General features: G+C 53.6%; 7 protein-coding genes and 2 long non-coding RNA genes across 20 annotated transcripts; 3 read left to right on the forward strand and 6 right to left on the reverse strand.

Annotated features, from left to right (window-relative positions):
• Positions 1-51,224: 51,224 nt before the first annotated feature.
• LOC138061554 (fibrous sheath-interacting protein 2-like) lies at positions 51,225-55,431 on the reverse strand. Its single transcript, XM_068912947.1, has 4 exons — positions 55,010-55,431; positions 54,437-54,560; positions 53,873-53,997; positions 51,225-52,814 (listed from the first exon to the last, which is right to left on the reverse strand). The coding sequence occupies exons 1-4, from the start codon at positions 55,082-55,084 to the stop codon at positions 51,225-51,227; spliced, it is 1,914 nt and encodes a 637-aa protein (XP_068769048.1). The 5' UTR covers positions 55,085-55,431.
• A 7,618-nt stretch (positions 55,432-63,049) lies between these two features.
• On the forward strand, positions 63,050-89,488 carry LOC138061534 (alpha-1-syntrophin-like). 2 transcript variants are annotated; one of them, XM_068912777.1, is made up of 2 exons: positions 63,050-63,336; positions 85,927-89,488. In XM_068912777.1, exons 1-2 carry the CDS (start codon positions 63,069-63,071, stop codon positions 85,935-85,937), a joined length of 279 nt encoding a protein of 92 aa, XP_068768878.1. In that variant the 5' UTR covers positions 63,050-63,068; the 3' UTR covers positions 85,938-89,488. The 2 variants fall into 2 exon arrangements, with proteins under 2 accessions (XP_068768878.1, XP_068768876.1); XM_068912775.1 differs by having other exon boundaries at positions 87,089-89,488.
• A 2,562-nt stretch (positions 89,489-92,050) lies between these two features.
• On the reverse strand, positions 92,051-95,369 carry LOC104143937 (uncharacterized). Its single transcript, XR_694005.2, has 3 exons — positions 95,060-95,369; positions 94,501-94,558; positions 92,051-92,640 (listed from the first exon to the last, which is right to left on the reverse strand). It is a non-coding gene; the product is annotated as an uncharacterized lncRNA (long non-coding RNA).
• CBFA2T2 (CBFA2/RUNX1 partner transcriptional co-repressor 2) lies at positions 95,141-170,084 on the forward strand. Of its 11 annotated transcripts, none has more exons than XM_068912769.1 (11): positions 95,141-95,247; positions 149,136-149,279; positions 153,444-153,685; positions 156,406-156,495; positions 157,080-157,261; positions 157,946-158,199; positions 159,040-159,125; positions 160,210-160,405; positions 162,964-163,032; positions 163,790-163,980; positions 166,865-170,084. In XM_068912769.1, exons 2-11 carry the CDS (start codon positions 149,162-149,164, stop codon positions 167,153-167,155), a joined length of 1,719 nt encoding a protein of 572 aa, XP_068768870.1. In that variant the 5' UTR covers positions 95,141-95,247; positions 149,136-149,161; the 3' UTR covers positions 167,156-170,084. The 11 variants fall into 11 exon arrangements, with proteins under 11 accessions (XP_068768870.1, XP_068768866.1, XP_068768868.1 ...); XM_068912765.1 differs by lacking the exon at positions 95,141-95,247 and adding an exon at positions 95,445-95,562; XM_068912767.1 differs by lacking the exon at positions 95,141-95,247 and adding an exon at positions 95,446-95,562 and having other exon boundaries at positions 163,793-163,980.
• Positions 147,345-148,801, reverse strand: LOC138061535 (uncharacterized). The gene is made up of 3 exons (XR_011135362.1): positions 148,641-148,801; positions 148,326-148,542; positions 147,345-148,039 (listed from the first exon to the last, which is right to left on the reverse strand). It is a non-coding gene; the product is annotated as an uncharacterized lncRNA (long non-coding RNA).
• Positions 170,085-172,396: 2,312 nt separating the features above from the next.
• On the reverse strand, positions 172,397-227,900 carry NECAB3 (N-terminal EF-hand calcium binding protein 3). The gene is made up of 13 exons (XM_068912774.1): positions 227,399-227,900; positions 216,957-216,981; positions 215,110-215,218; positions 202,602-202,627; positions 202,035-202,132; positions 180,354-180,490; positions 179,980-180,101; positions 179,003-179,082; positions 178,495-178,548; positions 177,668-177,780; positions 175,586-175,663; positions 175,058-175,149; positions 172,397-173,799 (listed from the first exon to the last, which is right to left on the reverse strand). Exons 1-13 carry the CDS (start codon positions 227,489-227,491, stop codon positions 173,771-173,773), a joined length of 1,056 nt encoding a protein of 351 aa, XP_068768875.1. The 5' UTR covers positions 227,492-227,900; the 3' UTR covers positions 172,397-173,770.
• Positions 189,170-190,392, forward strand: ACTL10 (actin like 10). The gene has a single exon (XM_068912789.1). It carries the CDS (start codon positions 189,274-189,276, stop codon positions 190,390-190,392), a length of 1,119 nt encoding a protein of 372 aa, XP_068768890.1. The 5' UTR covers positions 189,170-189,273.
• An 11,831-nt stretch (positions 227,901-239,731) lies between the features above and the next one.
• E2F1 (E2F transcription factor 1) lies at positions 239,732-248,216 on the reverse strand. The gene is made up of 7 exons (XM_068912948.1): positions 248,028-248,216; positions 245,989-246,079; positions 244,710-244,929; positions 243,745-243,897; positions 242,837-242,951; positions 242,509-242,713; positions 239,732-241,746 (listed from the first exon to the last, which is right to left on the reverse strand). The coding sequence occupies exons 1-7, from the start codon at positions 248,214-248,216 to the stop codon at positions 241,496-241,498; spliced, it is 1,224 nt and encodes a 407-aa protein (XP_068769049.1). The 3' UTR covers positions 239,732-241,495.
• An 8,345-nt stretch (positions 248,217-256,561) lies between these two features.
• Positions 256,562-264,697, reverse strand: PXMP4 (peroxisomal membrane protein 4). The gene is made up of 4 exons (XM_068912778.1): positions 264,426-264,697; positions 263,911-263,973; positions 263,087-263,285; positions 256,562-261,988 (listed from the first exon to the last, which is right to left on the reverse strand). The coding sequence occupies exons 1-4, from the start codon at positions 264,539-264,541 to the stop codon at positions 261,725-261,727; spliced, it is 642 nt and encodes a 213-aa protein (XP_068768879.1). The 5' UTR covers positions 264,542-264,697; the 3' UTR covers positions 256,562-261,724.
• Between the last annotated feature and the right edge of the window lie 537 nt (positions 264,698-265,234).

Here is a 265,234-nt window from a genome sequence, read left to right on the forward strand (position 1 = left end):
GCATTTAGAAAAGAAATTACAGCGTTTAATCACTGCACAAGTGGAGAACAAATGTGAGACATTACAGAAGACTAATACAACCTGGAAAGAACTAGCGCGGGTATCCCAGCACCAGGAAACGCCGGCAAAGGACCCTGCTGCTGGCCATGCCATCTGGCAGCAGGTAGGCAGCGTGTGGCTCGTTGGCAGCAGGTACAAGGCACAGCCTGGCATCCCGGACGGTGGGACCATGAGTTAGGAACAAAGTGAAGGGGCCCCTCAGGCAGCCTCAGCACACGATGTCTGTGTGAGATTGCACTCAGGGAGAATTGCAGACCATTGAAGAAGCTTACTGGCAAACACGAGGGCAATGACTAATGTGAGAGAGTGAGTGAGTGTGTGGAAAAAAAAAAATCAAATAGGGCAAAAGCCCTAATCCTATTAAGTAGTCTCTGCAGCAGGAGAGCATGTGAGTGTGTGCATCAGGCACTGCATTATAACGCTGATAACCATGACGCCTTCAGGCAGCAAGCACACACGTCTACCAGCTGGTTGGGTCCAGCAGGGCCTCACCAGAGTTCTCGTATGTGCGTGAAGGTAACCACTGCACTTGAAGCTAACATTATGACTGGGTCTGACTCTTAGGCAACCTGTAAACCAGCTTGAACCTAACCAAGGTGTTTAAAGGAAAGGGCAGTGGGCTGTGAGGGGAAGGGGATTCCCAGGGTCCTAAGGTCTGTCCCGCTTGCTGCTCCGTGACCACGGGGACAGAGGTCAGTGTGAGGGCATGGGGGAGTCATCCTTTTGCAAATCACAGAATCACAGAATCTGCTCCTGGGCTGGCGGCAGCCCGGCACCAGCCCCACCGGGGCCACGGAGTTGTGCCCATGGCCCAGCTCTGGCCCCGCTGCAGCCCTGCGGCCCGGCCACTCGCGATGGGAGACGGCACAGGCACTGGGGGACATCTGCATGGGGCTGCTGCTCCCGCAGGGCAGGCACTTTCCAGCCCGCACACACACACACACACACACACACACATCTCATTAACAACACACTCACCAGCGACTCCACGCGCACACTGCCTGGCAGCGACGCTGTCTTCTGCAGCAGCTCGCCTGCCACCGCCCCTCGGCTGCTCAGGGCCACAGTGCCCGGCGTGCTCCCAAAGAAGGCAGGGCGGTTGCAGGAGTGCTCAGCGTGCCCCGTTCTTTCTTCCCCAGTGGCAGAGCAATGCTGGGCACGGCGTTTCTTTCTCGGGCGGGAGCAGTCCCGGGCTCATGCTGATGGTCTCCTCCTCCAGGGGCCGCGGGCCACCTGCTGCCATTGTTAGAGCTTTGCAAGCATGCTTTCACGCATGCAGGAGGCTCCTGCAGCACAGGAGAGACACATGCAGTTGAGACAGGCTCCTTTGGTCTGGGAGGCATCTCTTGTGCCTGACCCAGGCTTTAATCTTTATGCACCTTGGCCACAGGTGTATAAATGGTTACATTAATGCCTAGGCGTATCATCTTTTTATTCCAATCATTCCTGGACAGTTGCAGTACTCAGCAGTCAAGGGCCACGCTCTTTGGGACAGTGTGCTGGAAAAGCTTACAGAGGACTACTAGCCCTGCAGCTGAGATGATGGCTGAGTTCTGGAATTGCCTGGGTTCAGGGAGGTCTTTGTTGAGAGTGCACCTGTCTATTAGGAAGAAATTCAACAGGAGGCTTCAGGAGTTCAGGAAATTGACAGTTGAAGTGCTCTTCAAATTGAAAGGCTACGAATGAGTCCAAGGTGGAGAAAACACTTTCAACAGGACCTCTGGCGATCTTGTCAAGAGAAGTCCCAGAAATTGTTTGGTGGTGAACTGGCTTTGCTGAACCTGCTTTTCCCTGATCTGGCAGCTCGGGCAGCTCCTCTGGCAACGAGCTGCTCCCTGCTCCTGGCGGAAGACCCTGGCTCTGACCTGTCCAGCGAGCTGAAACCAAACACTTGCCTGAGTTATCAGAAACTCTTGCTACAATCTCTCTAGCCACCAGTCCAATTTCCTCCTGGAGATCTGGATGAAAAGGCGCAGAAGGCTCTGTCCTTCCAGCCCTACCAAACAGTCTTCCACTAACCTCAAGGAAAGCCCTCCTTAAAGGGCACACAGACGGATCCAGCTCTTTCACCTTCTGCAGCACTTCCCGCACCATGTTCTCAGCCACTTTGACAAGCACTTGGGTGTCTTGGGTTGCTCTTTGTGGTTCAAACACTGTTTTACAAACACGACCTCTCACCACGGTCGGCTTTCTCTCTGAGTTAACATGCTCGTGAGTGCACCCGGGGAGCTCAGCACCACCTGAGCTAGAGTAAGCTTGGCTCCCAGGGAACTTCTCAGGTAACTAACTCCCTTTGTGGTCCCATGCGTCTAGCATCTCTCTGAAATCCACCGTCACCCTGAGGTGCTTTTCCCCTTCCCCGCCGCTCCAGTTCCAGAGAGAACTGCGCGCTTGCGGGTGGCGATGCAAAGGGTGGCTTCAGTGGAGCTGTGTCTCCTCTCATTGCTGAGCTGAAAACACTTGGTGAGCCACTGGGTTTCATGCTGCTCTCTGCAATGACTTTTCTAGTCCTGGAGCAGGGCAGACTGCCCATCACACCAGCTAGCTCCTCGCTGCATGCGCTACGGCTGCTGGAGCTGCCCAAAAGGATACACTGGCTCCTCCCACACTGCAGCACCTTTCTCTTCAGGTCTACCTCTGTCATGTGTCACGGCTGTGTATGCCATTCTTGCTCCTTCAGCCACAGCCACGGTCAGGGTAGCCTGTGTTTGAGGATGCAGTTCTTCGTTTAAACCTCCTGTAACAGAAACAGGGACAAAGTGATGAGTGAGTGCGTTCTTTCACTTGGGCTAGTTTTACTCATTGCCAAGTACTCACTGGATGTGCCTCAAGCAGTCAAGCCTAAAACAAACGTCCTCTCCACCCAGAGACCGGCAGATCCCAAGCAGAACCAGACCATTCCTTAAAGAACTGTCTGTGATTTGCCAAAGGAAAAACTGGTGCTAAGGGGAGATCGCCTGGGATACAGGCGTTGGAGGTTTCTCCCATCAAGGAGTCCAGTGTTGCTGGTGTTTCTAAAAGTCAGCCAGGGGACATGTTCTAAAACAGAGGGAGCTGCAGCCACCCTGAGGTCATGAATCTCGGTGCAGCAGACCTCAAACATCAGGCCCTGCCCTGGAAGTCAGTGGCTGCCTAGGGTGACGACGTTCACGATGTAGTGCAGCCTGAAGAAGGCTGCTGCAGGCTGCCAGCCTGACTGGGATGGGGGAGCAAGCTCTGTGTCAAGTACAGACCCAGACAAGAGTCTGAAGGTGTCCTGACCCATCATTTCCTCTTTTGCACCTTGACAGGGTAAGCCCCCTCCATTCCGGTGATGCTTTCAGAGAGGCTCTAGGATGGGGCAGACCCGGGCAGCCTTTAAGGAGACCTCCGCCAATGGGAGTCTCATGTCAGGCAAGAGCAGGCTCTCTCCTCAGCGAGCCTCTCATCCCCTTCGTGAAGCAACTAACCCCAAAGTGGCTGCGCTCTCACAGTGACAGCCCTGTAGTTGCATCAGGCAACTACCTGGTGACTGGCCCCTAGAAGAAAGGGTGTCACCCAGGGTTGCCTTTGCCCCCTTTTTGGGTGACAGCTTAGAAAACCACAACTTGGAGAGAGAGCGAGCAGGAGTTTGGAGCCCCATTGTCATGAGGAAGCAAGAGGTGGCTCCTGGGACGGCTTCCTTGGAGCCACCAGCCTGCCATGCCATTACTTGATCCTTTCCTAAGCCTGCCTGCTCTTCAAAAGGCTCAGAAGACTCTCTGCCTCTCCTCACAAGGCACAGAGCTGCGGCGAGGGATGCTGCTTTTCTCCATCAGTGAGCACCAGGGACACGAGTCATACCTTACAGCGCCTCTGAGCCTGGCAGTCGTGTCCACACCAGAATGCCTGGCCCACCACACCAGTCCTCACCTCGTCTTTGTTCCGTGTCTTTCCGAGAGAAAACGAGGAAAGCCCCAACCCTCCGCACTCTGAGCATGAAGTGGAGTCTATGAACACGGACAGGAACGTACTTGTTACCACCTGTCAATTTTCTGTGGTAGCTCAGCAACTGCAGCGGGCTGCAGGGCTCGTGCTGTGCTGAATTTATGGAAGGCAAGCGACTGCTGGCCATGGAAATATTTCGCGTGAACTCTGAAGCACAACAGGCTTCACTCCACAGACAGTCTAATGTAGGGACATGAACTGTGCTCAGTAACACAGGTGTGAGGGCAAGTGCTGGGAACCCCCTTGCCTTCTCCGATTACTCCTTGATAGCCCAGTGATAGCGCCACACAGGCAAGCGTGGGACTCAGGATGGTGCAGCCCATAGAAGAGGGGTTTGCTCTGGGGGGCTCCCCAAGAGTTTAGGAACCCCGGCTGCACCACGGCCAGAGCCTCCACACTGTGGGGTTGCCGTCACCCTCCAGTGACCCCACGAGTGTGGAGCAAACCTAGTCAGCAAAGGAGAAGTGACACTGCAGACTCACACCATAAGCATCTAGGTACTGTGGAATTTCCTACTGGATTATCTGTTGAATGTGCATACTGATAGCTGTTGACCATACTGCTGAGCATTCTGTTGACCATCCTGTTGGTATCCATACTGTTATTGACTGAGGACATCTGTTCTATTGTCCAACTGCGGTCTGGCAGTGATCGACTGAATAATGAACTAAGCTCAGGAAGGATAAAAGAAAGTAAGCCACATACCTCTGTGTGGACTCAGACTCACCGTCAGCTGGTCTGAGGACCCGACAACCCGCCCGTCAGCAAGGACGGCCCTGATGCCAACTGCCAGGGAGAACCTGAATCATCTTGGTGCAGCTCGAGCATGGTGAGAACAATCCAGGGAAAACTATACCAGAGGGGTGGCCCATAAGGACAAGGAAAGGGCGAGAGCGGTTATTATATCGTGCATCTGAATACAGTCTTTGTACTGCACATCCGTGGCTTATCTATAGAGCTCTGATAGATGTATTCCATGTTTAGTTCTTTACTATACTTTTTGGCTTTGTTATCCCTGTAGATTGTCTGGTGTTAATTGTTTAGTGTTGTCCAGTGTCCCATCATATGTGTAGAACCACTTAGCTCTAATAAACTCTTATATCTGACAAATGACGATCTCCCGAGTTCAGTGCAACTAACCCCGGAATCTGAAAGACTCCCAGGCGCCCCTCTAGTGGCGCGTCACATATTTGATGTCAGAAGTGGGATTCTGATACGTTAGCCATGCCGTCCTCCCGAGATCATAACGCTCAAGAAGCCTGGAAACGGCCTTGCTGAGAGCTTTCAGGCAGAGGGGTGGAAAAACCCAAAGTGGGACTCGCAGTGGGTAGGGAACCATGGCAGAGATCGGGATGCAATTTGGAATGAGCATGATAAATGGAGGAATATGAATAAGTTAAAGACAGGAAAGGGCCAAGATGCCATGTGCTGGCTACTAGGCAGCTTGCCTTTAGGCAGCCTTGGAAAAACTGGAGGAGGCTGAAAATCTCCTAGAAGAAGCCCACAGCGATGGGAAGGAAGCTGAAATGGAGAAAATGGTTTAGAAAAGCATTTAGAAAAGAAATTACAGCGTTTAATCACTGCACAAGTGGAGAACAAATGTGAGACATTACAGAAGACTAATACAACCTGGAAAGAACTAGCGCGGGTATCCCAGCACCAGGAAACGCCGGCAAAGGACCCTGCTGCTGGCCATGCCATCTGGCAGCAGGTAGGCAGCGTGTGGCTCGTTGGCAGCAGGTACAAGGCACAGCCTGGCATCCCGGACGGTGGGACCATGAGTTAGGAACAAAGTGAAGGGGCCCCTCAGGCAGCCTCAGCACACGATGTCTGTGTGAGATTGCACTCAGGGAGAGTTGCAGACCATTGAAGAAGCTTACTGGCAAACACGAGGGCAATGACTAATGTGAGAGAGTGAGTGAGTGTGTGGAAAAAAAAAAATCAAATAGGGCAAAAGCCCTAATCCTATTAAGTAGTCTCTGCAGCAGGAGAGCATGTGAGTGTGTGCATCAGGCACTGCATTATAACGCTGATAACCATGACGCCTTCAGGCAGCAAGCACACACGTCTACCAGCTGGTTGGGTCCAGCAGGGCCTCACCAGAGTTCTCGTATGTGCGTGAAGGTAACCACTGCACTTGAAGCTAACATTATGACTGGGTCTGACTCTTAGGCAACCTGTAAACCAGCTTGAACCTAACCAAGGTGTTTAAAGGAAAGGGCAGTGGGCTGTGAGGGGAAGGGGATTCCCAGGGTCCTAAGGTCTGTCCCGCTTGCTGCTCCGTGACCACGGGGACAGAGGTCAGTGTGAGGGCATGGGGGAGTCATCCTTTTGCAAATCACAGAATCACAGAATCTGCTCCTGGGCTGGCGGCAGCCCGGCACCAGCCCCACCGGGGCCACGGAGTTGTGCCCATGGCCCAGCTCTGGCCCCGCTGCAGCCCTGCGGCCAGGCCACTCGCGATGGGAGACGGCACAGGCACTGGGGGACATCTGCATGGGGCTGCTGCTCCCGCAGGGCAGGCACTTTCCAGCCCGCACACACACACACACACACACACACACATCTCATTAACAACACACTCACCAGCGACTCCACGCGCACACTGCCTGGCAGCGACGCTGTCTTCTGCAGCAGCTCGCCTGCCACCGCCCCTCGGCTGCTCAGGGCCACAGTGCCCGGCGTGCTCCCAAAGAAGGCAGGGCGGTTGCAGGAGTGCTCAGCGTGCCCCGTTCTTTCTTCCCCAGCGGCAGAGCAATGCTGGGCACGGCGTTTCTTTCTCGGGCGGGAGCAGTCCCGGGCTCATGCTGATGGTCTCCTCCTCCAGGGGCCGCGGGCCACCTGCTGCCATTGTTAGAGCTTTGCAAGCATGCTTTCACGCATGCAGGAGGCTCCTGCAGCACAGGAGAGACACATGCAGTTGAGACAGGCTCCTTTGGCCTGGGAGGCATCTCTTGTGCCTGACCCAGGCTTTAATCTTTATGCACCTTGGCCACAGGTGTATAAATGGTTACATTAATGCCTAGGCGTATCATCTTTTTATTCCAATCATTCCTGGACAGTTGCAGTACTCAGCAGTCAAGGGCCACGCTCTTTGGGACAGTGTGCTGGAAAAGCTTACAGAGGACTACTAGCCCTGCAGCTGAGATGATGGCTGAGTTCTGGAATTGCCTGGGTTCAGGGAGGTCTTTGTTGAGAGTGCACCTGTCTATTAGGAAGAAATTCAACAGGAGGCTTCAGGAGTTCAGGAAATTGACAGTTGAAGTGCTCTTCAAATTGAAAGGCTACGAATGAGTCCAAGGTGGAGAAAACACTTTCAACAGGACCTCTGGCGATCTTGTCAAGAGAAGTCCCAGAAATTGTTTGGTGGTGAACTGGCTTTGCTGAACCTGCTTTTCCCTGATCTGGCAGCTCGGGCAGCTCCTCTGGCAACGAGCTGCTCCCTGCTCCTGGCGGAAGACCCTGGCTCTGACCTGTCCAGCGAGCTGAAACCAAACACTTGCCTGAGTTATCAGAAACTCTTGCTACAATCTCTCTAGCCACCAGTCCAATTTCCTCCTGGAGATCTGGATGAAAAGGCGCAGAAGGCTCTGTCCTTCCAGCCCTACCAAACAGTCTTCCACTAACCTCAAGGAAAGCCCTCCTTAAAGGGCACACAGACGGATCCAGCTCTTTCACCTTCTGCAGCACTTCCCGCACCATGTTCTCAGCCACTTTGACAAGCACTTGGGTGTCTTGGGTTGCTCTTTGTGGTTCAAACACTGTTTTACAAACACGACCTCTCACCACGGTCGGCTTTCTCTCTGAGTTAACATGCTCGTGAGTGCACCCGGGGAGCTCAGCACCACCTGAGCTAGAGTAAGCTTGGCTCCCAGGGAACTTCTCAGGTAACTAACTCCCTTTGTGGTCCCATGCGTCTAGCATCTCTCTGAAATCCACCGTCACCCTGAGGTGCTTTTCCCCTTCCCCGCCGCTCCAGTTCCAGAGAGAACTGCGCGCTTGCGGGTGGCGATGCAAAGGGTGGCTTCAGTGGAGCTGTGTCTCCTCTCATTGCTGAGCTGAAAACACTTGGTGAGCCACTGGGTTTCATGCTGCTCTCTGCAATGACTTTTCTAGTCCTGGAGCAGGGCAGACTGCCCATCACACCAGCTAGCTCCTCGCTGCATGCGCTACGGCTGCTGGAGCTGCCCAAAAGGATACACTGGCTCCTCCCACACTGCAGCACCTTTCTCTTCAGGTCTACCTCTGTCATGTGTCACGGCTGTGTATGCCATTCTTGCTCCTTCAGCCACAGCCACGGTCAGGGTAGCCTGTGTTTGAGGATGCAGTTCTTCGTTTAAACCTCCTGTAACAGAAACAGGGACAAAGTGATGAGTGAGTGCGTTCTTTCACTTGGGCTAGTTTTACTCATTGCCAAGTACTCACTGGATGTGCCTCAAGCAGTCAAGCCTAAAACAAACGTCCTCTCCACCCAGAGACCGGCAGATCCCAAGCAGAACCAGACCATTCCTTAAAGAACTGTCTGTGATTTGCCAAAGGAAAAACTGGTGCTAAGGGGAGATCGCCTGGGATACAGGCGTTGGAGGTTTCTCCCATCAAGGAGTCCAGTGTTGCTGGTGTTTCTAAAAGTCAGCCAGGGGACATGTTCTAAAACAGAGGGAGCTGCAGCCACCCTGAGGTCATGAATCTCGGTGCAGCAGACCTCAAACATCAGGCCCTGCCCTGGAAGTCAGTGGCTGCCTAGGGTGACGACGTTCACGATGTAGTGCAGCCTGAAGAAGGCTGCTGCAGGCTGCCAGCCTGACTGGGATGGGGGAGCAAGCTCTGTGTCAAGTACAGACCCAGACAAGAGTCTGAAGGTGTCCTGACCCATCATTTCCTCTTTTGCACCTTGACAGGGTAAGCCCCCTCCATTCCGGTGATGCTTTCAGAGAGGCTCTAGGATGGGGCAGACCCGGGCAGCCTTTAAGGAGACCTCCGCCAATGGGAGTCTCATGTCAGGCAAGAGCAGGCTCTCTCCTCAGCGAGCCTCTCATCCCCTTCGTGAAGCAACTAACCCCAAAGTGGCTGCGCTCTCACAGTGACAGCCCTGTAGTTGCATCAGGCAACTACCTGGTGACTGGCCCCTAGAAGAAAGGGTGTCACCCAGGGTTGCCTTTGCCCCCTTTTTGGGTGACAGCTTAGAAAACCACAACTTGGAGAGAGAGCGAGCAGGAGTTTGGAGCCCCATTGTCATGAGGAAGCAAGAGGTGGCTCCTGGGACGGCTTCCTTGGAGCCACCAGCCTGCCATGCCATTACTTGATCCTTTCCTAAGCCTGCCTGCTCTTCAAAAGGCTCAGAAGACTCTCTGCCTCTCCTCACAAGGCACAGAGCTGCGGCGAGGGATGCTGCTTTTCTCCATCAGTGAGCACCAGGGACACGAGTCATACCTTACAGCGCCTCTGAGCCTGGCAGTCGTGTCCACACCAGAATGCCTGGCCCACCACACCAGTCCTCACCTCGTCTTTGTTCCGTGTCTTTCCGAGAGAAAACGAGGAAAGCCCCAACCCTCCGCACTCTGAGCATGAAGTGGAGTCTATGAACACGGACAGGAACGTACTTGTTACCACCTGTCAATTTTCTGTGGTAGCTCAGCAACTGCAGCGGGCTGCAGGGCTCGTGCTGTGCTGAATTTATGGAAGGCAAGCGACTGCTGGCCATGGAAATATTTCGCGTGAACTCTGAAGCACAACAGGCTTCACTCCACAGACAGTCTAATGTAGGGACATGAACTGTGCTCAGTAACACAGGTGTGAGGGCAAGTGCTGGGAACCCCCTTGCCTTCTCCGATTACTCCTTGATAGCCCAGTGATAGCGCCACACAGGCAAGCGTGGGACTCAGGATGGTGCAGCCCATAGAAGAGGGGTTTGCTCTGGGGGGCTCCCCAAGAGTTTAGGAACCCCGGCTGCACCACGGCCAGAGCCTCCACACTGTGGGGTTGCCGTCACCCTCCAGTGACCCCACGAGTGTGGAGCAAACCTAGTCAGCAAAGGAGAAGTGACACTGCAGACTCACACCATAAGCATCTAGGTACTGTGGAATTTCCTACTGGATTATCTGTTGAATGTGCATACTGATAGCTGTTGACCATACTGCTGAGCATTCTGTTGACCATCCTGTTGGTATCCATACTGTTATTGACTGAGGACATCTGTTCTATTGTCCAACTGCGGTCTGGCAGTGATCGACTGAATAATGAACTAAGCTCAGGAAGGATAAAAGAAAGTAAGCCACATACCTCTGTGTGGACTCAGACTCACCGTCAGCTGGTCTGAGGACCCGACAACCCGCCCGTCAGCAAGGACGGCCCTGATGCCAACTGCCAGGGAGAACCTGAATCATCTTGGTGCAGCTCGAGCATGGTGAGAACAATCCAGGGAAAACTATACCAGAGGGGTGGCCCATAAGGACAAGGAAAGGGCGAGAGCGGTTATTATATCGTGCATCTGAATACAGTCTTTGTACTGCACATCCGTGGCTTATCTATAGAGCTCTGATAGATGTATTCCATGTTTAGTTCTTTACTATACTTTTTGGCTTTGTTATCCCTGTAGATTGTCTGGTGTTAATTGTTTAGTGTTGTCCAGTGTCCCATCATATGTGTAGAACCACTTAGCTCTAATAAACTCTTATATCTGACAAATGACGATCTCCCGAGTTCAGTGCAACTAACCCCGGAATCTGAAAGACTCCCAGGCGCCCCTCTAGTGGCGCGTCATATATTTGATGTCAGAAGTGGGATTCTGATACGTTAGCCATGCCGTCCTCCCGAGATCATAACGCTCAAGAAGCCTGGAAACGGCCTTGCTGAGAGCTTTCAGGCAGAGGGGTGGAAAAACCCAAAGTGGGACTCGCAGTGGGTAGGGAACCATGGCAGAGATCGGGATGCAATTTGGAATGAGCATGATAAATGGAGGAATATGAATAAGTTAAAGACAGGAAAGGGCCAAGATGCCATGTGCTGGCTACTAGGCAGCTTGCCTTTAGGCAGCCTTGGAAAAACTGGAGGAGGCTGAAAATCTCCTAGAAGAAGCCCACAGCGATGGGAAGGAAGCTGAAATGGAGAAAATGGTTTAGAAAAGCATTTAGAAAAGAAATTACAGCGTTTAATCACTGCACAAGTGGAGAACAAATGTGAGACATTACAGAAGACTAATACAACCTGGAAAGAACTAGCGCGGGTATCCCAGCACCAGGAAACGCCGGCAAAGGACCCTGCTGCTGGCCATGCCATCTGGCAGCAGGTAGGCAGCGTGTGGCTCGTTGGCAGCAGGTACAAGGCACAGCCTGGCATCCCGGACGGTGGGACCATGAGTTAGGAACAAAGTGAAGGGGCCCCTCAGGCAGCCTCAGCACACGATGTCTGTGTGAGATTGCACTCAGGGAGAATTGCAGACCATTGAAGAAGCTTACTGGCAAACACGAGGGCAATGACTAATGTGAGAGAGTGAGTGAGTGTGTGGAAAAAAAAAAATCAAATAGGGCAAAAGCCCTAATCCTATTAAGTAGTCTCTGCAGCAGGAGAGCATGTGAGTGTGTGCATCAGGCACTGCATTATAACGCTGATAACCATGACGCCTTCAGGCAGCAAGCACACACGTCTACCAGCTGGTTGGGTCCAGCAGGGCCTCACCAGAGTTCTCGTATGTGCGTGAAGGTAACCACTGCACTTGAAGCTAACATTATGACTGGGTCTGACTCTTAGGCAACCTGTAAACCAGCTTGAACCTAACCAAGGTGTTTAAAGGAAAGGGCAGTGGGCTGTGAGGGGAAGGGGATTCCCAGGGTCCTAAGGTCTGTCCCGCTTGCTGCTCCGTGACCACGGGGACAGAGGTCAGTGTGAGGGCATGGGGGAGTCATCCTTTTGCAAATCACAGAATCACAGAATCTGCTCCTGGGCTGGCGGCAGCCCGGCACCAGCCCCACCGGGGCCACGGAGTTGTGCCCATGGCCCAGCTCTGGCCCCGCTGCAGCCCTGCGGCCAGGCCACTCGCGATGGGAGACGGCACAGGCACTGGGGGACATCTGCATGGGGCTGCTGCTCCCGCAGGGCAGGCACTTTCCAGCCCGCACACACACACACACACACACACACACATCTCATTAACAACACACTCACCAGCGACTCCACGCGCACACTGCCTGGCAGCGACGCTGTCTTCTGCAGCAGCTCGCCTGCCACCGCCCCTCGGCTGCTCAGGGCCACAGTGCCCGGCGTGCTCCCAAAGAAGGCAGGGCGGTTGCAGGAGTGCTCAGCGTGCCCCGTTCTTTCTTCCCCAGCGGCAGAGCAATGCTGGGCACGGCGTTTCTTTCTCGGGCGGGAGCAGTCCCGGGCTCATGCTGATGGTCTCCTCCTCCAGGGGCCGCGGGCCACCTGCTGCCATTGTTAGAGCTTTGCAAGCATGCTTTCACGCATGCAGGAGGCTCCTGCAGCACAGGAGAGACACATGCAGTTGAGACAGGCTCCTTTGGTCTGGGAGGCATCTCTTGTGCCTGACCCAGGCTTTAATCTTTATGCACCTTGGCCACAGGTGTATAAATGGTTACATTAATGCCTAGGCGTATCATCTTTTTATTCCAATCATTCCTGGACAGTTGCAGTACTCAGCAGTCAAGGGCCACGCTCTTTGGGACAGTGTGCTGGAAAAGCTTACAGAGGACTACTAGCCCTGCAGCTGAGATGATGGCTGAGTTCTGGAATTGCCTGGGTTCAGGGAGGTCTTTGTTGAGAGTGCACCTGTCTATTAGGAAGAAATTCAACAGGAGGCTTCAGGAGTTCAGGAAATTGACAGTTGAAGTGCTCTTCAAATTGAAAGGCTACGAATGAGTCCAAGGTGGAGAAAACACTTTCAACAGGACCTCTGGCGATCTTGTCAAGAGAAGTCCCAGAAATTGTTTGGTGGTGAACTGGCTTTGCTGAACCTGCTTTTCCCTGATCTGGCAGCTCGGGCAGCTCCTCTGGCAACGAGCTGCTCCCTGCTCCTGGCGGAAGACCCTGGCTCTGACCTGTCCAGCGAGCTGAAACCAAACACTTGCCTGAGTTATCAGAAACTCTTGCTACAATCTCTCTAGCCACCAGTCCAATTTCCTCCTGGAGATCTGGATGAAAAGGCGCAGAAGGCTCTGTCCTTCCAGCCCTACCAAACAGTCTTCCACTAACCTCAAGGAAAGCCCTCCTTAAAGGGCACACAGACGGATCCAGCTCTTTCACCTTCTGCAGCACTTCCCGCACCATGTTCTCAGCCACTTTGACAAGCACTTGGGTGTCTTGGGTTGCTCTTTGTGGTTCAAACACTGTTTTACAAACACGACCTCTCACCACGGTCGGCTTTCTCTCTGAGTTAACATGCTCGTGAGTGCACCCGGGGAGCTCAGCACCACCTGAGCTAGAGTAAGCTTGGCTCCCAGGGAACTTCTCAGGTAACTAACTCCCTTTGTGGTCCCATGCGTCTAGCATCTCTCTGAAATCCACCGTCACCCTGAGGTGCTTTTCCCCTTCCCCGCCGCTCCAGTTCCAGAGAGAACTGCGCGCTTGCGGGTGGCGATGCAAAGGGTGGCTTCAGTGGAGCTGTGTCTCCTCTCATTGCTGAGCTGAAAACACTTGGTGAGCCACTGGGTTTCATGCTGCTCTCTGCAATGACTTTTCTAGTCCTGGAGCAGGGCAGACTGCCCATCACACCAGCTAGCTCCTCGCTGCATGCGCTACGGCTGCTGGAGCTGCCCAAAAGGATACACTGGCTCCTCCCACACTGCAGCACCTTTCTCTTCAGGTCTACCTCTGTCATGTGTCACGGCTGTGTATGCCATTCTTGCTCCTTCAGCCACAGCCACGGTCAGGGTAGCCTGTGTTTGAGGATGCAGTTCTTCGTTTAAACCTCCTGTAACAGAAACAGGGACAAAGTGATGAGTGAGTGCGTTCTTTCACTTGGGCTAGTTTTACTCATTGCCAAGTACTCACTGGATGTGCCTCAAGCAGTCAAGCCTAAAACAAACGTCCTCTCCACCCAGAGACCGGCAGATCCCAAGCAGAACCAGACCATTCCTTAAAGAACTGTCTGTGATTTGCCAAAGGAAAAACTGGTGCTAAGGGGAGATCGCCTGGGATACAGGCGTTGGAGGTTTCTCCCATCAAGGAGTCCAGTGTTGCTGGTGTTTCTAAAAGTCAGCCAGGGGACATGTTCTAAAACAGAGGGAGCTGCAGCCACCCTGAGGTCATGAATCTCGGTGCAGCAGACCTCAAACATCAGGCCCTGCCCTGGAAGTCAGTGGCTGCCTAGGGTGACGACGTTCACGATGTAGTGCAGCCTGAAGAAGGCTGCTGCAGGCTGCCAGCCTGACTGGGATGGGGGAGCAAGCTCTGTGTCAAGTACAGACCCAGACAAGAGTCTGAAGGTGTCCTGACCCATCATTTCCTCTTTTGCACCTTGACAGGGTAAGCCCCCTCCATTCCGGTGATGCTTTCAGAGAGGCTCTAGGATGGGGCAGACCCGGGCAGCCTTTAAGGAGACCTCCGCCAATGGGAGTCTCATGTCAGGCAAGAGCAGGCTCTCTCCTCAGCGAGCCTCTCATCCCCTTCGTGAAGCAACTAACCCCAAAGTGGCTGCGCTCTCACAGTGACAGCCCTGTAGTTGCATCAGGCAACTACCTGGTGACTGGCCCCTAGAAGAAAGGGTGTCACCCAGGGTTGCCTTTGCCCCCTTTTTGGGTGACAGCTTAGAAAACCACAACTTGGAGAGAGAGCGAGCAGGAGTTTGGAGCCCCATTGTCATGAGGAAGCAAGAGGTGGCTCCTGGGACGGCTTCCTTGGAGCCACCAGCCTGCCATGCCATTACTTGATCCTTTCCTAAGCCTGCCTGCTCTTCAAAAGGCTCAGAAGACTCTCTGCCTCTCCTCACAAGGCACAGAGCTGCGGCGAGGGATGCTGCTTTTCTCCATCAGTGAGCACCAGGGACACGAGTCATACCTTACAGCGCCTCTGAGCCTGGCAGTCGTGTCCACACCAGAATGCCTGGCCCACCACACCAGTCCTCACCTCGTCTTTGTTCCGTGTCTTTCCGAGAGAAAACGAGGAAAGCCCCAACCCTCCGCACTCTGAGCATGAAGTGGAGTCTATGAACACGGACAGGAACGTACTTGTTACCACCTGTCAATTTTCTGTGGTAGCTCAGCAACTGCAGCGGGCTGCAGGGCTCGTGCTGTGCTGAATTTATGGAAGGCAAGCGACTGCTGGCCATGGAAATATTTCGCGTGAACTCTGAAGCACAACAGGCTTCACTCCACAGACAGTCTAATGTAGGGACATGAACTGTGCTCAGTAACACAGGTGTGAGGGCAAGTGCTGGGAACCCCCTTGCCTTCTCCGATTACTCCTTGATAGCCCAGTGATAGCGCCACACAGGCAAGCGTGGGACTCAGGATGGTGCAGCCCATAGAAGAGGGGTTTGCTCTGGGGGGCTCCCCAAGAGTTTAGGAACCCCGGCTGCACCACGGCCAGAGCCTCCACACTGTGGGGTTGCCGTCACCCTCCAGTGACCCCACGAGTGTGGAGCAAACCTAGTCAGCAAAGGAGAAGTGACACTGCAGACTCACACCATAAGCATCTAGGTACTGTGGAATTTCCTACTGGATTATCTGTTGAATGTGCATACTGATAGCTGTTGACCATACTGCTGAGCATTCTGTTGACCATCCTGTTGGTATCCATACTGTTATTGACTGAGGACATCTGTTCTATTGTCCAACTGCGGTCTGGCAGTGATCGACTGAATAATGAACTAAGCTCAGGAAGGATAAAAGAAAGTAAGCCACATACCTCTGTGTGGACTCAGACTCACCGTCAGCTGGTCTGAGGACCCGACAACCCGCCCGTCAGCAAGGACGGCCCTGATGCCAACTGCCAGGGAGAACCTGAATCATCTTGGTGCAGCTCGAGCATGGTGAGAACAATCCAGGGAAAACTATACCAGAGGGGTGGCCCATAAGGACAAGGAAAGGGCGAGAGCGGTTATTATATCGTGCATCTGAATACAGTCTTTGTACTGCACATCCGTGGCTTATCTATAGAGCTCTGATAGATGTATTCCATGTTTAGTTCTTTACTATACTTTTTGGCTTTGTTATCCCTGTAGATTGTCTGGTGTTAATTGTTTAGTGTTGTCCAGTGTCCCATCATATGTGTAGAACCACTTAGCTCTAATAAACTCTTATATCTGACAAATGACGATCTCCCGAGTTCAGTGCAACTAACCCCGGAATCTGAAAGACTCCCAGGCGCCCCTCTAGTGGCGCGTCACATATTTGATGTCAGAAGTGGGATTCTGATACGTTAGCCATGCCGTCCTCCCGAGATCATAACGCTCAAGAAGCCTGGAAACGGCCTTGCTGAGAGCTTTCAGGCAGAGGGGTGGAAAAACCCAAAGTGGGACTCGCAGTGGGTAGGGAACCATGGCAGAGATCGGGATGCAATTTGGAATGAGCATGATAAATGGAGGAATATGAATAAGTTAAAGACAGGAAAGGGCCAAGATGCCATGTGCTGGCTACTAGGCAGCTTGCCTTTAGGCAGCCTTGGAAAAACTGGAGGAGGCTGAAAATCTCCTAGAAGAAGCCCACAGCGATGGGAAGGAAGCTGAAATGGAGAAAATGGTTTAGAAAAGCATTTAGAAAAGAAATTACAGCGTTTAATCACTGCACAAGTGGAGAACAAATGTGAGACATTACAGAAGACTAATACAACCTGGAAAGAACTAGCGCGGGTATCCCAGCACCAGGAAACGCCGGCAAAGGACCCTGCTGCTGGCCGTGCCATCTGGCAGCAGGTAGGCAGCGTGTGGCTCGTTGGCAGCAGGTACAAGGCACAGCCTGGCATCCCGGACCGTGGGACCATGAGTTAGGAACAAAGTGAAGGGGCCCCTCAGGCAGCCTCAGCACACGATGTCTGTGTGAGATTGCACTCAGGGAGAATTGCAGACCATTGAAGAAGCTTACTGGCAAACACGAGGGCAATGACTAATGTGAGAGAGTGAGTGAGTGTGTGGAAAAAAAAAAATCAAATAGGGCAAAAGCCCTAATCCTATTAAGTAGTCTCTGCAGCAGGAGAGCATGTGAGTGTGTGCATCAGGCACTGCATTATAACGCTGATAACCATGACGCCTTCAGGCAGCAAGCACACACGTCTACCAGCTGGTTGGGTCCAGCAGGGCCTCACCAGAGTTCTCGTATGTGCGTGAAGGTAACCACTGCACTTGAAGCTAACATTATGACTGGGTCTGACTCTTAGGCAACCTGTAAACCAGCTTGAACCTAACCAAGGTGTTTAAAGGAAAGGGCAGTGGGCTGTGAGGGGAAGGGGATTCCCAGGGTCCTAAGGTCTGTCCCGCTTGCTGCTCCGTGACCACGGGGACAGAGGTCAGTGTGAGGGCATAGGGGAGTCATCCTTTTGCAAATCACAGAATCACAGAATCTGCTCCTGGGCTGGCGGCAGCCCGGCACCAGCCCCACCGGGGCCACGGAGTTGTGCCCATGGCCCAGCTCTGGCCCCGCTGCAGCCCTGCGGCCCGGCCACTCGCAATCACAGAATCACAGAATGGTTCAGGTTGGAAGGGGCCTCTGGAGATCATCTAGTCCAACCTCCCTGCTCAAGCAGGGTCCTCTAGAGCATATTTCCCAGGGTCATATCCAGACGGGTTTTGAGTATCTCCAGCGAAGGAGACTCCACTACCTCTCTGGGCAACCTGTTCCAGTGCTCTGTCACCCTCACAGTCAAGAAGTTTTTCCTCAGGTTTAGATGGAACTTCCTGTGGTTCAGTTTGTGCCCATTGCCTCTTGTGCTGTCGCTGGGCACCGTGGAGAAGAGACTGGCCTCATCTTGTCGACATCCCCCCCCTTCAGATACTTGTACACGTTGATGAGATCGCCTCTCAGTCTTCTCTTCTCCAGGCTGAACAGGCCCAGCTCTTGCAGCCTTTCTTCAGAGGAGACATGCTCCAGTCCCCTCATCATCTTTGGAGCCCTCTGCTGGACTCTCTCCAGTACTGCCATGTCTCTCTTGTCCTGGGGAGCCCACAATTGGACACAGTACTCCAGGGGGAGGCCTCCCCAGGGCTGAGGAGAGGGGCAGGATCACCTCCCTCCACCTGCTGGCAGCACTCACATAAAGAGCAACTCCACCACCTCGCCTTCCTAGCCTGCCTTTCCTAACAAGCACGTAGCCGTCCATGACCGCATTCCAGTCATGTGAACTGTCCCACCATGACTCTGTAACTGCAATGAGATCATGGCCCTGCGACCGCACACAGATCTCTAACTCTTCCTGTTTATTCCCCATGCTGCGTGCATTGGTATACAGGCATTTCAGAGAGCCAGTCAAGCATGCAAGCTTCCCAGGAGAGGTGCAAGAGGATCCTCCATAGCCATGTTGCATGCTGTCTCCCCTGGCTGCATGCACCCGCTGGAGGCATCCTGACTTGAGTGGTGTTTTACTGAGTACAGTGTCTCTGTACCACTCCCCTTCCCCCATCTTTCCTAGTTTAAAGCCCTCCTTACCAGGCTGGCCAACCTGTTGGCAAAGACAGACACGTGTGCCCCGCTTAGTGAGGTGGATCCCATCGCTCTTCATCAGCTGTTGATCTTCAAACCGGGTCCCATGGCCATAGAAACCAAAGCCCTGTTGCCAACACCAGCGGCGCAGCCAGTTGTTAACTTGGAAAGCTCATCTACTCCTCCTCCCGTCCTTCCCCCTCACAGGCAGGATTGAGGAGAAAACGACCTGGGCTCCCACACCCTTCACCACCATCCCCAGAGCTCTGGAGTCCTGTGTGATGGTTTCCAATTTGCCTTTCGTGTTGTTAGTGCCCACATGGAAGAGCAGCAGAGGGTAGTAGTCTGATGCATGGACAAGCCTTGGCAGTCTTTCCATGACATCTCTTCTTCGAGCCCCTGGCAGGCAGCAAACCTCTCTGGACAAGAGGTCAGGTCGGCAGATAGGTGCCTCTGTCGCCTGCAGCAGGGAGTCACCCGCAACAATCACTCGCTGCTTCTTCCGGGTGTTCCCTCATGGCACGGGGTCTGTCAGGCCAGTTGCCTCCCTTGGAGCCGTGCCCAGCTCCTCCTCAGCTTGGAGGGCGCTAAACTTGTTCCTCAAAGGAACAAAGTCTTGAGGAGGAGTAAGAGCCTTTCTCCTTCTATGAGAGGTCACCAGCTTCCACCCCTCTTCAACAGCGTTACGATGTGCCGTTTCACACGGTACAGAGCCCTCCGGCAACTCCACTGCAGTGGGGGCTGGGGACTCCCGGAGCTGAACAGTCTCCGAGAATACCCTGTCAATCTCCTGCTCATCTTCTCAGATGGTACGCAGCCTACTAACTTCCTCCCGCAGCTCCTTTATCTGGTGATACAACTGGTCAACCACAGCATACCTCGCACAGGGCAGCAGACTGTCAGCCCAAGACTCATGGAGAGGCCCCACGCACTCCCTGCAGCCTGACACCTGTAGAGCTGCATCTGCTGTCAGAGGGGCTGTCTGCGTTGAAGCCTCAGACACAGCTGATGCAGCACCTCCAACAGCCACTGGGGAACGTGCTCTGCGGCACGTCATGACCATGCCCGGGGAAGGACACACCACTGCGCAAAATGGAGAGGTGCCTTCTGTGCCTTCTGTGCCTTCTGTGCCCAAAGTGTTACAACTGAGGAGCAAACTCTATAACTCACCTAAGGAGTACATTCAGGAACACTCCAACTATTGAACCAGCAAACTGTATTGGCCACAGAGCAGGCAAAGGCACTAGAAAAAGGTTAAGGCCAAGCTCCCTATACTCTGCTCAATAAAAATTGCAGAGGGATGTCTTGTCCCATAGAGCCTGACTTTTCCTTTTGAGTGAGGAAATTAAAACTCCCAGTTGTACTGAAAACCACACCTTTGGGAGGAAAAAGATACAAAGCTCTGTGGTGTCGGTCATATCAAAGTCCTCTGCCTGTGCCTTCAGTTTTTTCCACCTGTCCAAGCTGGGAACTGACCTTCTTGCCTCTTGTGTGTGCGCTTGAGCCAGCAGTCTCTCGGGAGGAACCTCTCAGGAATCGTCTGTGCGGACAGAGTCGAATTGTCATCCTTTCGCTCACCTCCCCGCCCCCCATCCCCTCATCCAGAACCTGGCCTTGGGGAAAAGGTGGTGTGTGGTGGTAGCGCTTGTCAAAGCTCTGTTCGTTAGTGCTGCTTTTGCTCAGACTTCTTGTGGTCCATCCATTCCAGTATGATGCGTTTGGCAGAGGCCGATATCAGATGCTGTGGCAATGATAATGGTCTTTAGCATTGATAGGCGCCACACAGGCAAGCGTGGGACTCAGGATGGTGCAGCCCGTAGAAGAGGGGTTTGCTCTTGGGGGGCTCCCCAAGAGTTTAGGAACCCCGGCTGCACCACGGCCAGAGCCTCCACACTGTGGGGTTGCCGTAGCCTCATGAGTGCAGAGCATGAGTGCAGAGCAAACCTAGTCAGCAAAGGAGAAGGGACACCGCAGACTCACACTGCAAGCATCTAGATACCGTGGAATTTCGTACTGATAGCTGTTGAATGTGCGTACTGATAGCTGCTGACTGTGCGCACTGATAGCTGTTAAACGTGCAACTGTTAAACATGCGCACTGATAGCTGCTGAATGTACTGATAAGCATCCTGTTGACCATGCTGTTGGCATCCATACTGTTATCACCTAAGACCATCTGTTCCATTGTCCAGTCATGGTCTGGCACTGATTAATGAACTAAGCCCGGGAAGGATAAAAGGAAGTAAGCCACATACCTCTGCGTGGACTCGGACTGACCGTCAGCTGGCCTGCGGACCCGACAACCCACCCATCAGCGTGGACGCCCCGATGCCAACTGTCAGAGAGAACCTGAATCCTCTTGGCGCAGCTCGAGCGTGGTGAGAACAATCCGGGGAAAACTATACCGGAGGGGTAGCCCATAAGGACAAGGAAAGGGCGAGAGCGGTCATTATACCGTGCACCCGAGAGCAGTCATTGTACTGTGCTTCCGTGGCTTAACCATAGAGCTCTGATATGTGTGTGTTTTTAATTCTTTACTATGCTTCTTAGCTTTGTTATACTTGTAGATTGTCTGCTGTTAATGGTTTAGTATTGTCCAGTGTCCCATCATATGTGTAGAACCGCTTAGATCTAATAAATTCTTACATCTGACAAAGAATGATCTCTCGAGTTCAGTGCAACTAATCCCTGAATACGAAAGAATCCCGGACGCCCCTCTAGTGGCGCGCCACAAGCATCCACAGCTCTGATCCTGTGCTGCGCTCTCTTTCTCACCCTCTTGAAGCAAGCACTTCCTCCTCTGTGGAGCCCAGCTCCATACAGGATGTCTGTGGATCCAGTGCCCCCAGCCTAAGAAGTGTTGAACGGGAGGCTTGTGTTCTACAAGGGCAGAGACCTGTCCGTGGAGTACAGGGCAGAGGCTGGGCATACTAGCCCGGCAGTCTTTGCTGCCTTTGGCCAGGCCTGTGAAGCTGTTTCCTTGGCGTGACGGTACAAAGGCAGCAGGAGGTAGACAGTGGGGTTTTGTGCCCGGGCTGCTGTGAGGACAGAGACATCTCGCAATGGCCAGGTGAAAGTGCAGCCAACAGAGCAGAGGCAGCCAACAGATGCAGCAGCTTGTGCAGCAGTTTCTGGGCTCTGCTTAGCTCTTCTGAGAAGCTCGTTGGAGATTGTGGGGACTTCTGCTCCCCCAGAAGGAGTTGCACAAAAATCTACTCTCTGAAAATGGTATGTCTACCTAGCAGGAGTTGCAGAAAATAGGCAGTTAACTGAAGGACACACTAAGGTTTCCAAACTGCAGATGCCTGTAAACACAGAGCCTCTAGCATTACAACACCCTTTTACACCTTCACCAATTCTGAATGCACCGCCCCTCACTGAGGGTGCACCAACAGAAAACACTTGCTTCACTGATGCCTTAGCAAAAAGGATAAATGGTCAATGGCAATATCAGGCTGTTGCATTAGATATTACCACTGGCACACAAATAATAGAAGACGGGGAAGGCACTTCCCTTGAAGTGGGAAATAAATAGATCCCCAGTTTGGAGAAATCAAGATTGGCAACTATTGCTAGATATAGCCAGGAAAACACCTTTCAAGATGGGATGCGTAAAAGCTCATACCAAGGACAATCAACCAGCCACCAAGGGGAACCTAAAGACAGATGAGTTTAACGAAAATTAGGATAATCACATGAGATCCTGAGTGGTATCAGCTGGGAGAATGGTTACATCACAACCTAGGTCACACAGGTAAGGAGGCTCTTTACTTTGCTGCACAGAGTAAGGACTGGCCCGTAAACAGGAAACTTGTGGAACTATTCTTACAGAACATCCCCAGTGTAGATTAAAATTAGAAGCACATCGTCCTGCTAAAGCACTACCTCTTCATGTCAGTGAAGGGAAAACTCTAGGGTCTACATGGCAAAGTGATTGTTTTGCACCAGTCAAATCCTCTGCAGGATATCGATACAGCCTCACAGGAGTGGAAGTAGTCTCCAGCTTGCTTATGGCAACTAAGAGTCAAAAAGCTGAGGGGCAAAGTACAGTGGGAGGACTAGTGTTTTGGTTCTCAGATCTGTCTCCTCCTGATGTTATCCAAAGTGATAAGGGCTCATATTTCTCGTGTCAGGAAGTGCAAGACTGGGCAAGACAAGAAGGAATTCAATGGGTATTTCACACCCCACACTAGCCTCAGTCAAATGGGATGATAGAAAGGGCTAATGGCTTATTGAAAGAGCCTCAAACCACACGAGGCTCAATGGGATACGCGACTTCCCTAAGTACCCCATCAAGTACATAACCCACAGGGGCCCTCTGGAAGCCCTGTGAGCCGAGCACTCTTTGTCAGAACTAAACTTAGTGCTCCAGCTACTGGGAAAGGAGAACAGCCGACAACGTTACAGCCAGGACAGCCTGTGATGGCCAATTTACTATCCATCGGTCCTGTGCCTATGGCTTTAATTAAACCCCGTGGCCCACTTGCCTGGGAAGCTACTGAGAGCAGTGGTGCAAAACACAGAATTAGCGCACGATGCATTTTTCCTTCTTTTTCATAGGGTAATCTGTCTGGACTCACCCCGCCAACTCATGCTACTCTTATTTTCACAGGCTCAGTGAAAATGGGATGATAGAAAGGGCTATAAATATGGTGCAATTATAGCCAGAGATCCACTGTGGTGCAATTATAGCTGACAGGTGAAAGCTGCACTGACCAAAGTGTGTACCTGGATGGTACTACACGGGGAAGGAAGACCACCATGCCATGCACTACCATCCCTTGGGGGATCCCTTGTGCTCTTGACCAAGGGAGTTGAGAAGATCACTCACTGACATGGGAACGGTTGGAAGAACCTGCCCTATGGTGTGTGGTCCACCCCAAAGTCAAGGCACATGAATGTCCGATGCGCTGTCAGGATGGAACTCGGCCAATACCAGGAGAAGGGAAACAAACTAAATTCTCCCTTTGCCTAAAATCATGTCAGTGGGGAGGAAGAGGATCGTTATGGGGATGTGCTTGGAAAGGACCCAAACACTCTCACAACCCCCCCTCCTGAAAATCCTGAATGGAAGTGCACGCTCCCGTTGTCCTGTAATGCCTCATTCCATCCACTCATGACTTTTCCCCCCTTACGGCATGCACCAGTGCAAGGCTGTCTCTGTGCCAACAACTCAGTGCTTAATTTCACTGAGAAACTCTTTAGGGATGACTTTCAGCCCGCAGACAGCAAAAGCACCTTTGTAGCTGAAGGCAAAAAGGCAGCTGTGCCAGCCCCAAAGGGCATGGTTTGAGCATGCTCAGATCACACGCTACATACCCTCCTCCCTGCTATGCTTGTTGGCGTACAATGCCCATTAGCTTCCTCCTAAGTCATGTTAGCCAGGTCTCCCTGCCTCTCAAAAGTGGCGACGAGTGAACAGGGCAACTCTATGGTGAGACCTTTCACGTGGAGAAAAGGTTCGAAAGCGTTTGCTCTGAGGTTTAGAAGGGTGCTTCATCTGGGGAATTGCATCAGCTAAAACTCGAGAGCAAGTAGCGCAACTGACTGATCAAGGAGAAATACTGGCTAACGCCACAGCGACAGCCTAACTCTCCTAAATGAGCATGGAGATGCGACCGCCCGCATAACACTACAATTGAAAACCACTCTGGGCCTCACGCTGTTGAAGGAGGGAGGAGTCTGTGCCTTCTTGAACATCTCCGGTGAAGACTGTTGCGTGCACATTCCCAACGTCTCCCAGCCACTCTCCCTGCAGATTATGCAAGTTCGGCAAGTAGCGGCTGACTCTGCAAGCATCCAGGATGGAATATACTCATCATGGCTAAATCAACTTTGAACTGATGGGCTTCTGACTTCCAGGATGGCTTGCAAGCCTACTCCAACCACTGTTCACTATTTTAATAACCATTATTATTGTAATAGTAGTAATTAGCGGTATGAAATCAGTAAGAATACAACGAGTTCTCACGCTCTCATAGCAGCCTCTTCCCCTGGCCAAACTGGAGGAAGATGCCACAATGGAGAGTAGATCTATAAAAGAGGCAATAACCACTCCATATATTTATGACACAGAGGCAAGAGGGGACCGCACCACCACTCTGTGAAAGCATTGGAGATTTGACTATGGTCATGGGGTGGAAGTGTGGCGGAGCGCAACTCCCCCCGCCCCTGATTGCAAGCCCAAGGGGTGGCGGAGTGCAACTCCCTTATCTCGGGCTCCAGCTGACCGCAAATAGCTGATAGTGCCCAGGACTGACCAGGAGGAACTAGGCCATACTGGTTGCAAACCAGTTTCTGGCAAAGGCCAGAAACAGGCATGAGATGAGCAAAAAGGGATACATTTTCCCCTACGCAGCATGAGATTGGCATAAAGGTAGCTTTCCCCACACGTGGCATGAGATCAGCAACAAAGAGACATCTCCACACCAAATACTGCATGACCATGAGTCAAACTCCACGCCGGTAAATAGTGCTGCAGCCTACAGCCCACTGAGCTCTCCTACACGGCAGCTGGATTCATGGTGGTGAACCTCCCCCTGAGGTGGCACACCTCTCCAGGTTACTCCTCGAGGTCAAGAGACTCCCTACCGGTGACAGATCCTCTGAGTGACTGAAACTTTCCTCTTCAAAGCTGAGAGATTCCTTACCCGAGACAGATCCTTGGTAAGAAAATAATGGCCCACGGAGACTTTGCAAACTGTAATCTTGGATTGGTTGTGCTGCTGAGACTTTGCAAACTTTGCTAAGTGTCTCTCAAACTGACTGTGCACATAATCCGTTGGACATAAACCATTGACTAAGTCTGGGACTAAGCAGTTTGGATAGCCAGGCAGTCCACTCTGAAGGAGTCCACGACTCACTGGAGGGTCTCCTTGACGATTCTGCCTCACACTGTCCTCTATGCAACAAATAAACAACTGAACCTTGCCATGAAATCTCATCAAACCACTGTTTTATTCAGCATTGAACTTTGTTAAATCACTATCTTATCTCAGTAAACATATTGCAGCTTCTCTCTTACAAGTGAAGTGCGTCACTCCTCACTCATCCGCAACAACCCTGAAAAACAAAGCAGCAGAGCATAAGAAGCTGCCCAGTCACTTGTAAAGTCGACGGACAAGAACATTTCTTCCCAAGCAAAACAAGAAGGGATTAACCACCTCAAGAAAGTCAACAGCCTCCCTTTTTTTTCTTCCGTTTGGTAACACCATCCGGTAGCAGGCAAGGACTAAAGACCCAGGTTCAGAGCTCCCGTCTGGTTGGGACTATTCCAAGCAGACAAGCTACAGATAGCAGTAATCTAACAAATTGGTCTCAAAGCAGACACAGCCTGAGTCCAAGCAGAAAGAGGCCGTTCCTTAGAGAGCTGTCGGGGATGTGCAGAAGGAAAAGCTGTTGCTCAGGGGACACCACCTGGGATACAGGTGTTGGAGGTCTCGCGCAGCTAGCAACCAACCGTTGCTGGCCTCTCTCAAAAGCGCTCACAGGAGGTTTTCTAAAGCAAGGGGTAGGTACTGCAGCCAGCCTGGCTCTGAGTGTGGTGAAAAAGAGGATTCCAGCCCTGAAGTGGGAGCTAGTGGCCCCTTGGGGACTGTTGACCATGGCCAGAGGACGTTCACTAGGCAACAGTGGGCCTCCTCAACAGCTGCTACTTCCACAGGACTCATGCTCTACGCCGGCGGGAAGCAAGCAACACAAAGGACACAGGAGCAGGAGCAGGAGCAGGTTGAGTTATTATACAGGACTGTGTGCTCTGGTCCCTTCTGCCATGGTCTGCTTTCAGGATACTCCTACCTTTTTTCTCAGGTTCCTTTGCAGCTCTGAGGCAGTACTGAGGGAGGCTGCCAGCCGCATGCAAAGTGGGGCGTGAGTTGTAAGCCACGCACAGACCCAGGCAACGGCCTCAACTTGTCCTCCTCCCTCGGTCACTCTTTCGGACCTTGACAGGTTGCCTGTCAAGACAACAGAAGGCTCATCCTTGACTCTCGGGATGTCTCCCCACCACCTTCTTCAATGCTTTCCGAGAGGCTCTTCCAAGGGACGGAGCCAGGCAGCACGTCATGAGCCCCGCTGAGGCCAACTGGGCAACAAGCACGCTCTTCTCTAAGCTACTCTTGGAGCTCCTCCAGGAAGAAACTAACCCACAAATGGCCACATGCTCACCAAGGAGAGAGGCCTGTGGCTGCCCCAGTCAAGCAGCTGCGCTTCTGGACACTCAGACACTTGGGTGCTTTGCGAATAAAGCCCTCCTAGCAGAAAGATGCAGGAGTGCAGCAAGCGTGTGGGCAGCGTGGGGAGTGATGGTGAGGCAGGAAAGGCTCAGGACAAAGAGAAGAAACTCAGCTGGACCCGGTTAACAGATACAGCTCAACCACGTCACAGCACGACAGCTGCTATCTTCTGAGACATAGCAGGAGGCTGCTGTCATACCTGCCAAAATCTTCTGCTCTCTTTCAGGTCAGTGTCGCTGTCTCCTTCGCAGGCTCCTGAAGAGAAGCATTTGCTTGTCTCAGGACAGAGACACAGCTCTCTCGAAGAATCCTCCCTACTGCTTTCTGCAGCAAGAAACAAACAGCCATCCCTGAGTAACTTCCAAGCCTGTAGCGCTCCCTTGGCAAGGCGGTGTGGAAAGCAAAGCGAGACTTTGTCCCTAGGCTACAAAGACTTCCTGTGGAGAGTATGACTGACGCTCACCACTTGCTTAGAGATGCAGGTCTCCCTTTGAGAGCTTTCCGAGTAGCATCTTCTTCCTCAGATGACAAGCTGTGCCATGTGGCTCGAGCCATGACCTGCCAGCTCTCCCCGCAGAGCACTGAAGTACGCACAGCTCTTCTGGTCTTCTTCCCAACAGCTGAAGGCTCACTCGTCTCGGCAGCTCCTACCAAGGACAGGAAGTACAATTCCCGCCTGTGAATGGTCTCCGTGGCAAAGTGTGTTGGCCACAGGGCTAAGCAAGCCCTCTTTCCTGCTCGGAGGGCACACGTGCAAGAGCCCAGAACAACCGTTCAGAAGAGCGTCTGCCTGAACGAACGCCTCACAAAGGACGCAGCAGCTGTGACTTAGGTGCAGTTTTGTCACCAGCAAGCACAAGGCGCCTGTTCCACAGCTGAGAGCAAACACGCTGGCTCCTGTTGACATGACTGGAGAAATCTGTCTCTAGATGTGTGTTAGTCTCACGTAGTCTCTTAGCTTACCTGAGCTGTTCTTCTGGCTGCCTGGCTGTTTCTTCTTTCCCAGCTGCTGCTGTTCTCGCTCAGCCTGCTGCAGGAGGCCCTTCTCCTCTTCAAGAGCCTCAAGCTTCTCCATCCTCGGCGCAATCATGGCAAGAAACCTTCACGGACAAACACAGATGGCTCAAACACAGCACCTGCAGCTCTCTTGCCCAGACCATTTCCTCTTTTGCCACTGGCATCATCCTGCTGTGGGGGCCCCGCCTCAAGTGCCCCAAACACCTCCCAGCTGCCTTAGCCAAGCTCCACACACTCATGCTGCCACTCGAGGCACAGTCAGCATCTGCACCCGCTTGACTTAGGCAGCGTTTCCCGGAACACAAGGCTCCAGCCAGCACCACGCGGAAAGGCCACAGGCCCACTCCTGGAGCAAGGCTTACTTGTCTTGTCTCTTACCTGGCCCTCATCTCCCTCTCTCCATCTCTCAGCCTCTCGCTTTGCTCCCGCAGGAGCCACTCTTGGAGGTGAGCAATGTCCCTCCCTTCTGGCACTTTGGGGGCACCCTTTAGTTGCCCTGCTGGGCAACGGCCTTGCCGTGGTGCCTGTGGCTTTCTACCAAGACAGCAAGGCCCAGCAGTGCTGTAGGCACGTAAACAGCTGCTAACAGCTTCCCCACAGCTGCCCAAGCACTCACATCTCTGCTGTTCTCTGCTGACCCACACCATCAGCACCATCAGCAAGCCCTGCGGCTGAGAGAGGGCCATCATGGTGGGACAGGGCACGGGCACCAGACGCTGCCCTTGCCCTTGCCCACCAAAGGCAGCTGGAGTGAGGGGGAGCACAGCCCTCTGCCATGTGCTTCCCTTCATGTTCTTCTCCCCACAGATTGTTCAAGAGTCTGAGCAATCTCCCTCCCTCCTCTTGCTGGCTGCTACTTCTCAGCACCCGTCTCAGAAGAACAACTGGAGCCTCGAGTCACACACCTCCCTCACCACTCGCCTTGCCCCAGCTTGCCCGCTACAAGCTTTACATGCATGCGTCTCCGCCGGGCTCCTCTCTGGGAAGGGGGCTTTGGAGCCGCTGCAGGGAAGGGCTCTCTGGAAAGCTGCTGGTCCATGCAGGGCAAGGCATCTCACACGCTCACACGGTAGTGCTTTCAAACCTCCGAGATTTAGACTTCTTCCTGGCTCAGCACTCAGCTTGGCTCTCAATTTTGCCCTAAGGAAAGCTTTCTCTACTCTAGAGACCCCTCATTTGATAAACAGCCCAGGCGCTACAGCGTCAGTCTTGCAGTTATCTACTGATGCTGTGTGGAAGTGAGGAGCTATTTACGGAGGCATTTCAGAAGACGTGCCGTTCCTCCACTGAAATGGACTTGTCCGTTCCTGCAGCCAGTGTTGCAGGTGGAAGGAGCCCTGCAGGGCTGGGGGCGGGAAACAAAAGACAGCCCACCCCCACCATCTGCCCCAAAAGTCATCATCCTAGGCAACCAGGATGCCATCCTAGGCATCCTAGGCTCTTACTCCTCCTCAAGACTTTGTTCCTTTGAGGAACAAGTTTAGCGCCCTCCAAGCTGAGGAGGAGCTGGGCACGGCTCCAAGGGAGGCAACTGGCCTGACAGACCCCGTGCCATGAGGGAACACCCGGAAGAAGCAGCGAGTGATTGTTGCGGGTGACTCCCTGCTGCAGGCGACAGAGGCACCTATCTGCCGACCTGACCTCTTGTCCAGAGAGGTTTGCTGCCTGCCAGGGGCTCGAAGAAGAGATGTCATGGAAAGACTGCCAAGGCTTGTCCATGCATCAGACTACTACCCTCTGCTGCTCTTCCATGTGGGCGCTAACAACACGAAAGGCAAATTGGAAACCATCACACAGGACTCCAGAGCTCTGGGGATGGTGGTGAAGGGTCTGGGAGCCCAGGTCGTTTTCTCCTCAATCCTGCCTGTGAGGGGGAAGGACGGGAGGAGGAGTAGATGAGCTTTCCAAGTTAACAACTGGCTGCGCCGCTGGTGTTGGCAACAGGGCTTTGGTTTCTATGGCCATGGGACCCGGTTTGAAGATCAACAGCTGATGAAGAGCGATGGGATCCACCTCACTAAGCGGGGCACACGTGTCTGTCTTTGCCAACAGGTTGGCCAGCCTGGTAAGGAGGGCTTTAAACTAGGAAAGATGGGGGAAGGGGAGTGGTACAGAGACACTGTACTCAGTAAAACACCACTCAAGTCAGGATGCCTCCAGCGGGTGCATGCAGCCAGGGGAGACAGCATGCAACATGGCTATGGAGGATCCTCTTGCACCTCTCCTGGGAAGCTTGCATGCTTGACTGGCTCTCTGAAATGCCTGTATACCAATGCACGCAGCATGGGGAATAAACAGGAAGAGTTAGAGATCTGTGTGCGGTCGCAGGGCCATGATCTCATTGCAGTTACAGAGTCATGGTGGGACAGTTCACATGACTGGAATGCGGTCATGGACGGCTACGTGCTTGTTAGGAAAGGCAGGCTAGGAAGGCGAGGTGGTGGAGTTGCTCTTTATGTGAGTGCTGCCAGCAGGTGGAGGGAGGTGATCCTGCCCCTCTCCTCAGCCCTGGGGAGGCCTCCCCCTGGAGTACTGTGTCCAATTGTGGGCTCCCCAGGACAAGAGAGACATGGCAGTACTGGAGAGAGTCCAGCAGAGGGCTCCAAAGATGATGAGGGGACTGGAGCATGTCTCCTCTGAAGAAAGGCTGCAAGAGCTGGGCCTGTTCAGCCTGGAGAAGAGAAGACTGAGAGGCGATCTCATCAACGTGTACAAGTATCTGAAGGGGGGGGATGTCGACAAGATGAGGCCAGTCTCTTCTCCACGGTGCCCAGCGACAGCACAAGAGGCAATGGGCACAAACTGAACCACAGGAAGTTCCATCTAAACCTGAGGAAAAACTTCTTGACTGTGAGGGTGACAGAGCACTGGAACAGGTTGCCCAGAGAGGTAGTGGAGTCTCCTTCGCTGGAGATACTCAAAACCCGTCTGGATATGACCCTGGGAAATATGCTCTAGAGGACCCTGCTTGAGCAGGGAGGTTGGACTAGATGATCTCCAGAGGCCCCTTCCAACCTGAACCATTCTGTGATTCTGTGATTGCGAGTGGCCGGGCCGCAGGGCTGCAGCGGGGCCAGAGCTGGGCCATGGGCACAACTCCGTGGCCCCGGTGGGGCTGGTGCCGGGCTGCCGCCAGCCCAGGAGCAGATTCTCTGATTCTGTGATTTGCAAAAGGATGACTCCCCTATGCCCTCACACTGACCTCTGTCCCCGTGGTCACGGAGCAGCAAGCGGGACAGACCTTAGGACCCTGGGAATCCCCTTCCCCTCACAGCCCACTGCCCTTTCCTTTAAACACCTTGGTTAGGTTCAAGCTGGTTTACAGGTTGCCTAAGAGTCAGACCCAGTCATAATGTTAGCTTCAAGTGCAGTGGTTACCTTCACGCACATACGAGAACTCTGGTGAGGCCCTGCTGGACCCAACCAGCTGGTAGACGTGTGTGCTTGCTGCCTGAAGGCGTCATGGTTATCAGCGTTATAATGCAGTGCCTGATGCACACACTCACATGCTCTCCTGCTGCAGAGACTACTTAATAGGATTAGGGCTTTTGCCCTATTTGATTTTTTTTTTTCCACACACTCACTCACTCTCTCACATTAGTCATTGCCCTCGTGTTTGCCAGTAAGCTTCTTCAATGGTCTGCAATTCTCCCTGAGTGCAATCTCACACAGACATCGTGTGCTGAGGCTGCCTGAGCGGCCCCTTCACTTTGTTCCTAACTCATGGTCCCACCGTCCGGGATGCCAGGCTGTGCCTTGTACCTGCTGCCAACGAGCCACACGCTGCCTACCTGCTGCCAGATGGCACGGCCAGCAGCAGGGTCCTTTGCCGGCGTTTCCTGGTGCTGGGATACCCGCGCTAGTTCTTTCCAGGTTGTATTAGTCTTCTGTAATGTCTCACATTTGTTCTCCACTTGTGCAGTGATTAAACGCTGTAATTTCTTTTCTAAATGCTTTTCTAAACCATTTTCTCCATTTCAGCTTCCTTCCCATCGCTGTGGGCTTCTTCTAGGAGATTTTCAGCCTCCTCCAGTTTTTCCAAGGCTGCCTAAAGGCAAGCTGCCTAGTAGCCAGCACATGGCATCTTGGCCCTTTCCTGTCTTTAACTTATTCATATTCCTCCATTTATCATGCTCATTCCAAATTGCATCCCGATCTCTGCCATGGTTCCCTACCCACTGCGAGTCCCACTTTGGGTTTTTCCACCCCTCTGCCTGAAAGCTCTCAGCAAGGCCGTTTCCAGGCTTCTTGAGCGTTATGATCTCGGGAGGACGGCATGGCTAACGTATCAGAATCCCACTTCTGACATCAAATATGTGACGCGCCACTAGAGGGGCGCCTGGGAGTCTTTCAGATTCCGGGGTTAGTTGCACTGAACTCGGGAGATCGTCATTTGTCAGATATAAGAGTTTATTAGAGCTAAGTGGTTCTACACATATGATGGGACACTGGACAACACTAAACAATTAACACCAGACAATCTACAGGGATAACAAAGCCAAAAAGTATAGTAAAGAACTAAACATGGAATACATCTATCAGAGCTCTATAGATAAGCCACGGATGTGCAGTACAAAGACTGTATTCAGATGCACGATATAATAACCGCTCTCGCCCTTTCCTTGTCCTTATGGGCCACCCCTCTGGTATAGTTTTCCCTGGATTGTTCTCACCATGCTCGAGCTGCACCAAGATGATTCAGGTTCTCCCTGGCAGTTGGCATCAGGGCCGTCCTTGCTGACGGGCGGGTTGTCGGGTCCTCAGACCAGCTGACGGTGAGTCTGAGTCCACACAGAGGTATGTGGCTTACTTTCTTTTATCCTTCCTGAGCTTAGTTCATTATTCAGTCGATCACTGCCAGACCGCAGTTGGACAATAGAACAGATGTCCTCAGTCAATAACAGTATGGATACCAACAGGATGGTCAACAGAATGCTCAGCAGTATGGTCAACAGCTATCAGTATGCACATTCAACAGATAATCCAGTAGGAAATTCCACAGTACCTAGATGCTTATGGTGTGAGTCTGCAGTGTCACTTCTCCTTTGCTGACTAGGTTTGCTCCACACTCGTGGGGTCACTGGAGGGTGACGGCAACCCCACAGTGTGGAGGCTCTGGCCGTGGTGCAGCCGGGGTTCCTAAACTCTTGGGGAGCCCCCCAGAGCAAACCCCTCTTCTATGGGCTGCACCATCCTGAGTCCCACGCTTGCCTGTGTGGCGCTATCACTGGGCTATCAAGGAGTAATCGGAGAAGGCAAGGGGGTTCCCAGCACTTGCCCTCACACCTGTGTTACTGAGCACAGTTCATGTCCCTACATTAGACTGTCTGTGGAGTGAAGCCTGTTGTGCTTCAGAGTTCACGCGAAATATTTCCATGGCCAGCAGTCGCTTGCCTTCCATAAATTCAGCACAGCACGAGCCCTGCAGCCCGCTGCAGTTGCTGAGCTACCACAGAAAATTGACAGGTGGTAACAAGTACGTTCCTGTCCGTGTTCATAGACTCCACTTCATGCTCAGAGTGCGGAGGGTTGGGGCTTTCCTCGTTTTCTCTCGGAAAGACACGGAACAAAGACGAGGTGAGGACTGGTGTGGTGGGCCAGGCATTCTGGTGTGGACACGACTGCCAGGCTCAGAGGCGCTGTAAGGTATGACTCGTGTCCCTGGTGCTCACTGATGGAGAAAAGCAGCATCCCTCGCCGCAGCTCTGTGCCTTGTGAGGAGAGGCAGAGAGTCTTCTGAGCCTTTTGAAGAGCAGGCAGGCTTAGGAAAGGATCAAGTAATGGCATGGCAGGCTGGTGGCTCCAAGGAAGCCGTCCCAGGAGCCACCTCTTGCTTCCTCATGACAATGGGGCTCCAAACTCCTGCTCGCTCTCTCTCCAAGTTGTGGTTTTCTAAGCTGTCACCCAAAAAGGGGGCAAAGGCAACCCTGGGTGACACCCTTTCTTCTAGGGGCCAGTCACCAGGTAGTTGCCTGATGCAACTACAGGGCTGTCACTGTGAGAGCGCAGCCACTTTGGGGTTAGTTGCTTCACGAAGGGGATGAGAGGCTCGCTGAGGAGAGAGCCTGCTCTTGCCTGACATGAGACTCCCATTGGCGGAGGTCTCCTTAAAGGCTGCCCGGGTCTGCCCCATCCTAGAGCCTCTCTGAAAGCATCACCGGAATGGAGGGGGCTTACCCTGTCAAGGTGCAAAAGAGGAAATGATGGGTCAGGACACCTTCAGACTCTTGTCTGGGTCTGTACTTGACACAGAGCTTGCTCCCCCATCCCAGTCAGGCTGGCAGCCTGCAGCAGCCTTCTTCAGGCTGCACTACATCGTGAACGTCGTCACCCTAGGCAGCCACTGACTTCCAGGGCAGGGCCTGATGTTTGAGGTCTGCTGCACCGAGATTCATGACCTCAGGGTGGCTGCAGCTCCCTCTGTTTTAGAACATGTCCCCTGGCTGACTTTTAGAAACACCAGCAACACTGGACTCCTTGATGGGAGAAACCTCCAACGCCTGTATCCCAGGCGATCTCCCCTTAGCACCAGTTTTTCCTTTGGCAAATCACAGACAGTTCTTTAAGGAATGGTCTGGTTCTGCTTGGGATCTGCCGGTCTCTGGGTGGAGAGGACGTTTGTTTTAGGCTTGACTGCTTGAGGCACATCCAGTGAGTACTTGGCAATGAGTAAAACTAGCCCAAGTGAAAGAACGCACTCACTCATCACTTTGTCCCTGTTTCTGTTACAGGAGGTTTAAACGAAGAACTGCATCCTCAAACACAGGCTACCCCGACCGTGGCTGTGGCTGAAGGAGCAAGAATGGCATACACAGCCGTGACACATGACAGAGGTAGACCTGAAGAGAAAGGTGCTGCAGTGTGGGAGGAGCCAGTGTATCCTTTTGGGCAGCTCCAGCAGCCGTAGCGCATGCAGCGAGGAGCTAGCTGGTGTGATGGGCAGTCTGCCCTGCTCCAGGACTAGAAAAGTCATTGCAGAGAGCAGCATGAAACCCAGTGGCTCACCAAGTGTTTTCAGCTCAGCAATGAGAGGAGACACAGCTCCACTGAAGCCACCCTTTGCATCGCCACCCGCAAGCGCGCAGTTCTCTCTGGAACTGGAGCGGCGGGGAAGGGGAAAAGCACCTCAGGGTGACGGTGGATTTCAGAGAGATGCTAGACGCATGGGACCACAAAGGGAGTTAGTTACCTGAGAAGTTCCCTGGGAGCCAAGCTTACTCTAGCTCAGGTGGTGCTGAGCTCCCCGGGTGCACTCACGAGCATGTTAACTCAGAGAGAAAGCCGACCGTGGTGAGAGGTCGTGTTTGTAAAACAGTGTTTGAACCACAAAGAGCAACCCAAGACACCCAAGTGCTTGTCAAAGTGGCTGAGAACATGGTGCGGGAAGTGCTGCAGAAGGTGAAAGAGCTGGATCCGTCTGTGTGCCCTTTAAGGAGGGCTTTCCTTGAGGTTAGTGGAAGACTGTTTGGTAGGGCTGGAAGGACAGAGCCTTCTGCGCCTTTTCATCCAGATCTCCAGGAGGAAATTGGACTGGTGGCTAGACAGATTGTAGCAAGAGTTTCTGATAACTCAGGCAAGTGTTTGGTTTCAGCTCGCTGGACAGGTCAGAGCCAGGGTCTTCCGCCAGGAGCAGGGAGCAGCTCGTTGCCAGAGGAGCTGCCCGAGCTGCCAGATCAGGGAAAAGCAGGTTCAGCAAAGCCAGTTCACCACCAAACAATTTCTGGGACTTCTCTTGACAAGATCGCCAGAGGTCCTGTTGAAAGTGTTTTCTCCACCTTGGACTCATTCGTAGCCTTTCAATTTGAAGAGCACTTCAACTGTCAATTTCCTGAACTCCTGAAGCCTCCTGTTGAATTTCTTCCTAATAGACAGGTGCACTCTCAACAAAGACCTCCCTGAACCCAGGCAATTCCAGAACTCAGCCATCATCTCAGCTGCAGGGCTAGTAGTCCTCTGTAAGCTTTTCCAGCACACTGTCCCAAAGAGCGTGGCCCTTGACTGCTGAGTACTGCAACTGTCCAGGAATGATTGGAATAAAAAGATGATACGCCTAGGCATTAATGTAACCATTTATACACCTGTGGCCAAGGTGCATAAAGATTAAAGCCTGGGTCAGGCACAAGAGATGCCTCCCAGGCCAAAGGAGCCTGTCTCAACTGCATGTGTCTCTCCTGTGCTGCAGGAGCCTCCTGCATGCGTGAAAGCATGCTTGCAAAGCTCTAACAATGGCAGCAGGTGGCCCGCGGCCCCTGGAGGAGGAGACCATCAGCATGAGCCCGGGACTGCTCCCGCCCGAGAAAGAAACGCCGTGCCCAGCATTGCTCTGCCGCTGGGGAAGAAAGAACGGGGCACGCTGAGCACTCCTGCAACCGCCCTGCCTTCTTTGGGAGCACGCCGGGCACTGTGGCCCTGAGCAGCCGAGGGGCGGTGGCAGGCGAGCTGCTGCAGAAGACAGCGTCGCTGCCAGGCAGTGTATGCGTGGAGTCGCTGGTGAGTGTGTTGTTAATGAGATGTGTGTGTGTGTGTGTGTGTGTGTGTGCGGGCTGGAAAGTGCCTGCCCTGCGGGAGCAGCAGCCCCATGCAGATGTCCCCCAGTGCCTGTGCCGTCTCCCATCGCGAGTGGCCTGGCCGCAGGGCTGCAGCGGGGCCAGAGCTGGGCCATGGGCACAACTCCATGGCCCCGGTGGGGCTGGTGCCAGGCTGCCGCCTGCCCAGGAGCCCGAGGCCAGGAGGGCTCGGCGACACGATGGGGCCTTTCAGCTGCCCACACCGCCGGGCTGCCTCCATCGCCAGCTGCCAGCAGCTTTGGCAGAGCAGCGGGGACAGCGCTGGGAGGTCTCCTTCCCAGCCAGCATGCCCAACCCCAAGCATTAGCCTCAGCCGTCGCGGTCATCCGTGCGAGGGGAAGGCAACATATGACCCCCCTTCCTCACCACATCCGCACTCGCCTCCCCAGCCCGGCCCCCCCCCCCACCTCCAGTCACATCACAATGCGGCCGTTGTCGCCGCGGGAACACGGATGCTTCCAAGGACTCGGTCCCACAGAGGCTCCAGTGCTGGCCACGGTGCGACAAGGTGTGTAGCAGGGTCGGCCAGCAGCAAGGGCCAGTGAGGCTGGGGAGAAGATGCCGGGGAGCTGGGCGGGTACAGGAGGGGCTGTGTGATGGCTCAGAAGGCATGGCCCAAATCCACGGCAGGCCACGCTGGGCTCAGGCCAGCTCTCACTTTTCTCTTTTCTCCACTTGCCTGCCGCCCTGGAAAATGGACTGCCGGTGGGAAGGAGCCTGCTGCGGGCAGGCCTATACACTGTGCGCCACGTGCCCCGGGCAGGGAGAGGACAAGAGGCCCTGGGGCCAGAGGCCGCTGGCTTCATGGCCTGCCCTGCAAAAGCCTCCTTTTCTCTGGCAGGGTTTGGAGATGGACGGCCTGGCTGGCTGGGGCAACCCAGAGCCAATGGACTGGCAGAGCTACGGCTGCAGTGGCCAGGTACTCCCCCCGCAGCCAGCTGGCTGGACCATGGGGACAGATGGGGCCGTGGTTTTCCGAGAGCAGCCGGACGGGAGCATGGCAGCCAGCCTCTTGGAGAAGAGCTGGCCTCGCAGACGACTGGGGGCAAGTGGGACAGCTCCTGCAGCTGCAGAGGGGGAAGGTGGAGACACGTGCCTGGCGCCAGGGCCCTGACGCCTCCCAGGCCCTCTGCCAGCTGCACGGAAGCAAGTGCAGGACCAAGCAAAGCCCAGCAATGTGCCCATCCACACGTGCCTTGCAGCCAGGGACAGAAGCACACTCTGCAGGGTCGTTCCTAGGGGAAACCTTTGCCATGGCTTCTGCGGGCACAGTCTTCTCCCGTCCGGGAAAACGAAGGGCTGGTGGGAGGGTGCCTGCCGGCTGTGGGCAGGCAAGAGCACTGCCTGCGCTGTGCACCGCTTGGCCCAGGCAGGGGGAGAAAAGAGGCCTTGGGGCCAGAGCCTGCTGGCTTCGTCACCTTGCCTGCCAAGGCCTCCTTGTCTGTTTCAGGCTCTGGGGAGCAGCGGCCTGCCTGGCACTGATCAGCCCGAAGCCATGGACTGGCAAAGTTACAGCTGCCAGGTACTGCCCCTGCTGCCGCCTGGACGGGGACGGATGGGGGCTTGGCCCTTCCTGTTGCTCCCGCGGTGGTTTCCGAGAGCAGCCAGGGGGGATGGCGGCAGAGGAGTCGGGCGGGTCTCCCGGCCATGGGCGCTGGGGCAAAGCTACCCGACGTGCAGGAGCGCCAAAGCCCTCAGGAGCCCCTGTGCCTGGCCATCAGCTCAGGTCTGCGCAGGAAACCTCCGGCACTGTGGCAATGACAGCAGCTCTTGTAGGAAAACTGTCTGGGGAGCTGGGAAAAAGGGTGGTGTTTCCAAAGGCTGCACCCACCCCCAGCTGTTGCCCGGAGACTCAAGGACTGCCAGGGCTGTTGCTAGAGGGAACATTTTCTGTGCCCAGGTGCTTGGGGAGAAGCAGCCGGCAGGCCTTGCGGGAGGCCATCACGGCTGTGCCCTCCCTCCCGGGTGGGCGCTGAGAGCTCAGCTGCTTGCCAGCCTCTTGGAGAGGGGCTGGCCTCGCAGAGGACTGCGGGCAAGTTTGGGGTAGCTTGCAGGGGGAGGAAGAGACGCCCTGGGGCCAGAGCCTGCTGCCTTCATGACCTTCCCTGCAAACGCCGCCTCCTCTCTTTCAGGCTCTGGGCACAGACGGGCTGGCTGGCGGCGACCAGCCAGAACCAATGGAGTGGGAGAGCTACAGCAGCGGTGGCCAGGTACTCCCCCCGCAGCCGGCTGCCTGCCGGGCACAGACCAGGGCTCGGTGCTTCCTGTTGCTCCCAAGCGTGTCAGCTGGGGAGAACAGCCCAGGAGGCGTCCTCAGCACCCTGCAATGCCTTTGCCTGTAGATCACTGAGCAGCCTCCTCCTGCTGCAATTGCTTCCGAGGCAGGAGGAGCACTCGGGGACGAGCTCTCAGCAGTGCTGATGGGAGGCCGTCACTGCTGTGACCTCCCGGCTGGGCAAAAAGGCCACAGGCACTTGGCACCCTCTTGCAGAGGAGCTGGCCGCTCAGAGGATTTGAGGGCAAGGGGCACAGCTCCCCTGGCCGGAGAGGAGCAGGCGGTGAAAGCTGCCCGCAACAGGAGCCCTGCCACCTGCCAGGCCCTCTGCCAGCTGCACAGAAGCAACGGAAGGAGCAAGGCTGTCCTGGAGAGCAGCCTTCCCGATGCTCCTGGTAGCCGGGGACAGGGACAAAGGCAGCACTTTAACTGCCTCTTTGCCCCGCGTTGTCTCCAGCTCTGAAAGGGGTCGGCTGGTGGGAGGCAGCCTGCTGTGGGCAGGCAGGAGCACTGGCTGCGCTGTGCACTGCCTGCCGCGGGCAGGGGCAGGCCAAGAGGCCCTGGGGACAGAGACCGCCGGCTTTGGGACCTTCCCTAGCAATGCCTCCTTGTCTGTTTCAGGCTCTGGGGACCAACGGCCCGGCAGGCTGCAGCCAGCCCCAACCCATGGACTGGCAGAGTTATGGCTGCAGTGGCCAGATATTCTCCCTGCTGAAAATTTGCAGCTTCTCAGTTTGACCACCACTTCCAGTGTAAATTTTAGACTATGTCTAAGGGACATAGTCTAAAAGCAGCCATCCCAGACACCTTTGTCAACCCAGGTGTTCAAGAAAGTAGAAGGATCATCTAGAGCATCTGAACTTTGGGCACCAGAAGCCACAAGGTTGCCTTCGTTGTAGCCATTCCAAAATCTTGGCTCACGAGAGAGTAGCAAATGCCTGCTTCTCTGTTTCAGGCCCTGGGGACGGACGGATTGGCAGGCTGCAGCCAGCCCAAACCCATGGACTGGCAGAGTTATGGCTGCAGTGGCCAGGTATTCATCCTGCTGCCAGATGGACAGGGACAGATGGAGACTTGGCCCTTCCCGTTCTTCTTGCTCCCAGTGTGGTTTCCGAGAGCAGCCAGAGGGGATCGTGGCAGAGGAGTCAGGGAGGTCTCGCGGGCATGGGTGCTGGGGCAAAGCTGCCCAACGCGCAGGAGCAGCAAAGCCCTTGGGAGCTTGCTGCCTGTGCCCCTGTGCCTGGCCATCAGCTCAGGTCTGCGCAGGAAGCCTCTGGCACTGCGGCAATGACAGCAGCTCTTGTAGGAAAGAGTCTGGGGAGCCGGGAAAAAGGATGGTGCTTCCAGAAGATACACCGACCCCCAGCTGTTGCCCAGAGACTCAAGGACTGCCAGGGCTGTTGCTAGAGGGAACATTTTCTGTGCCCAGGTGCTTGGGGAGAAGCAGCCGGCAGGCCCTGCGGGAGGCCATCACGGCTGTGCCCTCCCTCCCGGGTGGGCGCTGAGAGCTCAGGTGCTTGCCAGCCTCTTGGAGAGGGGCTGGCCTTGCAGACGACTGGGGGCAAGTGGGACAGCTCCTGCAGCTGCAGAGGGGGAAGGTGGAGACACGTGCCTGGCGCCAGGGCCCTGACGCCTCCCAGGCCCTCTCCCAGCTGCACGGAAGCAAGTGCAGGATCAAGCAAAGCCCAGCCAACAAATACTGAGGTAATTTGTGTAAATCTATATACACTACCTAATGTATTTTAAAGTCTGTTTTCTGTTTTGTAATTAAAGGGCAATTTCACTGAGGCCTAGTATGGACAGTTCTTCACTGTTCTAGCCCTTTCCCTGAGAGACAAGCGCTCAGCACATCACCAGTTACAACCAGATCCAACCAGTCTTGAGGGGCGAGCATGCAGCATGCCATAAAAGGAAAGTGTTTCGATTCTGACCTTTGATTGGCTGAGGAGCTTTTTCAATAGGTAAGAAAGTTCATAAAAGGCTTTCTTGTTGCACATGCAGAGATTTGAGCGCTGGGTCACCTTTGGGAAGGTCTTTACGTGCTGGGACTGCCCGGGTTGGCAAAAGAGCCGCAGGTACCATGGCCGGGCCGTTGCCCGGCAGAGCCCCGGCCGCGCTGCTCCTCGCCGCCCGCGGCCGCGCCCAGCCCGCAGGGCGCGGTGCTGCGGGGAGAGGTGAACGTCTCCCGCCCGGCCGAGATCCAGCTGGACTACACCACCGCACTACGACTCCCAGCATGCCCTGGGGCTTGCGCATGCTCCCTGCCACCGCGCTGCCGGGGCCCCGTGCTTTTCGCGGCCCCTCCGCCTCCCGGTGGCGGCCGGGCGGCGGTGCACGGCGCGGACGGCGGGCGGCGCCTTCCCGGAGCCCGTGCCACGGCAGCGCTTGCGGGACTGTTAGTGACATCCTCTCGTGAGGATGGGCAGCCCAGACCAAATAATGCTCATAACACCCTCTGACTTCAGGCTTTAAGCTTACTCTAATGTCACTGCCCCTCTTGCTGCTTCTCCAAGTACCAGTGGCCTAGCAGGGTGCCTTGAATACATCTTCTTGAGCAGAAAACCCTGTTACTGATGTTTCTTGGCCTGTAACATGCGCTTCTGGAAAACAACTCCAGAGCTTTGACAAGCTACTTAGGTGGGAAATCAAGAAAGACTTTCAGAAAGCATGACTTATCATGAGTTATAATATTACCATGTTAATAGAGGCGTAGGAAATAAAAGTACCCCCTGCGCTGTCCTCCTGCCAAGATAGAGAAGTCTGGGAACAACTGGCTCAAACTGTGCAACCCGGAGAGCTGGTGTTCAAACTGAGGGGCAGGCACAGTAGGCAGAGATTGCCCACTTTCCAGGGAGGGATGGTCCAATCCTGCCCTCACCACAGCAGACTATTTCTGTCGTTTGTTTTTTATAGCTAGCTTGTCCCTAGGAGCAATGGGCAGGCAAGCATGAAACACAAATCACCTGTCCTACCAGTTCCCAGCAGCAGCACTACTGTGACTTGTAGATGTGCAATACCTTCCAAGCTCAGACTTCCTAGAGAAGGGAAATGCTTTCTCTGAATGTCTGATAATGTTTCCTGGTTCTTCAGTACACCACCTCTTCCGCTCCTGGCATTGATGCTGCCAGTTTTGCCCTTTGTTTCTTCAAACACTTTTCTTATGGCTCCTCCCGTGTGATGTGGTTCTTGGAAGGCCACAGGAACATTTAGCTGAATTTTTGGGGGGTGGGACAGAGAAGCATTTGCAGTAACTGTAGACCAAGCCTCTCCCACCTGGGTGAGATGGCTGGATCCGGGGGAATGCGCTGCTTTAATGCCACCCAGAACCTTCCATACGCCTTTGGGTGCCCTTCCCCCCAGAGCCATCACTTTGCCTTACCCTGTGCCCCAGAGAGCTCTATTTGTTCTTTTGCCTGTTCAAGAGCTCCATGTGTGCCTTTTTGTTGACTGCAGAGACCTGGCTTTAACTTCTGTTTTCCAGACTCAATTTATCCTTCTGTGACCTCAAGACCTTTCCAGGTGACTTTTGGCATGACCCAGGGTCCAACATTTGCCTTGTCGTGTGACCCAGAGCTGTGGCTATGTGTTCTGCTGAGACATGGAGTGACCCGTGTGCCTTTGGATGTGCACTAGGGCCCTTTGGCTTTCAGCATGACCCAGGGACATGTAGTTTGCTGTGGAGTGACACACAAGGACCTTCATGTGCCTTTTGGTGAAACCTGGAGCCCTGCCTTGTCATTCGGAGTCACTCAGGAAAAGGAGACTGTGTGGAGGGGAAGATGTGGAGCAGCACAGAGTGAGCCAGAGCAGTGTCCTGGTTGACAGTGCTCCTTGGACATGTCTATGACTACCAGTTTCCCTGTTTGGGTGCTGTGGTTGGTGTTTAGGAAAGGCCGAGAGCTCAGGGGAAGCTCTGGTGTAGACTTTTCAAGAGCTTGGTTGGTCTTGGTCTTGAACTCTCCTGCAAGCCAAGGGCAGACCAGGGCTGGAGGTGGGCCCTGGGGTAGCCTAGCAGCAGTGGGGTGGTGGCACAGGAAGGTGGCAATGCAACATTGCACAATTGTTCTGGTAGTGCCATTGACTGGGTGCTGCTGGAGCAAGAGGTCACAGTAGACAGTCACAAAATCACAGAATGGCTGAGGTTGGAAAGGACCTCTGGCAATGATCTAGTGCAACCCAGCTGCTCAAGCAAAGTCACCTAGAGCACATTGCTCAGGGCCATGTCCAGACAGCTTTTGAATATCTCCAAGGATGGAGACTCCAGAACGTCTCTGGGCAACTTGTTCCAGTGCTCTATCACCCTCCCAGTGAAGGAGAGCCACAAGAGAGCAAGGTTGAGCCAGACTGGCTCTGAGAGCCCTTGAATTTGCTCAGGTATTTGTCAAACCTAGGACTGTTACTGCAGTCTGCGTTATGACTTTGGAGATTGCAATTATTAATTTTTCTGTCTCTTCTGTCTGTGTCCTGAGCTCTAGCCCTTTAAATTTTCCTTATAACCTGTTAGAGTGCAAAATTTATTTTCTATGGGTTCTTAGACAAAAATTCTGCCTTTCCCCCCCCCCCCCTTCCTTGACACTTATATTGAAAGTCTAAAGCCTTTAGGCTCCTTCTTCCCCACAGAGGCCCAAACCCTGAGCTTGGTCTTTCCTTTAAGAGTAGTAGCCCACTGTGTGGAAGCTCCTGTACAAGGACTGCCCACATAAGTGGGAAATGGGAAAGAACACCACTATTGCTGTTGCTGTACTGGCACGTGAAAGGAAGGTGGGGTCAAGTAGGGGGAAGCTTACTGAGCTTAGAGAGCAGTAACAGGATAACAGCTTGAGTTTATATGCTTTCTTGTAAAATCAGCAGGGGAAAATCAAAACAACTTTCTCCTACCCTGAAATCGACAGCACCCCAGCAAACTTCATGTCTCCCTGAAGTCAGGGGGTTGACTGGTAATTTTGCCCCAGAGTTAAGCAGTGATGCAGTGCTGGAAGTGTACGGGAAGAGTGAGTGTAGCGCCTCACAAAAGCGGTGAATATTGTGTTTGTCATAACGTGGTCATGGAGAGAACCAAGAAATGGTCTTTCTTGTGTTAGAACTGACTGGTTTGTCTGCTGTTGTGTCTTGTAGCCTGCTGTACGGGTCTCTCTGCCTTTGGGTTGCAAGGCACAGCTGCAATTGCGTTGTATACTTCAGGAAGTTTAAGCATACAGCTCCCACCAGCTCAGCGGTAGGCCACTGTGAGAGGTCCCCTCTTTCTTTGGTGAGAGTCATGTGGAGGACTTGGTGCCTGAGGCGTGGAAAACAGCTCTACGTGGACAAGAGCTGGATGGCAGTGCTGTTGGAAAGGGCATATTTCTGGGCACGCCAAGAAGTTGGAGGATTGCTGTAGTCGATATCTAAAAAGGGCCAAGCAGACCTTGTGAGGGTTCAGTTCTCTTGGTGCCTCCCTTTCCTAAGAATCTTTCAATACGTGAGCCCTGCTTGAAATACTTCTCTGTTGTTGCTGTTTCAGATGGGAGGTGTATTTATAAGTCCCCTGCAGCAAAGAAAGGGTTAAGGAAAGAACTCACTAGAGACTGGCTGGCAAAAAGCCTAGCTGCAGAAGATAAATGGTCCCAAGCTACAGCTGCACGATTCTTTTGAGATAAAGCGGCACTGCTGAGAAAAGGAGAAGGGCTGGCTGGACTTGTAGCCTGGCCCTTTGGGTCTTGCTCGGGCCCATGGGGCTGGGAAGCAAGCTGTATCAGGGAACTGATCCGAATAAAAAGTAAGCAGTCTCAGCTTGACGTTAGCACAGGGGGTTGACACACTGGGTGTTCCCGAGCTGTGTTCAGGTAACAAAAGTTGTTTTTGGACAATGCGTAGCTGGACTGTGGAACCCCTGGTGATAGAGTCTTGGGGTTCAGAGAGGGCAGAAGTATAATGGGGGTTGAAGCAGGCATTAGGCAAAGGTGTGTAGGGTAAGTCCATTAGCTGCTCTGAAAATGCTGGTCCTGGGGAACCTTTGGCTCAGGAAGGCCCTAAAGCCCAGGGTGCCAGCACTGCAGCTTGCCTCTGGAACGGCCCTGTGTCCTGCCTGGCATCCTTACATTGTCATGGAGCTGGGGCAAGAGCAGGGAATGTCATATTCTCCTTTACATCCACTTTTGTTTCCCTTCATTGCAGAGGCTGAGGGAGCAGGCGCAGGAGAGAACGCCCCAATGCTACAGGTCTAGAGCTTTCTCCACAGAAAGCAAGAGTGGAATGTTCTTGTTCTGTTGCCCACATCGTGTAGTACCATTTCAGCCTCTTCTGGGCCAGACTTGTATGAAAACATATATGAACACATATAAAACATATTCCTGCCTCCTGGTAGGCATGTGTGGCCTCAGCACTTATGTGAGCTGCCACCAAGGTCGTGGCCACTGGATCCTGGGAGTGGATGGTCAGACCATCAACTGAGGTTAGCCAGCCAGGGCCCTCCAGGCTGTCAGGGAAGTTTTAAGATGGTCCTGGAGAGTGCATCAAATACTTCGTATGCTCCCTCTTGCTCTTTAAGACCGCAAAGAGTGTGTGATGCACATACCCTGTTTTCAGGCTGTTTTTTCAGGCTTTGGCTGGGGCCTGCCTGAACTTCTGCAGGCCTCCTGGCAACATAAGTGTCTTTGTCTTTTATGTTGGCGCAGCTTTGTTAGACATCTGTGTTAAACTCCTGAAGTTATTAAACTCCTGCCTGGCCCTCCGTAGTCCCGGCAGTCACATCAGTCTGAAGAGCCTTGGCAAGCCTGGCCCCGAGAGGAGTCCTGCGTGCCCCTGCATGTAGCCCTTCCTGTGAACCAAAGGAGTAAAGAGAAGCCACAAAAGATACTGTGCTTGGCCTGACTCAGATGTCATTCTCTCCCCTGCTCACTGCCCCAACCCCCAAATTCAAAGCTCTAACTAGAAGGTTTTTCTTTTTCTTTTTGCTGTTTTTTCCCCCTTTTGGAAACTGCACCTCCATTCTAGCTTGTCATCTGGCTCCAGATTCCCACCGAGTAAGTACTGCAGCCACAGTCATTACAAGCACCCTACCTGAAGAGATGTGTCTTTGGCATTCTCAGATTGCAATGCTGCTGTCGCCCAAAACTGGGAGCGCTCTGCCACTTTCCCCAAGAGAAGGGAGGCCATTTTGAGAATATCCTGTGTTTTCAGCTACCTGACCTTCATCTTAGCCACTGCTTGAGGTATAAAGAGGAGAGGAAGGCAAAGGAGAGGTTTTGTGAGGAGAGAGTCCCAGTGACCAGGTGGGACCATTCCAGACTTGACAGCCCCTGTAGAGTAAAGCAGAGGTGTTACAGGGGACAATGGCATGAAATTGCAGAGCTTGCCAAATGTGCAAAGCCATCACAGAGAGCCTTCTCTCTGAGCGCAGCCAACAGAGGCAGCGAACAGACGCAACAGTTTGCGCAGCAGTGTCTGGGCTCTGCCTGGGCCTTTTGTGGGCCTTGTTGGAAGTTGTGGAGACTTTCTGGGGACCCCCGAGGAACTAGACGGTGCTTGCTGCTAGCAGGAAGGGAGAGCTGGGCAAGGACTCCTGCAGGGGACCTTGACTTAACTTCTCCTGGGAAGTTCTAGCTAGGTGGGGCTGCTGCTAACGAGCTCTCTGGGCTGCCCTGGTCAGAGGGAGTTGGGGCTTTTGTTTCAGGTGGCTCCTGATTGGGTGGGTCAAGCACCCTTGTGAGTCACTGCTAGGCAGAGGCCTATATAAGAGCCAGGCCTAGAGCGCAGCTCCCAGAGCACAGCCAACAGAGGCAGTGAACAGATGCAGCAGTTTGCGCAGCAGAGGCAGCGAACAGACGCAGCAGTTTGCGCAGCAGTTCGCGCAGAAGGGCGCCAGAAGGCAAAGAAGGCACCTCTCCATTTTGCACGCTTTGCACAGTGGTGTGTCCTTCCCCGGGGCATGGTCATGACACGCCGCAGAGCACGTTCCCCAGTGGCTGCGGGAGGTGCTGCATCGGCTGTGTCTGAGGCCTCAACCCAGACAGACCCTCAGACAGCAGATGCAGCTCTGCAGGTGTCAGGCTGCAGGGAGTGCCTGGGGCCTCTCTGCAAGGCCTGGGCCGACAGTCAGCTCTCCTGTGTGAGGTGTGCTGTGGTTGACCAGTTGCGTCACCAGATAAGGGAGTTACGGGAGGAGGTTAGTAGGCTGCGTAGCATCCGAGAGGACGAGCGGGAGATTGACAGGGCGTTCTCGGAGACTGTTCAGCTCCGGGAGTCCCCTGCCCCCACTGCAGCGGAGTTGTCAGAGGGCTCAGCACCGTGTGTAAAGGTGCATCATAACGCTGTTGAAGAGGGCTGGAAGCTGGTGTTACCAACAGGGCTTTGGTTTCTATGGCCATGGGACCCTCTTTGAAGATCAACAGCTGATGGGGAGCGATGGGATCCACCTTACCAAGCGGGGCACACGTGTCTTTGCCAACAGGTTGGCCAGCCTGGTAAAGAGGGCTTTAAACTAGGAAAGATGGGGGAAGGGGAGTGGTATAGTGGCAGGGGAGTCAGTAAAACACCGCTCAAGTCAGGATGCCTCCAGCGGGTACATACAACCAGGGGAGACAGCATGGGACATGGCTATGGAGGATCCTCTTGCACCTCTTCTGGGAAGCCTGCGTGCTTGACTGGCTCTCTGAAATGCCTGTATACCAATGCACGCAGCATGGGGAATAAACAGGAAGAGTTAGAGATCTGTGTGCGGTCGCAGGGCCATGATCTCATTGCAGTTACAGAGTCATGGTGGGACAGTTCACATGACTGGGATGCTGTCATGGATGGCTATGTGCTTCTTAGGAAAGACAGGTCAGGAAGGCGAGGTGGTGGAGTTGCTCTTTATGTGAGGGAGCAACTAGAATGTATGGAGCTCTGCCTCGGGGTGGATGAAGAGCAAGTTGAGAGCCTATGGGTAAGGCTTAAAGGGCAGGGTAACATGGGTGACACTGTTGTGGGGGTCTACTACAGGCCACCTGACCAGGAGGAAGTCATCGATGAGGCCTTCTACAGACAGCTGGAAGTAGCCTCACGATCACAGGCCCTGGTTCTCATGGGAGACTTCAACCACCCTGACATCTGTTGGGAAGAGAGCACAGCTAGGCACAAACAGTCAAAGAGGTTCCTGCAAAGCATTGATGATAATTTCTTGACTCAGGTGGTGGAGACGCCAACAAGGAGAGGTGCACTGCTAGACCTTGTACTAATGAACAAAGAAGGTCTAGTTGGAGAGGTGAAGGTTGGGGGCAGCCTTGGCTGCAGTGACCATGAGATGGTGGATTCAGGATCCTACGAGGAGGGAGCAGGGCAATGAGTAGGATTGCAACGCTGGACTTCAGGAGAGCTGACTTTGGCCTCTTCAGGGACCTACTTAGGGGAATCTCATGGGGTAGGGCCCTGGAGGGAAGAGGGGTCCAAGAAAGCTGGTTAATATTCAAGCATCACTTCCTCCAGGCTCAGGATCAGTGCATCCCTCTGAGGAAGAAGTCCAGCAAAGTGGGCAGGAGACCTGCATGGATGAGCAAGGAACTCCTGGCAAAACTCCAGCAGAAGAAGGAAGTACACAGAATGTGGAAAAGGGGACAGGCCACTTGGGAGGAATACAGGGACGTTGTCAGAGCGTGCAGGGATGCGACAAGGAAGGCTAAGGCCCATTTGGAATGAAATCTGGCAAGGGATGTCAAGGACAACAAGAAGGCCTTCTTCAAATACATCAATAGCAAAAGGAAGACTAGGGAAAATGTGGGCCCGCTGCTGAATGGGGCGGGTGCCCTGGTAACAAAGGATATAGAGAAGGCAGAGTTACTGAATGCTGCCTTTGCTTCAGTCTTCACTGCTAAGGCCAGCCCTCAGCAATTCCAGACCCTGGGGACAAGAGAGGAAGGCTGGAGAAAGGAAGACTCTCCCTTGGTGGAGGAGGATCGGGTTAGAGATCTTTTGTCCAATCTTTTGACATCCATAAATCCATGGGCCCTGATGGGCTGCACCCACGAGTGCTGAGGGAGCTGGCGGATGTTATCGCTAGGCCACTCTCCATCCTCTTGGAAAGGTCCTGGAGATCAGGAGAGGTGCCTGAGGCCTGGAAGAAAGCCAATGTCACGCCAGTCTTCCAAAAGGGCAAGAAGGAGGAGCCAGGAAACTACAGGCCTGTCAGCCTCACCTCCATCCCGGGAAAGCTGATGGAACAGCTCCTCCTGGAGGTCCTCACTAAGCATGTGGAGGACAAGAAAGTGATCAGGAGTAGTCAGCATGGATTCACCAAAGGGGAATCGTGCTTGACCAACCTGAGAGCCTTCTCAGATGGACTGACTGGCTGTGTGGATGAGGGTAGAGCAGTGGATGTTGTCTGCCTGGACTTCAGCAAGGCTTTGGACACTGTCTCCCATCACATCCTCCTAGGTAAGCTCAGGAAGTGTGGGCTAGATGAGTGGACGGTGAGGTGGCTTGAGATCTGGCTGGATGGCCGAGCACAGAGGGTTGTGGTGAATGGCGCAGAGTCAAGTTGGAGGCCTGTGGCTAGTGGTGTCCCCCAGGGGTCAGTCCTGGGTCCAGTCTTGTTCAATATATTCATCAATGACCTGGAGGAAGGGACAGAGTGCACCCTCAGCAAGTTTGCTGATGATCCTAAACTGGGAGGAGAGGCTAACACACCAGAAGACTGTGCTGCCATTGAGAGGGAGCTGGACAGGCTGGAGAGGTGGGCGGAGAGGAACCTGAAGTTCAACAAAGGCAAGTGCAAGGTCCTGCACCTAGGGAGGAATAACCCCAGGCACCAGTACAGGCTGGGGGCTGAGCTGCTGGAAAGCAGCTCTGCACAGAAGGACCTGGGAGTGCTGGTGGACAACAAGTTAAGCATGAGGCAGCAATGTGGCCTTGTGGCCAAGAAGGCCAATGGTCTCCTGGGGTGCATTAGGCAGAGTGTTGCCAGCAGGACGAGGGAGGTGATCCTGCCCCTCTCCTCAGCCCTGGGGAGGCCTCACCTGGAGTACTGTGTCCAGTTCTGGGCTCCCCAGGACAAGAGAGACATGGCAGTACTGGAGAGAGTCCAGTGGAGGGCTACCAAGATGATTAGAGGGCTGGAGCATCTCTCCTATGAAGAAAGACTGCAAGAGCTGGGCCTGCTGAGCCTGGAGAAGAGAAGATTGAGAGGGGATCTCATCAACGTGTACAAGTATGTGAAGGGGGAGTGTCAAGAGGATGAGGCCAGTCTCTTCTCCGTGGTGCCCAGCAACAGGACAAGAGGCAATGGGCAGAAACTGAACCACAGGAAGTTCCATCTGAACCTGAGAAAAAACTCCTTCACTGTGAGGGTGACAGAGCATTGGAACAGGTTGCCCAGAGAGGTGGTGGAGTCTCCTTCGCTGGAGATATTCAAAACCCGTCTGGATGTGACCCTGGGAAATATGCTCTAGAGGACCCTGCTTGAACAGGGAGGTTGGACTAGATGATCTCCAGAGGTCCCTTCCAACCTAAACGATTCTGTGATTCTCCTTTTCCTATAAGGAGGCTTTCATGTATGAGGATCTTCAGAGATGTCTCTCTTGAATCTGGGAATGTGACAGACCCCATTTTCTTGGAGTCCAGCAAAAGGATCATTCTGCAGGACCATGCTTGGAAATAGCTGCCATATGGACACATTCTCATTTGGACAGGCTAGAAAGGAGTCCTTTTCTGGCAGGGGGGATATGGCAGATGACTGCCCTGAAGCTTATGAGCACCAGCAATTTTAAATGGGGGAGTTTAGGCAAACCATTTTGCTGCCTGAACCGGAAACACATACGTGTGCTGTCAAGGAATGCTCTTAGGCTGTGTGAGGGAAGGTATCTGTCTAGGAACAAGTCCCCTGCTGTTTACTTACTGATCTCATCCAAACTACCATGGGAGGACTCTGGCCCGATGAGGTGAGCCAGGAGAGAGCACAAAATGGTTGTCGACTCTGAGCCCTGGTGTCGTCCCTTTTATCCTGTCTGGTTTCATCTTGTAAACCACCTACGGGTCATGGGAAGAGACTCTCCCTTTTGAAGAAGAGGGGCTAGTATTTGGGGAGGTAAGATGCAGTGATGCAGTGGTAGAGGTGTACTGGAAGAGAAGACACACCAGCGCCTCACAAAAGCGGGGAACACTCTGTTTATTATACTCAAACACGTGGTGGTCCCAGACATATGAAAAGTACAGCAGTCTTCCCTCCACACACACCGTATGGGCCTGAACCAAGCTCAGTAACACAGATGGGAAGGCAAGTGCTGGCAGTCCCCTCTCCTCCCAGAATACTCCTTGATAGCCCGGGCCTTCCGAGTCCATGGGAAAAAATGCACTGTGGAGCCCTTCCCTCAGGTAGGCTGGTTGAAGAGAAACTCCTGCGCCTCCGCCTCTCTAGTAAGGCGCAAAGTCTCGTCAAACTGTTGGAGTAGTTGCTGCTGAACGTTGTGATGAACGGTAAGTCCCAGCAGCAGCAGCAGAATACCAGGACGTAAAAGCAGCCCTTGGAAGTAAACTATTCTCTGTGGGGTGACCATTTCTCTCAGTGCTCTTGCCGACTGTTAGTTCTCATCACTGCTGTCAGAAGAACTGGAGCCTGGAGCTGAACACCTCCTTAGGACACCCTCCACCAGCCGCCCAGCTAACGTCGTCTCTCCTGACTCCCATTGCTCCGGCTCGCCTGGCACAAGCCTTACACGCATGGGTCTCCGCCGGGCTCCTCTCTGGGAAGGGGGCTTTGGAGGCGCTGGAGGAACGGGCTGCCTGGAAAACTGCTGGCCCATGGTGGGCAAGGCGTCTTGCATGCTCCCTGGCCTCTGTTTCGGTAAGGTTTCCAACACAGATGTGCAAAGTCTTGATGTGGTTGCTGAGGGGTAATTCAAGGGCTTCTGAAAGCCTTCTGGTGGGCTCTGAGCATCTTGTTCAGAGCCTCGGAGGACAGACCGGAGGAGAGTACATGACAGTTCCTCTTCAGATGGGCCTTCTGCCTCTGAAGGCATGACCATTCCCGGGAGGCTGATATGTGGGAGCTTTGTTCTTGGTTGACTCTTTCCTAGTTTTCTGGCAGGGATTTTCCTTCCTTCTGGCCTTCGCAAGTCCTGCCCCGGATAGCTCTCGTCCCAGTCTCTGGGGCTGGGCTGTTTTGCAACCCACCTCCCACAATTCCCTCCTAAAGCAATGGCACTCTCAGGTTGACTGCATTGATCTAATAGCGACTCCGCTAGCTCACTCTCCGTGGTGCTTTCTTCTGAACTGTCCTTTGGATGCATTTCTTTGTCTAACTTCTGCTGCTGCTGCTTCAGGGCTTCAAGAACATCATGGACAGCAATTTGAGCATACACTTTTAGTTCTGAATGGAGCTGCTGAACTTCAGAAATGGCATTTTGGACGCTAGCCCTTGCAAGCGTGCTACTCTCTTGTGATCCAGCAGCAACTTTGTGGACCGGTCGTGACATAGGGGACTTTCTTTTCTTTGTAGCCTCTGGTGTCCTATGTTCAGCTGCTCTGGATGTTCCTTCTACTTCCTTTGTGGCCTGGCTTGAGAAAGGGGTGCAGGATGGCTGCAGTTGTCTCTCAGAAAGTGTCTCAAGGGGCAGCTTCAGGATTTCAGAAAATTTGCCCTGGAAGTGATGTTGAAACTGGGAAGCTACAAACGATTCCAAGGTGCACCCAACCCTCTCCACAGCATCTCTGGCAATTTTGTCAAGAGAAGCCAGAGGAGGTAATTCAGCTTCTCCCAGGCTGCTTTCTCCAGACGTGCCAGCTCGCATGGCTCCTGTGGCAGTGAGCTGCTCCCTCTGCCTGGCCCACAGCCCGCGCTCAGAGGCATCTGATGTGCTGCATACCAAATGCTTCCCAAAGGAATCGAGAACGGTTGCTACAATCTCTGAGGCCGCCCCTCCAATTTCCTGCTGGAGATCTGGAGCAGCTCTCTCAGAAGACTCTGCCCCTCTAGCCCTCCCAAAGAATGGTCCACTGATCGCCAAGGGAGCCCTCCTTAAAACGCAGACTGACTGATCCAGCTCTTTCACCCTCCCCAGCACTTCCTTGACCACGCTCTCAGCCACCTCTTCCAGCTCCTGCGCTTCTGTTACTGTAGTCCATAGCAGCATAGTCTGGACTTTATCAGGCGGGCCTTCATTTGCAGACCTCTGGAACAGAAACCAGGAGGAATTGATGAGTGAATGTGCTCCTTGACTTGGGCAGGTTTTCCTTCCCCTCCTCATGGCCTGCTAACTAGGTGGCTTTCAAGCAGTCAGGCTTGAAGAAGTGTAGTCTCAAAGCAGACACAGCCTGAGTCCAAGCAGAAAGAGGCCGTTCCTTAGAGAGCTGTCGGGGATGTGCAGAAGGAAAAGCTGTTGCTCAGGGGACACCACCTGGGATACAGGTGTTGGAGGTCTCGCGCAGCTAGCAACCAACCGTTGCTGGCCTCTCTCAAAAGCGCTCACAGGAGGTTTTCTAAAGCAAGGGGTAGGTACTGCAGCCAGCCTGGCTCTGAGTGTGGTGAAAAAGAGGAATCCGGCCCTGAAGTGGGAGCTAGTGGCCCCTTGGGGACTGTTGACCATGGCCAGAGGACGTTCACTAGGCAACAGTGGGCCTCCTCAACAGCTGCTACTTCCACAGGACTCATGCTCTACACCGGCGGGAAGCAAGCAACACAAAGGACACAGGAGCAGGAGCAGGTTGAGTTATTGTACAGGACTGTGTGCTCTGGTCTCTTGTGCCATGGTTACTGTCTGCTCTCAGGACACTCCTGCCTTTTTTCTCAGGTTCCTTTGCAGCTCTGAGGCAGTACTGAGGGAGGCTGCCAGCCGCATGCAAAGTGGGGCGTGAGTTGTAAGCCACGCACAGACCCAGGCAACGGCCTCAACTTGTCCTCCTCCCTCATTCACTCTTTCGGACCTTGACAGGTTGACTACTGAGCGAATGGCAACACGTTCACCAAGGAGAGAGGCCTGTGGCTGCCCCAGTCAAGCAGCTGCGCTTCTGGACACTCAGACGCTTGGGTGCTTTGCGAATAAAGCCCTCCTAGCAGAAAGATGCAGGAGTGCAGCAAGCGTGTGGGCAGCGTGGGGAGTGATGGTGAGGCAGGAAAGGCTCAGGACAAAGAGAAGAAACTCAGCTGGACCCGGTTAACAGATACAGCTCAACCACGTCACAGCACGACAGCTGCTATCTTCTGAGACATAGCAGGAGGCTGCTGTCATACCTGCCAAAATCTTCTGCTCTCTTTCAGGTCAGTGTCGCTGTCTCCTTCGCAGGCTCCTGAAGAGAAGCATTTGCTTGTCTCAGGACAGAGACACAGCTCTCTCGAAGAATCCTCCCTACTGCTTTCTGCAGCAAGAAACAAACAGCCATCCCTGAGTAACTTCCAAGCCTGTAGCGCTCCCTTGGCAAGGCGGTGTGGAAAGCAAAGCGAGACTTTGTCCCTAGGCTACAAAGACTTCCTGCGGAGAGTATGACTGACGCTCACCACTGGCTTAGAGACATTAGCCTGTGGAAACCTCCTCTGGCTGCTGCTTAACCTTGCTCCTCAACTCAGGTCAGCGCACAGCCTCCAGCCCTCCCCACTGCTTCCCCTCAGCTACTGTGACGGGAGGAGCCAGCAAAGCAGCCACAGCTCCGTCAGGCTACAGCTCCTCTCTTGGAGCCTCCTGCAAAGCATTTCTGAACTAGAGCAAAGGCGAGCCCTCAGAAGGAAGCCAGAGCAGTGCCTGCAGTCCTGGCAGGCAACACAGAGCCTTAGGGCACTCTAGTCCAGGCTTCTACGCACCTTGCTTGTCAGTGTCTTGGGCCTCAAGCGGCGGCTCACTCCGGTTGCCTTCAGGACTCTCAAGTTCCTGATGAGCCGCCTCTTGCCAGCTTCGCAGCTTGCTGCTTGATAGACATTCTTCTTCCTACAGGAGGGAAGACATGCATTACAGAACAAGATTCAGCACACAACAGAAAGAGGCAGGAATTGTGATTCGGTGCCCACAGTTTGTCGGCGGCGGCATTAGCAGAGCGAATCCCCAGCCACGCAGGTGCACACTGGGACAGTTGGCTCCAAGACAAGCTGAAGGTTTTCCTGGGGACTGGTGTCAGTGGGAGGCGGAAATAGGAGCCCCACCGGTCAGGAAGGCCAGAGCCCTCCTCATTTTTCCAACACAGACCCTCCCAGCATGGCAACACCCCTCCCTGCTTCCTCAGGGGGCATTGCTCAGGACACGCCCTGACCATCCACCAGGAGCCACAAGCTGAGAGAGGCTGTGTGCGTGCCAGCATCCCCCCACCCCAGGAGTCCGCAGCGCCAACGCACTGCCACCTAGCAGGCGTGGCCACCCGCACCCACCCAGCGCCTACTCACAGGTCTCCCTTTGAGAGCTCTCCGAGTAGCATCTTCTTCCTCAGATGACAAGCTGTGCCATGTGGCTCGAGCCATGACCTGCCAGCTCTCCCCGCAGAGCACTGAAGTACGCACAGCTCTTCTGGTCTTCTTCCCAACAGCTGAAGGCTCACTCGTCTCGGCAGCTCCTACCAAGGACAGGAAGTACAATTCCCGCCTGTGAATGGTCTCCGTGGCAAAGTGTGTTGGCCACAGGGCTAAGCAAGCCCTCTTTCCTGCTCGGAGGGCACACGTGCAAGAGCCCAGAACAACCGTTCAGAAGAGCGTCTGCCTGAACGAACGCCTCACAACGGACGCAGCAGCTGTGACTTAGGTGCAGTTTTGTCACCAGCAAGCACAAGGCGCCTGTTCCACAGCTGAGAGCAAACGCGCTGGCTCCTGTTGACATGACTGGAGAAATCTGCCTCTAGATGTGTGTTAGTCTCACGCGTTCCTTTCCAGTGCAGTCTCTTAGCTTACCTGAGCTGTTCTTCTGGCTGCCTGGCTGTTTCTTCTTTCCCACAGCAGCCTCTTTCCCAGCTGCTGCTGTTCTCGCTCAGCCTGCTGCAGGAGGCCCTTCTCCTCTTCAAGAGCCTCAAGCTTCTCCATCCTCGGCGCAATCATGGCAAGAAACCTTCACAGACAAACACAGATGGCTCAAACACAGCACCTGCAGCTCTCTTGCCCAGACCATTTCCTCTTTTGCCACTGGCATCATCCTGCTGTGGGGGCCCCGCCTCAAGTGCCCCAAACACCTTCCAGCTGCCTTAGCCAAGCTCCACACACTCATGCTGCCACTCGAGGCACAGTCAGCATCTGCACCCGCTTGACTTAGGCAGCGTTTCCCGGAACACAAGGCTCCAGCCAGCACCACGCGGAAAGGCCACAGGCCCACTCCTGGAGCAAGGCTTACTTGTCTTGTCTCTTACCTGGCCCTCATCTCCCTCTCTCCATCTCTCAGCCTCTCGCTTTGCTCCCGCAGGAGCCACTCTTGGAGGTGAGCAATGTCCCTCCCTTCTGGCACTTTGGGGGCACCCTTTAGTTGCCCTGCTGGGCAACGGCCTTGCCGTGGTGCCTGTGGCTTTCTGCCAAGACAGCAAGGCCCAGCAGTGCTGTAGGCATGTAAACAGCTGCTAACAGCTTCCCCACAGCTGCCCAAGCACTCACATCTCTGCTGTTCTCTGCTGACCCACACCATCAGCAAGCCCTGCGGCTAAGAGAGGGCCATGGTGGGACAGGGCACAGGCACCAGACGCTGCCCTTGCCCTTGCCCACCAAAGGCAGCTGGAGTGAGGGGGAGCACAGCCCTCTGCCATGTGCTCCCTTCATGTTCTTCTCCCCACAGATTGTTCAAGAGTCTGAGCAATCTCCCTCCCTCCTCTTGCTGGCTGCTACTTCTCAGCACCCGTCTCAGAAGAACAACTGGAGCCTCGAGTCACACACCTCCCTCACCACTCGCCTTGCCCCAGCTTGCCCGCCACAAGCTTTACATGCATGCGTCTTCGCCGGGCTCCTCTCTGGGAAGGGGGCTTTGGAGCCGCTGCAGGGACGGGCTCTCTGGAAAGCTGCTGGTCCATGCAGGGCAAGGCATCTCAGCATGTGAGATGCTCCTTGGCCTCCGTTGAGCTAGGGTTCCCAGCACTGAGCTATAAGGTCTTGATGTGCTTGCCGAGGGGTAATACAAGGGCTTCTGAAAGCCTTCTGGCGCGCTCTGAGCATCTTACGCAGAGCCTCCGAGGACAGACTGCAGGAGAGTACGTGACAGTTCCTCTTCAGATGGGCCTTCTGCCTCTGAAGGCATGACCATTCCCGGGACGCTCAGAGGTGGGAGCTTCGTTCTTGGTTGACTCTTCTCTAGTTGTCTAGCAGGAATTTTCCTTCCTTCTGGCCTTCGCAAGTCCTGCACCGGAGAGATCTCCTTCCCACCTCTGCGCCTGGGCTCTTCTGTGTCCCACCTCCCTCAATTCCCTCCTCAAGCAACGGCGCTCTGACGTTGACCGTGCTGATTTAAGAGGAAATCCACTGGCCCACTCGCCACAGTGCTTTCTTGTGAAGGCTTCTTCAAGGAGCTTGCCTCTGCATGCCTTTCTTCTTCAAGCTTCTTCGGCGTTCCACGACTATCGCTGACAACAATTGCAGCATACCCACGTAGTCCTGAATGGAGCTGCTGAACTCTGGAAATGGCATTTGGGATGCTACCCCTTGCTTGCATGCATGCTACCCTCTCGGGATCCAGCAGCAACGTTGTGGCTTCTGGCGCCCAGAGTTCCCATGCTGAACGCCTGGCTTGACAAAGGTGTCTGGCATGCCTGCAGTTGTCTCAAGGGGCACCTGCAGCATTTCAGAAAAGTAATTCTCTTCAATCCAAGAAGCTGCAACTTCGTCCAAGGTGCATCCAACCCTCTCAACAGCATCTTTGGCAACTTTGTCAAGACAAGCCTGACAACACGCTCCGTCCAACCCTGGGAATTCAGCTTCCCTCAGGCTGCTTTCTCCCGCCACGCTGCCAGCTCGCATGGCTCCTCTGGCAGGGAACTGCTCCCTCCGCCTGGCCCACAGCCTGCGGCTCAGCGCCGTCTCATGTGCTGCATACCAAATGCTTCCCAAAGGAATCAATAACGGCTCTTGGCAGAAGAAAGACACAATAGAGTTGCTTACCCTCATGGCCTTCTGTTAGTGGGCTCCCTAGCAGCGCACTCCGGACTTCATTAGGTACTCGTGCATTGAAAGACTTCGGGGCCAGAAACCACGAGGGAACGATGAGTGAAGGGGGAACAAAACGGAGAGAGGAGGTGGAGGAGGCTAAGATATTGGACAGGTCTCTTTGCTCTGGGCTCTTCTGCCATGCGTGCTGCCTGCTCTCATGACACCCCTCCCTGTCATCTCCGGCTCCTTTGCACCTTTTCCAGCGCTGATGTGAAGAATGCTAGTTCTGTGAGCAGGAAGACAAGAAATCTTTGTTCCTCGAGCGCTCAGCTCTTGCCATACTTTCTGAGAAGCTGTTCCGCAGGATGGAGCTGGGCAGCACTTAACACGCCCCGCTAATGACAAGCGGGCAGCAGCCCGCTTGCCTCTAAGCTAACCTTGGAGCTCCTGCAGGAGGAAACTAACCCATGAACAGCTGAGCGCTGGCACAATCCGGCTCAGGAATGCTCCGTGTTTCACTGCTCACCACATGAGAAAGCAGCCACAGGGACCATGGAGACATGTAGTGCAGCTAATGGACTCAGGCTAAGTATGGGAGGCCAAGAGCCCCCTAAGAGTGCCAGGCACACCTGCTCTCACTCCGCCTGCTGGGGCAGGGCTTTGTCTTCTTCAAGAGCTCTGCAGTTCTTCAACTGCCCTGGCAGTTCAGGGCCATCCTTTCCTTTTGCCACCTGTGGCCCAAGCCTTTTCTGAAAGCTGACACCACGTTTTAGGTTGTCTGCCTTTGCCACAAATTGCTCTCCCGCACCTGCGTGCTGAGGCAGCTGCAGCTAGCACTCTGCGCAAGCCACCTGGTGGAAACTCAGGTTTTCTCACCCCGATGGCCCAGCTACTTCGCCATCGCCTCCTCTCTTTAGTCTCCGGAGGTTGTCTTTGCAGCTGGAAGAGGCCTGCAAATGCGGGTCACGCCGACTGTTGCACTCGGTGCTCAGGAAGGGACAATGTGCATCTCGCCAAGTCACCTCACCAGCTGGCTGGTGAAGCTGTAAAACAGATCGCCCACAGCATGAGCAGGGTAGGAGGGATGAGGAAAGAGACAAAGACGCTTCCACAAGCTTCTTCAGCACACACGGTAGTGCTTTCAAGCCTCCGAGGGTTAGACTTCTTCCTGGCTCAGCACACAGCTGGGCTCTGAATTTTCCTCTAAGGAAAGCTTTCGCTACTCTAGAGACCCCTCATCCGAGAAGCAGCCCAGGCGCTACAGCGTCAGTCTTGCAGTTATCTACTGATGCTGTGTGAAAGTGAGGAGCTGTTTACAGGGGCATTTCAGAAGATGTGCCATTCCTTCACTGAAATGGACTTGTCCGTTCCTGCAGCCAGTGTTGCCTGCCACCCAACAGCCTACACCTAAGCACAGCCTCTCCCACAGAGCATCTCAGAAATGATCTCTTCTCTCTGAGGGACATCCTGACCCCAACTAGTACACCAGCAGCATGCCTAAGAGCAGAAAGTTATCACCGGCTGCCCCGGGACTGCTTACAGTCAGTGCCCCAGGCATTTCCTTGCTCAGATCTCTGACAAATCTCTCATGGAGTAGAGGACTCTGGTTATCAGCTGTCAGAGAGGCCTCTGCAGGGGCCTCTGTGAGCTGCTAAACAGATCCTTATAGCAGTGATTCCTAATCTGTGCACAGGCTGCGGATGCAGGGAGCATCCTGCCAGGGTCTGGAGTGGCTGTCTGACTGCCTGGCGTGCTGCTGGTGGCTGACTGTCTTCAGCACAGGCTTTCTGATAGCTCCCATGCATCACCCTAAGCCAGCAGGGAAGGGAAGCACAGCCTTGCTCCCTCCGCTGCTCCCTCAGCCCCTCCGAACAGGGGGGTTTTGCCACAGCACAAGCTACTCTGTGTGCAAAGGGATGGCCGAAGAGCCAGAGTCCTCATGCAAAAGACAACTCACTGTGCCTGGGGTCTGGTTGTAACAACGCCACAACCAGCAGGGTCCGGTCCTGACTGTGGCACTTTAGATCCTGCCGAAATAATTATGTGCAAGTTAGGTGAAGGGAGAGGGAGCAACTGCCAACTGCGGAGAGAGGTGAGAGAGGTGAGAGACGCAATGGGCAGGCAGGCAGTCGTATTGAGATGGAAGCGATGAAGCAGCTTCACCAGCTGCAAGCTGGCTTCCAGCACGACTCCCCAGTGAAGAGATAGGCATTTGCACGGCTCACATTTGATTCTTCCACGGCAAACAGAGCCCAATCACAGCAAGAGGAAAGCTAGCACAGGAGCAACAGTGCTGGTCCAAGGTTTTGGAGCCAAGTAACCGTACCCAAAACATGTCTCAAGACAGGGCACTTAGCCCTCACCCTTAGCCCCTAACCAGGGCAGCTCTACACATCCAGGTCTCAAGGAGCAAACAGACCTGCTCTTCAGCATTACCTCACCTGGGGGGCAGCAAAAATCAATGGGACCCACACCTGGTTCCAGCGCATAGCTGAGGGCTGGGGATGCTGCCCAGGGCAAGGAGCAGAGCAGAGCACCCTGCCCTCTCTGGCAGCCCGCTCGCATGGGGCTGCCCCAGGCAGGCTCCCTGGGTTGCACAGGGCCAGGACACGGAGCAGGGCCATGCCCAGGTCTCAGCAAGCTCATGACACAACCAATGTGTGCAGCCAGGCCAGGGAGCCTGCCGCCGCCCCGGCGTCCTCGGCCTAACCGCAGTCCCTGTGGCCTCCTAGGTGCAGTATCAGCCCCTGAGCTCCAGCCACGTCCCTAGAGCAGCCCACTGCAAAAAGCAACACCTGCCTCAGCCACCTCCACTCACAGCGCAAAGCACAGCTGCTATTTGCACCAGAAACCAAGGGGAGGCATTTCTTCAGTATTATGCAGACGTTGTCTCTTTGGCATAACAGCCTACTGCCTCGCACCCTCACCCAGGAAGAGGGGAACCGGGGCGGGGGGGGGAGGGGCAGGCCTGCATTAGCCAGATCAGGCTGAGTCAGCACCAACCACCCCATCCTCGGGCCACCACCGAGAGCGATATAAGGCTGTTGAGGCTGGAAGGAGAGAAGCAAGAGGCAATTCTGTGGCCTCAGCCCTGGGGCACTCAGGCATTTTGCAGTAAAGAGTCCTCAGACAACACAAACTGCCCTGAGGGCTGGGACCAGGACTCCTGGGGCCAGCCTATCTGAGCACTCCTGCTCTGCAGAGCTGTAACACCTAAGCTGTTTTCACACTCTGCTCAGTACGTGCTTCTGTGGTAAACTCTGAGGTTAAACTACAAGAAATTTATTACTCTTTAATGGAAAGTGTTACCAGCCCAGTTAAGAAGGATCAGTGCCTTCCCTCTGCAACAGCGGTGGTCACCTTGCGAGCTGTGTGACCAGTTGTGACAGTTTTTAGCTCCCATTTTGGATTACTGCTACTTGCTTTTCACATATTTTTCACTGCAAAAGTAAGTTTTAACTGAATCAAGTAACATTTCTCCTTTCCTAGGAGAGTCACAGAATTAGCAATAACTTTGCAATCAAGGGAGGAGGGTAACACGATCACACACAAATGCATGTGTGGGCCATGGGAAGGGGTCTGCAGGATCAGTAGATCATCCGAAGCAGTATAACGTATGGATTGCGTGTGTGGCCCAGCTGTCCCACGTGGGAATCTGGAGAGTTGGTTTGGAAATGCTAGAAATCAGTGTGTTATACAGGCACACAGTCACGGGTGCTTGCTGAAAGGTAAAATACATATGCAGCTGCTTTTCTCCTTCGCCTTGGAGCCTGCATGTGGCTATGGAAGCCCATGTTCTGCTGATGGAGACAAAGCCACAGCCAGAGCCCTTCCACCCCGCCAGCTGCAGGGAAGAGGTGAGCAGAGCAGGTCTCCTCCAAGCAGAGCAAGCCCCAGGGACAGCATTTGCTGCTTGGGAGTGCAGTAGGTGAACTTCCCCACAGCACCGTGGGACTGGTCCTGGCCTGGCTCTGGGACCACTGCCTCCTCATCCCCCCCAGCAGCAGGGATGGGGAAGGCAAGGATTTTCCCTCCATGGGGCACTAATAGGATCCAGATTATTTCCTTGCATGGAGGACATGCTCGAGCGTTGCATCCGTGCTGCCAGGCAGACACAAAGCTGAGAAAGCAAAGAAAACAACCCAAATGTTGCATTTATGCAACACTAAAAGTAGTATTTACAGTTTTGATGTTGCTTCACGTGGGAACGTGGCCTTAAACAATTACCTGCGCTGGAAATGACAAGAGCAGTGCTGGGAAGGAAAAAGAAAAAAAAAAAGACAAACTGCTGATTGCAGCTGACTGGCAAATAAAGAAGTAACCTTCAGGGTTTCTTGTGCTGCAGCCTCAAGAAATTCCACTTCTATGTAGAAGGGGAGCAGAGCAGAGGGAGCATGTTTTCCCCCCTGCTCATGGCTGAGCCATAGGATGGGCTGCAGCCCTGGCACCGAGGAGCAAGGGCTGTACTGCGCAACACGTCTGCAGCATCCCTTGCGCTACGTGCAGCTAGTGGCCAAGAGCAGCACCCCCAGGTCCCTCGCTAAATCCACTTACTCTGTACCTTTTCCAAACTGCTCAGAAGACCATTAAATTCTTTTAAATCTTTGTATTTCATAGCAAATTGAGCTCAGGGATCTAGGAAGCCCCATGGTTGGAGGCATCTGGAGCTGCACAAAGCATTAGGAGAAAGGAGTGCAAGGGGGGATGAAGCAATAGGTGTTTTCTAATTGCTGCCACTGGGTTACAGAAAACAAAACAAAGTATCATTCCAATTTTCAAGGTCTAAGGCAAGCAAGGGAAAAGCAAGAGAGTCCTTTGAATGTCTTAGCATCCTCCTCATCTCTTGCCTGTTTGACACTGAGCAGGGGTTGTCAGAGGGTGCCCACTCCACAGAGTTGCTGCCCAGCCTTCACCGACAGCCCAGCAACGCAGGGCAAGGCCTTCAGAGCCGCCGGCCTGCCCGCACGTACGTTTCGGGGGGTCGCGGTGCCCGGGATCACGCTCAGCTCTGGTGGGCTGCCCTCCACCTTCTCCTGCCCAATGCCGGGCACACCACTGTAATTTTGATGACGTGAAGGGCGCAGCAGGAGCACGTCCCGGGCCAGCCCCGGGCCAGGCAGGAGCGCACCGGGAGCGCGGGACTGACCCTCCGCGACGGGACGGGTCGGGGCGCCGCCGTGGCCCGAAGGAGGCGGATCCCGGTGCCGGGGAGGCGGCCGGGGGGCCGGGCTGCGCCGAGCCGAGCCGAGCCCGACGGGGCGGGCAGGGCGGGGCGGGCGGCCCAGGGGCAGGCCGGCGGGGCGGCGCTGTGCCCGGTGCCCCGAGCCGCGCCGAGCGGAGCCGTGCGGCCCGGCGGGGGCGGCGCAGCGGCGGCGGTCCGCGGCATGCGCGGAAGATGGCGGCGGGCAGGCGCGCCCCGCGCACCGGGCTGCTGGAGCTGCGCGGCCCCGGCGGGCAGTGGCTGCGCGTCCTGCTCACCCTGGCCGAGGACGTGCTGACCGTGAGCCCCGCCGCCGGCCCCGGCCCCGGCCCCGGCGAGGCGCCGCCGGCGCAGCTCAACGGCGGCGAGCCCAGCTCCGCCGTGCCCGAGGCGCTGGCCAACATCAGGCGCACGGTGCGCGTCGTCAAGCAGGACGTGGGGGGGCTCGGCATCAGCATCAAAGGTGAGGGCCGGGGGCCGGGGGCCGGGGCAGCGCCCGGCGCGGCGGGTCCTGGCTGCGGCCCCCGACGGCGGCGCGGGAGCCCGGGGCCGCGGCAGCGCCGCGGGGCTGCGCCGCCCTCCCGGGCTCTGCGGGGCGCCCGGCGCGGGGCCGCGGCAGCTGCGGGCGCGGGCGCGCGGCTTCCTGGCAGCCTGGGACGCCTGTGCTCCCCGGGCCGCGGCTGCTCCGCGGGTCTGACCTTCCAAGTCGGAAGCAGAGGTGATGCACCTCGTGGGGGAGCGGAGCGTTTTCAGCGAGGGCTGCGAGACGGGGATTTCGAGGGAAGCGACCTGTTGCCGTCCCCTTCTCAAGACTGGATTCTGCAGCTCGACTCCGCGTTTCCACTGAATGGAAACTATATCCAGGAGCCGAGCTCATCTCTCTGCACTGGGGAGGAACTGGGGTTCTCACGCCTCAGTCAGTCTCTTAACTTACCCCAAAAGGAGATGAGCAAGGGCAAGGTGGGAGGTGTGAAAGCTGGAGTATGAAGGGGATGAAGGATGTTTGCTACATGATCAGAGAGCAGTGCTTTGAGCTGCGGCATTTCTTGGCATAGGCAGGAGCTGTGTCAAAGCCCACAGGTCTATTTATAGAGCGCAGTTAGATGTTTTGTTAGTTGCATTAATTAAATTAATCAGTTCTGAAACAAAAGACCTTAAGAGCTTATGTTCAGAGTCTGGAACAAGGTTCCCAGGCTGCAGGCATCCAGATAACAGTACATCGGGTTTCCTATGGTGCTGCATCTATTCAGGCACTAATTAGTGCTCAGCTCACAGGTGAGGGCTGCTACGCAGCAGCACCGCCTGCTCTCCCCGAGCAGGAGCAGCTCCGCAGGAATCAGGGAGGGTGGCTGAGGGGAGGCTGCCGGGGACTGTCAGCAGCAGCAGGGCCAGGAGGGAATGAGCTGGGCACAGAGGGTGCACATGGAGACACACACATGGACGCAGACACATGCACCCATACGTATCAGGAGGGGTCTGGCCCCAGCTATGCTGGGCGTTTGCTAACACTCCTTAGCCAGAGCTTCCAGAAGCTGGCATGGCTTTACCTGGGGGTCCTGGCAGAGAGAGTGGAGGAAGAGAGCAGCCTCAGTCACCCCCTTTCCCATTGCTGTTCCCTCTTGCTTGTGCCCCCTCTGATTAGCAGCCCCTTCCTTGTGGAGACTGGGCTGTTGCAGAGGATGAGCGATGCCTGTGGCATGCTGGCCCCAGGGTTACACCACTGCATATTGCAAGTCCAGTCTGCCTGACCTGGCATCAGTGGGCATGTCGTTATTCTGACGGTGCAGGACTAAGCCCTTGGAAAACACTGAAATGGATGGAAAGGGAAATGACTGAAGAGATTCAGATGTGCAATACACATTTAAGTGACTGATTCATCTTTGTTATACAGGAGATACAGCAAAATGGCATTGTCTGATCTTAAAATCACTGCAAGCAGAGGCTCTCTTAACTTGACAGCACTTTCTGTTTCCTCTGGGACATAATTTGTTCTTGCAAAGTTTTTTCCTTCTCAGTCTGGGTTCTCCTCTTACTAGATCCCTACAAGAAAGTCTCAGTCACCTGGACTCTCCTGACGTGAAAAAACTTTTGCTACCACACTGTAGATCTTATGCTATCAAGGCAGGATAATTTCTAACAAAGAACAAGGGACAGGGTGGGAAAAAGTAGCGCTTGGGCAGTAAAATAGCTTTGGGAAAGGCAAGAGTTGAGTGCTGTGACATACCTGTGCTGGAGTCCATCACATCCTTTCTGTCAGTGAATCATTGACTATGAAATCCAGCAATTCTAACAGTTACTCTTTGCTTAAGTGAAACTGTTAATCTTCCGGAAGACTTTCTTGGCCTGCACATCAGTGAAACTTTACACATTAAACCCAAATATTTACTGCATGCTGTACATCTGCTGTAAGACCACATGACATCAGTGGCAGGGACGTCAATCAGCTCCTCAGGTAATTTAAGTTAAACACAAAAGTCAGCACATGAATTGCAGATTGTAAAATCTACTCATGTGTCTGCAGTTTATGCTAGGTTGATTAGCCCCCCTGGCCTCCTGGGGAATGGGTGTGAGACCCGTTTTGTGGCTAATCGGCATCTTGCAAATGATAGTACTGTTGCTTTCCTGCCAGGCGCCGGCCAGCACAGCCTCAGAGATGAGTGGACCCAGGGCAACTGCCCTCGCTAGCAGTGGGAGGCTGAGCAGCGCCCAGCCCGGACAGGGAGCAGCCCCGGCTCTGCCTGTGTGGCCCAGGACCAACTTGCCGCTCCAGCTCCCCCAGCATGTGGCAGTCCCTTGAGACAAGGGCTCTAGCACAAAGGGGTTAAACCCAGCCTAAAAAAATCACTGGCTGCCTCCCCTGTTTAAACACTGCTTGCAGACGCTTATGACTTCTCCAACTATGCTGAAGATTGTCTGCCTCTCCCTGGGATAAATGCTCCTCTTCATTAGGACCCGGCTCTCTGGAGCCCAGTGCTGTGCCAAGGTCCCAGCTCTAACTTTAGCGGTGAAAACCTAATGTGAGTGCACAGAGAGGCGAGGAGAGGTACCCTTGGAAGGCACAGAGTCTAGAGCTGGGCGGGGAACTGCCTCCTGGAGACGTTAGCAGACGATTTGCACATCCCCTGGCTCCCATGGGTGCAGCTCCTGGGGGTGCAGCATTCCCATGTGGCCAGGAGCCACTCACCCACACTGTGCTTGTGGAGAAACTGAGGCACAGAGTGAGGTGGTGCAGGTCCTGGCCGGACGCAGGATGCTGAAGGGTCTGTGCCACCACAGTCAGCGCTCGGCCAGCTCCGCTCTGCTGCCTGGGCAGTGCCTCCCTGGGGAGAGCAGCCCGGCTGTCCCACAGCGATGGTTATCCCAGGCTGGCAGCACAGATGCGCTATTCGCAGCCACCCCTGCTGTTAGCACTCTCGGCTCTTGCTGGCAAAGGGTGAGGATGCAGCTCCCCTCATTTCTGCAAGCTCCTGGAAGCTGCTGCAGCTGGGAGCAGTGTGTCAGACATGGGACAGATCCAGACCCAGCAAAGGGAGCACATTTTCCACCATCTGAGAGCAAAAACAGGCTCAGAGTGTCTGTGCAGCTCTGCCTCGTGTCTACGTCCTCCTCCCACCCCAGCTCAGCCTGATGCCGAAGTCAGGACAAACACAATAGGGCAGGATCTGCACCCCACCCCAGTGTTTCAAGCCCTGGGACTTCCCAGCTCATGGGCAGTCAAAATGGGCATGACCCAGCAAGAAGCGCAGGCACTGAAATTACGCTTCTCAGCTGCACAGGCAACATGCAGGTGCTTGCTGGCTCGGGGGTGTCATCTGCTGGCAAACACTGGCGACGTGGCCTTTCCCATGGGCACAGGCAGCCTCTTCCTCTAAGATTGGCATGTGCCAGGGTGCACACTGCCTGCCAAGGCATTCGACCTCAGGGTTGCTTTGTTTAGACATAGCAAAACCCACCCTAGCCCTGATCCTCGCCTGCTCCGAGGCTGGCATTTATTGCACCTCACGTGTCTGCTAGGGACATTGCTCTAGTCCTGGGGTGGGCTGTGAGTGCAGAGAGGAGACAGGCAAACGGCCAAACGTGTTTGCAGGCTGGGCCAGCAGAGAGCCAAAATCCACCTGCCATGCAAATGCAGAACCACTGGCAGCCCCCGGCCTGGCCCCATGAAAGGGTGCTGAATGGCCATGGAGCCACTCAGGTTGCCGCGCGGGACCCGCCAGGCAGAGCCCCTCCGCTGTCACTCCTGTCGTGGTGCTTCCTCCACACCACCCAGGCCACCCCAGCTGTGGCCACTCCCTGCCACGCTGCTGCTTGTCCAACCCTCCCTACCTTCCTTTGGAGGCCGAACTACATGGGCCTGGTGCTAGTGGAGCCACCCAGGTCCCTCTGAGCAGCTGTGGTTTCTCTTGCCACCCAAATTCCCCTCAGCCAGGCTGATCCTGCACCAGCCGCACAGAGCCAGCACATGCCTCGGATGCATGGGTGCCCATGCAAGTGCAGATATGTCCCAGCAAAGCTGCAGGTTGAAAACCCCCACCCCGATACCCTGCCCCGCTCAGCCCAGCCTCCTCGCCCTGTGGAGCTGACGGCATCTCAGCACTTGCAGGTCCCGTGGGCTTTTTTTTTAACTCAGCAAATAGAGCTTTGATAAATGTCACTTCTTTCAGCTGTGTCTCTAATGGACTGTGAACATGGCAGCACCGAGGTTGTCCTAGAGCGAGAGGAGATCTTGATGGATGTTACTTGAAGCTTTAAGAGAGCAGAAGCATGAGAGCAGCTGGCTGCAATATTTAGTTTCCAGATCCAGGAGGAAATACTGAAAAAGCCTCCTGTCCCAAGCACGGGGCTCCTCAGAGCAGGGGGGCAGGAGGGGGCGGGAAGACCCTCGTCTCCTAGGAAAAGGTTGTTCATGAGCCCTGAGGGATGTTCCACCACATCTGGCAGAAAAGACCCTTCAGCGTCAGTTTTGTAAATTAAACACATCCTTTTACCTGAGGACTCACCTTTCTAGTAGGTGTTTGGCCCATGCTCAGGCACAGGCTGGGCTACGTCCCTGGCAGGGCACTGCTGATGGTGCCTCAGTAGCTGCTGCTGTTACGTCATGGCCGGTGGGGTTGATGGTGCTGACCCACCCTCCAGGGGACCATTTCTCCTTCCCACGTGTGGGCTGAGGGATAGCTCTGGGTCAGTTCAAGTTATTTATGTTGGGGTTGGGAGAAATGCCACATGGGTACTGTGGGATGGCATGAAACATCCTAGCCCAGCAGCATCGTCCTCCCAGCACAGGCACAGTTGCAGAGCCCGGGCCAAGTGGTGGCCCTGGGGCACAGAGCAGCTGAGGAAAGCCCCAGGCCCTCTGCACTTGCTCTTGCCACATGAGGTGCTGCAAGACTGACTTTTTGCTGCTGATGCACTGTGGGAAAAGGCAAATGCATAATTCAGAGCTGACAGCAGGTGCCAGCAAAGAGCTGTTGTACAGCAAGCAGAGCTCTGTTGTGTGCAGAAGGGTGTTCGGCTTCAGCACCGTGTGCAGTGCTGGGCCTCTTCTGCACACCCTGCCTGAGGGCTGCCAGACCCAGCATGGCCTCACCCGGCCTGCTGGGTACCATGTACTACAAACCAAGCTTCTCCTCGGCCACCAACCCTGTCTGCGACGAGAGGGGAGCATGGGTGGTGCTTTGCAGCCAGCTGAGAACCCCCAAACTTAACTCACAAATTGTTGCATCAGCCCAGCCCAGCCAGCCCAGGGGTGTGCAAGCAGGGTCCTGCCAGGGGATGCACCTAGCATCCTGGAGCTGCGTGTGCTTGTGGGTTTTCAGACCTAGGGCTGAAGCGTGGGGCATGGGTTTGGGTATCCCACAGCCCAGAGAAGGGGACGGGAGCACTGTCAGAGCTGGCTCCATGGACAGAGGCTGAACCTCTCTCCAGAGGGCCCCGAGCACCCTCACCCCTTCCATGGAGGAGGTGGGAGTCAGAGTCAGGAGCAGCTCCACGTCCAGAGCCGCGAGTGCCCGTTGCAGCCCCAGGCTCCTCTCCCTGCCCTCTGCCCCAGCACAACTGCCGGCATCAGCAAGAGGGACAGGGATGTGGCTCCCCTCCAGCCTGCCTCGCCAGGCATAGCGTGGTGCCTTCGAGTCCCAGAGCAGCATCCCCATGAGGACAGAGGACACCCTTCACCAAGCTGACCACAAACACTTAGCCTCTTGGTTATCTAGGCTAAGGGAGTCCCTGAAGAGTGCTCTGCTAGCCCAGCCCTGGTTCTCATGGGGTGATGCTGAGCTGAGTCCCGTGTCCCTCCTCTGTGTGCTCTGACTGTCTGCTCAGCCACGTGGCCATGGCTCTCGAGGGCTCCTCAAAGCCGTCCTCACCAGCACAGCAAGTTCCTCAGCAAATTCCTCTAATATCAGCTGGGGATGCATCTCACGCTCCCTACCTGATTGGTAGATGTCCATGCTACTCCTGCTCTGCAACAAGAGCTATTTTTATTCCCTAGCTGTGCACAGACTCCCTCCTTCAAACCCGCTGGAGGAGCTCCTGATCTCGGGTGTCACGGGGCCCACTCGCCTTCCTGCTCTCCCAGCATTCAGAGACCCCTTGTGCCGGCTCCTGTGGTGTGACCATCACCAGTTCCCCTCCCGGTAGCCCTATGGGACCCAGCCTTTTGCTGCCCTGAGACCAGGTTCTGCTTGTTCTCCCTGCCTGTGCACCCCAACAGCCTCCATGCTGGGAGGGACAGGGTGGGGGTGGGGGGGTGTCTCTTCATTTGTGTTGTCACTTCTTTCCCGGGTGGGGAGGGACATGGCCCCAAGGCAACCCACCACATGTCCTTACTCTCCTTCTTGATTTGTTTGCCCAGGAGCCAACACAAGTGTCCCAAATGCCCCCCACGTCCCCCACTTTGCCATGGGCTGAGTTCTTCCCTCCCGAGTGCCCCCTTCCACCTGGCAGTACAAAGCTCTTTTTTTCAGCCTGACAAGTAACTGGAGCTTGTTTTACGGGAGGACTTGCATATATATGTGGCCTCTGCTATTTCTCCCTTCCCAATGGGCTTCTCAGGTGCCTGACCCAGCAGCAGGACTGGGGCCAGAAACTGATGTCTTGTCTCTGGCTAATTTCCTTAAATCTTGGTGGCAGTCAGGCCTCCTTCACCTGGCAAACTCAGGGCTCCCTGGGACACAGTCAGCTGGGAGCTTTGCCAGGTATTTTTGACAGTCAGGAAAGGACTGTTGGACCTGGAAGAGCTCCAGCTCCTCAGGTTTGTGGGCCACGTAGTTAGTGCAGAGCGGCTGTGGCTATTAGCTGTCCCTCTTCAGGCTGCCAGGCCCACGGATGCTGACTACCCCGGGGGACGCTGCTATTTGGGGCAAGACAGCACAGCAGGGGGAGAGCCCCGAAAAAGGGCTGCCGCTCATCACGGCTGGCCGCAGGCTTCCCCTTCCAGTCCATGGCGCTTCCCAAGGCGCAGAGGAGCCCGCCAGCCCGGGGGTCCACCCCCGGAGAAGACACCCCAGGGAGGGCAGCGTGTACCCCCCGGAGACAGACTGCCTGAGCGGGACCCGCGGTGTCCGGGCTGGCGCCCGCCGCTCCCCAGTCGCTGCAGAGCGCCCCGTCCAAAATAGCCTTTTGTTCCTTTCCAAACAGCGGTTTTAATTTGCCCTCTCGGCTGGCGAAATCCTATCCAAAGCAATTCCCTAGTCATTTCTCCAAATCACAGTAATTACCTCATTACTTTGATATTAATAGAATTCATATGGCCCGGAGAAGATAATTGAAATTAGCCCCGTGCTGTTTGCGAGGGGGGGGGACGAGGGGGCAGCGGAAAGCCAGGCTCCGAGCCGGATGCAAGGTGCGCAGCCAAACCGCGGCCGTGCCTCGGGAGCGAAGTCAGCCCCGCGGCCGGATCCTGCTGCCGCCGCCTCCGGCTGAGCGCGCGCCCCTGCGCTGCCGGCCCCGGCCCCCCGCGGCAATGGGGCCCCAGCGGCGCCTGCGGCCTGGGGAGCTGCAGCCGGCTGGGGCCACGTCGCCCGGCGGCCCCCTTCCCACCCCATATGGCCCCGTGCCCCAGATTTAGCAGCCGGCCCAATGCCACGGTGACTCGAGTGCAGCAAAGGGGACGGGGGAGCTATTGGAGGTGGGAGCAGAGCGCGAAGACGGAGGCGCAAGCGAGGCCGAAGGGCGGCCCAGGAGCAGAGGAGGAAAGGGGCACCGCTCAGCTCTTGCTACCGTTGCACCGCGCTATGGGCGGCGCGTGCACGAGGGCGCCCGTGGGTGCGTGCATGCACGTGTGTGCACGGATGGGTGCGCGTGTGTGCAGCCTGCAACATCCCAGGGCCCTGACAGCCAGCGAGGAGCAGCCCCAGGAGAGGGGACGGTCTCACCCCTCCAGGCCAGCTGGACCAAGGAGGACGGTGCAGCCGAGCCCTTTGCGGCTTGGAGGAGGGGGTCTCTGCACAGGGACGGTGGTGCCCCTTTCCAGGCCACGCATGACGGCTAGCTCTGCAGCCGCTCGCCCCTCTCGGCTGTCCCGGCGCTCTGGGCAGGGGCGTCTGACTACCTCTGTCAATGGTTTGCACAATAGGGACGTTTCCATTCTTTCTGGAGGAAAAAAAAAAAAGCGATTCATTATCTGCAAAAGCAACAAAGGCCATTGCTGGGCTGAATAGGCCTTGCAGGCGATGCCGTGCCCCTGGAGACAGCCGGCTGCCCGGCACGGCTGACATTGCATCTCCCCGGCCTCCCCGGGGCCACCGGGCCCCGCCGCCCTGGGCGCAAGCGGCGGGCGGGAGGGCTCCCATCCCACCTGCTCTCCCGTCAGATGGGAAGTGCCCCCCAGACAAAGGCCAGGGCTGCGTCTGCCACCCTTGGGCTTTGCCCCGACACGTGTCTCTTTAACCTCTTCCTTGTGGCCAGCTGCTACGAGGGGGAACCCGCCTTTGTGGTGATGAACGGGCCGTCGCACGTACGGCGCAGCAGACAAGTCTCCCCATCTGGTCGGCGCTCCCTCGGCTGTTAGAGACCCCCCCGCCCCGGCCCGGGTTATAACGGCATTAACCTCCCCACCGTCACGCTCAGCCCCACTCGCACTGCCCACGCCGCCCGCCAGCGAGAGGCACCGCCGCGGGGTCCCCCGCCTGCTCGCCCCACGGAGCTGCCAGGGCTCGTGGCTGGCTGCCTCCACGGTGGGGACCACGCACGGCCGCTGCTCCGGCCATCCCGCCTCCGGGGATGTGGCCAAGCATGGGCGAAGCCATCGCCCAGTCTGCTTCACCGGCGTCTGCAGACTGCCCCGGGCTTCCCCTGCCCATGGCAGAGGGCGCCAGCGCAGCCCCGCTGGAGCCGCTCCGGGATGCTCACCACCTGGAGCCCCAGCCGGGAAGGATGCTGGGGCGCCCAGGGCTCACCGCGCATGGAGCAGGGGCCGGTGCCTGTACGCGTGGGCTGCTGCACAGGGGTTACGTGGGTTCACCCCGGCCGAGGGGCTGCCCAGGGTGCTGGCTGGTGCAGCGGGGTCGTGGCTCACCCCGGCAGGAGGAGCTCTGTGGGTCAGTGAGGTGGGCGCATGCCCGGGAGCAAGCGCCTCCAGGAGCCTCACCGCTGCCCTTCGAGCCCCTTCGGTGCTCTCCCTCCGTCCCTCCTGCCGCCTCGCCAGCGCTGCCTGCCGGCGGCGTTCCCCACGCACAGAGCAGCGTGGTGCGCGGCTGGCAATTCCCCCACCCACCCCTCCTAACACCCCGTATAAAAGCTGCATGCCGAAACGGGCAGGGCCTCCCCGCCGGAGGGGCCGGGGGGCAGCGGATGGGAGCGCCGGGGCTTGCAGCAACCACCCTGCGCCCAGCGCAGGTCTGGCAGGCAGACTAGGTGGGCTCAGGGCGGGCACAGGGGGAGCAGGGTCTCGGGAGCGATACCTCCTGACAGCAGACCTGGGACGCCACGGGACACGGCCCAAGTGGGGACAAGGTGGGAGGGGAATTTGTCTGCGGGGCTGCAGCTTGGGTGAGTCCGACCTTGGATGCTGCAGTGGCCCTGTGCAAGGGCTCAGCACCAGGATCCCCCCCACAGCGGTGGGTTCATCCCACCACGGCAAAGCCCCACGCCCTTGCCCCTTGCTTGGTCTGGCACCGAACACCCCCAGGGAGCTCGACGGTGATGCTGGAGCGCCCCGGGGAGCCCACGAGGCAGAAGACCACCAGAGACAGGTCCAGTGGAGTGGCAGGAGTTGGACCCAGCCCCTTCACTGCATAGGGGCTGGCAGCGTTGCGGAGGAGGGAGCAGCACGCTGGAGGGTTGGGGCACTGGAAGCACGTCCTGGAGGCAGGGCGGAGCACCCGGGAGCGCTGGGGCATGGGGCGCAGCCCAACCTGCCCTGCAAAACCAGCGTGCGCTGCGAGAGCGCTGAGGCAGGGCTGGCAGCGGCCCCGCCAGCCTTGGAGAGCGGCTCCCAGGAATCCCTCCGCCTCCCGGCGCATGGCAGCGGCTGGGACGGAGGAGAGAAGAGGCGGCAGCTGGTGTCCCCCGGCTGGCTGAAGCCCAGCACGCTCCCTGCCCCGTCAGCGGTGTCCCCAGGCTGGGAAGAGAGGAGGCGAGACTTGTCTCCCTCGCCAGACATCCATCTCCAAGGAGGGCCTTATCTGCCGCTAATGCTCCGCAGCAGACTCACAAAAGCTTGTGGGCTTGGCAAGACGCTCCGAAACTGCATTTGCTCCAAATGGAGTCTATCAGCGGGAGAACAAAGCACTGGAGAGTTTTCAAAGCAAAGTAGTGCTCGCAGCCCCCGGGCAAGGCAGCCAGCCTCCTCCAGCAGCACCTCGCCGGTGACTCAGCAAGGTGGGCGGCCGGAGGGCATGGGTGGCCCGAGGGCGACGCTGACCCGGCAGAGCGCCCGAGCGGTGCGGGGCTCGCAGCACCCGGCTGGCAGCTCCTGGGGGGACTCAGGCCCCTCTCTGGGGCTCAGGCTCCCTCCTCGCGTGGTGGCTGGGGCAGGAGCCGTTCAGCAGGGGCTGGCCAGAAGACAACAGCTCCGTTTTGCAAAAAAAAAAAAAGTCCTGCTGCAAAATTTGGCCTTGTTCCAGCTGCAAATGAAAAAATATGATTCCTCCTTCCCCCATTCTCCCAAAGTTTCTTTGAAAGCCAGCGCAGCCCTCGGCTCTCTAGTGAACGCCAGCCTGGGCGTCGCGCCACAGGGCACAGCCTCGCCGCAGGGCCAGGAGCGCTGCACGGGTGCCCATCGCCCCCTCGCTCCCTGCCCTGTTCGCTTCCCTTGCCAAAGGGTGCTGACCCCTCTGCAAGCCGGAGCTGCGTCTCCCGTGTGCACGGCACTGCCAGGCATCCGTGATCTCTGGGGTACCGGGCAGACTGGATGGGAGAGCAGACTTTTTTCCTCCAAGACCCTCAAGTACTCTGAGGTGCTAGGAAAAGAACCCAAATAATTTTTCCTCCTTCAATCTTAGCACAAGAAAGTTGCAACAAGATGTAGGAAAATAACTTTGACAAGTTAAGGGACTGGGTAAAGCATTGCTCGTGTTCTTATACTTGGGTTAAGTTGCTAGTTCTTTATCTAGAAAATATTCTCATTTTCAAGCCTTGCAGATACTTTCAGGAATCAAGCAGCGAAGTTTCCCTTCTTACACCACACTGTATCACAAAGATGATATCACAAAGGCGTTTGAAAGGTTCCCTCCAGAATTTATTTTTTGTGTCATGAAAGCATTCAGCAGAGGTATCTGCAGGATGGCCGGTACGACCATCCATTTCCTGGGGCAACGTGAGGTTCGCTCACTTGGTGACCTAGACCCTATGGTGTATAATGCCAATGTATAAAGGCTGGAAACTCTAGGATAGACAGTTTTCTCAAGACTGGCGGGGTATTCCTGGGACTTGACCAGGCAGGGACAGGGGCCAAGGGGGTGCACCCTGCATCCCATGGTGCCCACCACTGACAAGTGGCAGGGGCGTCAGGGCCGTGCCACGTGCCCTGGCGAAGCGAAGCTGCCAGGACAGGGCAGCAAGCTGCCATCCCAGCGTGGTGCTCCCCAGTGCCCTGCTGCCGGGAGCTGCAAAACCCTGCTCCGGGATCAAGGCCCTGGCCCGCTGTGCTAAGGCCCTCTCAACATCTTCTTGGCAGTGAAAGAAGCCTTGAAACAAGGCATAAACAGGGACTGAGTCTTTCAGACAAGTGCAAGTCCTGATGGGGGTGTTCAGGCCCCCTTTGTACGCAGGGCCCCAGGCACACGCTGGCAGCTCTATTTGCGCTAGCAGAGGCCCCGGCTGCTGTTGTCCTTAGCTAAGGACACCATCTGGTCCCACTAGTTTTTACAGAGATGTACAGCAAAACAAGCTGTCTTAGGGTCAGTGGATATCTTATGTGTAAGAGAAGACCATCTAGGGGAGAAAATCAAAGGCATTTTCTCGGGCTAGCGAGGTGCATCAGAAGCTGATGCTATCCAAAGCCTTGGCAGGGCCCTAGGGAGAGGGATGAGCTTCTCGTCAGCCCCATAGCTGCTGCTTCTTGTAGATGTTTCCTTGCTTTGTGTATTTGCTCTGGTTTGAAATGGTGTGGTGGAAAGCAGGCTGGTGTCACACACTAGACAGGGTAGGCTGGCCCAGGGCGGCAAGGGCGCATGGCACTGCCTCAGCTGGCTCCCACTCTGGGGTGATCCTGTGTGCAGATCATTCCCCCACCTGATGCTCCCACAGGGCCAAGGAGCCCCCTCCAGCTGTTGAGACAGTCAGCCTGGAAAGTCTGAGTCTGACACATCCTCCAGGATCGTTGCTGCCAAGAGGAATCTGAGATCTCCACATGCTTGTGGATTATTTCCATCTGGACCTGACTTGATAAAAAAGGCGCTGCTCCAGTTCAGCGGTCGGGGGCCAGGGTCTCCAGCCTTTTGCACAAAGGGTCAAGGGAAGGAGGAGATCGTGGCCATATGCACAGTTCAGAGGGAGAGTCCTAGCGTGGTGTTAAGAGCCCTCAAAGACATGTTGTAGATAGATGCACATCCCCACATGTGTATGTACACACACACAAATTCGCCGCTCACTTAAATTGGCTTTCACACTGGGCACAGAGCACTTGGCTTTTCACGTTAAGTCTCTGTCCCATGCACCATGTTGCATTTGCATTTTCCAAAAGTGCCCCAGCAAACAGGGTAGGCAACACGCACAGCCATCCTGGTACAAGGGATGCACTTTGGTACATCCTGGTACAAGTGCTTTGCCCACATTTACCGGGGAGGGAAACTTTGAAGTTTCCAAATTTCAACAGGAAGGCTTCAAAAAGGGACACTCAGGTCCCAGATTGCTTAGGGCAATAGTGACTGTTGAGCTGAGGCTGAACTGAGGCAGTGCCTGTTCCCTGCCCTACAGCATCCTCATCTCATCTCGCAGCAACCTTTTGTTCTGCAGCAGATAGCAAAACGTTCAAGCAGTTTGTCAATCATGACGTGTGTCATACTCAGGGTGAGCAGCCTCCGAGGAAGCAGTGATGCTTCGAGAACTCCATTTTTCAGGAAGTGCTGGAGGAAAAAACGGAACTGTGGAGGCAGAGAAAGGAATAAGATCAGAAAGTCATGTTGTCTTGGCTCTCCCTCTGATGCACAAAGAAGATGGTGTCAGCAGTGAGTCAGCTCCAGGAGGTATGTGAAATAATAATTGAAGAATGCTGAGAAAACATCAAAATCCCACAAAAAAATGGGGGATGGGGGGGCGCCTCCAAGCAAAAGCAGCAGAAATGGCCCAGATCCCAGAGCCTTGGCTCTGGGCAGAGACATGAAAGAAGATGTGTTTAGCAACTGGACATTCTTTATATCACAATGGGAAAACTTCAAAATTGCATCAGAGCGGCAGAAAAGGAAAACAAAAACAAGAGCAGCGGCTTTCTGCTGTGGGACAATCAAAGGGCACCACACGTTCCTGCAGCATCTGGATTAACAGCAGCAGCAGACCGGAAGGACCCATGTGAAATCTGAGAAACTCTCCCAACGTATTCCTAACCCACAAAAAATGTCACATACGAAAGGGCTCCTTTGAACAAGTGTCATCAAGAATCTGGAGAAACAATAGGGCTGCACATTGCCAAGCTGTGCAAAATGGCTGACTCATGGCACTATCAAATCTTGAAAGATGAACTCATTTGTGATAGATTAGTAGCAGAGACAAGGATGCAGGGGCTCAGCTGTGAAAACTCAGAAGGCCCCGACTGCCAGAGGGGTAGATGCAAAGCAAGTGAACACCCTCCTGCAAAAGATATGGGATAATTCACCAAGAGCCAGAGGGGAAAAGACAAGAGAAAATCAACTAAACTGTTACAATGTAAATTCAGAAACTCAAGGAAAAGGTATAAACAACATGCAAAGAGAGGTCTGAGAGCCCTGCGAAGAGAGGTGTGAGAGCATACGCTTTGCCTGTATGCTGTGGGCACCTCTGAGAAAGGGCAGGGGACCCCCCCCACACTGGCAATGTTTGCCCAGGGAAGCAGGAACGGTGGCAGGCTGCGGCCAGCTGGTGAGGTGGGGAGAGGCAATGGGGTCCTCTCCATTGCAGCTGGGGACTCACCTAACCCCACACATGGACCTTTTCAGCTGGAAACCTTCAGGCAGCCAGCTGAGGGAGGGAGTAAGGGCTCAAAGAATGGGACTTTGCACAGATCTGATGCAAATGCAGCACAAACCAGCAAAAATATCTGTGCTAAACTCAGATCAGCAGCATGTGGAGCAAACTAGCAGGAAACTGAACATCAGCTAGACGATGGGAGTCCATGCTGAGCTGGGCTATACAGACTTCCCCATCTGTACACAGAAGAGGACCAGACGGCTTAGAGGAAGCCAGATTAAAATTAGGCAGTGACATAAGTACAGCCCATGTGGCCTAGAGGGTGCCAAGGAGGGATTCAGGTTGCTGCCCCAACTTCACCACAACTACCATGTTCAGCTACAGCAGCTGAGTCCAGGTCACAACCATACAGCACCAAACCTAGGATATTTACTCATCAGTGGAGATGCAAGCCAGCTCAAACCCATCTGGAGAGCAGACCATGCCCTGTAGCATCCCACCTACTCTGTTATTTGTGCATCAAACCAGAGCTACTGGGCCCCAGGTAGGGCCCAGGGCCCTGGTGCGCTAGCTGTTGTACAAACACACTACTGTAGAAGATGATCTTTTGATATCATACCCAGAAATAGATCAAACCTTTTCACCAGTGCAAAGTGTGTCCACTGGAGTAAGACAAAAAGTAATAAAAGTAGTGCATAATGGGGTGAAAAGGACTCTCAGCCCGAGTCAAGCACCCTACATAGGTAGAAGCACCATAAACTGCACTTTTCATGGGTTCACGCACATGAGAGTGAATTCTGCATGCGAGCAAACACCCATAGTTAAAGCGATGTTACCTGAGATGGCTGAAATATTCCCAGCACTTGCCTCCAGAGATGGACACTGCCACTGCTCTGCAGTAAAAAACTCACCTTGTGGAATTGGGTGAGATTGTAGCATGTTGTATTGGCTGGAACCTGACTCCAAAGAGGTAAAAGCAATATGGCAAGTTCCCTACCTGAAAAGACTATAAGAGAGAAGAGCCTGGGAGAAGCTGGTGGCTTTCACATTCAAGTTGTCATGGACTACAAGACTTGCAGCCTGGGAAGGAATAGCTTGCGGGGCTCTCCAGACGAAAGGCCTGTCTGGTCAGGGCAGGAGAGAGAAACCATTCAGGTAGGAATGGACCATAACCCCCAGAGTCATCTCAGAACAACGCTAAAACTTCCCCAGAGTGGGACACACACAACTGCAACACAGATGTGCCTGCCAGAAGGGCAATATCATGGCCAGAGAGGTGCAGAGCTGACTTCTTGCAGCTTGAAAAGCTCTCTCTTGAATAAGAATATGAGATTGTCTCCTCCAAAATACACAAAAAAAAATCAAAGAAATGTCAGCCACACCAGTTGTCTCTCATTTCAGAGTTGGTTCCAGAGCTGATTTGTGTTCATTGCTCTGTCTGCATGGCCAGATCTGCACTGGGATCCAGCCATGTCCCAAGCATGTGGGACCTGTGAGAAGAGCTGATGAGTCAAGTTATCTGTGCGTAATGGTAGGCAATTGTTTGCAAGTGGCTATCAGAGCAGATCGTGGCCAGCAAAAACCAAGCACGGGGAAGACCTGGTGGGCTGTTCCTCCGGCCTGGTGGTGGGGCTGAGCATAGGCCAGATGAGCAGGCGGTGCAACCTAGGCTGCAACAATGTGATACCTCATGTCACCCAGCAAAGAGGGCAACCTGGAGGATCCAGTCATGGTGCTGGAGCTGGGGTTTGCCCACCGAACCAATGCAATGTTTGCACAAGTCCAGCAGCAAGCCACTGGGGACATAGAGAAAGCTTGTGGCATATTTGTATTGTGATGCCTGTGGTGAGGTACCTCCATCCACACTTCCATGGGTGGGACAGCATAGTGCAATGTGAATTACAGTGGGGTTCTCCCAAAGGCTTTTAACTCTTCCCAGCTCGGTACTGTCAGGATGCCTGTGCTCTCCCGCCCATCATCTAGGTCCTGAGTGAAAATACTGAGCAGAACTGAACTTGTGACAGTCGTTCGATAGCTCCTCCAAATTTCCCCACTTGGCCGTGAACCAAAAGCCATGACTGAGTTTGCTCTGCACTTGACATGTCTCTTCTGATTGTTTCTTCATTGTGTGAGGGGTCTATAGTGCTTACAAGTGATGGCTTAGGGATCTGGTGCAGACCGCTTTTCCAGACCCTAGAAAGAGGCGGAGGGGCCCAGAAAACCCAGCCCTTTTCCCTGGTGCCACCTTTGCCATTGAGGTCTCTCCCACTCCTGACCCCCTATTCTCCTCAAAGCTAGCATTTGATGGTGCAGGGCTTGTCCCTCCAGGGCATGTCCCCAGATCTGAGTGTTTTATCATACCTGGTTTATCCAAGTATATTTAACCTCTTCTTTCTCTTGATCATTCATTGTGTGAAAAGGCTGGTCACAAGCCTTCGTCAGGGCACATATTATTTGTTCCTCCTCCCTTCACAATATTTTTGTCTGTCTTTCCCTCCTCTTGTGCCTAGAGGACATAGTGTGGTTCACCTTGCTCACAGCAGTTTATTTGGTGCCACCCCTTCTCTGCTGACCCCCCTGAGCCCAGCGTGCCAGTGCTCTCCAGTTCACGGTTACTTTGCTGCATACCTCATTCCCTCACTTTGTGCAATCCCTCCCAGATCTCAGGTTATCAGGGAGCCCTGACATAGCCACCAATGTTTCCTCCTGCACTGCCAAGCCTCCCTCTGCATCAGCTGTGTTTGCCATCAGCCCTTTGATGCTGCTTTTTCCAGCCACTGCCCACTTTCCCGAACTTTCCTTTGCCCAGGGATGTTCACCAAGGAGTCCGCCGCTTCCTTGCACTTGCTGGAAGGTGCTTTTTCCGAAAGCTGCTCTGCCTCTCCTGCTGCTCCTGCTCCTTCCTTTTCTTACAGCAGTGACTTCATTTCAGAGAGTTTGCTTTGCCGGTGATGATGTTCTGCCAGTTGCCCCACTGCTGCTGGGAGTAAACCTGAGGCAGCCCTTGTCCTCATGAACGCTGCTGGGGATCCCCAGCAGCACCCAGGCATAGCTGCGACCCCTCCTACTTCTTCACCACCACATACGCAGAGCATTAAACCCCCATTGCCAGACTCATCCTCTTGCCTGGGACACAGTCTCCTGCTCAAGGAGGCCAAAGCCCTGTTGCTGCCATCTGTGCAGTCGTATATTCACCTCCCCATCTCATCTGGCCTGGCTGGGGCCTTTGCCCTCAACTGGGGGGATTAACAAAGAGCTTTTACATAATCCAATGCAATATGCATAATACACAGCGTTAGAAACAGGCCGGTGTCCAGTGGCTGCATCTCAAAGAGCTTTTGGATTTTCCTTTCTTTTCTCAGTCTGTCCTACTGAGAATTTCACTGAATATATGTTTTAGCATGGAGCAGAAATCAAACACACTGTGAACAGTAGGAGTAGGAAGGCTGTTTCCTTTCCCTCCAAAACACGGATACCGGTAACCCAGCTCATTCCTCCTTCCAGCTGCTCTGGGGATGCTGTCAAAGGCATCAGTAGCCCAAGAGGCAGTTCTGCCTTGAAATGTGTCTGTATAAGCCCAATTCTATCCTGCTCCGTACATGTTCAGATTCAGATCCATCATCTTCAACAACAGATTCATGTTTCTGCGCGAGTCCCCCTGAATATGAGAGAGAAGCAAAAATCCTCCCTCCATGGTGATTGCTAGTTTTGCTTTCATATGCTAAAGCAAAGCCAAACGAACCTCATCAATTCCTAAAGCAAGCTGCTGTTGTAGAGATGTAATGCCCGGTCACCACAACCTGGTGTGTTTGCAGGGCCCGGGACCACTGGCACTTGACGCTCGAGAAGGGCCGTTTGCCTCGCTGTCACCACTTGCCGCAGCCACACTGTAACAGATACCCATTGCAGGCAGCCTGCGCTGGTACCGCAGGGACGTGGCCTGGCACAGAAGCGTCCGTGTCCATCCCTGTAAATCACCCAGCAGGGAAAGTTCGTCTCCTTGCAGCTGTGCAGACCTGGCCGTGCAGCACCTCCTGCCACCGGGCACATGGACGCGCACCCACTGCCGGACAGGCCTGTGTACCAGCACATCACGGACAGAGCAGACAGCTTCTCAGCATCTGCAACTGTCTCCGATAATACCACCCAGAGGCTCCAAAATGTTTGGAAAAAAGTAAATATAGCTCAAAGGAGACTTAAAGATCGAAGGGAAATGTCCATTAGCAACTCTCCATCTGCAGTAAAAAAGCCAGCCATGCCCAGCACTCTTGATCTAATGGGTTTTTAATATTCTTGTGGCACGCACTGTGGTATATATATGGCAAGAGACACTTGGAGGTCTTGCATGAGTACCATTACTCCGGGGGCTGCTCTCTGGAGTTCAGGCTCTTCCTTTCCCTGCCAGCTGCCTTGTAGATTTAGATGTTTCAATTATTCTGTCAAGCTGCATATTCCAAATTAAGGCCAGAGAAGCATCTCTGTCTTATATAAAAAATATATATATCCCTAAAAGGAAAAGAAATGAACTCAGAAATTAATAAGGCTGATTGACAATGCTGCTTTGGAAACTCTGGTACCATATGGCATCCTTGAATGGCTGCAGTGCTGTTAGGATGGAGCTGACCAGCTGGAGAGTTACTGTGGGTTGTTTGTAATTGTAATAATGGATATCAGATGGCTGGTGTGGAGCAGTTTATAAATGAGAACAGACAATGAGCCGCACTGTTTGTCAGGAAATAATTTCTGATATGGTCTTTGCAGAGCAGCAGCAGTCCCCACCTCTCCCCGTTGGGGCTGGCCTGCTGAATGTGGGTACCAGGCCCTGAGCCCAGGGCGCTCAGCGCCGCAGCAGCTTCAGCCCGCCCCAGCTCGGGATCCTTGCCACAGCTCGGGAGCGAGCGGCAAGGCCTGTCCGAGGGGGTGCCCACCCGTGAACAGGGCAGTCAGAAAAAGGCTGACCCTGCTGGGGCTTTGGGCTCTGGCAGGGCGGGATGCGGAAACCCGGGTCTCAGATGTCATTCAGAGATGCCACCGGAGCTGATGTCCTCAGGGACTGATAAATTGGGTTTACAATTGGGTCTCTCTCTGGACAGCTTGGTGGGGCAGATGGCCAAAGCAAAAGGGGATCATATGGGGGAAAGGTGTCTGCCCTTCTGGCTACATGGGGCAGGTGAAAGAGGGTGCAGCTGACTCCCTCCCCGCCCCGAGAGGCAACAGCAGGGAAATATAATTCTCCTGCTGGCAGGGATGGGGATGGTGACGCCTCAGCGAGTTGTCCAGGCTCGCAGAGCGGATGGAGGTTGGGATGCTGGCACTCCCAGATTGGTTTTTGTGCTGAACAGCCAGAAAAATCATGACATTTCAAAATTTGCCATTTAATGGATTTTTTTTTTAAGTTGATAACTCTGAAATTCATCATTTTTGATTTTCTGCTGATTTTCAGCTCTGCAGCTTATACTGTAAAAGGAAGCTTCAATTTGGAAGGAAAACATCATAACACTTGTTCCCTCGCCTTTTCCCGAATGAAATTTCACCAACATTGGCAAACAGCATCTCGCAGCTGAAATTCGCCCTGTGCCCAAGCAGAAGCCGCCCTGGGCGCCCCCCTCACCCTGCCGGGGGCAGGGGTTTTGGTTTGCTTGCTGAGGGCTTTTGGCAGGTGCTCCGGCTCTTGGTGTTCGGACCAGCCCAGCGAAGGGGGCAGGCAGAGGTGGACGTGGGCACGGGATGGGGGGGATGGCAGGGGACCAGCACTACTGGCATACGCTGGCTGAATTTATTTGGGGAACTACAGCCTGAGGACATGAGCATGGCTGAGTTAAAGCATCCTCATTAGGTGTTATGCCTGTTTTTAATTCCTTATGGCTCCTTGATTTTTTTTTTTTCCCAAGGACTGATCTCAGTTTTCCAAAAAAGCTATAGCCAAACTGGGTTAACCCCCCAGGAACTCCGAGGTCTATAAATCCTCAGACAAAACCGTTTGTTAAGCTGGAAACGGGCGGGGGGAGCGATTTAAGCCAGCAGCTGCAATCAGCAGGCAGGAAAACTTCATCTAAATCGTCACCGTTAATCTCGCTTTGCAATTACGTTCTTTAGCTATTGCACCAAAGAAAGGCTGATTCCTACGCTCAGCTCAGAAAACGTGCCCGTTTCCAACGAAGCAGGGCTCTTCCTCCCAAATCTGATGTTTCCTTTTCCCAGTTTGGAGAACGCGCAGATAAATATAGAGAATTATTTATCTGTATTTGTTTATTCAGAGCCTTAATTTCTAGACTTTTATCTAAAACCTAAGTAACCCCTTTCATTTTAATAGCAGAGATGCATGTTTTTACTCACTATTTATATCCAGTGCTACTTAGACGGCAACTGGCATTCAATTACGGCGTACCGAACTGCGTAACAAATTGTTTTTCATTAGTAAGGGGACACTGGAAGGCGATGCAGACCTCAGACATGAGTACGCGTCTGGTAACGTCTCTTGCGCTTAAGCAGGTTAAGTAAGGAGAAGTACGAGCTTCAGTTACCGAATCAGGCCGTTGCTTCCCAGTCTCCGTGTCCCTGAAGCCCTCCCAGCTACTAGATCTCTTCTTCCCATCTTTTCTCCAAATTCACAAAGTTCAATAGGAAAACTCCCCTCTTCTCTCAAGCAGTTTCTCAGCTTTGGATGACCCCATCACTGAAGTGAACTAACTGAAGGAAATATCCTCACAGCCCTTCCCAAAGAGGCAGCCGCCGTCAACAGCTCCTTTCTCACACCGTCCTGCTCCGCTCCCATGTAGTCGGCTGTGGCTTCCCCGTTTGGCTTTCTTTAAGATTTTGGCATCAAATACGCATTGTCTAATTCTTGCCATCTCATTTTAAATCATTCATAATCATTTACGGTAACTGCAGGCTTCAACATAAGTTGTCAGCATTTTAAATGCAGAGATGTTCATTTTTTTAAAAAAAATAGGTGTTTTCAGCATAAATTAGAATACTCAAGTTTTAGCTGCCTGGGAAACCTGGGCCATCCTCACCTTTCATATCTTTTGGACTGATGGGGCCAGTCCTAACCCGAGGGGACAATCTGAGGTCGGCTGCCAGAGGCATTGCTTGCTCCCTGGGCCAAGGGAGCAGGACCCTGCAGCGGGTTCCTAGGGTTGTCGTGACAATCCCACCCTGGGCTGAAGGAACTACACTTTAATTCTTATTCAAATGCACAGTTTGTGTTCAGCACAAGCACTCTGGAAACCCTCAGCATCCCGGCGCGGGTGCAGCCCGTTGCACACTGGCGCAACGATGCTTGTGAGCACGTCCGGTCACGCTCTTCGAAAAAACGCTGTGGGAAGCTGGAGAGCGGCCACCCCCAGGGGCTCAGAGCCGACCTCCCTGCGGGCCCTGCCATGAGCCAGGAAATGTGCACGTGCATTAAAGGGACAAGAAAACCAGGTGCCTGGCCCCCACATGTTCCTGTTTGTGCTCGTAGGCACAGTTTGGGCAGCAAAGTACCTTAGCTTCATTTCCGGGGCTGGGAAAAGTCAGACCCGGAGGGCGCAGGAGAGAGCCCCCAGCTCCCTCCAGGGCTCGCCGGGGCCAGTTCCTTACTGCCTGCTGCCTCTTCCACGGAGGGATCGCACCGGTTTCGACAACGATGTGCTCATGGCAATTAGCAGCAGGCTTATCTGGGCTTCGCTCGCTTATGAAAGGATTCGTGCAGGGGTTTGAGCCAGTTGACTAAATCAGATGCCAACCACAGGCTTCCTCTGCTTCCCTGCAGCAATGAGCTTCTCCGGTTCCTGGGGCAGCGGAGACCCCCGCGCGCCCCGCTGCCCGCGGAGGGGCCCTGCTTTCAGCCTTGCCAGCATCTCTCCTTCCTCATCCACCCTAGACGAGGTGGTTTTTTTTCACAGGGGCAATGGAGCCTGCCCACATCCTCCCAACCCCGCTCTCGCCCAGGCTGCCACCCACGCGCCGCTGGGGTTAATGGGTTAACGCAGGTAACAACCTCCAAAAGTGGGTGTTAATTTGTTATTCGGAGTTGGCAGCTGCACGGCGGCTGGGGAGCAGGTGGCAGCCCCGGGGCCGCAGCGGAGCCCCCTCCTCGCGCTGGGGCAGTTCGTCACGGCATCGCTATGTCCCAAAGGGCTGGATTAGGGACAGGTGAGGTGGTCCCTGGAGGAGCCCCAGCCTCAGCATCGCGCTCACACGCACGCTTCGCTCGGGACCACCGGCTCCACCTTGGGCCCTCGCGATGGCTCCGGCCTCGGCTGTCCACGCTCCTTCAGCCTCTTCTCTCCCTTCTTGGAGGAGGTTGAAAAACGCACCGATTATCTGCAGCGGAGAGGTGAAAATTGCCGATTACATGCAGCGCTTTGCTTGGCCGGGCCCCGCGCCTCCAGCAGCTTGGCCTTTGGAAATGAGGAGGGGGCGGGAAGGGGCCAACTGGGGAGAAAAATGAGCAGAGGGTGAGAAAATTCCTCCCAGAGGAGAACCAAGGAGGGATTCAGCAGATCCCTGAATTACATGACAGGAGCCAGCTGAGTGACCAGGACGTGGAAGCGGAGCCGTGGCACTGGGAAACGGCGGGGAAGGAGTGCCAAGGCCTTCGGAGTGGGAGGCAGCCCATCGCCCGCCTGGCGGAAGAGGACCAAAGAAAGCACAGCACCAGGGATGAACCTGAGGAGTGAATTAGGAGCAGAGGCATGAAATAAAGGCAAGCACTGGGTGATGGCAGAATTTGTGAGCTGCAAGACACACCGAAAAACTCCTTCCACTTCAGGCATCAGCAAAAAACATCGTATTAAAACTGAAAAGAAACAGGGCTCCTCTCCCTGCCTCCGTTTGTTTGGAGACTGTTACGAGAGCTCAGTTATCCGAGTGTGCCAGCGCTTCAGCAGGGATCTGCAAAACGCCCTGCCACAGCGCTCCCCTTACAGGGGGAAAAATTAGGCAACCTGCCCCGTGCCGTGCAGGCGGATGAGGGTACGGCTGGAGAGGGAGCACGGCCTCCGTGGCCAGGGGGGTGTCCCGGGTGGGAGGCAGCACTGCTGCTTAAGCAGCGTTTCTCAGCCCAGGGAGCCCTGCTGCCTCCCTTCCCCTGGAGCGAGGCCTCCACAGGTGAGGGTTTCCTCCTACCCCTCCGTCTTCGGGTCCATCTGCCGTTCGAATCATCGCACGGTGGCTGAGGCCTCTGCACTTCCCCCTCCTCTTTAGAGGCTGCGGCCCCTGAGCAAGGATTAGGCTGGTGCTGGTGAGAATTTATCTATCTGCTTGAAAAGAGAGGGACCGGCTCTGACCTCTCCGTCTGGAGGTTGGTAGAGAGTTCACTGTCCCTTGAGCTGTCGAGCCAATTCCCTGCAGTACCAAGCTGTTGTTCTTGGCATCTGCTAGGCAGAAAGACTATGAAACACCCCAAATATCTGTTTGCTTTAAAAAGTAAATATTAATTTCAGGATGCTGTGTACATATCTAGACTCTTAGAGCTTGAAGTCATTGCCTTTTGCTACTTGTCACACGGTATTAGTGTGTATTTAACATTTATTTAACTCTACTTGGTTCTGCTTGTGCCAGATGGCAGGCAGCCTGCAAGGCTAGGCATGGAGCTAGCTTAGTGCTACTTTGAAATAAAAAAGGGGGTGGTTTGAGAGTCCAAACCTGCGCATTTAGAAACTGGACTGTTCTTATGACTGCAGATCTCCAGCTGGCCGAGATGTTCACGTTGTAACATCCCGTACCGCTAATCTCGTGTCCTGCTGGCGGAGGGACTTGTGAATCCACGCACAACTCACAGCATCACCTTTGCACGGCACTGGCCTCCAAGCCTCCAAGGTTTCTGCACTGGGGGCCAAGGTGGGCAGCGGCAGCACTTCCTCCTGCCTCCCAGGGACACCCAACCCTGACAACCTGAAAAAAACACAGACTTCCCCCCTTCCCCCGCCTCATAGAGCTGGTTCAAAACCAAGTTTCTGGACAAGAATCTCTCAAGCCTAAACGCTTGCTGAGATTTAAAAATGGCAATGTTGACCCATTTGAATACCTCAGAGCAAGGGGTGATCACCACTCGGGAAGTGACTGGCTCCCTAGGCATGGTGTGAGAGTGCAGATCTGCTCTTAAAATCAGGCTGGGGTCGTGTGCTTGCCCCCGAAGAACGCAGCAGAAACCAGAGGCAAGACGCTACCCAAGAGAGACCAACACCGCCACCAAGGGCAGCTGGCCAGACCACGGCAGATGGTGCCATTTAAAGGAGGGGAGATGGGCTTGGGAGCAGCAGGGTTTTCATCAGACACTGCAGTGCAAAGCGGAGACTCAGCATCCAACTAGGATTGTCCCGTCTCAAATGCTGACTCGAGGAAGGAGCTCTGGTTTGGTGCTGATCACAAAGGAGATTTCTTCCTGGCAGCTACATTCATCACCCAGCACTCAGAGGGATGCTGGTGTCTCTGTGATCACAGCTGTCTTTCACAGTGAGGAAGAAGAGCAAAACTCATGGCTCACAGCAAGCTGAACCAAGAGGCCCTGCACCACAACCGAAGCCACATGGTAAACTAAGTAACACTGCTGTATGGCAGGCCCAAAGCAGTGCACGGTGTGGGGCTTCCTTAGCTCTTTCTATATATCGGACCAAAGGCAGGGTCTGATGACTTGCCTTTAACTTGTTGACTTTGCACCACCTTGGCCTGATCCTGCCTGGCATTGAGTTCCCTCACACTACATACAGTGAGCAAGTCTGCGGTTCCTGGCAGAAAGCCATCACGGTGGAGGTTGTCGTGTTTTACATGCACCAGGTGGGAAACCCAGGACTGAAACCCTTCGCTGCAAAAGAGCGAGGCTCGGCCAGCACTGCTCCCATGGCAGCGAGCCCTTCTCCACTCCCTGCTGCTCACCGTTGCTCGGCTGTTCGGTGATCTGGAGGAGGAGATGACGTGGAATAGGACTTGCTTGCTTTCTCCTGAGATCCAGAAAGGCTGCAAAGAATTCTCTCATCTCAGGGAAGATATACAAGATCTCATTAGGAGATGCACATCCCTAATACTTGGCCCTGGCAGCAGGGTGCTCATATGTCTCTTTTCTGCCTCTCCAGTTGTTTACTCTCCTAGCACTGGCTATTTTTCTGGTAATGCAGCATTGCCAGTGTTACTGGTTTCTTAAACAATGAAGAAATGCAGCCAGATGGCCTTTGGAAAACAAATATGATATTAAAAACAGTGTTGCCATCTTTCTGACTGCAGCAGGCACCCATCAGCTTGAACATGCAAACGAGGGAGATCTGAGACGGTTTCAGGGACAGGATTATGATTTACATAGCTGGGTTGGGTTGAACCCCTGGGCTGAACTCTGCCAGGATCAAATGTTCATATTCGAAGAAAGGGACCTGTGTTATAAGTAATGTCCCCAGATTTCCCTCCTGGAAGAATTTTAAGGAAGAATTATCCTATGTTTGTGCTTGATATTTGCTGCGTGCTCTGCCTCCAACCTGGACTGAGTACCTAGACAGGCGTATCAGTGTGCAGGCAGTTTTGAACTCGTTTCAGTTTCAGGGGGTTTGCATGACCTCAAAACTGTTGCCAAGTTTGTTTGCGCTTGCTGCACGGGGAAGCTGCTGTGCTGTGGCTGGAGCTGACGTGGTGCTCGAGCCTCACAGCGGGGCCTGAGGACAGCCGCGGGCCGGCTGAGCAATGGGTCTCTACTAACACATGTGAAGAGGCAAGACTTGGGGGGACGATGCAAGGCCGGGAGCACCCAGGACTGGAAGGGCACAGCAGCCTTTGATCCTCTGCTGTCACCACGTCAGGTACCACCTCCAGCAACGGTATTGAAAACAGGCGTGTGGTCCCTTCCTTCCTCTCCCTGACACCCAGCAAGTGGTTGTTTCCTCTCTCAGGTTTCATTTTGCTCAGGTAAATGCCAACAGCTTCATCCCTTCTCTCAGGAGAGGCTCTCCATTCTCCGACTATCTAAGCAGCCCATCTCTGCACCCGATGCACCCAGGCGTCGCCACTCTGAGGCTGGGGACGAGCAGATCCGTTCAACGCCTGGCAGGGGCTCTGAGCAGCCCCAGGCACAACAACACTACTGCTCTTCAGTCTCACCTGCAAATCCCGTCACCGATGCAGCCTTCACCACACCGGTCTTTTAGAGTGCATCACTGCAACGCTTTAGTCATCCAGGAATCAATCAATAACTGGATTTTTTTTCTCCTCTAGCTGATAGGCAGAGCTGATGGTAATGTTCCCAGGCTGTGCGACTACACATATTGTACTACCACCTTTCATCCTCCTCCTCCTCTCCTCGAGTGGTTCTTGCTCTGTGATCTCCACATCCTCCTCCAACCGGGCACGTCTGTCACTTGGGCAATGTTTCATTTCCTTTGTACACTTTCACATCTTGTGGCAGTACCTCTAACGTGAAACACCAGTAACGAGACACCACGGCAAACCTGGGGAAAGTCCATCAAGCTCAAAACTTTCCATTCTGATATCTACTGCTCTCTCTTCTTTAACTCAGTTCCCTCCTCTGTTACTGTTTTTGTACTAAATTTTTATTTTGCCTAAACCCTTGTAAAACCAGTTCTTAGCAAAGAAAGCAGGCAGCAGAAGATGGAAGGAGCCTAGTGAGTGAAACAAGGCACCAAACCCAGAAGGCTGGTTGCAGTCGCAGCACCACGGTGCTACCTGGGAACTGGTCCTGTCTCAGGACAGGAGTCACCAAGGCTCCTGCTTCTGCAGGAGTCATCCAGAACGAGCCTTTCACACACGGTGACCTGACTTGTGTCCTTCACCTTCAGGCGACCCACCACAAGAGCCAGCGCCTGCCTCCCAGAAACACCAGCGGCAGGCAGCAGCAGCAGCCCCTTGTGAGGGGGCCTGCACTTCACAAAACCCCCTCCAGAGCGCTCCAGCACTGCTCAGGTACAGGTGGGGATGTGGCAGGACACCAAAAAATCAAAAATTCTGCCGTCAGAGCACAGCTCGATTAGCATGGTGTGGGATGCCAGGGAACAAGAGAAAACACAACGCCAGGTAGCTGCTCATACAGCAAACACTGTCCCCCAGTGCACCAAATAAAGAAGGATCCCATGGGAAAAGAGAGTCTATGACTTGACTATTTGTCCAATATACAGTTAAATGTGATAGTACAAATGAAAGATGTTGAGGGTATTTCCTGACTTGTGGAATGCTTATTCTGCAGTCTGACTACTTCAAGGGTTTTTGACCATAGCGTACAACATGTATAGTGGCTGTGTATAGTCCTAAAAATGCTGTTTGCAAAAATGTGGATCCTCAGTTAGGTGTGATATGTATTTATACGTATGTGTCTACCACTCCAGGATGTGTACACACACTGCATTGGGCTGAGAAGTCTTACATTTCTAAATACATCACTTTTAAATGATAAAAAGAAAAAGGTTCCTAATAAAGTCCACGCGCTTATAGATCTTCCTCTCTAATTCACAAGCCTATTTCAAGGACATATAGAAACATCAGCTAAGTGAACAGGTGTTGCTCTGTTGGACACAGAACATAAATCTATAGAACATAAACCTATAGGCTGTTTTCCCCCCCCCTTAGAGCAATTAAAAACTGCTCTTATGCATCAGCAGAGCTAAAATTGCAATTGACCCCTACTTCTGATGGTTGTTCATGTTTTCCAAACTTTCTTCTGCTCCAGAGACCATGAGACATGCTCAGCTCATCATGCAGGTTTACAACCCTTACCCTAAGAGGTGAGGAGAGGTGGTTATTCACAGGGCCAATTGCTCTCCAGAGATGGAGAGGAAAACCAGAGGCGCAGGGTGGGACACAGCCTAAAACAGCACGTACATCCCCAGAGCAAGGGGCCTTCTGCAGGCACTGTGGGGAGCACCCTTCCAGAAAGGCTGTGGAGAAGGCAGGTGAGATATGGACTCCACAAACCCAAGAAAACTGCCAGCCTCCCAAACCAAACCCACAAACATGGAATGTCATATGGAGGCATGGGAGCCTGGGAAGCGAAGGCCGCCTTTCTCACTCGCATGTTGGAGCACAGTGTTAGGCTTAGTGCAAGGGGCCGGAGGCCGTGTGCAGGAGTGGGAAGCCCTCTGTGGTCACTGTAGACAGCAGCACAGGAGAAGGGATGGGCCCAGCTCGACTTGCAGGTGCCCTGCTCCCTCTCCATGCCCTGCCCTACAACCCTGCAGGAAGCAGGCATGCTCCTTGCTCTCTGTCAGTGTAAAACACGCTCCCTGGAAGAGCAGCAGGATGATCACATTTACAACATTAGCTTGTTTCCGTGAGGCAGCTGCACAAACTACAGAAATGTCCCCAAAGCTGCAGTCCTAAACTCCTACATCTTTCACTGGTCTGGAGATCTGCAAGCCTGGGCCCTCTACGTATCCTATCCTGATAATGTGTTGGTATTATGAGTGTTATTTAGCATAACCCTTTCTTTTTTGGGGTTTCCCTTTGCAACTGTTCCGTCTTTAGAAATATGAGAGCAACATAGACATTGTAGAGCTGGCCCTTGCACATCATGGCTTTATCATGGGTAACGCTAAAGCTGTTTCACAGAAAGGAGAGTGAAAACATGTTCTCCAAGATGTGCAAGAGTCAAAGCAAAGCTTTTATCTATTTTGAAAGGGTCCCTAGTAACGGGGGAGAAGAGACAATGAGAATACTGAGATTTCTGAATATTTTATTGGGAATTCAGCAGCGCTTTCCAGAGCTGCCTCTTGTTACTGCTATCAGCTATTCCAGGAACATTTCAGGAGCCCAGCTGAGACCTCAGCCCCAAACAAGACAGTTGGCCCCACTGTTAGCTTGCTAGCTTCTCCTTCAAAGCTTTCCCCCAAGGCAACGGGGTGCATTACAGCAGCCGGCTGCACCTTGCCAGCTCTCCTCTCCTCTTCCCTGTCCCAGCCAGCTCCACCTCTAAACTAGGGCACCACCCGCAAGGTCACACTGCCCAGCAGAGGAGAATAGGAGGGACGGGATGCAGAGCAGGGCAGCAACGGCACAAAACTGTCAGCACAGCTGTTCTCATCTCGTGTTCGAGTGCTCTGGCATATGGAGGGCTCCAGAGCTGGGCAAGCTCTTCAGGGAGCCTCAGGGAGATCTCTGGCTGTGGCCATGAAGCCCTTCCAGGTGGTTGGTGGAGCTGCTTCTGTCACGTTGATGAAGCATCTGGGATGCTGAGGCAGCAATGCTTCCCCATGGATGGGCAACCAGGCCTGCCGCTCTTCTAGGGCTTTCAGTCTTTCGAGACTAGCTAAATTAAAAAACAAAGCCCTTATCAGCACCCTGCACAACATCTCTTTCTGCCTCACTAGCATAAATTTGGCCACAGAGAGGCTGTAGATGACACTGAAATTAAAATAGCTGTAAATACAGGGGCCAGAGCCAAGCTGCAGACAACCTGGCAAGAGATAAGAGCCACATGGGGGATGCAGGCTTTGATGGACAGGCTGGTCCAATTAAGCACTGGTACCTCTCAAGAAGAGGCAAAATCACAAAGTTAAATTGCGGACAATGACTAGACGACCACACTTGTTGTTTCAGCACAAATTTGGATCTGCTCCATCAAGGGACTTCTGAGCCCAAGAGATGGCTGTGATTCTTGGCCAGCAAAATGAAATCCAGGCTCAAAAGCAGACCTTGGCTCCCTGGGCGGCCAGAGCTAAGCGCTGCCAAATTGCCGTGCACAGCAGCTCGCAGGCCGTGCGGAAACACACCCAGAGCTGCACTTTTACCAGGCTGCTGCCCAGCACCAACCAGGACAGGAACTGTAGGAGCTTTAAACCCAGTTTGCTGGCAGCATGGTCCTACTGGGAGTCAACCCCTGACCCTCACCAGCAGGCAGGTGCTCCTGCCTTTTCTTCCCAAGAGCTGAGTAGGGCTCACATAGCTTTCACTGACTTACCAAGGCAGTGGCTTTAGAGGTGGATGGTGCCTTATGGCAGTCAGTTTGCATCTCCTGCTCCACCCCAAGAGCACTCCTGGTTATAAACTCTGCCAAGGCTGAACCTCTGGACTGGGAGGGAGTCAAGAGCCACAGGCACATCGGTAAGAGCATGACTTGCCAACTAGTGGCTGCGGCATTTACTCAAGACAGGAGATTGGGTCCTGGACACTGGTTTCAGGACCACATATGTACTTTATTGTTCCAAATCCCTGCAGGATTTGAGCAGGGTCATGCCTGGTTTTCAGATGCCAAGCAGATGTCTACATGAGGCTGGTGTTGTACTCTCAGCCTTCACAAACCCCAGGCAGATGTGGGGACAAGGAGAACTTCCAGACACTTAGTGAAGCTCTTGCGATCACAAACTCTGGCATCTCCAGGCTTTGAGGTATGGGCTGAAGGTAAGTGGCACTGAAGTGCTGGGCTTCACCAGAGCTGAACTACTCACATCTCAGTTCTGACTTAGGCCAGAGTTTTCGCATGACCAGACTCCCTGGTCCATTTGTGGAAAGGAAGAAGTGCTGGGACACCAGGTAGGCCCATGAAAGAGCTTCTGGCACATAAAGCTCCCTTGCCAACAAAATGATAATTATTCATGATGGCTTGTAACAGAGCTCTTCAGGTCATCCCCTTCCACCGAACAGGGACTGTAGAGCTATCTGTGGCTAAGAGCCCCATTCTTTGCCATATTGTCCTGTGAGTGGCATGAAGCTCTTCAAGTGTGATCTCAGGGAACTGAGCAGTGGTGCTGAGAAAGGACAGCATCTACCACTCCTCCAGGCAATGTGGCCACCTAACCTACTTGATGGAGAAACTGCCCCACACTGTCGTAGGGCATAGAGCAATCCTGCGTTCTCCACTGCCTCCTACCCTGAGCATCTGGCTGCAGCTGGCATAGACAGCAAAGCCAAGATGAACGCCGCCTGCCAAATACATTCAGCTGCATGCTACGATACAGCCAACCATTCTGTAGCAGATGGGCTGGTAAGCCCCTCTCCTAATTTCTCCCTTTACTCTCAGGCTACTCCAACCACATGTGCTCCCCCGTTCATCAGCCGGGCTCTCTCCAGCAGTGCTGAAACTGCCACAAGATATTTCGTGCGTTTGTCCCCTTCCCAGGGTTGGGTCCTCCAGTGCTGTAAAGCTGCTCGTCGGGTATTTTCACATTACCTGGTACATCTCCTTGGAGACGAGAGGAGCCTGCTGCGCAGCCAGGAGAGCAGGACAGCTTTGGAGAGTCAAGGCGAGATCGTTTCAGAGATTCCACATATCCAGGTTGGAAGAAAATTTAAAATTAATCCCTCACCAAAGTATCAGCCACACTAATACTACACCCTTTCTAATTTTACTTGAATGGATTATCCAGGAAGAGATGCAATACACGGTATTTTGGTGTCAATACTTTTTGGGGGAAACAGGGTCAAGCGATTGATGGATTTGGTTCTTTTTTAATTTCCTAAACTGACTCCTAATGGGAAGCTGGTTTCAGTGCACTGCCCCCAGATGCAAAGCGATGCACAAAAAGCTCCCAGAAACCTGCTCTGCCTCCATGACCTGCTTTCCCACCCATTTGTGCTTTCGCCCCCAACCCTGCTCTACGCCTGCTCTGAGAAGCCCCTCGTGACCCCCCTTTAACTTCCTCCTCCTCCTCCTCCTCACAACTCTTACAAAGGCAGAAGCAGGAACGGTTATGCGTAAGACTCTCTGGGCCGTTCAGTTATGCACATACCTGCTGAGAGAACACGTGCCCACACCGCAGCCTCCGGTTCCTCCTTCCTCTCCCCACCCGCCGCCCCTCTCACGCCCCGTGCCAACCCAGCGGGTCTCTGTCCTGCAGGCTTTGCCGCGCCTGCCGAAGGAGAGGGCAGCGCAGAAACAGCGAGCGGGCAACGCGGAGAAAAAGGGGGAAAGAGCGAAGTGTGTATAAAAGAGGAGCTGGGGGGGGGGGGGGGGCGAGGCCGGCACTGGCAGCAGAAGGGGCCAGCACGGGCCCGGGCCCACGGCCCGCAGCGCCCGGCCGGCCCCGCCCCGCGCAGCCCAGCGCCCCCCGCGGCCCGCGCCGAGGCGGCGGGGCCAGGCCGCGCCCCCGGGCGCGTCACGGCAGGGCCGGGCCGGGCCGGGCGGGGCGCAGCGCAGCGCAGCGGGCGGCGCGGGCCCGGGCCGTGGCGTGGCGTGGCGTCCCGCCGCGGCGCAGGAGCCGGGCGATGGTGGGGATCCCCGGAGCCTGCCAGTGTAAGAGCCGCGGCGCGGGGGAGGCGCGGGGAGGCGCGGCGCCGCCCCGCCCGCTCCGCTCCGCTCGGCCGCGGGGGCTCCCGCCGCGCCGCGCCGCGCCGCGGCCGGCCCCGCGCGGGCAGCTGCCGCCGGGCGGCCCGGGGCGGAGCGCGGCGGCGCCGGGGCCGCCTCGCCGGGCCGGGCCGGGCCGGGCCGGGCCGCCGCGGCCGCGCAGGGGGCGGCGCCGGGGGGGCCGGGGCGCTGCCGGGGCCGGCGGCGGCGCGGGCAGCCCGGGCAGCGCCTGCCGAGCCTGGCGCCGGGCAGGGATGCTGCGCTGCCACCGGCTCCCCGAGGTGTGCGCGCACACACACACACATATGTATCTTTAATTTGTTTTTAGCATGCAGTTTGTCACCATCAGAGGATGTGGCTTGGTAATACCAGTTACGGTGCTCTTGCCCCCGCTTCGGGGTCCCCCGTCCGCCCCGCGGCGCGGCCGGCTGCGCCAGCGGAGCCGCCTGGGCAGTCGTGCTGGGCACCCGCTCGGGGAACTGATCCCGCTTAAAAATAGCCTGGCAGGAGGAAAGGCGAGGGGAGCAGAGACCTGCTCGGTTCATGTATTTTTTAAGGCGGATCGAGTTTCCTGATGCAGGTGGGAGGAGGGCTGCGCAGGCGGTTGTGCCGGGGCGGCTGGGGCAGCCGGGCCGCCCCGGCTGGGGGAGCCGCTGCGGGGCCGGAGCAGCCCGGCGGGTCCTGGCGTTCGCACAGCGCCGTCGGGAAGCGGTGCCGCTTGCGGCGCGGGCACGTGCGCCGTCGTCACTGCGCCGCCCGTGCCAGCTTTCTGTCGGCGTGAAGGGAGTTGAATGGCCTCGAAGACGATTTCGCGCACGGTCTGAAGCACCGGGTTTTGGATGTCTTTTGTTTCTGCGCTTCAGAGACGCGGCGGACCTACCCGCTGGCATGTTTGCGTACGGCTGTCTCTGCTGTCAGGCCGGTAACGTGCAGCCAGACGCGCCGGGACCAGCACCGCGCGTGCGGTACGGGAGGCGAGCAGTCCCTCTGCTGCTGCGTGCCCTCTTACAGCGCGCTCTGCTTGGGACTCTGGAGGTGATTTACTGGAGTTCTGTTTGCCTTAATTTCTCAAAGCAGGAGATTTATTTCTAGAAGAGTTGCGCCCTCTTTGAAAGCGGCGAGGTTGGCGAGCGTGCAGGGCAGTACGTTACTGCTGCCAAGGAGCTGAATAGATGGTTAGCATGTGCCTGTAACTGTATTAACCTCCTGATCGTTCTGCTCATCCATTCTCGTGTGTGCCGCGTTTGTTTATCTGTAGAGGACCTGGTGGCGTTGGGAGTCGGTTTGGAGCCGTCCTGGGCTGGGTGACGAGGTGCCAGCACAGCCAGATGATACTGCGTGATGGCCTCGAGTGCCTGCCTGTCTGACAGCGTGCGTGGTCCATTTAACCAAGGGCTGGGTCGTGTCCTCCATGTGCCTTTCTTGAAAAGTTTAGTTCGGTGAAGCAGGACAACCAGTAAAAGTGTGTCCTAAAGCTCAGAGGCTATGAGGGAATTTTAAAACGAAGTGTGATTGCTCAGAGGGAAGCAACGTAAAGATAGATGCCAGCGTTAATGTGGAAACCACCCTGAAAGCTACGTTCCCACTAAGAAGAAGGAATTGCCAAGTGATGGAAATTGCAGAGGGGGGGTGAATACTTCATCATGCTGCTTGGTGCAAAATGCAGAGAGATGCTGTGAGAGCGAGGCTGTTACGCCTTTAAAGCAGTTGCGCATATTGGTATGCCAAAGCATGCAGACTTAAAACACCCAGTGGTAAACCTGGCTGCTGCAGGAAGAGGAGATTGCAGCGAGGAAGCCATGTTGACATGAGAACGGGCGTCCGGAAACCTGGTATCTGATTCACGTGCTCCTAAGCTAGTTGCGAGGGAGGGCTCTTTGTTTTGACTCTGTCTTGAAAAAAGGAGCTCACAGAAGGAACTTGGGTGAGATACCTGCTTGAACCTAAGTGGCCAGAAGTTAGATCTCTGTGTCTGAACTCCTTTCTCCAAGCTCCCTTTAGAGTCACAGTGGAGAAGCAGGCACTTGCAGGGTGATTCATCTCACCTATCTTGGACACCTCTCTTTGGAGGAGATGAATTACACTCTGGAGGTGTCTGGTTTTTTTCATCGACTGCAAGGGGAGTCGGAGGTAACTGGCTCAGACTTTGGCAACTAGGAGTTAGAGGAAACAAATCCCACCCGGTCTGTCTGTCCCTGGAACGGCTCAACTTTATACACAGAGACGGGTAAGGTTCCCTGTGTCTGTTAGATTGAGCTCTGGGAGGAAGGAGAGTCCCTTAAAATCCTACTTAAAAACGATTACAGCTAAGGGGAAGAGTCATCCTGTGTTTAGAGCTGTAGCTTCAGAAGGGAGATGTGAAACGAGTCCCGGTCTCTGCTGTGCTGCTTTTCTGGACCCTCAGGCAAGGCGGTTGAGAATTTTTCTGGATCATGGCTGAAACCTGTGTAAATGTATATATCGTTGTTGACTTTTGCAGTATAAACCACGTCTGATGGTAGGGCTTTTAATGTGGATCCCTCCAACAGAACGGGGTAAGGAAGTGATGACACGCGACCTTATGCCAGCAGGTATAGCAGGTATCTGGCAAGAGGGTGAGCAGCATCTGGCACGGGGTGGAGGGGATGCTTCAGATGACTCAGCTGCCGCTAGAGCATCTTTTTTAATGCAGCTTTAATATGCCTATGGCTCAGCTTTCCTTTGGTGAAGTGCTAATGATAATACTGATGAGCCATACAGCTGTTTTATAAGGATAAGCACATGAATATGTGTTATAGCCTTCAGCAGCTTTACAGATAGATCTTTGGTGTCTAGAAAGTAAATAATCAGGCATAGACTCATAACTTTTATAAGCACAAGTTATATGATTGACTTGGTTATCCGCCCAGTGATTCCCACTTTATTATGAACAGAGTTACTGGCTACTCTGGGAGGTTGCTTGATTACTATGGGAATGTATTGCAGAGAAATACTTCAATGTTTACTGTGAAACTAGTGATCCAGAAAGGAGGAAGAAATGTGGGACTGCTTTGAAACCTGGGGGTGTTCCATATTAGTACAAGGCACATGCTAACTCTCTTATGAACGTGCCTTTCTTGCATGGATATTTCCAATGTGCAGAAATTCAAACCGATCTTTGAGGGACTTGATTTTTATATGCTGAAATTAACTGGCTTAAGGTGTTACTCTTCCCTTGAACCAGCATTAGGGAGAGTGCAATAAACTGACTTTTTAAAGCCATCAAAGTAAAGAAGAAGTGTTGCTTGATTTGCAGCTTCTCTGAACATGAGATGGAAAACAGCATATCCTTCAGGGAGAGCTCATGGGTTTGACTCACTTAGAAGGAGGACTGGGGTGGAGCGAGTGAGCTGAGCACGGTTTCCATCAGGCTGAGCTGCCAAGGCTTCACAGCTACCTCGAGATTTTACAATAAACCACTGGAATGGCAGAGGAAAGAAGGGCTGCTCTCGTTTTCCTTTTGCTGGCACGGATCAGAGGTAAACACTTTGACTTGAGAGGAAAGAGGCAGCCATAAAACTAGGGCAAGTGAGAAGCCAACCTATCTCTCCTCCTCTGATATAAAAAGTCATGGAGCCAGGGCTGAACCCAAACCAGTGGTTTACCTGGGACCCTTCGAAGTAAGGAAAACCATCTTCCTGTAGGCACTTGTCTCTACTTCTTATTAATAAGTGTCCAGTGCAGAAGACTTTTCTGGTGCCACTATTGCTTTCCCACTCACCCCTGCTGTACCCCATGCACACACTCAGGTTTGACTGAGCTGTTAAGGTGTCACTGGATGTCTTTTTGGTCATTTCTGTGGACTTCAAGATAATCAACCCTGACCTTAAAGTTCAACTAAATCTTTCTTTACTCTGTTTCATGTTCTTCTAGAGAGAGAAGCGTTAACTTCAACTAGTAATAACTTATCTGATGAGCGGACTTTGATGAAATGTGCACACATGTTTTCCTCAAAGATGTGCTTTGCAATCTTGGTATAATTTAAGGGATCAGACTACTCAGGCAGGGATTTTCTCCAATGTAGATTTATCTTGAAATTTAAGATACGATTTGATAATAGCCTTCAACCTTGGGTTGCAAAGATATTTTCATAAGAAAAATGGCATGCTGCTTCCTTGACCTTGGATCCATAGATGACACTTTGAAGTTTTTTTGAAATATTACAGAATTCTCTCATTTGAATTACAAGTACGGTTTTGAGTGAAGAGTGTAACATTACCCGTTTTTTTCTGCAAATGTCTTAAAATAACCAGTTGAACGCTTAGTGAGTGCTTGGAGGAGTACTACTGCCTTTCTCAAAGTGGACTCAACAGAAATGCCAGTTTGTTAGCATAAATACCTGCTTCTCCCTGAACTAAATACATCAGCATTTTTTTTCTCCTTTGGCTCTCTTGGGAGCTGGCCTATCACTTCCTAATAGTGGACGTAGGTTGCTGTAAGCAGCAGGTTCCTCACCTGGGACTATTCCACCTGGCTTTCGTATGTGTATGTTTCTTGCCATTTTGGGCACATTTAACACCACATGGCTAAGAAGGAATTGCTTCTGCTCAGCTGGCAGGTAACTCTGTAGCATGGTGTCTGCTGCATCTTTGCCCTCACTGCAGCCAGCTCCCGTCGCTGCGATGGGTGGAAAGATTCACCCCAGGGCTCACAACTCTCATGCAGAGTCTCCTGAAGAGAGCATGACTGGGGCAGTCTGTTTATCCCATATCATTATTGCTGCTGCTACCTGATTCTTTGTGATCACAGCGATGGGAAGGATTTCTCTCATGCATTAGGATGTGCTTGGTGCTTTCTGAGGTGCCTGGGTGTAACACTGTCCTCAGTTGCTCCTGCTTCCCCACCCTGAGATTTGGCTGCTTCTGCACCAAGGGTCTGAGGTCCAGCTCTAGTGTGGCACCACTTGCCTTAGACTGCTGAGGAAGAGTGGGAAGAAAGTCTGGAGAGAGGGAAGAAAGGTTGAGACTACAGGCAGGGATCCATTCGTAGCTGAAGGATTCAAGAAGGAAAAGAAATAAAATGGGAAGGTGTAAAATCCTAAAGGAAAGAAAGGAGGGAGGCTGGTCAGGCTGGTTGGCCTGCTTAGGGGCTGGTGGGTCTGGCCAGGGACTAGTTGGGAATCGTGGGGTTGAGGGGCTGAGCTGGTGCAGGCAGCGCCGGACAGCGCGGAGGAGCCGCTCGGGGGAGCCGCGGTGGGCGACGTTCTCGCTGCTGGCCTGGCCAGCGAAGGCTCTTCGGGCGCCTATCAGGAGCGGTGAGCGCTCGTGCTCGGCATAATAACCCATTAACGCCCAGGCTATCTTGTGTGTGTGTTAGCTGGTAAAAGTTTGCTTTGTACTTGTGAGTTCTGTATATCCTGCTTGCAGAGTCTCTTTGCATCTGGCTAAAGGTGCCTGAACCCAGCGGTGGGCTGCGATGGGGTGCGCCTGTCTGGGCTGCTGCGGTGGGGTGCGCCTGTCCAGGCGGTGATGGGGTACATCTGTATGGGCTCTGATGGAGTACATCTGCACCGTCAGCTCCTCCAGACCCAGCATAGCAGGAGAAGGCACGGGCAGAGCCCTGAGGTGCTCCTGCCCTCCAGGCCCAGCACGGTCAATGCCTTCACCGGGTTCTTGTTTTCCCAGCCTGGCCGGACGGTGCGTGGGGAGGGCTGTCCTGGCCGCAGCGCTGAGCTCTGCAGCAGCTGCTGTGAGCTGAGCTGGCCCCTGGCCCCAGTCTGCACCAGAGAAATAGGAAATGTTCAGCCTTTCCTTGATGTCAAGTGATGGGAGAAGGAACAGTGGCTGCTCCTGCACTTCTGGGCTAGCTCAGATGGGTGCAGCTTGCCCTTTCCTCAGTGCCCTTCTTACAATTACATGAGAGTTGTGGGGATGCTTTGTGGATATGTTATTGGGTTGCTTTCTGGATATATTATTGGGAACAAATCTTTAACCGAGTCTTGCTTAAGCAGCAAACTAATTGAACACTTCTTTAAAGGATATGGACATCTCACTGTCCACTTACAGATAAAAGTAGTTTGTTTGGTTTGACTAATGGCTGGTACTTGCATGGGTCAGGAAGATGCTGGAGTCAGGATGTTAGAACACAAAGAAGTCAAATGGCCCCCATAGTTCCTCCCCTGTCCTGTTTCAAGCTCTTTTGCATTAAAACACCCAGTCTAGCAGATCTGCCAGCAGGACTCTTCCCTCCTCCTCACTGATTTAAGTTTGATGGGGACCAGGAAGCCACTGATTAATTGTGACTGTAAAGCATTGAACTTTGAGGGGAGATGAAAAAAATCTTCCAAATGTTTGCCTCCCTGGCAGTTTATATGTGGGTCGGTAATTGGGTTTATCTTGTGACATCATTGAGATCTCTGACATTGCTAGCTTAGAAACAATAACTCTCCTTATCCGTCGTCATGTTTTTCTAATTAAAGACAAAGCTTGGTAAATATTTTTTAAATGATTGAATTTCCCAAGTATGGAAAACACATGTTGGGAGTCAGGCTTGCTGAAGCCAATGTGCCTTTTCCCATAGCGTCCCTTGAAGCATGTGAGTGCAAATACAGATTTAGAGCTGTGGGCGACAGGTTTATCTGGGATGATTGGCGAGGATTTATAAACCAAGAGGGGATTTACTTAGCTCTCGCTCCCTCCTCTTCCCCCAAGTCTTCCCCCGCCTGCCTCGACCCCCGTTTCAGAAATAGGAAATTGGGATCACATTAAACCCTAATTGGTTTGGCTCCAGCAATAGTTCAGTGGCTGCCAAATAGTTAATTTATTGTGTGAGAGTTTGGCCATGTGTTGAGAGGCAAATTTGCTTTAAGCAAAGGATCTTTGTAAACTGTACGTCCATTCATTTGCCAGGTCCTGTTTACAACTGCGCTTGGGGAGGCGCAGGAGAAACGTGCAGCCGGGGCAGGAGGCTGCTTTCCACGACAATCAGGGCCCCGCGGCGCGGGGGGCCGAGGGGCGACGCGCCCCAGCCTCCCGCGCGCTGCGGCGCTGTGGTTTCTCCTTCCCTTCTCCCCATCAGCAGCAGTTTCAGAAATAGCTGAAGAAAGGAAGCTGAAGTGGGTTTAGCTGGACTTCACAGTGGGCATTTGGAAACCGCTAGATAAGATGTGCGAGGCCCTCAAGAGAGTAAACGCATCTGTTTGGGAGATAACAGCAGGCCTGGGCTGTCACCTCGTGGTGGGGCCGGGTGGGGAGTCCCTGAGGGTGGTGAGATTTCTCTTCCTGCGTGTTGCGAGGAGGGGCCCGGGGGAAAGCCCTGTCTCGGCTGGCTTCCTGTAGCCCGCAGAAGCCCCCTTTGTTCCTTCCCAGCGCCGCCGCCCGGCTCTCCACGAGGTCACTTGGGCCATGACGATTTTACACGTTAGATGTGTTGTTGCAGGCTGGTTTCTGTTGGGTCTGAGGCATCTAGTCGCGTTTGGCTCCTCCTATGAAGTTTTAGGGAAGTTGTGCTCCAGCAGAAGATCTTGCAGGGACTTTAACTACAAGCCGTCCTTATTTAGGCTATCGTCTTTACGTTCACCGTGAATGGGAGTTATTTGGATCAAACATGTTGTGGCTTGAGTTAAGACTCTTACTCCTAGCGTGGCTCTGGTCTTGGAAAAAGATTTGAAAAAGGCTGTAGAAGGAATAAATCCATGGCTGTAACATTTGCTTTCATTTCTCACCGGGTGAAATAACAAACTTCACGTTAGGGAGCTGCTTCCAGCTCTGAGGCAACAGAATTATTACTGCGGTGCTCAGCGGCACCCTTTCTGAGTCAGCTGCTATTTCCATTGTGAACTTGATACCTGAAGGCTCAATATTGTGACCCTTTAATTTTCGGCTGCTAAAACGTACCGTGCACATCGGCTAAAAGGGAAGAGCTCAAAGGGGAATTTGAAATAGTTATGCTGTAGGAGCAGTATGTTTCTTCAGATAGTTCTTAAGTGCTGAGTGTCCAGGAGAAGTTGATAGGTAGGAGCCGTGCGCCCTTAGCAGTAGTTTTCCTTCTGTAACTCTTGCTGCCTGGGATGTAATAAAATCCATTAAGTTCTATTTATGATCTGTGGCCAAATATAGTAATAGTTTTATTTGGGTAATTGTGGCTGTTTTACTGATAATCAGAACTCGGAAGACTTCCGGTCACATTACAAAAAAAAAATGGTATACTTAGTTGGGGAACATTGCTGTCCTAGCCAAACGTTATGCAGAGTTTCAGTGGAGTTAGACAGCCATCCGCTCACAAGCTCACGAAAAAGATTAGCTCAAGCTGAGCCTCTTTGTAGGAAGGCTGCTCCTGCCCGCGGCTGCCACATGCTCTTCGGACACAGACTGACACGTTCAGGATGTGCTGCCCTGAATTTGCCAGGGTTAGGTGCTAGCAGGTTTAGACAGCAGTAACTGCTTTTTGGAGACAAATGGGGCAGGTATTAAGCAAACAAAGATGATTTGTTTTGAAGAGTATCTTTTCACCCTGAGGTCTGAAAGCAGGTTAAACATTTATTAAGGAGCCACTCCCCACTTCTCCATCTGCTGCTTAGTTTGAAATGCAGCCATTTCTGGGGTGAACTATTGTAATTGCTTGAAAGTACACAGCATTTCCACCACTTTTGGCAGGAAGTAAAGGGGAATACTGTACTCAATTGCAGGACAAAATAGAAATCAGCAATTGGGATTTTTCTCAAAGAGCAGATCTGTCTTCTCTGCCATTAAGTCTAAGTTGGATGGATGCCTTATGCCATTTTCCTTTTGTGATTTAAGCGTGGTGTTCTTCAGAACACAGCCCATGTGTATGTGAAGATTTAAAATAGCAAATTCTAGCCAAAAGTTCCTTCTAGCTCTTTGCTGTCCTTCTGCTGTTTGCTTCCTTGTTTGCATTACAGATGCTAATGGATCACCTTCTCATGGTGCGTAATGGTACAGGTTGGACATTACGTTGTGCTAAGAAACTCCATCATCTCCAGGAAAGTTCTTTCAGATGTATATTCCCACTCTTAGACCTTCACAGATCAGGAAGCACTGAAAAACCTTCTAGCCTAACCTGAGATCACTTGTCTCAGCTTAAACACCCACCTCTTGTTTGAACCTGGACACATGCTTGAGGGTTTATCAATGCTTTTGACATGGCCAAATGTTTGCACAAGCTGATGCATCCAGGTTTCTAGCTTAAAAAAAAAAACAAACAAAAACAAAAGCAAAAAAACAAAAAACCTAGCTACACCTAAGATGATCTTGGCTGAAGAATATATCTGTGGGTCATCCTTCTCCCATTGCAATGTGAATGTAGTAGTCTTCTAGTGACTATTGGATATACAGAGACCTCCACTGGCACTGTCACAATTTCTTGTTGCTCCATCTTCCAGCCTTTGTATGTATTTCTCACTTCCTTCTCCCTCCCCCTTCGCACCTGGAAGTTGCATTACCCTTGATAGCCTCCTGCCTGAGGTTTAACCCTTCATTTGTCACACGGACCAGTGCTGACTGCCTGTGCACAGCCAGGCTCCTGGCAGCTCAGCCAAGGCTGGTTTCCCACGTGCAGCTCCCTGCCTGGAGCCTGTTTCACATTTCCAGCCAGCCTGGTACAGAGGACTGTAATGCATGCCGGAGCTCCAGGTACGTACGCGTGCCTTACGTCGTCTCGGTCAGAGCGGTGCAGCTATGCTGTTTGCTGTGCCAGGAGCAGATCCACGTGCCACTTGGCTGTACCGCAAGGCCAGTGACCACGATCTGAGGTCCGGCGACGTGGCCCCAGGTAGCCCTGCTGCATGTCCTTCAGCACGGCCTGCAGCGCAGAGCCGACCCCTTCCCAGCACCGAATCTTGTGCTCAGAGAGAGAACGAGTGGAGATCCTGAAGACAGATTCTGGAAAAAAAGTATGACCAATCTGCAGCAACTATGGAGCAAACTGATTCAGTGGACCTGGGAGAGTGTCCCTGGGACCTTCGCAGAGATGAAGCAGTTCAAGGCTGTAGGCAGGAGAAGCGCAGAGGCAGGCACACATCCTTACCCTGGTCTCTGTTCTCGTCCAAGTTCACTATTGCTGTGCGGGAAAGCAGGGCTGTGCGCTGGAGGGAGGGATTTCTTACTTTTTGGCAAGTATAATTGCAGTTAAGGAAAGTACCGTCTTCAGTTATGTCCAGCATTGGATAGAGGTGGAAAATGTGCATTTCTACACTTTGCCTTCCTTTTCTCTGTTCTCCACTTCTCCAGTCAAGCTACCCCTCACCTATATTTGTGTACACAGAAAGGAAGGGCAAGAATTTAGAGACTCAGGCAATGGCTTGTTCAAAGAGATTTTAAATCTAACTTCAAGGTAACAGGGATCACAAGTCAGCTTCATGCAAAACTGAATTTTTAGTGAATTCTTTGCATCCAGTTACCGCTATTCATTTATACTTTTGCTGCAAGAGGTCTGAGCCTAGATTACAGTTCTTAGTCCGTAAGAGTTGTCAGATTTCTGTGATCTGCCTGCTTGGCCTATTCTATAGAGGATACCCTGGTCAGTGCTTTTTTTTTTCCAGAGGATGAAATTTTCTGCAGAAGTATGGTCAGTTCTCTGTATCTAAGTATGTCTAGCACCTAGAAATTAATTTGATGGAGATTTCAGCAGGAAGATTCTCAGACTGCAACAGATATTGCTTTTTTGGAAAGCTCACGGTGCTCTGGTAGGTAGTTGGTAGTCCGTTGCTCTAGATTTTAACAATATTACATTCTAGATGTATACAAATTTTCCATATAGCAGGAAACTCAGTTCTCATCACTTGGCAGAACAACCTTTGCAAGCCTCCCTCTGTGTCTTGCTAGTCGTTGTCATTTAAGGATGTGCTGTCTTGGCACCAGTGTACAATAATTGTTTCTGTATAGGTTAATGCCTTATTATTTTTTTTCCTCCCATTTGGGTACTTTCAGTACGTTTGTGTTTGAAGCAGCTTAGTCTGGCTAAAAGAGAGAGGAGATCCAATGGTGGAAACAAACCCTGCGAGAGTTTAATCTCGTGTCTTTCCCCACCAGCCCCTTTCCAAGCCCAAGATGCATTCAAACACTTCAAAATATTTATTTTACAACGGTTTGTACAGTGCTGTGGTCATGATGTGCTGCGTCCTGCTCTTTAGTTTGCTCTTTCAGGTTCTGAGCTGCCAAAATGAGAAACAGAGGCTTTTTGGGGTGGTGGTGGTGGGGGGGGGGGGAGTGAAATGTGGCCTAATAGTGAAACTGAAAAGAAGCTGGGAGGATGCTGTGCCCAGGGGCAGGCGGGGAGGGAAACGGGCAGCTGTTTTGCCTTGCACTGTATTTACCCCATGGTACTCCTTAAAGATTTTAACAGGCACTTGATTTGTCCTTTATGTTCTTGAATATACTTGTCTCATGGAATAAACTTTTCTTTTTTTTTTCCTGTATAGCATTGGTTTTAGCAAAGGTATTTTCAAAGAGAGAAAAAAGCCCTTCTTTATGTGCGACTGGGTGCAGCACTATTAGAACATGCGAACTGGTTGGCAGGTGACTTTTACATGGTTCTTGACTTGCCTGTTAGCAGTTTTGTTTAAATGCTAAGCCTTAAGTCACTGCAGCTACCATGTTCAGCAGGTTTTATTTCCCATTTAATAGTTACAGCAGCTTCCCTTGAGCCTTGTACCTCTGATTAAGAAAGCCGAGTTATATATAAAGTGATTAGAATAAAATGTGTTGTATTTTTATGGTAAAATATACTTTTAAAATGAGGCTTGTAGACTCTGTCACTACTCCTAAATATTGTTTACAACCTCCCTTCCTGTCCTTGACCCTCTGCCAGCGTTGAGGGCCGCCTGGGCTGGGGGTGCGGGCGGTTGAGCAGCCATCAGAGGCCACAACCCACGCAGAAATCCTCGCCTTCAGCTTCGTGGATACCACGCGAGGGGCCGTGGACCACGGTCACGCCTGCGTTTGCTGCTGTAGCATCTAAATGGTTCTGTCCCAGAGCTGTCTTGTCCTCAGTTTGTCTGAAAAATCTTCCCTCGCAAACTACTAAGAGTTACTCGTATCGGTGAATTTCCCTTGCCCGCGTCCGTGGGTCGGGTGAGCTGCGGCGGTGGGCTCCCCAGAATCAGCCCGCCCTTCGCTGCTCGGGCTGGAGAAGGACCTCTGCGTCTCCTTGCGCGCGTGCCGCCCCCGTGCCCGTCCGCGCGGCTCGCTCGCCGCCCGCGCAGCGCTGGCCCGCAGCTCTGCCACCCCCCCGGTAAAAGCCGGCGGCTCTCTCGGGAACGTTTCCTCTTGCTCCGCCGCCCGTGAGGAAGGCGTTTCGGCAGCCGCCGCCTGGCAGCGGCTTCGAGTTGCGTCCGTGGCGGGGCGGGCAGCTTCCCAAGAGCGGCGACAGCCCGTTTCTGCCCCGGAGGAAGCTTCTGTCGTGAGTGACTGTGCCAGATTTTTTGCAGCAAGTTTCTTTTTCGTCTTCGTGACGATTCGCTTCTCTGTGCAGGATTGCTACAGCTGCTGCTGGTTTTCCCTGTCCGAAGAGCAGGGTGAGCCTCTCCCTCCAGACTGGTCCAGAGAAGAGCAGAAACGGGTGGAGAGAAAAGCGGTGGGGATAACCAGGGCAGGGATAACCAGGGTGAGGACGATGAAGAACCACAGACCTGCCTCCATACACGGAGCATGCCAGAGGTTTAAATCTGCCACCAGTGCTGTTTTCCAAGCGGCCGCGCTTCCCGGAGCGGCTGTGCCGTGAACGGCCGGGCACCTCTTTGCACCTGTTTTATAGCATAGAAAGAAAATATTCAGGGCATCCAAATAGTTTATACGCCAACAAACATATTCTGGCACTGGGAGCATGAGTTTCCATCTCATTAAGCTGTTGGCAAAGCTTTGGTAATTCCAGTCACTGATACAGCGCAGGATTTATCCGTCAACACAACCAGTCCTGTCGGCTCAGAGCATCACTGTTTTTTCTCAGCAGTTGTGTATTTATAATTGAGGGTAAAAGAGAGCGTTGAAATGTCGCTTCATTGGATTCTTCGCTGTTGTTAGAACAAGATCTCGCAAGGTCTTGAAACAAATGTTGGAGGGTTTCTGTACAGTGAGTACCAAGTAGTTTTCTACACCCAAGCTGTAGAGAGGAATTGTTTTCAAATCTAGTGGGGTTTTTAAACACGAAACCTGGCACTGATTCTAAATTTTATAGAGGCTAGAAAGCTTAGCTGATGAATGGCAGAATATAGTCCCTCACTTGTAGGTCGCTAGATCACCTGCAGCCCAGGTTGGCTTTGACAGCGTTACTGCTGTCTCAGAGCTGTGTGTTGGCCCACATGAAATCAGTTGCTGGTTCTGGTGCGTTTCCTCACAGACGGGTTGTCCATATCACAGCTGATCCCCTTTTTTGGCATGCAGGAGGATATGCCAGGAATTAAAGGGTCTTTGGAGAGTGTGGTGTCCTCTGGCTCCTCAGAACGAATCCGTGTAGGCGAGGGATGAAGCAGTTTGATGAAGGGGGGGCGTACTGATGTCAGTGGGCACGGGAAATTTGCTTTCAGTGCTGCTACAGATTTTACAGGGTCCTGCATGCAAGAAAGAGAAGTCTGCTCTCCTTGCCTTGTATTACATTATGCAGCTTGAGATAGGCATATACAAAATTCATTTTAGGGGTCTGCTGTCCAGTCCCAGAGAGAAAGGAATGTTTTAGTAGGGCTTTCATAAATTTTTTTATGCTTTATCAAAGGTTCTATTGTTTCATCATTAAAACAGAATTATCCCGCAGGGATTAGCCATTCTGCATGGGTCAAGAACACGGCAACGCTCCATTTTTGCAGTAAACTTCTGACTGCAGAAATATATTGTAAAACAGCCGAGGTAAGGGGGACGCTTTAGTCTTCGAGGCACAGCAATACAGACTTTTGGAAATGTGACCCAAGAGGAATGCTTACAAACGTCAGTTCAATCAGATGTGACTCTTGAACACATGGAAGACTTTTAGTTGGGTTGTCTGCAAATGGCAGCTCGAGCACTTCTTATCATTCAAACATCCTGTCTCCGAGACTCCTGGTGTTTAACAGTCTCTGTTGGTGATGTAAACCTTAGGGGGTGAATTTGGAGTTTTTTCCACATTCTAAAACAAGCAGTCAGGAAAACCTTTTAATTTGCATAAGAATCTTTTGTAGTTAACGCAAGTTGACCCCACAGGCTTTCTTGGAACTAATTCCCTAAATCTGGTGGATTTGTCTTTGCAAGATCTAATTTTCACCCTCTAATTCTCTCCTTTCTTCCAGAAATTTACATCTCGTGGATTCTGTTCATAAAACTATGACTCTGATTTAAGTTCAGCTCATCTAAAAATTACTGCTAAACGTAAGATAGCTTCTTTTACAGCTACTATGGGGAAAGATGCTCCAAACATTTGGACACTGTTTTCGCTGGGCAGAGAAAATTTCACAGTAGTAGTGAGTGGTTTTGTGTGTTGTTTGCAAGTGCACTTTCTCTACTCTCAGTTGCATATTCTTGCATTCCTAATATAAATATCCTCATTATTTAATTAGGTCTTGCAGGACAATAGTGGGAAGAAATGCTGAAGCAGCACTGTTAATGGGGTAGACGTATTGCGTTGTTGTTTAGTTGCAACAAGACGACTATGACGAAGCTGTTCTTAAACTCTTTGACTAGAATTTCACTCAGACTGCAGTGTTAACTTGAAGCAAGCTGAAATGGCTGATAAAAAAAAAGCCTGAGAAAATCATTTTAGTACTTTTCTTGCTTTTCTCACAATAACATGCCCCAGAGATATGCATTTGCCATCTTCTTTCTCTAGATCTGTAAAGGAGTAAAATCCAAAGTGCTCAGCGCTTCACTATCAGTTAGAGGATCAAGTGCAGTGTGAGTAGCTAACAGGACACATAGCCCGTCTTCCCCTGCCCACATCATCCCTAGCAAAGCGAGCTCCTGCGAGCAGCCTGTATGCTTGCTGCACCGCGGTGCACTCTGCGAGCCGCCGTGCCTGGCTGTTCTGGAAGTGCTACAGCGTCCAGGGCCTCAGCTCCAAGTAATCCCGTCTCTATTTCGATAGGTAGAAATCCCAATGAAGTACTTGTGTTGGCTGCATCTGAGGAAGTATGACCTGTGAAGAGAGTATTTCTGGTATGAAGATCAGGATCTATTTAGGCCGTAGACAAAAAGCCCCATCACGCTGTCCACGTGGACGTCCATGGGAAGCCATTGCTGACCTTGGACAGCCAAGTGAGACACGCTGCCGTTAGCAAGCGGAGTTCCCAAAACAGGCTGCAGCACGCGTGCTCCTCTAAGCCTCTGAAGTGGCCTGGGGTCCTACGTGGCAATCCAGAGCTGCCAGACCACCGCAGCGAGCTGTGCAACCAAAAGCAACTATCTGCTATCTGAGGCAAAATGCCCTTTCCCAGCCCTTCTCGTACAGCCACCAGGGCATCTGGGAGCAGCTGCCATCCCTACCAGCGAGTCAAAAAAGGTGGCATAGGGGTTTTTGGGGGGGATCTGTCAGTCAAAAGCTAACCCCATGCAAATGATTTTTGCTGAGCTTTAAAATCTCTCTACAAAGTTCCGGATTACCTGGGCTTGAAACAACCAGGTTATTAACCACTAAAGCAGCATTTCTAATCAAAATATTGATAGGGCCTTAAGTAGGTCAGGACTGCCAGGAGCTGCTGTAACTCTAATCTGCTTTTAAAACACAGGGCATGACTGTGAAAGGCCAGGTGTTTGCCTTTAACTGCAGCTGCTCCATCTGTAGAAACAGGTGGAGACATTCAGGATAGTCAGCAAAACACAGCTGGTAAGAGTTAAGAAAAGACATATAATGTGCTATTTCACCTGGGTAGAAAGGACCCCAAAGCAAAATTGCCTGCAATAAACACAACTTCACCTTAGCAATGGTATTGGCTCGGGGTAGGATTAATGAAATGAACAGGAAGTATATGTGTGCCAGAGCTATTTTTTTTTCCCCCCTTGGTAGCAGTATGGCCAAATCAAATCAACTCTTTCAAGAATGCTGCCTTTTAGCTGTGTAAGCCAACTTTGTAGAAGATTCACTGAGGAGCATCTCATTTTACAAATCATCTTGGGCTCCAGGTTTTTGTTTTTTATTTTTTTTTAATTCAGAGGGGGTTTTTTATTCCTTTCCCTGATACATATTTTTTAATTATATACAGTGTAGAAAACCAAGATTTTGACAGCTGTTGAACTTCCAAGTTTATTAACTTGAGGTTTGGATTGAAGCAAATTTTTGGCCTCTTCCCCGTATGACTGTTAATTAACTTGAACCTACAGACTTTTGACTACTACTTCTAGCTTTTGGCCTGGTTGTCTGAATATGTAACTCTGGTGAGTGGCAAGACCTCTGGCTTCTTTGATGTACTACTCTAATTAAACGCTTCTTTAAGCTGAGTGAAGGTTCTTCTCTTTGGACTATCTTAAGGATTTTTTTGTGCCTGAGTTGGTGGGAATAGGTAGAAACAGGCAGAGTTCAGAGCCTGGTGCTAAGGTGTTCTATGTGCGCATAACCAAGGCTCTTGCTGAATGCTTGCTTTGATAAAGTCTGACCTTCCTGAGCCCTATATTTGCACTGCTGTAGGAAACTTGCTAGGAGAAGACCTGAGCATGAGCGGGTCACCCTTTCCCCTTTGGAGAAATAATAAAAGAGCTGATGGCTCTGAGATTGTAGCCTGAATGTAAAATACTCAGTGCTGTGGTGGTGGTGGGTCTCCTCTCTGTGCTTGAGATGGTAAAATAAGTCCTGAGAACTTTGTGTAGTTTTCTCCTCTCTCTTTAACCCAATTTTGGGTTAAACAACACCCAGCTGAGTTGGGTTTGGGTTTAGCAACAATTTTGTTGTTAGTGCTGCTGGGTTGCTGTGAAAAGTGTCAAGGTGCCAAGGGAGGGAGTAGATAAGAGGAGGGAGGTAGAGAGAGAAGCTCTTCCAAATTGGGTAGGTCAGCCTTGATTTGTGCTGGGGGTAGCTATGGCCAAAAGTCTTGGGTAAAGATATGCTAGTGTTAGAAGGGAGCTGATGCTTCCCATGCTTCTGGACCTTCTCTTCAGCTGTGTTGGCCTTCAGCTTTTGCATGGGAAATCTTGAAAGCTTTTAAGGGTGCACAGATTTTGTGTTTTATCAGCCTGTTTGTCTTCAGCTGTTTCTCTTGGTCGATGCTAGTTTTTTTTTTTTTTTGGCTTGATTTCCCCCCCCCCCCCCTTCTACCTGTTGTGGTTATTTTTGAATAGGAGCATTTGTTTCAAAAAGCTGGTGAAGAAACTGCAGATTAAAGCATTTTTCTGTTGGAAAACGTCCATTTGTGAAGGCAAAAACTTTCCCTGGGACTGATATATGCCCAGGAAATCAGAAGCCACCCTAGGTGCTCTATAATTGTTTTTACTAAACTGTACAACATGGTCTAAATAAATATTTCCTGATTTGAGCGTGATTCTTTGGCACCCTGGCGAAGCTCTGGCTGCTTGACCTTTGGCTGTGCTGGCGTGTCCTTGTTTTGTGTAAAATTTTCTGACAGAGTGTTGGATTTTTTTATTTGCTTTTTAATATCTGTCTGGAACAGGGAGATTTGAAGGTTTCACAGGACGGAGCTGCTCGTGCCCAGGCCTGCTGCTTGCTAAGGGAGGTAAACGATAGTCCTGGCTGTGGGTTTATCATCCGAAGTTTTGCTCTGAAAACGCGGCCATATGAGGGCTTTTCTGCCTGGGGAAGTTGCTGCAAAATTAGGTAGGGTGCGAATTTGCAGTGTACCAGCTGGTGCACGCTAACGCCACGTGCGGAGACTTCCCGGGTGTTGGATTGCCTCTGTGCAGAGCAGCTTTCTGCACTTGGGTTTCACGGAGGCTTCGAGGTGGCCTTGCTGCCAAAAACCCGGTCTGCAGCTAGTCTTTCTCGCTGTTGTCAGTGCAATGCTGTCGAAGATCGTTCGAGGGTTAAAATGAGCCATCGTTGAGGTATGAACCCGGATGACTTCTGGGTCACTGTGTTGAGTCGCGAGGGACAGGGTGCGGGCAGGCCCGGGTGGCCGGGGGTAAGAGGGAGGCCGGGCCGCTTTCTTTGCTGGCAGCGCTCGCGTACTGCAGCGGGCGGTGTTTATGCAAGTCCAGCTGCGCTTTCACAATCACCCGAACCTCTCCACGGCGGCCAGGAGGAGGAGGAGGCGGCGGCAGCCTTCCTCCTTCCCCTGTCCGGTTGCGGCCGTTTGTGACGGCGCGTGGGGTTACGTGGGGGACGTGCGGCGGGATGGGAGGTCGGAGGAGAGGAGCGGCCGGGGCCGAGGGGCCGCTCGGGCGGCTGCCGACCCTCCTGGGAGCGGGGTGAGCGATGGAAACTGCAACGGGTTTGGAGAGGAGGAGAGGAAGAGCTCCGCTTCGCCTTCAGTTGGGATCTCGGCATTAAAATCCTTTGAGATGAATGTCATGGGGTGTCACTTCAGCAGAGTTGGTTTTCGTGCCTGAAAGCAGGTTTTCATACTCCTAAAATTCTTCCATTTCTTTTAAGTGTGATTTTCCTCCCTACTAAAAACCTATTTTTCCAAACGTGCTGTCTTGCTGTGTGAATTATTCCTTTCCTTCTGGCCTTCTTTTTTTTTTTTTTAATAGCGTTATCTTTTAGTCTGGGTGTTTTAAATGGCTAAAACTCGTTGCTGTTTAGCATACCACTCTGCAAACTGTCACGTGGGAAGCCGTTCTCACCAACCGATCGCATAGTACAGGAATGCTGGCATTTTTCTCTGGAAACTTGTAAACATGAACTTCCTGTTGACACGAACTGTAAATCTGCAAATAGACTTTGCTTCTGACGAAAGATCAAGGTAATAATTTCAGGTCCTTGTTGGCTGCGTCTTGTCCTCCTCGAGCTACGTGCAAACTCCCCAAAGGTGGTGGAAAGGCTGGGGAAGGGGATCTCCTGGAAAACAATTGATTTCTCTGGAAATCAGATCAGTTTTATTTGGGGGGGGGGAGAGGGGGGGAGTCTCTCTGTAGACACCAAATTTGGATGCAATCATACTCTCAGCCAGTTGGAGAATCTCAAAACCCTACTGACTCCAAAATGATGGTTCATTGCTCATCTTCTTTTTTTGTTTTTTTCGCCTGCCTCTCCTACCGCAAAGCTAATCTTCAGTTAGAGGGAGTTAAATCTATCCTGTATCCAGACTAACAGTCTTGGATAACAAACTAGCCAAATTCCAACGAGTATTAGAAGATGTTTGCACCGACGCGTCACTTCATCGTGCTTTTATTTATAACCTTCAGATGAGATCTGGTGGGAAGCGTGCGCCATGTGAGTTGTCGAGGGCCTGCAGTTTTCACCCTCTGCGCGCTGAAAAGCAGAGTGCGCGGTGGCGGCGGCGGCGAGGACGCCGCGGCTGAGGGAGCCCCGGCGGGGCCGGGCTCCGGTGCCGCAGCCCGAGCCGCGGCGGCCGCGCTCGTCTGGTTGCAGCGCGGCGGTGTCTCAGCGCAGCCGCTCGCTGCTCCTCTTCGCACCGGCGCAGCTTGAACTCGCAGATAGCAAGCCATATGTTTCGCCTGCCTTCGCCCCGTGCCAAGACAAACGTGCCAGCAGCTTGTTGGGGGAAGAGGCGGCAGCGTACAGCGAATATCCGAGCGTTTCCCCGCTGCTTGCTTTCTGGGAGGTCGATGAGGGCTTTCTTTCTGGGCCGCTGTAGGTCGCGGAGGCAGGTGACGGGGCTCGGGCGCGTGGCAGAGGCAACAGGCTGCAACGGGCACAAGCGTGCAGGTTTTCGGACTGGCTGCTGGAGCTGTTAGCGTTAGCAGCAAGATGAGGGATGTTGAGGGTGGAAGGGGTAAGGGCAAGGGAGGGACTGGGAGATGGTAGAAGCAGAGGGTGGAAAAGTGAAGCAGAGGTAAGGTGGAGAAGGAGACTTAAGAGCACGGCAGTGGAAAAGGAAAAAGGATACAGAAAGGAAGGCATGCTTACAGGAGCCCAAAATGCAGGATGGAAGGAATGGAAATTAGGAGCAAGGGGCAGGAAAGGGAAGAAGGAAGAATAAATGAGCTGGATGGAGGCTCAACTCTCTTAATGAGCTTCACGTTAATTAATATTTTCTCATGTGGCAGCACCAGGGTGGGGATGAAATCCAGCCCTTCTGTGTTTGACCTCTGCTCTACCCCCTCTCTCTGTCTCTCTCTCTCCTCACCATTCTGGTTTTTCCTTGGCTTCCTGCCCTAAGTGAAACCACAACCTTTCCGACTTCTCCGGGCAGAATGAAAGGCACATGGCAGTGGTGTAAGAGGAGCCTCTCGCCGTCTTCTGTGCTTGGGTGGGCGTGCTGGTTCTTTCGTAAACTAATAGCTCCCAGCAGTGCTACTAAATCAGACTTCGTGGAGCCAAGAGCGGAGAGCTTGGAATGCTGTTCCAGGCGCAGAGGGCGGGAGGGGGGCTTTTTTTTTTTCCTCTCCTTCCCCCCCCCCCCCCCCAAACCCACCATTTGTTATGGAGCTGATAGTCCAAAGGGCCAGCTGACAGCAGAAGAGGGAGCTGGCAAGGATGGGCTTTGCAAAGAAAAATGTTCGCGTTTCTGTTAAATGGTGACTTCCCTTATTTATTCATTAAAAAGCATGTTTTTGCTGTTTGGTGAGTTGGGAAGAGAGAGAGAGAGAGAGAGAGAGCTCTCTTCAGTGCCAAACCTGCAAAACCAACAAAACTTTGGCAGCAACTGGGATTCTGTTGGATAACCCCACTTGAAATCCTTAACTGGTGGTTTTCCTGGGTAAAAAGAACCAAAGAGAACTGTGCATTCCCCTACTTTGCAGCCTCTTAAAGGGAGGCTGTGGTTTGGGTCAGAAATTTGGATTCTGAAATGGGGGTTACCAAGTTGGTGACAATTAATCACTTGAGGAAATAAAACGCCTTTGGTGTCAATCCAATACCAGCACATTTGTAGGCAATGAAACGTGGAAGTACCACCTCATCTGAAGGGCTGGGCAACTAGCGGAGTCATAGGAGTGTGCACGCAATAAAAAATAGCAGCGTATTTGTGAGTAAAGCTTGTGAAGTGTTCACAGATGCAGCTATCCCCAGAGACTACAGGGAAGAGAAACTCATGGTGAAGGGGGAAAAAACGCTTCTATTAAAGTAGCCCAAGATAAAGGAGTAAAAGTGGCAATCAGGGAAGAGTCCCAGCCTGAAGGAGCAAAGTTAACAGTGGAGGGAGGTAGCTGGGGCTAATGACCCACGCTGTGGGGAAGGGGCTCAGTATCTGTTGCACTCATTTATTTTTAATTGTAAATACTACCCTTTCAGGGGTGAGAGCAAAAGCACCAGTTGTTGTGCTGACACGGTTGGCTTTGATGGGCTTTCATGTATATTGCTGCTTCCCCTCTGAGCTTACATGGAGTGGGGTTGGAGGGGGTGACCCAGAGCCCAGGCAGTGACTGGGAAGGACTCGAAAGGTGCCCATGGGGTGCTTGCTGCCAGGGGACCTGACACATGGACTTTCACAGCCCTGAATCTCACCTGCGAAAGGGAGGATTTCTGCATGCAACGCTCTTCTGCACCATAAAAGCACACCAAAGGGTGAAGACCTTCTAAGTACAGGGCCTAAAATGTCAGAGATCTTCTAGGAAGGGAACTGTGGCTCTTCTGGAGCGGCAGCACAGTGACTGAGTTGTCTGTGCCACAGAGAGTTTGAGCCACTTACCTTCCAAAGTGTATAAATGTTCCTGGTCTTCCCATGGGGACGCTAGGCAATTAAAGATGAGGATTACAGAAATGACAGTTGGAGGGGCATAGATGTATGTATTTTAACAAGTCTCTGTAGTCAAATGAAGTCTGTATTGATCTAGTACCTTTTGACCTTGCTGTTTGGAAAATATTGTCAAGCTGCAGAGCTGTTGAACTAGACTTAATCCTCTGCAGGCTGGATTTTACTCCCTTCAAATAGGATTACTCATTTTTTCCATATTTCTGTGTTTGGTTTAAATACCTGTGACTGCTACAGAGGCTTGGGTCTCTAATCGGAGCAAGAGTGTTAGATTTAGGAATCGGTCCCTTTTTTTTGGAAAGGGCATCAGCTCTTGGGTGTTTTTTTTTTTTTCTTAATGTATGTGGTCACATAGCAGTAATGAGGTAGCCTTTCCTTAAGTCTCCCACCCAACTCTTATGTCCTTGGCTATAAGTTTCGGTAGCTTCTTCAGGTTGTGCTTAGTTCACTGACCCTTTGCTCCTACCCTTTTTTCCTCAATGACTGATCATGATGGTTCTTGGTGTAAACTTTGCCTTTCCAGTAAAATCCAACTTCTGAAGCGTTTCCCCCTCACCCTGGTGATACTGAAATGGGTATAAAAGCTAAACACTACTCATGTTCACCGCGCTGATGGAGTCAATATGATTAGATTTACTTGACAAATTAAGCTTGTTAACATAATCTGCCATGTGCTAGTTTAAATAATGGATGTATTGAAAAGAGGATGGTTTGTTAAATGTGATAAATTTGCGAGGAGTGGAGAGGTCTAAGCTCCGTTGAGCACTCCCAAAGGGGGGAGGGATGCATGCTGGTGTCTGCCCAACTTGAATGGGAGTTTGCAGCTCCCCCCAGGCACCGCAAGGCAGCGAGCCGCTCCTGTGACTCCACAAGCATCCCTTCAAAGAGAGCAGCCCTTCTTGGCTCCAGCGACTCTTAAGTAAGGCATAAAGAAGGCAATAAAATGTTTGACTTTGCTGCCAAACCTGAGCCTAGAACAGGAGGAGGAGGGAGGAGGATTCCAGTCGGTTTCCATCAGATTCCATTTAGCATGAATTTACAGTTTCCATTTAGCCTGATGAATTACTTTGGCTGCCTTGGTGCATTTGGATTTATTTTCTGTGCGATGGAAAGTGGTCAGTTTAAAATGGCAAAGGCTCTCCAGGGTTGCCATGAATAAATGCGAAGCTTCTTTCCAAGGTAAGAGCACAGCAGACAGAGAACAAAGCCGTGGTGCATCATGAAATGTGGAGGGAGTTCAATAGAAGTCGCAACAAGTTCAGCTCTTTTGTGCTTGCTGTGGAAAGGGGCTGTGATAGGCATAAAAATTCCTCTGGAAACTGGAAAAATTCTTCAGATTTCCTTGCTTTCCTCAGAAACCACACTTAGCAGCAGGTATCAATAGCTTTCAGTGTTCAAACTTTTGTTTTCATAGTTCTTTCCATGGAACGTTCCCATGAGAAGAAAGTCGAAGCAGATTAACGCCGAGTCAGGGAAAGCAATTTTCCTAGCTGCTGCCTGCAGTATTAGTTCTTTCCATTGTGGTGTCCATATGTAGTGTTAACGTCTGGGTTACGGAATACGTTTTAACGGATACTTCTGGAGCAGGCCAGCCCACTGGTAAAGTAGAGATGCTACTTCCCGTCAGTCGGTTACATGGCTTAGCATCTTTATTCGTGTGTTGCTTCTGTTTCCCCCTGTTTTGCTTGCAAAGGAGCAGCTCCCAGCTTTGCTGAGCGGGGAAACGGCGTTCAGGATGCTTCCCCAGGGCCCGCGTGCAGCAGTCGGAGCTGCCCGAACCCTCCACCGTGAGCGCGAGACCGGCCCTGTGGGTTGGCGGCAGCGTGCTGACCTGCAGCTCCGCAGACCTGGCCCTGGTTTCCGCTCGCTCGGGGACAAGCTTAGGGATGGGTCGTGAAGTCCGGCATATTCCTGCCCCCCCCCCCCCCCAAGCCAGAAGTGAGGATGTCTTTTCTGAGGATGGTGAGGTTTTGTTAGAAGTTGGCCTCTGGCATCCTGCATTCACTGCAAAGAGCTTGTAGATTTTCATAATGGTTTATAAAGTCAAATTATTGTAACTATGAACAGCCACTAAAATATGTGGAGAGGCCCGAGTTGTTGACGTTTGAAATGCTTCAGAGTGTGAGAATAGGGAAAAGATTTATGTGGTCTTGGGGCGACAAATGATATTTACAGCACAGATACTGCCACTTCCAAAGATGTTTTATATGTGGGGGCAGCTTTAGTTTATGTAAAGCAAATTGTTTACAAGCCTTAAGTTAAAATATGATTAAAAAAGAAAGGGGGGGGGTTGTATGTGCAGGGAGTGATAGTTGCCTATTTTAAGAAAAATGCCCAACCCCCGGGGTGGTCACACGTACCTACCTTGTAAGAAGGCTCTCTGACGACTTTGAACCTGAAGACCTGGTGGTTCCCACACTGCATCTCTTGAGCTTCTTTTGGTCAGCATGCAGCGGCATCCTTCCCTCTTGGGCTGAGACCTGGAGGCAGTCTTTTGAATTTGCTGGCTGGTTTCAGACTGGTTTGATGATGTTGGGACGGGGTGGGGGGGTTGGAGGGGCATAGTAGTCTCTGATGTTAAATGCCTACTAGCGCCCTAAGTGTAGGGTCTCTTCTGCCTGCCTGGTAGTGTCTCCACTGAGGGCAAAGCTGCAACATGAGTTTACTCATCATAAGATATCTGAGAATCCACATGAGAGCGACACCGGCCAGGGGAGGGCTTCTGTTGGGGACCTCACAGTGCGAGGCACCAGGGAATCGAACCATGAGACGCAAGTCCATAGGAAAATAACTTGTTTAATTCTGCTACTTGTGGAGCTGCCTGTTTTTGTCTCGTCTCACTGTCTGTATAATTTAGAGATGATTTTTCCATCTCTGCTTATGAAATATTGAGAGCTGCAGTGTTTTGCGCAACCTTCATCAAGTGTCCAAAGTTCTGGTGAACTGAACTATCTGAAGTGTAAGGCTGTATTTACACGCCTTGCAAACGCATCCGGGCTCTGCAAGAGGACTTCAATGTGGAAAGAAATAGATCCAAGGAGGTCCCACCAGAACTGCCAGGAGCATGTACGTGTTCCCAACACATTTTGCTTCCAGATCGTCATTTCAGAGAGTGTCTAAGACTTCAGTGCTGTAATATTTGGTCATTATTCACTTTTTTTTTTTCTTCAACTGAAGCATTTGAAACTGCTGCTAGCTGGGGTTTGGAGGCGGGTGAGCAACCTTAAATCGGTGCCCCCTCTGCTGGCAGCTGGGCTGACGTGGGGCTGGAGGAGCTGAGCTTAAAATAGCTTAAGTTCTCGTGCCTAAAAGTATTCCCCCCACTTATCACTTAGCAGCATGGCTGTGTTGGGAGGCCTGTCCTCTGCAGTGGGGGGCAGAGGGGCACATCAGGCACCTTCCTGAACCTCCCCATTTCTTCCTGCATCTCAGAAAATGCAGCTGTGCACCAAACCCCTGGCGCTGAGAAGAGACTTGCGGTGTTTCATCCGGATTGTGGTCGCTGGGAAGGTGGCGGGGAGCAGCCTCAAGCCATTAGGTTTCTCTCCTGCTTGGGTACTTCCGCCACGCCTGCCCTCCCGGGTCGCCTGGGCCCCTGGCAGAGTGCTTCCTTTAAAAGTCTGCCTTCTCTCTTTGTATCCTTTTCCCCTCCCAAAGGGAAGTAGAGCTACCTTAAATTAACGCAGGAGTGAGATGCGGAGAGTGCGGAGGTGAGGGGTTAAGTGAGATGCTCCGGCGGCCGTACTTTCAGGAGGCTCAGGGACGTGGCCTGTCCTTAGCCCGAACCTAAGGAAGTATTGGAAACTTAGAAACAAGGCATGTCTGGCTGATCCTGAGCGCCTGACTATCCAGCCGCGTTTGTACCAAAGAGCTTTGGGAATTGAGATCGTAGGATTTCTGAGCTTTTGAAAAATCCGTGTCCCTCGGCCTGGGCAACGGCGAGCTTTTAGTGTGTTGCTGCCCTGGCAAGATTGCTAGGGCTCTGGTTTCCAAAAGAGTTGTTGGAGAGAGAGCTAGCGTTGCCTGCAAGGGTTTAAAAAGGACTGAATCGAGACCTTAACCCGCGCAGCTCGCAGGAAGCGGGATCGGTGTGGTGGATCCCTCTTGAGATCTTCAAATATGCTCGCTTCCCTGGGGTGTTGCCTTGCGAAGTCTGCAGAGCAGAACGCTTCGTGCAAGCAAAATACAAACATCGCCTCTCCTCCTCAGCTGCCTTTTGTGGGCGCTCGGAGGGAGGATAGCAGTGTTTGAGCAATAACTGGAGGGGTAGTTATGTCTTCTCCAGCGCAGTATCGCACCGCGGCAAGGACTCTCCCTTTTGTATGCGGAGTGCTGTGTAAGTCAGTGTTTTCTCAGCACCCGGTTCGCTGCGATTAGTGCTAGACTGATGGGATTAGCAGGGCCCCCCAGTTGATATCTGCTGTTCACGGTGCCTGTTGGTACGTGGCCAGTTGAAGTTAAGAGTAGGTTTTTTACGTGGTGGAACTACCGGGGGGGGGGGGGGGCTCAAATTCGTTACATCCAGTGGCTTTTCTTTTGTGAGACTACTCGGTTACTGCTGTAAAATCCCTCATGTAGTTTACTCCATGTATAAAACATTTAGGATTTACATTTTCCTCTGACACTTCCTCTTCTATCTGAGTAATGTGTTACACATTTAATTGCTCTTCCTTTGAATTTTCCAGTCCTCATTTGGTACCCTCGCAACATCAGTATCTTGTTATCTTGTTGTTCCTTCTAATTGTTAACACATGCCCGCTTTTCAGTGTCGCAAACGGGGCGACTGGGGTTTGAAGGGCAGTTTACAGGAAAGGTTTGCGCGCGTTGGGAAACCTTCAGAAAATTGATTTGCTGGTTTGCCCAGCAGCTCATCCGAAGGCGGCTTTCGGAATCGAGCGCTAAGATGAAGGCTCCTCTCGGCCGTGCAGGCTGCCCGGCCGAGAGCTTGGCGACGGGCGCGGGCAGGGGCTGGAGGGGCGCGAAGGCAGCAGAAGGCGCTTCGGAAGGGCTCAGCCCGGCGGCGCCTCGTTCGCCGCGGGCTGCCGTCGGTAGTTGCGCCGCGGTTATCGCTGGTCTTGTCGGCCATAAACAAATTACGCGTATTTAACAAGTTAATGTCAGGCGGGCTGCGAGTGGCTGGTAGGTGTGTGCTTGGTGACATCAGCTGGCGCGGCGCCCGGAGCGGCGGCGGGCGCGGGAGGGAGGGAGCGAGCGAGCGCCGAGGGTGTGTGCCTCGAGCTGGGTATTCTGGCAAGGTCCAGAGCTGGTCTGTTTGGCAGGACCTTCCCATCTGGGATCCATCTGTGTTTCCCTGGAATCGGACAGGCGGCTCTAGGCAGTGAGGAATCGCAGATGTGAGGGACCTGACACATGTCCAGCTAATGAAAGGAGAAGGAAGGCTGGTCTCGGGCTGCGCTCGAAGATTAAGAGCAGAGAGGGAAGAGCCTTTTTATTTATATTTCAAAGAAACGAGGTGTATTCAACAGCAGCTGGATTGTTGTAACTGTGCTGTTTAGGGTAAGCAGTATATGTATCTATTTTTAAATGAGGCTGTTTAAAAATGCTAATGTGCAGCTTATCTGGGGGGGGGGATGGTTTTGTTTTGGGGTTTGTTAAGCTGGCTTGCTGCAGAGATTTTTTTTTTTCCAGAGTGGCGTGGTTTTTTTTTTTTCCCCCCCCCGGCGAGCGGCTGAACCTTGAGGCCAGGTAGCAGGAGAGGAGGGTGGGCGCGCGGCTGACAAACGCAGCCCTGGGCCGTCCAGCCTTCCTCAGCGCGACTGCAGTGGCTCTGCTGTCTGAAAACTTCAATAGAGGAGCCGACTGGATGCGTGGATTATGCAGCTGAAAAAATACTAAACTCTCTGTGAGGAGAGCTGCATTAGAGCTCTCGCTCCTCTTCATGTTGCTATGCAATGGTTTGGTGTAAAATTTCTTTTTTTTTCCCTCCCCCTTCCTGAGCGAAAGGCTGGGACTCGGCATTTTCAAGGGAAACGGAAAACCAGGAAGGTTTTGTGTACGTGTGTGTGTGTTTGGGGTTTTTTTTTGTTGTTTTTTGTTTTTGAAATGTTTATTTTTTCCACTGTGACTAGCCTTGTGCTCGTTTGTGCATGCTCATTTTGAAGGCATGGGAAAATCTGCAGAGACCGATTTCTTCCACCGGCTCCCAAATTTCCTCAATTTTCTGGGCATGGCTGTGTGTTCGGTGTTTCTCTGCATTGTGTCGGAGAATGCTCCCTTGTTGTCTTTGCGCTCCTCAAGCAGCAACTGATGCTACCGGCATTTAAATCCCTCGGATCAGTTCTGTGATACCGGCTCGCACCTCCCTGCTGTAAGGTTTTCGCTCTAGGGCTGTAGGCTGCCGCATCTCAGACTCTGCGCGACTCTGTTGTAATCTCCTGGTCCCGCATACATGTCTTTAAACCTACTTCCCCCACTTCCTTTTATTTTTTTTTATTTTTATGTTTTTTGAAAGGTTCAGCAGTTGAAAATGCTCCTCCAGTCCTCCAGAGCAGCCTGTACTAAAGATCACGTTTGCTGAGCTGCTACCACTGGGACTGAATGGGTGTGTGTACTCCACCAAAAAATTACTGCCCCCCCCCCGCAGCGCTAAACTCCTGTGCGACTGTACTTGCAATCCATTTTGTGTACCGGTGAGCTACTGCCTAGCAGCAGGATATACACCAAAATCAGCCCTCGAAGTTTGGAGACCTAAAACGTGTCTGACCCAAAGAAAGCAGTATTTGTTAGGTTGTCTGGTAAATCTCTTGGCCAGGGCAGGAGGATTGCCTTTTGTACGCTTTGCTGTTGCTTTGTCCAGGCTAGTTTTAAGTGTGCCAAATGACAGGGCTTCCCGAGGGAGAGCGTTGTGCAGCCTGGTGAAGCTCCCTGGCAGGAACTCGTTTCTGCTGCATGGACTGCGCCTCCCAGGCTTTGTCCAGTTCTTGCGCTTTATTTGCTGTCTCTAAGGTTTTCCTTCTCTTGGAGTTTGCAAGTCTTTGGTTGTCTGGTTTGTGCATGTGTTCTTTTATATATATATATATATATTTATATATATATATAAAAAACTGCATCTGCTTCCACAGTCCTACCCAACAGTTCTTATGTGCCCCCTGATATCTTCTCAAGAGGAAGTAGCTAGGAGAGCATACTGGATAATGCTATGTGAATTCAAAGTCTCAAAGTACACTAGTGGTCAAGAAGAATGTTTTTTTTTAAAAAAAAAAAAAAAAACAAAAAACAGCAAAGCTATATGGGGTGTGACAGTATTTGAAAGCGAAGACCTGTGTTCTACTTGAAGCCATGGGCATGCAAGCAGCTCCTGCTGCAGTTATCTTGAAGACTTACAGGGTTTGTCAACTTAGCGTAGCGTATTTAGGAATCTGATCTTGTGGTCTCTGTGGCTCTGATTAAGGAAATGGAAGTTTTACCTGTATCAGGACTGCACAATTTGGCTGTTTTTAAAAAAAAAAAAAAAAAAAAAAAACACTAATGTGCCCATTTCACGTTCAAGTTCTGCAGAAAACTTTTCCTTCTCAGATTCTATAGAGCAAAAATAAAGGAAAGTATTTGGGATGTTTGAAGAACAAAATGCTTAGGTGAGAAAGAGGTAGCTGTATTTTGGGGGTGCGGGTGACTTGGGACTCTATGGCCAGTCATAATAATTTTTTAGAAATGGGATAGTGTATTTAGGGTAAGACATTTTTTTCCAAATTAACCTCTGGAGGACTCGATTTTCACCCTAGAAGTATTGAGAAGGTGTTTCTTCTGGTTTGGGGGAGTACCAAGACCTCATCTAAATGCCTGTGGGTCTCCCCACTCTGCGTGTTCCCCAGGTTTTCCTATCCCAGTTATAGAAGTGAAAAAATAATGCAAAACTAGGAGATTCCAGTAAGAAATAAGGTTAAAAGGATGAAGCAAAGGTAATTTGAGCAAATAATGACCACAGGAAAGTGCAATAAGCCATGTAAAGGATTTGAAGGGACTAAGAAGGGAGAGGAACTGCTAAAGGCAAAGAGAGTAAGTTGCTATTTTGAGAAGGATAGACAAGGAAAGCGTCTCTACAAAAGAGTAGAAACTCCATTTCACACTGAAAGGGACACCAGTCCTGTCAAGTTTGGTTCTGCTCTGCCTGATGGGCATAGTGTGATGGCCCTTCATCAGTCCCACGATCTTGCTCTGTTTGCGAGCTGCGTGTGCTGATTTCTGTAAAGGCTTGTCCGAGCCCTCTGAAGCTGAAATCTAATGGAGCCTTTCTTCATTGAACCTTGAGTCAGCATCTTGTTTTTGTGTTTTGCTCCTTTTGGTTTTACAGAACCAGTATCTCCAAGAGAGATGGGGTTGACTTCTTAATGCTGTCTCCATAGGAGGATCGAGTGCAGGTCCCAGATTATTTTACTGTTGCTCCCAGGCACCAGGCTTTGTCACGTGTCGCTCACGGTGGATTTTGGTTTGCAGAGCTCATGACTGGGGACAGTACGCAAGAGGGAAAGAACATGGTTTGACTTCATAATCCAGGCTGAGTTTTAAAGGCAACTGGTTCTTCAGTCCCCCGATTGACCTGTAAACAGGATAACCACAGCGTTTTGTGGGAGGCAGTGCTCCCTTTTACAAGCACGCGCTGGGACTGGGTGAGCCGGATGGCCTTTTGTCTTTTCCAGCTATGATACTTAGGGTTTGGTCAAAACTCAGCTTTGCTTGGTATGCATGTGCAGTCTTTATAACGTAGCTAGATAGCTGAATAAAATCATTTGAGGACGTGTGCCGATGTAACAGGTTTAAGGCTGTGCTGACTGGTGTCTTAAATCTGAGCTGTAGGTAGTCATAATCTGTTGTCCGTTGGGTTTTTTCCCCTGGTAAAAGAGCTGACTTATCTGTACCTGTTCTGGGTTAGATTGTAAGCTTGCCTTAAACGTAGCATCTAGTTAATATTTACATATCGCATTGGTTTTCAGAAGCTGGGTATGAAATGTGTTTCAACAGAAATTCCACCGTGGTCCCTGGGGGCAGCATCATTATAGTTTTCAGAGAGCCTATTTAAACTTTTTTTTTTTAAACTGTGGCGACTGTCTTAATTCGTGCAACATTCAGGGGAACGGCTCCTGATGGGAATTGGAAAAACCCTTGTTTGGAGTAAGAGCAGAAGCTGGGAAGTACTGAAGAGGGATGATGAGCTTGTAGTTAAGTACAGAGCTGAGAGACTTGGGTTCTTTTCTTGGGTCTGCAAGCAATTTTCTGCCAGACCTTGGCCTTAAGCGCTGCTGGGTATGTCGGTTGCTCATGTAGAAAAGGACAATAGCAATTTCAGAGGTTTCAAAGCATTTTAAAGTGCAATTATCATTGCTTTCATTGGGTTTGTATGGTGGTGTTTTTATAAACATAGCTTAAGCTTTTAGAATAACACGTATTGAGTGTCCTTGGTGCGTTCCCAGGCGTGGGACTCCTCCCTTTCGTGTCAGGGGCAGGACTGGTGTGGCTGAGGGAGGGAGAACAGGTCGCAGTTGGCCGGAAGACCTCTCTGAAGAAGTGGCCTGTCATGGATCCGCTGTCGCTCTCCAGTCCTGCGGAGGCAACTAAGCCAAGAACCAGTTTTCCTGACGTCTCGGCCACAGCCGGGCCCTGGGACGTATCGTAGCCATCCCTTTCCAGGGTGACCCCCCTCCCCAACCTCCGGGGGGGGGGAAGCATTGATGACTGCCTATCATTTAAATCCAAATGAGGGGGGGAGGAGGGAGGTGCAGGGCAAATGCTGCAGCTTTGAAAGAACTCGAACCTGTTGCTCTGCTGCAAGCTGTGAGTGTTTAAAGGCCCGGGCTGGCGGGGGGAGCGGGGCGCTGCGCGGGGACCAGCTGTGCCCCGCGCGGTTGGCGCGTGCCGCCGCCGCTCCTCGCGCCAGGTGCAGCTATTGTTCTCGCCGGCCTCCATTCAGGCGGCCTCGTCTGTTACTCTGCTCTCTCTAGCTCATTGTTTCTCGAGGAAATTAGCATTAAAAACCCATCCGAACCCCCCCCGCCATGTCCCTCAACTGCAGGTGACTGTTATTGGCCCCAGCTGCCACCCTTGTGCTTGATTACTTCCATATGGGGTTGTGGCAAGAAGTAGGATCCACTTATTGATTTTTATTTTTATTTTTATTTTTTCCTCCCCCTGCCCGCACCAGCGCGCACGCTTCAGTGCTCGCGGAGAACAATACCCTGAAATCTATTAGGCCCCCAGTAGGCTCCACGTCGCCGTCAGTGTTACGACTGTGATGAACGTTTTACAGGCGAAGCTAATTACACTCTCGCCCTGCGTCCTTCCTTTCTTCGCCCCCCCCCCCCCAACCCCCTCGATGCAAAATAACCGAAGCACCGTCAGTAGTAAATTCAATCTTTGCCGCGTCCCGAGAGGGGGTTTCTTGCTAGCAAGAAAAAGTCGGTTGGTGCTTAGACGGTTTCTACTGGAAAACAGGGAAAAATGGGTCTCTTGCATATTGTTATACTGCACCTATTAAACAGATGAGCAGATCACAGCCTGGGTCTGAATAGAAAAGGGAGGGGGAAAAAGAAGAACAAACTGGTTGTTAATTTTATAACTTTAGTCAGTTTTTGAAAGGAGCTGGAAGGAAACTGCATGCAAATGGAGGTCACACGGCTCTAGGAACACTAATTTTCTCCTAGCTCAGCTGGAGAGTAGCAGGTTGTTTGTAACCCAAACCCCCTAAATCTCTTAGGGGTTTCTTGCTAGCAGAGTGGCTGGAGGAGCCCTGCGTTTGGCTCCGACTCCAGGCTGAATGTGCTTCGGTTAATAATAGACGAGAGGGAGGGATTTGCTTCGTAGCAGTGGCTCCTGCTGCCCTACCTAGGGTTGGAAATGAGTCTGTTCTCGTGGAAATGTAGAGCATCTCCAGCCAGGAATAAAGGTGGATCTCCTCCAGGGACAAGGGGACTAGCCCACGCGGACCTGACCCACTTGTGCGACGCAGCAGAGCAGACGTGAGCCATTTGTCCTCCCGGGTAGCACTGGCTCCGCAGGCTTCGCACAGTTGAGTTGGAGGCATCAAGGGTCACGTTCCCGGTGCAGGTGCCACCGCTGCAGTTCTGGCCGTGATGACATACATGGCAAAGTCTCTCCAGAGTCTGGAGGGAGGTTCGAGTATCCGCTTCTCCAGAGAAACATGAGGTCTCTGGTATGGCACGGTGTTTGGGCTTCCCAAGGGGATGTCCTCACGTGGCAGCATTGTAGCTCACGGGAGCTCTGCCAGCCGCATCCGGCAGTGCAGTGTGCTGGAGAGGCTGCGTCCTCTGGAGCACCGCAGTGGACGTGCTGCCTGCAAAGTCCTGTAAGCTGGAACCGTGACAGCTTGTGAGGCCATTTCATAGATACACAGGAGATTTCTTGCATAAACCTTGTTTATGCGTGGTTAGGGATGCCCAGCAGCCCCTTCCACGAGGGTGCACTTGGCTCCCTGCTGTGTGATTTATGTAGCCGCCAAGAAGGCCGGGCAGCTTGTGCTACGAGCAGGCAGTATGCCCCCGTGTTACGGTAGTGATGCTCCTGGCTGGCAGGAGCTAAGAGTTGTGTTTCATTCCCACCCCTCCTGCTGGCTTGGGAAAGCTGTCACTTCCTCTTACCTGGAAACACTGGAGTTAATTGCTGGTTGATGGCCACAGTCTAAATAATTGGTTACCCTTTGAATTAGGTAAGTTTTGGCCGAAAGCAAAAGAAATCAAAGGGGAATTGCTATTAAAACATATATGTGTATGCATACATATATATATTTGTATGTATGTATAACTCCACAGCTCTCTCTTGAGAAGGTCCTAAGTGTTCTCTTATCTCCTCAGAGCAACCAATTAAAAATTGTGAATTGTCCGGATTGAAGCAGAAGGGAGGGAATTCAGTGCAGACCTTTTTAACCTTCCTTCTCCATTTCCCCCTGCCAGGTTATGATCAGTACTAGCCTCTTCCACTGGTAGGGGTTACATTCTACAGATGAGGAACCATATCAGGATGGTAGGGATGCTCAAGTCTCCAGGCCTGCTTTCTTCCCAAGTCAGAGAAGGGAATTTGGATTTTCCCCCTGACTGCTCAACAGAAAACATGTTCAAAATGGAGCATGTTTTTCTAGTCTGACTGAACTGCCTGTCCAGCCCCTCTGGGCAACGAGCCCCTCTCACCAGTCTGACGGTAGATGCAGCAGTGCATCCTTACTCAGACATCAGTATCTTTGGGAACAGATGGGCTTGGTTGGTTGGACTTTTGTTCCATGTTTGCTGCTTACAAGTTCTTGGAGACTGCAAGAACACAACTTACTTACAGGCAGGGGTATAAAAATATCGTCTCCTGACTTAAATGCATCTCAGCATTGATTCTTTGGCATTTATCAGGTTGACCTCCATCTCGAGAGCCATCCTACCTTGACAAATGGACTCACCCAATGCAGTTCTTGAAGAATTAAAAAAAAAAAAAAAAGGTGGCATCTGAGAAGGTGGGTTTAACTGAAGTGTTCAGATTACTTGCTGCACATATCTCCTTCCGGATATAGACCTTCCTGGGTTGGCTGCCCAGCATGGACCATGTGGATCTCTCCGAGAAGCAATAGGGCAGGCAGAATGGTATAGGTTTTGCACGTGTGGAAGCGGGCTTCCAAAAGATCAGCCCCTTAGAGAGGCTCTGCAGCGTAGAGTGGGTCACCAGCTAAGTCACAGGTCAGAAAGGATGTATGAAGCTAGTAAGACAATTTAACAGAGTATCTTCGCAATTTTCCTCATACTTGTATTAAAACCTTCAAAGTCAGATCTCAAACTTAGGGGGTTTCTTCATCCTAATTAAATTAACAGGCCATATGGTGTTTACTGTGAATGTCTGCGATATGGAAGGAGCTGCCTACTGGATCACTTTCTCTTTCAAAAGAAGCTGCTTTACCTGATGTTACTGTTCTGAAATGTTCTTTTCAGCAGCGGGTGAGATGGATTATTTCAGCCACCTCACTGCTGTTGATGTCACCTTCTGATCTTGATATGTTGTGTCGTAACCTTTTCTGGTTCTGCGACCTTTTTGTCTTCTGCTAGCATTAGTAATGCCATTTTATTGCGTAGTGGGAGTGTATATGGGTCAGATGTTTTTTCATGCATTTTCACATGCATGTAATGATTTCACGTTCTTTGAACTGAGGAGCATAGAAGGCAACTCTGATTGTTGTGATTTTGGGTGGGGGGAGATTATTTTTAACTACTACTACTAAGTTTTTTGTGTTGAGGGTAAAATTACCACCTCAGGGATATTCGGAACTGAAAGTTTTGGGAGTTTTTTTTTTTTTTTAAATCAATCCATTAATAAAGAACAAATGTTACTTTGCATGTGCTGCTTTTATCTTTATATGAAACCTGAAGGAAGAGAGACCTTCCTTGAAGTCTTTAGGTTATTCATTGGTTTATTATCTGATCCTTGCATTTAGATGAATAGGAAAGTAGGGTAGGAATCTCTAAACCTCTAGGAGAAATGAAGGATTGAAAGGTCCAAGATTGTTTTGATCTTTTCAGCTAATTTAACTCATTTAATGGAGTTTTTCATGTAAGTAAATGGAGTTTTTCATGTAAGTATCATTCTCGTGTGTGAGTGGACTTTCTTGTGAGCTCGTCCTGCGTTTCTCCAGTGTTGTATGTTGACCTTTCTCTACAACTGAACTTGTTAACATCAAAGCCCTTCATGAACAGTTTGTTAAAAGAAGGATTCAATTACCCTTCATCTTCATACCACACTCGGTTTGTTCTGGGGTTTCAGAGCACCCAGAAGAGGATACATTTGGGTCCTCTGAAAACACCCTGCCGCATTAGCATATTCCCTGTACCGTATGCTCAAAGGGTGTTTCTTTGCAGAAAAGTCTCTAAAGATAGCATCATGAAGTTCTGTGTTGTCAACCAGGGACACTTGATCTAAAAAACAACATTTGATACGCAGGCAAGGTTTGCAAGTGCCATCTGGATTCTGGGAGATGAGCTAGGTTGTCTGTTTTGCATACACTCACCAGGAAAGAAGTTCTTACAGGCAGATTAATACCTCAGGAACACCTGAGCAAGACAGTTTATTCCAAGCGAATGCCCTTGGTGACGCTTGATACCAGTGTAATCCCAGGCCACTGGGAAGCGTGCACAGGTGTACCTCCTTGGGGTGCTGGAAATAAATTCTATAGTTTAATGCAGATTCTGTGGTATCAATTGTGGAATCAATTTAAATTCTCTTGGGCCAGTAATATTTTAATCTAGTGTCAAGCATACTGCAAGGCAGAACGCGCAAATGATGCGAGATCCCATGCATTGCCACATCTTTAGGGAGGTGGGGATGTCAGGTATACAAATGTTTATTTGCCTGGCTTGAATTCTGTTTGGTGCAGAGACTGTCTTCAAAAATATACCAACACTGAAAACAAAAACCAGAAGAATATGAACATCAAACATAGCCTTCGGTTGAATAGCAAGCTTACTGTGCATGTCTTCCCGGAGATCCAGCAGCCACCATTACTCACGTGTAGATCATAAAACATATTTTACTTCAGGATCTATTTCTTGACTTTCTAGTTATCCTCTCATATGCAAATCTAATTTGCCTAATGGCCTGGTGAATGTAATTGAAAGGCATTCTGCACTTACATGGTAGTGAAAAGTCTCTCACCTGTGCCCAAACCCAGATGGGTCTCTGCCTCACTGTGGCATCATTAGAGGAAATTTATAGGCACCATGTTGTAGACTTTGCTGTGACTGAGGAGAAAAATGACAGTTTTAAACTAACTTGGGGTTTAGAAGGGGTGGTTTGCAGAGTCTCTTTTGCTCTGTCCTGTGTTTGCGATTTTGGTGGTTTCATTTCTTGGTTAACCTGTTCTTTCCCCCCCGCCTCCCCCCGCCCCTGCTGGTGATGAGCAGACCGATGCTGACTACTAGTAACTAGTTTAGGACCACCTGAAGAACTGTGAGTTGGAAAGTCCTTTCTTTGGTGGTGCTGTAGGATGAAGAACTGCATCAAAGCCACTCAGCCCGTCCTATAGTCCTGTGGAACGTGGCTGAGTCAACAAGTTCACTTGATAGCTCCAGTGATGCACTGGGAATATGTGATCTCCAGAGGTTATCCATGGAAAATCTCCACCTCTAGTACTCATAAACAGAGTGCATCACTACTCATGGCAGATTTGGGCTGCCTTCTCTGCTGAGCAAGCAGAGTAGCTTTGACAGGAGAGGGGAAGGAGGAAAAGCAGAGCCAGTTGCCGCTGTGCGTGTCTCTCTGCTGGTGTATTCCCTAAAGGGTCCAAGAAGCAGGGGGCTTGATCTGCTTTTTTTGTCTGTCCCTAAGTCTCTCTCCAGCCGCAAACTCTGCAGGAGACTCAAGCTCGTGGCGTTACAGCACTGCTCTAGTGGCTTCACTCTTAAAGACTCCTAAACACCTTCAAAATCTGTCCCTAAGTGCTTTGCTGTTGTGGTTCCAGCTCAGTAGGACTGCAAAAAGCTTTCTGCATGCTGATCATCTTTAGGGCGAAGGGGAAGAACAATTTATTTAGTGATGTGAGAAGTGTTTTTAACAGGCAGAATTGTCATCTTGGCAGGGATCCCGTGCGTGTCATTGATCAGGGGTGAATATTAGCTAAGCAGCAGTTAATGTACTTAGCGCCCAAGTGAATGAGGCGGACTCTTTAGAGAGAGCAAGCATGAGTTATGGCTAGATTAGAGAGATTTGGCTAGTTTGGGTAAGTTGAGGGGGTAGCAAGTCTGGTGCTTGTGCACGCAGCTCAGATAGCTTATGTGAAACGGCTACAGTAGTAAAGCCGCAGCTGGCTGTGGGGTGAGTGACACTTGTGCTGCTGGATTCAGACTTTGGCACTCATAGGAAACTGAAAAAAGCAGAGGCGGAGAAGCCTTCCTACCTCGCCTCTGGCATGCTTTGTTCCTTCTTGATTTCTTGGAGATTTTACCCAGTTTTAGATGAGGCTTAGTGGAACTTCAGCCCTTGAGTTGGCTGGCTACTTATTCATTGGACTGTGTAACTAGCTTTGTTCCTCCTTTTCATTCTCTGTCCAGAGAAATGGGATTCCTTGTTGGATTCTGCTTTATATTTAGAAAAGAGAGCAAACAATATGAATCTTCCTTCAGGGACACTGAGGGGGTTCTTTCAGTTGTATTTCTGTGTCGTTCTTTGATTGCTTCATTTTGGGTTTGTGGTGGAAGTTGGATTTTTTTTTTTTCTTTCTCTTTTGGCAAAAATAACCTTTGTTTTTTCCTAAACTAGTCCTTCTGACTCTCAGCTTCTATGCTGATGAGCTTTCCAATTTGATGATACCTGACTTCTGTGTTTTACAAAATTCTTTTTTTCTAGTTTAGTTTAGGCTTTTGATAATAGCTTTTGATGCCCTTGGTATCCTTTGTGACTCTCTCTACAATCTAATCCATTAGTATGGGCTAAATGGCTTTACAGGTGTTCTACTTTGAGATCTTCTCACTTCTTTAAGAAATAGCCTTCTGTGTTTTAATTGGTGTTGTTTACCAATTACTGGTAGTCACCCTTGGGCTGCCAGTTCTGGTACTTCTGGGCCTATTTGTGGACAAACTTTTTTTTAAAATATATAATCTCAGTTCCTGTATTACTCAGTTTGAGAATTTGCTACTCATTGGATGTCCTTGTGCTTCAGACACCAGGTCTGTTAGGACTGTATTTTCAGTGGTGTTTTTAGGTTGATTTATTATGGTGGGAATCGAATCACTGAGCAGCACAGCTTGGGGAAGGGAGAAAGGGGAGAGGGATGTGTATTTTTAAAATCTTGTTTTGAAGCTTGTCACTTAAATATCCTCCTCTACGTTATTATTAAACAGGTTTAAAGTTCTTAAGTCTTGATTTACTGGAGGACTTTAAGAGAAATTTGTGCTGTTTCTGAACCCATTCTCTTATTTTAAATGGGAATATTTTCTCCTAATAAGTTTCAGGCTGTTTACCTCTTACGTTCTGTTGTATTAACTTTCTAGGTGCTCTGAGCCATATATATGCGATGTACTTTTCTACAAGGTGCGTCTATGCTAGCCTCTTCAGGCTGAGTAGTACAGGACTGAGAACTTGTCAAAGTCATGGGAAAAGCACGTGTTTGTTGTACTCAAAGAGGACCTGGCAGGTTAGGAAGAATTACTGTGAAGGTGCAGTCTAGTCACTGGGATGCTTAGGTCAAAAATGCTTACATACAGGAAGCCTGTGATTTGACTTTGCTGTTGTTCTCTTAACCGTTTCTGGATTCTTGGAGAACACAAGACCCCAGAAAACTGTGCTGTCAGCAGCTTTCTCCCAGTGTAGGCCTTGCCATCATCAGTCACACTAGGGTAGTCTCCCTGCTGTTTTTGCAGCCTGCTGCTGTTGGGGCGACCTGGGAAGCAGCACTTGTGCAGAGCAGGCCCAGCTGTGTCAGCTGCAGGAGTCTCTTATGGCAGTTTCTTGATACCTCCCCTAATTCCTGTTGGCTCAGAGGCGCAGCTGAAATCCTGCAATTCTGATCTCAACAGCCCTCGTGGTTATGAGCTGTTCAAGAGTTCCCTTGTGGCATGATTGAGGTCAGATGGGGTAATTTAACTGGCGATCTGTAGCCATGGGGCTCGGAGGTCTAGGGCACAAGGATTTCTTAGTTTCCACCTATTGGTCTGAAAGACCTGTTAAAAGATCTGCGGGGGCTTCTGTAGAAAGAAAACAGCCTGTTCTGTGCTTGTGCCGACTGCTTCTCTGCGCCGTCCACCTGCAAAGTGGGCATGAGACTTGCCTGTAACCTTGCAGCAGCTCTGCAAATCTCTGTTGGGACAGAGCACCGGACCAGATGTTAAGATTTTAGTGTAAATGTTTTGACCTTCATTCTTTCATTGGAAATGGTAAGTCCCCAAGTCTCTTTCCGGCTGGAAAATTCTCAGCGTATTCTCAGGCTGCTTCTGCAGCATTAATGCAGTCACAGCACATCTGTGCAGTGCAGGGAACAAAGTTGGGACCTTCTGTTCCACAGCTACAGGTGTGCCACCTGCCCCAGGGCTGGCACCTGGCCACGGACCTGCTGCCCTAAACGCTTTCTTTCTCTAGCGTGGAGAGAGCAATTCAGTGGCATATCCTAGTAGGAACCGGTGGCGCGTGTGACCGGCAGGTGCCTGCAGCGGTTTGGGAACTAACAAAAGGGAGCAAAAACGCAGTGGCCTTGGCAGCCCGAGAGGAGGAGTTTGAAGCTCACGGTAATGGCAGCGTTGGAGCAGCTGCGCGACACGATGTTGTGACCTGAATACACCCGGGCTCTGTGGCACAGGGCTGGGAACAAGCCCAGCGTTTTATTTCTGTGCTGGGGCCTGGGCGGCAGGTCCGCGGGAAGCGATCAGCCTCTGCCCAGCGCAAGGGCAGCTGTGCTGCCAGCGGCTCCCCGTGAGCAGGGTCGCCCCAGGTGCCGGGTGGCATTCCTCGGGGTGGCACGCGTCGCAGTGCCATCTTCCTGTTCGGCTTTAGAGGTTAAAGACGCCAGCAAACGAAATGGACCCTCCTTGAGGTGACGCCCTTCTCAAAGGAGACTCTCCAGCTGGTTGCTCCCTACTGTGCAAAGCTCCATCTTGCAGTGACGAGAAGGTGGCTGCTGGCGGGACGGCCGGGGTGCCTCCTGCAGCGCTAAATAACCTCGACCAGCCTTTAAGCAAAGCGGCGCTCTGCTCTGACCTAGAAACAGCATCTTTCTTATAACATCTGCTAAGACTGAAAATTACCTCTGCTTCTGCAACTTTCCTTTTCCTGCTGGAAATAAGAGGTGGGGAATAAAACAGAGAAAAAGCAGGGCCAGTTGCCTGGCACAGGCTTTTCCGGCTTCCAGGAATGAACCAAACCCTGCAGCACGGACGCTGCCGGCGCAGGCGAAAATCCGCTTGACGGCTAGGTGAGCTGCCGCGCGCCGCCTCCGGAGGCGGTTGCAGCTAGCGCTCGCCGGGCGAGGGACTCGGGCTGGGATGCTCCGCTGGGCGCCCGGTTGCCCTGCAGATCTCGCTGGCCGCCGCGGCTGCGCTCTGGAAAGCGCCCCGGCGCGTCTTGCGCTTCTGCTGTGAGCCCGCTCCCAAGGCCGTGTGAACGAGCGGGTACGTTCCTAGGGACCGCTGCGAGCTGCGGGGAGCCCCTCGGAGCTACCTGGCGGTGCCGGGCTGCCAGTTACTGGCCTGCGCTGTCCCTCTTCTGCTCCTGGTTCGTTGAGAAGGAAGGTCACGGAGCGGAGCTGGGCGCGCGCGCGTCTCATCTGGGAGCCGGGGACGGGTGGAGGCGTTTGTTAAATGGCAAGGAGCCCGCGTTTTTAGGGGATTTATGAGCGCTAGATGAAATCGTAGCCTAAGCGGTGTCCCAAAAACTCTGTTAAGGTGGAAGACGCTCTGAAAAATTGGAGCCTGTTTTACTAGTATTTTTCTCTCTTTTGGGTCTCCCTTTTACGGGTATGAAAGTTACAGCTTTATCCAAGCCCCTGCATAGCTTTTAATGTGTGCGGGGGGGGGGGGGGGGGGAAGACTTCTACACACCCCAAATTATAATTCAGTGATGTACTGAAGGGCTGCTTTTTCCTTCTACATAACCTATGAGGGTTTGCTTAACAAATGATTTTTTTCCCCTTCTTTGTACCTCAACAAACTTAGCACAACTTAGATTTAAACCCCGTGCTTGCAAAATTTGAGTATCCTGAAATTTTAAAGGTAGCCAGCATCTGTTCTCAACCTTTCCTTTTTCAAAACTAGATTATCACTTAGCAAGTTTGAGTTGAACGTACAGGGTAATAACAGTATTAAATGCAGCAGGCTGACCTTCTTCCAGAAAGGTGCTGTATGCTGAAAGCCAGCTGAAACTAGTGAGTATTAAGTATTTTTCAAAAACTAGGCCACTGATTAAAAATAAGGGGTTTTGAGGGAGTTTGTTTGGAATGGATACCTCCGTAATCAATAGTACTACTGAGAAAGTCCAAGGACTTCATGGAAAAGGCAGGGAGGTTAGACCTAGCACCGCTCACGGAGCGGCAGCAGAACCAGCAAGTTTCTCACTAATGTCGAGAAGGCTTCTGGCAGGCTTGCGCGGTAGGTACGGTGTCGAACCAAGACCCGAATGAGCAGCCTTCCCCCGTGCTGCACGGGTGCGCAGTGGTGTGCAGCAGTATGCGTTGCACAATTCAGTTTGGCCCGCGTCAAGCACAGAGCGCATGGGGGATTGAGAAGAAAGACTGGTGGCGGCTTGAAACATCTGTGTACCTTCATAAATGTAGCCCATAAAGGAAACGTGGCAGAATTTAAAGAAAGTAATAATATGAGGAATGATCTTCCAATGCTGGTGTTTGCAGGGTGTCCGACGGGAGTTTCCCGCGCGGCAGGTCATGCTGCTGTTCGCTCCCTGGACCTCGAAGGGGCGAATCGTCCTTGGTGGCTCTGCAAGCAGGAAGACCGTGCCTTGTGCAGGGGCTGGTTTCAGATGTTTTAGGGGTAAGCCCTTAAAGCCAGCCTTTTTAGGAGGAAAAACTCATTGCCTGTACAAGTTAGCCGAGACGGTAAAAGTGCTTTAAATCCTTTGTGTGTGGCTATCTCAATTCTTGCTTTCACTATGTAGTAGCATTTAGTATAAGTGAAACTCGGACTCCTTTTTCTGACTAACAGCTCTCTGTGTAGAAGTCCCACAAGATGGTCATAAAAAAATCTTTGATACCGAGCTGTTGCGCTGAGTCTCTTTCTAAACTGTATCCCTTTTGTACTTGTTATGTCTGGGCTCCGCTGGACTCAGGAGCCGTTAATCTTCCTCATGTTTTCTTCCCCGCGGCAAATGAGACACAGATGTTCCCATCTGGAAAGTTTGTTCCAGCCACCATCGTTTCACTCACATAGCTTAAACTACAATGGGGATATTTGGAGAGCAATGCAGCAGGCAGAGACTTTTAAGAAGTAATTTTTCTGATTGTGATAATTGCCCACTTTATATCTATAACTGCTATAATTTTTCATTCAAAATGCTTTAACCTAGTAAGTAAATAGCGTGGAGGAGTAAACATCTAATTTTGTAATAGGAGTGTGTGGTTTTTTTTTTCTTTAGAGGTACCGAGTTGAGCCTTTTTAAATGGAACAATAAACCAATGAAAAATTACTAAAATAACTTAGCAGTAACTAATCAAACTAATGAGCAGGCATCCTTGGCTTTGTTCAACCACCGTTGGCCCAGGCAAGGCCCTGTTGATCGTATGTCAGGCTGTAACCCTAGACGGGGAGGTCCGGGTGATGGTTGGAGTTATCTCTGGGGACAAACATGAGCTCCTGTGGGGCCGTTTGGGAGGATGGATGGGCTGCACTGGCTTCGTTTGTTCGTTACTGAGCGAGCTGTGCGTGGGCTGGGTGCGTTTTCATAGCAGGCGCTGAGCCAGGGCTGGAGGACATCTGATGGGTGCACGTGAAGGTGGCCAGAACCCGTTCATGGGTGGGAGACCAGGTGGGGTTGGCAGCCCTGGAGGCAGAGCAAGGGCTCTCTGCAGTGTGCTTGCACACAATAACTTTTTTCTTAAAACAAGTATTTTAGATGCTGTACAGTCTTTTTTGCCTCCCTTCAGTCCCAAGACCCTTCCTACTTGAAAACCAAAATGCCGGCTACTCAGTAGGTCTCGGTCGAATATAATCGGTTGACAGGGAATTTGTATGTGTTAAGTGACTTGGTTTTGTTTTCTTTTTTCTCGTCCTTCTGGAAAGTCCTAGCTATCTAGAGGAATTTGGGTCTCCAAATGTATTTGCTCGGGCACTAGCCTTACAGACAGGGAGCTGCTCAGACATCTTGGTAAGAGCAGCAATGTCTCCCAGATGTCTTCTGCACCGTGCCTGGATGATTGTTAGGTCAGCTTTCCCCATCTGGGCATCTACTTCCTTGTTCCTTCATGGGAGAGATGGCAGAAGATGGGGATAACCACGTTGAAGTGATTGGTACTCTTGCCAGAGGTAAATAAAAGTTTGGGAGCCCTGATGTGTAACCTACTTCGGGCTTCTAGACACAGTGATTGGTGGTGGTGGAAGGGATTTCTGCAGCCGTTCATTTGCAACCCTGGCCTGGGTGCGAGTCTGTGAACCAAGAGGAAACCGGAGTTAATGAGGCAGACGCTGCTCAGGTGTGGTTTGCGCCGACAGGTCTGACAGCACTGAGGCGCAAGAGGAACGCAGGAACTGCACTTGTCTTGCGTAGGTGGAAACAAAGCAGCGAAGAGTGGCTCTAAAGCCCAACCTGTGCTACTGATAAGTTTGTACAGCTGGGCACATTAATAGGTTTTTAGAAAAATCGCTGAAGGGTGAGGCTGATAAAGATCTGCAGTCTGCCTTCAGGAATAAATTATTAATCTTATTTCCCTTATTAACTGCTTTCTAGACTGGTTGTGACTGATAAAATACTCTGTGCTTTCAACTTCTTCTATCTGAGTTTCATGTTGAATTGAGATTTAAAGTGAAACAGCTGTGTGTGGGAGAGGAATAGATGGCAATGGAGATGCACGCATTTATTTTTGATTTATAAAATGCCTATCCCAGGCTCAGCAGCTCCCTCCTGTGTGATGCGAAGCTTTCCTGTGAGGTGCCGAGTCCTCTCCACTCCCACAGCATCTTACAGATCAGAATCAGAGATGTGCTATAAACCCAAGTTAAACAGTGTAAAAATAGACTGATCACATTTAGTGGAGGAAGTATCTGTACAGTAACATAAGTTACCCACTGCAACAGATGCTATAGTATCGTCTTATACAACTCCTCGCTTAGGCGTGGAGAGAGAGAGGGGATAGAGGAGACCTAGCAGCGAGCTGACCTCCGTTGACCAACGTTTGCTGCTGACTTATATTATGAGCTGCCTTTTTGTCTCCCAATTTTGATTGTAAAAAAACCTCCCGTTTGTCTCAGGCAAACGGAGATCTCTGGAAACCACCCTAAACCCAAACAATCGTCCTTATTTCTGTAGTGTCCCTTTGACTGCAAACCTCTTAACTCATGCTCTTCCTCTCTCCCTGCCCCCCAGATTAGACTTTGTTAGCAGAGTCACCCTTTTCTTGCCAAGGCTGTCTTATCAGCTGCCTTGTTTCCCCTGCATCCCTTTTTGATGCAGTGATGCTGCAAAAAGATAAAATACTGGCTTTTCTTGTCCTAGACAAGCTGTTTTCATTTGGACTTTGGGGGAAGCCATCAGGCAGCGAGCAATGGAGAGTTTGCAATGGAGCAGCAGAAAACAGCGGTCCACTGGAAGTCTGCATAATAATACTGTTGCTTTGCATGCAGGTAACCTCTCTCATCTGCATGTCTTAAAGGACTGTGCAAAGGTGCTTTATAAATGGCTTGGAGCTGTCAAGGGGAAGGAAAGGCAACCTCAGAATGGAGGAAAGATGTTAACAAAATTTAAATGTAATTCTTCCCATTTCTCAGTTCCTAAATGTGAAAAATATTAGCTTGGTGGAGACTGGAAACAGATGGTGAGCAGTTGGAGCAGATAAGCATGTTATTCAAAATAAACATTCGCCAAAGCTGGGGAGGTGGCGAACCATATTTCATTTCACCCTATTTACATTATCAGGTCAGGTTACACTGATGCTGCCTTTAGTTTGCATTCAGATTATCAACAGGGAACCCGAGAAAGCAAGCCAATTGCAGCATGTCCTTTTAATTATGGACTTGTTTGGGTTGGAATGGACATTCTGTAAGCCATCTCCCTGGCCTTTGCTCCAGGGCAGCGTTGAGTTAATTATCTTAAAACAACCCTCATGGACTGTAGGCAGGGTCCTGCCAGCCACAGAGAGGGCACCAAAGTAGCTGTCCTTTGCCCTCCTGTTCTTATTCCAAGTAGTTTCTTTTACTGTTTAGACAAGCTTTACGTTGTTTTATCTTAAACCCGTGACTCTTGCTCACCTGTTTGAATGATGATCTTGCAAAGTTGGGGATGTGAGCCTCTGGACCATTGCTCTCTAGGAGGCCTTCGTCTCGCCGACTTTTCGGCGTTCTGTAACTCATGCCTGTAGCCTGAGCAGCCATCTGAGGTGTGGGGGTCATGAGAAGAAGCGTATCTGTGGGTGGCTCATCTCGCCTCTTTTGGTAAGTACTCCAGGAGGGGCTGAACTGCCTGTAAGGGTATCTGTTCCTTGGCTGGCTCCAGCACGAGCCTGCGTGGCTTGCTCAGAGCTGACACTTGGGTAAGCAGAGGGTTTGTCTTGCCCAGCTTCGCCTTGGGATCAGCTTTTGGGAAGATTCCCCAGTTGCCTGCTGTGAAGAGGCAGATGGACATTGCAGGCTCTTACCTTTCTGAAGTGAGAGGAAGTGGCTTTCAGGTTATGAGCATCATCTGCCTATTCTGCGTGAAAGTCAAAAACATCTGTTCTGATTAAACCTTTTGTTTCAGTATTAACTTGTTATGTGCTTGCACTCCTGGGACTCTGAACCACTGGGCAAACCCTTTGTATACCATCTTTTGTTCAGAAGGCGTCAGCTAAAAACAAAGTCTTGTTAATTTATGGACTTCACAGTCTAACCACTTAGTTGCCAAAGCCTCGTCAACATGGTTTCGTTTTAAGACTGCTCTATCTTGCAAACTGCAGGAGGGAAAAAGAAAAGCAAATCCTTACACGTGCCTGCCTAACTGCCAGTTAAGTACTGCTGTATCGTGGTTGATGTACTTTTTCCCCTAATTTCTTCTAATGTGTTGCATGTTTTGACTTTCAAAAAGCTGAAGTACGATAAGCTAGAGTGCTTGAATCTAGCAAATGGCTTTTGTGAGAGACCAGTTCAAACTCTGTGCAGCTTTTGTATTTACGATCTACCAAACTGGTTCCAGCTGAGGCAGGTTGGTTCTTCATTTAATTAGTAGCTCTTGCAAGAGTGAATTGAGGGGAGTCTTACACCTGCATCAAAAATGGCGCGAGAAGATATTACTGTTCATGCTCTCTGTCCTTCTAAAGTAACTTCCTCCAGACACTTAAACACAGAATTAAATTCATTTCACATAAAGGTGGAGGAAAGATTTACGCTCTTGAGCTGCTAGCAGGGTTTAGGAGCCCACCCGTACTGCTCCATATGCTCACACATGCAGGTTGCTATACAGTGTTAAATTGTTGGTGCACATGCATTTGCTGTGATGTAAATTCAGAGTCGAGAATCCACAGTGTGTCGTATCTGGTGGCTTCTGTCTTCCCATGGCTTTCCTCTCCGAAAGCTCACGGCTCAGCCGTTGCATCCAGACCGCAGCTTTCCCTTCCGCCTTGCTCAGCGTAGGGAAACGCTGCTGGCTTTGGTCACTTGGTGGCAACTGCTCATCACCTTCTCAACATGCGGCTGTACGTTTGAGAAGCTGTGCGTCGCGGGGAGCGCCTCTTCCCTGCCCAGCGCTCGGGCTCCTTCCAGGGTCGCCTGGCGTCCCTTCCTCCGGCTCATCTCCTGCGACTGGTGCTACTGGCTTCATGGGGCCCCCGGCCCCACTCCGCCTCTGGCTGACCCTCCCGCGGCAGCGTCCTGGCACCTCTGGAAATCCCTTCGCTTGCTGCTGTTGAACTCCGGGATGGTGCCGGCCTCCCGCGTGGCACTGCTCCAGGCTCTTCCCGTGCTGGGGCACAGCAGGGACATGAAACAGATTTGTGATCTGCGCTTTGTTAAGAAGTATAAATCTCGCACCCTGATGTTACTCTGCCGCCTGAACTATGGTTTGAACGAGGGGAAGCAAACGGCAAAGAGACCGTTGGAGTCCTGTGTTTTCTCTGCTGCCTCGGGTTATCTCACAGCTCTGTCGTCGTCTTACTGTGCTTTATTACGGAAGGGACCGTCCGGTTTCCATCATGCAGTGTTTTTATTTCTCTTCATTACTTAGTTTATTCTCTGATTGCTGAAGGCATTTAAATATAAGTTTAATTTTTTAGTGTGTTTGCGATACAAGTGAAAAGAGCCTCAAGTCAGAGAGAGCCTTTTCACTTTTTTCAAACCCACAAGCATGGAGAGATCCATAAAGCGGCCTTCTTTATACAGTTTACAGCGAGAACAGATGTAGACCATTCTTCAAAGGTTACCTATCATAGCAACACTCCTTTATTATTAAACGTGGTAGTGGGAAGGCTTCCTTAAAGAAAATAATCAAATCTGTCTTGGGCAGCTGTTTAAATTGCCAACTGTAAAAAATCCTCTCCTCTATTGTACAACTAGAGGGAAGGCTTGGGACGTGGTGTTGGGATGCTAAGGAGTGGGACTTCTCTGACAGCCACTCATAGCCCCGGACTGTATTGTGATTGTGTAATTTAGCTCTTTCTTCTCTCAATAAGGGAAGATTATCAGCTGTACTTAATAGAGGCTCCTTTTGGGGTTGTTATGCTAAGACAAGAACTGGAGCAGTAAAAGAAATAAACACAGAGAATCAAATAAAAGCAGTGCCTCGTGCTCGTTGAACGTGAAGAGGGCTGTTGTGTTTCAGGTGTACGCAGCCAGTCAGCCCCTGTACACCTGGGCTTCCGAAATGGGGCACGCAAATATATAGGGCATGCAGCGTGAACGTAAATCTGTAGACAGCTGTCCCGTATCCAGACAGCAGCTTTGCAGCATCTGAAATCTGTAACTACAATCGCTGCGACATCTGATCTTCAGCCTTTATCCGTTTTTTGAGAATATGAAATTCTCGCATGATGCCAAGACTGAAACAGCATCTCTGAGGAGGTTTCACTTTACTCCAAGTGAATCATCTTCCCCGTGAAACTCCAGCGCGCTCGAATCCATGCAAGTAGCTTTCCCATCCGCCCTGGTGGCAGCAGCACATGCACGCTCATGTCCATCTTGCTGCGTCCTCCTCCCATGATTAACATTTGCTGCCCCTGGGTGCAAAGTTAGCACGTGTCGTTGCAAAGTGTTTATGTTTGGCAGCTTGATGGCAAGAGTAGTGTGCTATAAACATGTTCGATGTCTGTCCTGCAGGCAGCGCTTAGAAAATAGCAACACCACATTGGTAAATGTTTCTAAGAAAGATTCCATTGGAGCAAACCTTCCAGGCGTGAGTCCTGTGGGGCAACGAGCAGCAGGTGCGAGGAGCCCAGGGTGGCCGAGGAGCTAGCGCGGAAGTTTGGGTAGGATTTTGGGAAGAAGCCTTTTTGAAGGGAAAGCCATTGATATTTCCAGTTTAGGCAGACATGCTACTCTGACATCCAGAGTATTCAGCCATGGACTAGAGTTGCTCTTTTTCGAGGTGTTGCTGCGAGGCCAGATGCAGGGTGGCAGCTGGTGGAGCAGGGGCTGTGCTGCACACTGTTCCTGCTGGCACATCTGCCCATGCGGAGGCTGTTGTGCGTTTGCTCTAGCTGACCAGCTGGGAGGCAGCTTTTGGAACTGTTTGCTCCTCGTGCCTCTCTCCGAGCTAACGGGACCGCGTGCCCTGTGCCAGGGCTGCACTGACACTCAGGCAGAGGCTGAACTGCCAGGACATGTCTCTGGAGACTTCCCGGGGAACTTGCCAACCAGGAAGGTGAAGGCATCGTAACTGGAACGCGCGCGTCTCTTTTGCTTCCGAAAAGCTAAGGTGGCATTTGACTTTTGAGCATGATGAGAACTGACTGATGAGGTAGTATGACTTGCAGGCATTTTGAGGAGCTTCTTAGCATCACCTTTCTGCAGCTGGAGGCAGCACTGACATTGGTGAGGCAGTAAGTATTTTTACCAGTGAAATGGAGAAGAAAGAGACAGGGAGAACATTGCTTCTCCAGAGACCTCCATCTCCTTTTTAGCTCACAGTCAGCTGCAGGCTGACTCAAGTCCTTGTTCTCAGTCTGATTTGCTCACATGATTCCCATTAAATCGATGTGTTCAGGCTAAAAATCAGAAGTTTCAGAAAGATGGTTTTTATCTGCGTTTATAGATGCCCCGGGTCATTAACAGGAAGCTTTTAAATTTAACAATGCTGTTTGCTTCTTGCATGTCTGCCAGAGCGAGCCCGGAAGAGAAGGTGTTGTCTTCTCATGGGATTTGCTTTGGGTGTCTCATGCAGTAGCAGAGCAGTAGCTGGTTTTATTTTAGGGGAATAAATTCCATGTGACTTTTTTTTTCCTCCCATGTAAATTAACAAAAGGAGTTTTGCTTTCTTTGCTGGTGCTTTGACACTATTTAATACGTCCTAGGAATGTGTCAGGAGGAACGTTGAGAAACCTTAAGGAATTAATTCATGCTCAGTTTCGCTCCAGAACGTGGCAATATCAAGTGGTCCGCATATGCCTGTGGAAGAGGGTTTCGTAGGAAAGGGGCGAAGAAGATCAAGCGAGAGGCAGGAAGGTGGCGATACGTTGACGTTTGAAGTGCGTGGTCAGAAGGAAATGTGGAAAAATAAAACAGGTAGCTGCAGGGAGGACTTTGTGACATGGTGCTCTCCTTGGCAAAGGTGCAGCCGGGCAGGCGGAGAGGTGGGCAAAGAGTTTGCAGAGAATGGCGTTAAACGAAATCTCATTTCTTCTCTGTTCATGGATTATGTATAAACAGATCATAGTTCTCATGTATTAGCTCACTGTTTTGCAATTATTCATACATACTGAGCAAACATGTTTCCATCCCTTGATAGCTTTCAAGCAGCTGGCAGTGAGTGGCGGATAGTCGCAATTAGTACTGTTTTGATTGAAAAATGTGGGTCGTGTAGGAGTGTTCCTCTTCCCTCCCTGGGTGAGTGAACTCAAGCCAGGCGATCCATGGTAGAAACGCTCTTCCCTTCGCATGCACACTTGTTCTCTGACTATTCTGCTACGTTTATGTAGAGAGGGGGGAAAGACGGGTTTGTTTCCTCCTGTTCTTGCCAACAAGCTTACCTGCTGCAGTGGTGATGTACCTACGTGGGTGAATGTCATATTCAGGCATGAATATATTCGTTTTCATATGAATGTCATTACATGCGTGAACGTGACGGGGAGAGGCATGTCAGTGTCAAATATGAATGGTGGAACAAATGCATGTGAACAGTAGTTTGTGACGTTATATTAGTGTAATGATAATATATTATAATAGTAATAGTGGTTTCCCAGGGCTTTGGTTATCTCCCCACTTTATTCATGAAAGCAAAGCTTAGAAAGTTCTTTTTCTGAAAAGAGGCTTACACAAATGAAGACACAAACTTGCTGCCAGCCTGGAAACGCGGGTTTTATAGCGCTTGCGGTTCCCAACCCCCACCCCAGTAATTGCGGCAGCACCGAAACGGCAGGAGTTTCTCGTTTATTGGGGAACGTGGGTTTTCAACATGCGTTTGTCTCTGCTCCCCCTTCCTCTGTGCGCGTCCACGGTCCTGCGAACAAACAAACGAAAAAACATTAGGAATGTGAAATGCATTTGTTACCTTGCTGGCTTTGCTGATGTCTTGCCATAAGGAAAATAAATGAGCCAGCTATTGCACGGTGCCTGGTGGAAAAACAGGTGCTTGTGACTTGCAGAGCAGATTCCAGGCCGTCGGCGCGAACGCCAAGCGCTGCGCACGCGGGGCTCGGGTGCCAGTTCGTATCTTCCGTGCTTTCAAAACCGGCAGCTTTGTTGTCGGCAGTTGCAAAGTAGCGGCTTTTGCGCTTAGCGTTTCCGCGAAAAACTTTTCAATCAGTGCTTCTCTTCGGTATGGCGATACATCATTTAATAGATTTCCGAGGGTTTGAAAGCTGGGTTCCTTCCAGCTGATGGGTATTTATAAAAATAGCAGTGTTCCGTGGGGTGTGTTTACCTCCGCGGTAGCGGCAGGAGATTACAGTCTGTAGCGTGCTGCCGTTGCAGCGCCCGCCCTCAGCAGCCTGCAGACGCCTCGCCTGTAGTTAGCTAGAGGGGCCGGGTGTTCCGGTTTCAGCTCAGGACAGTGACTTCTCGCCGCTGCCTGGGGCCCCGCCAGCGGCGAAGACCGCGCGATCGGGAGCTCGCTCACGCTTCGCTCGACGCCGCGCGCGGCAGGGGGAGCCCGGCTTGGTGCGCGCGGGCGGGAGGGTTCGAGCGGCGGCCGCCGTCGCGCCTGGGGCGAAAGCGCTGTCTGCGGAGCCGTGGGTGTTTTAGGCGCGCGCTAGCTGCCCAGGCTCCTGCCGCGCAAAGCGGAGCGCTGTCGCCGTTTTGAAGCGCCGGCATCCTTTCTCGCTTGCCTGCGGCCAACGATACCGGAGAAAATCGGTCCGTGTCACCAGTTTTAAGCGTTGAAGAAGCTGTCGGAGTTTTGGGGGGGGGTTTAAAGCTAGAAACAAATCGAAGCTTTTGCGTTGACGCTTGGCTTACGTGCGGGGCTGAATCCCAGCGCGCGCCGGGGGCCGGAGCGGCTGCCGCGGGGCCTTGGCTCGCGGGCCGGGGAAGCAGGTGGCCCGAAGCGAGGCTCCCTCGGGGCTGCGGCCTGCGGCGGCCAGAAGTGGAAGACAACCGTCAGTTCCTTCCGTCCCGCGCTCCGCCGCCGCCCCCCAAAGCAGGGCGCAGGTGGACGCGCTGCAAACCTGTCGGCGTGAAGGGCGTGCCGGAACGGAGCGGCAACTCGTTAGGGAGCTAATCGGATGCGACAGGCGTCGGTGGCCCGAGCGGAAAGCGGCTGGCGCGTCGCCGAAGGGAGGGTTTGGATCGCACCGCCTCGCGTTGCTCGTCTGGGGTCACGGCGTGGCGAGAGAGCGGGGGGCCGGTGGCTTCCCCGCGCTGGGGTTGCCGCGAGGGCGGTTGCGGCGGCTCGGCAGGGGCGGCGGCGCCCCGGGGGGGCTCGGGCCTTGTCTGCGCTCTCAGGGGTCGAGCTTTTCTCCTGAGCAGCCTTTAAAAAGGAAATAAAAAGAAAGAGAGGCTTACGTTATCACATCCTTCCTGTTTCTCTCTTATTTCCTCTCGTGGATAACTTCTAAGCCCGGTGGCTGATTTCAGCCACGCTTGAGCTGGGAGCGTAACTACCCCTTTTAACCGAGCCGAGGGGCCTCGGCGGTTGCCCGCGCACGGAGAAGAGCCCCTCGGCGGCTCCAACCGAAAAAAACGTCGCAACGCGAGCCAGCCCGTTATTAGACGCTAAAGACTCCCCGCAGCAGAGGCGCGTTATCCCGACTTGCTTTTGCGGCGGTTTGGCCGTTTCGGCGGCTCGCTGAGGCTGAGCGGGCTGGCTGCCCCCTGCGGGCCAGCACCCCCCCCCAAAAACCCCGTCGCCGGGCGAGAGCGGCTCGCAGCTGCCGAGTCCTGCGGAGGAGCTGTCGTGGGGCACCGAGCAAACGTGCGGCGGTGGGCGGCTGCCTGGGGCACCCGTCCTCTCCTCTCCCCGGCGCACGTCCCCTGCCAGCAGAAGAAAGGGGATGGAAAGGGGAAGTTAAGCTGCTGTTCGGTTTCCAAAAAGGAGGACTGGCTTTCTGTCCGGGCGCGCGCTTCCTTACCGCGTGCCAGGAGCGGCGCGGTCGCGCGCACCCCTCCGCGGCCTGTGGCGGCGTAGCTCAGACCCGCGCCGGGCGGCGAGGGCCGCTCCGATGCAGGGGCCCCGGCCTCAGGTTTCCGCGAAGACGTGACGGTGCAGGAACGCTTAACGGGCGCCTGTTGTGGAAAACCAAACCTGGACAGCTAGGGGGGAGGGCTGTTTCCTCACAGTTGTTTCGGAGCGTTTGTGCTGGTTGGGGGCGAAGACCCGGCTCCCCTCCTCCGGCATGTAAAGCGGAGGGAAGCAAAGGAAACGGTCGAAAAAAGCCTTGGGGAGGCGTCTTCAGGCGAGACGGTGCGGCCAAGAGAATCGGCTGCTGCGCGGCCGCGTCCCGAGCTGGTCCGCCGGGGTCGCGGGATCCCCGCTGCTCAAGCGCTCAGCCGCGGTTCGCGCGCTCGGTGGGGACGCGCCCTTGTGTGCCTGTCACTAACGCCTCCCCGCTCTTCTCTTGGTGCAGTTGCTGGTGAGAAGAGGGTGCCAGGGATGCCCGGCTCGCCTGTGGAAGTGAAGATACAGTCCAGATCCTCCCCGCCCACCATGCCGCCGCTGCCCCCCGTGAACCCCGGCGGCCCGCGGCCCGTCTCCTTCACTCCGACAGCACGTAAGGCCGCTGGTGGGGGGAACCGCTTTTTCCGTGGGGCTCTCCAACGCGGAGGCAAACGGTTTCAGCCGTTTGCCAGGGCCCGCGGTCAGCGTGGCTGGCGCGCGTTAGTAATACCGTAGGGAAGCAATGAAGTGCGAGCTGGGGGTTTCCTGCTGCTTTGCCACTTATGCAGGATGTCTGCGGAGGTCTGTGACCCCCCTCGCAGCTCGTCCCTGCAGCAGTCCGTGCTGTCAGAGCTGCCTCGAGGCCCTCTCCTTGCAGGTGTCGCCTTGATTTCTGGAACGAGCTCCTTAAGAAATTGCAATATTTTAGCAGGTTAGCTTCTAAAGAAGCCGAGGGCTGGGCTTTTCCCGGTATCTTTGGAGGAATGAATTCCCACACTGCTGTATCTCCCTTAGCAGACAGCACTTCCGAAACTGAGATGAGCAAGTTTTTTCTTCTTTTTTAATTTCCGATCCGGATGTTTCTTGCTGTCCATCCAAATTGTGTTTTCTCCATCTTTGCTGCATAATTCTTCCTATTAAGCTGCAGTTCGTCCTTGCCCGGCCATAAGTCAGACCTCGCTTGTGAGCCACTTGCTTGTTCTAGTAGGATGTTCCTCAGAGGCGACCTCCGGGGATGTGGACTTCCGTGGCCGTAGCATCTTTCCCAAAGCCTAGAAAGAATACAGGCTCTTTTTTCTCCTTTAGCCAACATATAAGGCATCATCTTTTCAAGGTGTTTTTCAGGAGCAAACCTGCCCTGTTTTACTTAGTTTTTTAGGTATGGAATTATCTTACCCAAAGAAGTAGTAGGTAGATATTTTTCAGTCTCTCCTCACTTTTTACCTCCGGATGCTTACTGTGCCTCTAGCTACTTCTGTGTTGCTTTATTATCCAAAATTGAAACTGTGATACCTCACAGTTTAATATTGACACTGAGTTTCATAGATTTGCGGTTCAGTCTCTTTCAGGACATTCACTAATGTATTGAGTGATGCTGGCAGTAACACTAATCACTGGGTTATCCCACCAGACACGTTGTCCCCGTCTTTATACGCTGAGGGTTTTTTAATGGCTCTCTTTTTTCTGAGACAGAAAAGACCATTAGCAAAGTGACATAAATTAATTTTTCCAAAAAGGATGTTTGGCATGCTGTTAAAGTCAAAGCAGTTTGAATCTAGTGATTCCAGTTCACTTGATTGCCTCTTTAGAAGAGAAATGTGAAATACAACCTGTGGTGAAGTTATTCTTGCTTTTTACATTTCAGCTGGTTTTGATGGTCTCGGCCAGAGTCAGCTGCTTTGTGTGCCCTGCCCCGTGAGAGCCCATGGCTTGGGCAGGTGAGAGAGAGCGTGCTGGAGGAAGGCCTTGCCTTCGAGCAGGCAGTGTAACAAAAGGGTCAGAAAACCAGAGAAAGCCTTGGACTGTTGAGGACCTGGAGCAGAATTTGCAATGACTCTTGTGTTCCTGAGATTTTCCCTTCCTCCTCTCCCCATGCTTGCAGCGCCCCAGTCTGTAAGTGCCAGCCCCTTGCTCGCTCTGTCCCAAACGTCCTGCTTCAGCCCTGTTTCTCACCTGGAAATACAGATCCCCATAAGGCCTTGCAGGCGGCTCTCAGTCACTCTGCTGTAAAATGACTTGCAGGCGGGTTGGACAGCGTAAGCCTAGAAACACGAAGACCAGTAACTTGGGCTGCTGCTGCCTAACGACAGCCCGGGCTTGAGTGCTCCCTCTTGACTTCTCCTGCACTGTCCGAGTGTGTCTGCCCTTGCGGCTTCCTGCAGCAGTCACTCATTGCATCCCCCCAAGCGGTGCTCCGCGAGCCTTTTCCTTCCAGCAGGACGCTGGAGCGGTGCAGCCCTGGTTCTCACTAGGTATAAATAGTGCTCCTGCTCTTTAGCCTTCATGTGAAAGAGGAAGAGGAAACAAAATAGAGAACGGGGTAAGGTGCCTTGGTCAGGGCCTTCAGAAGGCAGAGAGGTGTGTGGTCCTCCCCTATCTGAGAGAAACTTCTCTGGGTGGCTTTCTCCAGAATTTATGACATTTTCATCATGAAATAAGTGCTGGTTATGAGTAACTGTCAGAATGCTTGCCTGTGAAACTAGGTTTACATTTGCTTTTGCACAGTATTGGCCAGGACTCCATGTATAGCTAATCCTACGCTTCATCTCTGCAGCACATCTCTGTTTCTTCATTGGTTTGGAGCAGGGGGTGAGAACAAGACTTTTTCAAGTTGTCGTGATCCATAACAAAAGGCACGAGCTCATTTGGACCTTGCTGCTCCGTCTTCTCACTTTAAAAGAAGAGTTTACCTTCATTTCTTTCTCTCTCCCTTTATGAAGGGATGCATCCTTGTTATGCCCCGGAAAAGCCTGTCCCCTTTTGATTAGCATGAGCAGCTTTGATGGTCTCTTTACCATTATCTTTCCCTGGGATCTGTAACCGACTCTGGGTAATCGTGTCTGGTTACTCCTGCGCACGCCACGGCAGGTCCAGGTGTGTGAGCCGCCTGCATAACCTCAGACCTCGGAGTGCCCCAGGGCGGTTTAACTGTTCAAGTACCTCCTGCCTTTTTCTCTGAAAAACTCCCACCAGGGCTGTTCTTTGCAAGATCCGAGGATTTTGCACAATCCCCATTAAGCTGCAGCTGACGTTCTGGCACCTCTTGCAAGCCGCCGCTCCGTGCAGAGCTGCGTGTGTCTTCCCTGCCCCGTCCACGTGCCAGCATGCGAGGGGCGACACAGCTCTCAGGACCACTTTAGTGGTTCACCTCTGAGCGCAGATGCTTACAACGATTTTATAGCCTCACGCTGCTTGTGGCCTTGTCTTTAGCGCTTGCAATCACCATGGGTTCAAGACTGGGCTCTTAAAGATAAACCACTGGATCGGCTAAAACTACATTTACCGTCCCGTACTTTTCACCTCTAAAATTTGTATTTATATCAAGTTTGGGCCTCAAGCGCACAGCTGCTTTTAAAAATTTCCCAGACAAGGCTTTAGATTGCACAACTGCAGTATGGGGATGGCAACAAATTATTCAAACCCCTTGTGGAGTTCCCAAACTCCCATAACATAGCCGGTTTCAACATGCTTTCTGCTTAAAGGAGGCAAAGTTGCAGATGGGACCAGGCTAGAAAACCAACTGTATTTGCGAAACCGGTTTGCTATAAATCCCCAGGCAGTAACGTGACCTGGGCACTGCAGTGGGGCACACCACCTGGGCATCACCGCCTGTGAGCTCCGGTGGTGCCAGCCCTCCTTCAGAAGGTGGTGGAGGCACTGGGGCTCCCCGATGTGTTAGCAGGACCCAGGCTGTAGTGAGCACTGCGGACTTGTTGTAATTTATGCAACCAGAAGGGACTATTTCGTCGCCTGGTGTCATCTTCGGCACGACACGGACGAGAAATCACTGCTCAGTAATTCTTTCTGAAGGCTACAGACTTTGAGCTAAGGCATGTTGTAAGTCCTCAGGCTGAACGCACAATGCGGCTCGGTCTGCCACAGCATAAGCTTCATGCAGCTTGACCCTGTGTCCTGAGCTGCCCCCGGTAAAGGTCGAGGTGTGTGTTTGGTCTGTGGTTCTTCTGAACCCTGATTCTTTGTCATTGTTTAATGTCTCTGGAAGGGAAGCTAGAGTGGATAGTGTCCAGAAAAGTCACTGGCTGTGTTGTAAATCACCCATGAGCTTTTTTAGTGAGGCAAGCGCTTAGGGTCTATCCCTCAGTCAGAACAGGGGTCCTGCTGAGGAAACCTGGAGCAGATGCCTTCGTGGGGTGAGCGGTGCCTGTGTGCTCAGGGCTGCGGAGCGTCCCCGGGACGCTAAGGGAGAGGTATGTGTCAGTGCCACTGAAGAGCTCCATCACCGAGGCGTGCTCCTGCGTCTTCTGCAAGTCTTGCAGGCTCTGCCCTGATCCTGGCCAGTTTTCTAAGTCCTGCCCTGGGAGCTAGCATAGATTTAGATGTCCACACAGCGCTCTTGGGCGACCCAGCTGGCACGCAGGCAGTGTGTGTACCTGTGTGGTATCTCGCACCAGACCAGATAGCTGCATGGTGCGTGGGCTTTGGCATTCTCTCCTAAGACTGAGTAAAAACAGGATACTTTTAAAAACCAGGCCACAGGGACGTGCCCACCTCTCACAGCAGAGCTCAGTAACGCGTTTGGCTTGTGTCCGATTTGCAGTGCCCAACGGGATTAACCATTCCCCCCCAACGCTGAACGGGGCTCCGTCTCCACCTCAGCGGTTTAGCAATGGTCCTGCCTCATCCTCCTCCTCCTCGCTCACCAACCAGCAACTCCCAGCCACTTGCGGCGCCCGGCAGCTCAGCAAGCTGAAGCGTTTCCTCACAACCCTGCAGCAGTTTGGCAATGACATTTCTCCAGAGATTGGGGAGAAGGTCCGGACCCTCGTTCTGGCTTTGGTGGTGAGTATGACCCGGGGAGGAGAGCTAAGCCTCAGAAAGGCCTGCAAGGCCTTGCGTTTGCAAAAGCTTTGTAGCAATGGGATCCTGGCAGCCAGCGTGTGCCTATGTTGCACAATGTTGCGCGGTTGTGTCTTTATAAGCAGAGTTACTGGCTAAGCGGGACTTGCAGTGTTTACGCTTTGTGGTAAACGTGCTGGCTTTTTTTCTTGTCTTCAGTGCATTGCAGAAAACTGTTTGATTGTCCATTTGCATTGCTTTGATGTGAGCCCAGGTGCAGCTGAACTTAAGGAAACTTGGAAGGTTTTGGGCTAAGCTTTGCTACGAGGGCTACAGGTCCAGTGTTTTTCCCCTTCCTCACTAGAAGGCATGGAATAGGCTGGGCTTCTTGGTTTCCTCTTGTAAATGAAACTTTCATGCAATTCAGAGGAGCCTGTAATTTTGTGCTAGGAAAATGTTTTCATCCTTGAGCCCTGAGTGTGCGGAGCAGGGGGGGGGATTTATGATTTCCTGACCCTGACCGCCGATTGATTTAACTCTGATGTGCTCCCATATGAAGAAATGCCAGTTTCGCACACCGTTTCGTAAATACCATCCTGACTTCAGCATGGCAGCATGGCATAATGGAATAAGCAGCGGCGCAGAGTCCGGAACTCGCTCCTGTCCCTGCCAGGGACTCGCTCTGGAAAGCCAGCGGTGCTTCCCTCCCTCAGAGGACCTCTGGGACTGCAGGTGGATGGTTGATGCACCACATTGAAAAAGTCATATTATACCTACATGGTGGGCCTTTCACATACACGCCACCATCCTACTTCCTGTAGCTTCTGACTGAACGGTGGAGGTATTGAAAGTGTGTCTTTCTCCAGGGCACCTAGGTGACATTGAATTTAAGGTCTTCTGGAAACACCATGTGGGGGGTGGTGTCTCTGAATATGCCCTTTCAAAAGAGATTCAGTCCTAAGCCTTCAGTGTGTAGAGAACATCATGACACTTGAAAAGTTTAATTTGCGATATGCAGTGGTGAACATGGTATGTATTTAATGGTGGGGGGGGGAGTTCCCTCTTCATGGGATGCTCCTGCATATCTTGACATAGGCCCACTAGCAAAGCAAACTTAACTGTGGCCAAAGTCTGCAAAAGACAGGAAGTCTCCTATTGCAGCGGCAGGCCTAGACTTGTGATACTCTGCCGCTTTGTGTGTTTGCTTATTTGCCTGCGCTAAGAAAGAGATTGATGGTTATGCAAACTTTTGTCCAGCTGTATTAATGTTTATGATAGTCTGAAGGTGCAATTACAGGAAAGATCTTGATAAATAGCACTTTTGTGCATCTGCTGCCCTTCTGCCCCGTTCCCGCCCTTGGGATTTGCAAGAGCTGGGATTGATGATGGTGCATGCATATGCAAACAGTACGTGTTCTTTTGCATCTATGGACAGCAGATAAAATTCATCTAAAAATGTCCTTGCAAAACCAAATGAACAGGGTCCTGCTGCAGAATTATGTTTAATACTTGCAAGTATACAAACTGACTAGTAGAAATGCCTATGCAAGTGTTGTTTCAAACCGGTTTTTAAAATGTTAAATAAACAGTGGTTGTGTGCAAGCCCAGCCTCGTGGAGACCCGACAGCACACAGCACCATGCAGACTGCCCAGCCACGAGCTGGTTGTCGCCCAGCGCAGCTCCTGAGCTGACTCTGCTTCCTGGCAGGCTTGCTTTCGCACCTCAGCACAGGGTGCTTGTAGCCAGGCTACAGGCGCACTGGAGTAGTTCTGCTCCCAGGGCTGGCATGGGCAGAGCCTCTACTCCACACGTACCTATGGGTCTGTCCACAACCTGCAGGGCTTTCACAGAACTTTTGCACTAGTTGCAAAAAGCTGCCAGTGAAGTAGAATGGCATATCTGTTTCCATAGGTGTAGGGTAGTATTCCAGCTTAGCCTTTGGGAAAGGAAATTATAAGCCATTTGGGTTCCTCTGACGGTCATTCTCATCGCTGATTGAGATTATTGCTGCAGGGCTGCATGCTGTTGTGCAGTGTGGCAAGTGCTGCTCATGCCAGAGAGCATGCAGCCTAAGCAGCCGAGGAGGATACAAGGTAAGGAGGGAGAGAGGAAGGCCTGCCATGGCGGGGAGCAGCAGGCTGGTAATAAGTGACTTCCTGGATGGTAGATAGGTTGGACTAGATGAGCTGAACGGGAGGAAAAAGAAGGGGAGGGAACCCGCAGGGAAGCTGACCTGAATGGGCTGGGAGCAGGGAGGCACAGGCAGCCCAGGGACCCGCAGCGGGTGCAGGCAGCCTGCTCGCGCCCAGAGAAAGGGTCTGGGCTCGGGCTCCTCGTGCAGCTGCGACCACCGGCTGGAATTGCTTTCTGCCTCCTCGGCAGCCTTCCCCCGGCCACCTGGCTGGAGACGCTGGCAGTGCCAGCTGGGCGCTGCTGCCTCCCGGGCAGCGCTTTGCAGTCTGGCTCCGGGAAGGTGCTGGGCACTGGCAGCGCCTGGCCGCTGGCTGCGTGCACCCTCGCCCAGGGTGGCACGATCTGCGCTGGCTCTTTCTGCTCAACTGGCCCCAGCCTTTTGGCTGTGGTAGGCAGAATCCGACGCAAACATTGTCAGTCCTGTAATGGCAGATGTGGTCTCCCTTCCAGGTCTGTTGGTTTTGAGCCACTTCCCAAGTGTCTAAAATAAGAGCAAATTCTCATTTCATTTCTTAATTTCTTTTCTCAGAACTCAACGGTGACAATTGAGGAATTTCACTGCAAGCTGCAAGAGGCTACGAACTTCCCCCTCCGGCCGTTTGTGATCCCCTTTCTGAAGGTGACAGTGAGCAGTTGGGTCTTGCTAATGCTTCATGTGTTGGTCTGTGCTGCTTGGCAGCATGACACTGATGGGAAAGCTCTTGTTTTAAGCATCGGAACAATTCTGTTAAAGTCCAAGACACACTGCACAGACCGTAGTGATCACCATGGGTAACTGGCTCACAGAAGCTAACATTGCAACAGGTGCCACACGTGTCCACTTGCACGTTAGGGATAAATGAGACAAACCGACCTCCATTCTGCAGTTTCTCATCCTATAGTCTTATTTTCAAATGTTCGAGTCTAGAATATTTGAAGTGTTGGTAGACGGACCATGTCTGGAGTTGTTAGATGCTGGAAGCACGGAGAGCTTCCCATGAATCTTTGTTTCTGTGCGCACCAACTTCAACCCTTGAGAGAACAGGGGTAAACCTTAACCAGGGCAGCGATCGTGAGCAGCAGGACGACTGAGAGGAGCCCACAGGCTCTAGACGTTGTTCTGAGGGGTGACGGGGATGGAGCAGATCTTCTGCAAACAGGTGGAGTTGCCTGTCTGCAGCCTGCATAGACCAGACCCACAATGTGTGGTAATTTGTTTTCCAGGCCAACCTCCCTCTGCTCCAGAGGGAGCTGCTGCACTGCGCCCGGGCTGCCAAGCAGACGCCGTCCCAATACCTGGCACAGCACGAGCACATCCTGCTCAACACAAACACCACGTCCCCGGCTGACTCCTCGGAGCTGCTCATTGAGGTCAATGGAAATGGGAAGAGGCACAGTCCAGACAGGTAAAAAGAGCTTTTGCCACTCTGCCAAGTTTTTAAAATCATGACTTTTGACAGCAGTAAAATTGAAACAAAACCTCAAACAACGTCTAATGCTAAACCACAATATCTTACCACTCATAACGACTGTTCTGACTGTTAACAAGATACAGCAGATAGTGGCTGTAATTCCTCCTCACAGGACCTGGCCTGGGATCCTCTTTGAGGGCTTTCAGGCAGATCCTGTCCCAGAGTGACTTGTTCAGTAGAAGGTTTAAAACACCTGAACTGGAAAGCTCGGCGATTCTCCAGAGGTCGCACCGTCTGCTTCCCTAGGCTGAGGGGTGACGCAGAGTGAGGGCTAAGGAGGATGGGGTTCATTTTAGTTTTCACTACTTTTATTTCATGTTGCATAATTATGTAGACTATGCTTCAAATTTATACAAACTATGAGATTTTAATTTGGCCATACTAAGAAAGATAAATATCAACACCTGAGCGTCTTGGAGTTGGATTTTTTTTTTTTTTTTTGACAAGGTCATTTCTTGGATTTGTTCTCAAGCTGGGTGCATTTTAGCTTCCTGCTTTTTTTTCCCTCAGTAAAATCACCACTGCCCACACTGTCCTGCCTTGACATCCGCATCTTTCCATTTCTGAGCGTGCTCACGCGGTGCTAACGAGTACGTCTGTCTCTCGGTTCGGTTGCAGAAGAGAAGAAAACAGCTTTGAGAGAGAGCCGCTCCCGACAGAGCCTCCAGCCAAGAGAGTGTGCACCATCAGCCCGGCTCCCCGGCACAGTCCTGCCCTGACCATGCCCCTCATGAACCCTGCAGGGCAGTTCCACCCCACCCCCCCTCCCCTCCAGCACTACACCTTGGAAGATATCGCAACTTCCCATCTGTACAGAGACCCCAGCAAGATGTTGGAGCACAGGGATATTCGTGAGCGGCATAGCAGCCTTGGTAAGAAGGCCTGTAAAGATTTATTTGTAGGAGCTGTGAAATCCAATAGTTGAACTAGCAGGCTGTGTCCCTGATTCACCCCGACAGCCTGTACTTGCCCGCTTGCCCTTAAAGCTGTGTAATTTTTAGGCAGAAAGACAGGAGTTTTTTCAAGGAATTCAGACAGAACAATTGGCAGTGAAAGGTTAAAAAAGGGAAAATTGAATGAGAGGCAGTATTGGTGCGTGCAGGCTGGAGCCACCAAGGACGAGGAGAAAGGACCTGGTGTTTGAGTTGAGCGTAGCCAGCCCAGCAGGCAAAATGAAGGCTGGGAAAATAGAGATTAACTCTTCAGCGTAACTGCACAAGATGTGTGGAGCCTGGAGAGACAACAGCTTGACTCCTTCTCCCTCTCCCCAGCACGGGCGGGAGTGTGCATGGGGGGTGAACCCCGGGTTTCCAGCAGGGCAGCCTGAATCACAAGTTCTGAGTGACTGTGGATTTCTAATGAGGGACCTGGCTCTCCAGGCGGATCAGATCCAGACCTGCGACTGTGCCGAAGCATTTCCGAGAGCACGTGCAGGCCAAATTGCCTTTCAAACGCTGACCACTCCCCTAGAGCTGAATGGGATGTTGAGCAGCACCCAGTCCTGCTCTTTAGAGAGTCAATGACATAAAAAGAATAAAAACACCAGCATGGAACGTGGTCCTGTAGAGCCACCTCCCTGCTATGTCTTTTAAAATCTCAGCTATACAGGGTTAGAGATGCAGACCTTATTAATGCTTCAGGGCCGCATTCCCTCTCCGACACTGAAAGAACTTGGTCTCTCTAATCCCTGTTCTGGTTGTGGTTTGTGACAGGTTTGAATGGAGGCTATCAGGATGAGCTGGTCGACCACCGCTTAACGGAGAGAGAGTGGGCTGATGAGTGGAAGCATCTCGATCATGTAAGGAAAGGCGAGTGGTGTGGAAAGCTCTGTGGGACACAACAACCTGGTGCTCCTCCTGCTCCAATTTGTGTTTTTGTTGTTGCTGGTAATATATCCAGGCTTTCCAGGTGGCTTGTAGATGAACAGTGGTGTGAGAAGGTGGGTGGTGAGGAGGACAGAAAGGAGCAGTAACACTCTCCTGGCGTAGATGCGCTACATGCAACAAGCATACAGAGTTACAGGATAAGCATTCCCACCATTATTTTGCTTTAACGCTTTTTTCCTGGGCAGCAAGCCTTTTATTGGCCTCAACTAGGTGCCCACAGTGAGATTTGTATTTCTGGCAGGCTTTCTGGGGAGCCTGTTTTTCCCTCGCAGCAACTCGGCTGGTCCAAGCACTTCACTTGAGCGTTTTCCCCTAAAGCGAAGGGATTGAAATTTGAATTTTGATCACAAACGCAGAGAGACCCTATGCTTGCTTATGCTCTAAAGCCGATGTTTCGCATAGGTGTGTGTGGAGTAGAGGCCGTGCAGTTGAATTTTGTGAGCTGGGATGTGTCTATGGAGACTGGGTACCAGGCCCCTTTCCTCTAGGTCAGAGACAGAGGCTCCTATAATACGCTTACCTGCTGGTTTCAGGAACAAATGTGCCCCTGCTGACACCTCTGTGTGTGGCAATCATGAGAAGATGTCTGCACAGCCATGGGGAGCCACAGCCAACCCTTATTGGGGTTTTTGTACCAGTTTTTGAACACTTGTTGTTCCTTCCTACAGGACCTTTTCTGTGCTCCAAGCATCTTTTACCCCTCCGTGAGCTTTCTGATGGCTGCGATGGAGGGGTGGGATTGTGCACTGCGGTTATAGCAGGGCTCCCTGCGCATCTCCGGAGGGCTGATCCCAACGGCAGTCACGAGGGTGGCACTACAATACCTGCTTGAATAGCGCTTCATCCGAAATATCACGCACAGATGCTGTTACTGTGAAACGACCTTTTGTTTTATCTTACCAGGACAGTCTTGATGGTACCTCCCATGAGAAATTCAGGAGACGACCTCCTGAACAGGCAGTTTAACCAAGACTGAGAACGTGTCCTTCCCCGCAGGCGCTGAACTGCATCATGGAGATGGTGGAGAAAACCAGGCGCTCCATGGCTGTTCTGCGGCGCTGTCAGGAGGCCGATCGGGAGGAGCTCAACTACTGGAAGAGGCGGTGCAGCGAGACTGCGGACACGAGGAAGGCAGGGAGCGAGCTCATCTCCAGGCAGCACAGTCCCAGCAGCTCTGACTCCATCAGCAGCGGTAAGAGAGGGAGCGTGCCGGGCTGTGCAGGAGCGTGCCATGCTGTCGCCTGGTTGACTCAGGTGCTCCTCACTTCCACTAGTTTTGGTGGGAGTGCTACAAGATGTCAAGGTTTACAGGCAGGCTGGGTAATAGACGTTTTTTCATGAAAAATAAACCCTTTAAAGTAGATGTTTAGTTATGACAAAGCTATACTAGGTATGCTAGGTTTGATATATTCAAATTACGATATAAATGAAATACTCAAGCGGTGCATGACTGTTTTCAAAGCTTTGAATTGGATCATTGAGCTGGTGAAAGTTCCTGGGTAAGCTCCTGGAACCAACGTTCGCTGGAGTGTGAAAGCACCTTTTGGCAGCAGCAGCTTCTTCTGCAGGTGCCAAGAGAGTATCGTCCTCAGGTCAGTTGAGTCAGCGAGTTCAGCTCAAGGATCAGTTCATTCAAAGCTGAGAAGCCAGCAGGGAGGTGAAAAAACAAGAAATGTTCTTGATTTCACCCCTCTTCCCCTTCTATTCTGTCTAAAGGATGGTAAATGGTGAGACCTGCTAATGCCAAGAATATTGATGAATGGTCTAAGCATAAGAGCTACTACCACCTATAATTTGAATAATGAATAGTTTCATAAGTCAATTTAACTTGATTAAAACTGAGTGTTTTTCCCCTCCAGTATGCAGGGGGTTTTGACTCACTACGAAAACAAGTTTGAAACCTTAATTTTATGCATTTGGATTTAATTCTGATTTCCATCCAAAACAGTCTGCTACAAATCAAATGCTAAGAACAATCCTGATCATTCAGTAATGAAAAAGTATTCTAACAGTTAGAAAATGCTTCTAAAGTTTACTGATAGAAAATGTTTTCTAACAGTAATAAAAACATCCAAACTAAAACTCTCGATTTGATGTATGTTCTGCTTGTTGTCTGTATGCTGAATAAAGAGAGTGAATGTTCCTGCATGTCAGAAAGAACCATTGGTTTTAGGGTCCAAGCCAGATTTAGCTGCAGTGGAACAAGTTCCCAGACAGTGAGAATGAGTATTTCTTAGGAAAACAATAAAAAATACACAGGCAAAAGGAATTCAAGTAAGACACGTTAATCAGTGTTTCTTGTTTGCTGCCTTAATTCCTATTTTACTCTCAGGGTTTGACTTCAGTCATTCCACAGCTGCTTCACAGAAGCAGCAGGTTGGACTGGGTGCATTGAAACTTTGACGTGGCAGCAAGTGAGCAAATGGGAGGAAGAATAACTTGTGAACAATCATTCTGTTCCTAGATTAGCCTTTGCCTTGCTTTGAGAATATCACAGAGCTCTAAATTTAGGAGCTGAAGTTGTCACTGATTTTTAAAGTTTTCCCAAAAGACGGTAAATGAATTTTCAATTAAAAGAAGAGTAAATTCTGAAATGGCTTGAGGGATTCTCTTAAAACCATTTCAGAGCTGGGAAAAGGCCTGGAGGGCACAAAAAGCATGCCGAGTCTGAGAGCAGGGAGAGGGGTGGCAGAGGCGAGAGAGAAACAACGTGGCCATGGCTCCAGCCATAAGGCAAGAGCGCTTGGAGGGGGCCACACTGTGGCTGGTAGTCAATTAAGGACCTGATGATCACAGCTGGCTTTTAGCTCCTTAATAGACGTGTATATCATGGCTGATGTACTTACAACCCCAAGATGTTATAGGTGACCTTTGTTGTTGTTGTTTTTAATAAGGATCTTGGTTGATGTTTTCTCCCCTTGTGGGACCTAATGCTAATTTTTTGAATTGTGGTGCTGTTGACAGAAGGTGTGGTTAAATGTCAAGAAGCTTTTCCGGGTGTACCATAGCCTGTTACGAACTTGAAGAACCTCGGGACCTTTACGAAGTGTTTTTATTCTCCCGTTACCCTTTGCCATGGTTTAATTTTTGTTTGGCCGATGTCATCTGACCCTTCGGAGAGTTATTTTGAAGTATTAAAAAGGGATAGGGACAAAAGACAGCACTAAGCTTCTGAAAAACTTTCCTGTGCGACTGTATGCTGTGTTGAGATCCTCAAGTGACTGTCCCCATCTGTCATATTAGCTCTTGGGAGGTTTATGGGAACTCGGGAATGCATACACCCCAACGGTAAGAGATCTTGCAGTACAGTTTGTCCGTCAGGGTAAGTCTTTGAATTGCCCCCGGAATGGAAAGTGCTGTGTTTAATGTAAACTACTCTTAGTATAGACTGATGTTCAAAGTCACTGGACAGTGCAGATGTTTGATGGCATGTATTTATAAGTATTGCCTGTTATAAAGTGCCAGGAGATAGAAATGGCTTATACAGTGTGATAAATTATGCAGGGCACTAATTAAATGTTGACATTTATTATCTAGGTGTTTGATGACTGGCCTTAACCGTAGGAATGCTTTGCTTTGGGTTTTAGCCGGTTAACCCTACCCTGTCCAGCTGATGTCTTGGCTGGACGCAACAATACTGTGTAGGCTTTTCCCCAGCCTTCCAGGGTGCCGATGGGCGGCTGTTTCCCAGAAAGCTGGCAGGTGAGACGAGACTTTGCCAACCTTTCCGTGTATCGCTTATTCCAACAGATTCCTTGCGGGAGTTCAGCAGCAGGTCAGGAGCAGGCTATGTCACTGAAGAGATATGGAAAAAAGCTGGTAAGTAAGTGTTTGTTAGCAACCTTGGCGAGTGACTCTACCAAACCGTTTGAGGTAAACACAGATGCTGCAGATTGCTCCACAGAAACTGGAAAAGTCCAGCTGCTGAAAGCCCCAGAACGTGCACATCTGGCTTGGTTCGCTACCAACACCTGGCCTGGGTTTTCCAACAGGCTGCACCTCCCACGGGCTGTTAGTCCGTGTGCCCACACAAGGCGCTTGCCTGCTGTGGATGATGGAAGCGCGCAGGCGCCGGGAGTGTCGCGCCTTGGAAAGCAAGCGTGGGGATGTGTCCTGGCGCGTGCGAGCGAGCCTGACTGGGCACCCAGCTGTCATTTGCAGCACAGATGTGGAGTAATTCAGCCGGGGAACAAAACCCACTGAGGATCGCTCTCGCGTTAAACTAGTCGGAGGTCTGTAGTGTCTTGAGACCTTCAGTCCAGCAGTTTCTGAGCCTTTCCTGGGGCCTGTTCTCACCCTTCTCCTGTGGTAGCGCGCAACGGGCATGCAGCCTGCGCTGGGGGGAGTTGGAAAGCCGGCCCCATTCCCAGTGGCCAGAGTTGCCAGGGGGGTGGGGTGCTCCTGACGCTGAAGCGGCCTGGGTCCTTCCTCCGCGGCCCTCCTGTGGGGGCTCTCCCAGCTAGCAGGCGACGCAGGGCGCCGTATCCCAACGTCTCGGCCATGCGTCCAGCCCAGCGGCTCTCTGAGGCTCGCTGTGCTCCGAAGGCCGGCTGGTGAAGCCGTTGTTTCCTTCCAGAAGAAGCTGTGAACGAGGTGAAGCGTCAGGCCATGTCTGAGGTGCAGAAAGCTGTGGCAGAGGCCGAGCAGAAGGCATTCGAGATGATCGCCTCTGAGAGGGCGCGGATGGAGCAGACCATTGCGGACGCAAAGCGCCAAGCGACTGAGGATGCATTCTTAGTGATAAACGAGCAGGAGGAGTCTACGGAGGTAAGATGCCAGGGACCAGCCACAGCCGCCGGGCGGGTGGGAGAGTGGTGGGGAATGCCCAAGGAGGGAGTTTTGAAGGCACACGATATCTGTAGGTCCTGCCTACCAGCCACGCAGTGCCTGTAGGTCCCATATCCCATTTTCCTTCTAAAAGTCTCTCTTTAAACAGTACTTTAAAGGACTCGTTAATACCATTAAAGACAGCTTTTGCTCTTGATTTCATTGGCAGGGAATTGGCCTAAATGTTTCCCTGACGGAAGGGTGTCTGTTGGGCACCCTTGTGTATGCAGAAGAGCTGTGTGAAGGCGTCCCTGGGCACTGTTAGCTGGACTCAGTGCAACTTATTCAGCTTTAGGGAGGTGCAAAAACAATAAGAAACTGATACCAGTGGAATACAGCGCTCTTTTTCTCAGAAATCTGTCTGTTTAGAAAGCAAATTGCTGATTGTGGGCTTTAAAACAGAGCAGGATAATAATTAGATTGCAGGTGACTTCAGAATTGCACCACTCGTTCTTTGATGGTCTGTGTCATACCCCGTGTCTGTGCAGACCAGCATGCTGGATATCATCTTGGACACTGCAGTTTTGCTGGCTCACAAAATAACGCGCCCCGGTTAACGTGTGGTTAACTGCTCTCCAGAAACAGCCTTTGCAGTTTTCTTGCTGCTCAGGTCCCATAAAACCTGCCAGTACCTCAGCCATTAGGAGATTAATGTCAAACTTCTGTGTGGGATCGTTGTCCCTGCAGTACAGAAAGTCTAGTAACACCTAATGAGACATTTGCATGTTTTAAAAAGAACAGATGACGTTTAGTTTGTTGAAGCAAGAAACACTTGATGAGTAGGTGTCTCTTGCAGAATTTCTTTCCACCTCACAGTCGTTAATTATCTTCACTGTTCTTTAACTAGAAACTCATTCCATTAACCTTTGGAAGTCTTAGCTCTGCTGAGCAAGGAGAATTGCTTGGTTAATTCCTTCTCATGGTTCCCACGCACTGTCACGCTACAATGTCCCAGCCATGGGTAGGGTTTTCTTCTTGTTTTTGGAGTTCTTTTTTTTTTTTTTTTAATTTCTCCACACACATGCTTTGGGCTTTGCCTCTGTTTCTCCCAAGCGAAAATTTGATGGGAATGGGAAGTTAATGCCATCCGTGACTGTGTGGGCAGCAGGTCCATCCCCCCGCCCCTCCCCAGGATTTCCATGCCCTGTGCTGGTCTGGGCACCCTGGATTCAGTACGGGGGAAGCTCTGGGAAAAGCTAGCCCAGCCTCCTATGTATGGTTTGATGGTATGGTGTGCCCAGCTCTGGTGCGGGGGTTGCTTTCACGTCACAAAAACAATGTAAATATGAGATCTTTGTCAGAAAAGTATGTATAGAGCTTATTACTTCCCAATTAAATCGCTGAAGGAAGAATGTAGCAGTCAGTAAACACGTGATGGGAGGAACTGCTTAGGCGGCCACGGAAGAGATGAGATAAGCAATGGTTTTGCTTTGGGGGAATACCAGAGAAGCGTCTTCCTGCCTTGTCTCCTGTCTGTCCCCGAGCACAGCTCCGGAGGGCTGGCGAGAGCCGTGCAGCCTGGGGCCTCGGGGGCAGCGGAGCGCCCCGCCGGGAACGTGCTCCTGCTATAGCTCCGGCACTCTGGCACTGGTGTTTTTCTCTAAAAGCCGCATTGGGAGCTGTCACGGATTCTGGCATGCCTTGTAATCTTTGAAATAGGGTTTAAAAACACTGGTTTAGACAGCAGTGTAAACAGCTGTAAGGCAGTGACCCAGTTTTTCGAGAGCTGCTGCAGGCTTCTCTGGGCTTTTGAGTCCTGCTTCTCCCGGCAGATTAGAGGAGGCTCTGGTGTATGCTGGCCCTAGAGCGTTTCGCTCCCAGCCGGCTCGCGTTGGCTGTTTGCTACAAGCCAGGAAATTATTGTTGGGAGCGAGCGGCTCCCGGTGCAGCAGCGGGCGGACGCGCTCCTGGGAGCGCGGAGCTTGCGGCTCTTGCCCGCAAGAGGGCTGCCTGCCACGGGACGCCTCGCGCGAGGCCCCTTGCCTGCTCGAGCAGCGTTTTGCTTGTGCTCGCAGAAGCGGAGGCCAGTGAAATGTGCCCTGTTGGGCAGGATTAGAGAGAGGCATGCGGACTCTGGCGGAGGCTGCTTTTTCACAGCTGAGCTTGCTTTCCCAGTATGCGTTTGCTAATGCACGAGTCCAGCTGCAGGAAAGCTAATCCTCTCGCTCCCCTCCTCGGACCAGCTGCAGCCACAGCTCCCGGCTTTGGCCTCCTGCCCTCGCGCTCATGACGAACCCGTCGCGCGCTGTAAGCCCACCAGCTGACACGTCTCCTGGAGTCCAGAGAGGCTTTGCTCATCTTCCAGATTGAAGCCCACGCTCTGGCAGCGGTTCCAGCTGGCCGGGAGGCTTTCAAATGAGCTTTTTCTTTTCCAAATTAGCCTGTTCCAACCTCTTGTGCAGCTAAGCAGGGTGCGAAGCAAATGGTGCCTGTGCAGCGTGGTGTAATCCCCGTGGAGAGCACTTGGCTGGGAGTGATACCAAAATAGAGCTTCTTAAAACAGGAAATAAAAAGGCCGAGGAGCAGCATCTGCAGTGTGTTTTTCATTCCTTGCCTGCTGTTTCCTGTATGCATTTGGGTGGATCTACTGGAGAGGATGTGACCAGTGCAGTTTGGCAGGCTATTTCGGGCAGAGCAGAGAAGCAGGGTCAGTACCTTTGGCAAAAGCTGTGAAATAGCAGGAATTCATAGATTGGTCATTTTAATATGACTAATTTGGGGCGGAGGGGGGAAGCACAGTCCCCTCCCCAGCTGTTGAGGGAGCGCCATCCTACGGCTCAGGAAACTAAACACGTTTTAACGTGCAGCGTCTTCCGTCTTTCAGAGCTGCTGGAACTGCGGTCGCAAGGCCAGCGAGACGTGCAGCGGCTGCAACATCGCCCGGTACTGCGGCTCTTTCTGCCAGCACAAGGACTGGGAGAGGCACCACCGAATCTGCGGCCAAAGCCTGCACAGCCAGACCAAGCCCCTGGCTCTGCCCACCGGGCGATCGGCAGCAGCTGCCGCCAAGACCATCGACGGGGTACCGAGCCCAGCCCTCGAGAAGACTTCGGCAACAACCTCTCGATCCTCTACCCCAGCATCTGTGACAGCAATAGATACAAACGGACTCTAAAGGGAAAGTTTTGTTTCACGTTAATTTTCCTGTTTTTTAAGCCGAAAAAAGCCCACAGGAACTCATATCACTTTACACGTTTGACAAATCTACACTGCCTCCTCTGAAAGCACCGACACTGAGGGTTTTCCATCTCATCCTGCCTTGTTTTCATGGTTCATAAAGACCTTGTGCCGGCCTTGCCTGAGGGGCCTCCGTACCAGTCTCCTTGAAGGGTCATACCAGAGAGCGCCACTGGGACGTCGAGGATGCTGGGCTCCCCCTCCGCGGGACCGGGACTTCATGGCAAGCACTCCCGGGGCATGCAGGAGATGCCAAGCAAGCAATGCCCAGATAGGGGGCCTTGTACTGAAGAGTGAAACATGTTCACGCTCCTCTCTCCTGGGCTGTCTAAACAGCCCCCTCGTTCAGCTACCTTTCTTCCATAATATGCATCTATTTTTCCTTCCTCCCAGACAGCAGTTTCTCACGCATCTGTGCTGACTCTTTGTTGCTGTGAACAGACCGGAGCTGATTTCCCAGCAAGAGCATCTCATTCTCTAGTGCAATGACAAATACGTAGCTGCTTGGGGATAGCTGAGCCTGCTTCTCTTCTCCTGCCTGAGGCTGGTATTGGCTGACAGATTGCGGAGACTGAGGAGAGAATTTGTCTGCCGAGGACAGGTCGAAACCAAATGTCAGTACCAGGGAAGTACGGATGGTCACTTTTAGATGGCCGGTTTTTAATCCCTTCCTCTAACTGGACAGGCAATTGCTTGTCATTCTGGGTAGGACCTTTGCTCTCATTGCTGAATGAAAATGTGCAGACCAAATCTGGATTCTTGGTGGGCAGTTATTGCCCTTTCCAGCTGGGTACCGTTATTTTGCTATGCAGAAAGCATTTTTTCACTGCATGGAAGTTGTTGATTTGAGAGTTACTGGCGTTGTTTTTAACCACAAAGATCTTCACACTATTGCGATGGATTATTTATATATTCTCTCCAAGCATGTTGGCCAAACTATTAAAAAATTCAGGACTTTGTATCCTATGTCAGTTCTGGAACCCCCAACCCTCGTGGGGTTACTGGAGGGCTGCTCTGATGGATAACGTGCTTATCTCAGCTTCGTTGTCACTGCATGTTTTATGCAGAGAAGCGCAGCCCTCTGCGAGCAACACTGCCTGTGCTGCAAAGCAGCCAACACCACCTCATCCAGCATTTGAAACCCATCTCAAAAATGACAGTTCGCAGGGAGCGGTCTAGCTGGGTTACCGCAGTCAACCCAAGGAGGCTAATCTCTCAAATAGCCTCCGCTTTGGCATTAAAGGAATGTTTTAATGTAGTCCAAAATACATAATCAACACTGACCCATAGAAGAGCTATTTCAGCGTGCAGGGAGCACAGCAGGGCTTATCTCAAACACTTCATTTTAAAACTCCCTTCAGAGGCTGTTGGAGGCCCAGCTAATGGGAGGAATCAGAGCGTGCCCTCTTGGGATTCACACTGATTTCACATGCTGTGCACAAATGGGATCTAGAAAACCATCTATTCAGCAAAGCTGTGTTTCCATGACTGTTTTTTGTGATTGCTGGGTTGGAGCCCAATGAGGCAAGTAATTCCCAAATTATTTTTGATCACTTTTTCAATTGGAGGCGAATAATAGAGATGTAATGAATGAACTCATTGAGTTTGCAGCGGTGTAGCTGTCTGCCGGCTGTCATTGGTATGCCCAGGGATAAACAAGTTACCCACTGAACCAGCTTTGTTCCATAAGAAAAGATGTTGTGGAAGCTGCAGCCATGGAATAAAGTGGGCAATTGCCATGCCTGCAAAGTTTTTTTTCCAAAAAAAAAAAAAAAAGCCACAAAGTCTCCTGGTTTTCGAGAAAGCTCTGAAGTGGCAAGTAGGATCATCTCTCTTTTGCCCTGCAAGAGAGAGCTCCCAGCACGGCTGGGGCACCCTGTGTCCGCCAGCGGCATTGCCCAGGGGCAGCGGCGGGCGCAAAGACCTGCTGCAGCCCTAAGGTCTCTCCCGCTCCTGGGCTCGTGTTAGCTGGGGTTAAGGGAGCCAGTATGTTGCAGAAACCCCGAATCTGGAAAAACTGCAGCACCCAAGTCACCCTGACCTGCAGCCGGAGGCCTGCGGGAGAGGTTGCCCTGCCAGGGATGTTTCCCCGAGGCCAGACCGAGGCAGCCCCAATCCGCAGCAGCCCCTCCTCTGGCCTGGTTGCTCTGAAGTTGTTGGAAAAGTCCTGGGAATTGGCTTTTTCCATACCTCTGCTGCAAATCTTAGAAACCATTGCGGTCTTGCTCGCAGCATTCACAAGGACCCAGCGTCAAGGAGGGCCGAGGAGATGCAGAGAGGAGCAGCAGGCGCCTTGGTCCTCCGCGGCGCTCCTCGCCCTGGAGCTACCGGGTTGAAGGGCCGCCTGCAAAAATGGGACATGTGCAGATTCGGCATTGCCTCGGATAAATAACATCTGGTTACGGTGTCCCAAGGATTAACTACATCCCTGCCATGGTACGGGGGGTGATCTGTGGCCAACTGCTGCACGATGGGAGGCAAAAAGAACAAGCGGCGCTGAAAGAAATTGCTTGTAAATAGATCGTCTTCCATAATTTTCATGCAACTTGTGTATTAAAATTAACCCCAATGTAAATGAATGAGATACTAACAGTCATGATTAGAATGATTGCTTTTTCCTTTTCTTTTTTTTTCTTTTTTCTTTTTAATATGGAATGATAAATGTGAAATTCTGATAAGGGAAGACTTGTTGGATTGAGTTTTCTTCTTTTTTTTTTTTGACATTTAATTCTGTAATAGGAATTCGTTACTTCATTCCTGTGCATAACTTATTTAATGTACTGTATAAAGGAACCCAAACTGTTACAGATGTATTTAGTTTGTTCTACTCAAAGTAGTCAATAAAAAGACTATATTCATCGTACAAACTCCCAGCTCCTACTTTCGTGAGAGGAGTAGAGCGGAGGTGTCGTGCTCGGGCAGCCGGAGGGGTTTCTGCGGGAGCGCTGCCGCGCCGTTGCCGCGTCTTGGCGAACGGCAGCGCGGGGAGACGGAGGCCGCGTGTCCGCTGCCGCGGGGCGCTCCCGGCCCCGCTGTCCCCGCGGAGAGCCCGCCGAAGCACCCGGGCTCGGCGTTCGGTCAGGTACTCGGATGTTTTTAGCATGGTTTTATTTTGGTTGGTATCCACACATGTTTCTTTTTGAAGATGTCCTACGCTTTGCATCCCACATCGCAAGGGGTCTCTCTCTGTGCATGGAAGAACCGGCAGCGGGCGGTGCTGGTGGCGCGGGCGGCTCGCAGGGCGGGAGCATCCCCGGAGGGCGACGGGCGCGAGGCGATGCGGGAGAGCATCTCGCCAGCCCCGGGGGCCCCCACATCGCCCAAGCAGCGTGGGCGGTTAGCGGGAGGGCCGTGGCCGGGGTCGGCCGCCCGCGTTTGCCTTTGCCCAGGCCGAGCGTTGCAGTCTCGGGGCCTCTGCAAGCGCTCGATTCGCTCATTTAAAAGAAATCCTAAAGTCAGGGCCGAAATACGCTGTTGTTGGCGGCAGCCGCTGGTTTCCCCTGCGGCGGGGAGGCCCTGGAGCGCGGAAGGCGCAGCCGGTGGCGTCGCCCCCCCGGGCGAGCGCTCTTCGCCCCCGGGCAGAGCCCGGGCCTGGCACGAGAGAGGGCCCCGCCGCCGGCTCGCTCCGCAGTCGCGTGTCCCAACGCTGCCGCCGCCCCGCTGCCGCCCGGGCGGCCCTGGGAGCCGGCGGCTGGTTCATCCCCCCGCTGGGCTAGCGCCGCTGGGCTCATGCATCGCGCGCCCAAACCGGAGCCGGGCCCGGAAGCAGGAGAGGCCTCTGCCAGGGGCACGGCTGGTCCCAGTCTCAGGCCCCGTTGGCCGTTTGCGGGGCCTGCGCGCGCTCCCTCGCCGCGGCTCTGGGCGAGGGGCCGGGGCCGGGCCGCCCCGGGGCGCCGCTTCGCTGCCGCGTCCGTGCAAAACGGGAGCGGGGGGGGTGTCGGGGGCTCGCTGACGCCACCACGAAAGGGAAAGCGAGGGAGGGGGCCGTGCCGCGGCGGCGCGAGGGGGACCCAGCCCTGCCCGGGCCTCCCGCCGGGCTCGGCAGCTCCCGGCTGGCCGCCAACCGCCCCGGCCGGCCGGCCGCCGCCGGGCCTCGGGCGAGGCGGCTGTGCTGGCCCCTCTCGCAGCGGCTCCTCCCGCAGCACCAGGCTGTCCAGGGCAAGGCCCCCCCCCCAAAAATCTGCCTGCTGGGCAGCCCTCGCTCAGGCACGAGGTCCCCGCTGACCGCCGCGGGCACCAGCCGCCGCCCTCGGGCCCCTGCAGAGCCTGGCGGAGCGGTAACGTGGGCCCTTGGCTGCCCCCAAAACCCCCCGGTTAGCTTAGCGCCAGGTCCCCCCCCTTTGCCTGTGGGGCTGCTGGTGCTTTGGGGGACGCTGGCGTGACACGCGTGCCCCAAGCGGGTTTGGGCAGAGCCTAAAGCCTGTGGCAGCCTTGCTGGGCCTCGCTGGGGTTGAGCTGAGCACAGGTGTCACGAGTACCCTGCCACGCGAAGAGGGTGCTGCAGGCAGCCTGGTGGGTGACAAGCAGCTGGTCGGGGCAACGGAAATTTGGTTGGTTTGTTTTTCTTTCCATGCCAGGAAGAATTTATGTGCTTGCAGGTGTCTCCCGCTCTCACCCAGCCCCGCCGTGCCCTCCGCGGTGCCCAGCGCCGGCCGGGGGCTCCTGCCTGGCTTTGCAGGGCCGAGGGGCATCCTGAGCCCCGCGTGGGGCCGGGGGCCGTGCATCTGCCTCCCCTCCAGAGAAATCCCGGGTGGGCACAAGGAGCAACCGGCAGGGCTTGCTCCGCTGCGGGCAAAGGGGTTTGCTGGACTCATCGCTTGCTGCTGTTCGTGCCCAGGCGGAGAGCGGCTCCGGCGCAGCCCGGGCCCGGAGGCTGCACCGAACTGCCGCCGCTTAAGGAGGCGGCAGCCTAATTCTGCTTCACGGGGCTGTAGCCGAGCGGTGACGCCAAGGAGCCATTAGCCACGCACACCCGGCTCCCGGGGAGCGACCGTGGCTGGACGGAGAGGGCAGGCTTCAGCCCTGGCCCCGCTCATTGCACCCGTGCTCAGCCCCGCGGCAGGCGGACGCTGCTACCACGGGGCGGCAGGGCCGGTGCGGGGGGGGGCAGCCGGCCGCCGCCTCGGAAAGCCGCGCCGCCCTGAGCCCCCCGGCCCAAAGGCGCGCCGTCACTCGAGCCGGCAGCTGTGCAGCGGTTTATTCGGGGACGCGCGCCTCGGGGTGCCCGGCCGCGGGGCAGCGCGCAACACAAAGCCAGAAAGCAGCAGGCGCGCGGGGCGGACTCGGCCCTCCTGTCTAGAAACGCGCTCGCTGGCCCTGCTCCCGACGGCTCTCCCAGCCCGGCCGGTCTCGGTGGCTCTTTACCGCGGCGGGGCGCCACCGGGAGCCCGCCGGACCGGCAGCGGAGCCGTGCTCACCCAAGCTACAAGGCTGGCCGCCAGCGAGCCCTCACCCGGGGTGGGGGGCTCTGGTGGCCAGGCTGGCAGAGCAGAGCGAGGCCACCGCTGGCCAAAGCCACCCAGCGATGCCACCTCTCCCCAGGCGCGGCCCCGTCCCGGCATGCCGCCGAGCCCCAGCCCGCAGCGCCGGGAGGACGAGGAGCGCCGGGTCGGCTCTGCCAGCTCTGCATGGAGGGGCTGTGCCAAAGCGGGTGTCGGAGGGCTGCGGCGCTGGAGAGGTTTGGGAAGCCCAAGGAAAGCAGTGGGCCCGCAGCTCGCAGCCCTCTGGCAGCCGCCCCCGAGGCAAAGGCCCCGCGGCTGCAGCTCTGCTGCTGCCCGCTACGAGCCAGCGCGCAGCCTCGCGGCCTGCCGGCTCTCGCGGCCCTCTCCAGCCGTGAGAGGAGGCAGTGGGACGGGGAGACCTGTCCCAGCAGGATCTGCCCCCCCGCCCCGAGTTCATCTCGGCCTCACTCTGGGCAGCGTCGGGTCCTGCCGCCGGGCCAGCGAGCGGGCGAGCATCACCGCGCCGCACTGAGCCGCTCAAGGCCTAAAGGATGCTGCCAGCGGGGCTGCGCCTCATTTTACTCATGCAGACACGGGACTGGATTTGAGCCCCGCCTAGACACCTTCCTGCCCAGTTCTGGCAGGACCACTGCTCCCAGAAGGGCCTGGCCGAGCTCCCTGAACGCGGTCTGTGTACGCGTGGCCCCTCGGCCAGGCCGGCCGGCAGCCTGCTCCCTGCGCAGCGCCCCGCCGCGCCAGCCAGGCTGGGCCATGCGCCCAGCACCCGGTGCACCGGGTGCCCTCCCCTTGTGCAGGGCCAAGAGGAGCACCAGAACGACCGAGCAGTGGGCAACACGGGGACTCTCTTGGCGGTGATGGCGGGGGGGGGGATAAACAAATCACATGAAAAGAGCCAAAGGGTCAAACACGGCCAGGGACGCTGGGCAAGGCCTGGATGGGCAGGCAGCCCCTCGGAGCGCGGGAGGGGAGCGCTGCGTTGGACAGAGACGGGAAGGCAGAGGCGATGAAGGCAAGCGAAGGAGGCGGCGGCTGTGCCGAGGGCGCTGCGTCCTTCCACATGCTGGCTGCGTCCCGGAAAGCGCTGCCCAGGGCTAGTTATTGTTCATGATCCACCAGGAGGCTGGGGAGAGAAACGGGGACAGGGTCAGCGAACCCAAGCGGGTGGAAGGGAATCGCACTGAGTGTTTCGTCATGGGAGGTGGGGGCGGACGGAGAGTGCGGCTCTGTCCCCCACTCAGAGCTGATTGATTGATACTTTTTTTTTTCCTCTAGGCTGTTACCTTCACACCCAAGCCCTGCTCATTGCGGGTGACCCCGGCTTTGCTGAGCCTCCCAAAAGCGGTGGAGATAGCTTGGGCTGCTCTCCTGCAAGACCCGGTGCACCCTATCAGCCATGGTGCCCTCAAAGCCCTGCCAGCTGAGGACACAGCACCACACCACATAGCCTGGCTCCCTGCAGTGTCCCGTGCTGGGGACACCAGGCCCAGCAGGATCCATGTGCTCCAAAGAACACAGGGAACTAGGTCAGTGGGACCAGATGGTCAGGGAGAGTGTCACCAGCATGGGATTTAGTCCAAATTAATCGGTGTTTTATGTTATTTTGGGCAAGACCCAAAGTGGTGATAGTAGGCTAGGGCTTGGTTTGGTCCTACCTCTCTGCAGGTTCTCCCAGTTCCTCACTTACTTACTGCTCAGATTTCTGTTGGCACCACGGGGACGCGCACTTTCCCTGAATCTGGTCTCTCCCCTGGCTCTGCACCACTGAGCCTTACAACAATACTTGGACACAGCCACTCTGAATGACACAGCAGGGCCAGCTCTTTGCAGAGAGCTTCCTGGGATCAGGTGAAGAAAAATGTGGCGGCAGATGTCTTCAGACAGAGTTTGGGCTGATATCAGGCGGACTCAGCATATCTGCTACCTGGGAAATACCCACAAGCTGCTTGGAAAACCTGGCTAGAGAGCCAGGTGACCATGGGGCTGTGAGCCTCAGCCACACTCAGGCCTGGACAGTTACCATCCTCCAGTCGGGGGCGCTCCTGGGGCTGCTCACAGAGGTGACTCAAATGCTCAAATGCGGCTAAAAGCACTGGAAAACCACTTTTCTTGAACAAGCTGAAATGAAGTTACATATGCCTTTGAAGCAATTCTCCCACTCCAAAACCCCCACACTCTTTGAGAAACAACCAAACTTGAGAGTGGAAACAAGTTCCACTTTAGACTGAAACTATGATTTAAGTGAGCCCGAGCCAAATTGTCTGTTCTGGAGTGAGCCAAGCAGTCTGTTCCCTGCAGTGCTCCCTGCAAAACACGTCCTCCCTGAGCAGAAGCGGTCCCCGCGCCCCCCACGTCGAGCCGGCCCACGCAGCCCCGCTCACCTGGGAAGAGCATGGTGGTCAGCAGCTCCGGGGCCTCCAGCAAGCTGATGATGGCCCGTTGGAAAGTCTTGCTGTGGCTGGACTGCAAGTGGCTGTAAAGCAGCGGGCAGGGTCAGGATGGCGCTGGGATGTCCCGCTCAGGCCCGGCGAGTAGCAGAGCTTGTTTGTGCCTGCTGCACTGGGTACTGGGAAGGTAGGCGAGGAGCCTTGTGCAGGGGGTCCCTGCCACGCATGAGCGACAGGGCTGCTTTTGCCTTGCCTAAAGCAGTACGTCTACTTCTGCCCCACTGCTCAAATCCCTTGTCTAGGCCTTCATCCCCCCCTCTGCTGCAAATGTCACCGGGGGGGGGGGGGAAGCATGCTGAGACTAGGCAGATCAGTGTAAGCAGCAGGACATGTGTCTAAGAAGGGGGATTGGTGGGTCCATGGAGGACGTCCTAGAGTAAATCCCTTTTAGCCCCTCCACCCAGAGTGCTCGGGAGCATCTAGCCCCAAGTCCCCACCAAATGCACAAGGAAAGCCTCCAACCTTCTCCATGAAGACACGTCCTGCCAGAATTCGTAAAGGATGAAGCAGGCTTCGTTCGTCAGCTTGCAGGTGGACACACTGCGGGGACAGGAGAAACCCTGAGACAGCGCCTGGCAAGCTGGGACAAAAGGGGTGCACAGCACGGCCATGCCATCTCTGCACCCTCAGGAGTGATGGGCATCGATCTACACAAAATGATCGTCACCAAGAGGATTTCAAAGAGCAGCAGTGACATTTGGATACGTCTACAACTGGTGCTTGCTAAAGCTGGCACACTACTCCAGCGGACCCTGAACGCAGATACTTCACACTTTTCCAGTTCCTTCACACAGGGAACAGAGGAGCTTCACAGCTATTAAACTGATCCTTGCTGCTGCCTAGAAACCATCATGTAAGTGCTTTATTATTTATAACGCTTCCTTATCGCATCCCTAGCACTGCACAGCAGCATACAGCTTGATGGCGGCCCTTTGCAGTAGGAAAGTGTTATCTGGTACCTTTTACACAGAGAGAAACTAAGACACAAGAGGGCTAAGCGCTGCCTTGCGATCGCAGCACATTCAAAACTGCACCTAACTGCCCCTGAAGTAGATGCCGATTCACCAGGCCACCCTTCCCATACTTCCTCCTGCCGGAGGAGCCTGGACAGGCCTGGGGTTTCTCCAGCCCATGGCACGGCAGAGAGGCAAGCGGTGGGAAGGCAAGAGAGCAAGCTCACAGGGTGAAGTGCCTGGGGACTATCTGCATCCAACTGTGACGCTGGCTATTCCAGCTGCTTGTTTCTGCAAGCTGCTGCTAAGAGCATGGGGCTGCATGTAGGACCCAAGTCTTGAAGTGAAAAAGCAAAGCAAGTCATGGCCAAGCCAGCAACTCTGAGGCTGTGGCCCCAGGTATGGGGCCTCCTGCCATGAACCAGGACAGTAGAGTCCCTCCGGGCTTCGTTCCAGCTCACCACTCACATGGAGAGCCTGCCCATGCAAAACTACCCAGTTGTCTAAACAAATAGTTTTCATGACAGAAAATCCCTGCAGGTCCAAAGAAAAAATATCATCCTTCCTGCCACACATATCAAAAGGAGCACTTTCCCCTTTTGTGGACTGGAAACACCACTTTGTACTGTTGAAACTGAAAAGCTGAAAAATGACACTTTAAATGGGAAGAGCATGAACATTTCCCTCTGAAAGCAGCTTGACATCTCCTGTAGGCGAAGGAATGAGCCTTTCAAGGAGCACCTGTGCAATTTGAGGGGACAACCTGGCTGTGGCATGGCACAGAAAGTCAAACCTGGGGCTCCGTCCTCAACTCTCTGTTCTGAGCTCTGGACCGGTGCTGGGGGACAGAAGCTTGATCTTGCACAGCAGGTTAGTTTTAGGTGTTCTTGGACACTTCCCGGTAGCATTGCAGATGTTTTAATAAAGGTAATACTGTGAAACGAGCTCTCCCCATGACTATTCTCCCTTCCTGTCAAGGCCTTCAAAGCTAGAGCAATGAGTGCACTCTCTTTACATGCACATGCCACATCCGCTAGCGGCAACTGTGGTTGGCATAAAAACCGTTCCCCTCCTTGCTAGAAGCTAACAAGTGGTTCTTCTTGCTGGGGTACCTGCAGCAGGAGACGGAACGGTACCACGAAGCTGAGCAGAGACACAGAACAGCTGTGATGCTGCCCCCTCCTCTCTGCGAGATCCAACCCCAGTGCGCCAAGCCCACGTTTATGCCAGGGACCGACATGTGGGTTGCGGGGCCGCAATGGTCATTCACCCCAGCTCACACAGTGGAGAACCACGGCCAGGGCCCCTTCTCCCCCAGTTATGTCTGTCATTATAACCCCACTGGCCTCAGGACCCTTCTCTGCCGTGAGAGCACCTCCCTGCTTCCTGAGAATGCCACGAGGCTGGCTTAATCCTGCGCGCACACGTCTATGCTGCTGAGTGCTATGGCCATATCCCAAGCAGGAACGCCGCATGCTGTGCAAAACCCTTTTGGCCCTCGGGGTGCAGCATTACAACCTGCAGTGATACAGGCCCCCTGTTTCACCGGGCGAGCTGTTCCACAAACAGCCCTGCCACCCACACCACTTACTGCAGGCAGCTGCTCTGCCCGGCCGTGACCTCCGTGTAGGATCTGAATGCCTGGCGAAACTCCTCGACGCCGCTCTTTGTTACCGAGATCTGCCTCTTCGCCACAAGGATGTGCTGCAAGGGGACAGCAGACGGGCAGTCAGGCACGGCCACCTGCAAACACACCGGGGCAGCCCCCTGCTCTCCCACTTCCCGTCCTGCTGCAGTGCGAGGCAAACACAGGGCTGCAGGGGAAGGTGCTGGCACCACAATGCTGGGACAAGCCAACAACATAAACTGGCCTCCTCCTCCTCTACCTGCCTGGGTAACTTCCCTTTATATCAGAGACTGCACCAGCAAAGGCGCAGAAGGGAGATCCACCATCTCCTGGTGACGGGGTCCTGCTTTGGGGCTGCTATACCCCCTCCTCCAGCTGAAAGGGGCACGTGGGATTTGAGCCATAGGGCTTTTCCACTGGTACTCTGCACAGTCTAAGGGGGCCTGGAGCAGGCATAAATCTAGGACATTTGGGGACTCACAAGGAGAACCTCATCCCTAGCTGCTCACGGCCATGGGCACTGCCTGGAAGTTTTACACTCCGCATTTGCCTCGGGGTTCCTGCTTAGGAGAAGGTGCTATGTCCCACTCAGCTCACAGCTGATCCCCATCCTCATCCCAGTCAGTGCTAGACCACTAGGCAGTGAATCCATTTTCAGACCAAAGCCAGGAGCTAACCCGGGGGACTCCAGTCGCCGGGCGCACTGGCTATGTGTGTATAGGAGTGTGTGAGAGGACCTGTGAACACTACCGTTGTCACCTGCAAATGGCAGGCACAGGACCAGGACTTACTGCGTCTTTCCCTTTGCACACTGCTTCCTCCTTCAGAGGCTCCAGGCGTGGGCTCTGCATTTCACATCAGAGGAAAAATCATTGTCGCTGTGGGAATTTTATAAGACAAAACGCAGCAGGAACCTGCACGCTTAGCACAGCTTCGTGTGACACACAGGTACCGCTCTGGAGAGGTTTGTTCTGGTAGCCAGGGGTGTGAGAGGATGTGACTTCCACACCTGTGGGGGTCTGTGGGTCCAGACTGACTTTTCAGATCAGCATGGGCCACAGATATGAGAAAGCAGGGGTAGGTCATCAGAGCTGAGGGGGAAATGGCAGATCCAGAGCAGGAATAGCAAGGGATGGGCCTTGCAAGTCAGCGTCCGGTGAATCACTACAGCTCTTTAAGGGACAAAGCCAGGACTAAAATACTGGGGTGCTGGCACAGCAAGACATCCCAGCCCTGACCTGGCCAGTGCCAAGGTGTGGGGCAGCCCCCAGCCCACTCCCACTCCCCTCTGTCACACACCTTGCACTCCAGTTTCTCAATGAGCTGCTGGAGCCTGTTAATCTGTGCCATCCACTGGTTGTCATCTTCGACACAGATGCCTACACGGGAAGGACAGAGAGACGTCATTGCCTAGGCAGTGGCATCCCAGCGCCAGCCCCCCCCCCCCAGTGCTGCCTGTTTTGGTGCTACTTATTATCCAGCAGCAGCAGGAGGGAGATCAAGGCCCAGCAGTAGCTCCATGTGGTTTTGTACGTAAGGGATCCAAACTCTCTTTGTGTGGGACTAATCAAAACTGTGTGGGGATTGCTAGGTGGACAGCACAAGGAGGAGAAAAGATACCACATAGGAAACGCAGGGTGGGCAGAACAGCATGTGGCAGAACGGTAAGGATCAGGACGTCCAGCCAGATGCTAGCCCTTTCTCCAAAAGAGCCAGCAATCTCCATCCAGGTGAGAAGTAGATGGTCCCCCTAAGAGACCCTATGCTAGGGACTGTCATCCCAGGGCGGCAGGGCGCCATCTTTGGTCTGCAGGTCCCTGGAGGCTCCCACACTCCTTCCAGGGGATCTGGAAAAGGTGACTAGGCAAGACAAGTCCAGCCATGTGGTGTACCCTGTAGCTAGGAAGGAACTCCCACTATCCCTTTATTTTCAAAGATGCTAATTAATTAATTAGATTGAAAATGCTTAAGACTCAGAAAACGGCAAAAGCTTCTATACTGTTGATACAAAACCAAAAATCTGATTGCGTCAACCTGAAACTTTTCCCACTGCTCAAGAGATAGAAAATCCCAGAGAAGCTCCACCTGATCCTGTGTGTGAAGGTCCACATTCAGTCCTGGACAAGACCCCACCGTGCTGCATTGCTGCAATCACATTGTGTCTTCTCTCTAGTGGGGTGGGGACTGGTGCAGAAACGGGGACCCCTGGGCACAGACCTGAGGGATGGCAGGGCTACGGAGACTGCTCCTCTCCTGTCTGCTCAGGCTGCAGGTACCTGTTGTTAGCATCCCGGAATAGGGATCCGTTGGAGACAGACAGATGTTTTTCTGTCCTCTGCGCCCACATCGTCTTCCTGTCCTCAGGCCAATCAAGGTCTCAGATTTCTTTACGTCCTTCCTGAAAGAATGAAACACAAAGGGGAGTTGCAATAAGTCACTATACAGGTCAGCTTCACTGTGGGGTTAGAAACGGCAGAGCCTCCTCCGAGATGTCCCTCTCAGGAGGCTCTGGGAGCCCTGCTTCAGCCCCAGGCCAGACGGAGGCTGCAATCCTGTTACCAGCGCCATGGAGAGGGGAAGGCCCAGCGTGCCCCCACAGACAATCTCTGCTCAGCACGGCCAGCCAGGCATCCCATCGTGCACCCATTACCTCTCCCGTCCTGCCTGCTCCTCCATGGTGTCCACGGCACACTCGAGCGAGGCCTGCAGCGACTGCAGCTGGGTCGTGGTTTCCCGCAACAGGAAGCGGGTCAGGAACTGCTCCATCTTAGAGGAGGCTTCGTACCTCTGCGGGAAGAGGAGAGGCACTGTCAGATGCCCCCCAGGGACAGGGGGTAGCTCTGTGCAAGGGAGGCAGAGATGCATCTGGAAGGGGCTGGCCCTTAAAATAACTCAAATCCGCAGCGCAGGGGCGGGGGGGGGGGGTGTGTCCCAGCGTCGAATCCCCAGCCTCAGCTGCATCAGCGTGGGGTGGAAAGCAGCCTGACAAGCCATATCTGCAACCAGGGGAGGGCTGACATGCCACACTTGTGTGTCAATGGCATCTCCACTCCTCCTCGCAGCGGGCAGCCTTCCTCGCCAGCCGAGCACAACCCACTGGGCCCTGCAGTGGGGTGAACTGAAGAAACAGCTGGTTCTGCTGTTGCAATCAGAGCACAGGGAATAACGAGGGATGCTCCTGGAGAACCCTGTGCCCACGGAGATAATAGCCAGAGCAAGAACAAGCCTACTGAGCTAAGCTCCAAGGGCTAAACTGTAGTACTGTAACACATGGCAAGAGGCTCTCCTGGAAGCTAGTGTCACCATTATACTGGTTGCTATGGCCAAAGCAGCCTACCTACACCTGGCTACAGATATCAATGTTTAACTTAGCATCTTCCACTCCAAAGGCTTCCAGGCCTATGTGCATAAAAGGACTTTGGTCCCTAATACCTATGCACTCACAAGCACCAGCATGTGTGGAGCCCTCCCATGCTGTTTCTCCTGCCGCTTCCACAGGCAGCCTTTCCCAGTCAGACCAGTCTTAGCCTTTCTGTCACAGAGCTCTCTGAAGGTGCTTCCTGATGCCACAGGACCTGGTGGGCTGGAGGGGACACTGCGCTCTCACGGCTGCTAGGATTGCCAGCCACAAACAAGTTAGGTCCCAGTCAGACCTGGGGAGGCACAAGCGCAGTGTCTGTGATGGGGTAGACCAGGCAAACTCAAGTCACTGGCACAGCCCAACCCTAGGGAGATATCATGGCACTCACAGATGCACACAGTGATTAATTAAGGACAGAGACACTAGAGCTGGGTAGAAGCTAAATTGCCACACTCGCTAACATTGGCTGCGAGGGCTTCCCTTCTGCTCCACTTATCCTTATAAATATGCTGCTGCTCCTCCGTTTCTGGGGTCCTTTTCTCTCACACCTCCATCTGCCTGAGATGTGGCAAGCCCACTTTCCTCCTGGCTCTGTAACGCCGTTCCCCCAGGGATGCAGCAGAATAAAGTGACCGCCAGCAGCTTCGGCATGGCTAAGCGGTGTCTGAGCCGGCCACCTTGTTAGCCAGTAACTGTGCAACAGGAGGAGGCTACAGCAGCCTGAGGCCTCTCAATCTACAGTCAGTAGATTGAGTGAGTTGATGTCAGTTCCGGGTTCCCACAGCCTCCTGCACATCTTCCTCGTACAAGGGAAACTCGCTGCTGACAGAAGTCAGAGGGGTGACCTACAAGACTTCACAACAGAGCATTAAAATGATTAAAAGGCTGGAAGGGCTGTTGCACAAGGATTTGCTGTTCACTTCCAGTGCATCTCCTCTATGAACAAATTTGCCTGTAACCAGAGGCACAGTGCAGCCAGGACACCCTCTGCCCCCTGAGGGGCAAGTGCCATCAGGTCCACCAGCAGACACAAGGACTATGCACATGCCTCAGGGCCTCCAGCTCTTTCTCTAACAAACACAAATTATTACAGGTTGTGCAAAAGCTATTGCACAGCCTATCCCAAAAGCTCCCCCTCGGCCTGAGCTCCCTTGGGTCTCTAAACTGTAAAACCACTTTAGCAAGTAGTTGTAATTTGCTTATGAAGAAATGCTGCTAGGTGGGATGTCAGTCTGGGTCCCATCAGGACACAGTTGATTTAGGTGAACTGCCAAGAAACACTAACGCTACGCCTCTGAGACGCTAACACTGCAGCCTAGGAGACAGTGGGACAGTTATTGGGGCTATTCTCAACATAAATTGAAGAGAACATCTGGCATTAGCTGCACTGAGGGATTGTCCTAGCATGTCCTTGTCTGACTTTTCTGGTTGCATGGCTGAACCTAGCAGATCCATGGCAAGATCCACTCCAAGCTCAAGGAGCTGCGCCAGGAGCTGTTTGAAATCTGCTCTGCTTCCTTTGCTTCTCTTCCATATGAGCTGACAACTCCTGGAAAAGTTTAGCCTGAGGAGATATCACTTGCCCATGCATAACCACAAGCTTTGGATAACCACATTGGGTCTCCACTCAAATGGCAGAATCCAGCTCTCTGGGTCAGATATCTTGCACTCTCCCGTCTTCATTGCTCTGCTACACAGCACAGGGCTTTTGCATGGTATGTTGTGCTGTAGCTTTGAGAAGAGTTTAGTTTGGGAAGTTTACTTCCCACCAAGGAGCCACTTGCCATTTTCTTAAGGCACAAAATAAATCAACATCCACAATTGTGGCCTCACGTGGAAGCGGAGAGTTGCCTTTTTACTGGTATCAACCCTAGCAGGCCTCCTCTCTTAAACAGTACTGAGACATAGTGGTATTTGGACAGGCGCCCTTTACAGCCTAGTCAAGTGCTACAGGAAAGGACACTACGGATTCCTTGGTGTATTGCCCTCTCCTAGGCCCACTCTAGACCAGTGTCCCAGTTTGGCACTGGTAAGTACTGGGCATGGTAAAACTCAAGTCCTCCCAATAAGAGTTACTAAAGATCCTGTGCCCATATTTGCAAGAGCTGGGATGCTTATTCACTCAGTATTGTGGTCCAATTTACTGTCCACATTCCTGCTCTCTCTTTTCACGGGCATCTGTTGATCTGAGCTTTGCCTTTGGTTTCCACCTCTAACCATCACCCACCCCTGCACAGTTGGATAGCTGCCCCACACACATGACACAAATGCATTTTCGACATAGGTGATCACAGCGTGGTGGCGGGGACGGGCTACATGTTGGCTCAGATGCCTCTCTGTGCCCCTACACACTGCAGTTGCAGTTGCCAGACGTTAACCTGAGGGTCTCGATTCATTTTCCTCTAGTGAAGTGGGCTGCCTGGCAATAAGACCCTGTCAAGTCCCGCCACATCCTTCCCCTTATCGCCAGGGAAAGGAAGCCGGCTCCTTTCTGTGGCAAGCACCGGCGAAGGCAGCCTCACAGATCCCTCAGCCATTGTAAGGTCACATCCCTGCCCCGTTAACATCACAAAGGCTCCTTGGCTTCTGGCCTGCCCGTGCCAGAGGCAGTACCAGCCGAGGCAGAAGGGACAAGCAGCAGCAAATCAAACCTTGCAAAGACTTTAGCAGAGCTACAGCATGGGAAACTGCAATTCCAGAAAGGAGGTCAAAACAAGCAACCCAGAGAAACAAGAAAAGTATCCAGATCAAGATAATGAAAAGGGGAAAAAAAGATCTACGGTAACTCCCTTCCCTTCCAGCCTCTGCTCCGAACAGCCAACTTTCGCCACCAGCCTGCCTGGTCCTCTCACATGCACCTGCTGAGGGGTCCAGAAATCCTCATCTGGGTTTCATTAGCCCAGAGAAAAGGGGGGAAAAAATGCTAATAGTCTGTTACAAAGTATCAAGTTGTTCTAGCAAGTAAAGGCCTAAGATGTTCTTGGTGGATACAAAGCTTGAGCTTAAACTGCAGCAATCAAGGACTTGGGAGAGACACTGGGAAATCTCCAATGTAAGGAGAGGGAAGCACCACACTTGATTGCCTGGGGCTCTGTGGGGCCATCTTGGAGGATTTGGAGAACAGGTCACAAAACCTGTCAGGAGTGATCCAGGTGGAGTTTATCTGCCTCAGGCTAGGGCATCGCCTATGCTGTACGGTCTCTTCCAAGCCCATTTCCTATCATCCTGTGTCTGTCCCTATCCTCAGCCCGGTTCCACACTGTCCAACCCTCACAGGCAGGTACATGCCATCCTTATGTTACCGCGTGGCAGCTCTCCATCCAGCAGCAGTTTGTGCATTCCCCTGTGGCAGGTTGCCTGTTGCCGGGCGGACATGCGTGGACACGTGACGATCCTCTTCTAGCCAGCAGCTCTCTGTATGGGAATGCTGTCCCATCGGAGGGATTCAGTTACAGGGAAAAAAGGAGTCTTGGAGCTCTAATATTGTTCACCATGCCATACAATTCAAGTGATCAATTTAAAATTGTGTATTTTTAATTAATAATCCTCATACAATTACACCATGAGTATTCCAGCCTGGGGCTGTCTCTTCACTGGGTAAAAGGAAACAGGTGAGAAAGGGTCACATGAAACCTTTAAAAGAGTCTCCAAAGACCACCACCTACTTGGCAGAGTGGGAGATCCCTCCACCTGCAGTGTGACCCTATAGAGCACCCTTTTAATGAGTGTGGATTCCCACCAGTGACTTGTGTTGCAATGCAATTAAGCGCGGCTTGGGAACAGAAGAGGAGCTTTCCATAGCCTGAGCGAGCGGAAGCTGCAGGGTCAGGAACTGTCCTTTTTTTGATTCACAGGTCAAAGCGATGTTGTGGTCTCGTCTCAGGAACTGCTCTCCCAGGTCCAAGAGCCCTGCTCGGATTGTCATCCCTCCTGGAAGCAAAGTGAAGATCCTGCACAGGTCAGACCTGTGGTACACCGGAAGCGAACCATTCAGACCAGTGTCCTGTCTGTTGCCTTCAGTAGAGCGTGGAGCTGGCGATTTTGAAGTCCAGATGAGGAGGGTCTTATCTTCAGGTTATCTGGTGGGGCCAGAAAATATGGAGGAATGGTATTCCTGGGCTCCAAGAAAGTATGAAGCTCTGGTATACCATGCACCCTGCAGCTGTGACGAGGCAGCTGGACTGTGAGGGCACCCTTGTGCCCAAAGATGTTACGGGACTTCCTTGGGGAATAAAGCAATAAAAGCACATCAAAGAGCTGTTTGTGTCCAGTGTCTGATGGGGTAGGGACAGAAAGAAAAAAATAACCCTCGTTGTAGTGTGCAGATCTCTGATGCATATTCGTCCCCCAGGGAAACATTTGGGGCGGGGCGGTGGGGGGGAACGGTGGCAGTTGTGGTGCAAAACTGTGAGTCCTGCTGAAATGGCTCGGGCAGCTCTCTCCTCACATGGGAGATTTGCACAGGGGCTGAGCCCTGAGCCAAAAAGGTGAGGACAGCCATGAAATGCCTAGTGGATCCATGCTGTGGTAGGGAAAGGAGAGCAGAGCAGCTGCCCTGCCAGCTGGCAACCAAACATGCTGGGGATCCCCAAGCAAGCCGAGGAACACGTGGAGCCAGCCTCACCTCTGAATATCAGCCTCTGACAGGATTGGAGATCTGTGCTGCGCTCAGAAATAATGGAGACTTAACAGGAGCCAAGGAAGCACTACAGCTTGCACAGCTGCAGACCAGAGGTCGGTGAGAGATCAGGTATTGCAGCAGCATATCCGGCAGGAGAGCAGGTTTTGTGTTTCTCTAATGTGACCCAGAAAAAGCAGCAAAAATCACATTGAGCCTTTCACAGCTGGCTTTTATTAGCCTCACATACTGCCAAGAGCAACCTGCACTCCTCCTGTCTTCTCACTGCGCCTCTCTGTGCTGCCGGTCACATGCTGGGACAGATGCATAAACTTTGCAGCACACTGGCCATGTTTCATTTCATTAAGTTAGAAACTGAGGCAAAGCGGAAAGCAATTTTGCATCCCGGAAAGCAAACTGGATTGCTGCCTCCCCATGCTCTCCTCTGTCCACCATTGCTACGGATCAAACACTTGAATTTCAAGAATCAGCAAAGCAATTTCAGGGAATAAGAAAGCCGGTAAGCACCACAAGGTTTGGATAGGTGTCTGTGGGCAGCCTGGGCCTGCAGCTCTGGCACGGGAAACACAACATCAGGAAGCATGGGAAGCTGTGATAAGTCACCAAAGGGGAAACCTAGGTTGGGATTTAGCTGGGAGCATGGTTCAAATTTCAACATAAGAGCAAAATTCAAGGCATGGGAACCCAACGGGGCAGAGGCTGATGTGCCAGCTGTCCTGAGCCACAGTAACAGCCTCCATCTTTCTCACCGCATGGTGTTTCTGCTTCCAGAGACGACAAGAACCAGTAGGAATCACAATTCCCAACCTGGCTGACAGGCCAGGACCGTGCTTGAGCAGAAGCATTTGTTCCAGATAGTTAACACTCTCCTGGCCAAATCCCACAGCTCTTACTCCAGGCTGGAGTGGTGCCCAGTACGCAGATTCAAGTAGTGCCTGAGTAAATGAAGCAAGTTTGGTCGCCCACAAGCTCTCTACTTCACTATCCCCAGTGGGGTTTACTTTAGATGTCGGTCTGTTAATGGCATCCTAGGAGAAAAATCATCCTTTTGCTGTGTGTGCACCTTCATCTGTGAGGTCACAGCAGGGCATGCACACCAGAACCAGCCCGAGAACCTCTGGTCTGGTCCCACAGTCCCCAGCCAGGCATGGGACCCAGCTCCACAGGCACCCAGGAGGCACAGAGAAGCAGAGATGGACGCCCACAAACTCTAAGGTAAGGGGGCTACTTCTGCAAGCAGCCTGACTCCAGGAAGGGTATCAGGTTGGGCAGAGTGTCCTTCATGGCTTTGAACTGTTCACATGCTGCTCCACTGCTACCAGGGCTTTTAGTACAAGGCACATAAAGCAAAGTGTTTGCGGCAGGCTAAGGTGCCCCACAGCAGGGCTCTGTCTCATCTGAGCAGCGCTTCCAAGAGCTGGTTGGCCAAAGCGCTGCCCAGACAAAGCCCAAGATGGCAGAAGCGATGCCCGCCTACTGCTGGGGACAGTTCTGTGTGCAAGCCAAGAGGGGTTTTAATGCTCTGCTGCTGCTCATTCAGATGGAGCTGAGACACTTTCGGAAAAAGACCTTCTCACCGTTCTTGAGCACGGTCCCTTAACCAGCCCTTTCTTGGTGACTCAGTGGTTTCTTCTCACTAACTGCTGAGCGGTTTTGTTTGCTCTCAACAGCAAGTGATGCACTTCCTCAGGGGAGCTTCCCAGGCATGCCTCCTCGTAGAGTCCTCACCCCAGCACCTCGGGGTCCCCAGGGCTGCTGTGGGCCCTGCGCAAGCAGCCTCGGCCATAGAGCACCCCCACTGCTAACAGGACGATGGGCAAGTTTCTTGCCCTCTTCTCCCTGGCAAGACACTGCAGAACCTCTCCACTCTTGACATCCCTTCTTAATTTCCAGTTTGTACTTGCTCTTTACGCTGACTTGCTCTTGTGTAAGGGCTTAAATAATAGCCACTCCACAGCCCAGCCCTGCATCACCCACACATCAAGAGTGACAGCTGCCAGGAAGATGGCTCTGTCTGGCTGTGAATCCCAGGCGAGTCTCCCTGTGACATTCAGAGTCTCAGCTGAAATCTTCTAATTTTAAGGAAGAAAACAGACTACATCAGAGAAGCAGAAACACGGTCCTTAATCTTGACTAGGCTTCCCATGAAGCTACAGTGGGCACATCTCTCAGGATGAGCGGTCTGGTGTTTCCTGCTTGGCCAGCCTCTGCAGCTCTCTTTTGTTGCTGGAGAACGCTGGGTGTGTTTTGGGGAAGTTTCCTTACCAGCCACAGTGCAGTCTTACATTCCCTTTCTCCACTGTGTTCTTGACTTGATTTTTTTTGTGTACACTGAAGATATTAGTGCTGAGAGTCTGTGAGAAGAGGGCTTAGGGTAGCACGCAATAAGCTTTGGGAGAACAAAGGTATCCCTATGGATCCTGGCAAGGAGGTAAGCTGGACTGGAGGGCATCCGAACAGTGGGGTCAGCAGCACATACCATGCCCCAGGCACAGGTCTGAGAAGCAGCTGAAAGACAGAGCTGATGAGCTGGAAGGCCTTGCACATGTCTGAACTGCAGCTTTCCAAAGGCTGACAGTGTCATCAGACAGGTTGATTTTCAGGAGGGATCATGTAAAAAGTATCTGGGACTGAGAGATTGCTCCTTGCTGCAGGTCAGCCCCAAAAGATGAGAGCAAGAGACTCCAGAACACCAGTAATTCATCCAGCCATTTTTAGTTCATGAACAGTGCCTTGCTTCCCGACCTCCCTTCCAGACATATCTGAGCTGTTTCACCTGACACTGTTCCCAGTATTTCCCAAGGTCCATCTAGGCATGCAAAGCTTTGCCCACCGGTTGACAGCCTGACAAATAACTCGTGAGAAGGGTTCCTCTCATCCCGATAGGTGTCTCTGTTAGTTAAAAATCTACAAAAACAGCAGAGATCATGGGGCTGTGAATTGCAACGTTATCAGAGTTGTTGCTGTGAGGATACGGCTCTTGGCAGAAGATGCCCTAGTGTCTGGGTGCAACGAACAGCCACAGCCCTGGAGCACATCTCCCTGTCATTTACTACGGTTTCTGCTCACAACACCATTCACTTGGCCCTAATAAGAACACTCTGTTTTCAAGTCCAGTTTTCACTTGCTTACTTAAAACCTTCCGGAGTTTTGTTCTTGCTCTGTTATAGACATCCTGAGGGGACCTGGCCAAGTCCCCTGGGCCTTTACCATCAACTTGTTTAGCAGTGGCCCTGCCTGCCCCCAGCTGCTATGTGGCAAATCTCCAGTCCCTAGGGACGCAGGTGAGGTGCCCAAGGAAGGATGTTCAGCGAGGCAGGGAACAAGTGCGTGAAACAAGGAGACAAGAAGCCAGGTCGAGGCACAAACCCTGGGAGCTGTCTGTAGGTAGGCACAGTCCCCCTCTGCCGGGGCTGTGAGCTGCAGGCTCTCTTGTAGAGGCAGGTACCTATGCCTGGCTTGCCCATTCAAGATTCTCCTCTTGTTCCATTGCAGGGTGAGACTCTCCCTCCATCTCAGCCCTGATGGTGCCTCTGGGGCCGGAGTCCTTCAGGAGTGCCAACAGCCATCATGCAAAAGGCTGCAGTCATTATAGACAATGGTAGCAGCTTCACACGGGCAGGCTTTGCAGGCCAGAAAAAACCCATGTTTGTGCTAAGGACCATGTCTCTGCATCCCAGCTGCCCAGGTGCAATGTGGGAGACCCCGTGCCATCTCCCTCCAGCTGAAAGAAGGGTAGGCTTTGCCACAGAACCCAGGACTTACCCACTCAAGCATGGCATCATTGTAGACTGGGACAGTATGGAAAACCTGTGGAGCCACCTCTTCTTCTGTGGCCTGAAAGCCCTCCCAGAGGAACATCCGGTGCTCATGGCTGACTCCCCCTCTTGCCCCACCACCAATCGGGAAAAGGTGGCAGAGGTGCTTTTCGAGACTTTCAGAGTGCCAGCCTTGCATGTGGCCAACACGGGGTTCCTCTCCCTCTGCGCCTACGGCAGAGTCACTGGTCTAGCTGTGGAGGCTGGGGCAGGAGTGTCTCATGTTACCTCTGTCAGCTTGGGCCAGACCTGGAGGGAGGCCACGTACCGCCTTGATGTAGCTGGCTGCTTTCTCTCCAACTATTTGCATAACCTGCTGATGAAGAGCTCCAATGATCCCTCAGTTTTGAGGACCTTGAAAAAGAAGACTGTGATCCAGCTGAAGAAGCAATGCTGCTATGTCTCCATGGACTATGAAGGAGACCTCCAAGACCAAGCTCATCATCACTCAGCGGGATTCCAGACCCCCGACGGGCACTGGATAACCCTGGATAAGGAACGATTCTGCTGCCCGGAGCCGCTCTTCCAACCAAAGCTACTCAACCAAAGTTCCCCAGGACTCCACCTCCTGGCCTTCCAAAGCCTCCAGAAGGTACCAGATCACTGCAGGAGGGATGTGATGGGTAATGTCGTGCTATCAGGGGGCTCCTCGATGTTTCCCGGCTTTCCCGAGAGGATGTGCTTAGAGCTCAATGTCTTGTTCCATGGCACAGGCTGCCAGATTAAACTCCTAGCTACCCCAGAGAGGGGCACGGCAGCCTGGGCTGGAGGCTCGATGACAGCATCGCTCAAGTCCTTCCAGCATATGTGGATGGGAAAGGGCGAGTACGAGGAGCATGGCGCAGAGTATGTGCACACGAAGTTCCAGTAGCCAGACAACAACCATGCATTCAAAATGCCCAGCTGCCAGGGCTGGACTCCTGCTAGAAGACGACAAAGTTGCTGTGGGAGGAAGGTCTCTATAACGCAGCACTTTTGACTGTGCTGCCTGCTTGGGGCACAGCCGAGGCTACGGATGGTGAATGGGGGCCAGCCATGCATTGCAATTGATGGAATAACAAGTAGACTCTAATGTTCCAAAACAGCTAAATTCCATTTAATCTACACTCCAGGTTATTTTTGTGCCCATCCAGCAACACTGAAATAAGCATGTTTCCAATCAGGCCTGCAACACAACCACAACTTGTGCCGTGCGTTCAAGCCGCTCTGATTATATGGGTGCAGCCACTCTAAGGCCAAGCCCTGATGCTCTAGATGCACATATTTCTATGTGCATCTGTGCACCACAACACAGATGGCCTTTTTCAATTCACTTCCTGTAGTTGCCTGCACAGAAATGGGGTTTGCTCCTGCAGGCACAAGGTGTCCCACAGAAAGGAAGCCTCCTTCTGACAGTCAGTGCAGCAGGACCCCAGAGGTCCACAACGGAAGCCACAGGGGTAAGAGGAATGAGCTGAGAAAGAGAAGATCTTCAAGGTGCTTGCACGATAGCAAGACTAATACAGGAGGTGCCATCATCTTGACATCATCTTGACATCGAAGCAACTAAGCATTGGGTGCGGAGCATCAGCTAGTGAAAGCCATGAAACTGAATTCGCTGTCTTTTGCTGTGTAGCTCATGTGGCCTCTTCACTGAACTGGCAGAAAAGAGCTCACTCATCTTTCCTTCTGCCGTTTCAGTGAACTGATTCGTCTCAGCAAAGGGTTACAAAAGGATCAGACATGGCGCAGGGGAAGCAGCTGGGAAATGCTGCCCAACTGTCCTGTGTAACTGTTCTACAGCAGATACTCCTTTCCCCATGGTTAGCCCCTGTGCCCAGCATGTAAGACCCCTGAGGGAAAGGAAAACCATGGCACATCATTGCCAGCACAAGAAGAGACAAGACTGGTTGTATGACGTCAAGGAGGGAGTCTCCATGTGCAGGAGAGCTGGCTGGCCTGCAGGAACATTCACTGGGAGAGTTCAACCCCTTCCTTGAAGAAATGGGACAGATTGAACCCATCATCACTGCCCTCCCCGTGGTGTCCTCACACACTCACTGATGCTGCAGCACAGATCAGGAGCCAGATTGACTTCACCCTCTCTGGGCACTGTGAACTTCCTCACTTGTGTCCAAAATAGATTCCAGTGACGCTATCAGCATTATTAAGGTCAAATACTTCCAATTCCTACTGTGTTTCTCTCCAAGATGCAGAAGAACTGAGGATCTTGAATTCTAAAAGCTCTGCATAAAAGCACTTGAACTTAACCCTTCTGATGCTGGTGTCAAAAATCTGTTCAGGAGGGTGGACAGGAAGGTAGAGCTTGAGCCCCGTGTTGTTTCCTGGCTACTCAAGCGTGGCCCTGTGCCAGAGCTGAGCCACAGGCCCAGCCCCGCGACTGTGTCAACCTGGGCCTGCTGGAACAGCTGTATCAGGCTTGGAAAGGGAATGAGGCAGGAGAAGCTGCTACAAAAGCATCATTTAGATTTTGGGACCTGGCTCACCGCTGGTACCTGGTACTTGCTGCCCTGCTTCCTTGCACTGGAATGAGGCAGTACTACCATGCGTTGAGCCCAGCAAAGCAGACCAGGCCTGCAGTGGTATTTCAGCAGCTGTATCTTGGCTAATCTAAAGACCACTGTCACTTCTCAGTTAATCTTCAAGTTCTGCCCTATTCCTGCCTGACAAAGTTGCTTTCTTTTGCAGGAGGCAGCCTGCAAGAGGACTGCCTGTCCTACCCAGAGATGTTTGCAGCCCTTGCCGAGGGCCAAAGAAGGGGTCTTGCCACACAGGCCCCTTCTTCTGGATACAAACCCCAGCAGAAGGCATAAGCATGGTGTGAGACCCCTGCACACATCTCAGGGTGGTTTTAGTCCCCAGGCTGGGGCTGAAAGGCCTGCCAGTCTTCCCAAAGGGCCGCTGGATTTAGGGATGGCCTGGAGCCAGCTAGCCCTGCCTCTTCCACCTGTGGGATGTGGTGCCCACATCCTCCATCCCGCGTGTCCACCACCACCACTGTGCAGCCCCAGCTCACTTCCACTGGTGGCAGAGCCATCTCCGCAGCACAGCAGAGGAGCAGCCCCGGGTCACCTCCCATGAACCCTGGGACCTTGCTTCTAGGGAACGCAGTCAGGATGCAGATGACAGGCTAGACACCCACGCGGGAGAGATGAAAAGTCTCTGATCTAATTACCCAACTGGACATGCTCATGCAAACCCAGGAGCCATTCCATCTGGAGCTGGAAGTAGCTCTGTTTGAAGACATAACCCCACAGGGCTGCAGTGTTAATGAATACCAGCTCCCGGCCTTGAAAGCTGAGATGAAGCCTCATCTTCGGAGAGCTGCCTCGGGCTTGTGCTGGGGTGGGTGGAAAGGACAGATGCAGCTGGTCTTTGTAGACCTCCCCACTCCCGGGGTGAGCAGAGAGCCCTTAGAGTTACTACTGGTGGATTTTCATCTGTGTTTTAAAATCAACCTCATTTTTCTGCCAGAGTAAGAAGATGGCTGAGAAGTAGCTGAATTGCTCTGGCCTTGGGCAGCAGAGAGGTTACAGCTCTGCACCTGCGTACTAACTTCAGCTGAGCATCCCAGCCTGCTCCCACTGGGCCCTCCTGACCTGTTTTTACTCAGCGAGGAGGTTACACAGCATTCATCAGCCAGAAACTTCCCAGTTGGCTGGAGGTGACCCAAACCCACAGCAGATGGATACCATGGGACGTGGCAGGGATCCTGGAGTGGACCAGGCAGATACCGGGGCAAAGGTTCACAAGCAGCGACAGACTCCTGCTCTTCCCCACACAGCTATGCAGGTAGGCTGCGGATCCCCATACCACGGGAAGAATTAACTATACATCAACTCCAATTCACCTAGATCCTGACAAAGTCTCTCTGTGTTTTTGTCCGGACACCTCAGGGCAATGGCTTCGTCTTCCAGCCCTTGGAGATGAGCAGAAGTGGGAGCAGCAGAGGCAGGAGAAGCGGGGCTAAAGCCAGTGGAGAGCCCCCTCCTCTTTGGAGCCGCTCTCCTGTCCCAAGAGCTCTCCAGGTCTCAGCCTGCTCTCTCCCCTGGATAGTCAAGGCACACAAACTATTGCAAAGCCAGAAGGGCTGGTGTGGCTTTGGGAGACTGGAGCCACTCCAACTGCCCACTTACTCACCTTCTCACTACCAAAGGGTTTTGGCACTGAAATCCCCACGAGCACTGCTCCTCTGTGCTTGCTTAGTTCCTACCAGCTCAGACACACTTCCCCAGCTTATAGCAGAACAAATTACGCACAAACCCTCCCTAAGACAGTGTTAGAAAGAAAGGTGAAGAATATTAATCGATTGACTCCCAATTGGAGCCCATTGGAAAGGATAAATTATTCATCTGCCACATTGTTGGTCACAATTCATTTTGTTTCAGAGATGGAACTCGTCCAGATTTCAAATGTCTTTGCCCCTCTTTTTGCGCTGAGAGCATTTCCCGCAGCGAGCAGCCTTTGCAACCTTACGGACCCGCTTAATGAGATGTATTCTGTTCCCTGTCACCGCGTACCGAGCCTCCTGCTGGGGCCAGCTGAAGCCCCCGCCGCCTTGGCATACTGATATGCACCCTTGCACAAGAGCTGAATGCTTCTCCCCAACCGCGTTGTTCCCATTCAAAGGAGGAGGCTTTGGAAGAAGCCACAGTCATAAGCCAGCCTTGCAGCATTTCCCGTTCTTTCGATTCTCGAAGGTGGCCTAATTGCTGAGCTCTGAGCTCAGGGTAACTTCCAACTGCCCTTGGGGAGGCCACGCTCCAGACACTTCAAGACCACCTCATGATACCTCAGGGCTATCTCCTGCTAAAATGGGATGCAAGTTGGAGCCCAAACCTCACTGATCTTCTAGAAAAAAACACCAGGCCTAATCCTGATCCTCTCTGTAGCAGGCTCGCACCTCACCAAAGGAATTAATCTTGATGCTGGTTTTAGTGGGAGATCGCTTTTATTTCAGGAGCAGGCAATGAGGCAGCTGCTCCCACAGACACCATTTCACCACTGTGGAGGGCACATCGGGGCTGGCTCTCAGCCTTCCCCGTCCCCGCAGCTCGCCCAGCACAGTCATCACACACCAGATCACTGCCCACTGTGGGGCTAGGAAGGACTGACAGCAAGCACTCCTGGCGCAGATGCCTGGCAGCACACTGGCCCAGGCTGCTGTCTGGTCCTGCCTTTGCAGCATCTGCTTTCTGAATCCAAACGCCAGCCCAGGTGCCCCATGCTCGGTGGGGACCAGTGCCCCGTGTTACTGTGCGCGGGATCCTCCTTGCTGTCTAGCCAGGCGTAGGGGGCATCAGGATACAGCCCCTACAGGCTGTGTAACACAGTGACAGGCTTGGGCTTCCATTACAAGCTCACCCTCAGCAATACACACGCTCAGAGGTGCCCTGAGAGAGAGGTCAGGCTCCCTATTAGACCTTTTCCTTGCAGAGCAACCAACGTATGCCCATATGGCTTTGAAGCTTGCCAAGCATCCCTTGGTGCAAAATGGATCCCCTTCCTCCCAGCCCCAGCTTGCCAAACCATTCTGCAAGGGCAAAGCGCGATCCCACCCTGACGTGTCTCTATTTCAAACACATTGCACGTGGCAAGCTAGCTCCCTCCTTCCTCTTGCCTAGTCAAACACAGCATACAGAGGAGAATATCACCAGAGGGAACAGCGGAAACAAGCATTTCTCAAGGGAGCCATATGAAATTCCCAGAAATCCAGCAGAAAGCACTAAAGTTCCCAGCCTGAAGGCACGTCACACGCAGAACAAGGCACTCCCCTGTTGTGCAGCTGGGCAATGCTTCCTTAACAAATTATCTTCAATTTCCACTTTGAAAAATGATTCCTACCCTGATGCCCAGTGATGGACATCTTGTGCTTGCGGGTCAAAGGAAACATTTCAGCGGACACCAAATGCAATTCCACCCTTTTGCATTACTGGGTAAATTTCACGCCAGGGGAAGGAGTCAGTTGAAAATGCACTTTCACTGGCGTTCAGCTACCAGGCCTCCTTTACACTGTTCTCTTTGGGAGAAACAGCAAAATCCTCTTGTCAGGTAGCGCAGTGAGGAGTTCAAACCTATCTGTAAATAGAACCTCAATACAAATATGTTTTGCTAAGCATATAGTATTCAGCATTTTCTGCCTACAGAAAAGATTCTCGGAATGGAAGACATAACTCAGCTAGAATGAGATACAACTTGTTTGTTGTGGACTCGTATTTTCAGCTCCATTGACAGAGATGAAAATCCCAAAGGTCTCAAGCCTCTGTTCCAAGGCCAGAGATCACTGGTTTGGCAACGGGCAGGAAGAGATACCCACCTTGTCCCCAGCAGGACAAGCTCTGCATTCGATCATGTTGTTGACTGCATGAAGACATTTGCTGCCTCTACTAAGATGTTTGCTGTTTATGCCAAGGTCTGTTGCAATTATGCTTTTGACTGGTTTTATTAGTTTCTTATGACAGTGGTTAAACTTTGGATACGGAATGGGATAGGTGGTCACATGCTTCCTGACAGTGGAGAAATAAGAGCATTTAACTTGGAGGTGCATTTACAGGTTAGCTTACACTGTCCACAAACTAAGGAATGAAAAGATTTTAGCATACAGTTTACCTATAAGAAATATCGGACTGTTTTCCCAAGGTATTTCCATAGATCACTTCCTACTCTGATGATATTATATTACAAATGCAAAGTTTAGCGACAGAATAAGGTTTATTTAGTACTTTGCAGCTTAGCTATCAATGGTAATATTTTACAAATGCCTATGGAAGTGATGGAATGTGGAAAAATAAACCCTCTTCTCCTGAAAAGGCATCTTTTCTTTACCGCGTTTCTACCAACCCAGAGAGGAAGGATGTGAACATAGGAAAACCTAATGATTTGGTTTTGTTTTTCCAACCTGCGGATTCGTAAGAGAGGTCATTAGCAAGTTTACTGCCTACACACACAATATTTCCTACAAAATTGCAATCAATCAGATGGTGAGAAGGATGAACAGGGTTTGCATTTTTCTGTGCTTTATTGCAATGTCTCCAACATGCACTCAGGGGTCCAGATTGAGGAGCCTGTCAGAGAAGAGGCAGCAAATGAGACAGGCCACTGATCTATGCCAGCTATCCTGGCCAGCAGGGACAGCAGCAGCATGCACAGAGATGGGAATCCTGGTTATCGAAAAGACTTTCAGTGGCACCATTTCAAACCACAACTCCTGAAAACAGAAGTTCAGCATATTTACTCTGAACTTTGATTTCCTTATTTCCCCCCCTTACTTCCCTTTCCCCCTTACTTCCCTTTTGCTCATTGCTCTCGTGCTGTTTAAGCAAGCCAAGTATATCTCCCATGGCTCTGCTTTCACCGCACAAACGAAGCACCCCACGCTCTCTCTGCGTTTTCCTGCTTGTAAAGTGCGCTCATATTTACATCTGCAGACCTCAAAGTGGCTGGAGGATGCAAGGGTGAGCAATCCTGTGGCAATAAAAGTAAGGAATTTCTGGAGATGAATAGCACCCTAACCAAGAGAGGCTGTGATTCAACCAGTGAGCCCCAGCTGGGTCAAATTAGACATCCCCTTCTCCTTTCTCTAGCTAACGGGCGTATCACTGACTCCTCAGAAGTCACATGAAGCTCTCTTAAATACAGTCTGGGGAAAAGCAGTCAGGGAGAGAAGATCCTTCAGCATCTGTTGACTGCACAGGCCTGCTCTGTAAGCAGAGCTTTCTGGTGAGAGCCATTTGAACCAGCAGGTATCTTCCAGTTTGCTCAGTGCACAATACTGCTGCGTGTCGAGGTGAGCAAAAACAGTTCCCCAGGATAAAGTTTTACTTAGCTCCTCCAGGAGGATTGTTTCTCTGCCAAATTGGAGCTATCAGTCCTCAGCCACAGTGGCTTTAGAGTTGTTTGAAACAAGCAGAAACAATATGCAGACATGTAACATGGGACAACTCCGTGCTCTGCCGCTTTCCTGGCTCAGAGGTGTGAGCTTTGACTAAAACCTTCCCACCCAACCCTAATAACCCCATAATAACCCAAGGCTGAGTCTCATTTGGAAATGCAAACACGGGAATGTATTCCAGATACAGCAGGTAAGAAAGCAGCACTTATCATTTCTGCTAGCCTCTAGCAGGGGCAGATTTCCCACACCTCTAGCAAGAGCCCTGACAGTAGTATTGCTCTTCTCTGCCTTCTCTCCAGTCACAAAGCCCAGCCGGCCAGTGAAATGCCACGGAGCAGCTCCCAGGAAGGGTCAGGGACCATGTCAAGGACCAAGAGCCCAGAGCTGGGTCTTGTATCTGCCATGGGGCAGACCTCACCTGGGTGAGAGCAGTGCTGAGAGCGCTGCACTCCCAGGGCCCCTGAGCGTTCTCTCCCTTGGCTGCCGGCTGTTCTTTCTAGCCCCGAGCAGATCTAAACTGAGGCGGAAAAGCAAGTTCACAAAAAATCTGTTTCAACAGAGAAAGCTTGTTTCCCTTTTCCAGGGAAAACTTGTGACATCAGAAATCCCTGCTTAGCTCCACTTCCTAGTGGCTGGGTCCAAGGGTTTATCACTTCCAACAACAAAAAAAACCCCAGCATTGCTCTCTGCCATGCGTCCTGCCCCTCTGCAAATGTCAGCCAAGAAAAGACATCGTGGCCCACAGGAACTGGACAAAGAGGATTTAGCTTCAAGTTCTCTGACTCAGTGCTCGAGCCTGGCAAGCCTTCTGTCTGCTCACGCCGAGAGTCTGTCACTGGCCCTGGAACAGGACTCAGCTCCCAGGCGAGGAGTCCCGCCTGCTCGCCTGGCCACGGCCTCCAGTCCTCCCTGCAACGCCACTGGGGGCCCAAAGAAAGGGGCAGAAGGATATAAGAAAAAGGAAGAGTTAATTTAAGAAAAGGAGTGGTTCCAGGTGCACGCTGAACAGGACCACAGAGCAATGTGTAATTATAACAAAGCTCACTGGGATGTTTACACAAGAAACTATTAAATGAATGAATACATCATGCCAATACTGTGAAGCAGACAGTAACTGCACTGTCCTTTGGAGAAACAGATGAACATTTTATGAATTCATTATTAAAAAAAGAAAAGAAGTGAAATAAAGCATAGTTCTCTGAAGATGATTCCTTCTCTCTCTCTGGACTTGCATTTAATAAACTCGTACAGGGAGACACCGCTGAGCCTGGCCAGAGGGAAGCTCAGACAGAGGGTAAGATCCTGGCAGACACTAGCGAGACACTCACAACATTTCCACGACTGCTCTGCAGACCTGACAGCCAAGGGCTGCGTCCCCCTTTTCTTCTCCATTTGTTTAATAGGTAAATAGAGATTTTTCTCTAGCTGTCTTCTCTGGGATGGCTGACCTATCCTTGCCAAAACCTCCCCAGAAAATTCAGTCCTTAGCAGGTATCTGACACGGAAAAGTTTGGTCCAAATTTCTTCCTGGAAAGTTCCGGACGATTCACATAGCTCCACCTACGCTGCCCTTAACTCTTAATTACAGCAGCTAAGACCTGGCAGCTGGCCCTGGCTGCCTTGCTAGGAAAGGGAAGTAACTGCTGTGCCCCTTTGCTGCAGTGCTGGGCAGCAGGACAGGCCCTACTTGTCACCCACCTCCGCAGAGCCCCGGCTGCTCTGCTCCTCTCTCTGCTCCTGAGCGAGGCCAATGCTATGAGCTGGGACACAGGTATCTCTGCCCATCTGCCAGGACTTAAACCACATCCTTCCTCGACGCACGTAAGAAGCTGAGGGCCTGCCCTTTACACTGACCACAATGGCTTCTGTCCTCCACCTGAGGAGCATCGGTGAAGGTCTGGGCTGATCACACAGTTCATCTGTGTGTGGCATTCAATAGCCACAACTGTGGCTGTACAGTGAATTGCCTGTCTAATTGGAGGAAGGACTAATGCCTAGAGCATCCCAAAGGGAGCCAGGGCGTCTGGGCTCTTTTCTGGCTTTGCTACACACACTGGAGTAGTGCCGAGCAAACGGCTGAGGTTGGAGGAGCCTGCCAGAGCTGAGAGACCAGGCAGAGCTGGGGGCTGTAAACGCAATAACCCTGTCACCTGAGCAGCAGAGAGAGAGAAGCATGTGAGCCTGCTCAGACTCCTGGCCCCGGTGATGCTGAGCTGTAGCCTTACTCCACTAGGCCTAAACATCTGAGCCCTAGAAAAGCCCTTCTGTAGAGCAAAACAGACCTCCCGCTCTTCCTCCCAGGCCCGGGACTGCAGTGCCTGCCCGTGTCCACGAGCTTGTTTTAGTTACCAGCTTGTGTACTGAGCCTGTGCACGGCAGCACAAAGCTCAGCAAGCAGCTGAGACCCATCGCATTTGGGGCCGGGCTTGCTCCCATCTCCCAGCCAGGCAGAATAAAGCATCTCAGACACGTCCACACCACACTTCACTCACAAGAGCTCTGTGGCTTCGTGTGCCGCACTGGTCAGTGCAAAATCCTACTTATTCCCCCATTCCCATGAGCACACGTCATTCAGCTCCTTCATACCAAGCATCAAACAGTTACATTGAAGGGAAAGAAAGGGCCAGCCCTTCCCACAGCTGTCGAACAGAATCAGCCCCGAGCACGCAGCTAAACTGTCTTATTTGCTTAAGATACAAACAGGGATGCTGGTCTCCAAGGACTTTTCCTATCCCGTATTCATCTTTGCTTTCTCGCAGCTGTATTTAGCCTGCAACGCTGCACGCTGCAGACCTCTGCCCTCAAACAGAGGCAGGCAGGCTCATAAAGCAAGATGCTGCTTGGCCTAATTAACAGTCTCAGGTCTGCCTTCCAACAGTACAAGCTGCAGGAAGAAGGAAAGCGTTCACAGCAGGCATGAACTCAACACAAGGCTGGCAGTCAACAAATTTCATCATTTCTTCCCTTAGCAGGAGACTCTCTTGAGCATCCCACATTTTCTCAAAACGGCCCTCTCTCTGCAGTGATTCTCAACTGCTCCTCGGGAGCCAAGGCCTGAGGCACTGTGAGCACAGGCCAGGCTGAGCTCAAGCTGCCTGTAGCAGTTTGGCGCAGACTCGACCCCAGGGTCCAGGCTTCACTTCACACCTGGCTGTAGACAAGATCTCGCTTTGGCTCGGAGATGTAGCATGGATATCTACTGTTGCCATCTGCACTCCTCCCTCCTCTAACAGCCGCCACCTCCTGACTGCTGCTCCACCAAATGGGTTGCCAGCATTTCTGCTTTCAGGCCACTCATCTGCCCAGAAGTGTAGAGAGTACCTAACAGGCTCTCCAGAAGTGCTTCTGGAGACAAGGAGCATATAGAGACTCGGGTGCAAAATGAGCACGTTTAGTACAGACAGAAACAAAAAGGAGTGGCCGCTTGTTTCGCAAGCAGCTAGCAGGAAACACCGCCCAACATGCTGACCTGAGGGACCCTTCCAGATGCAGAGCACCATCATGCTTGGGGTGGTAGGACTCATTTCCGCCAAGCCAGTCCCATTCTGCTGGATTTAGGCAGCCTTGTGAGGTTTGAAAAACAACCTTGCAAGTCTGGGAAACTATCAGAGGAAATGGGTGTTTAACCTTGACTGCAATGTCCTGGGCAGGTCCTCACTCCCTCCCCTCAGTCTCTGGTGACTGGTGCCCCTGCAGTGGAAGGGCCAGCCAGTAAGGAGCACCATGAGCACAGGCCCCACGCTGGGATGTGGCTGCGCTGTCAGCACCTCCTGTAGACTGTGCTGCTCTGCCGGAGCATCCCAAACTCTGGGGACAGCCCCCTGTGCCCCAGGCAAGCCCCGCTGGGCAGCAGCCCCAAAACAGAGCAAGCAGCTGCATTTGGGGAGCATGAAGACCTTTATAGGGGTAGCTGAGCCAGTACCATGCTGTTCACTGGGAGCAGGCCTCACAAATGGGAGGAATTAAGAGTTTCCTCCATGGTCTGTAGCTGGTGCAGATCAGAGAGAGCTCAGACTCCTACATAGGGTCACAGGTAGAGCAGCTCCCCGCTGACGCTTGCCTCCTGGGACCTTGCCCAGCTGAGGTTGGGCAGCAAACTCTGATTTACCCTGCTGGTAGGGCCCTGTCCCAGCCTGGGAACTACAGCCCATTCCCTAGGCCACCCCCGGGATTGCACTAGAGCACAAGGGAAGGAAGGGCCCTTTTTGCTGCACAGTGCAAGAAACAGTGATGCTCCCAGAAATGGTTTTCCTGGGCTGGACTCCAAACGCAGTCTGGGAGGAGCTATGAGACAACCACTGTTAGAGCCACACTAGGAAGGAGAGCCTAAAGGCTCTCCTGAGCACCAACGCGCAAGCCCTTTCCCTCCTCCAGCACTGCTCCCCCTCCTCCAGGTGCGCTGCAGTCAAGGCAATTGGAGCACACACAGGCAATGTGACGTGTTGGGGAAATATGGCCTTTGCTGCCTGTGAAACCACGGCTGTCTATGAACATAAACACGCATATCACACAGGGTCTAATGCTAAGCAAGAAGCTGGGATCATCATGCCTTCTGTTACAAACCCATCTGCCCCGTCACCCCAACACAGTGCTACAAAAGTCTCCTATGACCCCATACTTACCAGCTTGGTTTTGTCCATGGCTGCCAGGACAGCAGAGTTGAGAGCTTCCAGTGCGGAAAGCACATGTCTATATTCTCCGAGATACGCTGAGAAATAATCTGAAGTGGGAGAGGAGAGCACAGTTAGCTTCTTGAGCAACTCCTTCCTCCTCACCCCTGCACAAGCTCCAGCTGAAGCACTCGCCTGCCCTTGTCCTTGGCCACCTCACTTCCTGCCTGTCTGGCCCCGGCTGTAGCCACGAGGGTGCCAGGCTCAGCGCTTGGCACTCTACGGCCCAGGCCGCAGCTTTCATAGCCCTCTCTTGGGAGTGATGCCTCCTGCCTTGCACTGAAAGAATTGAAACTGAGAGCCCTTTCCTATCCCCAGGGACAAAACATCCTGGAGAAAAGCCCAGATGCTCTGTGACACCCTGTCGGTACAATTGGGATTCACATGAAGGGACCGTCAGTGTCACTTAGCCAGGAACCCAGCCCTGACCACACCAGCAGTGCACAACCTCCCCCCCGCCAACCCCGCAGACCCTCCAGAGACAGCATGCTCAGAGAGCAGGAAGAGCAGCCTACTTACCACACAATTTCTCCGTGTCTACATTGCTGCAAGAAACAGAAAAACAAATTGTTAGAAGGTGGGAGCTCTTTAGGAGTAACAGTCATAGGGAGTAGGGTCTTGAGGGCTCATTTTGAGACCGAGGAAATTTGTTATTGCGCTGCCAGCGTTATCTTTGAGAGGCCTATTGGACCGAAGAGCATCCTTCTAAAGCCCTATTCTTCCCATGCCATGGGAGCAGGTCCCTTCCCACGTCCCCTTGACTAGCCAGGCAAGCTGCTGGGTATATCCAGGGATGACAACCTTAATCAAGAGCAAGTAAAGCTGCTCCCTGGGCATGTCTTGTCCAGCAGTAAGAAAACGGACCTGAAGCGCACTGGGCAAGTGACTGCGGATGCAGGATGGGGCCAGGAGGAGAGACGTCAGGGAGAGGCAGGCACTGCCCTGCACCCCCAGGCTGGCAGGCTGGATTATCAGCCCCATTTCCAAGTCTTGAAGCTGACGAGACCCAGAAGCTGATTCTTTAGGACAAGCTCTTTCCCCAAAAGTACAAAGCACTCAGACAGGGCTCCCTCCTCACACTTCCCTTTATCTCAGCCCAGGTCCTTCCTCACGGCTGTTGGGCTTCCACCACGTGACACCAGCCCCCCTCCAATCCTTGTCTACCACACACCTGCCTCTGGCTGCTGCTCCTCCCAAGTGGCTTCTCTCCTGCTCTCCAGCGGGTCCTAAGCTTGGCACAGGCTGAGCAGCATTCCAGAGCCCTGTGGGGTCTGCCCGCCAGGACCCAGCTGTCCTCAAACCCCTCTGAGGGGGCGAGTGACCCTTCAAGCGACCAGCAGCCACAGTGCAGGGTAAGCCCCGGGTGTTTTGGGACACACAGCCTAGGGCTGTGACCCACTCCAGCTTCAGTAGGGCCCTCTTGGGTGAGGACTATCCTAGTTATCCAGGGCTGCCTTCAGGCTTCCAGGGGGCCCAGGGCTGAACAGCTTCATGGGCTGCACGGTCAGTTGAGAAAATGGGTCATTCCTGGGTTCAGAAACCTTGGGGGGAGACTAGGGGGGCACAATCCTTTGCCTCTTTGTGGCGGCAAAGCGCACTGCACAGGAGAATCAATGCTAGCATCTGTGCAAGGCTGGGACAGATCATTAAGTTTACGACACCTGCAGCCACTGAATGGATGATAGAGAGAAAACTAAACACTGAAAAGCTTGTTCCTTCACTGAATCTCCAAGAGTCCTGTGGGGAAAATAGCATTTAACAGGTAAGCAGAGACACTGCACTGCTGCACGCAAACGGGCAGCACAGCCAGCCTCGTTCTGCTGACTTCTCCCTCAGAGCACATAATTCGGCGAGTCTTGAATACAGAGCTAACGGGCATTACAGACAAAAAGGGCTGAGCTCCTTCATTATGATAATAAAGGCAGCATTGAGGTGCAGCAGGAGGAGGAAACGGAGACCAGAAACAGCTGCAAGTGCTCGGGACGGGCATTGGACACAATCACAGGTTTATCTGAAGGTAACAGTTGAATTCACGGAACCAAAGCTGCTCAGGCAGAGCTGCCTGGGATGCCCAGCATCACCTGCACAGCCTGCAGGGAAAATGCCCCAGGATATCATTTATTCAAATCAGCCTCCTCTCCAGAAATTCTGCTGTGTCAAAATCCCCTAAACGACGGCAGCTATTTTTGCTCCTGACTGGGAAGGTAGAAGAGAGTATGAAAGAAAGAAATTTTTAAATGCTGTTGCACATGGATGCTCTGGTGATACCTGGAGCTTGCTGGGCTACAAGTGTGAGGACGGCTGCACTGACTCTCATGGTGTCATCTCTGCTGCAGTTGACGCAGCACAGGCGAATTCAAGCCACTGCTGCATTGCACTGTTCCTCCACTAACACTGCTCCCAAAGGCAAAGTGGCAAAAATGCCCCAAGGTGAAATTAGACTAGAGCATGTCCAAAACGTTGTGCCAGAAACAGCCCCAGTGAATGAAACAATATCTTTCTACAACTTTGCCCCAAAGATCAAAGGCTGGTTTCAGTGTCTCAGGATTTCTGCTGGGTTTCTACTTTATTTTCTTTAATCGTGTTCAAATCATGAAAATATGCAAAACTCTTTGGGTAAGCCCATGCCCAAGCTTTTCATTTCTGATCTGCCATATCTCAAATTTTAGGTTTCCCCATTCCTTACATGGGAAACATTACATCCTGTCACTGCTTCGGTTGGAAAGAGACCTTTCCACCTAGTCCAGGAAAGCTTTAACAACACAGCATATTGCACAGCATTGCAGTTTTACACTTAGTGATATAAACCCAACCCTCAAGTTGTAGAGCAGGCAGCAGGCTCTGGACTCAGGTGCAATGCAGCCAGTTGGTAAAGTCTCCATGAACCAGGACAGTGTCCCCAGCTGTCCTAAGATGTAACATGGACCCACAGGGCCCTAGAGCAGCAAGAGGGCCCCAGAGCAGACCAGGATGGGCATTGAAATGCTGGGACTGGCTGTGGGTGACTGTCCCAGAGGAAGGAGCTGACTCAGAAGGAGGACGCTCTTGTGCTTATGGCTTGCTGGAGAACCCACTTCCAGGGTACATTAATAACGGGAGCGATTTGAAACAAAACTTGGTCATGTTGACATAAAGCAGATTAATCTGAGAAGATTCTCAGGAGAAACCAAATCCCTTCAGCATGAGAAGTCATCATAGCACCGGTCGGTCAGGGGGACCGACCTTTTCACTGCAGACTCCTGGGTTTAGCTTAGCTGCGACCGAACACCTTTTTAGACAACAGAGACGAGCAGTTTCAGGGTATGATCTCACTGAGCTACTTTAAACACCTACTTTAGGATCTAGTTAAGGCAGGGCAAGTTATCCACTTTATATTTTTATCCACTTTAAATAGTATTTAGAGTTGCCCTCAAGACACAAGATAGATATTCAGCAAAACTAAAGCAAAACCAGAATCCTGACAACTCCACTCTTTCAAACTTTGCTGGTCTCATCTTTGAGCAGCTCCATGCATCCACTCATAGCTCTGCTAGGGTGACGGGTTTGAAGTACAAGTTACAAATGGAAAAGTGTCTTACTCCTCCTTATTTTTTTTTTTTTTTCATATAGTTTCTGAAAGTTGCCTGGAGCCTGCAGTGCAGCTAGGAGCGCCCTGCTGCTGCACTGTCACAAGAGACTGGCATGGTAGCATCCACTGGCTTTATTGGTTAAAACAGTGCCCCAGAGCAATAACCGGAACCACTGGTTCCCCTCCAAGAGATGAGTAAATTGGGAGATGTGGACTCAAACTAGCAAAATGTGCAGTTACGCTCTGAATGCACGTTACCCAGGTGGCTGCACATGCAAAACCCAGAGCTGGAAATGGTTTCATGAGGACAGCGAGAGGGCCACCAGCTGATACTGTTGCCCATTTCCCAATCTTGACTCTAGTGAGTGGGGTCCACGTGACAAAAAGCTACTATCAGCACCAACTCTACAGCTTCTCAGGAGAGACCAGTGGTTATTAATAACCTTTTGCATTCTGTCTTGCTGCTCAAAACAAACATTAACTAATTAATCACTAAAACATTGATCAATTAAAAATTGAACCAATCACCCAGAAAGATCCTGTGGCAAAACCAACCCTTTGGGGGGTTTTCCAGTGGGGGATCTACTTCCTTTCAAATACAGTCTGTTAGCAAACCAACCCTGTATGGCCACCTCTTCCCACATCTCACATTCCTGCTGCGCCTGCATCCCTGCCTTACTAACGATGCAAAATCACTCCCAGCTCATTTGCTCTTCCTCTGGCAGCTTGGAAACATCAACTCCCAGGGCATGCTATGGCAAGGCTAGGGGTAGAAGCGAGCGCAGCAAGCAAATTTTAGTCAGGATGGTGCCATTTCTATGCTAATAAAGGCTATTTCACACCAGAAACCAGAAGCAGCTGATGTAAAGGCTGCATGTGATGGCAGAGCAGCTTCACCCTGCTCCTCCCTCTGAAATCCCTTTTCTCCCTCCAGGAGAAGAGCCCTACTCTCTCTCCAAAGCACTTATCCTGAGACTTCCCACATTTCCACATAGCTGTAATTTGACTGTTCTCAAATCCCTGATTAATTGTAATTACGCTTGAACTGATGATGAAGGATGTCACCATTATGTCACTGGAATTTTGTCAGAACGCGCCTGGAATTTATGGAAGAAAACATCAATCACCCAGCAAAGCAGAGGGGAAGTGGGGTTTTTTTTGTTTTTTTTTTTTATCGTTTATTGTTCATGTGGGAAATCTCTGATCATCACAGATCTGGTTTCCAGACCTTTACAGTAAACTCTACAGAGTTTACTTCCCTGAGTTCAAAGACCAGCACAAGCTGAGCGTTTGAGTATCTGACCAAACAGGGAGACAGGAAGAAAGTTTACACAACTCAACTCTTCCACAGAATCAGAAGCTTGAGGTTGTTTCATCTGAGAGGTTTTTAAAAATACAGGGTTCAGTGCTCCTATAGAAATTTCAGCTCTTTCACTCAAAACTTCATGTGGCTCAGGATCAGAGACATCGGCTCTTGGCAGTCTACCTCAGATTGCCTCTCACAGTGATCTCACCACTATCTCTTACAGAGAGGCCGATTTGCTAGACCTTATTTTTCTAAATTTCCCTGACTGGTCCAGGACAGAAAGATACGTGAGGGCAATACGACACTCGCCTGGGTACATTTCATCAGTCCCCTGCAAAGAGCAAAAAGCATACAACTTATAGACGTTCAGTCCAAAGGCCCTGATAAATGAGCCTCTGTCAAGTTGTCCTACAGGTCTAGGAGAACTGTCTAGGGCGATGAGACGGAGCTCCTGGGCTGGGGAGCCTCTGCCAGCAGAGCCTGGCTGCGCCGTGCAGGCGCAGAGTGACACCGCCAGCGGGGACCCCCCTCCCCACTTTTACTGTGGTTCCCATGGGGGCCAAGAGCAGGGAGGATCCAGCTCCCGCACCAACACCTTGGGATCTCCTCGACCACGTGAAACCCCCAGCAGTGACTGCTGCTGTCGCACCCAGCTGGAGTGCAGACAGACAGACAGTGGCTCAGAGAGCTAACTGCACCCTGTCTCTCCCAAAAGACACTTCTGGCGCAAAGGAGATTTTTTCACCCCTTCCAAAAACATTCCTCTTCTCTCTCTCCTGGAATTTTCAGTGAATGAAAAGATAATTTTGCAAGGAGACGTATTTTTCTGTTCTGCCCTAGTGCCAGCTTTGGCATCAAGCTTTCCAATAACTTAAATGAAACAGTGAATCTAGCTGTTGTATCAAACTGCAGAGAAAAGCTGAATTCAATTTTGGCATAAAATACTACTTTTTAAATGTCAAATAATTAGAACAAAGAGCTATTGTAAAGCCAAAATGAAATAATTGTGATAAATGTAAAACAAAAAAACGTCTTGCACGGAAATGCAAAATCTTCAACCAAAACCATTCAAACACGCCTTTTGGATTCAAAGTTCTTTTTACAGGAAATATTCTGACCTCCTTTAATTGTTCACACCATCCAGGCCATTGAAAACATGCCGAGATACGCTTAAGGTTTTATTCCACCTGCTCTAAACTGCCTGATACAGCTGACCGAACGCACACAGCACCAGCGTGAGCACCAGATAAAAAAGGAGGCGGAAGGAAGACTAGAGAGGAAGGAAGGAGAGACAGAGAGGAAAAGAGAGCGTGGTGCTGTGGCTCTCTGGAAGGAGAACAAATAATGTATGAGAGCTCTAAAATATTAATCTTCCCAGATGTCAGCTCTATTCCCCAGCAGAGCAGGTGCAGACTTGCAGTGATGAAAGACAGTGAGGATATGTCTGGGCAGCACTCCATTACCTGGACAAGGATAATGCCTGGCTATAAGAATCTCCTTTACTCTCTCTCCTTGGGTCAAGCGGACCCTGACAAAGAAACACAGTCCTTTCAACCTCTATCTGAGGAGCACAGCACCCTCAAGGCCAAATCCCCTCCCTGGAGTAAGCGTGAAACTCTCCACTGAGGAAATACAGCTATCCTCCAAGACAGAACTTCCTCTCTTGAGAAAAACTATGGGATATATAAGACAGATACAGATATATTTTGTAGTCCCAAAGGGCCTGCAGAGGGAAAAGTTTGCCCACTGACACCTTTAGGGGTCATTCTACAAATCGGCAATGTTTCTTCTCCCTCATTTTTCCTGATTCTTCATGACTTATCCACTGTGGTGGGCAGTAGGAAGACCCCTAGGATTTCCACGAGTTCCCCGATCCAAGCAGGCTCTCCAAGCGCTACGCCAACTGGAGATAATCTTCTCATCTGAATCTCATCTCTGCCCTACTCTGGCAGCAGGGCTACTTTTCCTCTCTGCTCTCTCTCAATCCCACGCCACATAACAATGTATTCTCTGCTGCTTCTCCTCCTGTAGACTCACCTGCCAGAATGGGACTCAACACACAGCTGCCTTAGAAAGCCACGCACTCAGAAGGGCTCGATTTAAAGTCGAGGCCCTCTGCACAGCTCCGGGTTTAGAGAAAGAGTTCTTCATGCAGGCCAAAATCCTTTTACTGAGCAACATCTCATGCCCAGCCAAATGCTGGGATCGAGAGCAATGCACTCGAGACTGGAGTAGGACAAGACGGCAGCACTGACCTAGATACAAACACACCCTAGTGCAATTGCACTGGACTAGAAGTCGCTACCTTGTGAGAGCTAGAGCTCATGCTCTTCCTTTCAGCTGGACATCTCCCAGGGCTTTGCAAATAGACACTGACTAGAGTTTTCCTGGGATTGTCCAGACTCCTCCTGGTCTGCTCCAGACACGGTCCCATCACCAGCGACACATGCCCTGCACTCAGGAGAAGGAGTTCTCAGGGAGGCCAGTGAAAACGTATTTTTTGTGCCTGAGTTGCCTTGCAGGCAATTGGACTCCTCACAGCCAGAGGGAGGAAACACATCTGCTTTGGGAGCAAGCAGAGAATTTTTCTCCTGGCTTTATTTAACCTCTGCACCTGCCTCACAGACAAGAGAGGGAGTTGGCTGGTAGCTTTCTGACACGCACATGAGGTGCCTCTGAGCTGCCTTGACCTCCTTGCTCCTTCCCCCACTTGTCCCCCTGGGGCAACGTTTCCTTGGGCTGCCCATCCCTTTGGAAACCAAGGGCCTGTCTGCTCCCTGGCCGCCCAGGAAACCCATTTCACTGCACAGGCACAGCTGCTCCACTTCCTTTTTCTACATATTGTTCGCAAGGCTCTGAGACAGCCAGCAAGCTCCTGACACCATTGGCATATGGTTTTCTCTGCACTTCACGCCCTGAAGCAGCACTGTGCGAGCCAGCGGAAGGAGCCAGCGTGCAGTGGCAGAGCACAGCTAGCATTTTACAATCCCACCTCCTAATGCTCCTTCAAAGATTTTGCTAATAGCGCTTGAGCCCTCCAGTGCAGGGGCTGTGCTTTGCCCCCCCAGTCCTGTCCCAGCTGTCACCCAGGGAGAGGCATTGTTCCCATCACCCTCATCAACACCAGGTCACGTTCAACTGAGGCTTTCTCACAGCTCCCAATTTTTTTTTTTTTTTTAATCTCCTCTCCTCACTACAGCTCAACGCAAAAAGTCATTGTCTTGCTCCTTGACCACGGTGGAGCCAAGGGAGCCCTGCCACTGACAGGAGGAGCTGCAGCTCCCCTCTCTTAGAAAGGTCAGAGGACACGAGCAGGGCTCGGTGACTTCTTCTCCCAACAAGTCCAGGGCAGTACATCACCTCTCCTGTGACGGAAGAGCCACTCCAGAGGTATGTAGGCTCCCAGATGGTCACATTTTCCTGTCCAGAGCAGCTGCATGGGAACAGCATGACCTGTGCATCAGCACAGGCGGGGAACTTATTGAATGAGCAGCAGCACTGCTGGAACGGACCTGAGAGGGATGGTGGATGCTAGGGTGAATGCACGTCAGCTGGACTTGCTCAGTCCTGTAAAGAGGAGGCTAAGTGGAGAGCTAATAGCAGCCTACAAATATTTGAAGGGAAGATAAAAGGTGATGGAGCCAAACTCCTCTTGGTAGTGCCAAACAATATAATAAATGGTAAGAGTCACAAATCGTGCCTTAGAAAATTCACGTAGGGCACCAGGAAAACCGTTTTCCCTAAGAGGGTGGCTCAGCCTTGGAACAGATCGCCAGAGACAGGAGGATGTCCATCCCTGGAAGTCTCCAAGGCTTGGCTAGGCAAAGCCACAGCCAACCTGACCTAGCGTTAGGGATACTCTTGCACCAGCAGAAGATGAAACTAGAGACCTCTGAAGGTCTCTTCCCACCAATGCTCTGTGACTCTTCGATTTCAGACTCAAGTAAAACAGCACTGAGAATATCTTTTAACATGTTCTGCTGAATAAAGAAATGTATCCTTTCTTATGTGAATCCCAAAGTAGTCATAGGATCTGCAGGAAGAAAGCTTTGCTAAGCGCTTTGCCAACACCTCTCAACACAAGGACTGTAGAATATCAGACAGAATTAGCAGGTTTCAGGATTAAAATAAGCTGAAAGAATAACAGTTTAACACAACACGTTAGTTTACCTGCGCAACTCACTTTCAGAGTATGTGGTAGGTCTCAATGGGTTCAGAACAGAATTAGACAAATTCCTGAAGAAGGCAGCTATTAGAGTTGATGGTCTTGTCAAGAACATCCCAAACTGCTGATTAATAGCAGCTGGAAGGGTACAGTCGCTACTTATACAGTCTTCTTAAGTATCTTCTGTTGACGCCAGTGGCAAAAAGATAGTGGGAGAGACAGACCTCTGATTTTGGCTCTTTTGGGGTTCTTCCATACGCTCACAACACCTCCATGGCGGGCGCTATGGGCAAGGAACGTGCAAGGGGAATTTATTGCACCTCAGCTAACTCCTAGACCAGAGTCACCGCAAGTACTGAGTGAGGGGTGGAGCAGACCTGACAGGAGAGATCAGGATCACTCCATCTAGACCTCACCTCCACCTGACAGCGGCCAGCAGAGCATGCAGGTGTGGTGCCAGTTCATGCACACAGTGTGCACCCTTCAGCCTGGGGAAATGCAAATTGCTGCCTCTTGGGGACAGCAAATTGCTTTGACAGGGGAGGGAAAGATTTTCAGTCTGGCTCCCTAATGAAATGAGGCTCACAAAAATCATAGTCTCTGTCTAGCTGTTTCCTCTGGTAAGGACTCGTGAATCCAGTAGCCACCTTCACCCAGTCTCAAAGATAATCAAGTTCCCACAAGCACAAAGAAAACAAGCAGCAACGGAGAGAGAAAAGGACACTCCAGTCCCTCTGCTGAGGGGAAGGCAGGGGTTCCAGCACAGCTCTTACAAGGTGCCAGAGGTTCCATAGAGAAAGTCTCTATGAGCACCCCAAAAATGAACACCAAAAAATCCCACTCTGTATACAAAGTCATAGGAAACCTCCACCAGTCACACCCCGCTCAACACCGCTCGACTCCTCCGTTACCTGCCGTTGACCAGCGGGTGCGAGGATCCTGTGCCCTGCCTGGTGCACCTCGATGAGTTACATACATCTTCATACAAAAACAGAGCACGACCCACTACATATCTAAGCTGAAGTCTTTGGCAAGGTCAATGAAGTGACGAGTTCTCTAATGCATCTAGGGGCTCCCCAGAGCCAGATCAGGCCTGTTTGCCTGCCCTAGCCAGGGCTTCTGTGCCATATGGCTGGCGTGACAGCAAATGCCACAGTTCAGTGCAAGGCCACAAGCTCAAATCCAGCCTGGAGCAGCATGAAGTGAAAGCTGACACTGCCTAGTGACGGCTGGGCGCTGTGTGTGAAACCAGCCGCGGGTTCGATCAGCTCTGGGAACAGACTGAATAATTTCTCCCTGGGGCCACACCTGAAGTCACCCATCCTAGCTGGCACATGGCTCCAGGTCAGGGTTAGAGCACTCTGCCAGCCATGGCACTGCCATACGCTGTTTAGGGGGGTGGGATGCCATTTACCCGATAATAAGCTCAGTGCCAGACTCCCACTCTGTGAGATGCCATCTCCTCTTCCTTCACAAGCTGGAGATCAGGCTGAAGAGATCTCCCTTCCTCACCATGCAGCTCCCCTGCTGCCAAATCCCAACTCCTGACCCCCCTCCTGCCTGCTCAAGCCAGCATACCCCAACCTGTCGGACCCTTCCCCTGCTTCCCCCAGCCTTGTCTGCCTGCTCTACCCCGCCCCACGGGAGGCCGGCCCTCTCCATCCCGAAAAGGCAGAGCTGAGCAGTCCGCATCCCACTAGTCCTGCTGCTTGGTGAAGCTGTCCCTAGATTGTTCCTCCGTGTGAGGGTGGCGGATCATGTTCCAGCCAGGTCTAAGAACATGGAGCACCCTTAAAAGGGCCTCAGGACTGGGCCATCCCATCCACCATTGCAGAAATCAGGGCATCCTACTAGGGCTGGAGGGAAGAGGGTCTCACGTGTTTGCTTGAAGTTACTAACCGCAGGACTATGGAAACCAGCTGCAGGATGCCTTCTGTTCTTCATGGCATAAAGAGATCAAAGACACAGAGTGGTCATGCCCTACTAATAGATGTTACCAGCTCAATGCTGCAACTGCCACGTTGTCATAGCTACCATGCTTTCATTACAAGTAATGATTTATAGAGACAGTACCGCAGCAGATAGGGCCATACACAGCTCTTGGAGATGGCCTGTTCCCCCGGGGCCATCTGTCTACACAGAGCATGCAGAGCCCACAGAGGGGCCCGAGCCAGCCTGGCACCATCAGTCAGGTCAAACAGGGGCCTGACCCATGTCTCCGTCTGTCTGGGCTCCTTCACTCCCCTGAACACAGCAGATACTCCTGGTGCTGAGGTGAGCGTGGAAGAATTGCCCCAACTCAGGTCAGGGCTAATGAGCTGCAGCGCTCCTGTCTGTTGCGGACAGCCTCTGGAGTTGAGGGGATCAACTATCTCTGCTCCTTAGGCTTGCCGGCATGTGTGACAGACACCAGTTATTATATCACCAGGGCTGATGGGGAGAGACAGCTATTCTCATGCAGCACCTGAGCACCCTGCCCCAAAGACAAGCAGAAGAGTCGCAGTTCAGCAGCCCTGCCTTGTCGGCAACACGTCAGACTGCATATGGACAGCAATAGCTCAGTCTGCAGGCTGGTTTTCTTATTTGCTATGCACCATGGTGGTACCTATGCGACTTCTGTCAGAGCTGTTTCATCTGCTCTGGACAGCTGGGGGAAGCCCGACCAGAAGGTAAACCAGGAGATCTTTGCCATTCAGTTAAGGTCACAGTTAAAAAACCCTGCTTTCTTGCAATCTGTTTTTTTCCAGCGGTATTGTATTGGGGATGACTCCAAAGTCCCCCCAAACTGGAGCCAGAGGAAAGGATACGTTGCGCAGGAAAGGGAATGGCTCACTGCTATATCCCTGGAATCGCAGCCCAGAAGAGAAAGAGGAGGTATTTGTAGGACCCCTCCTGCTGCCCACATCCTACATGCCAAAATGGCTGTACACTCAGCAGCAGGTGGTCACAGGTGGGAAGATGTCCTCCAGCCCTCACATAAGCAGCACAAAGCCTCCTCCATGTCCCTGTGGCTGTCTGGCCTGGCTTGCATTATATGGATTATATAGGCTTAAAGGAGAGACGCACTGGGGGCAGTGTACACATGCTGACTTCTTTGCGTCTCAGCCTCACCACTAAATTGGGGGCATCAGCTAAAGTCACCACCCGGGCACTTGGCTGCAGTCAGTCATCCTCCTTCACCCTGTTCTGGGTTGATGACATGGGGATTTACAGCTGGGAACTGCTCAGTATTTGTGGTCTGTGGTTCTGCACTGGTGGTTCTCAGCACCTGTATCTCTGTGCAGCACAGGCCCACAGTGCCTGAGCCCTGGCTTGCTGCAAAACCCAAATTTCAGAGAGTAACCTCTCCCGTGCTGGGGAACTATTCAGGTGCTGTCCTGACCAAAGGGGTCACAGAGCTGCAAGAACTTCTCAGGGCATAGGGGAAGCAGAACCCAACAGATCCCTCTAGTTAACACCCATCTACAGAATAGACAGAGATGCAATTACTGCTCCCGTTGTTTAGGAGTTTCTTTTTTTAAAAGAAGCTGGCCTAAATTCCTATTTACACTGACACTCAAAGTCCGTTTCTGGTGGAAAGCAGCCCTTACATAAGTGAAAAGCAGTCAGCAGGGTCAGCAGTCGCAAAGATAACTGTCTTACAGCAGTCATCACGTTGCCCTCACAGCACCACATGCTCCTCCTGCATATATTTCTACAGAGCTGTGTATTTCTGGAATGTAACAACAGAATGTAATTTTAAATGGATGTTTGCTTTTGTGGCACTAAAGCAAATCTGATAATGACTGTTCTCAAAATGTCTGGCTTCTCTCATCACCCGTACTTGTAGCTGGTGCTCTATGGATTTTAACATCTGCAGGTTCCACAAGGTGGATTTTTATCTCACCCTGACTATTTATTGCACCCGCCTCCGAATGCCCTCCATCTGCAGTCAAGCAGTTTCATACCCTCTTTTGTCTCCTCTTCTCTGTGCCACCATGGTACTTACTCCGAATGACGCCTGTCAATGCCACTGAACAACTCCCACAGCTCCTCCGAGCTCAGGATTCCATCAGCAAAATAGTTCTTGAACTCCTCAAATGACAGCTTCCCATCATCTGCATTTAAATAAAAGGCAAGAATAATTATATATCTGCAAAGAGAAGCATACAGGCCCCAGTCATCCTCCCCGCAGTCTTTCTACTTGGAGCGTGGGACGGTTGGGCATGTTATGCATAATAATCAGAGCAGAGATTTCATTGGAAGCACATCCCAACACACAAAGTGTCCCCCTCCACCCCCCGCCAAAAAAAAAGGAATGCTGGCAAACAAGGCCACTGTTGCTGGAATTTCAGGTAAAAATTTCAGCGAGCCCCAACCCTTCCAAAAAATCCTGCTGTAACATTTTCAGAAATGTGTTTGACACGATATTCTATAGATTTTCCAAGCTGCATTTCCATTCAGCTCTCCACAGTATAGAGCCTACTATAAACAGCACAATGCGGACTGTATCAGTTTTTTATGGAAACAAAATCTTCCAATTCATTCACAAGCTTTTTTTTCCCCCTTTTGTGGAGAACTTGAACTTTTGGGTTGCATTCTGATCCGAAACAAACGTGGCTCCTGGAATCTGCACTCTACCATGAAAGACAAGAGCCCAAGGGGGATGGCTCAGCAAAGCGACTTGGAATTTTGGACTTCTTGGTTTATGGGTGCCAAATTTAAAAATCGTTAGCAGAGCCTGACCCTCAAAAGCTAGGGGCTCCAGCGGGCATCCAGGAACAGAGTTATCTGAGCAAGGGGCATGAATAAAGCCCTGGACTGAGTGTGGAGCCTGAGTCAATTCTGCAAGGGATGGAAAGAAAGCCTGGTAGATCCTGGGCAGCTCTGCTGCACGGCTTGGCTTGCCTGCCCCTCGCAGTGCTAACAGACACACCAGAGCCAAGTCTATGCAGGAGGTGACAAGACACCAGCCAAACCTTCCAGGCAGTTATCACCGCCATGCTCTGAGCCTGCCTCTGTCTGCAGTTGCCAAGCCAGGGAGAGCAGGAGGGCAGAGCCTGGGGTATCACCCAGGGACTGCACAGACACGGTGCCCACAAGGTGGGCATGACCGACAGGCCCCTGCCCACAGGCCTGCAGCAGTGCTGCTTCCCCCTGGAGAGGGCCTGAGCTCTTCTCTGCAGCACTGGAGCGTGGAAGTCTAAGGAGAAGACCTGGCCAGTGTTTGCCACCTCCCTGCTATGACGCTACACGAGGAACACGAGGGTGATGGAGTAGCAGGACCTGGGGTGAAGGGGAGCTCACAGCAGTTAGTCCTGCCCAGGAGATTTGCACTCAAAGAGCGAAGCAGGGCAGAGTGGAGAAGGTAGCTAGGGCAGCGCTGGGTCGGGGAGAAGAGGAGCAGAGGGAGCCCACAGCTGCCCCCCACAGCAAAGCCCAGGGTAAACACAGGGGGAAGAAGCTGGGAGGCAGAAGCGAGGCTTGGTGGTTGCCAGCAATCGTGGGCTCTATGGGCACTGCCTGCCTCCTCTGCTGTCCCCTCCTCACCACGTGTCCCAGCAGCACGGTCAGCCCCAGACGACGCAGCTCGGCTTAAGAAAGGCAGCAGAGATGCACCCATAGAGGCAGCTCCTTCCCAGGGAAGCCCACTTCCCCAGCCCTGGCCAGGCCTCATCTCTGCCTCAGTGTCTTTTCCTCCTGGGGAAGCAGAATGGCTGTTTGCTTCCAGCCGGAGAGCTGTTTGCCCTTGACCTCCTTCACTTTTTCAGCAGATACCCCAGCAGGGAAGGGCTGTGCTGCTTCTCTCAGGCCCATACTGTGAGGGGGAGGCAGCGACAGGAGCAAAGCACTCACCGTTCTTGTCGGCTCGCCGGAAAATCTGAAAGAGAAAACACGACACACTTTAGAGACACAGCAGGGCGAACGGCACTGCTGGCTCGAGTGAGGCAGCACCCAGCTCTCCCCGGCTGCTTCACGAAAACCACTTCCTGGACCCAGCAGCCGTGCAAAAGCTAAGCCCAGGCTACCAGGGCTGTGAAGGACAATGCTGGACAGGTTTATTTGAGGGAAATTTCCCTTTGCAAATGATTAAAACCGTTTCTCTCCTCTGATGCACAAAGCGCTAGGCTCACCCGCTGATGACTTGGCAGGCCCAGCGTTTGCACAGAGCACCTTTTAGAGAGCACAGACGGAGATGATTGAGAAAGAGCATTACCCTCTTTCTCATTTTTGCTACACCCTTGTGATGGAAAGTGTTTAATTTTTCAGATCTCTTAAATGAAAGTGTATGAAGCATAAAAATATTCCGCAATGGAAGCACTTTGTGTATCATCTCTGACACTCCAACCATCTGCACCAAAGAGCAGCTCTCCTCTTGCACTTTATAATCACCCTTTACAATACCACTTCTTCCTGGGACACACACTCACACGCACATGCACACACACACACCACTGCTGCCTTCTCCAAGGGTAATTAATAACAGAGCCTCTTGGGAATTTGCTGATGAAACATTATCTGTATTAAAGCAGAAACTCTTTGGAGAAACGTGCTGGTGTTCGACAATGCTGCCACCAAGAAAGGCTTTCTCAGCCCCAGGACGGCCATTGTCCCTGGCTCCACGAGACCGTGAGAGCAGGTGAAGGCACGAGGACCATGCTGCAGGCCAGGAAGCGTGCTTCAGCAGCGCGCAGCTCAAGAGCAGCTCGGGTTCAGGGTCTCAACCCAGCTTCCCAACCGTGAGGCTTCTGACTATGGTCCAGGAGAAAGCTGGAGCTTCCTATTCCTGTCTTTCTCCCTTTTCATAAATAAGCGTCTTGGGTGAGTTCTGCTGTTGAACAGCATAATTTCTGAAGCCTGGAAAAGTACAGCCCAGTACAAGGTTTTGCCCAGCACATCCTAACGGAGCCAACAAAGTCTTGCGTATAACAGAACTTTTTCTTTTTAATCTCTTTCAGGTCTGATGAAAGACGAGGCACGAAAAAGGGCAGGAAGAGGAGAGAAAAAGGACGAGGCATGAAAAAGGGTAGACTTTGTTATATTCTTTTCCATGAACCCGCAAAGGAGAAGCGGCTGATAAAACCACCCCCAGACAAGCTCTGCTCCTTGCTGCGGGAAGACGTACCGCTGCCAGGCTGTCCCCTCCACCAACCGCCTCCTCTGCCCTGGCTCTGTTCCTGCACTGCTTGTCGATAGTTTTGCTGCGCTTTTGTGGGGTTACAAGCTTATGTCTGGCCGGGTCAGTACAGTCACTCAAATACTTTTGAAAATTGCACCCTTGGTGTTGACACCCATAGTGTCAAAACCCCGCACACGCAGCCAAGGCAGGAGGGCTGTGCACAAATCAGTGTTAGCAGGGCCAACACAGGCTTGACAGAAAAAGTAAAAATACTGCTGAGAAGGGAAGTTATTTCTCTGGCTCTCTTTCATCACCAGCAACACCATGAACCTGGCGCTGCTGGACTGCAGTGAAACCTGAGTTAGCGGCAGTCCGGCTGGCTTGGTTATAACTCCGCCAGCTGCAGATGCTGCATGCAGGCGGCAGCGTCCACCCAGTGCTGCTGCAACGCTGCATCACCTGGAGCGTTCAGAGGTACCTGCTGGGGTCTGAGCCAGCTGCCAGGCTGAAAGTGCAGTGGCAACAACAGCATTTTGCTGGCACAAGCAGCACCATGGGCTCTGCTGAGCCCCAAACCGCCATAATCTGGGAGAAGGGTTCCTACCAATGCCCCCTTCTATGGGGCAGACGCTGCTAACTACTGATTTATTGCTTGGAGGCAAAAATAGCAGGAACAGCTGCCTGGAGAAATCTCTGCAGCTCATTCCCAAAGAAGCTGCTGCTTTGCAACCAGGCAGAGGCTCTTCTGATGCTGTCCCAGTAGGGTACTCCCTGGTCCCTCCCCATGGCCGGCCCACAGGAGCAGGGACGCCTCCTCAGAAGGATGCTCTTTTGAGCAGGGCAAACCCTCCCCCTCAAGCTGCTGCAGGGGACAAAGCCTGCCCTGAGCTGACCAGCGTTAGGTAACAGTACCTATGGGATGCAGATTTCCGGTCAGGCAAGGCTGCTTTTCTTGCATGAAAATATACCAGGGCACTCTTCGAGCATCCATTAGGACTCACCGGATGCACTTTGGAGCTTTACAGCTACCAATTAAGTACAGAAATCTGCAGTTTTCACCCGCTGGGGATTTCCCTGGGTTTTAAAGCAAAACTTTCTCGAGGCAATAGGGTCTGCTTGTGCATCTGCCTTCATTAGGGCTTTCAGAGCAACAGGGTTACACAACTGCAGAGGCCGCGTGGGGATGCAGTGGCTGTTGCCTGGCCGGAGTGGTGTAGCTCAGGGAGAGCCAGCAGGTCCCACCTGGCTGTGCCGCCTTCAATATGGCACCCGGCGACAACCCTGGCCTGCCAGATTTCATCTGCTCGGGATGCAATCTCCTCCCTTCGCAGTTTGAACCTGCTCCGAGGGCTCCCTCCCAGGGGCTGGGGGAGCAGGTCCTCCCACAGCATCCCCTGGGGCTCTGAGGACAGAGGCGGCACTATACAGGAACACCAGCAGTGATTCATTTGCACTCAAACGGTGGAGCCGGGGCGGCAAGCTGCAAGCAGACCCCAGTGGTACACCAACATTTTCCGCCAAGGGCAAAGCCCAGTTCTGCAGAGCCTTCCATGGCTCTGGAGGCATCGGAGGGACACGGGGCTCATGCAATGACATTTCTGTCACCACACTTCCCACCTGACTCCAAAATGCCACTGACTGTCACCAAGACTGACTAGTTCACCTTGCACACTGCCAAGTGTCACCACGGCACTTACCAAGCACAGGTTCAAGTGAGCCCAAATGTTTCCCATTCCCAGAAGGATGGGAGGCGGCTTAGGATCAGTAGGAAGGAGCACACAATGGAGCACAGTTTTTTGGGAAACCTACCCAGTAGAGCTTGTTACAGAGAAACTCATCTCTCTGTTAGATGACCAGATGCAGAAAAGTACCTCCCCAGAGGATGCTCCTGCCCAGCTTTTGCAAGAGTGGTGGGAGTAAAACCAAGCAACCAACAGAGCCGGCATTGCAGGGAGAGAGCAGAGAGACCACGATGGATGCTGGGGCTCAGCATCCAAAGCCCCAGAGGATGTCAATTAGGTATTGACTATCCATCCACCACCCCATGCCTGGGGGGTGTGGACAAAGCCAGGCAGCCCCTGTAGGTGTGAAGACTCCTCCTTGGACAGGGTCATCATCAGGGACCTGGCAGAGCCCTCAAGCTCAAGATACACCTAATCCTCACCTCCCCACAGAACGCAGCCAGTCTGAGCGTGGGAAGGTGACGAAGACCCTGAAAGAAGGGGAAGAGCAGGGAATGGACTGGCAGCATGGCCTCTCTTGAGAGCTGCAGCATGACAAGCGCGCTGACCTGCTGCTACCGCCAGTGTGAGAGCCCTCTGGGACAAAGCCTGCTAATAATAGGGACTCTCCTTAGCACTGTCTTGCAGCCTTCTAATGCTCTTGCAGCCATCGAAGCTCTCTCAAAGCGACCCTGGGCAGGAAGGGAAGGAGCAGGCTCTTCATCCTCTTCTCTCCGACTTCATCTAAGTGCTAGAGACGGTGGGTTTAAGAGAAGCTTTGGAGAGAGGACATGTTTCGTGCTTGCTTCAGGCTTTTCTCCCTCTCCAACAAAAATACTTGGCCTGTTTGGAAACTCTGGCCACGGCAGGGAGACACGGCAAGCCCTGGGAACGGGGGGCACCCCACAAGGCACAGCTGTAAACTGCGTTTCCGCAGCCCCGAACAGGTAGCGGCAGGACAGGGGACGGGATCGGACTGCCGGCTGGCTCCCCGGCTGGGCGCTCCCTGGGAAGGGCAACCTCATCCAGGCTGGCCACAGGCAGCAGGGGCTGTCTGGGGGCTAGGAGGGAGAGGTGCCGTTTTGAGGGGATCCCATGGGGTCAGGAAGGCTGTAGCTCCCGAATCTGGGATGAGCCTGTCCTGGACTCGGTGTAAACCCCAGCAAACAGAGCTAACCCTTCTCCCTCGCACGCGGGAACCTCCGCTCCAGCAGCGTGCTGGAAAAGCCCTGCCAGCGCACACACGAGAGCTGCTTGAAGTTCAAACTAAATAAATACAGCGCTTCGCAGGCCCACGGGAAGCGGAGCTGTAAGAGCCCTGCGAGATGAGACACCCGCTCTGCGTCCCCCGCGGTAGCGTGCACCCGGGGACGGCAAGGCTCCGCGCTGCACGCTGTTTTCGGCGCGCCTGTCCTCGGCAGAGGGGCGCCTCGGTGAGCGGATACGCCGCTACAAGGCAACACGCGCCGGACAACGCTAGCGTCACCTGCGCCCAAGGCAAGATCTAAATGCAGCCAGGAGAGAACAACACAGAGGCATCGCCAGGCTCCGCGAGGGGCTCCCCCAGCGCCCCCGGGGCGCAGGCGCGTTCACAGCAGCGGCAGGCAACGCTACGCCCCTGCTCCGCGTTACACCGGCCGCCGGGGTCGGGACGGCCGCCCTGCGGACGCTGCGCCCATCAATGCGCTGCAGGGGAGAGCGGGCCGTGGCCGCGCCAGGCGATAAGCGGGTCTCCCTTTTGGGGGCCAGGAGAGCGGCCGGCACATCTTGCCGGGCTGCAGGGAGCTACGGCTGGCGTGCGGCCCAAGGGCAAGAAACGGGAGCGTTTCCGGCTCGGCGCTGCCGCTCTCCCCCGTTGCCCCTGCCCTGCTGAGGACGGCAGGGACCTGGGCCACCATCGGCTGCCCGGCTCCAGCCAGGGCCAGGTGCGACTGCCCACGTCCCGGAGGAGCTGGGGCTGTTCCCAAGCCTCCAGGCAGGCCGTTAAAGCAGCTTTCCCGAATCTCTCATTCACAGGGAGGGCAGCAAGAAAGCCCAGAGCTGCAGATTTGAGGGACGAATCTCCCAGAGGTTCGAGACGCTTGCAAGAAAAGAGACCGCAAGAGCAACACTGCTGTTCGTACAACACCTGCATCCAAGTGCTGGAGATGAAACCCTCCTCTCCGCCTCTCCTAACCGTGGGCGACTTCCAGCCACAGTAAACAGGCCAGGAAAGGTGACCTAGCTCATCGGAGCCGGCACGCCGCGACCTGGCTCTCCCTGCTACGCAGCCTCCAGGCGAGGAAGCACCTGCTTCGGCTCAGCGGGGAACACCCTGCTCTCCACGCCAGGGAGCCAGGGCTCGCGGAGGGCCAGCAAGGAGGTCAGAGACCTCTCCGTTCCCCAGCACGGGAGGAAGGCTTCCCTCAAAAGGGAGCAGGGCTGCAAACGCGCAGGGACACTACAGGAGGCCTTAGAGTGATGAAAGCGTGTCTGGGAGCCAGGAGAGGCAGCAGTAGGTTTCTGCTGTTGCCTGATGGAGACAGGGGCCCCGGCTTCCTCTTGCAGCCGGGGAGGCACAGGCATCTGTCGAGGCACAGCTCATCCCTCTGCCTCCCCAGCCCCCAGCTCAGCCCGCACTTTACACAAGAGCTTCAGTGACAACATCTCCTCTGCTTTGGCCTGCGCCCCCTCGCCAAGCATCTCCCACCACCGCGCCCTCAGCCCCAGCCACCGGCTCCCGTCACTGCAACGCCCTTGCTCTCCTCAGGCCACAGGGCCCACTTATGAAATGCTGGTTTGAAATCCTGACCATTTGTGTTTCCATCGGGGAGGCAGCCAGAAGCAACCAAGGTGCCAGCAGCATCTGCACAGTGCTTTTTTCTTAGGGTTTTCACATAGTGGCGGAAGTCTGGAGGTTTTTTTTCCCTGTTCTCCAGAGGCTGCCGGGCCATGCCAGGAACATCCCTGGCCTGTCTCGGAAACCAAGGTTTTGCTCTCCCTTCTGGCACACCACAAAGGCCCAGAAAGTGAAGGGGTCCCCATGCACCCTGAGGGGATTAGCCTCCGGGAAAGGGTCCTGGGGCTCGGTGCCCAATGCATGGAGAAGGCCTCTCGCCTTTGAACTTTCTTCCTTACTTTTCTCCTTCTCATCTGGTCTCCTCTGTCCCCCCTCCTTCCTTCTTTATCCTCTTTTCCTTTCCATCTCTGTGTGGAGAAAATACATAAGCTGCCCAGGAGCTCTCTCCACCCTGCGCACCTGGAAGTCAATCTACTTGCGCTGCTTGCAGGCCTCTGATACCTCCAGCCAACATCACCTCCTCTGCTGCCAGCCCTTCCTCCAACCCAGAGCTCTCTGCTCCGTGGCAGGTACCACCAGCTCCCGGTGGCACCAGCTACCACGCTCCCAGCACCTGGAGAGCTGCATCCCACCACACCAGCACCTCCACAGCCTTCAGGGGAAAAAAGCTCATTTCTGTCAAGCACTTGGAGAAGCCCAAACCAGAGGAGATGTCCAGGATCAGTGACACAGTAACCCACTCCTGTCTCAGTCAGCCCTCGCTTCCCAGTGCCTGAGAGACAGTCAGGGAGCTTGCCTCCATGCAGAAGGAGGTAGCTCTCGCAGCCAAACTTCATGAAGTGAGTTGGAAGCTGGCCAGTTCCTGAGACCCAAAAGAGAAGATGTTAAAATCATTTTGCCAAGCTCTGGAGCTGACCTGGGAGCAAAGGGACCCACGGGAACAAGGTAAGGGAGGCTGTGAGAACCCAGAAAGCAGCTGGTACATGGAGAGGATTGCTGGTAGCACTGTTAACACTTTATATTTTTATTGTGTTAATGTTACTCGGAGGCATAGATCTGGGACAAAGCAAGTGCCCGGAGGAACTGAGCTGGGATACAGCAATCACTAACAAAACTCCTCCTCCAGCACATGTCCCATCAGCCAAGTAATTAGTGCAGTTAACGATGTTGGCTGGAAAGCCCTACTGTCTGAAATCCTTCCACAAGGGGAAAGATACCCCGCTCACTCCAGCCGTAAGCTGCAAGAACCACCTCAAGGAGCAAGGAGACGAGCTTTCCAGCTATTTCTTGGTGAAACACGGGAACTCTGGAAATGCTCATTTTGCTGAGAGCTGCATGAGGTCCACAAACTCACTGCACAAATGCCTTGCTGGAATTGGAAAGGCTTTTAATGGGCAGAACTGGAGGTGGATGTCTGAGGGCCCGGAGTGCATGTTCCCTCCTCAGACTCCTTCCTCCGGGGACCCCTTCACCACAAGTGCCTGTTCTTCTCATGCAGCGGTGTAGGTTCTGCAAAGTACCAAACTAGGACCAGGATCCACTTTCCCATCATGTTGCCCCAGATCTCCCACTCTCCAGCTCCAGGCAACATGCACCCCTGTCTAGGACGAACTGGGGCAAGGGGGCATCCATACCTGCGATGGGACAGGACTGCAGCACTGCCTGCATGGAGATGATGGCCAATACCAGTCTTGACTGCCGAGGTGTTGGGGAGCCAAACCAACCTGACCCATGAGTCCTCACTTGTTTTCTCCTCCCCAGCCACTGCGACAAGGCAGGGGCAGCATCTCCTCACGCATCTCCCTGGCTTTGTTGGGCAACTTACACCCAGGTGGTGCTAGATGCAGCAGAGGGCAAGGTCTGGTTCCAGTCCCCACATGACAGACCAAGGGAAGAGATTGGGAGACTGCCCAACCAAGGCAACCACAGCTCAGAAAGCATGGCCAAGAACAGTGAGGCTGAAGGAAGAGCATCTCCAATTTCTGCTCTGTGGCAGTTTCCTACTGGAAACACCCCATGCTGGGACCTGCCATGTTCTCACTGCCTGTAACGGTCACCTTTGTTTCCACAGAGAATATGAAAATTCAACGATGTTTAAAAGCAGAAAAGCTGCAAAAGCAGCTGCCTGCAGGAGTTCAGATGCACCAGGCCGGCACTGCCTCTTAATGCAAGGAGACTCCCTCACACCCAGGCAGCTGGGTTTGGCACAGATAAGGGTCCAGGTTTCACTCCAACAATATAGTCTTTGTGGTGAGGCCATGCATGCCCACTACTCCCCATAAAACATGGGTTGCGGGCTTTGCCCTGGGCTATGCCATTTGCCCTATGAGCCACGTGGGAACAGGCACCTACCCACGCTGCAGGCTCCTGGGAACCCTGCTAGACCCGCAGGGTTGCGTCCAAAACGCAGAAAGTGACGCCTTTGGGGAGAGGTGCTGCCTCCTCCAGAGCCCCAGCTCCAGCCCACGGAGCTCCATCTTGACAGGAGAACCCTCACGGCAGGGCTCGAGGGGACGCTACATGCCAGGATCTGTCATGTCAAGTGCCAGGACCTGTCTAGTGAAAACCAAGACAGCCATCAGCTGTACTTTCAATTCCTGAGAGCCATCTACAGCCTCCAGGGTGCCTGACTGCTCTCCCAACCTGAGCATCTTCCTTTCCTCACTCCCAGGGCACAAAGAGCAGGCAGGACAGGGATTCAGCAGGCAAAGGGCATACTCTGCCTGTCGGATCCTGCATCATTTGAGGTACTGCACAGTATCTTTTGTAGCTTTCCAGGGAGTCTCATAGTGTCAGACACAAAGCTCCTGCTCCAGGAGTCATGACAGCCAGCTTTCAATAAAATTAGAGGAGAAAGGGGAGGGTCAGTGGAGAGGTATTTCTAGCCTGCCGGAGGACAATAGTTCAGAATACGATACGAAAAAAAGACACCATGTTTAATATTTCTTTAACATATCATGATTTATAGCCTGATTCATGACTTAGGGACTGGAGCGCTGGCCTACGACACTATCACACCCCGTAACAGGGCCAGGCTTTGGTCTGCATGGATACACACGTGTGCAGCGGCTAACTCACTTCTTCCATTTTCTCGCTAACCAGGATCCTGCACGGACAGAAAAGGACTGCGCCCGTCCGAGCAGCCTGATGCCTGCGACTGTACGTCTCCAGCACATACGCCCGTCCTTGACAACTTACCGAAACCAAACAGTAAAGCCATCACGGCACAGGAGCCTGCACACCACCAGTCGCTGGCTCCAGCCCCTTCCTGGTAAATCCACACCTGAGCAGCCTAAACAATTTGGGTGCCTGACGCTTTTGATTTAGAATCTAGATATCTGCCTCTTTAAGGTTCTTTCCTAGATCTCAGCACAAACATCCTTTTTCAACTTAGCTGATCCGTCCAGGGATGACTAAGGATTTGACATTGCTCTAAGGTATACCTTCCACCAAGGGGTGTTTGCCTCTGTTTATCACCTGCTCCGACCTAATCGGCAAGAGGATATTTTGGTCCCACAGACTCATGCGCAGGGGCTGTCTGCAGCCAGACTTCCCCCGCTCCAGCTCCGTCACGCTCATGAGTTGTGCTGCTGTCCCAACAGTGCTTTAATGACCAGAGTAAGTCACACTCCTACTGTCAGGCGCCATCCTCAAAGCTTTCCGTGGCTGCAAATTGTTACAGTGCTTCAGGGAAAGAGAGACGCTGTGATTTAGTTTCTCCCTGTCAGTGCTTTGAGAAGCAGCCTTCCTTGGCGCTGCCCCGCCAGTCCCGCACCACCTGCTCAGGACCGCATACACTTGCTTCTCGCCTGCTCCCGCATCTCGAGGCAGGGGGGCTGCATTTTGCCAAGTGGGTTCACCGCTTCAGCAACGTGCCAGGGGCTGCCGTGCCGGCCCTTGCTGGTATGCGCACTCCCAAAACGTTCCCAAAAGAAAAAAGACCTGTACACACAACAGGAACCAGCATTTCCTCTCCCTGGGCCAGCAAACAGAAGTCGCTTGTTGCCGCAAGCATCGCGGTCACAACGCAGAGCCTGAAGCCCGAGCCTGCGGGGTGCTCAGCTCAGGCACCCAGTTACCTCCTGAGCAGGGCGGACCTCCTGGGTGGCCGAAGGGGCTGAGCCAGCAGGAACCCTGCCTGCCACTCATTAGCTGCGGCCAAATAAGACACCTATTAAATATATTTAGCATAGCAAATAAAGGGTTTTTTTTTCCTGCTGAAGTAGATGCTTAAGTGCAGTTTTGGCCTTCCCTTCAGTTATGTGCACCCAGCACTTTATCCACGGCTGCACACGCACTCACACACACACACACGGGGCCCGTCTGCCCCATCCCTGCCAGGCCTGGGTTTGGGGACCAGCCCAGCATCCGCCATCCTGCGGAAACCCCTCCTAGAACACAGCTGGCAAACGCCAAAGCAAGAGACGGCCTCTTACACCGGGGCTTGTAGCGGCAGCCACCGGCGGCTGCGGGGCCGCAGGGGCGGGGGGACCCGCGGCCCAGGCCGGAGCGAGGCGACGCGGGGCAGCGCGGGCGGCTTCGGCGGCGACCCGTCCGCGCACGGCGGCCGTCCCGGCGCGGCACCCCGCGGCTCGGGCCCCGAGGGGAAGGCGGCCACGGCCCGGCCCGGCCCGACCCACCGGCCCCGGCTTCCGCAGCGCCCCGCCGCCGTACTCACGTCGTGGAAGATGGGGAGCGGCTCGCGGCGGGGCGCGGGGCCGTGCTTGGCCGACAGCAGGCACATCGCCAGCAGCTCCGCGCACGCCATCATGGCCCGCCGCGGGCGGTGCGATGCCGGGCGGAGCGGTGCCGTGCGGAACGCCGCGCTACCGTGCGGAGCGGTGCGGTGCCGTGCGGAGCGGTGCCGTGCGGGGCGGTGCCGTAGGGAGCGGTACCGTAGCGAGCGCTGCGGTGAGGTGCGGTACCGTAGGGAGCGGTACCGTAGCGAGCGCTGCGGTACCGTACGGAGCGGTACCGTAGCGAGCGGTGCGGTGCCGTAAGGAGCGGAGCGGAGCGGTGCGGTGCCGTAAGGAGCGGTGCGGTGCGGTGCGGTGCCGTAAGGAGCGGAGCGGTGCGGTGCGGTGCCGTAAGGAGCGGTGCGGTACGGAGCGCTGCGCCGCGCCAGGCAGGACTCGCGGAGCCGCTCGCAGCCGCCAGGCAACTTTGGCTGTGCCGAGTGCCCGCCCCCGCGACGTTCCGATTGGCGGCGCCCGTCGATTGGCACCTGGGAGCCGCGCCTGTCATTGGCGGAGGGGAGCGGGGCGGGGCGGAGCGGCCCCCGCGGGGAGGGGGCCGGCGCGGGGAGGGGGGCGCGGGGCGCCGGAGCTGGCGGCGCCCGTGGGTCGGTCACGCCTGGGGCAGCGCCTGCTGCCCGTGGAGGCGGCCCCGGGCTGCGCACGGACACCCGCTTGGCTCGGGGTGGCCCCCATCGGTCCCAGTGTGGTCCCAGCTGGGGTCCCTCTTGGTGCTGGCGTAGTCCCAGTGCGGCCCCGAGTGGTCCTGCTATGGTCATAGTTGACCCCAGGGTGTCCCCAGTATGCCCAGCTGGCCTCAGCGTGGCCATGGATGGTCCTGTTGTGGTTGCTGTTGACACGAGGGTGGCTCTGGTTGCTCCAGTTGGCCCCAGTGCAGCGCTCGGTGATCCTGCTGTGGTCGCAGTTGGCCCTGGGGTAGCGCGGCTTGGCCCCAGTGCGGCCCTGGGTGGTCCCACTGTGGTCATGATTGGGCTTGGGGTAGCGCTGGTTGCCCCAGGTGGCCCCAGTGCATCCTTGAGTGGTCCCACTGTGGTTGTGGTTGGCCCCAGTGCAGCCCTGGGTGGTCACACCATGGTTGTGGTTGGCCCCAGCGCGGCCCCAGTTGGCCCCTCACTGTGGCCCCATCAGCCTAGAGGTCGGCAGAGTGAGCGAGCTGTGAAGCTGGAGCTGGGCCACCCTGAGCAGGGCCTGCCACAGGGGCTCAGGTTGGTGTCCCACCTCCTACTTTGAGCTCACTGGAGGCCAGCGGGGCAATAGTGATCTTTGGGTGCGTTGGCTCCAGCCAGGGTCTCCAGACCCTGCGAGCTGCACCAAGACCTGCCCCTCATCCTGGGAGGAGGCAGCTATGAGGGGCCAACCTGGGCATGACGTTTGGGATTGCCTGGAGCTCGCAGTTGCGCCGTCTCATGTAGCAGCAGCCCCAGAAAGCCAGGCCTTTTCATCTCGCTCTGACAAGGGACCTAAGCAAAAAGCCCTCTCTTGCTGCAACACTGCAGAGCCTCTGCCAAGAGCTCACCTCCTTGCCTGGCCTCCTGCCATGGGTTTAAAGCAATTTGGAGCTTGCCTGGTAGCACTGACAGCAAGTTCAGTGCCCTCCCAGGAGGACATTGTACTGAGCCTGACATTCTTGATATGTTGCTGAAAAGAGGCAGAGGCAACCTCTGAGCTCCCGTTATCATGACACACAAGGGCCTGAAACCCACAGCACCCTGACAGGCAAACACCTGAACGCTCCAGCTCAAGGCCAGAGCACCACAGGTCTGCCCAGGAGAGAGACCGATGCATGAAAGCAAAGAGGGAAAACTGATACCCAGCTGGAGCCCAAGAAACTTTTGCTCCTCAACCAGCCATCTCCAAACCTGGTCTGACATGAGGAAGCACCCCTGGTTTTGGTGCTACTCTGGAAAAAGTATCTGTGAGGTTTATGGGGAGCTACAGGAAATCCAGGGAGCAAGTTTGGAGCTTTTTACTCGTTCAGTTGCAAGCATTTACTCCGTTTTGACAACAGCAGCAGCAGCTCAGTCAGCCATGATCAATTTTTTTCCCAGGAGCAACCATGCAGGTATCTTTCTGCCAGTCATCCTGGCTAAAATCTTGAGCTTTGCATTCAAAAAGATCCTCATTCTGCGGCATTAGAAGAGACGAGACACCGGATTTGTTCACTCTCCAAGAGTACCTTTAACTTTGCATCCAGTGGAAACGCGCCAGATTGCCTGTGAAATATGGGACACGCAGGGACAGGAGCGAATTCAGCTCACCATATGCAGCTCTCAACTCAAGGCTGAGTAGGTGCTAACACGTTATATTTTTAATAAAGACTTAGGCGCAATTCCCGTTTCAGGGGGCCCTGAGGAAGCCTGAAAGCCTGCCTCTCCTCGGGGCCGGGCCGGGCCCAGGGAACGTGCCTGCGCGCCTGCTGCAGGTACCCGGCTGCTGCTGGGAGCCGACAGAGCCCTCTGCCCCCCAGCTGCAGCAGCCGCCGCTCTTCCTTGTGATCCCGGCAAAAACGCAAGCATCTGAGCAAGCATCGTGGGGATGACCCAGCGATCGGGGACGAGCCCGCGGAGCCCCGCGCAGAGCACGGCCGAGCAGGCTTTGCTCCGCCAGCGCCGCGAAACACCCAAGCGTGCTGCCTTTGGTGGGCGCGAGCCGCTCAGATGGCGTCGTGCGCCTCCGATCCCAGGGGAGTTAGGAGCCAGCTTCGGCAATCGGTTTTGCAAAAGGACACACGTGGCATCGCCGCTGCCCCCCGTGGAAGCGGTGCGTCCTCCCACGCCGCTGCGGAGAAGCGGGCGGAAAGCTTTGCTGGCCCGAGGGATTTCCTGCGCAGCTGGCGCCTCGCGCCCCGGGCAGGCGGGTCCCCAGGCTGCAAGGCACTGCGAGAGCCACGCGCCCCCCGCCGCCTTTCCCCTGGCTGCTGGGTCCCGCTGGCCTGCACACCCTTGGGTGGTGGCTGTAGCGCACTTTCCTTGCTGTCTCAGAGAGGACGGTCCCCTCCTCTGTGGCCTGCGGGCTGCAGCTCTGCCGGCTGCTTCCCAGCCCTGGAGGCCCTGCTACGGGGGACAGAGCGCGGCCGGCGTCTCCAGCCCCCAGGAATTGTCCCCTGCCATCGGGGGCTGTTTCAGGTGGCTTTCCCGTGTTGCCTGGCAATGGCTCGCAGCCTGACGCCAGCTCCTCCGTGTCCATAGTGACAGGCAGCCGGCTCCCAGCGCGCGACTCGGATCGCACTGCCTCTCGCCGGCCGCCAGCTGTGGCGAGGGCACAGTTTCGGCCCCAGCACAAAGGGATCACACCTACTGTGCTGGTCCATACCCTGAGCAGACCTGAAAGCCCCCCTTCCTGCCCCAAGCCGGTTGCTGCAGGAGTTCAGGCGGGCGAGGAAGAGGAGTCCCTCCTTTACTGCGGGCTCGGCTGGCCCCGTCCCTGCCTGGCACACGTAAGTTGGAGCCTGCACATGCAGAGAGGACTAGCAGCCACATGCACATCTTTATCCTAGGCTGGCCTCAAAGATCTCCCACAAGCGGAAAACACGCTTTGCTGAATGCGGCTGTGATGCACTAGAGAGGAACAGGCTTGTGCTGCAGCTGTGGGTGCCAGGACCACAGCGGCTTCAAAGCCAACCCTTTTTGCAGCCCCGCTCCCTTGTCCTGAGGGGCCTGGGCAGGAAAGCTGCATTACTGCTCCAAAGGATGCGTTTTCAAGAAACTCTTTTGCAACTTAACCCCGCTCCCACCCCGTTTGGGATGCGGGGCTTTGCACATAAACCCACTTTCCAGCCACGTAAGCAGCAGCAGCGGTTATCACCCGGAGCCCTCCTGATTTTGGTGTGATCCCCCTGCCCACATACTCCCATGCACAAGCCCAGGACGGGTATCGCTGCAAAGCAACAGCCCGCACGGCCATGAGGCGTCCCACCGGCTCTACGCTTGGCCTTCTGGTGGACTGTGTTTGCATGGGCCTGCATGTAGAAATTCAGCTGCAAAAATCAGAGCTGGGCTGGGGCCATCCCCAGAAAAGGCAGCTCTAGTGGGAGATAGATTTAGGTGTGCTGCTAACCTGCAGCCTTGCCTAACTGGTACAAAACTACCTCATCCAGAAGGACTGTACAGGTCTGCGAGTGCCCGCTGCCAGCCACATCCCGGCTGGGGAGCAGTACCTTCTCCAGGCAGAATTTGAGGAGCCATCTCCTATCCTGTCCGGCATGTGGGGAACATGCCTCACCTGCAGCAAGGCTTCCGGCGTGGAGGAGGACAGGGCAAGGACTCCTGGCACACGCAGAGTACTTGTGACCCGCTTCGTCTATGCCCTGCTAGCACGAGAGCAGTAGCCTGCAGTCTGGGGACTGCGTGCGCCCAGCACCAGCCGATGAGCTCCTGGGCACTAGACGAAGCTGTGCCCCGCAGAGTTTCACACCGCTCCCTCTGTGCACGCAGGGCCGCTGTCATTCTGCATGGCTCGGACTAGCCTTGCAATTAATTTTTGGCACAATGGGATTCCGTCCATACCTCTGGGATGTACCCTAGGATTTTAGCCACAAAAAGGGGCATGCAACAACTTCATTTGGATGCAAAATCACAGGCTGGCTGGCTTCTGTCCGTGCTGCCTCTTCCTTCACAAGGATCTCTTGAGGCCGACAGATTTTGCTGAGCTCGGCTTCTCTTAACCTAGCTCTCAAAACTGAGACACTTCCCTAAGCCAACGTGACTAAGCTGTGGCACGTGTAGTTTGCTTGCTCTCCTCCACCCCCAGGGACAACCATCTGCCAGCAGAGCCCTGACTGATTGCCAGGATGTGTCACAGTTATTTTTACAATCTCCCTGCTGCTTCCGCTATATGCGAGGGAAGAGAGGTGGAAAAAGTGCACCTGGGACCTGGAGCAGAAGGTGGTGATGCTCCGGGCTCCGGGGAAGCACATGCACCCTACACAGGGCCCTTCCTCCCAGAGGGCAGCAGAAAACCCCTTGTGTCCAAGAACCGGAGCTGCCAAACGTGGCCATCATGAGAACGAAACAGTAGCAGAGCCTCAGCTGAGGCCTGATAGCCAGACTGACGTCCAAAAGCTGTTCCCCTTCCACTGTTTCTGGCCGTAACGCTCCTCCATCCACCTCCTCGGTGGCCATCACCACGAGAAGAGGAGGCAGGGATGCGGCACGAGCTGCTGCCAGCTGCATCCCTGCTGCTCGGGGCTCTCCGTGGGCTCTGCTGCTGGGGCAGTGCTGGGAGGGAGCCGTACGACAGGGGCCTGCGTGACCGCAGGGCTCTGCCGCTGATTAAACCGAAGCTCAGGCTCAGACAGTAATGACTGGAAAGCCTAAACTGGCACAGCTTCCTTTGACTGGTCTAAATAAACCCAGTGGGGTTTTCTGCACTCCCTTGTTGCCGAAACGTGTGCTCTGTCCCGATCGGGGACTCTGCAAGTTCAGCCCAAGTTTCGGCCTGGGAAGAAGCAACTGTAAAGCCCCAAGGTAAAGTCCCAACCACACTGAAGTCCAGAGCAAAACTTCTGCTGGTTACAGAAGAGGCCGGTCCTCCCAAGTCCTTCCAGGAGTGCGGTCAACAGCCGCTCTCGTCGGGATGTGTTGCCAGAAGTCCTAACCGGTGCGCCACCCCAGCAGGTTTCGAGATCACAAGAACCCAAGTCCTCTCCCCGCTGGTTGCTGGAAGTCAATGCTTTTTTGCGAAAGGGACTGCAAAATCATTGCCAACTTGACAACTGAGGTTCACCACTGCAGGGACCGGTTGAGTTCTCCCTGCCTTCTCCTCCCAAGAACCTCCCATAAAGCGTCCTGTGTCCTCCTGTGTCCAGCGTTGCCCGTGCTTACCCAGAGGCTGTCGCATGCCTGCATGGTGACTGCCCTGAGTAACGCAGGGAGTGAGCAAACACGCGAGCTGAAAGCTGAGCCAGCCCAAAGCTGCTCTGCACCAGGACCATCCACAGGGTTTGAGCTTTGTATCTCCTCTAGGCACGGCAGACTTTGGCTGCCCAATGTCCGTGGCTGGTTGTGGCAGGAGGCAGGTTCCCAGGAGATGAGGATGAAGGCCAACACCTTCCTCCTCCAGCCTGTCCTTGACTTCTTCTCCCACCACCTGCAGCTTCTGGCTCACGATCTGCCCTGGCAGCAGAGGGGTTTTACCCCTTTAGCTACTGGGAGCCAGCCAGCACCGTTGACACCTGGAAGAACGATGTCCACCCCAAGCAACCTCTGTCCGACACTGCCCTGGGGAGCCCACGCACGAGGCAGCGAGTTCGCTCTGCTTCGCTCCAGCAGCAGCCGCAGCCGATGGGACCCCTCAGCAGGGCCCAGCCTGCTCTACTTCCCTGGCTGGGGGAAGACGCACCTCGAAAGCTTCCTGCAACCCCTGCCCTGGCCTCGCCGCCCTGGCCGCGAGCCAAGCAGAGCCAGCGGCGCCCACCCCATCTGCGAGGGCTCCCGCCTGCCCCCCTGCAGCAGGAAACCCAGGGATCCTGCCCACATAGAGAGAGGGACAGGGACACAATCGCTCATGAATAAAGGAAGCACCCACTTACCGGCATCTCCATGAATAAACGATGCTGCGCTTCACCTCCCTAAGATATTTATTTTCTGAAAGAATGCATGGGTTTCACAGAGTCTGAAACACTTCAGTGCATGATAGGATGCAAAAGCAAGGCAGGAAGCTGGGGCTGTGCCTGGCCAGAGCACGGCACCACAGCCCACCGCACAACCGCGCACAGAGCGCGCCAGACCCCGCTTCCAGGAGGCAACACATGCAAGGATGTCCTTAAACTTCTGAAATGGGGATGGGAACGTGGCTCATTCCCACTAGGGCAACCTTTCACATTAAAGCCTGCAGAAAGGAGTTGCCTCAACCCAGCAGCAAAGAGAAACCACAGAGACAAGAGGAGCCTCATCTGCTGTGTTGGAGGCAAGAGGAAAAGGGACATAAGCCAAAGCCATTTCCCATCAGGGTTCCCACCTTGACGCAGCTGCTTTTCTCCCTAGAGGAAGAAGAAATCAGCCACACGTGTAGATTTGAAGCATCTGGCAGCCCTGGGGGAGCCCCGGTGCAGTGGTGCCGGTCATTGCTTTGACCAGGTGAGCCACATCTGAACTGTGGGACTCGGGGCGCCCATACAGGCGGACGACGCTGCAGGCATGAGGGGGGCTGTGGGTCCCCACCGGGTCCCGCTGCCTGCACGTGGCCTGTGCATCATGCAGGTTTTGACAAACTTTGTGCCGTGTCCCCATTTAAAGGCTGCTACTGGAGAACCTGCTGGCCTGTCCCCGCGCCAGCCAGCAGAGCCAGTCCTTCTCCTTCGGCCATGGAGATGCAGGGGCTCTTCCGGCGTGTCCGAGTTCAAGGCTCTTGGTGGATCGGTGCGGGGAGACGCCACGCTCGCTCTGCTCCCTCTTTGCGGTTACGCTGGTTCCTCTGGCACGACTCGGCCTTGCAGCTCTTGGCGGCTGCTGCAGGAGCTCCTTGGAGGCTGCCGAGCGTGCCCCCAAAGCTGGACAGAGACCGCCCGCCCTGCCACCTACGCGTTTCTCTATGCAGGAGAACAGACAACGAGGGTGAACACAAGCTAAGGACCCACGAGGTAGGACAGGTTGCGCGCCTCCTACGTAGCACGCCGCCTCTGTTAGGCCTGATGAAAAAAGCAGCCCAGGTCCTGAAGGCACGGCAAGCAACTCATAAAAAAAACAAAGTCACTTTCCAAACTTGACACATAATGTTCAGAAATGAGGAAAAACTCCCACATGAATTACCAGCTCTTTCTCTGGGGATCCAAAATAGAAGCAGGGAAGCCCTTCAGCTGCATAATGAATCATCCCTGGGATACAAAGCGGGTTATTTTTATACCGCTCTGACCAGGCGCGGAGAAGCCAACGCCTCCAACCGGAGACGCGCTCTTCCACCTGCACTGCCGCAGCAGCGAAGGAGCCTCGTCCCTGCTCGGACTCGCGGTGGTGGAGCTAGTGCACGCGCGGTGCCTTGTTTCGAGGGGCTGGGACGCCCAAGGGCTCTTCCTCCCCCCTTTAGCAGGAACCCACGGTTGTTCGGCAGCACAACAGTAAACGCCGCTTTGATGTCAGCGCAGGCGGATTTGCCTTCACGGGGGAGAAAACCGAAAGAGCTGTGAGGCTGACGCGGGTTGGCTCGCTCAAGGGAAGAGCGGTGCAGCCGGGCCCGTTGCGGGTGGCAGGAGGGCAGGCGTGAGCCCTCTCCCCCTTTCCCGGGCCTTCACCTCCGCTTCGTTCTCGTGCTGAGGACAAGCCGCTGCGCTTCTCTTGGCCCGTTCAGACAGGCCTAGGACAAGCTGCACTCGCATCCCGGGGAGCAAGCTCGCGCCGCGGGAACCGGGGGGGGGGGACATCCGGCAGGCCCGCAGGAGCTGGGCGCCCGTGGCCAGATGGGGCCGTGGCACCCACGCCACGTCCCGTGGGTGCCACCGGCCACCCTGGGGCTAACTCTGCCGCGTGCTTTCCCTGCCCAGGGCCGCGAGCGGCACCATCGCCGCTGCCGTGAGCCGTGCTGGGGAGAAGCCGGGGCCCGGCCGGCGTCCCGCGAGGCCGGCTGGCGCGGGCCCTGCACGTGTGTCAGCAGCAGTCGTGGCCCTTAAGCGGAGCGTTTTCTGCTCCGCTGCGTTTTGCCGCGGCAAGATTGGCCGGGCCGAGGCGGGGCGGGGGGGGGAGCCGTGCAAAAACGGCGACGGCGTTGCGCGGCTGAGCGCGGCTCCGCGCCGTAAGCGATGCAGCAGATGTGCTCCTCGCCGGCGCGGCTGCCGGGCGCGAGAGCGCGGCTCGCGGGGCGCGCGCGGGGGGCTTTGCTCGGCCGTGCCACCCGAGGCGGGGGGAGCGCTGCCGCCTCTGCGGGGAGCCAGGCAGCGCGGCAGCGGGCGAGGGGCACGGCTGGCCCTGGGCTTCGCCACCGGGCAGGCGAAGTGCGATTTTCCCTCAACAGCGGATGGGAGGAGGCCGGCTCGGCTGGCGGGTTGTGAAGGATTGACGGGGAGCCACGTTTTTCCTACTCCAGGCCGGGTTTGGCAGCCAAGCTTTTCCACTGGGGCTTCTATGTTAAAAAACAAAAAATAAAAGTGTTTGCAAGAAGGAAATTTCCTGTTTGACCCGACGCTTTCCCATCAGCTCAGATGACGAGCCTGTACCACGCCACTTTTTTATGATCTGGATGGCAGAGAGGCCAGCAGTGCAGGAAGCGAGCAAAAAGCTCCCCGTCCTTCCTGCTCTCCCTCTGCCCCGGGCCCCTGGGACATTTTCCAGCACCCTCCGTCCCAGACACCCCTCGCCCTGCGGAAAGCCCCACCTAAGCACCGAGCAGCGGCCCCAGCGGTGCCGGGGAGTTGTCCCCAAATACTTTATTCGCCCACCTGAACCAGTGAGGAGAAGCCAGCCCAGCTCATCGGCGCTGTCGGCGTGCTGCCGAGCGCCTTGGGTCGGAAACGGGGTGGTTTGCTCGGGTTTGCAGTCGGCTCACGTGGAGAACTGAACTCGGGTCGGGCCGAGATCATCGTCCCTCTGGCGGTTTTTGCTGTGCTTTGATGAGAAACCACCCAAGCGCCCTCCCCTAGGGTAACCCACAGCAAGGTGCTCTTTCGTCTTGCCTGCTCCGACGTTGGCGGGAAACATTTTCAAGGAGACCCCAAAGGAGCAAGGTTGGTGTTTGCAGAGGAGGCCGCAGTGGGGCAGACTCCTTCCCAAAACCACCACCACGCACTGTACAACAGTTACCCATTGATATATCGACCAACCTGTCCATCTAGGAGATGCCTTTGGTTTCAGGGTGAAGAGAAGGGCGCTGGTCTAGCCGCAGGGCAGAGCCCGGGGGCTGCTCCCTGGTGACATGCGGTGGCTTTGGCATTCCCCCAGCTGGGTGGTTTCTGCCCAAGAAGGTGTGACGAACCCTTCGCTATTCCTGGTACAGCCCTGCAGTATGGAAACACGGGGCCGGGCCCTTCCTCCCGCTTGGCCCCCGGCCTGGTCGTGGGGACTGATCTTTGCCTGTGGAACAACCACTCAAATCCCCTTCAGCTCCCCGAGAAAGGTTTGCCCAGCAGGAGCCGATGGAGGTCTCTTGGCCACCTCTCAGACTTTCTAAGAGCAGCGCGGGAGCCTCCGATACACGTGCTGGGACAGCTCAGACGAAGCCCACCGGGCCTCGAGGCATCAGGCGACGCTTCTGCACGGCCGTCCCCAGGGCCCCATCCAGCTGCTCCCCAGCTCCGCCAGCACCAACGTCAAGTCCCTGCTTCGGAGCATCATTCAAGGGTGGGAGCAGCGAGGCGAAAGCCAGCTCTGCCCCGGGCTGCCTGGGAAGCTCAATCCCATAACCCAGGAGAAGGGATCCCCCAAGGGAGACGTCCCAGCCGTCCCTGAGAGGGGGGCACCAGCTTTGCACCTCTCCCAGCAGTTCCTCCTGGCTGGTCTCTGCTGGTCCCTGCTCAGCTGTTTCGGCCCTCGCAGGGTGTCAGCCCCCCCCCCGCCGGGGACCCGCACACGTCGCACCGCGTGGGCAGCCCAGGGGGTGCAAACAGGCTTCGTTCCCCAGCCCCATGAGCAGCACCTGGATCTTCAGGGCTGGGGCTCGGTCCCCACCCTGCCGGAGCGGCCCTGAGACACCCCGTCGCGCTAGCCCCCGCCAGCTGCTCCCGCGTCAGCCGTGCTGGACAGTCCAGAAATGCCCGGAAGACCGAAACGGCCTCCGGCCAGCCCGGCCGGCGGGGAGGCCGCTGCCAGCGCCCACGCGCCGCAGCGCGTCCCGGTGCCCGGCTTTGCCGGCAAGGCTGGGGTGGCCGGCAGCCCCGGCTCGCTGCGGCCCCCGAGGCGCCCTTTCGGCTGCGCTCGCGCCGCCACGCGGGCCGCCAACCAGGGCTCCCGTTAGGAAGCTTATGCAACTCCGCGGTCCGGAGTGAAATATTTATCAGCCTTTTTAAATAAAAGACACGCAGGAAGCCGGGCAGGAGCAGGAGGAGAGGCAGCCGCACAAAGCCTGGAAGGAAGCGGCGTTCCCGCGCGGGCCGGCGCGTCCCTGCCTCCCGCCGGCCTGCGGGCCCTGGGGCCCGGCCCCCCCAGGCGGCCCGAGGCTGGGGCTCCCCGAGGGCGGCCCACAGGGCAGGTCGAGGCACCTGGATGGGGCCGGGTCGGCCAGGCGGCTCCGCTTCGGCTCCCCGGGGACGCCAGCGGCACCGGGGAGGTTTTGCTTTCCTGGCTGCGAGTCCCAGCCCGCGGCAACTGGCCCCATCAGACAGCAGCATGCCGACCGGTTCGCCCCTTTGCCGCTTTAAAGAGGCCGGGCTCAGGCGGCCGCGGAGGCCGAGAGCGCGCCGCTCGCGCGCGTCCACCTGCCGGCCTGCTGCCTTGCCTCCTCCCGCCCCGGGGACGGCCCGTGGCCCCCGCAGCCGGGGGGTTTCTGTCCCCTTGGCTCACGCGGCCGGCTCCGTTAGCCGCCTGGGAGCTTGATGCCACAGGCGACAGGCGGAGCGGCCTCTCTCCGGCCCCAGCTGAAAGCGCTACCGGTTCCCCCTCCCGCGCCGCCGCGGGGCCGGCGGGCCTGGCTGCGCCTCCCGGCTCGCTGTCGCTCTCGCTCGAGCGAAGCCGAACGCGGCCGCTGAACCCCAGCGCCGTCGGGTCGGGCGGAGAGGCCCGCGGGGACCCCTCGATGGCCGCATCGCTCTGAACGCCTCAAGGGCCGAGCGCCACCGGCAGCGGGCGGTTAAAGGGGCTGTGCGGTGCCGGCGCCCCCCCCCCGAGCGGCAGGCCCGGGGAGGGCGAGCGGGGAGCCACGGCCCTTACTGCAGCTCTGCTCTGACCAGGCAGCCAAGGCGCTGCCGGCCCCTTCGGCTGAGCCGGGCAGAGCGCTGAGGCCTCGCACCCCCGGACGGCCGTCCGGCCCCTCGCCGGCCAGGCTCAGCCCCGGCAGCGCGCGCTCGAGACCCTGCTCCGCGCCGGGCCGAGCCCCCCACCCGAGCAGACGAGGTGCGGGTGGGGGGCGAGGGGCTGACGGGATTTTGGAGAGGCGGCAGGGCCCCACGCGGCCCCCCGCCAGCCGAGGCGCTGCGCCCGCCCCGGGGGCGCGAGCACCTTCCCCTCCGGGGACTTCCCTTCCGGTATTTCGGGCTGTAGCTCCTCAGGCCGGAGCGCGGAGCCACCGAAGGTTTGCTGGGTTTTGGCAACTTTGGGGAATCCCCCCCCCTTTGGCACCTCTAGAGCCGTCTCGTCGGCAGGGGGGCCGGGGCGGGCGCCGAACCGGAGGCCAGGCAGTCAGTAGAAACCTTTATTAAACACGAAGCTCAGAAGAACACAAAACTTGTTAAAAGGCAGTAAGTGAAAGTGCGTCTCCAGCTCGACTCGGCGGGCGCCCGGGGTTGGGGGCAGCCCCCGGGGGAGCAGCCCCTGGGGGGAAACCACCTCCTTTTCTCCTCCCCTTGGCTGCTCCCTTCGCTGCTGTGCGGCCCGAGGGAGGCGCGCAGCACCCTGCCGCCGGCCGGGACCCCGCGCTGCCCCGCGCGGGGCGGCTGCTCGGCCCCGCAGCGCGGCCGCGGGCGGCCCGGAGAGGAGGAAGCGCCGAGAGTTAGCTCTACCTGAATTGCTGCGCGAAGATTCAAAGAGAAAACCTGGAGACAAAGCTTGGTCCTTGCCGGCCCCCGCGCCAGGGCCACCCCTTTCCCCGAGGCGATGCCGCAGGCGGCGGGCAGGAGGGACCGCGGGGGAGCCCCACGGCTCGGCGGGGAGGCCCGGACGGGGCGACGCCGCGGGGCCGGAGCCCTCCGACGCCGGGGCCCGAGGGGGAAGGGGAGAGACGGGGCCTCGGGCGCGCGACGCCCCGCTGCTCGCCTCCGGGAGAGGGGCTGGTGGCGGGCGTCCCCTTGCGTCCCCCTCCCTTTGCGCCCTGCTTTGGGCCCTCGCAGGCAAGAAGCCGGCCCTGCGTCCCCGTCGGCCCCTCCGCCTCAGCTGCCGCGCCGGCAGCCGCTTCGCTTCGGGCCAAGAGCTAAGGGAGGCGGCGGCGGCGAGCCCCCCCGGCGGGCTCCCTCCTCGCCCCGCGGCGACGGCCTCCCCGCGCTCCCGCTGCCTCGCGCCCTCCAGCCAGCCCCCGGCCGAGCTTCCGCGTCGCATAAATAATAAATAAATAACCCACGCTCAGGGCGGGCGGGGGGGCCCCGCGGCCCCTCCGGCAACCCCCTTCCCCACCGCCGCGAAACCTCCCGGCACCACCAGCTCGGCCGGCCGCCCCGCGGGGCCCTAACCTCTAGGGGCGCGCGCAGAGCCGCGGCCCCCCCCCCTTCAAGAAAATTAAACACTGTCCCCAGGGAACAACAATAATAAATTAATCAAATCTATACACAGGACTGCTTAAAGCTCTGCAACGGGCACCGGCGGGAGGGGAGCGCCGGCAGGACGGCGCCGCCGGGGGCGGCCGCGGGGCAAGCGGCTCAGCGCCGGGCAGCCGGCTCCTTGGGCGAGGGCCCCGCGGGGCAGGGGCGAAACGGGAGCGCAAGGGTCCCCCGCGCCCCCCCAGCCCGCCTCGGGCAGCCCCCTTCCCGGGCGACGCTGGGACCTGCCGGCCGCCGCCGCGTGCGGAGGGACGCCGGCGGCGAAGGAAGAAACCGGCGCTACCGGAGCCGAGAGGGAGGGGGAGAGGGAGGCCGCGGGCGCTCACGGGCGAGGGGGGAGCCGGAGGGGCCGCCGCGCCGCGGGCCCTAAGGCGAGAGAGGAGGGCCCGCAGGCAGCTGGGCGCGGGGCAGCGAAGCGGCGTCGGCCCCGCAGCGCTGCGGGGGGCCCCGGGCCGCGGCGGCAGCAGGCCGCCGAGGAAAGGCACGTGCACCAGAAACGACCAAAAAGGCAAACCAAAGCCGCGGCGCAGAGGGGACGCCTGGCAGTGCCGGCGGCGCGGGGCGGCTGTCCCCGCCTCCGCCGCCACGTCGTCGCCGGCCCCCTCGGCCCCCCGCGCGCTGCTGCCGGCCGCAACGTTACATTCAGCCGTCGGCGCCCGGCAGGAGCAGCGCCTCCCCCCGCCGGCGCGGGGCCTCAGAAGTCCAAGGGCGTGAAGTCCCCAAAGTCACAGTCGAACAGTTCGCTGATGCCCTCGCCCTCCTCCAGGCCGAAGTGGTAATCCTGGGGCTGGGGAGGCGACAGGTTGATGAACTCGTCCGGGAGGAAGCCTGAGAAATCGTCCTTGCTCTGCTCCAAGAGGGCATCCATGGAGGCCAGCGGCGAGAGGCTCACTTCGTCCGCGGGGCATTTGCCGGGCAGCGCGCTCTCCCCGGGCAGCAGGGGCTCTGCGGAGACGGCGAGAGCCTGTGGGAGCCTGACGCGCGGCCCCCAGCCCCAACCGCCCCCCAAGCTCCCCCACTTCGCTACGGGTCCCTGGGCACCTCGCAGGAGCAGAAGGGCCCGGCGCAGACCCAAAGGTTACCCCAGCGCAGAGACGGTTACTGCCTTCAGGGTAAACGTTCTTAGCTCAAAGGATACTTTTTTAAGGGTACCTGATGCTAAGCTGACACGGAAATAGGGCAGCGCTTCCCGTAACGCTCGCGTACCCAGCTAGCGGCTACGCTTTACGTCTGGTGAGGCCGCACAGGGGAGCGCCGCTTCCGGGCGCTGCTAAACCCCCGCTGACGGCGAGGGAGCGGGAGCCCAGCCCGGTCGGGCAGAGGACGTCACCTGCCCCAGGGAGCGGCACGCAGCAGTTGCGGCTCCGTGCTGCCCATTCCCGCGGGCCGGGATGGCCGCAGGGGTTTGCTGGTCCCTGCCAGCGTGGGCTGATACCACTGTCCACGGCCTGGAGAACGGCAGCCTTCTGCAAGCGGCACCCTCTGCTCGTGAGATCCTCGCTGCAGAGAGGCCCAGAGCCGGGACATCTCCCCCTGCCCTTCCCCGCCCTCGGGTGATGGCAGGCACGAGCGCTCCAGCTGAGAAAGGGGCACTGCTGCACCCAGCAAGAGCCAGCGGCTGTCCCCAGCCAGAGCTGCTGCATGGTCACGGCAGCGCTCCCGAGCGCCGAGCCCTCCGGAGCCGCACGCCCTGCCCTGGCCGCTTACCTTGCTCGCCAGGCAGCAGCGGCATGTTCACGTCCTGGGCCGGATGCAAGAGCGGGGAGGCTCTGGGCTGCGAAGAGCCGGGGGACGATTCCTCAGCGGCTGCTTTGAACGGGCTCTTGACGGGGCTGCAGACCCCAGAGCTGTCTTCGGGGCAGAGGAACACGTCGATAGGGCCCTGAGTGCTTTTCACGGACACCTGGAAAGCCTGGGAGAAGGGAGACAAATGAGCACAAGGAAGTCCCGGGAACGCCAGGCTGGGGGCTCGCCGCGGCCAAGGGCTCTGCAGACCCAGGGAGCCAGTACGGCGGGCTGGAGGCCCCTGGCTTACCTCCGTGGGGTCTGAGACCTGCAGCTGGGTTTCTGGGGGTGCCTTGATGACCATCACCATTTGCTCGGAGGGGTCTGCAATGCTCCGGAGATCCTGGCAGGTCACGTAGGCTGCGGTGTGGCCGGTTAAGGAGCAGACGCGGGGGACGCCGCCACGCGAGAGGGGCACCAGAGGCAGTGGGGCAGGCAGAACAACGCCCAGGGTACTATGTGGCCTCGAGCCAGCCGGGCTCACCTCCCGGGGACGAGCACGGCACGGGGCCGACCCAGCAGGCACCACTGAGCAGCTCGGGGGCCACACCTGCACATAACAGCGGGCATCAGGGCTAGAGCGTCCTCTCCCAGCCCTCCAAACCCAACCAGGTGCCATCCTTGCCACAGTGGTCTGGCACATGCCTCGCTGTGACTGCGAGACAGTGGCCCTGCGTGCAGACAGAAAGAGCAGGATATAATGACACAGAGGAGCCCATGCGAGGAGAGGCTGGGACACAGCACTCAAGGTCTGAAGGCCCAACAGGGAGCAGCATTAGCCCACCATGTCTCAAGGGCCATTAGGCAGTGCCAAGCATGGCTATTGGGTTGGAGATGCGTCCCATAGCCACACAATACTCCCAGGAGATAGACTCAGTGTTGTCTTTGCCCAAGAGCTACGATCTCCTGGCTTGGAGACCCCTAGGACCGGCCACAGGCCTCACTCTCCAGCACTGTCTCCCTCCCAGGTCCACATGTGCTCCTCATGAGCTGTGAACCCTGAGAAGGGGCCAACGGGACCTAGGGAGGGCTCTTTGGCCTGGGTTTGGAGGCAGTAGGGGAGAGCTGCTCCCCAACTACCCCTCTGTGCCCCAATCCCGCAGGGCACGGGACTCCCCAGCAGCCCCAGCAACCAGCTTGCCCTACAGAGAAGGATATTGCTGGTTCCCGGGGTCCTCCGTGAGCAGCCTCAGCTGGACGGTGCACGTCTGGATGAGGTCGTCCAGCTGCCGCTCGGCAGCCTGCAGGTCCCGCAGCTCTTTCTCCAGCACCCGGTGCTGGCTGGAAGGTCCCACCGTGGCCTGGCTGCCCCTGGAGGGAGTGCATGCTTGTCACCCTCAGCACAGCCGTGTCCCGGACAGCACTTGCACAGCAGGACAGTCAGGTTCCTCCACCCCACACCCTCTGTACAGCCTCTGTACACCCACCAGGGCATGCTTGGAAGATGCCTGTGGCTCTGCTAGCAGATTGTCCTCTCTGGCAAGCGAGAGAACCTGGGGGGTCAACCTGCCCTTGGGTTGCAGCAGCAGGCCTGGGGGACTCCCAGGAACGCTGCCACAGCAAACCCAATGGCTCACCGTCGCTCACACCCAGAACTGCCCCCCAGCACCATCCCCACCTGGGGACTTTACCCAGCCCTGCCTCGGGCCCAGGGAATTGGCTCTGCAGGGAGGACAAGCCTGGGCTCCAGGCACTGTCCTGGGCTGTCCCCCAGGCTCCCTGCCAGACCCCAAACGAAGGCCCTGCTGCCCAGGGCCTGGCTTGGCTCCCAGGGGTGGCTGCACTGCCTGCAAGGCCCTGGCTTGAGACAAGAGACATTTGAAGACGACACTGGGAAATCGATGCTCGGGAGCCACCCGTGGTCAAGCGCAGCCCTCCCCGAAGGCCATGGCCTGCCAGAACAGAGAGCCTCCACGCGATCCCAGGGCAGATACTCAATCCAGCTGCCAGCAGCAGTGTGACACCGCTCTGAGCTTCTCCCACCTGGTTGAATCCAAGCCTGCCTGCAAGACCCACAAGCTCCCACCCTGACCCCCGTCCAAGCTGCTTCAAGAGTCTCCTCTGGTCCCAGCCTAGGAGGTGAATAGGCCCCAGCCCCGCAGGAGCCCATCCCAGGTACATACAGCCACTGGATGTTGTTCTTGGACTTCTTGGTGATGAGCTGGATGCCCTCCAGGACATTGGTGATGTCGTAGATGCGCCTCTTCTGCACCTTCAGGACCTCGGCTGCCCAGTTGAGGTCCACCACACCGTCGGGTGACTGGCTCAGGAGCTCCAGGAAGCGCTTGGTGGTGAGGTTCAGCGAGGTTTCATAGCGAGACTTCTCCCCGGGAGACTTTGCCCCTGCAAGCAGCCAAGGACACATTCAGGGCTCACCCAGAGCCCAGTGGCAGGTGCCCTCCTCCAGCTTGTCTTCCCAGCCCTTCCTGACACCCAGAGGAGGCTGCTGTAGCCACCAGCACACCCAGACCCATCAGGGCCTGCTCGCACATCACAGGACCCATTTCAGCTCAGCCTGCCTGCATTCAGAAAGCTCAGCCCTACCTCCTCTGGCTGGGCTGTCACCATCTGCTCCCCTGCCACCTGCCCTCAGCCACACGGGCCTGAAGTCCATGCAACGCCCTACCGCGCTCGAAACGCATGCCATCAAACCCTGTCCCACTCCAGCCCTTGCCTTCCCCAAGCCCGCACATCGCAGCGATCTCGGCCCAAAGCCCTCGGCAGCCCTCGCCTGCAGGAGCCCGACTGCAGAATCGGGGCCAGGCAGGGGACAACCAGCGAGGCCCAATGTAGGGCTTGCTTCGCTTCGATCCTTACGTCTCTGCTCCCAAGGCTCGGCGATAGGTCATGCGGGAGATGGCTGGGAGGATACAGGCCTCGCGCTAGAGGAGTTTACCTGGCTTTTCTGCACTCGGCATCAGCGCCGGGCCACGTAAACGCGCGTCAGCCCAGCAATGCGCCGTGCACCCCGTGGAGAACTAGGGTTGTTAGCTCCGCTGCCGCTTCCAGCCTGCTGGGAGCTGGGTGCAGCGAGGCCACGTCTGCCCGCAGCCCCACGCGGACAGACTCAATGCTGCCAGCCTCAGCTCTGTCCTCGGGGACGCCACCTCCCATGCTCACTCCTGCAGGGCTGCTGCCCGCATGAGCTGAGCCGGGAGAGAGAGAACGGGCCAGGCACGCCCCGGCCCCCAGCGAGAGCCTCTGCAAACCGACACGGAGGGATGGGTAAAAGCAGCAGGGCACAAGCCCAGAGCCGCAGTCCAGCCCGCCTGGGTGCGATCCTGGCGGTGGTGGACCCCCATGTCCAGCTGGAGGAGGGCGAAGGCCGGGATCAGGCAGCGCTCCCAGCAGCAGCGCAGCCTGGGCTGTGACCCGGGCTCCGGCAGGGAGCTGAGCCAGTACCTTTCGCAGGGTTTCTCGCTTTGCCCCGGGCCGTCGGCAGGCTCTCTGCTATGTACTGGTGATCCGTCTCCAAGTTCAGCTTCCTCTTCACCTGCAAGAGACGGGTGGCTCCTCAGAGGACCGGACGGCACGGACATCGCCGTACCCCAGCACGTCCACGCTTCTGTGCGACGGACGCACGGCTCTGATGCGGAGCCCCAGGCACCCGCGCGGCTCAAACACAGGGGTCTGCTCCCAGCCCGGCCCCAGCAGCCGAGCGCCCTCGACAGGGAGGCGTTGGTGGCCCCACCTGGGAACCTCTGCAAGGGGGGACACCAGGGATTCGGCAGTGCGGAGCCTCCTGCGGCCGCAGCCTCGCACACCTCCCAGCTGGCCAGCCCAAGCGCATCCCTACGGATGGGCTCTCGGCACGCGCAGCCTCCTGCCTGCCCGCGGGCCACGGCGGAGGCTGTGCCGGCTGCAGGCACCCCGGGCAGGTGACAGCACCCGACCCCGGTGTCCCTGGGGTGCAGAGCCGGGGTGCTGCCTGCGCCCATCGCCGCTCCCTGGGCGGGCACAGTGTAAGGCCACGCAGACACCCCCAGAGCGTTTCTGAGCCCCAGCACAGATGGGATTAACTGGCAGGAGCCGGGAAAGCGCAGGGCACCCGATCCTGCTGCCAGCAGAGCAGCACCGGGCGCCCACCGCCACGCAGCCCGTGAGCCCAGGGGGCTGCAAAAGCACCGGCCACAGCGCTCTGCTCAGCCTCCTGCAACAAAAGCTTTGGGTGACCCGTCAGAGGGGGCTGGCCGGGCCCATCGCCCCCGTCTGCCACGGCGGGGACCGAGGCGCCCCACGGCAGCAGCCAGGCAAACGGCGCGTCTGCGAGGGACCGTGCGGCAGCGGGGAACGCGCACCCGCGGCACCGAGCGCGGCACGGCAACCGGCCCGGGCAGAGGGGTGCCCGATGCCGGGGCGCTCCCGCCCTGCGCGCGTCCAGGGGGAGCCAAGGAGCGGGAGCCGCCGGCCAGCTCGCAGGCGCAGCCGGGGGCCGGCCGCGGAGGGCTCCTGCGCCAGGGAGCGCTGCGAAGCGAGCGCGTCCCGGGCGCGCAGCAGATGCGCCGCACAGGAGGGGAGGCAGGAACCCGGCCCAGCTCGGAGGCGCGCGGCTTCCGGAGCAGGCAGCGCCCAGCGGGGCCGCGGCTCCGCCGGCCTGACGCAACCCGGGGAGCGGGGCCCTGCTTGGCAGGTGTGCTGCGTGGCAGGGCCTGGCCCGCGCGCCCCACGGGGCGCCGCTCGGCACGGCCCGGCCCGGCGTGGTGCGGTGCACAAAGACATTGCATAGCATGGCACACGTAACATGGTGCAGCACGGCACGATATAGCACAGCACTGTGCAACACGGCACAACATAGCACGGCACGATATAGCACGGCATTGTGCTGCACGGCACGACATAGCACGGCACAATATTCCACGGCACTGTGCTGCACGGCACGACATAGTGCTGCACGGCACGATATAGCACGGCACTGTGCAGCACGGCACAACATAGCACGGCACAATATAGCACAGCACTGTGCTGCACGGCACGACATAGCACGGCACAATATAGCACAGCACTGTGCTGCACGGCACGACATAGTGCTGCACGGCACGATATAGCACGGCATTGTGCAGCACAGCACAACATAGCACGGCACGATATAGCACGGCACTGTGCTGCACGGCACGATATACCACGGCACTGTGCTGCACGGCACGATATACCACGGCACTGTGCTGCACGGCACGATATACCACGGCACGATATAGCACGGCATTGTGCTGCATGGCACGACATAGTGCTGCATGGCACGACATAGCACGGCATTGTGCTGCACGGCACAGCATAGCCCGGCACGACATAGCCCGGCACGACATAGCCCGGCACGACATAGCCCGGCTCGGCGCTGGGCCGGTCTAGAGGCCCCGCCACAGCCGCGGGGGCCCGGGCTCGCCGTTCCCGGTCCGCGCCCCCCGCCCCGCCCCGTCCCGTCCCGTCCCGTCCCCGGCGGTTACCGGCGGGCGGCCCAGCGCGGGCCGGCGCGGCGCGGCGCCCGGGCGGGCGGGCTGCGGCGTGGCGAAGAGCAGGAGGTCGGCGTCGGGGCGGCCGCCGCCCGGGGGCTCCTCGGCCGCCGAGACGATGAGGAGGCGCGGGGAGGCGCCGCCCAGCAGCGCCGCCAGCCCCGCCGCGCCGCCCGCCGCCATGGCTCACATCGCCGGCGGCGCGGGGCTCGGCCCTCACGGCGGCGCGGCGGGCAGGGCGCGGGCGCGGGGGCGCGGCCGGCCGGCGGGGGCGCGGCCCATGCTCGGCGCGGCGCGGCGCGGCGCGGGCGCGGGCGCGGCGCGGCGGCCCCGGCGCGGGCTGGCCGCCGCCCGCGGGTATTGTTCGCCGCCGCCGCCGCTCCCGGCCCCGCACGCCTTTGCGCGCCAAATCCTTTTTGCCGCGAAAGCGGCGCGAGCCTCGCCGCCGCCCGCCCATTGGCTGCGCCCTCCGCCGGGCGCCGCAGCGGCGGCGGGCGGCGCCCCCCCATTGGCTGACGCCGCCGGATTGATAGGCGGCGCCGCCCGCCCCATTGGCCGCGGCCGGCGGCGCCGGACGCGCTGACAGCCGGCCAATCGGCGGCGCCGCGCCGAGGGAGGGGCCAATCAGGGGGTAGCTCGGGGACGCTGCGGCAGCGCCGCGTGGGTGAGGAGCGCTCGGCCGGCCCTTAAAGGGGACGTGCGCGGCGCTCCTGGGGCCTGTGTTCCCCGGCCCCTCTCTGCCCCACGGCCCCTCCCCCCCCCAGGCCCCACAGCCAGTGCCCCACGGCCCCTCTCTGCCCCACAGCCAGTGCCCCACGGCCCCTTCCCCATCCCAGGCCCCACAGCCAGTGCCCCACGGCCCCTTCCCCTCTCTGGGCCCCACAGCCTGGGCCCCACAGCCAGTGCCCCACGGCCCCTTCCCCTCTCTGGGCCCCACAGCCTGTACCCCACAGCCAGTGCCCCACAGCCAGTGCCCCACGGCCCCTTCCCCATCCCAGGCCCCACAGCTTGTACCCCTCAGCCCCACAGCCAGTGCTCCACGGCCCCTTCCCCATCCCAGGCCCCACAGCCAGTGCCCCACGGCCCCTCTCTGTCACACAGTCTGAGTCCCACAGCCCTTGCCCCACAGCCCCTCTGGTGCCCTGCAGCCAGTGCCCCCCAACCCCTTCCTCTCCATGCACCCCGCTGCCTGTGTTCCCCCCGGCCTCCTGTGCTCCCCCTGCGCGGGTCCCCGCTCTGCCGCGACCCACGGCGGCTCCCTCAGCCGGGGCCAGCCCTTTGCGGCCCAGGCCCGGGGCAGCTGGGTGGGTGCCCGGGTGCAGGGGGGCACCCGCCCCGGGGGGCAGGCGCGGGCGGTGCTCTCCCCGCCACGCTCGCCTCGGTGGTGCCTCCGTCGCGAGGCCGGGGGCACGTTGTCCTGCCTCCCTTTGCACCAGTGTCGCAAGGAGAACCCATCCGGGGAGTTGCTCCTGCCGGACCCCCTCGCGGCCCGCTGCCGGGCTCCCCCGCGGGCGCAGGACCGGCCAGGCCGGCTCCCCCACGGGGGTCACAGCACCGGTGCACAGCGTATTTGCAGCCTTTGCCCCACGCATGAGCGATGTCACTCACTGAATTGCTGTTTTGCAAAGCAGGTTTCAGCCAGCCTCTCCCCGCTCCGTGTCATCCCCTAGGATCTGGCGTGCGCCCGCATGTGCTTCTTTTTAAACTGTAAGGTACGGTGCCAAATACAGATACCGTTCGTGGAGAACGCTGCTTGGTGAAAACCTGAGTTTTCTGTCCAACGCCCAATCTAGATGACAGATTTTCAGCCAGGCTAACAGCGAGCAATGGCTGTTCCTCAGGCGGTGGAGGAGGGGACATCCATCGCCCGGCACCCAGGGTGGAACAAAGTCCACCCCAACGCCTTGATGCGGATACTGTCTCCTCCGCATCTCCGCTTCGGCTCTGCCAGGCGCTGCTGGTGAGCTTGATCTTGGCCGGGCATGGCGGTCGTCTTGTCTTTGGTGCTGCGGTGGGGCCTGTGAAGAAGGCTTGTTCTGTCCAGTGATGCTTTCCCATCGTGGCTGGCCGAGGTGGTGGAGCTGTGCCGGACTGATCCAGCTGAGAATGTCTCTGGGCCCCCCAGGACAGGTTATTTTGGGAGCAGGATGCACTCTTGGACAACCAGCTCCTTGCAGCGTAACCAGCAGGTTTGGTGTCAGGACTAGGGTGGAGAGAGGTGACTTAGGGCTGGCTGAGAAACTAATCAAGGAGAGGATGGAAAAGGCAGTCTCTGAGTCCAGCTGCCGTTGCCTTGCGTTCCTGGTGCTCCGTCTGCCACCAGGCCCTTCCTCTGTGATAACCTTTTACTGTCCATCCTCATTTTGACAAGCTTCTCGCTGAAACGCGTTGCTAGTGGTTACCAAATACATCTCTTGCCCTGTTCCAAGAATTGCAGGAATGACTGTCGGCGCTGCCAGCCGGCTCGGGTGCCTGGCTCCGGACCGGCCCAGAGCGCGGTGCAAGCACGTGCTCCCTCTGTCCTGCAGCCCGCTTGCCAGCCAAAACGCCATCCGTGCCCTGCACTCAGGAAGCTGATGGGAGAGAGGATGGGTAGATGGGGTCCCTGGGGAGACATAAATGCTCTCCACCTCTGCTTCTTTCCTGCCTCGGGCACAAACCGTGCCATGCCCTTGCTGTCCCCCCAGAGGGAAGTCCTGAGTGAAGGACACCAGGTCACTGTCCTGCCTAGGATCTTCATCTCCTCTTCCCCTGGGAGGCGATGAGAGTAACCACAGTCTTGGTGAGGCTGGTAGCCCCCAGCGGACGCCCCCTCTCCACGCAGCCAGCCTCCACAGCCATCCAGCAGCTCCTTCCTGGCCAAAAGGGGCAGGCGGAGGTGGCTGGTGCAATGTTTTGGTGTGAGGAGGTGCTTGACTGGGGCTGGGATTCAGACTTCCTTAAGCAAGGAGGTCTGTTGTACAGTGGGACAGCGTTCTCTAGGTGCGAGCGGGACTCTTGTTGCTGGTGTAGTGTGGAAGCAGACCGGTAAAACCGTGCTGGCAGACAGGAACGAAGGCTGGAGACCAGTGCTGTCTCATCTCCCTTTGCCGTTGCGGAGGTGCGCAGAGACGGCGGAGGGGATCTGCACGGCGTTAGGCTCTGAAGATCCTGCTGTAGGGGGGCCAGCTTATACAGAAAGAGCAGGATATTGAAACCATCCATCTGCTCTATCCGTTTACCGGATGATTCATGGCATGTTGTGTTTCCAAACACCAAACATCTGTGGCTCTCGGCAGCTTCTTCAGCTCTAATTAACAACTAACCCCTTCCAGGGCACTGGGGCGCGCGTGGCTCCCTTTCGGAGGGCGGCCCACAGCGACTGCGTGGCTGCCTGCGCTCACGCGGCTCTGGGCAGAGCCACCCCTGTAATTTTGTCTGTCTCGCCTAACAGTTCCTCGGGTCTCGTGGCGTCCCGTGGCGGGGCGATGGCGAGGCACGCAGCCGGGCCAGGGAGCGGGTTTTGCTCTGGAGCCTCCTGCTGCTGGCGGTCAAAACAGAAGCCATCGCCTAACCGTCCGGACACCTTTCCAAGTCTCTCTAGAGGAAAAGAAACGCTCTTTTGCTGGAAGGGAACCGGCTATGGCAGGCAGGTACATCCGCGTGTCTGGGCAGCCGGGCGGGAGCCAGCGGTCGGAGGGGCAGAGGAGAGCGGCGGCCAGATGCGCTGGTGCCGCCAGGCGCGCGGGGGGAACTGATAATACACCCCGAAACGCGGGCTCGGCGGCAGGGCTCCCGCCGGCTGCCTCTCCCATGTGCAGGAAGCTGATAAGCCCTTCTACCGAAGGAGCAGGCAAAATTAAAAAGGAAAAAAATATATATATGCATAACCCCCAGAACACATTTAAAACCTGGGCCTTTCCCAGCGCGCAGAGATACTCCAGCTCTCGGGCCAAAGCGCTCTGTGACGGCGGAGCAAGTCTCGCTCCGGCCGTTCCCGCCGAACATCGGCTGGCGGGTGGCACGCAGCAGTGCTTTGTGGCTACGTTTCCGGAGAACGAGCCAACGCTAATAAAGCGCTGCCGCGAACGGACCCTCCGAGGGAGCAGCGCAGCAGCGGGAGGTGTCGTACGGCGAGCGCGGGAGGGCTGGCGCCCGCTCCCGGAGCTGCTCGCCGGGACCCCCGGCTGGAGACCCCCGCGGCCCGGTGCGCCTGGCAGTCCCCGAGCCTGGCGCAGGCTCCAGCTCGCCAGGCCCCCCGTCGTGCCCCCCGCGGCAGCGCCCTCCTTGCGGCCCCAGCACCTCTCCCGCGCCCCGCGTGGGACGCGGGAGACCGTCTCAGCCGTGCGGCAGCGCCTCTGCCGCTGGGCGCAGAGCAGAGCCCGGCACGCAGCGCTGCGCGCGGGCTTAGCAGCTTCCACGCTTTAAAGGATTTTACGCTGGGTACTTTGGCCGCGGCCGTAATTCCCAAGCGGGACAGCCGGCGCGGAGGCCCAGGCTACCGACTTCTTGGGCTACCTAACTTCTAGCCTTAATTATACGCGTTGCACGAGTCGTGCAACCTCGCCGAGCCGTGCCACCGCTCCGCACCCCGTCCTTCGCCAGCAGCAAAGAGAAACGCTGCCCTACCTCCAGGGAAACGAAAATAGCTAACGAACGCTTGCCACGTCCTGTACAGATGTTAAAGCATCCACGTCTGGAGCCCTCAGCGGCGGCTCCCGCCCGAAACGTTATCGTTAGAGCGGAGCGTAAGCAGCGCTGAGATGAGAGGGATGCACGCGGTTAACTCTTTCCTTCATCTGGGGGGAAAAAAACCTCTCGCCTGTATGCGGGCTGGGGTACACGGTTGGCAGCGCTCTGCCCTTGCCCGGGGAGGCCGGGCAAGGCGCCGCTGGCGTCCGACGGCACCGTGGCGGCCGCAGCTGCGGCACCAGCTGCTCCGGCCCCGCTCACGAGAGCTGCCGCGCTCGCAGGCAGGCAGCCCGCCAGCGGGCAGCTCAGGAACGCGCGGGGCAAGCGCAAAGTTTTACTTGCGGTTGACGCAGCAGCTTGCTGGGGAGCGAGCGGAGCCGCTTGACCGCGGGGACAGGCGGCTCGTTGCGGCCTCCGCGGGGCCCGCCGGCGGCATCCCTTCAGCCGGCGGCCCGCCCGGCCCTTTCGCGACCTTATAGCCGCGCTGGAGGGACGGACGCGCAAACCGTCAGGGACGCCTGCCGCTGGCGGTGCCCAAAGCGCGCGTCGCAAAGGCAAACGAAGGCCAAAGCGGAGCCGCAGCTAACGGCCACGCGAGAACGAGGAACGAGGGACTTGTCCTGCATCCGTAAGAGAGAAACCAGAAGATCCGCATCTGCCGTCCAGCTGCGGCTCCCCCCCTGCCACGGAGGGGACGGCAGGCAGCCCGCACGTCTGCTCCGCTCCCCAGGCTGGCGGCCTGGCGGGGCACGGCTCCGGGACCCCGCGGCCCCTGCCAGCCTCCGAGGGGAGCAGGCAGGCTATTCGTGCCCTTTGCATCCTGACCACGTTTATCCCACAGCAGGCACCGAGTTAGGGTGGGTTTTTTTGCCTGCCTCTGAAGCACCGCAAGTGGAATAGTCCCGTCTGCCTCCGACCTCAAGAGGGTTTGTACCGCAGTCAGGTCCCAGTCCCAAAGGTCCTTCTCTCCGCACCCCTCAAAGGCCAGCAACGCGGCAGTCCCCGCTTTGCAGCCAGGCAGCAGACACTTGGGCTCCCCGCGCTGCCGTCAACAGTTCAGATTTTTCCCAGGGGAGCAGATCTCTGGCTCTGAGCCCCGGCCTGGCCTTTTCTCCCTGGAACAGGCTTCAAGTTTAATAAAGGCTTTGTCATTCAGAGCCCCTAACGGTGCAGGGCTCTGAGTCTCGCTGCACGCCAGATCCGTTGCACAGCCGTCTCGGTGCTTTGGGTTGAGAGACGGGGAGACCCGCGGGGCTGCTTGGTCCCTTTCAACCCGCAGAAACGATGGGTGACATCCTGGGGCCTGGGTTTTGCATCAAGTCCAAGCACTGAGCAAGAATAAGGGGGCGGGGGGAGGCTTCATCCTCATTTCAGTGCTTCAGATGGAGCACGTTCGCCAGGAACCTCAGTACAGACCAGCTCGAGGAGTCCCCGTGTCTGGGATCACAACTGCCTGGCCTCACGCCTTTTCAGGCCCCAGTTAAACCAGCCTTACTACATCTGTCCCCAGAGCTCTCATGTGTGTGTTGCATTTGTAACTGAAAAAAGAAAAAGAAAAAAAAAAAGCAGCTTCACTTCTGATTGAGGTCAGAGCAAAGACCTCCATTAGCCATAGCACACGGACGTCCTAGAAGCATGTTTATTGTCCTCATCAGCTGAAGCTTGGCCCTGCTGTCAGGAGTTTGCCATACGGCTCGTGCTGGGCTGTCACACGGGAACTGCTGCAGCCGCGTGCAAGGAGGCGCCCCGTCCTCAGCCGGGCGTCCTGCTAACGCGCGCGTCCCCGTCTTTTGTTTCAGACGACGAGGAGCCAGCACGACAGCTCGTTCCAGATCACAGACGACCCGCTGAGGGGACAGGCGGCCGGGGAAAGCCCCCAGCCCCGCGTCCTGGTCCCGCTGCTGCCGTTACGTACTGACCTTACGCGCTCTCTGCCTCCATCGCCTGCGCGGCAGCCCTTTCTCTAATGGAACCGACCTGGTTTTCTGGTAGCGTGACTGCAATAGCTGAAGCTTATTTGCGGTATAAGGAAAACATCACCAGTTCTAGCTGTCTGCTCTCAAATCCTGCTGCCCAAAAGTTAGGAACTGCCCCTTTCCTTGCATTTCTTTTTACAGAACACAACATTGAGTTTCCCTCCCGAAACATCGGATCAGATACTCTCTTGGATGCTGGGCACAACAAATTCAGACGGCGAATTGTACCATCTCCTTTCCTTCTCTCAGGAGTCATCCAGTAATAAAAACTCAACACGGATCTGCAGATTCTTTCAGGAACAGTGAGAGGGGGGCATCAAGGCGCCTCTGCCCCCTGCTCTGCCCTTCACGCCCAAGGAAGACGTTCCTCTGCCAGTCTCTGCAGAGCAGAGCAACAAAAACGCCCGCTTCCCCTGTAAGTCACTAAAGCCACTCCATTTGACAAGGCTCTTTGACTTAAGGAATAAAACCGGCCTGAAGAGGAGCAAGGACTGAAGTATTTCCCTCCTTGCTCAGTGATGTGTGGGTTGAATAGACTGGGAGTCATCAAGGAGTACAGCTGGAAGTAACCTCTTTTCCTCAGTGGTTCCCTCCGTGCTTTTAATTTTTATCTAGACACGGGGCTGGACTCCGTAACTTCACCCAGTCCAAGTTCACTTCCCAACAGGCTCACAGTGGCACTAGGCATCCAAATGGCAGGCGCAGTGTCATAGGAAAGATTGTAACTCGCTCGTTAGAGCTTCACGCGGGGAAGAAAGGATCAGATACAATATGACGCTTGGGGCGTTGGGGGAGTTCAGGAGAGCGGGAAACATCTCAAGACAGGACTGAAATCAGTTTGGAGGCGTTAACAACTTGCCTTCATGCGGGCCTGGACTAGACACTGCAGCATTACAGCAGCTAAGCAGCAGGAGGTCTTGTCTGGAAGCTCCTCAGCACTCCTATCTTGGGGCGTACCTTCTGCTCCAGATCAGGACCTCCCTTTCTGCTGCCAGAGTGCCATTGGGCGTCCTGCACCCAGGGCCTGCTTTATCTCCGTTACCACAGCTGTTAACAGCAGGCTTTCTTCGTACCTCTTCACTCGGAAGAGGCATCGACATCATTTATATGCATGCTTATTTTGTCTAGCTAATGGGAGAGACAAGTTCAAGCTGGTGTCCAGCATCTCGTAGCTGTGCCCTACTCTGGCAGATCACGTTGCCGCAAGCTGGGCAAGGAGCGGGCATGTTCATTGTAGCCCGGACTCCACACACTAGCAGGGCAGTCACCAACTCAGGGGCTCCTGCAGCCTTCCACTGGCAGGGTTAAACCGTTCAGTAAAAGGCCTGACTCTTCGCAACCTGCTGCCTGCGTTCCTGCCAGACTACCCGGACACCAAGGAATAGTTTGCCCTGTAACCATGTCATCTGAGGAGTACCACAAAAAGCTAGATTAGCTATTCTAACTGCAATATAAGATCTAGTCACTTGTCTTCTTGTGGACCTGTTCTTTCCTGTTTACGCTGTGTAAATGTGTCCAGTTTGTACATGTTACGAATTGCCCAGACGAGCCCCAATTTGACTCACTCGGTCTGAGGATATGGTAACACTGAGCAATCCAAACAGCTAGTACGCAGGAAGATTTTGCTACAAAAAGATGACAGCGACCACAATTTGCCTTTGCAGCTAGGATCCTTATCCTAGTTAGCCAGTGTTAGTTCAGACAGCTAAATCTGATGCTGTGGTCAAATCAGCACTGCCTATTGTCCCCAGCTGGTAACATGAGGACACAACTGATGCCAAAAAATACAATTTGTGCATTACTTGTCTACCTACAGTACTAGTAACATGCAATAATTAAACATTAGCTTCAACATTTTAGCTTAATGATGACAGTAAAAAATTAGGACCAAAAAATTTGTTTTTTATTACAGAAAGCACAATATTATCCAAAGACTGATTATACAGAAATAATCTCCAAATGAGGTTGGCAGGAAACTTGCACTGGATTGATGTACTACACAGACCACAGAAGAAGCTGATTCATAGCGGACAGAGCTATTTCAGCAACAGACTGCCCGCTCTTCTGCGCTTTTCGCCGCTCCCTTTGTTTTTAAAACCAAAACGTTCCTACAAGCAGTCTGATCAGCATAACAAGCTACCTGAGTTTATGTTCTTCACTGTATTCTATGTTGCCCGCAAAATCAGAACCTGCATTACACAATTATGAACAAAAAGTATATACACTAAGACCAAAAGCCGAGGTAACGATACTTGCTTTAACGAGCACTTAATTTACTTTTCTCCCTCCACGTCTCATAAGTCTCATAAGGAAACAAGACAGAGGCGGAGCACAGAAAAAGGTTACCTCCCCCAGCAATCTGGTGTGAACACACAGGTTGAAAACTCAAGATTAACCCCCCTAAAACATTAACAGCGGCACACAGGCATTATGCTGGATAGCATTATGCCTTTTTTTTTTTTTTTTTTTCCCCTTTCCTCCTTATCTGCTGTATTTCAAAACCAGCATTAGAAAACCAAATACATTCTGCTCAGGTTAGCACGATCCAGGAGGACAAACAGGACCTGGCAATTAGGAAACAGTGTGCCGCTCAAGATATTATCCAAAGGTCATATTTATGCTGACGCAGTGAAAGTGAGTTTGAATCACAGCAGCTTCTTCTGGGCAAGAGTATCTGCACTGGTTGTTGGTTACTCCACTAGCACCAACCACCCGCAAAGGCTCCGAGCCGGCTGCTGAGCTTTGGCCGAGTGCACGGGGGGGATGATCCTCTGCCGTCAGAGGGGGATCCCTATGGACACCCAGTTCTGGTCTGCTTCAGCAGCCAGAGACTGCTCCCGCATTTCTCACCCACACTCAGCTCAGTTTAAAACAGAGCCCAAACTACTCTACCAGAGCAAGGGAAGTCTTGCAGCACTGATATAATTCTTCTCAAGCCTCTCTAGCCTGATCTAACTGTGGCAGAGGATCTAGCCCCAAACAGAGGCAGGCATTACCCACATATATGGGCAGCGGCTAGGATAAAGCACGCTGTCATCCTCTGAACAGAGGTTCACAAGTTACAGCTGCAACATCTGCAAACACTTCTCCACAGCACTAACTGGACAAGCCCGGGTTTTCCTTTCAGAAGTACCCCTCCCCGTAGCTGACTGTTGAAGGATCAGATACAGCACACACAACCTTAGCTAAATCAAATATCATGCACCCACTGAACTGCCACCTTTATTAAATGGCATAGTTTTCCTGGAGATCGTTCTCCAGTGATTCTAAAGAATAGCACTAATATAAGAGCTGTCTTCCAAAGAGAAGTCAAGCACAGCGGGTATGCTGGGACAGCATGCAGCGTCAGTAAATAACCCTGAGCTTGCCTTATTCCCTCATAAAATAAATGATTAATAGCTCAGTATAGTCAGTCTATTCTTCAAGCCTTGGTGAAACCTTTTGATCAGTTTGACTCATTAAGCTTTAAAATTGCCTCCGTAGAAGAGACAAAATCTGAAGGAGGAAAATCATTGCAAAATGAACACTCCAGTTTCATCCAGAAATCCCATTTTTTCCCTCCACAAACTGAGCTAAGCACTGAACTACTATGTTCCTCTTAAGAGGCCCTCAGCATCTCACAGAGCGAGGTGCCTGGGAAGTAATAGCAAGATAGAGTTGAGTCGATGCAGACAAGCAAAAACATGTTCATCTTAAAAAATTAAAATAGATCAGAGCTGGGGATGGGGGGGAAAAAAAAAGTGTTCTTTTGTGATTCTTAAGCATTTGGCCGATTTGCAGGTGGTTTCCCAACTGTCTCTTTATTTCTTTTGGTTTTAATGCTAATAAAAAAGGAACACAAATGGGGGACTCAATTCCTCACACAATGCATTGGGGGAGGGTAAGGAGTGTTAACTTATGTATCCAAAAGTCTGACTCAGACAAATTACTTCTAGTTCACTTCCTTACTACACACTGGCATTGTTCAGACACATCGGTAGCATAAGGGGTTCAACCCCAGCTATCTGGTCATAGAAACAGCAATGTGTACTAATGCCGTTAAAGAAAAGCTCCAATTACTTCCCTGGGGAAAGAAGTGACTTGCAGCCTAACGTCCTGCCCGCACACAGCGGGAAAACAAACCGTCTGCAAAAGCACGGCTAATGGCTACTGCCCTACAGAACTTGCTCCTGTGATGAGCTCCAGTTTGTTTTCCAGGGACAGCAGCTGGTTCCTGGATCAGAAGTACAGATGGTTCGAGTCTCAGGGACAACTTACTTTGAAAGTGAGGTTGGCGACAGATTCCCAAGAGAAAAAGGAACCAAGGAAGACTGATGGCCGCTGTCGCCAGGCTGATGCTAGAACCCTGCTACTGGCTTATTTTTATAGTCTAGAGATGTGAAAGATACTGCGGCAGCATAAAAAGGATGAGGCAGGTCACTAGTACTTGACAGAGTAAGAGAAATGCTTTACAAGCAGCCATATGGTTGCAAAGTCAATATAATTCCTAGCAAAAGAAAATCAGTTCACTTTTAAGAGAATCACAAGCCTTTCTCCAAGAAAGGAAAGTCACGTATAAATTCAAAAAGTTAGAAATTTCTGATAGACACACAGTTCACGTAGTCGTCATGTTTTGCTGCAATAAGTACACGTGGTTAAGGATTTATAAGTCTTATAATTGCAGGAAGACAGTCCCAATTAAGCCATACCTGTCAGAGTCTGGGCTTTCTGAAATCCCATCGCAGCTTCTAGGAATTCAGCAGTGTTAGCAGTTGTTAACATTCATTTGAAACAATATTAAGGCTTCTGACATAAGAAGTGCAGCACTCCCCCGCCAAAACACATTGCTTCAGATATCCACCAGTGGTGCAAATAAAGACACAATGTTTTTAAAGAAATCAGAACACACCTGTACCTTGAGTAATTTTTCCATACTTAAATCTTTAAAGATTTACTTTGGTGTAGATAAATTGATCCTCAAAGACACAAAAACAATTCCTAGCTTCAACAGACTCTGGCAAAGCTATCAGATGAAACACTGATCTCTGCTCCCATTGAAGTATTCAGTACAGACTACAGGGTAAAATCAAAGATAAATTAAAGGTACCATAGACAGTTACTGGGTCAAAGCAGTATCTTGTCTATGGAATGAGCACAAAGAAGCTTCCATCTCTAAACTGTAAACTTTCACAATGGATGTAGTTCTCTCCAATGTCAGATTCAGTTAAAGAGCTGTAAGACTCTATTCCTACTCAACCTGAACCGCTCAGGATGGGACTGGATCCTGAGCATCACAACACCAGGCAGGCTATTGGAAGTGGAACATTATACTCCCCTTCTTGCTAGTACAGAGTGAAAAATAAAGAGCAAAGTAGCACTCACAAATGCATAATAGTAGCAACAGGACAAGAAACAATTACTTAATAAGAAATTGAAAGTCTTTTCTCCTCAAAAGCTGCCTGAATTTAAATACCAGATGTACTATTTTAGTCCTGTCATTAAATAGGACAAATGGCTAGAGCCTGGAGCGTAAATAAGAGACTGCAGAAAGATCGCGAAGAATAGAATCAGCAGGGTTATAGAACGGCAAGGTCAGGTCAGGATGGAAAAGCAGATGGGTGCAGAGAGAGATAAAATTTTGTTTAAACAACTACAGGTGTAAGAGAAGCAAGCAAAACATTCCTGACTGCGACAAAGGGGAAATGGTTAGCACAGAGAGCTTAACGAATCTCTTGTGATATCACCATGTAAAAACAGTATCTCAGGAATTATTTTAACGTGCACCATCAAGTGAATGGTATAGTGTCATATAGCAGTTTAAGTGCTTAATAGCATTAACAGTTTGATTTTATTATTACTAAAACAGTACTTGTTCTGATGAAATGGAAAAATCTCTTTCTCAGCTACCTAGCAAATCTTCTGTTTAAACCTAGCGTATGCTGCACTGCTCCTGGGACTCAACAGCATGTTTTTAAGAGCAATACCCACTGGTATATTCACCCATGGCCTCAACCTGGCCCAGCAAGGAACCTGAACAAGCCGTGGGTACATTCAAGTCTGACTGCAGCTAATAAGTGCCATGGCTGTGGAGGGAAGATGCTGGACCTAAGACAAAATGATATGCTTATCTTCCACCACAATAGAAGTGCTAATTAAAACTGCAGATCTTTGCTACATAGAAAGCATCCAGTGTGATATTTGAGAGCACGCAACGCACCTCAGTGTTTTCTACGGAGTTGAAGTTGCTTATCCGTTTATTTTTGGCATTTAGTTCAAGCAGCTTTTAAAAACAATAAGTTCTATAAATTACAGGATATAAATTAGTACACTCTGTAGAGGGACAGATTCACTCCAAGTACATGAGAGAAACTGAGCAAAAACAGTCCTTCCAAGTCTGATTTACCAGGCCTGTACCAAAGAATCTTAATAGTTTTACACTCAAACGTCTTCTTGTCCACCTGAGGGAAAACTGCAGAAGCTCTCTTAAGGAGCACATACCTGTCCTTGTAGTCATTTAGGCTGGATTTCTGGTATTTCTCAGAAATCAAGAAATTGTGTCTCTGCTTTCAGAACTGAGCAGGCGCCCCACTCCCATGTTCCTATTTCAGTGAGCAGAGTAGCACTGAAAAATGCTTCCACATCACGAGCATTAAGACAATTCCTAAAACTTTTTAAGATGATTAGAGAAATAATTTTCCCTGCTTACTGTCAAGTTTTTATTTATATTTAGTTTCTTAAAAAAATATGTAGCCGTAAGGGAAAAAATAGGGCCTTAAAAAAAAAAAAAAAAAGGAAAAAGAAAAAGGACTTATTTTAACTGAAGTTTCCTAAAGCGTTTTACTCCCACTGAGGCACTGCAACAAGTTTCTGTGGGATGTTTGCTTGCTCTAAACAGAGCCAACAGGAGATCAGACTAATCAGAACATTTTGGCCAAGACCCAAGAGGCAACTCTGCTCGATAGAGATTAATTTAAAAAGTTCCATCAGAAAAGAGCACCAGAATAACCTTTTTCCTTAGCTCTTGCAATGTACCATCCCATTCAAAGGTGTTTCACAACGAACCAACTACTTGCTTGTACTCCTTTTGTTATAAAGGAGAAAGTCAGAAATGTCATGCCATTCGTTACTATCATCATACAGGTAAGTCATGGAGGACTGCAGAGAAGGTTGCAGAGTTTGCCGGTGATATTCAAAGAGCCAGAGAACTGTCCCCCATATTAGAGCAGCAACAAGCGGGAAAGGATCCTGCTTTGGCTGTGGGACATAGCCCTTTTCCACCGCCAACCGGGACAAGCCAAACAGGATACGAGACAGCAGGTACATAATAATCTGCGTGAAGAAAAACCCAGAGAATATTAGGCAAATAACACAGCCAGTAAATCTCATCAAGTGAAGTGATTTAGACACAGTAAGTCAGACGGAGGAACAATTACCCAACTTAACCAACCAGTTTACCCACCTTCACAATTTACCCACCTTAACAACCAGTTGGGGAAACAGACTGTAAGCTAACACAACAAACAGTCCTTAAAACTGGAGGGGATGTTTGTGTTCCCTATATCCTTAAAGCCCTGCTTCCCTACTGGTGCTCTAATTTAGTGAGTAACAAGTTACACCTGATGCAATAGATCCTTGCAGCTGCAAATCCGTTGCACAACTTGAATTTCTGCTTGGTTAACACTACCTCAGATGGTGGTGCTGCTATCATAGCCAGGGAGCAACCCTGTTGGCCTGCCAAGCAGATACAGACTCAGTAGCCTGGACACATCTTAAAACCGGACTAGAAGAGTGCTCTTGCAGGGGACTGCAGAAATTAATACAATATTGATTGTTTTTGATTAACCTGGGTCTGTGTGTTTTATCGACCCAAACTAAATCTGGGATCAACCAGCTTTAAAGTAAACCTCCTCCAAGCAGTTTTTGCCAGTTTAACCAATTTAGTTAGTCTCCCACCACCACACGCAGAGCTATAAGTTTCAGTCAAAAGACTGACAGCAGCCAAGGATAGCTTGGTAATGCATTGTGCTCTACACTCACAACAAAGTTTAAGCTAATGTGTTCTGGCTCCCAAGACTCAGAGCATGCACAAAGTCAGTTAACAGAACTCAGCAGATAGGTGCGGTAACCTGACGGCTTTGGATCGGGCACCCATATTCCTACCCACGTGCAAGCCTGTGGGTAAACAAGGGCTTTCAGCTCTCAAACTGCATGCAGTGTTCACTGAGGCGCACAACTACCTCTAGGTCTTGAATGTAGAGCAGGCGGTAATAAAACGTGTGCATATACACAGAGAAACGTGGTAGAAGAGTAGTGCTATGCAGTAAGAACCACCAGAAACGTGCCTAGCTATACTAACCGCTGCCTGGCATATAACCTCCCATCTGTTGGGTTTTTTCTGTAAAACAAGTTTTCAACAAAAACATTTACCTGGCTATTGATGGGGTTGTTCTCACCAAACACTAGCCAACCTCCAATGCAGGCTGCAAAGAAAGAATGAAACGGAATTTTTTTCCCCTGTAGTCGGGACTGCAACGCCATCAGTCCCTTGTAGGTGAACACAAAAAACGCCAAGTTCCGGGAATGAGTGTACGTGGCCTGAGCAATCGATTTCAATTTCTCTCTTAAACTGAACAAAAGAAAGAGACAGTTAGGAGCGCAAAAAGACAGTATCCCTGCAGTCGCTCAGCCTGGACATTACACCCCTCTTTGCCATCCTCTGGCCTGTCCATTCAGACTGATGCTCTCTAGGGGAGAGAGACCTATTTTCTGCTTTGTGGAGGAGGGGAATTCACTTCATCTCTAGGTCACTCATCAGAATTCATCCAACAGCTTGTTTGAACTGTGTTTTTGTTTAAACTATGAACAGTCAAGCAGCTTTTTTTTTTCCTGCCGGTGTGCAAACCTCTACCATAAACAGGGAAAGCCAGAAACGTGCACTGGTATAGCTTGGCTTCCCTTATTTCAAATCAAAGAGAAGTGCTGCTGCTTGTATCTACTAATTTCTCATGTGCCCACAGGTTCTCATCAACCGCTGTACACATGGCCAACCCATGGGAATATGTGCGTGTTTGTGCACACACACAAGCGCACTTATGAGTTAACCTGCTTAGTTATCAGAACAAGAGGATGTAAACATGGCACACACATCTTTCTGCCTCTTAAACCTGGGCCCTTTGGAAACATGAAAGCATCACAAAATGAATGAAAACGTTCTTAACAGCACCACAGAAATAAAGAACCAGGGTCCATACCTTCCATTCTTGAATAGAAAAGTCATCACCAGGGCATGCGGCGCACGAATTTTTGCTCCATATCTGCAAAAATGATCAAACGTTTCACAGTTTTGTTATGTTTTGTTACCAAATGATTGTGTTTCTGTCTATTAGCAGCAGAACGATGCTACTTAAGCAGCTCCACCACCCTTTTAAGTCAGCCCTGTGGCAGCTGAACATCTAATCAGAAGAACACTGTGCCACAGGCTTAAGAGAACACATGGCCCAAAAGGCCCCTAAGGAAGGTTGAAAGCCCACACGCCGGGGAGAGAAAAGGAAACACCTCCTCCAAACCGCTGCGAAAACAGTTTTGGCCTATCTACGGAAGGAGAAAAGAGGCCAGACGCGCCCGCTCCAAGGCCCCGAGGGCTCCTCAGCCCCCGGCGACGGGCAGCAGGCCCTGCCGGGGAGGAGGGGGAGGAGAGCGGCGGCGCCCCCCGCCCCAGCGGCCCGGGACCCGAGCCCGCCCCTACCCGGCGCCCCGCCGCACTCACACGGCCCCGTTGCGGAAGCCCTTGAGGACGGCGAGCGCGGCGCGGTAGCGGCGCTGCTGCAGCAGGGCGTTAACGGTGACGAGCAGAGCCCGGAGCGGAGCCCCGCCACCGGCCATGGCAGCGCCGCGGGGACGCCTTTAGGGGAGGCACCGCGCCACGGTCCGGGGCAGAGCGGCGTCCGTGCAGGGAGCGGGGCCGGCCCACGCGGTTCCGCAAGGGCGCGGCGGGGGGGGGTGGTTTGGCTCATTGGCTGTCTCAGCCGTCCATCAAGCCTCTCGGCGAATAGACGGCCGCGGGCTGCCGGCTCAGAGGCAGGCAAGTCTCCGCCGGAGCCAATCGGGACGCTGTAACCTTAGGGCTCCGCGCGCAGAGCGGGGGTCCCGCCGGTCCCCTCCCGGCCACCGTCGCGCGGCTCGGCTCGGCCCGGCCCGGCCGTGGGCCGCCGGGAGACGCGAGGCCGGTGCTCTGCGGCGCCTCGCAGGCGTCGCGCCGGCAGCCAGCGGCGAGGCGGCTGCGGCCGCTGCGCCTTGAAATCGGGCCGGGCTGGCCGCGGCGGGCGCTCCGGCCTCTGCCCCGCCGCGGTGCGGGCTGGCCCCGGCCCGGCCCGCTTCTGCGAGGCGGCGGCAGCGGCCTCGGGCGGGCGTGCCGCGCGGGGTTTCCTCAGGGAGGCGTTAACAGGCACAAACGCGTCACGTCCCGCAGCCTCGGCTCGCTCGGTGTAGCTCCCCGGCCCGCCGCGCCCTGTAGAAGCGGCCCGAGCGCTGAGGATGCGGCGCGGGGGTTTCTCGCGTTCCCGCGTTACGCGGCGA

Source organism: Struthio camelus, chromosome 18 (genome assembly GCF_040807025.1).
Source record: "Struthio camelus isolate bStrCam1 chromosome 18, bStrCam1.hap1, whole genome shotgun sequence".
Classification (NCBI taxonomy): Eukaryota; Metazoa; Chordata; class Aves; order Struthioniformes; family Struthionidae; genus Struthio; species Struthio camelus.

Excerpts from the sequence above, each read along its gene's own strand:
- LOC138061554 (XM_068912947.1), bottom strand. The coding sequence starts at position 55,084 with ATGGCTCGAGCCACATGGCACAGCTTGTCATCTGAGGAAGAAGATGCT. Across the intron at positions 54,561-55,009 it reads GAGCTCTCAAAGGGAGACCT|GAAGAAGAATGTCTATCAAG; the intron begins GTGAGTAGGCGC and ends TCCCTCCTGTAG. Across the intron at positions 52,815-53,872 it reads AGAGCAGAAGATTTTGGCAG|AGGTCTGCAAATGAAGGCCC; the intron begins GTATGACAGCAG and ends TTTCTGTTCCAG.
- NECAB3 (XM_068912774.1), bottom strand. The coding sequence starts at position 227,491 with ATGATGGCGTGCGCGGAGCTGCTGGCGATGTGCCTGCTGTCGGCCAAG. Across the intron at positions 180,102-180,353 it reads GAGCAGGCAGGACGGGAGAG|GAAGGACGTAAAGAAATCTG; the intron begins GTAATGGGTGCA and ends TCATTCTTTCAG. Across the intron at positions 173,800-175,057 it reads GACCACCATGCTCTTCCCAG|CCTCCTGGTGGATCATGAAC; the intron begins GTGAGCGGGGCT and ends TTCTCTCCCCAG.
- E2F1 (XM_068912948.1), bottom strand. The coding sequence starts at position 248,216 with ATGGCGGCGGGCGGCGCGGCGGGGCTGGCGGCGCTGCTGGGCGGCGCC. Across the intron at positions 243,898-244,709 it reads AAGAACAACATCCAGTGGCT|GGGCAGCCAGGCCACGGTGG; the intron begins GTATGTACCTGG and ends CACTCCCTCCAG. Across the intron at positions 241,747-242,508 it reads GCTGCTGCCTGGCGAGCAAG|AGCCCCTGCTGCCCGGGGAG; the intron begins GTAAGCGGCCAG and ends CCGTCTCCGCAG.
- CBFA2T2 (XM_068912762.1), top strand. The coding sequence starts at position 140,499 with ATGGAGAGTTTGCAATGGAGCAGCAGAAAACAGCGGTCCACTGGAAGT. Across the intron at positions 160,406-162,963 it reads CTCTGACTCCATCAGCAGCG|ATTCCTTGCGGGAGTTCAGC; the intron begins GTAAGAGAGGGA and ends TTATTCCAACAG. Across the intron at positions 163,033-163,789 it reads AGAGATATGGAAAAAAGCTG|AAGAAGCTGTGAACGAGGTG; the intron begins GTAAGTAAGTGT and ends GTTTCCTTCCAG.
- PXMP4 (XM_068912778.1), bottom strand. The coding sequence starts at position 264,541 with ATGGCCGGTGGCGGGGCTCCGCTCCGGGCTCTGCTCGTCACCGTTAAC. Across the intron at positions 263,974-264,425 it reads GGCTTCCGCAACGGGGCCGT|ATATGGAGCAAAAATTCGTG; the intron begins GTGAGTGCGGCG and ends TCATTTTTGCAG. Across the intron at positions 261,989-263,086 it reads ACAACCCCATCAATAGCCAG|ATTATTATGTACCTGCTGTC; the intron begins GTAAATGTTTTT and ends TTCTTCACGCAG.
- ACTL10 (XM_068912789.1), top strand. The coding sequence starts at position 189,274 with ATGCAAAAGGCTGCAGTCATTATAGACAATGGTAGCAGCTTCACACGG.
- LOC138061534 (XM_068912775.1), top strand. The coding sequence starts at position 63,069 with ATGGCGGCGGGCAGGCGCGCCCCGCGCACCGGGCTGCTGGAGCTGCGC. Across the intron at positions 63,337-87,088 it reads GCTCGGCATCAGCATCAAAG|ATCTCCAGCTGGCCGAGATG; the intron begins GTGAGGGCCGGG and ends TTATGACTGCAG.